This window comes from Drosophila teissieri, chromosome 3L (assembly GCF_016746235.2).
Source record: "Drosophila teissieri strain GT53w chromosome 3L, Prin_Dtei_1.1, whole genome shotgun sequence".
NCBI lineage: Eukaryota > Metazoa > Arthropoda > Insecta > Diptera > Drosophilidae > Drosophila > Drosophila teissieri.
The window spans coordinates 22,051,151-22,334,786 of NC_053031.1; the positions used below are offsets into that span (position 1 = coordinate 22,051,151).

At 41.0% G+C, this 283,636-nt stretch overlaps 21 protein-coding genes, 2 long non-coding RNA genes and 1 other non-coding gene across 54 annotated transcripts; 13 read left to right on the forward strand and 11 right to left on the reverse strand.

The window, feature by feature from the left end:
• Positions 1-19,134: 19,134 nt before the first annotated feature.
• LOC122616933 (putative nuclease HARBI1) lies at positions 19,135-23,427 on the reverse strand. Its single transcript, XM_043792524.1, has 4 exons — positions 23,359-23,427; positions 23,106-23,294; positions 19,689-20,072; positions 19,135-19,632 (listed from the first exon to the last, which is right to left on the reverse strand). The coding sequence occupies exons 1-4, from the start codon at positions 23,425-23,427 to the stop codon at positions 19,135-19,137; spliced, it is 1,140 nt and encodes a 379-aa protein (XP_043648459.1).
• A 26,885-nt stretch (positions 23,428-50,312) lies between these two features.
• On the reverse strand, positions 50,313-51,351 carry LOC122617847. 2 transcript variants are annotated; one of them, XR_006325977.1, is made up of 3 exons: positions 50,874-51,351; positions 50,513-50,806; positions 50,313-50,453 (listed from the first exon to the last, which is right to left on the reverse strand). It is a non-coding gene; the product is annotated as an uncharacterized LOC122617847 (long non-coding RNA). The 2 variants fall into 2 exon arrangements; XR_006325978.1 differs by having other exon boundaries at positions 50,513-50,798; positions 50,874-50,962.
• A 17,622-nt stretch (positions 51,352-68,973) lies between these two features.
• LOC122617528 (protein embryonic gonad) lies at positions 68,974-77,149 on the forward strand. Its single transcript, XM_043793423.1, has 3 exons — positions 68,974-69,221; positions 74,178-74,255; positions 76,073-77,149. The coding sequence occupies exons 2-3, from the start codon at positions 74,178-74,180 to the stop codon at positions 77,123-77,125; spliced, it is 1,131 nt and encodes a 376-aa protein (XP_043649358.1). The 5' UTR covers positions 68,974-69,221; the 3' UTR covers positions 77,126-77,149.
• Positions 71,002-72,929, reverse strand: LOC122616940. The gene is made up of 2 exons (XM_043792529.1): positions 72,747-72,929; positions 71,002-71,076 (listed from the first exon to the last, which is right to left on the reverse strand). Exons 1-2 carry the CDS (start codon positions 72,927-72,929, stop codon positions 71,002-71,004), a joined length of 258 nt encoding a protein of 85 aa, XP_043648464.1.
• A 5,195-nt stretch (positions 77,150-82,344) lies between the features above and the next one.
• LOC122617392 (cyclin-H) lies at positions 82,345-83,684 on the forward strand. Its single transcript, XM_043793239.1, has 5 exons — positions 82,345-82,705; positions 82,773-82,974; positions 83,031-83,259; positions 83,315-83,426; positions 83,485-83,684. The coding sequence occupies exons 1-5, from the start codon at positions 82,392-82,394 to the stop codon at positions 83,600-83,602; spliced, it is 975 nt and encodes a 324-aa protein (XP_043649174.1). The 5' UTR covers positions 82,345-82,391; the 3' UTR covers positions 83,603-83,684.
• A 238-nt stretch (positions 83,685-83,922) lies between these two features.
• Positions 83,923-84,819, forward strand: LOC122617464 (matrix-remodeling-associated protein 7). Its single transcript, XM_043793329.1, has 2 exons — positions 83,923-84,128; positions 84,191-84,819. Exons 1-2 carry the CDS (start codon positions 83,997-83,999, stop codon positions 84,563-84,565), a joined length of 507 nt encoding a protein of 168 aa, XP_043649264.1. The 5' UTR covers positions 83,923-83,996; the 3' UTR covers positions 84,566-84,819.
• Positions 84,820-85,312: 493 nt separating this feature from the next.
• Positions 85,313-88,401, forward strand: LOC122615627 (eukaryotic translation initiation factor 2A). Of its 4 annotated transcripts, none has more exons than XR_006325861.1 (4): positions 85,313-85,642; positions 85,815-86,979; positions 87,033-87,582; positions 87,637-87,805. XR_006325861.1 is itself a non-coding variant. In XM_043790645.1 (4 exons), the coding sequence occupies exons 1-4, from the start codon at positions 85,603-85,605 to the stop codon at positions 88,071-88,073; spliced, it is 1,920 nt and encodes a 639-aa protein (XP_043646580.1). In that variant the 5' UTR covers positions 85,315-85,602; the 3' UTR covers positions 88,074-88,401. The 4 variants fall into 4 exon arrangements, 2 of the variants coding, with proteins under 2 accessions (XP_043646580.1, XP_043646581.1); XR_006325860.1 differs by having other exon boundaries at positions 85,314-85,642; positions 87,640-87,805; XM_043790645.1 differs by having other exon boundaries at positions 85,315-85,642; positions 87,033-87,310; positions 87,637-88,401.
• On the reverse strand, positions 88,265-88,800 carry LOC122615629 (small integral membrane protein 8). The gene is made up of 2 exons (XM_043790647.1): positions 88,617-88,800; positions 88,265-88,547 (listed from the first exon to the last, which is right to left on the reverse strand). The coding sequence occupies exons 1-2, from the start codon at positions 88,713-88,715 to the stop codon at positions 88,389-88,391; spliced, it is 258 nt and encodes an 85-aa protein (XP_043646582.1). The 5' UTR covers positions 88,716-88,800; the 3' UTR covers positions 88,265-88,388.
• Positions 88,801-90,397: 1,597 nt separating this feature from the next.
• Positions 90,398-91,600, reverse strand: LOC122616545. Of its 3 annotated transcripts, none has more exons than XM_043792033.1 (4): positions 91,566-91,600; positions 91,001-91,449; positions 90,651-90,946; positions 90,398-90,588 (listed from the first exon to the last, which is right to left on the reverse strand). In XM_043792033.1, exons 2-4 carry the CDS (start codon positions 91,350-91,352, stop codon positions 90,568-90,570), a joined length of 669 nt encoding a protein of 222 aa, XP_043647968.1. In that variant the 5' UTR covers positions 91,353-91,449; positions 91,566-91,600; the 3' UTR covers positions 90,398-90,567. The 3 variants fall into 3 exon arrangements, with proteins under 3 accessions (XP_043647968.1, XP_043647967.1, XP_043647969.1); XM_043792032.1 differs by having other exon boundaries at positions 91,550-91,584; XM_043792034.1 differs by lacking the exon at positions 91,566-91,600 and having other exon boundaries at positions 90,651-90,937; positions 91,001-91,542.
• A 623-nt stretch (positions 91,601-92,223) lies between these two features.
• Positions 92,224-93,942, reverse strand: LOC122616544. The gene is made up of 3 exons (XM_043792031.1): positions 93,226-93,942; positions 92,470-93,166; positions 92,224-92,411 (listed from the first exon to the last, which is right to left on the reverse strand). The coding sequence occupies exons 1-3, from the start codon at positions 93,774-93,776 to the stop codon at positions 92,295-92,297; spliced, it is 1,365 nt and encodes a 454-aa protein (XP_043647966.1). The 5' UTR covers positions 93,777-93,942; the 3' UTR covers positions 92,224-92,294.
• Positions 93,943-94,327: 385 nt separating this feature from the next.
• LOC122615643 (nucleolar protein dao-5) lies at positions 94,328-98,182 on the forward strand. Of its 3 annotated transcripts, none has more exons than XM_043790669.1 (4): positions 94,328-94,556; positions 94,763-96,262; positions 96,483-96,641; positions 96,880-97,544. In XM_043790669.1, exons 1-4 carry the CDS (start codon positions 94,458-94,460, stop codon positions 97,297-97,299), a joined length of 2,178 nt encoding a protein of 725 aa, XP_043646604.1. In that variant the 5' UTR covers positions 94,328-94,457; the 3' UTR covers positions 97,300-97,544. The 3 variants fall into 3 exon arrangements, with proteins under 3 accessions (XP_043646604.1, XP_043646603.1, XP_043646602.1); XM_043790668.1 differs by having other exon boundaries at positions 94,332-94,556; positions 97,402-98,182; XM_043790667.1 differs by lacking the exon at positions 96,483-96,641 and having other exon boundaries at positions 94,336-94,556.
• Positions 98,183-98,499: 317 nt separating this feature from the next.
• Positions 98,500-102,905, reverse strand: LOC122616072 (delta-1-pyrroline-5-carboxylate dehydrogenase, mitochondrial). Of its 2 annotated transcripts, none has more exons than XM_043791340.1 (8): positions 102,762-102,905; positions 101,241-101,405; positions 100,632-101,105; positions 100,138-100,309; positions 99,889-100,076; positions 99,610-99,832; positions 99,175-99,542; positions 98,500-99,121 (listed from the first exon to the last, which is right to left on the reverse strand). In XM_043791340.1, the coding sequence occupies exons 2-8, from the start codon at positions 101,300-101,302 to the stop codon at positions 98,887-98,889; spliced, it is 1,722 nt and encodes a 573-aa protein (XP_043647275.1). In that variant the 5' UTR covers positions 101,303-101,405; positions 102,762-102,905; the 3' UTR covers positions 98,500-98,886. The 2 variants fall into 2 exon arrangements, with proteins under 2 accessions (XP_043647275.1, XP_043647276.1); XM_043791341.1 differs by lacking the exon at positions 102,762-102,905 and adding an exon at positions 101,615-101,747.
• Positions 102,906-103,776: 871 nt separating this feature from the next.
• On the reverse strand, positions 103,777-104,231 carry LOC122618234 (neuropeptide-like protein 31). The gene is made up of 2 exons (XM_043794505.1): positions 103,928-104,231; positions 103,777-103,847 (listed from the first exon to the last, which is right to left on the reverse strand). Exons 1-2 carry the CDS (start codon positions 104,229-104,231, stop codon positions 103,777-103,779), a joined length of 375 nt encoding a protein of 124 aa, XP_043650440.1.
• Positions 104,232-107,566: 3,335 nt separating this feature from the next.
• On the forward strand, positions 107,567-205,077 carry LOC122617976 (poly(rC)-binding protein 3). 19 transcript variants are annotated; one of them, XM_043794055.1, is made up of 11 exons: positions 107,567-108,006; positions 173,142-173,715; positions 187,575-187,631; positions 187,693-187,809; positions 187,927-188,020; positions 188,084-188,247; positions 188,360-188,479; positions 191,181-191,321; positions 193,564-193,648; positions 193,703-193,988; positions 195,197-196,739. In XM_043794055.1, exons 2-11 carry the CDS (start codon positions 173,617-173,619, stop codon positions 195,804-195,806), a joined length of 1,773 nt encoding a protein of 590 aa, XP_043649990.1. In that variant the 5' UTR covers positions 107,567-108,006; positions 173,142-173,616; the 3' UTR covers positions 195,807-196,739. The 19 variants fall into 19 exon arrangements, with proteins under 19 accessions (XP_043649990.1, XP_043649992.1, XP_043649994.1 ...); XM_043794057.1 differs by lacking the exon at positions 107,567-108,006 and adding an exon at positions 144,311-144,657 and having other exon boundaries at positions 193,715-193,988; XM_043794059.1 differs by lacking the exon at positions 107,567-108,006 and adding an exon at positions 144,311-144,657 and having other exon boundaries at positions 193,754-193,988.
• Trnac-gca lies at positions 117,189-117,260 on the reverse strand. Its single transcript has one exon. It is a non-coding gene; the product is annotated as a tRNA-Cys (tRNA).
• LOC122617978 lies at positions 141,592-141,932 on the reverse strand. 2 transcript variants are annotated; one of them, XR_006325986.1, is made up of 2 exons: positions 141,813-141,932; positions 141,592-141,761 (listed from the first exon to the last, which is right to left on the reverse strand). It is a non-coding gene; the product is annotated as an uncharacterized LOC122617978 (long non-coding RNA). The 2 variants fall into 2 exon arrangements; XR_006325987.1 differs by having other exon boundaries at positions 141,819-141,915.
• A 3,424-nt stretch (positions 205,078-208,501) lies between the features above and the next one.
• LOC122617438 (organic cation transporter protein) lies at positions 208,502-215,326 on the forward strand. Its single transcript, XM_043793294.1, has 5 exons — positions 208,502-208,965; positions 209,045-209,282; positions 213,844-213,947; positions 214,002-214,953; positions 215,019-215,326. Exons 1-5 carry the CDS (start codon positions 208,664-208,666, stop codon positions 215,214-215,216), a joined length of 1,794 nt encoding a protein of 597 aa, XP_043649229.1. The 5' UTR covers positions 208,502-208,663; the 3' UTR covers positions 215,217-215,326.
• Positions 215,327-215,474: 148 nt separating this feature from the next.
• Positions 215,475-218,572, reverse strand: LOC122617437 (DNApol-eta). Its single transcript, XM_043793293.1, has 3 exons — positions 218,088-218,572; positions 217,537-218,033; positions 215,475-217,478 (listed from the first exon to the last, which is right to left on the reverse strand). Exons 1-3 carry the CDS (start codon positions 218,517-218,519, stop codon positions 215,726-215,728), a joined length of 2,682 nt encoding a protein of 893 aa, XP_043649228.1. The 5' UTR covers positions 218,520-218,572; the 3' UTR covers positions 215,475-215,725.
• Positions 218,573-218,877: 305 nt separating this feature from the next.
• Positions 218,878-226,744, forward strand: LOC122616567. 2 transcript variants are annotated; one of them, XM_043792063.1, is made up of 7 exons: positions 218,878-219,116; positions 220,902-221,223; positions 221,279-223,280; positions 224,173-224,577; positions 224,637-226,092; positions 226,251-226,344; positions 226,404-226,744. In XM_043792063.1, the coding sequence occupies exons 2-7, from the start codon at positions 220,911-220,913 to the stop codon at positions 226,742-226,744; spliced, it is 4,611 nt and encodes a 1,536-aa protein (XP_043647998.1). In that variant the 5' UTR covers positions 218,878-219,116; positions 220,902-220,910. The 2 variants fall into 2 exon arrangements, with proteins under 2 accessions (XP_043647998.1, XP_043647999.1); XM_043792064.1 differs by having other exon boundaries at positions 218,878-219,038.
• A 542-nt stretch (positions 226,745-227,286) lies between these two features.
• Positions 227,287-230,690, forward strand: LOC122616568 (solute carrier family 22 member 3-like). The gene is made up of 8 exons (XM_043792065.1): positions 227,287-227,428; positions 227,487-227,813; positions 227,868-228,096; positions 228,149-228,252; positions 229,252-230,027; positions 230,083-230,264; positions 230,324-230,462; positions 230,522-230,690. Exons 2-8 carry the CDS (start codon positions 227,584-227,586, stop codon positions 230,590-230,592), a joined length of 1,731 nt encoding a protein of 576 aa, XP_043648000.1. The 5' UTR covers positions 227,287-227,428; positions 227,487-227,583; the 3' UTR covers positions 230,593-230,690.
• Positions 230,691-231,467: 777 nt separating this feature from the next.
• LOC122616281 (organic cation transporter protein-like) lies at positions 231,468-234,780 on the forward strand. Its single transcript, XM_043791682.1, has 6 exons — positions 231,468-232,306; positions 232,370-232,616; positions 233,134-233,237; positions 233,298-234,067; positions 234,123-234,304; positions 234,366-234,780. Exons 1-6 carry the CDS (start codon positions 232,059-232,061, stop codon positions 234,528-234,530), a joined length of 1,716 nt encoding a protein of 571 aa, XP_043647617.1. The 5' UTR covers positions 231,468-232,058; the 3' UTR covers positions 234,531-234,780.
• A 2,385-nt stretch (positions 234,781-237,165) lies between these two features.
• On the forward strand, positions 237,166-245,645 carry LOC122615987 (chitin synthase chs-2). 2 transcript variants are annotated; one of them, XM_043791195.1, is made up of 10 exons: positions 237,166-237,246; positions 237,308-237,549; positions 237,611-237,780; positions 238,249-238,375; positions 238,474-238,680; positions 239,348-239,523; positions 239,935-240,498; positions 241,313-241,562; positions 242,371-243,600; positions 244,189-245,645. In XM_043791195.1, exons 1-10 carry the CDS (start codon positions 237,200-237,202, stop codon positions 245,352-245,354), a joined length of 4,179 nt encoding a protein of 1,392 aa, XP_043647130.1. In that variant the 5' UTR covers positions 237,166-237,199; the 3' UTR covers positions 245,355-245,645. The 2 variants fall into 2 exon arrangements, with proteins under 2 accessions (XP_043647130.1, XP_043647131.1); XM_043791196.1 differs by having other exon boundaries at positions 239,938-240,498.
• Positions 245,646-247,681: 2,036 nt separating this feature from the next.
• On the forward strand, positions 247,682-258,978 carry LOC122618186 (delta-1-pyrroline-5-carboxylate synthase). The gene is made up of 12 exons (XM_043794408.1): positions 247,682-247,880; positions 252,353-252,517; positions 252,693-252,833; positions 252,895-253,002; positions 253,077-253,244; positions 253,302-253,490; positions 253,544-253,739; positions 254,178-254,419; positions 256,300-256,557; positions 257,134-257,359; positions 257,419-257,697; positions 258,637-258,978. The coding sequence occupies exons 1-12, from the start codon at positions 247,785-247,787 to the stop codon at positions 258,897-258,899; spliced, it is 2,331 nt and encodes a 776-aa protein (XP_043650343.1). The 5' UTR covers positions 247,682-247,784; the 3' UTR covers positions 258,900-258,978.
• A 2,812-nt stretch (positions 258,979-261,790) lies between these two features.
• On the forward strand, positions 261,791-263,760 carry LOC122618187 (actin, larval muscle). Its single transcript, XM_043794410.1, has 3 exons — positions 261,791-261,905; positions 261,982-262,932; positions 263,199-263,760. The coding sequence occupies exons 2-3, from the start codon at positions 262,008-262,010 to the stop codon at positions 263,402-263,404; spliced, it is 1,131 nt and encodes a 376-aa protein (XP_043650345.1). The 5' UTR covers positions 261,791-261,905; positions 261,982-262,007; the 3' UTR covers positions 263,405-263,760.
• The last annotated feature ends 19,876 nt before the right edge of the window (positions 263,761-283,636 follow it).

The window sequence follows — 283,636 nt, forward strand, 5'->3', positions numbered from 1 at the left end:
AATTAGTCCTGTAAGTTTCTCTCGGTTGGCAAAAAAATTGTTTGCCACGCCCATAGATCCGGCGCAGTCTCGGCAGATTAGGCATGAAAGCCAAAGAGATGGAACAAAAATCATTACTAAAAAAACGGCATATCAATTTACGTCGAAACGTGGCTGCAACTCACAAAAATTGGACGGTAGCTGATTGGAATGCTGTAGGTCATAAATAATAAGTTAAAACATTTACAAAAATTTGTTTTTTTGGTTATATAGTCAGATGAAATAAAAATTAATCGTTTCGAGTCAGATGGACACTCTTGGTATTGGACTAGAGATCCCACAATCCAGTCACAAAGTAACGGTGGCGGATCAAAAATGGTTTGGGGAGTTGGTCCCTTGGTCTTTATTGAAGGAATAATGCGGAAGGAACAGTATTTAAACATTTTGCAACAAAGTCTTCCAAAATAAAATTAATCTTCCAGTGAATGTTGGAGCCAAGGGAAAGAACAAAGGACGTCTGGTACGCTATTCCTCCTGAAATGGTGCTACGCTACACCCAAAGTATGCCAAATCGCAAAAGAGAGCTAAAAAAATCAAGTGGGCTGGGGACTCATAAAAATAATCTCAAATACAATTTTCGTTTAATATTTAACCCCAGTGCAAAACTGTATCAATTGACTTTTTACATTTTGCTTCCTCATATTTGATTCCAGATGATCAAATCGCTTCATAATTTCACAAGCGCTATTCATATATAAAAGCAACAGATCAATACTAAGATTATTATCGTACATAAAATAGGAGAGAAGATACTGACCGTTGAAGTTAGAATATGCAACTCGTGTTACAGTTTTGCTATGTTATCGTGCAGGCAAAAACAATAATATTTCATAGGGTAAATACACCCTACAACATACGAATATTTAAATAATAACGCTTGAAGCATTTATGCAGTTTTGAATATTGTTAGCGTCTGCCAGAAAGTCGTTTCACCGATCTATAACGTTATCGGCCATCTCTGACGTCATTAAATATGCTACTTGTAAAGTAATAGAGTGATTCAGACAAGGGCATAACATTTTCGGTTTGTGGGCGTTAGAGTGGATGTGGCCACTGTTTAGCAAATCGATGGAAATATACAACACATTTTTCAACGTGGCAAAGAAATTGTTGGCGCACCGATACGAATTTACAAGACAAATACAAAACTAAACAAATATCAAAACATTTTTCACAAGTGTGGGCGTGGCAGTTTCAGGGCGGTTTGTGGGTGTGGCAATATGAATCGACAAATTTGCGCTGCGTCTATGTCCCTGGAGTCTGCATGCTCAATCTCAAATTTCTACCTTTAGTTTCTGAGATCTCGACGGACGATCTCATACGGACAGAAGGACATGGCCAGATCGACTCGGCTATTGATTCTGATCAAATATATGTGTTGAGGCACTAATTGATTTGGGCCTAGGGAGAGCAATAATAAACAACCTTTTGTAGCAGTCACTTTATTTTTATTTAATTTATTTTAGCAAAGCGAGCAGCTTTAAAAAACTTTGTTTTTTCTCCTTCGCCAGTGTTTCCTCAAGTGTCGTACAAGTGTTGCCCTAACCAATAACCGCAGATCATGGGTAACACTTTTACCAAAGATTTTCAGGGTTACGCCTTTTTCGCCTAGTTGGCGGTTGAATTTAAATTACTGCGGTAATAATATGTATATTATTATATGGTCGGAAACACTTCCTTCTGCCTGTTACATACTTTTCAAAGAATCTAGTATACCGTTTTACTCTACGAGTAACGGGTATAATTATAGCTAAGAGACTTTGGTGGATTTTATTAAACGACAAACTAATCCGCAACAGTAAATCTGGTTTCAAGAAAGGGAAATCGGTAATAGACAGTCTACTTCTAGTTGACCACCTATTAGATCGAGCTATTTCTAGAAAAAACCATACATCTATAATATCACTAGATTATCTATAAAAGAAACCATACATGTATAGGGATACACTCTTTCCTAGATGCTTGGAAAACTGGACCCAAAATAGCAAACTACAACAAAAATTAAAATTAAAATTAAAAAATGAAAAATTAAAGATCATACTAAAAATTAAAAACAAAAGAACATAAACTCAAACTTTTTTTGCTGGGCGCAACTGTTTGAAGAGCATTTCACAGCAGACAATAAACAATAATAATATGTCAATCATTTTGAAGCAGATTCAGTAAACAATGTTATTTTAATAGGAAAGTGGGGTTTCGATGGTAGCACTGGCCATGCTAAATATAAATAGAGGGTTTCAAATACAGTTATCAAAGATAATAGCTTGTTTGTTACATCGTCCGCGCCGCTCAGGCTTATTACAAACTTAAAAAAATCCTCAGATTATTTGGAAAAATCCTCGACCATTAAGAAGGAAACTACTGAACTGTCCATAAAGGAAGAGGAATATTTCCAAACTAAAATTTACCAGCTAGAAAACACAATATGGCAAAATATGCAATGCTCTAACCGAAACATCATCAGAAAAGTGTTACATTTGCCAAGCAATCCCAACTCAGATGAATAACTTGGAGGAATGCCTTTTTAGAAATGTATATGAAGACCGAATTGAATTGGGCTCCTCCCGTTACATGCATATACATATATATTTTTTTAGACTACTTCATTCACGTGTCGTACCGATTGGATCTTATAATTTGGCAAATACGTTCTGAGGTAGCAAAAAAACCATTTTTTGATACGCCAAAAATGTACTTAGTCTAAGTTTTGTCAAAAAATGGGCCTTATAGTAGATAAACCTGTGTATGTCTGGAGAAAGTGGAACATCTAACGACGGGAATACGGCAAGAACATTTTTTAGTAATCCAGATTTGTCTACTGATATAACAGGCCTTGACAAAGAAATAATTCTAAGATAAGACAAGATAATAATTCTAACCGCAAAAGGAATCTGTTCAAAAATATCCATGGTACATACCTTTCCCCTTCAGTGCATAAAATATTAAAATATTCAGATCTGTCCTGTTTTAAACTGATTCATCCGGAAGAAATTTCAAGCATCCCCTATCCGGAATTCTGTCCTTTTTTTAAATTTTTTTTGTCCGGACAAATTTTACACTAAATTTTTATTATTTATTTATATTAATTTCAAATTGAGTTTTTACAATGAGTTGGCATCTCTTTTATGCAAACTGTTATCGATATCGTTTGAAATCGTATTATCGAAACACTAGTGCAAATTTACTTTTCTGGATGTGCCAAAGAATGCCAAAAGAAAATGATAAACAAAAAGTCCGCGAGTGCTGGCTGCAGCAGACAGATTTTAAAAACTGGATCTGCAAGGACAATTCGGACAGCAGCAAAGTCTACTGCATAGTCTGCAAGTGCAGTAAGAATTCTAATATAGGCCAAATTCGCGCGCACATGGCCACTAAAAAATATGTGCAAAATACATTGAGCACTACGCAGGAAAACAAATTATGTTTTAAACCCGTGAAGTCGTGCGAAGTTTGTAGCCAGGAAGCGGCACTGGCAATGTGGCACACCGGTTTTTTTTGTGTTTTTTTTTTGGCAGAAAGTCAAAAAATAATGTTAACGGAATAAAGCAATTTATGGTTTTTTTTATTTTTAGGATAGTCTAATTAGATAAAAAAAGTAGATTTTTACTTTTATATGCAACACAGGCTTATAGCCAACCTCTGAAAGATAGCTGATTGTGGGTAACATAACATGGGTAAGACAAAATTGGCGGCAAATCATTTTGCAACATTTGTGGTTTATATTTCCTCAAAGAATTAAAAAAGTTGAAAGTTTTGTCATGAAAAACAGTAGCACAAATATGTAGATTTGAAGTTCACTAAAATTATTGTGTATGTTATATGTTTTTGTGTAGTTTTATCGTGTTTTGTTTATGTGCCGTTTTTACAGTCAACTTAACAAATGTAGCGGTTTCGTAGAATATAACTTTTGTATGGCAAACCACTTCAAAAGAATTTTAACGGCAAGTTATTAACTAACATGTGTATAATATTATACAACTAGTTTCATATGCTCCTTTTTGTTCCTTTTTGAAAAAATCACGTTTTTGAAGTTGAATATTTGTTTGGGAATGCAGAACTGCAAGACATTTGGAGCAACAATAGTCGCTCTGACGATGCAGTTAGGCAGCATATATTTCAAACAATTGGTCAGAATAATTTAAATGAATGTGGTATTTCATTGGTAAATACTTAAATATAGATAAAAAATCTTTTTCTTTGGTAAGGTAAATATTTTTATGTCATATCGGCACGATCGTTTATATGGCAGCTATATGAAAAAGTTAACCAAATCAATGGAAACTTTGTGGGTCATCTTGGGGAAGTAAAGAGTAACACAAACCAAATTTGGTGAAGATAGGTCAACATTTCGAATTTCTGCCAAAAAAATGCAAAAAAAAAACACTGTGCGTTGGACCATTTAACGGAACTGTGCAAATCACATTTTGGAGCAAAATCTTTAAAGTTGCACAAAACCAAGTGCACAAGCTTACAAAAAAATGTTGTGGCTGTGGATTTAAAATATGATCTCGGTTTTGGTTAACGGGTGTACAGATAGAAGTATAATCAAGCTTCTAGGTAAGTAATAGTGATCAATAAAGTCAAATATATTTTTATACCCATTACACGAAGAGTAAAAGGGTATACTAGATTCGTTGAAAAGTATGTAACAGGCAGAAGGAAGCGTTTCTGACCATATAAAGGCTCACAGCTTATTTCGACCAGCGTCTATGTAAAACTTTAAGGGTCTGTAAAATCTGAACTACAAATTTTATCAACAAAATTTAAACGCAACATATTTCTTGTATGTTTCAAGATATTATTTACTAACTTATTTTATTTTTAATTATTTTGATTTTTTAAAGAATTAATAATGAAAATGCACATCAAAACAATGCAACAACTTATTCCAACCAGCTGCTTTAAAGCTTTGCCATTTTCCGTTACTTCGCGAAGTAGCGGTTTTTTTTCGTCTATGCCCTTGCCCTTATATTTGCTGTGCAGTCAAGTTTGATTTTGGACAGTTCTCTGCCAGAGATCGTGCAAAAAATATCGTTTGGCAATATGGGTCCACGTACAACGTTAGAACAGCGAGAGCTTGTATTAAAACATTTTAGAAATGGACATTCGCGCAGGAAAATTGCAGAAATGGTTTCGCTTAGTGATTCTACAGTCCAAAGCATCATTTATCGTTTCGTCCAAAAATAGAACGCTCGACAAGGGAAGGAATACTCCCAACAAAATTTTTAATCAAACGGACGAGCGCCATATCGTCCGGATAATACGGGAAAATCCCAGATTATCGGCTCCGAAAATTTCCAACGAAATAGAAGACGAGTTAGGAAATTCTTGCCACCCGGAAACAATTCGGCGTGTGCTCCGTGAGCATGATTTAAATGGTAGAATTGCACGGAAGAAACCATTTATAAGTGCTAAAAACATTAAGGCACGTTTAAAGTTTGCTGAAGAGCATTTAAAAATGGATTTAGCTTTTTGGAACACAGTTGTATTCGCTGATGAGTCCAAGTTCAATATTTTTGGCTCAGATGGAGCATCATATGTGTGGCGAAAGCCAAATACAGAGCTGCAAGCCAAAAGTTTAATAGCCGCAGTCAAGCACGGCGGTGGAAGCGTTATGGTTTGGGCCTGTATGTCGGCAGCTGGAGTTGGGAAGCTCGAATTTATTGAGACGATGGATAAAATGCGTTATTTTGAAGTTACGGAAAAACTGGGCCCACGAGACAATTTTCGATTTTATCAAGACAATGACTCAAAACATAAGTCGGGCATTGTGCAAACCTGGCTAGTGCGGAATTGTCCCCATGTAGTGCAACCCCCAGCACAGTCGTCAGACATGAATGTTATAGAGAATTTGTGGGCAATTTTGGATACAAACGTTCGGAAACGCCAAATTTCCAATAAATCTGACCTAAAAGTAGCTTTAGTAGAGGAATGGGCTAAAATCACCCCAGACTCACCAAAAAATTCGATGCATTGTTTTGAGGTGCATTTTCATAATTACTTAAAAAAAAAAAACTTATTAACTAAAAAATAATTTAAATTAAAATAAGTTAGTAAATAATATCTTGAAACATACAAGAAATATGTTGCGTTTAAATTTTGTTGATAACATTTTTTGTTCAGCTTCTACTGACCGTTGAAGTTTCAGATAGACGCTGGTTGAAATAAGCTGTGAGCCACTGTATATTCTTGATCAGGATCAATAGCCGAGTCGATCTGGCCATGTCCGTCAGTCCCTATGAACGTCGAGATCTCAGGAACTACAAAAACTAGAAAATTGAGATTAAGCATACCTACTCCAAAGACATAGACGCAGCGCAAGTTTGTCAATTCATGTTGCCACGCCCACAAACCGCCCAAAACTGCTACGCCCACACTTTTCAGAAATGTTTTGATATTTTTTCATTTCTTTATTAGTCTAGTAAATGTAAGTAATGTAAATTTCTATTGATCTGCAAAACAACTTTTTCCCAAGCCCACTATAACGCCCACAAACCGCTAAAAAATGTCAGTGTTGAAGAGCCTCCTTCACACATTCACTAGCTGAGTAACGGGTATCAGATTGGGGAACTGGACTATAGCGTTCAGTCTTGTTTTTAATAATACGATATTTTTTAAAGGGTTTCTTTACTATACTACAGTGCGCAACGTGAGGAAATTGTTTCGACGCTCATGTCCCTCATACCGATCAACAGTGGAGACTCTCAGACCATAACAGAAGCCCTTCTAAATGAGCTTTCCCAACGGAAAATCCCAGTATTGGAATTGGTATTGTTACGCGAGCGTTATGGTGGGTAAAAAGAAGAGTGTATTTACTGAGCTTAAGAAGACCGTGCCATCATTGGTGCTTGTAAAATGTGTGTGCCACTCCGTGCAGCTGGCGGTAAATGCTGCTTGCAAGCACGTTTATTATTATTTATTATTAGTGAAACGTATGCTTGGTTTTCCAAAAGTTCAAGTAGGCAAATTGCGTAAAAGAATTTATATAAATGTATAAATAATAATGAGGTAGAGTACATTTATATGTATATGTTCTAATATATTTAATGGAACTATTTTGTGTTTGTTGTAAAGCTACCTATACTAAAAATATTTTCGGAAAATATACTTGTACTTGTCCTAGCCGTTTGTACTAAATGTGTGATATAACAATATATACACTGATGGAAAAAAAATAGAAACATAATAGAAATAATAATAATAGAAAATTGATCCTGCATGTAAAACTAAATTACGAATTATGTACGAAGTGTACATATGTGGATAAACCGTTAGCACATAAGTCACTGATAACGATACTTTATTGTTATCTTCTTTTTGAGTTGATTTCGGTCTTGTTATTTGCGGTACATAGCTATATTTGAAGTGAACACGTGCTTGAACTGGAAAAAATAATAGAAACAAGCTACATTTCTGATATTTGTTTAAGTTTTTTCCTGTTAATTTTGTAAAAAAGAATCCATATATTAAAATAAAGAAAATACCACTAAATATTAATATAATAACTATTTTTATAAGATAATTCATAAAACGGAAGTTTTTCTTTGTTTTAAGAATTTTGTTTCTATTATTTGTTCCAAGCGCCAAAAATGAAGTTAATTATTTTTAGTTAATATAAAGATGAAAAAAATATTTTTGTTTCTTATTGTGAAATATACTTATATATGAATTAAAAAAAATAACAATTATAAAATATTACTTTCGTTTTGAGCACAAAATTTAACGTCCATGATTCGACCAACGTGTATCTATAATTTTTTTCAACACTGTATATAATATAATAATATATATCACAGGCGGAAAAGGGTCACAAAGCAAAGGTATTGGTAAAGGTTGGTAAAAAAGTGGTGTTGGCGGCGTTTCTGAAATAACATGGATAAATTGGTCGGAAGTGCAAGTGTCAAGGCTAAGTGGTATTAATATGTACAGCTATGGGCGTATAATTGGCACAAAAAAAAATTTTTTTTTATTTGCGTATTGCACAAAAAGTTCGACGGATAGACTCGAAATGTTGGATGCAGCTGATGACTGTACAAATGCGCAATACAAATAACCGTTATTTGTCCCGTTACAGTTTTCGGTTCTTTTTTGGCATTCGTTTTTGTTCAAACACAGACAATTTTTAATGCTCACATTGGCACACATTCCTATTAACGCAGATTCTTTTTTACAGAGCACATGTTTGGTCACATTTTGCTATTATTTACTAAGTTTACATTAATTTAAAGCAGATTTAGCTAAAATGGGTAGTGGAAAAAGTTGAAAAAATAAGATTCGGAAGCAAAGGCCACGAAAAACCGATCATTCCATGGACAGGTCAATAGTTCTAAAGAGCAGAGGTGACCGTTTTAAGTCTGCTCGCGAAATCTGTGTGGAAATAAATGCTGATTATGGCGTGAACGTTATTTTGGAGGAACGTATTGTGGAGCGACGAAACAAAAATAAATAGGATGGGACCCGATGGAAAAACATTTGTGCGTCGTCCAAAAGGTCAAGCTCTCAATCCAAAGTACACAATAAAGTCCATAAAGCACGGAGGAGGCAGTATTCATTGTTGGGGAGCATTTTGCTGGCACGGTGTGGGTCCGATCTTCCGAATCAATGGAATAATGGATCGATTCCAATATTTAGATATATTAAACCACACAATGGAGCCATATGCATTTGAAAACATGCCCGTTAAGTGGACATTTATGCATGATAACGACCCAAAGCATTCCCCAAAAATTGTGAAGAAGTGGTTGCAGGAGGAGAAAATAAAGGTTTTTGATTGGCCAGCACAAAGTCCAGACTTGAACCCAATCGAAAACCTTTGGAACGATGTAAAAGTGGCCATTTCTCAAAAAAAAATTAAAAATTTTGATAATTTGTGGAAGGGTGTTCAAGAAGCTTGGAATTCTATCCCCAAGGATCGGTGCCAAAAGCTGGTGGAGAGTATGAGCAGCAGATGTGAAGCAGTACTCCGAAATAATGGTTACAGTACCAAGTACTAATACCAAGAAAAATTACCAATTCAAAATAATAATAGTTTTAATTTTATAACAATTTAAATGAATCTGTGCCAATTATATGAGCAGGCAACTTTTGATTTTTTTTGATTATTTTGAAAATATCTTTTGAAATTTTATGTTAATTTGAAATTTTTCTTTCTTATTTAAAAGCCCACAGCATAGGCTTAAAAATGTAATTTCAGTTTGTTTCTTTTCATCAACATTTAATAAAAAAAAATAGTTTTTTATACGTAAATTTTTTTGTGCCAATTATCCGCCCATAGCTGTATGTCGCTTTGCATAGATATTAACTTTTTGTTTTAATTACAGGTAAGGAGAAAGAAGAGAATAATCGCATGATGCGAATGTTGGCAAATCAAAAGCGTGGGGTCACTTCGACCAGTCAAGCGATGGTCGGTCTGCCAAGTGCATTTATTGTGCAAAAGTGTATAAAACAAGTGGCAATACATCAAATTTGTTTGACCACCGAAAAAGGCAAGCACTCTGGAATTTAGTTGGACGAGATCCCACATTAATCGCATTCAATTGTGCCTTATTAAAAAAAATAACTAGGCTCCGTCCTCAAAAAGGAAAAATCTGTTAGATAACGCCCTGGCTGAACTGATCTCTGACGACAACCGTTTTCAATAGTAGAAGATTCAGGCTTTCTCCCGAGCAGGAAAACGCTGAAAAACCATTGCATGAGCAGGTTATATGAGGAATCAAAGGAAAAGTTACATAAAATATTGACAAGTGTTGAAAGTTGCGCCATTACTACAGATTGTTGGACCTCGAGGGCCAATGTTTCATATATTACGGTCACGTGCCATTTTATTATATCCGACTTTACTTTGCGTTCAGCTGTATTGACAACAAAACCATTGTTGGATCAATTGAATCATTCTGCTGAAAATATGGCTAATTACCGCTTGGCTGATCACGGGGAAATGCCTTCAAAACATCCAAGAAACACCTCGTATTAGATTACAAACAGAGTAATTGGAGTGCGTTGCGTTAGCGTTTGCGTGTGTTTTATTCTTGAAGAATATACGTGGGAACTTAACCTGAAATACAATTTCTATCTTACATACCGCAGTTTCTCATCCCTCTCAATGTGATCGCAAAAAACGGAGTGATTTAGCCCGCCAAAGTAAAGCTTCGCGTTACCCGTTTTAGTGTGCCCATAACATCGAAATCCTGACACAAATATCCCTAAGTTTTGGTGGCTCGACACTAACTATCCATAGCTCTGAACCGTTCTGCTACACTTGAAAAAGAAGTTTTTAATGAATGGAACATTCTAAATAAAATCGTAGTAATAACGACTGACAATGCAAGTTCAATGCTAAGGATGTGCGAATTGCTACAGAAAAAGAATCTTCCTTGTTTCGCTCACACTATAAATTTAGTTGTGCAGAACTGTTTGGCGCTGGATGTGTATTCGGAGATAATGATCAAGTGCAAGCGAATCAAACTTAAAATTGGAAAAATCCTTGACGGTCCATAACTTCTTGCTGAAAAGCATTGAAAAACGACTTATGCCATATGAGAAACAAGCCCAAGAGTAGGTACTCTTCTTGACCCTCGGTTCATTAAACGCGCCTTTCTGTCACAGTTAAATGTATCTTATGGCATTAAATCAATAGAAAGGGAATTTGAAGCACTTGAAACCTCAGACGCATTGTCTTCGGTGCCGCGAACACCACCACCTTCGGCGACTTTAAGAGAAGACAATTTCTTCGAGTTCCTCGAAGAAGGGATTTGCATAAAGACGAATCCCCGCGTTGAAGCTGTCAAGCAAATGCGCCAATATATTATATAACAGAGCCGCATATACATAAATAAGCCAATCCCTTAGACTTTTGGAAGGTAAGCCTTATTTGCACCAAATCATTCGTACATGAAGTCGTACGCGCGGAAATATTTGTGTGTCCCAGCAACGTCAACGGAGTCAGAGAGGATGTTCAGCAAAGCCAGCCTGGTAATAAGCGATCGTAGAGCATCGCTTAAACCTAAAACAGTGGATCTTTTATTGTTTCTCAACAAGAATAAATGGATCTCAAGTTAGGTTAACTTCATTTAGTTTTAAAATTTTAAATTTTAAATTTTAAATTTTAAAATATAATTCTATGAAAGAATGTTATTTGTTATACCCGTTACTCGTAGAGTAAAAGGGTATACTAGATTCGTTGAAAAGTATGTAACAGGCAGAAGGAAGCGATTCCGACCATATAAAGTATATATATTCTTGATCAGGATCAATAGCCGAGTCGATCTGACCATGTCCGTCTGTCTGTCTGTCTGTCTGTCCGTCCGTATGAACGTCGAGATCTCAGGAACTATAAAAGCTAGAAAGTTGAGAATAAGCATACAGACTCCAGAGACATAGACGCAGCGCAAGTTTGTCGATTCATGTTGCCACGCCCCCTCTAACGCCCACAAACCGCCCAAAACTGCCACGCCCACACTTTTGAAAAATGTTTTAATATTTTTTCATTTTTGTATTAGTCTTGTAAATTTTTATCGATTTGCTAAAAAACTTTTTGCCACGCCCACTCTAACGCCCACAAACCGTCAAAAACTGTCAGTGATCAAGACTCTTCTTCACACTTCCACTAGCTGAGTAACGGATATCAGATAGTCGGAGAACTCGACTATAGCGTTCTCTCTTGTTTTTGAATTTGAATCGCAAAAGGAACTAAAGAAAATCAAAAAGGCCATTCGTATTTGTTGTACCGATTTCGTGATTGCGCTTATCAATCAATTATTTGGATTTGGATTAATTGGATTTCGCCCTGACCATACTATCATTGCCCTGGTCGAATGCTGAAGTGGAGCGAGTATTGAGCCAAGTTAATTTGGTGAAAACCAAAACCAGAAACCGGCTACACGATGAAACGCAAAATGCCATTTTAGCAGTCTATATTGATATTTTATCTTAAATCCTTTGTAATTTGTTTTTTATTCTTAGATTCGTTCTGCGTCAACACAATTTGTGCTGCCACGAATATAAACTACCAGATAAATATTTATTGATGAACGACTCTATGCCAAGTTATGAAAAAATAAGATTGATGAGACATTAAAGCAACTTTAAGCTGAATAAAAATGAGACAAAATTTGGACCCTTTTTTTTTAATTTTTTTTTTTTAATTTTCAGCTTTTATTCCGTTTTTTTTTTCAAATCGATTCTGTTTTTGTGAAAAAATATTGGAATCACTGATCAACACATTTATCATTTTAGTCGACCACACACTGTAGTTTTCATTGTCCAAATTTTCAATTGCGTATAGGGAGTTCATTTTCTAAACAGATTATTTAAAGCGAGTCACATGAGTCTTTTCTACGATCGTAAATACAGTGTTTCACTATTATTCATTTCGAGAATTTAACCGCACAGAAGCTTCGCCTGGGCCCATGACCTGATTTAGTTTATTTATTTATTTTATTAGCAATTAGTAATGCGCTCACGAAAAATATGCATAAAGTAGAAGATCGATTAGATGCAGTTATTTTCGGTATAAGACATTAGCATTGTACAGGGAATCCTTATTTGAACAAACACAATTTTAATGGTAGTGTAGCAAAAAATAACAACACATAATACAATTGTACTTAAATATTTATATATAATATTAACAATGTGCTACTTACTTGCAAAATAAAAACTCAAATCTAAAAGCCGTCGCTAAATTTCTAAGAAAACATTGACGATCTTGACAATTCAAAATCGAAAGAGCAACTGAACAGAAACACAACAAGATAGAACGCTATAGTCGGGTTCCCCGACTATCTGATACCCGTTACTCAGCTGGTAAAAGTGCGAAGGGAAATTACAACACTGAATGTTTTTGGCGGTTTGTGGGCGTTAGAGTGGGCGTGGCAAAAAGATTTTTGGTATATAGAGTTATATTTACAAGACAAACAACAATGTGAAAAAATTTCACAACATTTTTCAAAAGTATGGGCGTGGCAGTTTTGGGCGGTTTGTGGGCGTTAGGGTGGGCGTGGCAAAAAGTTTTTCTGCAGATCGATAGAAATTTACAATACTAATAAGAAAATGAAAAAATATCAACACATTTTTCAAAAGTGTGGGCGTGGCAGTTTTGGGCCGTTTGTGGGCGTTAGAGTGGGCGTGGCAACATGAATCGACAAACTTGCGCTGCGTCTGTCTCTGGAGTCTGTATGCTAATTCTCAACTTTCTAGCTTTTATAGTTCCTGAGATCTCGACGTTCATACGGACGGACAGACAGACGGACAGACAGACAGACGGACGGACATGGTCAGATCGACTCGGCTATTGATCCTGATCAAGAATATATATACTTTATATGGTCGGAAACGCTTCCTTCTGCCTGTTACATACTTTTCAACGAATCTAGTATACCCTTTTACTCTACGAGTAACGGGTATAATAAATCAGCAAAAATGCTTCGGGCTTCTTTGTCTGCTTCTATCGTTATTTGCTTTTCGCAAGTTCCGTTTGTCCAAAGTGTGCCTTCCATTGTTACACACTTTTAAAGAAAATATTTCATATGTTTAACAAATGTACATACATATATGGCATTGATTTTTTCACGATGTATGTGTGTGGTAGAAAATATATATTAATATTCACAATAATATCAATAAAATTAAAATATAATTGAAAAGGGTGCTAGTATTTTTGCAGAAACTGTGTGTTGACCAAACAGGTTGAAACATTATGTGCAATCGGCGAACTTCGCGTTTTTTATTTTCCTTATCATATGGGCAATTCCACGCGAGGGTCAACCACGATCAAAAAAATAAAAGTGGTTGGAAGCTCTTGGTTTTGATATATTTCCAAAGAAAATTGTCCAAAACCCCATTTTTCTAAGCACTTTTTAAGTTAAAGGGCGGTAAATTGGTGCATATATGCCAATTTTGCAGTTTTGTCTATTTCTATATTACGATTTGTTTTGGTTTAACTTCGTTAACAAAGATAATATGGACAAAAATGTTCTTTCTCAAATATTGGTGGAAGTATAAAGAATAGTGCAAAAACTGCGAACAGAATAATTCGGTAGAGATAACAGTAAGATTTTTATACCCGTTACTCGTAGAGTAAAAGGGTATACTAGATTCGTTGAAAAGTATGTAACAGGCAGAAGGAAGCGTTTCCGACTATATAAAGTATATATATTCTTGATCAGGATCAGTAGCCGAGTCGATCTGGCCATGTCCGTCCGTCTGTCCGTATGAACGTCGAGATCTCAGGAACTACGAAAGCTAGAAAGTTGAGATTAAACATACGGACTCCAGGGACATAGACGCAGCGCAAGTTTGTCGATTCATGTTGCCACGCCCACTCTAACGCCCACAAACCGCCCAAAACTGCCACGTCCACACTTTTGAAAAATGTTTTGATATTTTTTCATTTTTGTATTAGTGTTGTAAATTTCTAACGATTTGCCAAAAAACTTTTTGCCACGCCCACTCTAACGCCCACAAACCGCCCAAAGCTGCCACGCCCACACTTTTGAAAAATGTTTTGATATTTTTTCATTTTTGTATTAGTCTTATAAATTTCTAACGATTTGCCAAAAAACTTTTTGCTACGCCCACTGTAACGCCCACAAACCGCCCAAAGCTGCCACGCCCACACTTTTGAAAAATGTTTTGATATTTTTTCAGTTTTGTATTAGTCTTGTAATATTCTATCGATTTGCCAAAAAACTTTTTGCCACGCCCACTCTAACGCCCTCAAACCGACGAAAACTGTCAGTGTTGAAGATTCTCCTTCGCACTTCCACTAGCTGAGTAACGGGTATCAGATAGTCGGGGAACTCGACTATAGCGTTCTCTCTTGTTTGCATTTGCATTATCTCTTTTTTCTAATGTCCCATGCGACATTAAACCCGCTACTTGTTGTCAGTGCTCCGAAACTACTGGCAGTAAATGCACAAAATTTAGTAACTAAACAGATTTTTTGAGTGGCTTTGCAGAAAAAAAACGTACTGTAAAAGAGTTGTGATTTTTAGTTTTATAAACAATTGTCCCGTGCGACATCGTAAGTTTTTTTTTTTAAATATGTACATATAAACGTATATTTAGTTTAATTAATATTATTTTAGATGAGGGAAAACAATAAAAGCAATTGTAAGCGATGGAGGGAACATTTGAAGAAGGATGAAGATAAATTAAATAATCACAAAACTAAAAATAATGTTAGAATGCAGGAGATGAGAAAGAAGGCAAAAATTATAGAAGAAAATAACCCAAAAGTTATGGAAGAGAGAAGGCGCATTGGGCGGATGCGAAAACAGAACCAAAGAAAAAAATTAGAAGAATTAAAAGAGGCGAAACAATTAGAACCTTACAATTGAAAGCAATCGTTGGCAAAAGCTATTAAAAATGCGGAGAAGAAGCTTTCAAAAGACTTAAACAGAAAGATAAAAGTTATTGAGTCTTTGTATAAAAAATATGTGGAGCCCACTAAATTAAAGGATCCTAACCACACTGTCAGCAATGCATTGCCAGAATGTTAACGATTCAATAAGTGTGCAATCTTCGGGAAAGAAGGACACAATTTTGGTTGAAGGGCTATTCGTGGCTAAAAGGTTCTTAATGACATTACCCGAAGCATATGAGCTATATAGAAAAGATCACCCCGATCAAAAAATAGGCAAGTCCAAATTTTTTAACTTGCGGCCACGCCATGTTCAACTTGTTAACTGATTGCCACACAATATGTGCGTTTGCAAGTACAATGCCAATTTCGGTTTCTTGTTGGAAAGCTGCGCTAAAAAAATACCTTCATTTCCGAATAGATTCGAAAATTTTCATACTGCTGTTTGCTACAATATTTATAATGAAGATTGTATGAAAAGCAATTGTAAGAAATGCATATCAGATATGAAATTCCAGTGTATTTCTCTAGCATATTTGGCAAATATGGAAGATGAAGTAACTTGGCAGCATTGGAGAAAAATTGACAACCACATAACTTTGACCAATATTACTTCAACTTTTTCTGATTTAATTTCAGAGTTAGAAGCGAATTTGCCATCGTTTAAGGCTCATTTTTATGTAAAAAGGGCTCAGCAGACATAATTTGAAGAAATCAAAGCAAATTTGAAATCTTCAGAAATAGCAATTCAGATAGATTTTGGAGAAAATTTTAGATTGGTAAATCAAAATGAGATACAGAGGGGATTTTTTTAACTACCGCCAGGTATCTATTTTTACCTGTGTGGCATGGTTTGCAAAAAAATCAGAATCGTTTGCTATCATAGGCGATAAGCTAACACACAATAAGCAAGACGTTTTCGTTTTTTTGATTAATCTGCTAACGAAACTTCAAAATTTCAATGGATTTTTTTCGAAAATATATATATTTTCCGATGGATGCTGCTCTCAATTTAAAAACAAATGGATTTTAAATAGCCTTAACGATTTTGCTAGTTATTTGCAATGCCCATTAATAGAATGGAATTTTTTTGCAAGCTCACACGGATAGGGAGCCGTCGATGGAGTTGGCGCCATAGTGAAAAGGAATGTTTGGCAACTAACTAAGGCCAAAAAATGAGTTATTCCAGATGCCTTTGTCTTTTATCAATGCGCTGAACAATATATGAAAGAGGTCAAAATGCTTTCCATCTCAGCAGACGAAATAGAGAAGCAATGCCTTTTGCACAAGTTAAATGAAAAATGGGAAAATATAAAAAGTTGTCGGGGCATTTCAAAATTGCATTACTTTTATTACGATGGCAAAACAATAAAAGCAGCTAGGACTGCGTATCCCGAAGAGAAAAAATTGATTTAATTGTTTTGCACATATTAGTTTAAGTATATACATACCTCAGGGAAATAAGTATATGTGTATGATTATTTTTACTGTTTATGAGCCTATATCTTCTATAATCGTAGCTGTTAATCTATTATTGGTATGCAATACCAAAAACATAACATTATTCTAATGTCTTTGGCAATACTCTACTCTTGCCTTCTGTTCTTACAATGCAAATGCAAAATTCTTCTTTGCTCATAATTCATAGCACCGTTATAGAAAAATTGTGTGCCGCGATTTTTTTTCTTAGGAAATAAGTATATGTGTTATATGTGTTAGCGTGTTATTTGGATCGAGTAAATTGGTGTTAATTGACTGTATTCTAAAGAAAATAAATTAATTACACAAAAATAATATGTAAGTAATCAATTAATCGCATGTAACACTATAAAAAATGCAGTTTTTTTCTAAGAATGCCTATATTTTCGGATAAGAAAAAGTGGAATTCGGATGGCCCAGATGGGTGTCATAAGTATTGGCGTGATTTACGACATCCCCGAGAGACACGACACAAAAGGAACTTTGGCGGCGGAGAACTGATGGTTTGGGCTGCTTTTGGATATGCAGGAAAGTCTCGCATTTGTTTTATTTCAACCAAAACAAACTCCGAGATATATACCCAGTTGCTGGAAGAAGAATTAATAGACTTTGCAACGGAGCTTTACGCCGATAACTGGACTTTTCAGCAGGACAACGCTCCAATCCATACATCACGTGCTACAAAAACATTTTTTTCTTCAAAATCTATATAAATTACTAAAATAAAAAACAATAATTGAATACAGAAACAATTAATAAGATTAAGAGAACCAAATGAAAAATACACATATTCTTATTTCCTAAAGACTTGTTAAATTCAATAAAATATATTTATAAGTTTCCATTAAACTATGTCTTATTATTATATATTCTGTTAGCGGTTCAAAAGGTCTATAAATTAAAAAAAAGCTTGACTGGATTCACTTTGTTGAAAGTATACTTTTTTGGAAAAAAATGCATCCACATATACTTATTTCCCTGAGGTATAATATACAGGCATGCTCCGGTAATCGTAATTTTTTTTCGAATTCGATTTGGGCCAAATCGTACGAATTCGTTTTTATCTGCTCTGGTTTTCTGCTTGGCCTTTTCGATTTGGTAAAGGGTCGATAAGTACGTCACCAAAAGCTATCGCGAAGGTTGCCATACTGTTCGTGGAACGAAACAGGCAGGTAAAAGTACTTATAAAATATGAAAGAATTCATTAATTAATTAAAAGGAGGGCCAAAAGTTGTTGTAATGCTACTTAATTTAAGTAAGTAGTTGCGAACATTGGAATTAAAACTGTGAAAAGGGTGGCCGCTCTATTTTCTTGTAAACAGCTTAAACAGCTGTTTACCGGTGAATGCATATTTGAAAATGTAAGTACAAAAGTAATAAGTCCTTATTTTCAATTAAACACAGAGCTATTGTTTTTAGGGGCAAGCACAAATCATCATTTCAGGACGAGGTCATGCAGGGGTTCATGAAGGAAAACCAAGATTTGGCCAGGGGATTTACAAAGGGCGACAAGGTGGCTTCAGATGCGAAGTGGGCCGAACTTTGCAGCACCTTGAATATAATTTGGCCCTCCAATAAAAGATGTTTCAGGGTGGAAAAAGGTAGGATTATTCAACAAATATAAGAAAAGTGGAATATTATAGTAATATATTCCAGATTTGGTGTGATTGGAAGGGATGCATCCGCAAGAAACTTGCCAAAAATAAGGCGGAGATCAGGGCTACTGGTGGTCGTCCTTATTCACAGCTGCCAATAAGTGAAGTGGAGGAGGAAGTGGCCAGGCTATGCGGCTTGTACGAGATGGTGGACGGAGTTGGCGGTTCGGTATATGGAGCTCCATCCTCCGTGGATCATGTGCTGAACATAGAGAGCGATGACGAAATGGAAAAACTTGCTGAAGAACCATTATCTCAAAATGTCGACGAAGTGCCGACCGCCAAGCGTCGTCGCAACAATCCTGCCGCTTCTTTCGACCAAAGCCTGTAAAGCCTGTGCGGGACTCAGCTTGATGTTATGACACAGCTCAATTCTTCCATGGCGGAGCACTTCAAAAAAATGGAGGAACTGCAAAAGGAGGCACTTTCAGTCCAGAAGGAAGCGGTTGCTATCCAAAAGGAGGATAATGCAAACAAGAAGGAACTTCTTAATAAATTCAATAGCATATTAAGCAAATTAGAACAATAAATCAAACTATTAATAAAAAACAGTAGGTGTGATGAAACAAATTTTATTTTTATAAACTTATTGTTTAATCTTCAGACTAAGAGCGACTGAACAATTTCATCGCGTTCAGGTTGTCCGTCATCATCTCCTTCTACATCATTGTTGTCAAAAGTATCTTGCGCGTCGTCAAATGGAAATTCCTCGGTAATGATCAAGTTTCGCCTTCTACATATATTGTGCAAAGCACAGCATACATTTACAACCATGCAACAAAACAATGGCTCATATTTTAAGCAGCGTTGCAGGCAACGAAAACGACTCTTAAGCACTCCAATAGTCCGTTCGACAATGTTTCTGGCTCGAGCATGCCTTAAGTTAAATGTATGCTGATACGTTCCAATCTCCGCGCTCCTGTAGGGAGTTAAAACGAAGCTCTCTAGCGCGTATCCGGAGTTCGCCAAAACAAAGTGCCCGTTTATGATGGTGGATAAGAATTCTCTCGCGCTTGAGTGGTTCCATATGAAAGAATCATTGCATGACCCAGGGTGAGTGGCTTCAATGGCGATGATCTCCATATTGTCGTTGCAAACCTTAGGAAATAAAAAGGTTTTTACGTATCTATGACAGATGTAGACGTAGTACTTACCACCATGGAGTTCAAACTGTAATAACCCTTTCTATTAAAGAAAACAGAGGAATTGTTTACAGGCTTCTGAATTCTAATATAAGTTCCATCCAAACAGGCAACTATTCTTGGCAGTTGATATCTTGTAAAGAAGTTTACGGAAGATTTCTGCATTTGTTGCCTAGACATTTGGAGAGATATAGCATCCCGACAGAGAAGCCTGTCTAGCAGCGGAATAAATACTTTAAGAATCTTTCCAAATGTGCTGCGTCCAATGTTTATATGATGGTCCTGGGCCACTGATAGCTGATAGCAGCCAGTAGCCAGGTACCGCAACACAGCAGCCGATTGAATTGAGTGTGACAATTTAGTCACTTGCAAAAGTGGCCTTACTACCTCCAAAACCTTTTAAAAGTACGCTTGTTAATCCTATATCAATTAACAAAGCTGAAAAATAAAAGGTTACTCGCGGAATGTTCAATGAAATATATTAAAAACACATGTATTGCATCTTAGAGCCTAGACTTTCTCAAGCCCAGCAATTTCTGCCTTCTCCAGGCTCCTGTCTTCAAAACAAGCAATGGCAAATACAAAAGGCATTTTTTCGCGTAGTTTAGTTGTGATTAAATAAAAAAGTAAGCTGTTTGAGCAGTAAGAAATGATGATAAACGAAACATTCCGATAGCAAAACGATAGCAAAAATTTTATGAAAACCAGAGCACGTAAAAACGAAATCGTAAGATTTGGCCCCAAATCGAATTCGAAAAAAACTTACGATTACCGGAGCATGCCTGATTATTTTATGAGTGGCTGTAAATTATTTTATAGAAAAATTATAGCACAGTGTGCAAAAGCTCTGCATTCCGAGCTTTTCCAATTATCTGTTCGAACTTTTGGTTGCGACCAAAGTTAGGAAGCATAACACTCCATTTTCTATTTCCAGTGTACTACATTTTTTCACAATAACAAAAGAATAACAGAAAAATAGCCGGCAGCGTAAGCTATACACGGGATTTTTAATGTTTACGGCTTACTAAAAATCTATCTGTGAAGACACGTCCACAGACAGACGGACATGGCCATGATCATGATCAAGAATATATACATATGTATATATGGCTCTGCTCTTGCATTACTGTGTGATGCGTTCGACACTGCAATAGGAGCTGTACTAGAGCAGTATACAAATGATTGTTGGCAGATTCCCCTGAAAAAAATTATAGAACTTATGACAGACAATAACTAGCCATTTACGAAGCTATAATATTAAGTAGTTTAGACACTTCCTTGAAGCGAAATTATGTCATTAAAATGGATCACAAGCCTCTTATTTAAGCATCGACCAATCATTACTGCTCCAAAGAATGAGTTTTAGCCAAAATTCCTGGTTGTACTGTGGCGTATCTACTAAACGATTAGGACCTTGCATTCCGCTGACTTTACGTCAACAGCAAATTCGCCAAAAATTTGTTTGGCCCAATATGAACAAGGATATTACCACCTAGTGCAGAAACTGTGTTCCTTGCCAACGTTAAAAAATCAGGAAACACAACCACTTGTTTTCTGAGAAGATAGCTTTTCCAAATTTTAGATTCGATCATGTATGTACATCTGGATATAGTGGTCATGCTAGCTTATCAAAATTTGCGCTATTGTTTAGCAATTGATCGTTTCTCTCATTGGCCAGAAGCTCTACTACTACCAGCTGCACTTCAAGGACTATGTACATATGTACATGTATGTTTCAAGGAAGACCTAAACTCGTCGGCCGCAAACATTTTATATGGAGTTCCATTACGCCTTCCCAACTAATTCTTAAATGGCTTGGACACAAGCTTACCAACATTTAAGATACATGCGAATGATGAGACCTCCTTCGACCAGCAACCACATTAAGTAAAAGCCATTCCGATTAAAGGGGTTTGATCAGTGCTCGCATTTAGATATTTATCCGAACAGACGCAGTTAAGGAAACATTTGAGGCACCATACACAGGTCCATATAAAGTTTTATGGCGACGTACAGATAATGTTTTTATAGTTCAATTGAAAAAAACTTTTCCATATATAAAATAGTAGGTTCAGAAGAAGTGTTGTTTCTTAATCTATTCTATTACATGGGAAAATGCCTGGTATTTGTTATTCTAGTGTTTCTTGCAGACTTATTTACACTGTATTTGGTTCTATTAACTAGAGATACATATATCAATAGCTGATGAATAGTTCGGATTAATTTAGAATGTCCGAAAACTATTATTAATACATGAAAATTTTTATTAAAAAAGGCCCCCTTTTAAAGTGGTTTATTACATTTAGATGTAGAGATTTGAACGTTGTATTGTAATATTTTCAAACTAATGAAGAAATTTAAGAATTGAAATAATTCTTAGCTAAAAACACGGAAAGATGGATAAAGATATAAAGTTCTAGATTTAAAATAAATTAGATAAATAATTTAAACTTATTTATTAATTTTGATCAAATCAATTTTGCAATTGTTTACCGCAATTTTAATAAAAACATTTTTATGAATTAACATTTGAGTCGTCATTGTTTTTGTTGGATACGGTTTACTGTATTCAAATGGGAAAAATATTAATATTAATATTCTTTTTAAAAAATTTTCCATGTCGCCATGGTGTTTTGTGTGTTAAAATTTTCAGTTTTTCGCTTTTTATGTTAAGAACTATATTATTAAAAGGTTTATAGAATTGTATTGCGACTTTTCTTTATTTAATTTTTCCAAAAAAGACAGAGGAAAAACTGTGTGGTCAAAAAAATCAACTGTTTCATAATATCAGTTGAGACGAAAGTTAAAATTTGATAAATAATTTCGGGTTTTCATACAAAATGATTAAAACTTTCCGCTCATATCCAAATTGGCTACAACACGAATTAAACTTGCCGTTTTAAACTTTACTTTGCATCGCCCATAGCCAATCTTTTGCACTGCGAAAATACCAGTAACTTAATTTTTAAGTAATATACTGCTTAGCTCTACCATAAAAGGTTGTATTATTTTTGTACTTTTCTTGTATCATCTCTTCAGCATTTTCATTTAGTCCTGCTTCCATCGTATATATCTTTTTTGGCTTTCAAAACCATTGTATCCGAGTCCAGGATTTTCTCCTTGACCAAGGAGGGTATTTTGTGTTTTTTGTTAATTAGGTTCCTCGTACCGAAGTCTAATGTTAAATAACTCCAGGTTGGTAAAATAAAAGTTTACAAATTTGTATTACACCACGGATTAGAAGAATTTTCTATTCTATTAACTTTACACTTTCCTTGGCTGAGTACCAGATAATATTTATGAAAAAAAATTGCAGCACACGACTAAAGCATTTAGGTTTTGTATTTAAAATTATTTAAATTGTTTTCCAAGTGAGTTTTAAATGACTGTGAAGGATGTCTGTCGTTGCCCACTGACGCCGACTGTTACCGGATGTGTTTGAGGACGATGGGTTTGATGAATTGTATCCCCAGTTCGCTCCTCCGCCGCAGAAACCGATCTGCCATATAATCCGCGAAGAGGCGAGACCGCGGCACTGCCACAGTGGCCGCCTGATCCGGGTGCAGGTGCCGTTGTGACGTCGGTCCAATGTGCTCCTGTGCCCAGACCGTGCCACTCCTGTCAGCGGTTATTGGCTAGCGTCGGCCAACGACCAAAGGCCATGTCCATGGTCACGCGGCACATCCTCACCGGACACCGCCACTGCATGGCCCTGCAGCACCAGACTGCCACTTCCAAACCGCGGCTCCATCTTTGGGAGCGGTAGAGAGGCTGCAGGATGCGGGGCCCAAATCGCAGATCCTGTGCTGTTTCATGCTCTGTTTTAGTTGGCAGAACTCAACAGATCAGAAAAAGATCTTGAAAATACAATTTCGCGAGATTCCGTAACAGTCAAGGATAACCGATTGGGAGAAGAACAATGCAGCCAAACAGGAGCATTCCTTGATGTCAAAGGGTAAAGCAAACCAAATATATAAGAATCCCGTGGGAAGGTCCGTCATTCGGATCCAGAAGAAAAAGTCCAAACGCCCCAAATAAAGACCCGAGCACGTTTGCAGTGCACAGCCATTGTCCGTGCTGCAGCAATCTAAATAAAATTATTTAAATTCAGATTATTTGGAAAAACTCTATATGAAATACGTAAGAATAAGACGAAAATAAATGAACAGGTATATTAATAACAAACATTTTATCTTCGCAGGGCTGAATAGGTGGTGCACTGTGGTACGGGATCCATCGCACGATGGAGTGCTTATGGTGACGACCATGGACTGCTCGCAAAAGGGCCATGCAGGCGGGTTTGCGGGAAAACATAATCATGGATTTCCGGCGGAGGGTCTTTGCTAGACCCAAATATTCCATTTAAGGTAGACGTTACTGCACAAAGGACGTTTCCATCTTCGCCGTGGAATTGTTCTCATGCTTCGCTTTAAGTTCGCAAAAGAAATCAGCTTATATAGCAGAAAATCCAAGGCGTTGGGAGCTGCCCAAAGAGATGTTTTGCCATTGTCTTTAACGATCTCCTGATGGCGGACACAGTTCGAACAAGGACACTAGAAGAATGTTATTATAATGTCTGGTTCGAAGGGTATGTTATTAAAGAAGTGCCGACAATGAGCCAAACAAGTCGGGGTCCTATTGGACCCGTATTCAAGAGCACATTGCTCTAAATTACCAGGGCATGGACATGGACAGTGTAAAGGCGAAAAAACGTGAAGGTTATTTGAGGATTTTGGGGTACAGAAGAAGATTTAAGGCGCCACAATTCAAATATGACTTGGCATCGTTGCCGTACTAGAAGAAAAATATTTCAAGAGTGTTACCAGATCAAGTCATATAGATAAAAACGTTGCTAGACGTTGGCGGTTTATTTAAAGTTCGATATTTTATATGTAATTTATTAAGCTTCATTGACTACAAGTATTAATAGTGTACTGGTATTGGGCACGCGGATTGTAAATATTCATGGCTTGGTTTTTCGAATGCCGTGCTATTGATTCTGGTTTTCAATTTATTTATTGGTAACTAGCTATATTTTTTCTTTCAGTACTTGGCTTCAACGAAAGAAAATATAAATACAGAAGTGGTGTGCTTTGAAATCCTAAGTGGGTGACACCAGTGATACCCGTCACTCGTAGAGTCAAAGGGTATACTAGATTCGTTGAAAAGTATGTAAAAGGCAGAAGAAAGCGTTTCCGACCATACAAAGTATAAATATATGCATGTATATTCTTGATCAGGATTAATAGTCCGTCCGATTTCTATCGATTTGCAAAAAAACTTTTTGCCACGCCCACTCTAACACCCCAAACCGCCCAAATCTGCCACGTCCACACTTTTGAAAAATGTTTCTAAATTTTTTGGTTAGTCTTGTAAATTTCCCAATATTTGTTAAAAATGTTTTGCCTCGCCCATTCTAACGCCCAGAAACCGCCAAAAAACGGGCAATGTTGAAATTTCTGCTTCGTACTTTCACTAGCTGAGTAGCGGGTATCTGATAGTTGGGGAACCCGACTATAGCATTCTTTCTAGTTTTTTGTTATATAGTCGATATAATTATGTCCGTTATGGAAAACGAAATCTTGTCATATATGTACATGTTTTTTAAGCAACACTTCACTCTAATATTTAAAACTATGAGTTTTAAAGTATTTAACAGGTAGAGCGTTTCCGACCCTACTGGTATAAAAATAGTGAAATGTTTATATTTTATTAAGTCGAACTAATATCCCGTCAGTTGACTAAGGACAACGCTAAGAATAAAAACCACTTGGAAATATAGTTTTCAGTTAAGACTAAATTCTTGTGACAAAAATCTTACTTGTGCAGCCCTTTTGTTAACATTATTTCGGGAGCAAGATCACCCGCTTGGCAAACAATAGTTGAAGACTTAGAGTGCCGCTTAGGGAAAGCGGTTCCATTTTATTCAAATGTCACTATATTCATCATCGATAGACAAGTCAGTCTGGCCATGTCCCTTCACCGTCCGTATGAACGTCGATTTCCCAGGAACTATTAAAATTATAAAGTTATAAAGCTATATGATGTTTGTCAAATTAAAACCGAATTTATATATTGCCAAAAAACTGGTGAAAACCAAATGAAACCCTTTTTTTATGATTAAAGACTACGAGGCTATGACTTTATTTCGATGCAAACTTCTGACTAAAATCAATATACTCTGTGCAAGGGTATACAAATATTAAAAGGTATTAAAAGGTTTGCCGAATTGGTTCCTTTTTATTTAAATGTACATAAATGGAACAACATTATCTCTGCCTTAGATTGGGTTCTCAATTGCATAAATATTTATCGGATTTATATATATGTATATATAAATAATGGCGCTTTTAATGCATTTCTTAGCTAAGCTTTCAAAAATGAGTTCCGATCGTTTTCTAAAATATAGGGTTGTTGATAATATCAAAATATCAATATCAATATCAATATCAAGTCTGTATGTTTAATCTCAACTTTCATGGTCGGAAACACTTCCTTCGGCCTGTTACATACTTTTCAACGAATCTAGTATACCCTTTTACTCTACGAGTAACGGGTATAAAAATAAAGTTAATAAGACACTTTAATTTTATTTATTGCGGGAAAAAAAATTGTATTTGAAAAATATATATATATCAAATATGTCGATATTTGTTTGCGATATTTTAAATATTATCATCATTTTGTTTTGATAAAAAAATATCATGGATACGATATTTTTTTAATATTACGACATCCCTACTAAAATACCTTAGGAATTTCAAAGTTTCTTTTATATGTATATCGAGATCCACCCATTTTCACCCTGCGGAATGGAGTACATTTTCTCCGCCACTAGATATTTGGTGGATGAAAAACCAGCAAAGTTTTCCACGCATCCAACGCATTTTTCACTGGCTATATCGGTAATCTTCAGCAGCGAAAAACGTGCCGTTGCTTTGACTCTGCCTTGCTCCCCATACACGGAGAGAAATTACTTCAACTTATTTCTAATATGAAAAATGTTATTGATTATTTTTATACTGCATGTATAAAATTTTCAAATCCTACAAAATTACTTTTGATCGGTAGCTCCTTACATTTTAGTGAAAGAAAATATCTTGATCTTATCTTATGCAAAATAAATTCCTAACCTTTTTATAGCAATATTATTCTTTGTGCACCTGTGGGAATTCGGGCTCGTTTGGTCGGTCTTGGCCTGGCCAATTATGCACCGCGCATTAAGTAGCGAAGCGAAATTTTGTCATTAAAATGGATCACAAGCCTCTTATTTAAGCATCGACCAATCATTACTGCTCCAAAGAATGAGTTTTAGCCAAAATTCCTGGTTGTACTGTGGCGTATCTACTAAACGATTAGGCCCTTGCATTCCGCTGACTTTACGTCAACAGACGTCAACGTTGCAGAGCAACGTCACAGCAAATTCGCCAAAAATTTGTTTGGCCCAATATGAACAAGGATATTACCACCTAGTGCAGAAACTGTGTTCCTTGCCAACGTTAAAAAATCAGGAAACACAACCACTTGTTTTCTGAGAAGATAGCTTTTCCAAATTTTAGATTCGATCATGTATGTACATCTGGATATAGTGGTCATGCTAGCTTATCAAAATTTGCGCTATTGTTTAACAATTGATCGTTTCTCTCATTGGCCAGAAGCTCTACTACTACCAGCTGCACTTCTAGGACTATGTACATGTATGTTTCAAGGAAGACCTAAACTCGTCGGCCGCAAACATTTTATATGGAGTTCCATTACGCCTTCCCAACTAATTCTTAAATGGCTTGGACACAAGCTTACCAACATTTAAGATACATGCGAATGATGAGACCTCCTTCGACCAGCAACCACATTAAGTAAAAGCCATTCCGATTAAAGGGGTTTGATCAGTGCTCGCATTTAGATATTTATTCGAACAGACGCAGTTAAGGAAACATTTGAGGCACCATACACAGGTCCATATAAAGTTTTATGGCGACGTACAGATAATGTTTTTATAGTTCAATTGAAAAAAACTTTTCCATATATAAAATAGTAGGTTCAGAAGAAGTGTTGTTTCTTAATCTATTCTATTACATGGGAAAATGCCTGGTATTTGTTATTCTAGTGTTTCTTGCAGACTTATTTACACTGTATTTGGTTCTATTAACTAGAGATACATATATCAATAGCTGATGAATAGTTCGGATTAATTTAGAATGTCCGAAAACTATTATTAATACATGAAAATTTTTATTAAAAAAGGCCCCCTTTTAAAGTGGTTTATTACATTTAGATGTAGAGATTTGAACGTTGTATTGTTATATTTTCAAACTAATGAAGAAATTTAAGAATTGAAATAATTCTTAGCTAAAAACACGGAAAGATGGATAAAGATATAAAGTTCTAGATTTAAAATAAATTAGATAAATAATTTAAACTTATTTATTAATTTTGATCAAATCAATTTTGCAATTGTTTACCGCAATTTTAATAAAAACATTTTTATGAATTAACATTTGAGTCGTCATTGTTTTTGTTGGATACGGTTTACTGTATTCAAATGGGAAAAATATTAATATTAATATTCTTTTTAAAAAATTTTCCATGTCGCCATGGTGTTTTGTGTGTTTAAATTTTCAGTTTTTCGCTTTTTATGTTAAGAACTATATTATTAAAAGGTTTATAGAATTGTATTGCGACTTTTCTTTATTTAATTTTTCCAAAAAAGACAGAGGAAAAACTGTGTGGTCAAAAAAATCAACTGTTTCATAATATCAGTTGAGACGAAAGTTAAAATTTGATAAATAATTTCGGGTTTTCATACAAAATGATTAAAACTTTCCGCTCATATCCAAATTGGCTACAACACGAATTAAACTTGCCGTTTTAAACTTTACTTTGCATCGCCCATAGCCAATCTTTTGCACTGCGAAAATACCAGTAACTTAATTTTTAAGTAATATACTGCTTAGCTCTACCATAAAAGGTTGTATTATTTTTGTACTTTTCTTGTATCATCTCTTCAGCATTTTCATTTAGTCCTGCTTCCATCGTATATATCTTTTTTGGCTTTCAAAACCATTGTATCCGAGTCCAGGATTTTCTCCTTGACCAAGGAGGGTATTTTGTGTTTTTTGTTAATTAGGTTCCTCGTACCGAAGTCTAATGTTAAATAACTCCAGGTTGGTAAAATAAAAGTTTACAAATTTGTATTACACCACGGATTAGAAGAATTTTCTATTCTATTAACTTTACACTTTCCTTGGCTGAGTACCAGATAATATTTATGAAAAAAAATTGCAGCACACGACTAAAGCATTTAGGTTTTGTATTTAAAATTATTTAAATTGTTTTCCAAGTGAGTTTTAAATGACTGTGAAGGATGTCTGTCGTTGCCCACTGACGCCGACTGTTACCGGATGTGTTTGAGGACGATGGGTTTGATGAATTGTATCCCCAGTTCGCTCCTCCGCCGCAGAAACCGATCTGCCATATAATCCGCGAAGAGGCGAGACCGCGGCACTGCCACAGTGGCCGCCTGATCCGGGTGCAGGTGCCGTTGTGACGTCGGTCCAATGTGCTCCTGTGCCCAGACCGTGCCACTCCTGTCAGCGGTTATTGGCTAGCGTCGGCCAACGACCAAAGGCCATGTCCATGGTCACGCGGCACATCCTCACCGGACACCGCCACTGCATGGCCCTGCAGCACCAGACTGCCACTTCCAAACCGCGGCTCCATCTTTGGGAGCGGTAGAGAGGCTGCAGGATGCGGGGCCCAAATCGCAGATCCTGTGCTGTTTCATGCTCTGTTTTAGTTGGCAGAACTCAACAGATCAGAAAAAGATCTTGAAAATACAATTTCGCGAGATTCCGTAACAGTCAAGGATAACCGATTGGGAGAAGAACAATGCAGCCAAACAGGAGCATTCCTTGATGTCAAAGGGTAAAGCAAACCAAATATATAAGAATCCCGTGGGAAGGTCCGTCATTCGGATCCAGAAGAAAAAGTCCAAACGCCCCAAATAAAGACCCGAGCACGTTTGCAGTGCACAGCCATTGTCCGTGCTGCAGCAATCTAAATAAAATTATTTAAATTCAGATTATTTGGAAAAACTCTATATGAAATACGTAAGAATAAGACGAAAATAAATGAACAGGTATATTAATAACAAACATTTTATCTTCGCAGGGCTGAATAGGTGGTGCACTGTGGTACGGGATCCATCGCACGATGGAGTGCTTATGGTGACGACCATGGACTGCTCGCAAAAGGGCCATGCAGGCGGGGTTGCGGGGAAACATAATCATGGATTTCCGGCGGAGGGTCTTTGCTAGACCCAAATATTCCATTTAAGGTAGACGTTACTGCACAAAGGACGTTTCCATCTTCGCCGTGGAATTGTTCTCATGCTTCGCTTTAAGTTCGCAAAAGAAATCAGCTTATTTAGCAGAAAATCCAAGGCGTTGGGAGCTGCCCAAAGAGATGTTTTGCCATTGTCTTTAACGATCTCCTGATGGCGGACACAGTTCGAACAAGGACACTAGAAGAATGTTATTATAATGTCTGGTTCGAAGGGTATGTTATTAAAGAAGTGCCGACAATGAGCCAAACAAGTCGGGGTCCTATTGGACCCGTATTCAAGAGCACATTGCTCTAAATTACCAGGGCATGGACATGGACAGTGTAAAGGCGAAAAAACGTGAAGGTTATTTGAGGATTTTGGGGTACAGAAGAAGATTTAAGGCGCCACAATTCAAATATGACTTGGCATCGTTGCCGTACTAGAAGAAAAATATTTCAAGAGTGTTACCAGATCAAGTCATATAGATAAAAACGTTGCTAGACGTTGGCGGTTTATTTAAAGTTCGATATTTTATATGTAATTTATTAAGCTTCATTGACTACAAGTATTAATAGTGTACTGGTATTGGGCACGCGGATTGTAAATATTCATGGCTTGGTTTTTCGAATGCCGTGCTATTGATTCTGGTTTTCAATTTATTTATTGGTAACTAGCTATATTTTTTCTTTCAGTACTTGGCTTCAACGAAAGAAAATATAAATACAGAAGTGGTGTGCTTTGAAATCCTAAGTGGGTGACACCAGTGATACCCGTCACTCGTAGAGTCAAAGGGTATACTAGATTCGTTGAAAAGTATGTAAAAGGCAGAAGAAAGCGTTTCCGACCATACAAAGTATAAATATATGCATGTATATTCTTGATCAGGATTAATAGTCCGTCCGATTTCTATCGATTTGCAAAAAAACTTTTTGCCACGCCCACTCTAACACCCCAAACCGCCCAAATCTGCCACGTCCACACTTTTGAAAAATGTTTCTAAATTTTTTGGTTAGTCTTGTAAATTTCCCAATATTTGTTAAAAATGTTTTGCCTCGCCCATTCTAACGCCCAGAAACCGCCAAAAAACGGGCAATGTTGAAATTTCTGCTTCGTACTTTCACTAGCTGAGTAGCGGGTATCTGATAGTTGGGGAACCCGACTATAGCATTCTTTCTAGTTTTTTGTTATATAGTCGATATAATTATGTCCGTTATGGAAAACGAAATCTTGTCATATATGTACATGTTTTTTAAGCAACACTTCACTCTAATATTTAAAACTATGAGTTTTAAAGTATTTAACAGGTAGAGCGTTTCCGACCCTACTGGTATAAAAATAGTGAAATGTTTATATTTTATTAAGTCGAACTAATATCCCGTCAGTTGACTAAGGACAACGCTAAGAATAAAAACCACTTGGAAATATAGTTTTCAGTTAAGACTAAATTCTTGTGACAAAAATCTTACTTGTGCAGCCCTTTTGTTAACATTATTTCGGGAGCAAGATCACCCGCTTGGCAAACAATAGTTGAAGACTTAGAGTGCCGCTTAGGGAAAGCGGTTCCATTTTATTCAAATGTCACTATATTCATCATCGATAGACAAGTCAGTCTGGCCATGTCCCTTCACCGTCCGTATGAACGTCGATTTCCCAGGAACTATTAAAATTATAAAGTTATAAAGCTATATGATGTTTGTCAAATTAAAACCGAATTTATATATTGCCAAAAAACTGGTGAAAACCAAATGAAACCCTTTTTTTATGATTAAAGACTACGAGGCTATGACTTTATTTCGATGCAAACTTCTGACTAAAATCAATATACTCTGTGCAAGGGTATACAAATATTAAAAGGTATTAAAAGGTTTGCCGAATTGGTTCCTTTTTATTTAAATGTACATAAATGGAACAACATTATCTCTGCCTTAGATTGGGTTCTCAATTGCATAAATATTTATCGGATTTATATATATGTATATATAAATAATGGCGCTTTTAATGCATTTCTTAGCTAAGCTTTCAAAAATGAGTTCCGATCGTTTTCTAAAGTATAGGGTTGTTGATAATATCAAAATATCAATATCAATATCAATATCAAGTCTGTATGTTTAATCTCAACTTTCATGGTCGGAAACACTTCCTTCGGCCTGTTACATACTTTTCAACGAATCTAGTATACCCTTTTACTCTACGAGTAACGGGTATAAAAATAAAGTTAATAAGACACTTTAATTTTATTTATTGCGGGAAAAAAAATTGTATTTGAAAAAAAATATATATATATCAAATATGTCGATATTTGTTTGCGATATTTTAAATATTATCATCATTTTGTTTTGATAAAAAAATATCATGGATACGATATTTTTTTAATATTACGACATCCCTACTAAAATACCTTAGGAATTTCAAAGTTTCTTTTATATGTATATCGAGATCCACCCATTTTCACCCTGCGGAATGGAGTACATTTTCTCCGCCACTAGATATTTGGTGGATGAAAAACCAGCAAAGTTTTCCACGCATCCAACGCATTTTTCACTGGCTATATCGGTAATCTTCAGCAGCGAAAAACGTGCCGTTGCTTTGACTCTGCCTTGCTCCCCATACACGGAGAGAAATTACTTCAACTTATTTCTAATATGAAAAATGTTATTGATTATTTTTATACTGCATGTATAAAATTTTCGAATCCTACAAAATTACTTTTGATCGGTAGCTCCTTACATTTTAGTAAAAGAAAATATCTTGATCTTATCTTATGCAAAATAAATTCCTAACCTTTTTATAGCAATATTATTCTTTGTGCACCTGTGGGAATTCGGGCTCGTTTGGTCGGTCTTGGCCTGGCCAATTATGCACCGCGCGCCAAATGGTGAAATCGATGAAGATGCACAAAATGCAAAACGCACTCTCGGCCCGCCAAATGGTCAATATGGAGGTGGTCAGCTATCTAGCCATCCAGCCAACCTCTTGTACGTTATGCAGGTTCCCGACAATTATGGCCATAAAGGCAGTATGGAGGAGCTGCAGGTGGGTTGTGGCTCAAATTCGGGTTTTTCGGTAATTTTATTTCTATTCGCATTCGGCTAACGAGCTGTGAACGTGATTATAACTGCCAGAGCGACATATGAAAATTATGTCCGAAATGCAGTTTGGCCAAGAAGGAGCAGAGGGAGGAGCAGGAGGCATCCGATCCAACGGGAGCGGCACCATCGGCAAAAACAATGGCCAGGCGATCAAGAGCTGGTGCGCTCGGATTCAGATTAGGCAGCCGCGGAGTGAAAATATTTGCTTTTGCATTGATCTTCTTGTTGGCCGTTCGTTGTTGCCGTGGTATTGTTTGTTAATGCTTTTGGCCCGGCCATGGTTGCGGCAATAAAATATGAATTTGTCTGGCGATTTCTGTGCTTTAGGAAGTGAGTCGACTCCATTTGGCCTGTCCCAACTAACGGCAATTGATAAGGCCTGCAAACAGGTGGGTTCACCTGGCGGGGTCAACAGAAGTCCCTCTGCCATTGTTCCGTCGTGTTGCGGGCTGCTGTACTGTTATGACGGTTTTCGGAGGATTGCAGGATTGGAAAATCGGGGGATCGTGGGGAACCCAAAAGCCGCACATATATGGCGAGGAATGAGTTAGATTCGGCTGGGAGCCATAAGGAATCGGTAAGGAAATGCGGCTTGAACTACGGGTCATTCACTTAATGAACATATTTTCGGACCGAAAGGATGGTACTATAAATATATTGAGCAGCTTGTAGCAGATATGTTATTAGATACTTGAACTATCTTATGTATATTTATGCGGCACACATTCGATACATTTAATGAAGCGTGCTGAAGGAGTAAACTCTATTTAGACTCTTCGTTACGAAAGTTAATATTAGAATATTTGTACGTTAATGATGTGATCTCCACTTGTTTGTAACCTCGATAGGAGGTATTTTTGGTTGACTATGCATTAAAAATGTAAGAAAAATGCTTTTTTAAGCTTGGCATTTAATAATATGTCATCCAATGGGTACCCATTGGGCATAAAATTAGTGTAGCAACTTAAAATCCATTACAATCAATCTTCGGCAATCGAAACGCTTTTCCATTGCTTAAGCCCCAGCATTTGTCAACTCATTTACGCCAGACGGGGGCCACCACCTCCCCCCGCAGGTGCAGCCCCGTCGGACAGCACACGGGCTTACTTAGCTGCGGTGTTGGCCAATATGTTAAATCCTCGCCGGATCACAATGCTCATGTGACTTGTCAATGCTCTTGGGCTCAGCCGCTGCAGCGGCAGGCACGAATCTCCCTCAGAGTCAGCAGTCGGGAAAAAGGAAGGAGATCAAAGCGGGTGTGCCGCCGGTTGTGGGAATCTGTTGCACAGGCAGGCGCTAAACGGCGGCTACCAAATGGCGGGAATTTCGTTGCCCGTTGACCGTTGCCCACCCGCCCCGTTGTCGTAGGCTCCTTCTCCTATGGCCAGTTCGGTTCAGTTAGCATGGGGAGCAAAAGGTGCGGGCAAGTTAATGGAAACCTAGGAAAACATCGAATGCACTTCATTAGATATTTTATATAAATTAATCCCCTTCTATGGGCCTAACGGCCCACACAATAATATTACAATTTTACTGAGAGAATATTGGAAGGATTTCCCACGTACACCAATATAAGTATGCTGAGAATGGGTTTTTGCTTTATTTTTAAAGCATATATTTCATTTAATTTACATTTCTTAAATATTATATAGACTTCATTGACTTTTCTGAGTGTACCTTCCTCTGCCCAGCGCAAAGGCGATCAATCTATGGCCCTGGTCGCCGGTTGGTTGCCTCACTTGTTAAGCGCCTCGGAGCGTTTAGTAAATCCTTCAGCTTCAGTTGGTGCTTCAGCTTCTGCTCGTCGCCCGCTGCGGACTGCATTTGAATGCAGGCAGCTAGCTTTTCAGCCAGGCTCGTTTCGGTTCAGGCCAGATTTCTTTGCTGTCTCGCTCCGTCTGCGTTTTTTTTCATTGCCATAAGTGGCAGGTAATTATGTCGCTTGCCTGATAAATTAACATTGTTGACAACGAGGCGAGATAAGATGGGCCGAGACTCGAGGAGTGGGGAGAGTTTGCAGTTGGCCCAGGGGAATCATTTTTGGCAAAGCGGTAATGTGGCGGCGGATCGGATCGGGAAATTGAATGAAAGCCTCGGTGTCACAGCAATCCCACTTAGACGGCCCGACTTGCTTATAGTTAATAGCTAATAGCTAATAGCTGGCTAAATTATTTGCAGCACTTTAATCGAAGTATTTTCCCATTTTCTGTTAATACCCTCTATATATGTAAATACCGTGGGGTGCTTGAGGTGGGAACCTTTTTTTTAATAGTTTAATGTTCCTGAGATTTTTGAGATATTTGCAATTTTAGCTTTTTGTCCACCATATTTTGGAACTGGAAAAGAAAACGAAATTTGCTGGTGGACGAGTCAGTGAAATCGTGCTCTTATCGACCGGACCTTAAACCCTGCTCAGTTTAGTCAAATGAAGTTGCTCCTGATATGCAATCTTGCCTGCTCCGGCTGACCCAACACTTACCAGTAGTACGAGGAGGCCAAACGGGCAGGTGGTGGCATGCCACACAAACCACAACGATTGCGTGCTGGCGATAAGGCGTGTGCCGCACTCGATGGACTCGATGGATGCCGCCCCCAGCGGCCAGTTGAAAGATGCTGGATCTGCGGATCGGGATCCGTGGCCAGAAGCGCCTTATATCTCCGAACACGGTAGCTAACATGCTTGGGATTAATTAATGATAAGAAATCTGTATCTAAGGCTATTGCCGCCAGCATGCAGCAATGCTCTGACTCTGGCCATAATGAGGACGACATTTAGATTCAGGTGTGCAAACCGGCCGCCGGAGGATTCTGGGGCTCATCTTCGGGCATCTTGTGGCATCTCAATATCATGTAGATTTTGCTAATGTGCGGTTCGCACTGCTGTGCACCTCTCCACCACCATTCCACACCACATGGCTGCCTGTGGCTCAATCTCATGCTCTCATACTCGCCATTAATTAGCTGAATTTATTAGATGGCCATCTCGCGATGTGCGGCGGTGCTGCAGCAAACGCCTGGGAATTTTTCGAATCCCTTGCATTGCTCTTCGCACTATGAAGAGGCTATGCAAAGGAGTTAGGCCCCCTCCAACTTTTTGTAGACTTTCCTGGGACTTTTTAAGCCGAATGGAAGAGATGGGTGCGTGAGAAATTGGTGTTTGTTCTTGGACCTTCAACTAAAGTTTTTATTTGCAGAATTTCTGTTTTATAATTTTTTAAGCAATATCTTTGTCTACTTATTGACTCTATGTAACGCCTGAGCTGTTAACCGAAGACTTATTAAATCTCAGACACGGTTTTATATGTTTAGAGACTCTATTTTATATATTTATATTCACAGCGTTCAATTACACTTTTATTACTTAAACTTTCCTAGCTCGAATTATATGTCTATATGTCGTGTTAGTTAATTGGCAATCGAAAGTGAAAGTCGAAATTGGTTGAAGTTGTGGTCGAGTAGGTCATGTTATTTAAGCGCAACTATATTTCCGATTTCCAAATCATTATACTTTTTTTTTTCAAAATATTGTTCAATACCTTGGAGCTTATAAGGTGTTTCTTTATCACTATGTCACCTCTAGCTCACGCATTCGACGTGTGTAGCTGAGGATTGCAAGTCAAGTCAGTTTACGACGTGGCTTTGTTCATGTCGACGGACATCGGCTGGCGAATGACACCAAATATTTTATTCGACCAATCGCCGATTGCCGCTGTTAGAGGTCGGGGAAAAATCCGTCGGATCAGTGCAACTAAAGCTGTACTATTTTAAATAATAAATGTTCCATCTTCTGATCATCGAACTCAATGCTTAATGCTCGATGTATTGATATTTGATTGGTCTACAGATTGGCTTATTAGCAAATAGTCAATTGATAGGGATCAAACAGGTCAGAGACCTGTGGAAAACTAAGTGCACATTGAGAAGTTAACATAATTTAGAGTTCTTAATAGGGATAACAGTTGGCAATTGTTTTATAAAAAAGCCCATAGATGATAGCGAAATTCATAGCAAAAAAGTATTGGTGTGTGTTTCATGGTCTGAATCACTTTTTAAAACACAAAAATATTTATGGCTGTATTCTGCCATTGAGCGTTTTAATTCATTAAAATGTTTCTGCACATGTGGCTCGTCTTTAGTTCGCATCGCATCCCGATCGAATCCCCATTCCCATTCCATACCAGCATAGTTCGGCTGTCCGGGGGCCGAGCAATCTTTGGCCGCCATTCAATGCGGAACTCTGGACCTCTAAACACGATTTTGTTAACCTCTGAAGCCGCCGACGCCGCCAATGCCCACAGAGGTTCAATTTGCAGCATTGTGATTTAAGATATTTGTGCCAGGAGTAACCTCACCAATATTCTCGGGACGATCAGATGGAAACAGAATATAAGCAAGAAAACTTTAACACTCTTAATCTTGTGAGGAACTAGTGGTATCTAAGTATGCAGATCTTATTTAAATATTATTTTATATTTATGTTATATACAAGTATATAAACTGACCTGTTGACCCAATTATTCTTGTGTGTTATATAACTATAAATGTATCAAACATACGTATTATCCTCCTAGGATAAGGATTAGCAATCACTTGTACGAACGTAATTCTGTTCGCACATTCCTCAATGGCTTATTAGTGATCTTAAATAATTTGAGTTAGGCTCCACCATTCTGCTACCCCAAATAAAACGTTTGGCAATTACCTGGGAGCCAAGCATAAATCATAGTCTGCTAATAAGCCGGCCAAGCTGCGTCGTCAGCCATGGGTACGGGTACTGATACTGCCATTTGGAGGGTAGGATGGTAAACCTGTTGCCAGATATTGGCACATGGAATCCGAGAAACTCTCAACTCCTTCTACCAGTTTCAGCTGCAGAAGCTCCGTCAGGGGTTCACCTACAGATCAGATATAGAGTTCCATCAACAATGTATGCCAAAATGGCACTTCATCAGCTGGCCAACGGAGGATGATTAGCAATTGGAGACCCGAAACGAGCCGAAATCCGTCGAAATAAGTTTAGCCAACTAGAAAGACGAGGGAAGAAGTGTGGCCCCTGGGTAGTTAGTAGTAGAAGGAGGCGGGCAGAGCGAGTGGTAATGATTCCAAAGTGGTTTCACTTTTGAGTTTTAATACCCTGGAAATACCCTTCAGGCCCTGGTTGTCAATGTTTTAGGTAAAATTGATAATCAACGATTTCAGTAGTATTCATTTTTGAGGGTGGGAAAAGATGGTTATGAGTAAATTTGGGTTTTATTAATACAAAAACTTATAAGCAAAACATTTTGTTTCTGACAATTCTTTGAATGTAAACTTTTTTCCAATATTTTTATGTTATAGTATGTTATGAGTAGCATATTTACATTTATTTTCTGGTATATGACTTTTTAGAGATTTGCAGGTGTACATGGAGTCGAGTCAGGATCTGCGCAGCATTCCAATTTAGTTTCTGTATATGTCTACTCTTTTTTGAACCGGGCCCATCCTCTGCCGCCGCAGACTATTTAACCATTTTTACTACTACTAAAAATTCCGGCAACAAATGCGAATATCTCTGTCTCGCTCTGCTTGCATCTCTTTTCGCTAGTTTGTTGTAATGCGGGCGTTGCGAAAAAGAATCGCAAGTTGTAAAATCTGGCTAATGGCAAGTTTGTTGCGAAAGCGTTAATTAAAAACCAACCGACAAACCGCCCGAACAAAGAAACAACACATTTGAAAAGTGCATTAACTTTGTTGCCAAGAAGATCTCCGGGTCCCTGCGCTTCCATTTCAACAATCAGCTAGGCCAACCATAATGAACTCGTTGATACTCTAATTTGGATCGCCTCCAGTCTTTTTTCCACGGCCCTTCATCCATCGACTAACAGTTTAGCCTATCGGCGGGCCGTAATCAGAGCCAATTGTCTGCCGCTTTTGGCGGTGAAATGAATAATAATGATCCTTAATATGGAGCACAAATGCGTATGTTACCATTTTCATAAATGGCCTAGCTTATTGACATTTAATGTCAGCTTTAAGCAGAAATAATACACGTATAAGCAAGTAGAAGTCTTCTCCAATTGAAATCTGCATGGGAAACTATTATGACCAAATTAATGTTTGATAGGCATTTATAGATTTCCTGGGCTGGATGTAGCAAATTGAGAATTAATGCACTTGAAAGTATTTATTGGTAAACTTTATTTTTTAGGTTCCTTTATCTTTAGGATTTTGTATTTGCTATATATCTAAAAATAATATGTAGTGTTTTAATGTGTAAAGTGTTATAAATGAAAATATTACATTAAATAATGGGACAACATCCACAGGAAATTTTTTTCACCATGAATCGTCTTTTACAAATGCTACCGCTAAATATTGAGAAAACTGTGCAACAGGCAATAAACACTTACCGGATCCAAGACAACTACATCGCACTGCTCTCAGCCCCCGTTGGGCGCCAAATGGAGTGCAAAATGTCTCACGTTCTGGTTTTTAATCTTGACCAGGCAATTGTTACCTTTCTAATGCGCGTTTTTATTGGCCGCCACGTTCGCAGCGGACATTCCAGCCAAAGTAAGCAAGCAAGACTCTCTTCTTTTGGTCTATGTGGCATGTCACTTCGGAGCCGGCATAATTTGCTTGCCACTGAGCATGGAAAGATGTGGGGATTCCCCCATCCAATCTTGCAGCTTTTTGGGTGCGCTAATTTCGTTTGTGCAACATTTCGCCGACCCGCATTTAATTTGCGCTCATTTAAACGGCGGTTCGTCGTTTGGGGGATACCCGGGAGCTCAACCAGTCCACTGCCAAATGCAAAATCCATGTTGCACATTGTGCGATGCACGCACTTCAGCCCGCAACTTTGACAGGGGCATTAGCGGCTTGTTTACATCGTCCGCTCCAGTAGCCGCGTAAATCTTTTGCTTTCCAAGTCCCTCCCCTCGATATGGGAATCTTGATACAGTTTGGAGGAACAAGAGAGAATGCTATAGTCGAGTTCCCCGACTATCAAATATGCGTTACTCATCTGCGAACGAGAAATACCAACATTTTCTGAAATATCGGTGGAAATTTGAAAAAAAACAAGAGGACGCTATAGTCGAGTTCCCCGACTATCTGATACCCGTTACTCAGCTAGTGGAAGTGTGAAGAAGAGTCTTCATCACTGACAGTTTTTGACGGTTTGTGGGCGTTAGAGTGGGCGTGGCAAAAAGTTTTTTAGCAGATCGATAACAATTTACAAGACTAATACAAAAATGAAAAAAATATTAAAACATTTTTTCAAAAGTGTGGGCGTGGCAGTTTTGGCCGGTTTGTGGGCGTTAGAGTGGGCGTGGCAACATGAATCGACAAACTTGCGCTGCGTCTATATCTCTTTCTCTCAACTTTTTAGCTTCTATAGTTCCTGAGATCTCGACGTTCATACGGACGGACGGACATGGCCAGATCGACTCGGCTATTGATCCTGATCAAGAATATATATACTCTATATGGTCGGAAGCGCTTTCTTCTGCCTGTTACATACTTTTCAACGAATCTAGTATACCCTTTTACTCTACGAGTAACGGGTATAAATAGTAAATTTAGAAAATAAAATTTTTCCCAAAAGTGTAGACGTACCACTTTTTAGCGTTTGTGGGCGTTAGGGTTAATCTATGAGTAACCGGTATAAAAATACATAAATACTTTGATGTAAAAACCTAACGAAATTAAAAGAAAAGAAGAGAGAACGCAATTGTGGAGATTCTCGAGTATGATATACCCGTTACTGGGTGGGAGAAACGCATATTTCTAGCTGTTACAAGTTTTCAACGAATCTAGTAAACCCCCATACTCTACGAATTACGGATATAAATATATTTATTAGAACTTCCTATTTGTACACATAAACTATTAGGGATGGACTATTTTTTGAAATCAAACAGTTACTCCATAGATTAGCTTGGATAATTAATTCCTTTTATTAGTATTTTTGTTGTCTTTTGAGGAATTAAAATCGAGAAATTTAAGAACTTAAGAGCCTCGCCGCAAATGATTCGTAATAAGCAATCGAGAAACCTAATCAGCAATAACTTGATGCCCAACGGTATCTGAAAGATTTCTCACACATTACGCCCATCAGATACTCGTAATTTTATGGCACGGATTTCATTTCCCACCGAGCCGAGATCGGCGACCCAACCCAATCCCAATCCAATCCTTAATAGAATCTTGTGAGCGATGCCGACGCAGAGAGCCGGGAAATCAATAACAGAGCGCAAGAAGAGCGAATGAACGGAGGACTTGGCTAAAAGGCAGCCACAATTGTCATTGAACGGCCATTCAAATGTCACAAATTGTTTGCCAAATCGCGCATGGGACATGAAATAGTTTCGACAGTTTAATTTGCCTCCCGATCGGCGGCAAAGCCAACAGCAATGTGCAACTGCAAATACAGCAAGCGGCATTTGATGCTGGTCGGCTTGGTTTGGCGTGGTTTGGTTTGGGAATCGGTAGTTGGGTGACTGGTTGGCTAACCATGAAACACCTACCAAATGGTTGGCTATTGATCGTCAGCTCCGACCATGCAAAAGGCCATCTCTGGTCGGCCGGGACAGATGCTGATTCCAGTGCTGTCCCCCAACAGATATCAGCTCGACGATAACGTTGACATTCCACCTAAATTTATATTTTTCACCGAGTTTTTCCCTTGTTGGCCTCGGAAAGCTTTTAATTTTTACCGCCATGTGTGAGGAACTGCACACTGCAATACAAAATTAATCTCCATTTAAATTAGAAATAGAAAGAACACTTTAAATTTATTGGGAGTTAATCCTAATTACAAAATATTATTATAATATATTTTTTGCATTGTCTTATATATTTACAGTGGTATCTGAGTCACTTAACTATATCACTTGAAAGGCTGTTTTGATAATGATTAGATGTGGGTTGATATTACATATATTATTAAGTAATAACCGTTTTATAACCGTTCCATAGATGTCCAATACCAAAAGATGAAATTTTCGCTTGACTACTTTGCAGTGTAAGTGCTCCTCTTTTAGGAAGTCTTTTTCCTTTAAATTGACTTTGTCTTGAATCGGTTCGGATTTGGCTCTTTGGCGGATTTGTCATCCGATGTCGGCTATCCGGACTTATGACAGGCCAGTCCGCGGCGATGAGAACGAATTTACCATAACTGATCTTGTTTTAGCCGTGGCCATGGCGCCTGCACCCCCCTTCTAGCTCTATGGAGCCCAGATCTGGGAGCTTCTGTATTTTTTCTCAGTTTCTGTTCGCCGAATGATTTTCTGCGGTTCATTTGAGTCACGAACTGCCCCGAAATGCGCTTCCACTGGCCCAGCGACTGTAGCTCTCGGACTTAGTCCGACTGGCATGTTCTTTTGTCCGTGATTTCATTTTGATTTGCACGACAAATCCAAAACGTAGGTGCTCTGCCGCAAGCCTCACTCCCATCCTGCTCCCACCACCAGCCCCTTACCTCCCCACTACTTCCACTCCTACTCCAGAGGCTGTCATTGAATTTTAATTTAATCCAATGCAAGCCAAATGCAAACAAAAAATTGCATCTGACTCTATTACAATGCAAAGACGAGATCGCCCGGTGATAATAAAAAACTGGAAACATTTTTTTATGGCTGGCCTCTGTTGCTCTGATTCCCATTATTGGTCATGCCGAGGATCATGATGCCGATAATGCCTTTCGATACTGTTCTTGTTCGGCTGCTACTGGCCGAAAAATGTCTTCATTTATGCTACGTTTATGCTAATGGATCAGAGATGGGAATACCGGCCGAATGGGTAATGATCGGCCCATTCCCAGATACTCAACTACCTGCTACCGTTGGTCGATGGGGGAGTGCCTGGTCAGGGAAAAGATGTATGGGATGAGAACTAGATAACTATAGTCAATGGAAGGAAAAACTTTGTACACGTCGTCTTTTATTAATTCTAAGTTATGGTATAATCTAAAACATATCTGAAGAATGTATATAAATATACCTATTTACACAAGTATATATATTTTTGATAAATTGAGTTAGTCGACCCCAAACAAATAATTTTGATTCCTTTAAAGTCATTATTAGGAATATAAATTTTAACGATATTTTAATTTTACTTATATAACACAAAGCTACGTTCTTGTACCTAGATCCCATAGCCATTCAATACACATTTCCACTTAAACTCCACTAAAAGGTAAATTTAGGATCCCCATTTGTTACCAAAGAAAGCCGCACATGAAAAATTGGCTATTTCTAGCATTTTAAGCCACACGCAAGACTTTTTAATAATAAAAATTTAATTTGTGGCGAACAAATTAATTTCTGAAGCGCATTTACACCTCCTAATCGCAATCACTAAATTGTCGAATGGTCCAAGGCGAGCCCATACCCAGTCCCAAAACCCATATCGAAGCCACCAGGAACCCACGATGAAGTGGGCGTCACCTGGAGCCCCGAAGGCGAACTCTATCGAGGACCCACGGAGAGCCATTAGGCGCACCTAAGCGGCGGGACTAGAAGGTCAGAGGGACAAAGGGGGCAGGGAGCCACTGCCTATGCCAACGCCAATGCCAATGGCAATTTTCCCAGAGTCTGGATGAAGACTGAATCCGAATCTGGTGGAGTCGCTCGTCTGGAGCCGTGCAATTACCGCTCCGAGCACAACGCCGGCTATCACTTGCCCCAACAATATCAATATTTATGCAGACGATAACACCTTCTGATTTATACCAGCATCACATGCAGATCCCCGCCGCCTACGGACAAATGAAGTCGGGCTGCAGCCAGATCGTGGTTCGTTTCCACTTTTCTATTAAGAGCTCAACACTTGCGCTACTGCCAACCGGCGAACGGCAACCGGCAATTTCCCAGTTAACGCCCCGAAAAAAGCAAGGATCGTACACATATATCGGCGCAGATATATGAAACGAGGGAAGAAACTATAACATGTTCGACATTATGGATATTAGCATAAATTCTGCGCCGGCAAAACACGGCCAAAGATGTTGCTGCCGCTCCATTGATTGCTCATTGCCAGAAAATGTTCCAGGCAACAAAGCGCAAAATGGTGATACAGTGGGAAATGAACGATACGTACATATATGCAACTCTTTTAAATTAATTATGTAGACTAACACAATCAAAATGCTCAAAATAAATTCGAATTTATAAAAAATGTTCAATTGAGCGCCAATGTTTTAGTGCCTATCTTTCTACATCAATTAATACAGAAAAACAAATAAGAGAAAACAGATAATAATGATATATATAATATTTTATATATTATATAAAATATCTTATATATTATATATTCTATATTATACGAGAGTAGCACTACAAATGGGTTGTAAAATATATTTAAATATCCTTTAATTACTTTTGTGAAATCTAATGGCAAATATTTTAATTTTTGTTGTTTTCAATTTTCTATCACTATTAAAGCTTTCTTAAAGATTTGTCCATTAAATACTTATTTATTTAATAAGTTCAAAATATGGAGCGCGCACTGAGGTAGTCCCACTGTGGGACGAAATTGGCGGAATGGTGGGAAAGGAAACGGGATCGGCTTTAATTCTGATCCAAGCTTCTGTGGGAAGCTAGCTGGGCAACTGGGAAAAGATGAAAATATTGAAAATTTGCTCAGGCAAATAAGGCGTAAAAAGTAAATAAAATAAAGATGCGCATGTTTATTGTTGCAGGCCAGAGTCTTTTGCGGCCGTTGCCAAATGGGAATGTTGCTTTTATTATTTATTGAGTTGTTATTAGTGCAAACTACGCTTGTTGCAATTGCGCAGCTTGTTTATCTGATTTCGTTGCAAGTGGCAGATCCCAGTTGCAAGTGGCATGTTCAGGTAGCCGCTACATCGCGTACGGATACGGATGCAGAAATATATTGCCGCATATTGCCAAAGGTGAATGTGTCTACCGCGCAAGTCTGTGTCGTGTGTTGTTGCCGAACACGCTGAGTTATGGCCCAAAAGCCAGGCGGCAACTAAATTAATACATGCAACCGCATTATCGACCATCACTTGGCGTCAAGGTCGGCAACAATGACGACAAGCACTTATCAAAGGTAAGCAACTGAACGCATGTGACCCGTTTTTAAGCTTTTGAGCCTTATATTTAACGTTTCGGATGAGGAAAAGTTGTAAATGTAAAAAATAGTTTCGTTACAAACATGTTAGCATGTTATCTGATTATCTGAGTAACGGGTATCTGATAGTTGAGGGACTCGACTATTGCGTTCACTCTTGTTCTGATAAACAAGAGTACAGAGTACCGCACTGATCGACTACCTCAGACACTTCCTGCCAAAGACAACTCGAGCAGTATTTCAGGTGAAAAACTAGCCGATCTACCGTCATTGGCAGCTCCATATTTTGAGTCCTCCCCCGCATCCCGCATCCCACGTCCCGTGTTCCTCTCCCTTGTCCATGACCGTTTTCAGCTGAAAATTACTTTATAGTGTTGGCGCGCATAAATTGACGTAATCGTTTAATACCATTTCTGAAACTGAACTGGACTGCCACTCAATCGACTTTGTGTTTGGCCAAGAGCACCAACAATGGTCCACTCTCTTATCGCGCATTTGCGCATGCGCTTCACACTTAGTCGCCTGGTGTCCCATATGCGATGTATATATACCGGCTACTACTTCCCCGATCTGCTGGCATTCAAGCTATCTTTGGCATGCGCTTGCGTACGATCCGGCATGGCCACGGGAATTTATTTTTTCTCTTTTTTTCTTGATGTGCTTTAGCTGTTTACTCGATAATTGCCGCCAGAGTTGGCAAAAACGTATCCTTTAACTTCATATTTTTTGGAAATGTAAAGCTAATACTGCTTTGTTTTTTTTTAAATCTTTCCGAAACTAACAGTGAGTGTTGCCAGTCACTTATGGGTCAGTCACTTATTGGTTGATGCTTCTTTTAGGACCATTAACGCGGCGGTTAGTAGCGAAACCAATGCGCACTTTTGAATGCTGTTCAATGGGGCATAAATTGGGGAGTTACTGCCGGAGATGTGATTAAAGGGATCGGCAACACCTATTAAAATCAACAGCGGCACAAAGGAGACTTGAACAGCTGCCCTATCAGGCCATCCGCTTAAACTAGCAGGAACACCCGCTCCATTGAATGCCTGTGAAGTTGTCACAACAATGAGGGCGCTTAAATGAGCACGATCTGCCGTTGGGCAACAATATTTATCGAGAAACATAGTCCCTTTGTTGCACGGCACTGCTGACAATGCCCAATGCCCAATGCTCGATGTTCGAACGACCCCGACATCGAGGGTTGACTGTGCGGTATGTCATCGCTTGGCAGGGAAACAAATTTATTGATTAATGCCTCTTCGGGCTCGCAACTGAATGACTTCGATCTCGATCATAAAAGACCTTCTGTTTGCTGGCAAAAAATAAACTCATAAATTACCAACAAGAGCGACAATTTTTCCCTCTGATTCCGTTTCTGACTCTTGCTGAATGCCGTTTTCAACAATTGCCAATCACCAAACGATTGGCTGTGCTGTCTCCCCCTTTATAGATGGATTTCCATTTGATTTGCAAACATTTTGAAACTGGGAACTCATTGCCAACAATATAAAGTTCATTATTTAGCAATAAATTTGTTATGACATGTTTTGCTAGGCGTTAGACTGTCGATTCGCCATGCTTCTTTATAAAGTGCTCAGTGATCAGTTTTACTTTTGGCATTTACCAAATGATCTTTAAAATGGGGCCCGCTACAGTTGAAGGCTGAAGTCTATACTTGCATATATCGAGCTTAATATTTCAGTTCGAATGGCAATGCATATTTGCTAATTACTAACCCAATGTCAAAGTACCAATTGTTTTAATGCTAAGATAAGACAAATTTAAGCCCAAATTGTTCCGATCATTGCGCAGCGTTATTGCGCTATTATTTCCAAAAGGAAAATCAATTAATAGCAAACGCTTCGTACAATTAAAACCTTTTCATTTCAGTCAAAATTTGTATTTTAAAAGGCTGCAACCAGCCGAATTAAGAATTCATGCGGAAGTATGTAATGACTAGTTGAAGAGATTTTGTGATCGTAACTTTTTGGCTTTGTAAGCGATAGAACCAAAAGAACAATATTTTTGCCACATATTTGCAATCTAATATAGACTACATTTATCTTGTTCGTAAGCATCTCAAATTTAATTAAACCAGATTAACCAATCACTAAAGCAATGTCCATTAAGAGGTCTGAAAGCAGGTGTTTAGCTTTTTTCACCTCCTCCGGGTGCCACCAATGAAGACAAATGACCAGCTCTGTGGCCATTACTTATCCACACTTTACACAGTCTCCATCCGCCGCCCACTGGCCGATCTTGCTGCCTCGCTCTGGCTCACTGTGAGCGTGTGTGAGTGTAGCACAAGCATTGAGTTTGTCGCCTAAGTCATTTGTTATTGCTCGATACCGATGGTGTTCAAGTGAGTAATTGGCGAGTTGATTTGTTGTGATTTGATTTGATTAGCATGTAGATCATTGTGATCAGCGTGGCCGAACAAATGGGATAAATTGCTTGCCAGCCGCAGGAGTAGCGGCAGTATCGAATTAAAGACACATGACTACAATCTTGCACTCCACGGCAGTTTGTCGCCATTAGCGTCGAGGTGAAATCTCAGTCAGGAGCCGACCACGTTGGCCGGCCGATCCAGCGATCGGGAGATCGGCTGGCGAATGAATCTGATTGCCTGTGACGGCATTAGAAATAGAAAATACAAACCAAGAGAGTTGCCGGCCAAAGGAACAAAAAGAAACGTCGGCCGAGGCATTTGTGTCATTTGTATGCAAGAGTAACAAGCCGAGACGATCGAATGCATTGAGTCCCAACAGATTAGCTGAACGCAGGCCGATGGACCGCCCCAGAGCCTGGACATCTGGAGATTCATGTGCACAATGAATGGACAGAGCGGCAATCGCATTCGCAAGCTAAGGCTGCAGCTGAAGTACCAGCCAACTGCCGATCAAATCGATGACGTGTATCGTGTACCTCTCCATCCTGAGACGGCACTGCAATCGATTTAATTACAACAAACGCGTCAGCAAATTGCCTGACGCGAACATTTGCACACTTTCAAAGCAAAGCCAACAGTTCAACCAGCTGAAGCCGATCGAAAAACAGGAAAAGTGGCTAAAGCTGAGATCTTCGACTTGAAAGTACCTGGTGCTCACTGCGAAGCTGAAACTTGCTTGCCTACTTTCAGGGGCTGAAAAAATTCCAAAGAACGTAAGACAATCACTATTTCAGTTGACCTTACATGAATACCCTACAAACTACGTGGTTTAACCCTAAGATGCTAGCCAACTTTAGAACGACCATGTCATCATGGTTACATTCAGCCACACAAACTAAACAACTTTGCAAAGCACCTAGTATAACAACAGAAAAATCATCAAAAATAAATGGAATCAAATAAAAATGGCCCGATCCTAAGGAATGGCCTAGACAGAGGTCCAAAAAGTAACCATCCCCAAGCTCGTGTACCTTGGAGCGCCATCGAGTTAACAGCAAGTGGCGGTGCATTTGGCTTTGATCTAAGGCTCAAATCTAGCTGCCCTCTCTTCTAGCCTCCGCCTCAGCCCCAACTCCTCCGGTATTGTTAGCTCTTGGTCGGAGTCACTGTGCGGCATTGTGCGACTGTGGCGACTGTGTGGCAGCAGTGCCTCCGGTCTTGGTCTCAGCCCGATTCTCGTTTGGCCATTAAATGCCACCGAAGTTCACTTGTGCTCCCCGATCGTGATTGCGACTGAGTGATATTGGATGTTTGACGTCGAGGATGCGAATGAGACGCAGACTGCAATTGCCATTTGTGCGGATCTGCGAGTGTGCATCTGTGAGCTCTACGCTGCGAGGTGTGAAAGGTGTTTAGTTGTTGACTAATTGTCGACTTTAAGTTGGGCATACCAAATCGATTCTATTCTGACAGCAGATTGTGATCGAAAAGTTTTTGCAATGATATCACTAATATTAATAAGAATATTTTATATGACCAACAATTTCCGATGGTGTTCAAAATTATATATTTCATATAAATCATATAGGGCTATGAGTTCGTTAATAAATATTTTAAGTTTTTCAGTTGAGTTTGCATAGTAAATTTGTAACTTTAATATTTATTTTCTTACAGATGATCAATACAAGGAGGTATAAAAACACTAATATGAAGCAATCGGATATTGAACCGTTTATATTGCCTACCTATGATTTTAAATTTATTAGGCTTGGAATATGTATGAAACTAATACCGATATTCTTGTTTACCGCTTCAGACCATTCAATGTTACATTTGCTAAGCATTAATTCACAGTTTTGAGTCGCAACTAAAACATGTTTGAACGAAATCACCCATATTTTCTTTTGGCATGCACAGCTGATGATCGGCCAGAAAATGTGCCCGGAAAATCTTAGATGAGGAAGAATGCCAAAGGCTGTTTAGCATGGGACGGAGTCTGGGCATGGAGTCACAGACGGAGTCTGTGAGCGTGCTGTCCCCGTGACACATTGCATATGCTGGGAGCGAGGCACCAGCTCCAGCTGAAGCTTCAGCTCTAGATGTAACCCCCGTCCAGAGCCACCCCGATGTCAGGTGAGTGAGAATTGTGTCACATAGTCAGGCGCTGACACTCCGCGACTGCAGTCGGAGTCGGAGCTACAGTCCGACTAGCGGTATATTTGCCTGTGCCAAAAGTTTTTCCTGGAAACCATAGCGGGGGGACAGCGTTTTCCTACGCCGCAGCTACCACTTCGGCTGAGCCGCTTCTTTCGACTCCACTCCACTCCATAAATCTCGCCACACAATGACAAAATATTTGCAAATCGCAAGGCGCGCTTCAGAGGAGCCGCCACTTGATACAAATCTATTTTCGTTCCCCGATTCTGTTCAGTTTCGGTCGGCATTATTATATTGTCTGCTCGCAACCGTGGTATCCTGACTGGCAAAAAAGCTGGTCGTTTTGGGGGAGGAATAATTAAATTTGATAGTAAGGAATAGAACATAATAAAGAATTGTTTTTAGCTCTAAATATTACCCAATATAGTTTTACAAAGCTGTCAGAAATATATACAATATATATATATAACGGAAACTTTAACAAATTGGTCTTTTAAAGAGTACAATGCTCAAGGTGTTTGATTCATTTCAAGTTTTTCTTGATTCATTCATAATTCTTTTCCGACATTAATATTCATATTTCAAAATAGGTGCACTCTTTTTACAAAGCTTAAAGACTTTATATCCTTGCATAAAATAATGCAGGACACATTAAAATAATTTTCAGTCGGTTCACAAAATACAGGTCATTCTTACTTTAAATCCTCACAGCTTTTTAATTTTAAAACGCAAGATTACTGAAAAAAAAACTGAAGTGAAATTAAAAATGTAAAAGTTTGAATTGCCATTCCCTTACCACTGTCCTAGGTGTCCCCATCTTAACCCTGTTCGGGAGCCTGGCCAGCCTGGGAGAGCATCTTCTGCAGGCTGTTTGCCTTCAACTTGTTATGCGGCCCAAACAATTGTCTATTCTTTTTCAAATGCAACTGCCGCCTGGTAGCAGCCACACGAAGCCACAAGGCTGGGACACAGACGACGACTTGGACATCGTCTCCCCTGGGGGCAGTCGGGGAGTCTCCGGCTGGGATCTGCTTTCTCGCGGCCTGGTGGGACCCCATCCGATCCTCTATCCGCGTCCACTTCTGAAGACCTGGATGCTTTATTTTTTGTGTTTGCTTCTCGCTGGGCGCGTTTAACATACAAATTGTTACACTTACAAGGTGAAATTTATCGTTGCCCACGGCGAGGCAGCTGAGCGCTCTTCTAGCGGCTCATCTGGGGGCATTATTCACGGCAGGATTGGAACTCCCTGCCGCTCTAAAGATCTTCCCCAATTGATGTTATTTTTTACTTTCAATTAATGTCTAGTAATTTATCCGCTTTGCTTACATTTGGCTGTCTTTTCCTACTACTCGGTGGAGTAGCTACTGTGACTTGTCAAGGAGTTTATGGTTCATTCCACCTACTCGGCAATAAATCATGCCTTAATTTATGTCGCCACTCAACAACGAAACCCTGACAACCGAATATGGCAGCACGGTGCCATATTTTCATAGCCAAGTTAACCGTATGAAGAAGGTTCGATGAAGATCGCCAAGCGAGCAGTTCACTTCCAAAGCGAATTGTACACTGTTCCAGTTCCTAAAGTTCAGTTTAAATGATCCAATGATCTTATAGATATTTTAATGAGTAATAACTTTTATTTAGTACATATGTATAATTGAGTATTTCTTTGTACCGAAATATTTGAATGATTAATTTTTCATAGATCAGTTTAAATTAACATGATAAAGGTAAAAGGTTGTGTTCTGAATATAAGTTTACTTTCTTAGAGGGTACTTAAGAAGGTCTAACACTCACATATAATAGCTATTTCATTCACTTAAGTCGGAAAACACTCAATATCTTAAAATTGATTTCACATTAACTAGGCCCTAAAATAACAAATAAATACGTTGGTGCATTTGGGCATGCGTTGGCACGTTTACAAATCTGCAACATTGCGTTTGCCACATGCATTTGTCAATGTCGCCGCTTTCAATGAGGACTCATCCGCCCCACAGGTTCCCTTCCCAACCACTTCCCCCTCCCCCCCATGCCACTGCGATATGTAACTAAAAACTTTCGCCTGCAATCCGCATGGGTCCATTTCCATTGTAACTACTCGTGGAGACGCTGCGGGCAACCCGTCATAGGTTGATACTCCGTTTCCTGTTGCATTCAGCTGCAAGCGTGACTTGGTTTTGACTTGGTTTTGGGTGCTGCAAGAAATATATATGAAAATACCTATAAGCTGCAGCAAATTTGCAGCGTTTTGTGGTTTAGTTCGCAGGTTCAGGGCAGCCAACAATAAATGGTTTCTAAGGCAGCCGTTTAAAGCCAAATGAGTTATGACTGTTGGCACTTTGGCTCGACACATTAGCACCACATATACGAGCAAGAAAACTTTGACAAATGACGTACAACCTGGCGGAAAATGGAGCCCTTTTTAAGGTGATCAGTAATCCGGTGGGAGGGTCAGTACACGATAGTAAAGAGTGATTGTGTTCAATTGTATTAAATAAATACATTCTTAGACTCACATGTTTAACATGTTAGGTATAACTTTAATCTTCAAAGAGACAACAAAATATTCTGTAATATTTATACCCGTTACTCGTAGAGTAAAAGGGTATACTAGATTCGTTGAAAAGTATGTAACAGGCAGAAGGAAGCGTTTCCGACCATATAGAGTATATATATTCTTGATCAGGATCAGTAGCCGAGTCGATCTGGCCATGTCCGTCTGTCCGTCTGTCCGTCCGTCTGACCGTCTGTCCGTCTGTCCGTCCGTCTGTCCGTCCGTATGAACGTCGAGATCTCAGGAACTACAAAAGCTAGAAAGTTGAAATGAAGCATACAGACTCCAGGGACATAGACGCAGCGCAAGTTTGTCGATGCATGTTGCCACGCCCACTCTAACGCCCACAAACCGCCCAAAACTGCCACGCCCACACTTTTGAAAAATGTTTTGATATTTTTTCATTTTTGTATTAGACTTGTAAATTTCTATCGATTTGCCAAAAAACTTTTTGTCACGCCCTCTCTAACGCCCACAAGCCGCCAAAAACTGTCAGTGTTGACTCTCCTTCGCAATTCCACTAGCTGAGTCACGGGTATCAGATAGTCGGGGAACTCGACTATAGCGTTCTCTCTTGTTTTATATTCCTATAAGGCCTTCTATCTTCAACATGAAATCTTCTTACCGTCCAGATACACTTTCGACTCGAGGCTTACTTGATTTTGATCGCCCAGCCACGCACTAAGTTTACCTCCACCTATTTGAGTTGACAAGTTGAGCTTACGGGTCCAGAGCTCCAGAGTTCGGAGCTCCGAAGATCTCCTGCAATTACACACATGTGCCTGGACACACGGGTATTTGTAATTGCATGTGCATTACGCACTTGTCGCTCTAAGCTGATCCAGCTTTGCCAAGCCTGATTGCCATCACTCCAGTCCAAGTTTCAGAACTCAAGAGGGGACCGGAGGGAGACGATCCGTAATTAAAATGAAATCAGCATACGGCTTAATTTCGGACTTGGATTTGGGCTCACACCGACTATATGGGGACCTGTGTGACTGCTTGTTGTTTGTCTAATGCGTAACATCGTTTGGATTCCCCACTTCACTGCTCCAAATCTGTCCGATCTCATAAATCCGTCTGGCATTTTGCATGCCACTCATCAAATGCTAACTCGGTGGAGATTAATTTCATTTTTTCGCTGTCTTCTTCATTCCTATTTTCAGCTTATCTCCACGCACTCCGTTAGCCCTATCTGGAAAATTAATGTATATATAGATAAATTACTTTAATTTTCATATGGATTAAAGCACACATACATACTTATGACCAACTTGTCGTAATTTTATTTTATTTTTTCAATATTATCAGTATATTACATTACTGCACCAAATCAGTTATGAAGAAGTAATTACCCAACGTTTTAAGATTGCGATTTTGCCAAACCTACATATTTTACTTAACTAAACATTTTCTTCTAAGTGGCTACTCTTGTTGGAGAACTTCAAAGCTGAAATAGACTTACATAAATCATACAATTTTATCTCGACTAACATCCCTAATCCCTAATGAGCTTCTCAGAAAAATCGTTATTTTCATGTTTGGCCAACGAATTCCTTTTGGAGCTGACAGTTTTTGTAATTGATAACACTAACGGGGGCTAAACGTGTCATAAAAACGTCGTAAACTGTTGTGCTGATCTAGATTGTCGAATACAGACATCACCTTGAGACACGAGAGCCAGAGTAATTTACCAAAAACAAAATGAACTTGTTGCCTCCATCCGGCGCTATATCTTCCCAGATCCCAGATACGAAGATGCCTCTTGGTGACTGCTCCTGGCTGATCTGATGCAGTAGCCAGTAGCCAGTAGCCATTGCTACTAGTAAGGCGATAACCAAAACTAAAAACGATGCCCCCAAGGCGCTGGCGGGTCTGGCTGAATCTATTTCAAAAGGCAGGCCGCACTTGGCCAGCGGAGGCGACCTGGGTATCATCGATCATCGATCATCTGGCGGCTCTGGCTAAAAATGGTTTCCAGCTGCGCAGGAAAACACCATCGCATGACCAAATCGCACTCGCGAACTCCTACTTTCTTCTGCTCGAGTTGTGATTGCGGGAATTGCTTCTTTTCAGGCATCGGACTTGGGGTATGTGCTCCTCGGCAGAGGATAGTGGTCAATGGCCAGTTTTTCTAGCTTCCTCCAGCAGCAGCTGCCTGTCTTGCTTTGGCACATTTATTATTATTATTATTAAATAGCAAGTTTGTCGTAGGCAATTTTTGTTATTTATGAGCTGAAGCTATGCCTTTTGGGTGTTTCGAGAATTTGGGCATGACACACACACTTCCATGCTGTAATGGCCCCTGGCGATTGCACTTAAACAATGAATCTGTCCCATAAAGCTTGGATAAAACTATTTACAAATCAAAAATCGGATATGTAACTTCATTAAATTGTTATATTATAATGATATTCCCCAATTTTTGAGGACTTCAAACTATTGAAAGTTAAGGAAAGCTCATTAGCATCCAAACAAAAATGTAATGTCATGAGAATATTGAAAGTTTTGTATAAAACAAAAAAAAGAACAATATCAATAAATGTTTTTGATAATTTCCTATTGCCTCACTGGATTTTAAATTTGGATAAAAATACTCTCCAAGTTTCCCAACAACGGGTACCAAATAATATTGATTAGCTCATTGGATCTTAATTTTGATAAAAAATACTGCCCCAATTATATTCTCTTAACAAGCACTACCCAATTATATTGATCATATCTATCGCACCAATACAGCAATATTCATACGTATATGTGTACCAACTATATTAAATGCCTGAATGTGGAGCCCATCCATACAGCCAATGCCAATTAATGACCAAATTAGTGAGGCACTCATAGACAAACACTTGGCCTATTATGGCACGGGATTTTCTACTAATTTGGTTTGAATTGTGATTTATTTCTACAGACTGTCTTTGATTTCTTTGTTAGTGCCCGTCCAAACTGGACTCGAACACGTCGAAGATGCGAAGATGCTTTAGGCTGGGGGAAAGTCGGTGGGAGAACAAAGTGAAATGCATACTCCGCTTATAAGTAGGCAATCAAATCGACGCTGAAACTTCAAAGTGCCAAGGCCTTTCATTTTGAGTCCATCTCGAGCCAAAGGACTCCAAAACGAGCTATCAACCTCAAGGCGCATCTGTGGCACGTAGTAAAAGCCGACTGTCCATAAAAAGGTTTCAACTATTGCTGTGAAATATGATGCGCAGTCCTCAAATACTAATTAGCTCTACCATGCGTCCCCCCGGCGAATCAAACCTGAATTCCCTGGCGCAGATGCCTTCCTCCATCTTTGTTACAGTTAAAAAAATACCTCTTCCAACCTATTTCCATTGGTGTGTCTAACAAATTGTGAAAACAAATTACTGTCATAACTGTCGGCATTACAAACTAACAACAATCAATACATCAATCACTGCCCCTTGTCAACTCAAACAAAACTCAGGAACAGCCACAACATTAATGAGTTATGACAGTTTCCAGAGCTACAAAAAGTGAAATATATATTGATGAAATCTTCTTTTTCTTCCTCCATGTTCCTTGCAAATATAAGATACTGTCTATGTCTAACAGCAATGCGAAAATGACAAAAACCCAGGAATTTAATAATATGAAAGCACAGGGAGCCATTTCTCCCAGCCCGGTAAAATAAATACGGAAAAAGTATACAACTAAATGATTTCAAAAATCCAAGTTGAATTTCGCCATAAATTGACTCGCGGACTGCCACTAATCAAAACATAAAATATTCCGAAATAGCCACAGATGCACTGTATAAACTCTAAGGTAAACGCATAAACATACAAAAAAATGGGTCTGTCATAGTCGACGACTGTATGATCTATTATATATGTATTATCATGTATATTATTAGGGGTAGTATATTTATTAGAATGAGCTAATGAGCTGTTAACCTCTAAAGTACCTTTGAAATGGTGTAGCCCTAAAATAAAGTTCAAGGAATCAGGTCAATTTTATAGTTTACTATAAAAATAATATTATCAATCTTATTTTAATATTTATTATTTAAAAACTTATTCTCTAAGAACATTGTATCAAAATATCTTTGAAAAAGTAATACCCATGAGCTTTTATTTGTCCTAAATTGGTAAAAGTGCATTGACTATAAAGGCTAATTAAGCCTAATTATTGTAAACCAACAACTTTATTTCTTATGTATTCCGTCAATTACCTGGTCAACCTATATAGTCACATGCCCTTTCGACACATTTAAGTTTTTATAGGGCGACAAAGTAACATTGGGTGACGGTCAATAACGGTGCCGCTCTGAGATCATCCAAGATATTCGGTTGGCAGGGAGCGAGGTAAAGGGGAAACCAGGGTACCTAGACTGGCGAGGAGCCTGGCAATCAATAACTTAAATTACAAAGTAATTGCACAGGCATTCACAGCACGCTGAAGCAGCTTCGCTGCGCTTTCAGTCCGCCACCAGCATCAATAGCAGTTGGATCGCAAAGAGTCAGGAGGAGGCAACCCAGCCTCATCAGTATCAGATGCAGCATCGACATCGGAATCGGCATCAGACTGGGACTCAGACTCAGATTGAGCATCATCCGCAGCACCTGAGGTTCTCGGTACGCCGCTGGCTGTCGTCACAAATGTTACACTTGATGGTAATGATGATGGACAGATTGGTACCAAAGTCACTCAAAAAGCGTTGCCGTTGCCAGCTCCTCAGCTCCACAGCTCCGATTCTGATACCCAGACAGCGGATAAAGCCGAGCCTCAGCCCCGGGCTCTGGATCTCAGCTTGGATCTAAAGCTGAAACTCAGGCTGACTCTGAGGCTGGGGCTGGGGCCAAGCCAATCCGGTAGCCGGTCTGTCAGTAAGTTGAAAATTGTTTTAAAATTGCTGTTACATGTCTGAATGCAAGCAGATTGAATTACAAGCTGGCCGAGCAAATGCTTTCTGATCAACATCACAGTCACTGACTGTGGAGCTTGTTTGACTTCGACTGCGACTGGAGTCTAAAATTAAATATTGCTGCACCCGATGGTAAAATCAGTCAACCCATACAAATATGGTATAATCTAAATTTAAGTGTTGACACATTCGACTCGTAGTCAACTAAAATCGGTGCAAGAACTGTTAACAATTTTCTTTTGTCTTTTTTTCAGATTGAAGGGTTAAAAAAAAATAAACCAAAAGATAATTATAATAATTATAAATATGAATAATTTTAATATGAATATGAATAAAGTTGTTCTTACTGTGGTATCGACGGGTAGATACTTTTCATAACCCCTGATGAGTTTAAAATCATGTCTTATTGTTTCCAAAAAATAGTATTTAATACCGAATATTTAAGAAATTAATAATTGCTAGTATTAATATTTTAACAAAAGTAAACCATAAGTGAATGCTATGAGTAATTAATTGAAAAAAGATCATATTGCTAAAAGGACCATGAATTTAAATAAGTATTAAATACATAGGAATGATCTTAGCTACAATAGGAATTGCTTAGGATATTTAACTGTTTGGCGTTGCGGGATTAGCATAACTTCATTTCCCAGAGCATTTCCCTTCCTGGGACCCAAAGATCCAAAGAAGCCGTCGCAGCATTTCCCAATTGACGGCAGTTTTAATTTATGTGATTAGACTTGCAAAATGATGCGACACCCGGAGAAAGAGCGCCGAACGGCTTATTGAAATCGTAGCCGCAATCGAGTAGGAGTTCCGAGTTAGAAGAGGGTAAATGGGATCCACGAGGTGCCGACGGAATGGAAGAGCGCGTGACACTCGCCGCTCGGGCCGCTTATCTTTTATTTAACATGCGCGCTCTGTATAAATATGGAGGAGCCGCAGTGCGCGGCATCCACAAGACTGGCCCACTCCGCGGAATAGCTTCATTTGTGGCATCCCGGCTGCTGGCACTCGCTGCCATTCCCGCACTTCATTAATTATGCGAACTGCTCTCGAAGCAGATTGGACCAGAATTAATGGACATGGTATGGGAACTGGTCCGCGAATGGAGACCCGGCCTGCGGACGTCGTTTGCGGCATGATAAAGTTGTAATTTGTTGGCAGTTAAAGGTGTTGCTTATAGTGCAACTAATCGACGTCATAAACTAAACTATGCGTGGCTAAACGAGATCGGTTAATGTGTGTCCGCCAAATGATGATGACACTGTGCAGTGGAGTGGACGAATGCCCGTCTCCACTACGAGTTCAATTACACGATCTGGGATGGTTACTGGGGTAATAAATTGTGGGATGGCTTTTAGTTGTAAAAGACCTAATTGAAAATGGCTTAGAAGTGGGCCAGGCTCCTTTGAATTACTCTTTTCTTTGGAATTCATCAAATAGTTCCTCATGGCACTCCTTAAATACACTTTTTTCTTAAGCAAATGACCAGTTAATTTTTTTATTTCCTTTTTTACTGCACACGTAGTAAGAAAATTAAAAACTATTCTTCAACATTTTAATCTTGCAAACCTATTTTAAAATTTATTTTATGCTTTTCTAACTACACTTCATGAGGTCCCTGGCCTAATCATTTCTTTAAAGGAAAGCAAGGAATAATATTTTTAAAGTACAGCCCAAGTCAACTTTGTGTTTCGATAGACACGGAATGGAAAACGCAATGCATACTCATATCTGATAGAGTCCCCTGCAAGCTATAGCCGTTTATAACTTTTCCAGTTTCCATCTCGTTGGCGAGTAATTAAGCTTCTTTTCAGCGGCGACAAAAACTTTCTCCACTGTTGCCAGCCTGAGAATTCGGTACACGAAAACCCACCGTTGGAGATTCGCTAAGCCAAATTCTGGTTGCCGTCTGGTCAAGGGGTCGGGGTCGTTGGCGTCCACACACAATATTTTTTAAATTAAATTATCAGAAAGAATTTCACTAGTTGCCATGCCGAGCCCAGCCCCCGCTAGGCCACGCCCCCAGTGCCCCAGCCGCCCCTTCGCAAGCATTAGGAAAAGGGAGAGAAGCGCGGAAAGTGGGGGTTTTGCAGAAAGAAAACCAAAGACGAGAAAAGAAATTCCGAAAATTTTCCCACACTTCTCGAAGGAGGCGCACGCACACACAAAACCACACACACACACGAGTGGTGGAAATGGAGAGAGAATAGAGTGCGGCGCATGCGCAGCCACTCATATTTGTTTATGGCTGTAGAAGAAGCCCGGCAGAAGATGAAGTATAAGCAGAAGAAGCAGGAGAAGCAGGGCACTTGCAGCACGGAGCACATGTTGCATTTGCCTCCGCTGCCGTTTTGTTCTTGATGAGCTGCATTATATGGCTGTCATGCATACGAGCCGGCAACTGGAATGGCCGGGGACGGCGGCGGTGAGGTGGAGGTGGAGCCGGGCCAGAAGTTGAACACCGGCTCACGGGAGAGATGACGACGTCGCCATCGACATGGGCAGGGAAGAGACGCAGCACAGCCGCAGACAGTGACACTAGCTTAGACAGCGAGGCCGCGGCGAATGCTGGCACTGAAAAAAATTGGAAGCATTTCCATTGGACCATATAAAGTATATATATTCTTGATCAGGATCAATACCCGAGTCGATCAGGACATGTCCGTCTGTCCGTCCGTATGAACGTCGAGCTCTCTGAAACTATAAAAGCTAGAATGTTGAGATAAAGCATGAAGACTTCAGAGACATAGACGCAGAGCAAGTTTGTTGACCCATGTTGCCACGCCCACTCTAACGCCTATATAAATATAGATATATATATATATTGCAAAGGGTCGAAAACATAATTTTCAACAAGTACACCGATTTACTCCACGATATATGGATATAAACAATAACCCGCATTGGAATTTATCCGTTGATTTAAAACATATGTATGGAGGCGGGCAGGTAAGCTCATTACAAATGTTCTGCTTTTTTAAAGACATTAATAGACTTTCGTTTTTTTTCTGTCGTCATATAATTTTCCAATAAATCTTGTAAACATTATCATACAATACAATACAAAAAGATATGTTAGATTTTAGATAATAATTATTTCAATACCATCCCAACGCATGCAGTTGATAGATGTCGTTACACAAGGTCGTATAAACCTACCACAAGATCAAACTAAAGGATATATTAAAAATTATCAATAAATATGCTTAAAATGTTTTCTAAGTGTGTAGCCCGTTTGGGGCAATACGGACTCATCTGTGGCCAAATGGGCAGTGCATGGGGGCATGGGGATATCGGGCTTCGGACATCGAGTTTCCACTTGTTACCTGGTTGCCGCTATTTACCTTTTGGTTCTTCTTGTTCTCTTTTGTCTCGTCGCGTTTTCACTTTAGCGGTTCTTCCGCGGCTTTTTCCCTCATGTTTGACTTGCAGTTTTGTCTTTGAGCACTGGCACCAAATTCTATTTTTCACGTGAACGCCCTCAGCATTTCGCGTTTTTCATTGGCGACAAAGGAAATCTTATGGGAAGGAGGATAACTGAGAAAAGTTACTAAAATATGCGATACAAACAAAAAAAGTTACTAAAAAGTTACTACAATATGCGATACAAGCAAAAATGGCTTATTTTAAGACACGAAGTTTTATATAATATTTCACTCTGGTGCTGCTTTTGTAAATAAGACACAAAGCATTTTCACATCGAATTATTTTCTTTAAACAATAACCTTAAATAAGACAACAAGACCTTAACTGCCTGGTCCATAGATCAATCAGGTTAAATGTAGTTTGGTCGAAGAAGTGATGGTTAATCCGAAGAAAGTCGGTAATTATATCGATCAGCTCCGATTATCGACGCGCAAAGTTTGGCCGACGAAATCCTAAGGCGATGGTTGCCTGCGTGACATGAATACGATATGGCAGAATGGTTCGAACTCTTGCTTTCTATACATCTATAGCTCGAGAGTCCTCCTAGCCCCCTTGAATAACCTACACATCTGGCGACAACAGCTGCCCCAATGTTATTGCTGGCTTTTGGTTTACCGCACGACAAATTGCTTTGCTTTTGGCATCTCCGATGCGGCCCCAGCCTCAGGATTCGCCATATATGGCCAGGAGCCGTAGACACTTTGCGTGTCCGTGTATTGGTGCTGCATTCATGTCCATGTCTGCACTAAACAAATTGTTAAATTTATTGCCTTTCGTAAAGAATGGTCCCAGTCACAGCCGGAGAAGCAGAGCAACGAAACGCTGCAATTTTTTTCTGTAATACTCTAAACTTTCGAGTTTCTGGAGTACGGGAAAAGGCAGCAAAGCACTTCTTACCAATCACTGTTTACTATTTACCCCTCACTATTTACCATTTACAGAATGCAGCCCTCTGGCCAACTTTAAAACCACCAAGTTGGCCATGTTAGCGTTGATCTGACTATGACAGCTCTGGCATTTCGGTATTTAATTAATTAGCGAACGTGAACTGCCCAAGTTAGCGAATGATCGGCCTCTCATTGGCGCCGTTGTCAATCACTCAATCAATCGATCAATCAGCGCAAAGCAACAACAGCAAAATTCCTGCGACTTGCTTTCGTAGCATGTGGAGTGAAAAATTACTCCAAGATGGAAAAACAGAGAACGGAGAAAAGCGTTTCGAATATGCAGGATAGAATGTCTAATGACAACTGGAAAGTTTGATTAACTTGACTTAAAATCACATATATTTTGTAACTTAAAGATTATTCTCGATTTGTTTCGTATTTATGTAAGTTACTTAGTTACTTATATTAAACTAGGGTTATCTTAAAAAATCAATTTATGAAGAGCCCTTCTCACTTCCCTATCAAAACCATACAAACTAACTGAGGATACTACATATATTCCGTCCGCTGATATCATAAACAAACTGAGCCATAAACCTTGATTTTCTTTCTACCTTACCGCCCACAAAAAGAATCATTTATGTCCCAGCGGGAAGGACAGAAGCCCGAAGAAGCTTCCAAGATAGCCCAAGAAAATGTAACAAATTTCGCCGTGCTCCTCATAAAATACCATTTATCCAGATCTCGGAAGCACAAACAATTGGGGAGGATCGAGCGGCTAGATGGTCCCAAGCAAATTAGGAGGTTAATGAAGAATTTACATTGTTTGCCAACACGAATTATTATTAAGCATGCACTGGCTCGAGGATTGGGATTGGATTGTGGATGTGCATGTGGATCTCTGCGGTCAACGAGCAGCAGAGACCAATTATATTGCCGAGCTTTGATCTTGCGACTGGTTCTAGGAGCTATCCATGGGCTCCTTGGACTGCTCAGGTCCCTGGCCCGGACTATTAAGCATACCGAAAGAAAGTTGGAAAATGTGAAGCAATTGTTCCTGGCATTTCGAATGCACTTTGTTTTCGGGCCGACACATCTACACAGCGACACCGAACAGGGGAGAGGCCTCTAATTCCCACTGCGCAGACCAGTTAAAGCCAAGTTCACCGAATATTTGGCTGGCCGCTAAGATTACGCATTGCGAATAAATCAAATGAAGCGTGTGCTATGCTCGAAGGAAAGTTCCCCCAATTTAAGACGCATTCAATTAATGTCAGTCGTAAAACGTGCAGAAAAAGCAAAACAGAAAAGAAAACCAAGTCAACACCCAGAAGATTTATAGGGCAAACCGTTTTTTTTGTTTTGCCCCTCGCAGAACGCTCCAAAATCCACTTAAGTGCGGCTTGCTGTGGCCAAGCCCCGAATTTCGTCGTTCCACATGTGTGGAGAGGTGTCTGGGCACCAGACCCCAAAATCCCAAGCCTCAAACCCCTGCACCCAGATCAGATCCAGGCTATAACTTCAACCATGAGGCACCGAAAAAACGCTCCAATTTGTCACTTTAGCTTAGGCCCGAGCGGGCAAGATGCAAAAACTCTGTTGTTGCCCTGCCATAAGGGATCTGGGTTTATTAGAAACTTTAAAAGGGCTTCTTCGATAACACTTAAAACTATATTAAAATGGGGTACATTTTAGTTTTAAAACGTTTAAACGTAAGCTTCAGTGTAAAAAAATGTATTATTTAAATGTATGATCTGTATACTATTAAAGAGGACCGCATAGTAAAGGTGAAGACATAAACTAAGAGTATCTCCAACTCGCATTGGCCGTAAGTTTCCCTTGTTAGCCGCAAAGAGGAGCAAAAGTGAACCCAGGCAGATCGCACAATTATTATTAGTATCTTTTTGAGGGACGCCGCCGACTCGGGCGAAAAGTAAAGCACGCGCTCTTAACAAATTAGGCTGCGAATTTATGCGAGTCGCTGGCTGAGAAGAGGGAAATGACATCAGAGGCCAAATATGTGCCCCAAAAAGGAGCGGCTCCAAATGGAGTACGGAGCAGATGAGCGATGGAATGCAGCCGGCAGATGGATGAAAGGAAATCTAGATCGAGGTCCGCATCCGACAGATAGAGATTCAGATACAGCTACACTTGGAAGCCTTTCGCTTTAGCAAGCCTTGATCGCCGAAAAACGGTGGCCAAAAAAAGGATTTTAAGTGTATCCCATGACAGGACGCAAACTAGTTTCTCTTAAGCATAACAAATTACTCGACTGCACCGGGAGTTATGCAAATTCATCGCTGTGTGATTTATTCGGGCTGGGAATGTCTTGGGAGACGAAGCCTGTCCTCGCATAAAGTGAGGCAAATAAAACGGGCCGCCCGGCTGTTGTCCTTGTCAGGATGCCCACTGCTCTTCCCTCGCGTCGACACCTTTATGAAGTGTCAAAGTCAAGGGCCGGGAGCCAGTTCATTAATTTGATATGATCCGTGATCTTGAAAGGCTCAAGAGCCGAATTCATACGGGACACTCAAACTCATTCCAATTCGTATACGCATTGAATGCTCGGTGTTTATGTACATAATTGTTGCATAATAAACGCATTAATCACCGATGCTTGGCTGGAGTTCCATGGCAGATGAAAGAGTCCTATTTTGCAGGGGATGCTTAATGTGTCTGACATTGCTAATGATTCAAGATGATGTTTTGATGCATTTCATTTATGTACCCCTCCCCACTACACAAAAAAAAGCCCAAACATCTAAGCATCTGCCATTTCATTTAGAAGCATGGAATTTGAACGATTTCTGGTATTCCAAGCTTAGGCTTATAGAAATATCGGATATCGGATAGGTTGATTTATAGTCGGGTTTTAATGAAATATATAAAGAAAATAACTTAACTTAAAACTTCAAATACTACACAGTAAATGCAAATGCCAATGGCATCTAACTCTTGGTAATAACGCTTTTTGGGGATTCTATAGTTGAGCCCTCTTCCATGTATCCTTACATCGACAATAGTATGGTCAGAGGCTGGGGGTTCAGGTGGAAAGAAGGAGAGGGGGTTACATGTCTATAACTTACAGCTATAGCAACACACAGCAGCAATAATATGTCCATGCTACGTATTCCTCACTCCCTCTCTGTCGCCTATCCAGCAGCTATCTCTATCTGACTTCATGCAATGCAATTCTAAAAATTGAATTATTCATGGCGATTGTACGACAATCAATTGAAATAGAAATAAAATGCTGCCTTCCAGTTGTTGCGAATGTTGTTGTTGGTGATGTTGCGTCTTAACGCGTTGTTGTTGCAGAGATCGCTACCGCCTTTGACATGTGCGCAGATCGATTTTGCAGATTTTTTTGGCTCGGTTTGGCCTGCGTCCGTTCAATTGAAATTGTGATTTAAAGTATCTGTATCTGGATCGATTTGGCAATCGATCGCATGTCGCCAAATGTCTTTAATTCTCTGGTATTCCGGCTTCAAGTCAGCTTCGGAAGATTTGTCGCTTATTTTGTTTGTGTCTCGCAGTGATTTCTTTCGCAGATTCGTCTTCTTTTTTGGCCATGGCCAATTTGTATTTGGCCATGCTAGCGCACAAAACAGACCTGTTTAAGTGTTTGGCAATCTCCGATTGACTGAAGTTTTCTTTGAGAAGCTTGAGAACGTCGTATTAGGAAAAAAGTTAGTTTACTTGGTTGATACTTAAGCAAACATGGAAATATAGTACATATAACATAATTAATACATTGAAATTCAATTTGTTTAAGGCTTAGCCAATAACAATATGATCTTGTTCTATAAATAAGTTATTTTTTGTATTAATGCATCATTAGCATTAACGATACACATTTACTTAAAATAAAAAAAATTTCTTTGTTAAAAAAATATTTTTTCCAAAGCTCTTATGGGTGATGGAATTGTTACTTTCACATATATGCATTATTATTTAGAGTATTCTCTGTTTTTTAACTTTGTTCAAATTAAAAACGAAAAGAAAATCTTTGATATCATGTTTTTCTCAAGTAAGAACTTTAAAGTTAGTTAAAGTACATATGCATGTATATACATATGTGTATACTTACATAAACTCTGGTGTAGTTATACGCGTTAATCGTGGAGTAAAAGGGTATACTAGATGCTTTGAAAAGTATGTAACAGGCAGAAGGAAGCATTTCCGACCATATAAAGTATATACATATATTGTTGATCAGGATCAATACCCGAGTCGATCTGGCCATGTCCGTCTGTCTGGCCGTCCGTATGAACGTCGAGATCTCAGGAACTATACAAGCTAGTAAGTTGAGATTCAGCATGTATACTCTAGACACATAGACGCAGCGCAAGTTTGTTGACCTATGCTACCACGCCCACTTTAACGCCCACAAACCGCCCAAACCTGCCACGCCCACACTTTTGAAAAATATTATATTTTTTCATTTTTTTTTTAGTTCTGTATATTTTAAACGATTCCGATCATATAAAGTATATATATTCTTGATCAGGATCAGTAGCCGAGTCGATCTGGCCATGTCCGTCTGTCCGTATGAACGTCGAGATCTCAGGAACTACAAAAGCTAGAAAGTTGAGATTAAGCATACAGACTCCAGGAACATAGACGCAGCGCAAGTTTGTCGATTCATGTTGCCACACCCACTCTAACCCCCACAAACCGCCAAAAACTGCCACGCCCACTCTTATAAAAAGGTTTTGATATTTTTTCATTTTTATATTAGTATTGTAAATTTCTATCGATTTGCCAAAAAACTTTTTGCCACGCCCACTCTAACGCCCACAAGCCGCCAAAAACTGTCAGTGTTGAAGACTCTCCTTCGCACTTCCACTAGCTGAGTAACGGGTATCAGATAGTCGGGGAACTCCACTATAGCGTTCTCTCTTGTTTTAAATGTGAATGTGCCTTTTGCATGTATTTTAATACAATTTAAATTACGTTTATACTAAGTACAATTTAAGTTCGGCTTGAAAGAAAGTCAACCCACTCTTTTCATAATTAGATTATCGTTCCATGCTCTCTGTATCGCTTGCAGTGGCAAAAATTTGTGGCAGATTGTGCTCTAATAAATATGAGCAACCATCAAAGCTAATGCACCAACTCATCACCGGGAGATGAACACGAGCAGGCCAGATACGCATGCGCCCGTTGCCAAGGCACAAACTTAATTAAAAATTTGGAGAGAGCGGAGGGAAGATATCAGATTTGCCCACGAGCAGAAGAAATTTTAATATGACGACCAAATTGCAGCGCAGCAGCTTCAGGAGCTGCATCGCCAGTTGGCAGATTATGACGACAACTATGCTGACAGGCAGAGCCAGAGGAAACTACTTCAAGAAACTAGCCAGATTTTGTTGCAGTTGCAGTCGGATTCATGAGTCTCCGTTCCAGTTCATGGCTAAATGCTTTTGGCTGTGATAAATTACACGTCGTTTTAGAGTGTTGCGCTTCCTTGTTACTCCGTCAAGTGGTGTTGACACGGCCGCGGCGAATGCAGAGTATTAAACGATCTCCGCCGTGGCAGTCTTCCTCCGTCCAGTGGTGTTATTAAAATGAAATCATCATCATCAAGTGACAGAAGCCGAGAGTCTGAGTCTGAGCTGAGATGGAGGAACGGACAAAGACTGGTCAAATGCCCGGGGATCCCTTGAGTGGGCATCTCGGCGCACGAAGGCAGCCATCTGATCATGACAGGAGAATTCAATTAGACATATGGAAACGCGTTGATTGTTCCACTGGCAATTTTACTGCTGGTGGGAATCCACCAGTGTCTAAGGAATTAGCATTGATTGTTTTGCAAAAGTTATTCGATTTTCTAAGTATCGTGTCGAATGGGTAGGATAATTACAACGCAATATGCTCGGGGCTAAGTTGAAGTCTCATGCTAAAATTACCCTATTTAAGCTCACAAGAATAATATAGATCGAGTGACGAATTTTTCATGCAACCTAAAATAGTTCCGCAATGCCCTCATATATTAGGAACCCATATCTTATATGTTTCCCACGTTGTTTTTTCCAATCGTAATCGATCCGACAAATACTCACATACAATTTAGGCGACAAACGTGTTTTCTCCATTTTGCAAGCCAAGCAACAAATAAGCTCTGATGTTTTCTTGGTATCTCCCAATGTTTATTTACACTGATCGCCGGGCATTAAGTGCCCACCTCCCTGCCACATTAGTCGTCCAATACGAGTTCAAATGGATGCACATGCACAACCAAGCAAACCAGAGCCAACACTCTCGTGTTCAATACACTCAAATGATAACAGTACCGTGTGTAGAGTCAACTGGGGGTAAAAACTCAACAGCCAACAGCCAACCGCATCGACACAATATTTAATGGAAACGAACGAAACGTTTTGAGATCGTGCCAGTGCCAACAGCCAACCACAATGCAGCACTCAGAAGAAGCGACGCTTTAACATTTCCGGAGAGCGGGGTCTCAAGCCGAACTGCAAATGTACAGCAAACATGTTCGAAGCAAAGTCTGTACAACGGTGCACTTGTAGAAATGGATAATGGAAAATGTTAGCTGTTAGCGATGTCAGGAAGGCTGAAATCATATCTATTCTTATTATTAGCATAAAATTTTCCTGCATAATCCCTAATTTAAGTACCAAATATTATATTTTAAAATCGAATTTTTCCACCATAATAAATTATTAGCAACTCGTTTATGCAACTATAAAAATATTCAAGTAGGTTTAAAAATGTAGTTCTGGTTGTGGACTCTAGAACTCTGTTTAATAAAAGCGTAGGATATACTTTCCTTTTGCTTGTCTCAAAAGCTAGTTGCGTTTTGTGTTATTTTACAAAGTATGTATAAACAAATAGCTTTATTTTCTCACGGTAAGAAGACAGAAGTATGCTCAATAATATTTTTAAAAATACAAATAGTTTCACCTGAGCTACCTTGTAATTAAGAAGAACAAAGCTTGTCTGAAAGATATCATACAATTTGCTAGGCTAACAGTTCAGTCAACAGTACAGATCTTACCTCCTTAACATTGCTGTAAAACCGGCTGAGCGGAGCATGCGCAGCATTCGTCGCAGCATCTGTTTGCCAAACAGGATTTCCTACAACGGCGGCGGCCGATTAACAGTTAAGTTTCGCCGTGTCCTGCCACTGTTGCAAACGCACACACACAATCTTGAGACGCGTGCGCTTTGTTGTCTTGTTGTCTTGTTGCCGCTGCTGTTAAAGCTGCTACTGCTGTTCGTGCTGCCGCTGCCGCTGCTGCAGATGCTGCTGCTACTTCTGCTTCTGCTGGGGTAAGATGATCTTTGAGGCCAGGGCCGCGCTGGCAGTCCGAGTCTGTTTGGCGCTCAGAACGACGGCGACGATTTAGTCTCGGATGGACGCTACGCTGCCAAGCACCGTCAGTCAGGCTTTCGCTGCTTTCTCGCTCTCGCTATCGGAATCGCAACCGCATAATATCCGACCGATCGCGAAGTTATTCGGCACTATGTGCGCCACGTGATTACTGAAGTTTCCTTCGAATGCCGTCGCTATATCATAGGCGATAATTCGGATTTAAAGTGTCATGTGAAGAGTGTGTGTTTGGTATAATCAGTTGATTTTCATTCAAATATACCCCAGTGTTGATGTTAAGAAAAACTAGAAAAAGTAACATCTAAAAGGAAAACCAAATAAAACTAGTGATTTGGTCATCGAATTTATGCCGTTCTGGAAGTATACAATCTGGAAAAGGTAAGATTTTTGTTCTGACAAAAAAAAACATATTAAGTGAATAAATAAAACATTTATTCATTGAATTAATGAGTCAATAACAAGTTGAAATTCTGCACACATAAATCAAAGGCTTATCGCTATAACAACAGATAAATACATGTTGAATAAATATTTAATAAATATATATTGAATATCTTAATAACTACCACTTTGTCACCATTAAGTCAGATAATGTTTTCGGATGGTTGTGCTTAAATATAAACAATTAAAATACATTAAAAGTCAATAAAAAACTAACACGAGGAGTTACAACCTGCTGTTGTTAAAAACGGAACTTATTTAATATACATAATGTATTTATCAATGTAATATTAATAATATATTTGTTAATAGTGGCGCTTGTTAGTACGAACTCTTTCAACATATGAACTCAAAACAACAGAACCAACCATACAAAGACAAATCTTTTGCAAAGAAAGTTACCGATTTTCCTTAGTTATTAAGGACCAAGCTTAACTTCCATGAGTTCATAGCCACCACTAAGGACGGCCAAGGGGAAGCAGAAAAAGTGTAATGGCGAAGACAAAAGAAGCTCATTGACATGCTCATTAATAATATTATTGCCTTTTGTGCGATAAGTGTCAAGAAATTACTACAATAGGGGCAGAGAATGGACAAAGATGGGAGATATTCAAACATTTAATTGTCCAACTGCTGTCGGCAATCAAGCAGAAAAGGGTCAGGGGCTGCCTGAAGCGACTGGATCGTGGATCCTCGATCGCGGAGAATGAAGGATCGGGGATGGAGAATGGAGAAAGGAGGATCGCAGATCGCAGATCGAGGATTGCGGAAGCAGACAATTCAAACTAGAGCGTGTGACTGCTGAGTGGATTTGCATACTGCGAATGTCCGTCTCCAGCGACTGGCAAGGCTAATAATAAAGCATATTACCGGCGATTGTACGCCATATAGAAGGGATTCGGGTTGAGGAAGGGTTTGGATTTGGATTGTAGATTGTGTCAATGCTCTGGGGTTCAGTGGGCTGTGTTCTTGATTCTCGTTCTATTTTGTAGCGGCTTCAAAATATTTGAGACAATCGTGGTTTGCTTGTTTGAACACCTTTTCTCCCTCTGTTGCCTTTATCTGATTTGGCATTGTCCATCATTTTGTTTGCTTTTAAGGACACATTTTTTTGGAACCTTGTTTATTATTCTTATTGAGAGAAATCCAACGTTCTTCCCATTTAGTTCAGCTCTGTCAACAGAGAGTTGATGAGCTTGTTGAGAATGTGGCAGCTACCAACTGATCTGGTTCTTATTGTCTAAGCCGCTCTGAACCTGTCCCCATCAAGTTCATCTACAGATTTCCAGAGATTAGATCCGAAGAATTATCCATTTGGCTTGCGATCAATATGTAGTTTCTTTAGCAGTTTAGGTTTCTAATTAATTGTCTGTTTCTGCTTAATGTGTAACATTAATCTTGGCTTAATCGATAAAATTGACAGCCAAGATCGTTCCTATATTGCGAGAAATGAACAATGGGGATTCCATTTTAAAATTTGAAAGGAACCTGCAGAGTCAAATATTTCGATATTGCACAACTCTCGTGTACTCATTGTTTTCCCACAAACCAAACTGGCCATCGGACCTTCGGAAGGATTACATTCACCTTATGTTCGGGCTCGGCTTGAGGACTTTTAATTAGCTCCAGGCATGGGAATTATGTCCTCCTCCATGACTTCTGCTACTTCTATTCAGTGAATTGAAGGGGTCCTAAAGATGCTCCAAGAACAGGCCTCTCAAATATGCGGCTGGTTACGTGGATTAGTGGCCTTGGTCGTTGTCGTGATAAAGCTAAAGGATTGAGATGCCGCCTGCGGATAGAGATAGCTAGATCTGCAAGTTTATAGCTTAAGCGTGCCGCTCAATTGGATTTCAATCGGGTTTCTGAATAAGGATCGAAATGATCTTTGACTTTTTTGTTCTTTATCTACATTAATCGAGTACAGCAAGATATATTGCAATTTAAAGCCCGTCTATGCATATTAAACGAATAAATATTTAGTTCTATGAGTGCTCGGCAGAAAGCACACTTTACCGTAAGCAACATATTTTTATAAACTTTATTTATGAAAGTAGTGCAGCAGTAATATGGGATGTTCTCAAAGTCCGAGGTCAAATTTGCCCATCTTATGTAATAATAGCCAATTCTCAGCTTACGCGTTGTTTATGAATCTATTTCCCCAATATTTCTGACAAAGTGCAGTCCAGCTTACCACTCCAGCTCCACCAGCTGCATTAACTGCGGTTCTAAGTCGTAGGTACCACGAGATTTTTGTCGGCGATGGAAGATCTCCTCGATGATTTTCCTGCTTTCTTAAAAAGTGCACCGCTGTGCCGAAAATTGTCACGGTTTCGCGTTTGATGGCTCGCTCGCTGTGAAGGTGCAAATTTAATGTTTGCCAATTTAGCAGCGCTCTGCTGTCACCTTTGGTGTCCATTAGCGAGCGTTTATATGCAAAGTGCCGAGCATTGGCAGGCCAGCTTCGGATCTTAAAGCCGGCGGGGTTTGAACGGGGCCAACCGCTATCACAGAAGCAGCGCCCCATTGTGGCAACACCACCTGCTGGGCGCATTTCGCGGAGCAGCTCCCTGCCACTCGCATCCCTGGTCCGGAAAATGAACAGACTGGGAAACCACTGCGGAGCACTTAAGCTGGCTGGCATTGAAGGTAGTCAGGACGTTCAGGGGCAGTTCTCTTCAAAAAGGGGTGATAAAGAATTACGAAGATAGTGACAGCCACAACACTTTTAATATTAACATTAAAAATTACATTTATAATAACTATACCACAAATATTGACAATACTAAATAATAATAACATAATAATAACGGAATAATAACATTTAACAAAAACAAATTTATTATCCTTAGCTTTGCACTTATCAATATATAAGCTACTTATCTCGTATGCGTTTCATCTTTAAATATTACATTTTGGTTGCTTTTTTGGACTTCACAACATAAATATATTTTAAGCTCCTATTGATACTCAAACCATATATACTAAACGTATCTAGTTTATTGCCAATTTTGGTGGTTTGAAGATTTAATGCAACAAGCTATCCACCGAGAAGATGTGTAAAGGAAAACACCAATAAATTATGATTAAAAAAAAAGCTAAGTTTCGAGATTGATTGTTCAGCTCAATCAATCTCGAAACTTAGCTTAAATAGGTTCTATTAAATGTAACAAAAGCGAGCTTATCAAGTTTCGGTCCTTCGCATAAAAACGTATGTAATTAAAATAACTTTAAACATTAAAAATGAAGAAGTTTGTCAGTTCAAGGCCCGTATTTCCCCAAAAGTGGCAGCTAAGGCCTTCATGGAATACGTTATTTGCACACAAATGTGTCTAAGAATTTATATTGTATATCCATGACAAAATTGATCCCTCCCTCGGATTCTTCATGCTCATTAAATAGTTGACGCAAGATTTTCGCAGATATTTTATTTGCTCTTCGCCGTATCTTTTCTCGCTTGACCTTAGGCTTTATGGGCTGGCAAAACAAGTCACTGTAGAACATTGCATTAGATGTGTGAAAAAGTCTTCCCGGGAAAAGGGAGAGGGGTTCTCGAATGGACGAGGAGGGAAGACGACGTGCAGGGTCTTCAGACATTGTCGCGACCGAAACTTTGATGGTGCAAGCCCAAACCGGTCGCTGCATACCTCAATTTCTATCCACGACCTGTAGCGAAATAAAAAAGCAAAATTGCGAAAAAAGAATAAAATAAAGAGAAACGCAGTGGGTCATCGGTTATGCATGCTGCTGCTTGCCGCTGGAGTTCTCATTCCTCCTCTGGTGATTTTTGGCGTGGTTTCGTGGTTGTTCCTATGGCCATGGCCTCGTCTCGATCACAGCTGATCTGAGCTAGCCCGATGGCCAATGGTTGGTCCGCCAGCAAGAACACAATCCAGCGAAAAAGCCTGTGAAAATAGGCACCATCAATAACAAGGACAATAGTGAAGAGGTCGCCAGAACTGGACTTCTCAATTAGTCGCATAGAAACACATTGGATAGGATAAAAGATTGGATAGATTGGATAGGATGAAATCTGAAACTAATTATTGCAACCGAATAGGACCCCTAAATCATAGTTTCCTTGTTTTTGAACGTTAAGTGTTCTTATTGGGCATGCATAGGTTTTTTATACCCGTTACTTGTACAGTAAAAGGGTATACTAGATTTTTGAACAGTATGTAACAGGCAGATGTCTGGCCTTGTCCGTCTCTAGAGACATAGACGCAGCGCAAGTTTGTTGACCCATGTTGCCACGCCCAATCTAACGCCCACACTTTTGAAAAATGTTTTGATATTTTTTCATGTTTTATTAGTATCGTAAATTTCTATTGATCTGCAATAAAACTTATTGCCACGCCCACCCAAAAAAAACCGCAATTTAAAAAAATGTGTTGAGATTTTTTTTTACATTTTTAATAGTCTTGTACAAATCTCTCTATTCGCCAAAAATCTTTTTGCCACGCCCACAAACCGCCAAAAACGGTCAGTGTTTCTCCTTCGCACTTTCACTAGCTGAGTAACGGGTATCAATTAGTTGGGGAAGTCGACAATAGCGTTCTCTCTTGTTTTTATATAACATTTTGCATTTCATTTGATCATAACCCTATCTTGTTTATATGTAAATACCTCAAAAGGTTTGACGGCCGTATAAATGCACTATCTAAGACTATTAAAAAAAGCTTCAGGGCTAAAAATAAATAGTGAAATTGTATAAATTAAACAAGAAAGTAAAGATATAGACTAAGGCCAAGTCAGGTAAATCCAGTTAAAATTAAAAGTAATTAAAAAAACATTGTTTCAGATATTAAATGTTTTAATATATGTACATATTTTAATTTGATACCCATTTAATATAATTCAAATGCATTCTTAATTTCTCCTTTGTTGTTGCAGATGAACCAGCTGTGCAAAGTGTGCGGCGAGCCGGCGGCTGGTTTTCATTTTGGGGCATTTACATGTGAAGGCTGCAAGGTGAGTTCATTACTATGTGGGAATGGCGACCCAAATCGATATTTTATGTAATTCATTTGTGACAATTGTGAGAAACTGTAGAGATGCGATTTCGCACATTTCGTAGACAAAATGTGCAAAAAATGATCTTGATCTTGGGCTTTACTTTTACACAAAGCATAATCGAAAACTTTATTACTGTAATTAAAATTCAATTCGGTAAATTAATCGATTTTTAATTGACTATAAGTAGATACGTGTGCGCAGAGGCCACAGAGGCTTACCTTCAAGTAGCATGGGAAAAAGTGCAAAATTCAGAGCAGTCCGCAGGAGATCCATATATAGAGCTGGGTAAGCCCCAAGGCGAGTACAATTGTGAACTGCAGTCAATCAAATAAAAATTACATGCATATTAGATGAGTCAGCACAATCGGAAACAAAAGTCCAAGACACCCATCAAACACCACTCAAAATTAAACTTCAAAACCAACTGAGGGCAAGTTTTCCATCTCCAACGTGAGTTGGCATGGCTCCAAAACAAAGGCAGTCAGCTGTTATACGTTAAATGGATCACGAAGAACATTTCCTGTATCTTATATTCACAAGTTGTTGTCCGAATTATTGACGCATATTCTGTAATTGAAGCAAGTTCAATGGGTGGAGCACTACATTGACAGGTGCAAATAATAAAAACAAATGGAGTAATGATAAACCAATTGTGGCAGTTGTTTAGTGGATTATCTGATATAGACTTTGTTCAGTTTGAGGCAAGCTATTTAAATGGACTTATAATCGACAAATGAGGTAGCCGAACATATGTTGCAGATAAAATATTTACATAATTTGTTTACATTATTTACTTTGATTTAAATTAGAACATTGGGTCCGTAAAAAATTATCCAGAACCCTATGCCTAAAAGATCGTGATACAAATTGTAGTTTAGTTTAATGAAGTTATAGGTAATACAATATTATTTAAATAAATATCTTCTATAAACAACTCATACTTTAACAATATTAGGTTAATACTTACGATATAATTAAATTTCTCGACTATCGGATACCCGTTACTGATCTAGTAAGAGAGCAAAGAAGAAATTTCAAAATTTATATTGATAAAAGTTGGCTAGTAAAATAATAAAAACCTTTTTCGAAACTCTCTTTTCATGGACAACATGTTTTAGCCTGTCAATAAAATAAATATAATAAAAACCAATAACCAAAACATATTTTTGGACGTTGGAGTAGGAGTAACAAAAATATATTTTTGCATATCGAAAAATGGTAAAAAAAAAAAAGGATTTCTAGGCGTTAAAATGGATGCAAAATAAATTAAATTATGGATAAAATAAATTAACTATGTATCTAGCTTTTATAAATCTGTGTCTATATGTGTACTGTGCCTTTGGCCGTGGACGTAGGGTGTAATATGCTTCCATTATTTGGAGCCCAACTCTTACTGTGCATACCAATAGACTTGAATGGCTTCAGAAAAAATGTATGAAATTTGCACTCCAGTCCCTGCAATTCTCTGATCCCCGTCCATCATATCGCAGACAGTGTTGTCTCGTCCATATCTCCTCATTGGAGGATCGGCATTCGATAGCTGGGCTGCTGTTTGTTAATGATATATTTAATGAAGCCACTGCCAGGACATTCATACAGACAAAGTCAGATCGACTCAGATAGAAACCATGATATTATATACAAGTTATAGGGTAATGACTCAACGAGTAGCGGGTATGAAACCTAAACATTTTTGAAATAAATAGTCAAAATTACTTCCTGTGATTCTAAATGAAAGAAATTACCTATGAACTATTCCTTTTCCTCCGCAGTCCTTTTTTGGTCGTACGTACAACAACATTGCGGCGATAGCAGGATGTAAGCACAACGGAGATTGCGTGATTAACAAGAAGAACCGCACGGCCTGCAAGGCGTGCCGCCTGCGCAAGTGCCTCCTGGTTGGGATGTCCAAGAGTGGCTCCCGCTACGGTCGGCGGTCTAACTGGTTCAAGATCCACTGTTTGCTGCAGGAGCAGCAGACGACGTCGGGCCTCGGAGGAGGGAGCTCCTCCGGAATCGGATCAGGTGGCGGAGTGAGCAGTGGGAGTCTGGAGCAACTGGCGCGATTGCAGCAGGCCAGTAACCAGGCGCGGCAAACCTATCAGGACAAGACCAATCCCTGCATTAAGTCAGCCACGGCGACATCACCCAGGATCGAGAGTGCGGCGGTGGGCACAGGAATCGGTGGCGTCGCCTCGCCGTCAATTCTTCAAGCGGCCAAGTTCCACCACCATCATCACCACCAGCAACAGTTAAAGCTCGAGTCTCGCCTCAGCAACTCCCCGAGCGATTCAGGAGCATCATCTGCGGGAGATCCCAACGAAGATGGTGCCGCCAGCGTCTTTAGTGGCCAAATCGCAACACCATCATCCACCAACGCCACCAGCCTACCCAAGCTGGATCTGCGGCATCCGAACTTTCCTGCCACCTCAGAGCCGGATGCGGATATGCAGCGGCAGCGTCACCAGGAGCTGCTTGAAATGTTTCGCAGTCACTCGGAGCCACTGTACAGCTCCTTTGCCCCATTTAGCCACCTGCCACCTGTGCTCCTCGCCGCCGGAGTTCCGCAGCTGCCCATTTTCAAGGATCATTTTAAAGCTGAGCTGCTGTTTCCGACGACCAGCAGTCCGGATATCGAAGAGCCCATCGATCTGTCCTTTAGATCACGAGCGGACCCTGCCAGTCCAATGGCCCACAATTCGAATAGTCCCAGTTTAAGTGAGCCCGCTGCGGCCACCCACTGTTTGGGGGAGTCCCCAAACTTCGTCCGAAAGTCCACGCCTCTTGATCTCACCCTGGTGAGGTCACAAACGTTGACAGGCTGAGATCATCTCGTTATTGCCAGAGAATTCGAGTGCCAAAACAATTTCGAAAACCATAGGCTTAGGTATGTAAAAAGGATTCAATCAACTTTAAATATAGATGGGTTTCAGGATGATTTACGGTAACTTTAATTCGGTTTACTAGTATATTTATGATTACTTTTGGGAAGTTACAAAAATGTATCTCAGATTAGAAAAATTATTTAAAAATTGTTTTAAGTTCTTATCTACTTGAAACATAAGCTACAAAAAACATATGAGCAAACCCATCGATTCAAAAACTATTCATATTTTAAAATGCCGAAGGACATTAAACATTTTGGTGCCAGTAAAAATATTGTACAAATATCAATATGAATTTACATAACTATAGCTCAATGACAGTAAGAAACCTTATAATAATAAAATGTATTAACTTAATAAATGTACAATACAATATTTAGCCCAATTTATTTTGCTTAAATTTTTATTGTTTTCTTAACTTATGTATAGGAATTCTGTAAGACTAAGATAGGGTTGAATAATTTAGAGTGTTGTTCTCGTATTGACTTTTTGTTTGTTTTATTATTTTTAAACTATTTATTTTCTTAGAAAGTTAAGAATTTTACAATGTAAATAAGGAAACAAATAAAAATGTGTAGAAAAGAAATAAGTCTTGTTATTATTTCTGAGCTTCAGTAATCCGTCTTCTGTGTTTTTTTTACCTTCAAACTTCCAATGAAAAATTCCTTCCTTTGGATTTTGAGACAGTCAGCCTCATTCTATTGACACATGAGCGAACTTTTCCTTTCCATCTACAGCAGAAATTTGTTCAGTATACAAGATAATTTCAACATATATATACATATGTATTTTCAATTCAACTGTCACTTCATCTGGGCTTATGTGTATATCCATCAAGACGGAACAGAAAGTCCTAGTCAATGCGTTATTCATTGCGAAATAGTTCTGGCTGACATATTTCCAAATGTCAGGCTACCTAGACGTTGACTATATAAATGTAATTATGACAGACCAAGACAGATGAGAAAAGTTTATACCAGCGCAAGGGGAGCGCACCGGCTGGAACGGGGAATAGAGACCAAAACATATGACTTACGAAACTTTCCCAGAGAAAAAAGAGTGCATGTAAATTTATCAAGTGAGTTGCCTAAGTTATTGCGCAGGAGTAAGTTACAAAGGAAACACAGTATCTGCGAACTCAAAGCAAAACAAATAACTAAGGAAGCGAACTCTAAGTATAGTCTTTCAAGCCAACAAATAAGTTATAAGTTGTGATGTTCACTCAAGGTTGATTTCATATTGATTATATACCACCCTTTTCAGCGGGACAACAAAAAGGCCATCACATATCAGCTGCCGACTACACATCTCTGCTGATTTATACACTTTAAACACTTCATTCCACTTACGCTTGGCCATCACTCACACTCCGAGGTGTGCATATATACGAAGGCATAACTCTTGATTGGCTGTTAAACTGTCGAATAGCAATTCACACGTCTATCCGATAGGTATACGTCTACATCGGTGTGTTTGGGAGAGTATCTTTGGGAACACGCCCCCCGAGAGAAGCGCTCAAAGTGAGATACAAAGCTAAATAATCGCACGACACACGCACAATTAGCCGCGCAAACAGTAGCTGCTGAGCAAAAATAATACCCCCAGCGATTTCCGAGGGGATCCAGGGAAGGGGGCCAAAGTGGGAGACTGGACATCGTGAGCATGAAACATCGACTCGCGTGCTCAATATGCTTTTAAAATGCATTTATGCACGGTGATGGGGAATGGTGCGCCGAGATACAAGTGCCCACTGGTGTAGATGCTTGTTTCAGATGCTTTCGCAATGAGTTTTATTGGTGTCGCCGATAGAGATCTACCGATAAATGGAAAGCCTCGGCATGAAGGGAAAAAGATAAGGTAAACGAAATTCATTGCAGCAACTTAGATTGCCCAAAAACCAGAGACCACCCAATTTATGTATGTAATACAATACCTGCTCCAATAATAATCATAACATTTGAGTCGATTTACGACGGCTGAACTTGAAGCATTCAATAAAATGAAAAAATAAATAAATCTATGGCACAGGGAGAAAATGAAATCAGTTTACAATCCGATACAGACTCAGCGGGCGAGCATTTACAAACAATGAAATTCAATGCAATAATTCAAGATTCAATTGAATTTTAAGTACGCCCAGCTCCGAGCTTCCTTTTGTATCCGTAACTAGAAACTGACGATAAGCTGAGCCAACCGACTGTCAGTCAGTCGATCAGTCAGTCAAGCAGGCAGTAAGTCCCCCCGACGGCAATCCATCCCATTCCCGATCGTCTGTCTGTGTGTCTTTTCGCCTGTGTGTCGCGCACGCGCATAAACTTCTCACTGAGTCAGCTAGCTCTGTAAGAGGGAACTGGCCCCAAAACCGAGTCAGTTATTGGTGTCGGCTAAGCTGTAATAGTGGCCTACTCACTTGAGGACTGAGTTTAAAAAAATATCACAAATAATACTGAAATTGGTGAAGACGAAAGTCGAGCAGCAAATCAAACAATAATAATAATTAGACTGGCAATAGCTAATTAATAACTTTTTGATTCGAAAAAGCGCTATAGATTCGTGTATTTCACTTAACACAAGCTCATTTCTATCATATTCAAAATTTGGTTTATTTAATAGATTAGTGAAACTACCAAAAGGTAGCCCAAAACTAACCAAAAGGAAAAAAGATTGTTTTAAATTGCCTACTAAGAGGTATCACCAATGTCAAGGAAATAAATGTATTTATTTATTATTAGTCTTTTAATTTATTGCTTATTTGTTATAAGATGCCAAATCCGTTTAGCAGCATTAAACCAGACACAAAAACACTCTTTACCTTTCCGCTGTGAAAGCGCGGAAAGATCACCAACAACACGGTACAACAAGAGTTCAGAGTTGTCAATAATTAATTAATTGCAATTTTATTGCCACAGAAGCCAGCTCCTGCATACAAAGTACTCGATGTGCCTTACACTCGAATGCTCCCCCGTCCCGGGAGATACCAAACAATTTAATGGCTTTTGTTAGCTCAAATAAATAAAGAAAATTAAGGCTTCCTAGCGGTGCGGACGCTAAAACAACATTCTGGATCTTAAAAATGAACTAAAACTGGCTTCCAATGTTGCGAGGAGCCCACTTAAGAATCAGGGGATCATATGGAAAATTTAATAAATAAGTGCATAAAACAGAATTCATTTAATTTAACAATGCCGTTATCTTCCCTGCCAAAAATAAAAGTAAAACAAGAAAGAACGCTATAGTCGAATTCCCCGACTATCTGATACCCGTTACTCAGCTAGTGGAAGTGCGAAGGATAGTCTTTAACACTGACTGTTTTTGGCGGCTTGTAGGCGTTAGAGTGGGCGTGGCAAAAAGTTTTTTGGCAAATCGATAGAAATTTACAAGTCTAATACAAAAATGAAAAAATATTAAAACATTTTTCAAAAGTGTGGGCGTGGCAGTTTTGGGCGGTTTGTGGGCGTTAAAGTGGGAGTGGCAAAAAGTTGTTTTGCAAATCGATAGAAATTTACAAGACTAATACAAAAATGAAAAAATATCAAAACCTTTTCCAAAAGTGTGGACGTGGAAGTTTTATGCGGTTTGTGGGCGTTAGAGTGGGCGTGGCAACATGAATCGACAAACTTGCGCTGCGTCTATATCCCTGGAGTCTGTATGCTTAATCTCAACTTTCTAGCTTTTGTAGTTCCTGAGATCTCGACGTTCATACGGACGGACAGACGGACGGACAGACGGACATGGCCAGCTCGTCTCGGCTTTTGATCCTGATCAAGAATATATATACTTTATATGGTCGGAAACGCTTCCTTCTGCCTGTTACATACTTTTCAACGAATCTCGTATACTCTGGCCAGCTCGTCTCGGCTATTGATCCTGATCAAGAATATATATACTTTATATGGTCGGAAACGCTTCCTTCTGCCTGTTACATACTTTTCAACGAATCTAGTATACCCTTTTACTCTACGAGTAACGGGTATAAATAGTAATACGTGAACATATTAATCGAATATTTATTTGACAATGATTGAAAAATTAAAACTATTTTTACTTTTTAAAATTTTGAGTAATAAAACACACGCAGAACACGGGACTGTTAAGGAAACCTTTGCTTATAATATATTATATTCAAATAGTAATGATTTTGTTTTTGAAACTAATTTTTTGAATAAAACAACTAAGTTATTTTTGCTTTATTATATTATTATATTGTAGTTGCAAAAGAACGCAAGACGAAAAAGACATTTAGAAAAGTTTTATACAAATTGCATTAAACCTGAGAGACTAGTTAGCGTGAAAACGGTCGGACGGACATCCGTACATAGATATGTATGTATATGGACTTGACTGTTGATACTGATCAAGAACATATTTACTGTATATGGTCACGAATATCTCCACTTCAGGCTAAAAACAATATATCCTCTGCAAGGGAATACAAAGGGTACTCAAAGGTAAATGAAAGGGTACTCAAGATAAATAACACTAAAAGAATTCAAATATCATAATAGTATGTAAATGTAAAATGATTTAAGCAATTATGGTCGTTCGGAAAACGAAAGAGTAATTTAATCAGAACACAAAATCCTACATATGGAGCCGTTCAAAGATTTAAGTGACCCAATTGTACAGACCAGTCCACTAAAAACAAAAGCAAAACAATATTTATTCGATTCTGAACCGCCTGATGCTGCAGGTACCTCAAAGATAAAAAATTCGGAACACGTACGTCCTGAAATTCGACCAAGAAAAAAAGGAGACTGTAAACTGGGTCCATAAATTTAACTTCGTTGTATTTACGTATATATGTATGTATGTAATATATGTACCTCACATTAACATCTGCGTAGATTTCTTAAACTTTTGAATTAAATTTGTATCTAGCTTTAATAGCTTTTAGTTTAGTATACCCAATAATTGTAAGTTGTACTTCATTTCTTGAAGTATAAATAATTTTAAATTGATAACATTTAGTGCGGTAAATACTTGAAACTAATCAAGAGGATTGTAGCTATTCAAATTAAAAAAAAAAAAAACACTTTTAATATTTTCTCAGCCTTTGTAAATTTTGCATTTCTGGTTTTCCTACAACAAGGTCGTGTTGTAGGAATCACCCTAATATTTGAACCGTATACTGGTATTTTTTTTCGGCCTGCAATCGGTAACACCATGCAGGGTGTCAGAGTTTTGACTTCGCCGGCAGCTGTGCAAAATGTATCCCGTGAGCTCTCAAAAGAGGTCCTGGACCTTCGCCAACGAAGGCCAGCTCATGGATTTCCGTGTGGAGCAGAACAGCAAGTACATCGAGTCGCACGAAGACGAGGCGCAGGGTCGCGACACTAAGGAGCACTTTCTCACGCCGACGGAGGAGCGTCTGTTGCTGAAGCAGTACGAGATCTACCTCTTCGACTTCTGCCGCCGCTTCGATCCGCCGATGCCCAAGTGCGTTGTGGGAACAGCCTTCCACTACTTCAAGCGGTTCTATCTGAACAACACCCCCATGGACTATCACCCCAAAGAGATTCTGTAAGAAAGTATTGTAGGCGAACAGGCGGTTTATACCTCTTAAAACCTTTAAAAAATACCTTTTCAGAGCCACATGCGTGTTCGTTGCCTGCAAAGTGGAGGAATTCAACGTGTCCATCAACCAGTTCGTGAACAACATCAAGGGCGACAGGAATAAGGCCACAGACATAGTGTTATCCAATGAATTACTGCTGATTGGACAGCTTAACTACTACCTTACCATACACAATCCGTTCAGACCCATCGAGGGGTTTCTAATAGATATAAAAGTGCGATATATATTTACATTTCTATTTCAGATCGTTGACATTTTGATTTTTTTTAGACTCGCAGCAATATGCAACATCCAGAGCGTCTGCGGCCACATATTGATAGTTTTATTGATTCCACGTTCTACTCGGATGCCTGTCTTTTGCATACGCCCTCGCAAATTGCATTAGCTGCCGTTCTCCACGCTGCCAGCAGAGAACAAGAGAATCTTGATAGCTATGTGACGGATCTTCTTTTTGTTTCCGCCAGGGAGAAGCTACCCGGACTCATAGATGCCGTGAGAAGTAAGTTTGTCTTGTGAAATAACGCACCCAGCTCTACATTCCCTTTTCCTCACAGAAATTCGTATAATGGTGAAGCAATATCAGCAGCCCGATCGGGATAAGGTTAAGGCCATCGAGAAGAAGTTAGATAAGTGCCGCAATCAAGCAAATAATCCTGATAGCGAACTGTAAGATGTCCTAATTAGTTCATGCATTCTGTATTAAATAGCGTTTTTTCTTTAAAAGCTATAAGGAGCGCTTACGCCGATTGTACACCGATGAGGATGACATGCCCGCGGACGATGCCTCATTCCACATTGCAGACGTGAGCTCGGATACATCTGCTATGAACATAAGCCAATAGCCTACAAAATATTTAATTAAATGATGTAAGGATGCACTACTGAGTAGATTTAATCGACATTAAAGCATTTTATAATTTACCATTGTTTAATTGTTTAAATTTATGTGTTAAGTATTAGCTTACGAAACAAAGTTTGTTCCACAACACCAGTTTGGAGTAAATAATTATTAAATCCAATTATTGCGGCGCTGTATACCTACCTTTTTAGTATTTTAAATTAGATGTCTTAAAGTTAAAAAAAAACCAAGCAATGGCTTTTCAAAACCCCGTTTTGAAAATCCGCTAAACGCTGGTTGGGAATATTTCGTTTGTGGTCAACGGCCACACTGAGCCCAAAGAAAAACAATAATAGTGGATTTAGACACAACAAATAAAAGAAAAAAGAGAATTCGAAATGCACGATTTTTTGCCGTCGATGGATGTTCTCTTCCTTGGATTACCGGGTCACTACTCGGTAGCTCTAATCACGCTTCTCCTGTGCGTTTTGATTGCTTTCTACTTCGCCAACATCTTCAAGGACAAGGGAGTGGGTGTTTTTGCCGGAAGCAGCGGAAATGTTCTGAAATATTTCGGTGTTTTATCTTGCAGGAACTGGAAGACGAAGGTTTGGGGGCCGACGAGCCGCGCGATGAGGAGGATTTAGAGTCGAAGGCTCCACAAGGAGAGGAAACCGATGACGACGAGGCCTACGAAGAGAACTCCACCGACAGCGAAGTAGAGCTTATCGAGGAACAGCTGCCCGGGCACAACTACAACCACCTGATGGGCCAGCTCAAAGCCAAAAGGTTCCAGCACAAAATGGAGAAGACTTTAACTCCCAGCCAAATCGAGGAGGAGTGCCGAATAGAGCGGGAGCAGCTGGCGGCCATCTTTGAGCTCCTGCGCAAACAGGAGGCGGAATTAAACCTCCAGGACCGCATAAGCGACCAGGATCTCAAGCAGCAGGTGCGGCTCTATCGCTGAAGTGGCACAAGCCTAAGCTCATCCTACCTAAATGTGCAGGATTGTGTGATCTATAAGTTAAATGTTTAAAATCCAAGGCTTTGCTGTTGCCATATCTGGGCCACTTACTACGGGAAAGTCTTTAGCCAGAAAGCTATATTATCAGTCGATAACGTCGGCGTATTGTTATATCATAGTTTTATGTAAATTATATGTATTCCAATTCACTCTTTGTATTCTGTGAGTTCCTAGAGTAATTAAATTTTGAATTATCAGTTTTGTAGTAAATGTTGTGATCTTAAAGTATGTTGAAATCGGTTTTCGAATTAGAAATATGTATATATTTTTACATTTTACAAGCTGTGCTAAGGCTCAAGCTCAAAATATATTCTACGTAATATAAAAACCTAGCATAACCTTAGTATTTAAACATATTTAGTTGCCAAATTCGATGATTAGAATATGAGTATTTATATAGCTTTCTAGTGTCATTACTGGATTTATTTGTTTAATAAAGAATGTAAAGCTGTGTCAAAATGTAACATATGTACATATATTCTAAATAATCACTTCTAATTTAGGGCAGAATCATTTTCTGATCGTTTCTTAACCGACGATAATATTTATCTGTTTGCTATAATTTTTAAAACTATTGACTACGACTGGTTTTTTTGGCCTTTTTGAAAATAATTGTATTAACAAATAGTTTCCATCAACACACCTTCGATTGGATCAGTCGAAATGACTAGCGCGTCAGTTTCAAAATCGTTAGTACTAAAATGTTTTTAAATTCACGTGGAGCAGAAATTTTGTTGGAGTTATAAATACGTTCGGTTCGGTTTGGTTTGGTTGATGTTTAAACGTGTCGTTGTGGCGCCAATGCCCATGCATGTTTACTATCGTTTATCGATACACCGCGTACACGGCAACCGTGTGTGACCAAATCAAGCACACAATCGTTGACCAACACTGACTGCACAGCAGACAACAACAAAAGCAACTGCAGCAACACCGACGTGCGTGTTCCTGTGTGTGTGTGCGTGTGAGATTGGAAGACAATGGCTGCAGCTGCGGATCTGGTTGTTCCTACCCTTGCCAGTGAGTATTGTCCGGGTGCAATCCCCACCAGGTGGTCACTGAGGCGCCGTAGACGCCTTGGAACATCGAACGTAGCCACTTATTCTGCCCGGGTAGCGAAGAAATGCGAAAAACCGCGCGACCTCGTGTTTCCACCTGCTAATCGGGGACACCTCTCGATTCTTCTCCACAGTTCGCTCTAGCGTGGCTGTGGAAGTGTGGTCCTCGGCGGGTTCCAAGCAGCCCTTCGAGCCCAAGCCCCACTTGCCACGCGAGGAGACGAAGAGCTCACGCTCGATCTGCTTCAGCCCCGACGGCCGGTACTTCGCCTACTCCAACGGCCAGGAAGTCAAGGTGCTCCAGGCCAGCCGGGACAGCGCAGCCAGCTGGCCGGCCAAGTGCGTCCTGCCCAGGCCGAAGGCCTTCTACCTCCAATTCTCGCCACGTGGCAGCTACCTGTGCACCTGGGAGCACTATGCCATCACTAAGGACCGGCCGGAGGGGTCGCCCAATCTGCTCGTCTACGATGTGGCCACCGGCGTCGAAGTGTTCGCTATCGTCCAGAAGAACCAAACGGACTGGCAGCCCTCCTGGTCGGCGGACGAGTCCATCTTCGCTCTGGTAGTCGGCGGCGAGGCACTGTTCTATGACCTCGGCGAGGGAGCGGAGAAGGGATTTGCCTCCACATCACGCAAGATAGGAGGCAGTCGGGGCGGTATGCTGTCGCTGGGTCCCGGTAACTGTCCCCCATTCCTTGCCTTCTACACGCCGGGCGCCAAGGGCGCCCCGTCCATGTGCAAGCTCTACAAGTATCCGGCGCTTGGACAGAACCAGACCGTAGCCTGCAAGAGCTTCTTTCAGGCGGATCGCGTCGAGATGTTGTGGAACAAGCGGGGCAGCGGACTGCTCCTCCTAACCAGCACGGAAGTGGATAAGAGCGGTGCCTCTTACTACGGCAACCAGGCGGTGCACTTCATGGCCACCAAGGGCGACACCTGCTCAGTGCCCCTGTCTAAGGAGGGACCGGTGCACTGCGTCAAGTGGAGTCCTAAAGCAACCGAGTTTGTAGTCGTATACGGCTTCATGCCCTCCAAGGCGGCTCTCTACAACCTCAAGTGCGATGTGGTCTTTGACTTTGGTGAGGGACCACGGAACTGTGCCTACTTCAATCCGTTCGGCAACCTCATAGTTCTCGCCGGCTTCGGCAATCTGCCTGGAGCTGTCGAGGTGTGGGATGTGGCCAAACGCGAGAAGCTAGCTAACCTCAAGTGCGCCGACACCACGGTCTTTGAGTGGCATCCCAATGGCGAGTGGTTCGTCACGGCCACCACGGCACCCAGGCTCCGTATAAGCAACGGGTAAGTGGATCAATTCAAATGCGTATACTACTATTAACGCAACTTTCTCGCAGGTTCAAGGTGTACCACTACTCCGGGGCCCTGCTCCACGAGACCATGTGGCCACAGGGTCAGGAATTGCTGGGAATTGAGTGGCAGCAGTTTGCGGATAAGACGTTCAGCGAACCCAAGATTACCAAGGCCAAGCACGAGGGCATCAAGTCCAGCCAGCCAGAGGCCAGCAAAAAGGCTTACACACCGCCCCATCTGCGCTTGTTGAAGGAGGGCAAGAATCCGGAAAAGTATCTGCCCCAGCCGAGTATTCCCGGACTAGCCCCGGCGGCAGCAGCAGGTAATACGACGCGGAAGTTTTGGCACAGGCAGTACGACCTGGACAATCCCATTATGCGGCGAGGCGAGCAGGGCCAGTGCCAGCTGGTGGCGGCGAACGGCGCGGAAAGACCACTGTCTACCGGGACCTCGGCCAGCCGCCACAACCGGCGCTATCGGCCCTACCAGCACAAACGCTACTAGGCTCACGACTCACGCAGCTTGTCAGCTCCTCTCACTCCTTCCACACACATTTTGTATTAGCATGCCATTAGGATTAGGGATTGCGCGGCTGTAAGTAGGCTCGGCTGTGTTTGCTAATTGCTGTTTGCATTTCTATTCGCCCAGCAGGTGGTGCCAATGGGAACAAGAGGAACAACAAGAACAAGCAGCGAAGCGCTAGAAAGGATGTCAACGTTGTAAATGGCGGCGATGCGGATTCTGTCCCGACTGAGATGACCGAACAAGGTGCTCCGGTTGCTCGTCAGTCGCCCGTTTTCGTGGCTGCAGAGGAGCGGAGGCAGCCGCCCACTCCCAAACAGAAATACCAGCCGGATAACGCTGCCGATCAGCCACAGATTCCCCATGGACAGGGACAGCCCAACGGCCAGAACATCAGCGATAAGGAGCGCAAGATTCGCAGCGTCGCAAAGAAGTTGTCGGACATAAAAAAGCTGAAGGTTCGACGCAGCCAGGGCGAGAACCTAGAGCTGAACCAACTAAACAAGATTAAGATGGAAGCACAGTACCTGGATGAGCTTAAGGCTCTTAAGCAGTCTGCCTAGGAAGACGTTGATGGCGCTGGCGATGACGGCGGCGGCGAAAAGTCTGAGAGTTGCGAGAAGTAATTGCTCTTGTGATACACCAACTCTTCTCAGCTCCACTTCACTCTATTTTCACCTCCTGTCCGTCCCCTTCCTGCTGTTTTACGCTCAGTTTGTGGCCCATTTGCCGCAATAAGTTTCAAGTTAAAACATTTTTCTACTATTGTGATTTCCTAACTATTTTCGGCAAAACGTACAGTAACTCCCGTAAACAACAAATTTATGTACCAAATTGTGCTACCAAGTAATAAAGATGTTTCCACCAAGATCCACGGATTACTGCTCCCAATTCGACTTCTTTTTGATAAACTTTTCTTGTCCGTTCTCCTGGACAGCCACATAGTATCCCAGGCTCTCGTACTTGTACCTCATATACGCGATGTAACCGAAGACCCCGGCAAACGCGGTCAGTCCCAGGCCCATGATGATCTTGTTCTGAAAACGAATATGATATACAATTCTAGAAATCGTTACAATCAAATTGAAGTTTAAATGAAACCGCACCGGCTTCGTATACAACTCGAAGTTGATCAGCCGGAAGACTCCGGTGCTTCTCATAGCTCGGATGCCATCTCCAGGGCCCTGTTGCTTTTTTTCGCTCATCCTGGTCGCGTTCTTCTCTTAAATGCTTTTAAATATATTGCACAATGTAGTAAATATAAACATGTGAAAGGACTGAAGCCTGGGAACAGTGTGACCCTCGAACTGAAAAATACCTTCTATGGCAGACACAGTGAAGACTGCCCCTGATGTGCGACATTGGTTCCCTTTTAAGCGGGTGAAAAATATTTCGACATCAATAATCTTTATTCTGTATTCTAAACTACTTAATATTCCATTTACAAAAATCAACGGAGCATAGAAGTCTACCAAGTCAGTTAGAATGCAAACTGTTTTTATTTCCAATAAATATTATTATTTACAGCCAAATATCAGTTTACCTCAGGACATTTTCAAACATCCATCTATTAAAATGCTATTTACCTTAAGTGTAATATTTCGGGGATCAACAAAAAATTAAGCATTTATTTAGAATACAACCTGTTGAATATTTCAAAACAGCTGACTGAATGGTAGCCATTCACAGTGAAGTGATTTCATATTCGGAAATCTGTTTTAATTGTTTATAGGATTAACAAAACATATATGTACATATCTTAATTCACTGGAAGACTCCAATGAGGATGAGGACTTAAGGCCTCGGAAGTCCAAACCAAACGCAACTTTCTAGAGTATATAAACGATGATGACGATGATTTCAGATTGGTCAATTGACTCACTTCAAGGGGAAACCCTTTTTGACGCACTGAATCTGCCCAAACACCACGCCTCTAGTCCCGAGTACAAGGTGCTCTTGGTCCTGCCGTTCCTGCCTGTTTAAACTTGGATACCGTAGGGTACTTCCGCAAATCCTCTGAATGTCGGGCGGTGGAGGAAGTTTCACGCCACATTGCCGCCCTGTCCATGGAATACATCAAGCTTTTTAAGTTTTCAATTTTGATGGGGGTGGTCGGCTGCACACACATTCGGCTCCCGAGGCAGAACCAAGACGATGCCTGTGGTAACCGCAAGGGACTTTTATCAATGAACATCCAGGCTGTCTCAGATGCGCACTTAATTATTATTTCGCACTATTTTCGACAACAGTCGATTAAAATCCCGTTAGGAAGGCGGCGAATTTGAAGACAGCTACCTTTTAGGCAATGGGTCCTCGCTAAACAAATATATGATAATGAGTCATAAAATTCGGCATACAAAGTCATCTCTAGATGTATAGAGATTTGGAGGCAGAGGTTTCCCGTCCTATCCCTTGGTATCCCTATTGATACGGTGAAAATCGTAATATTTGGCTGAGCGGTTTTTTATAACATAGTAATCCAGGAAATGAACTCGTTACCGCAAGCTTCTGTTGTCATGGGCATTCCTTTCGAATTTTTTGACGAAATTTGCAGAAATCAATTACAAGTCAGATGCCACCGATAAAACTCATAGAAAATATAATTGGTAAATACTTTGAGAGCTGATGTACATTTTGTAAATTGTGTCTAATTTTACCCGTTACTCGTAGAGTAAAAGGGTACACTAGATTCGTTAAAAAGTGTGTAACAGGCAGAAGGAAGCGTTTCCAACCATATAAAGTATATATATTCTTGATCAGGATCAATAGCCGAGACGATCTGGCCATGTCCGTCTGTCCGTCCGTATGAACGTCGAGATCTCAGGAACTACAAAAGCTAGAAAGTTCAGATTAAGCATACAGACTCCAGAGACATAGAAGCAGCGCAAGTTTGTTGATTCATGTTGCCACGCCCACTCTAACGCCCACAAACAACCCAAAACTGCCACGCCCACATTTTTTAAAATGGTTTTGATATTTTTTCTTACGGGGAACTCGACTATAGCGTTATCTATTGTTTTCAATACTAATCTAGACCAAGACTGTGATAATTTCAGCTCATGAATCCTTTGAAGGGTCCTGCAAATAATAATAACATTAAACAGTTAATTTGGCATACGAAACTGCATCTTATAGCGTACATAAAGCTTCATTTTCTTTTCAGAGATTTCCAAGTAGAGGAGCTCTCGTTTCGCCCTTAGAGTTTCCATTTCCTCCAAATGCTTTTCCCGAGCTCTGATGGTTTCCTGTTCATAAAAATGTCGCTGTGCTCTGATCAGGCGTAGCTTTTCTTCTTGAAAAAGTCTTCCGGCATTGCGCCTTGGCCTTCCAGTTGCGTTTCTCGGCGTGGCAGTCAATTCCCCATTTTCATTGGAGTTTTCCCCTGTGAGCTCGATAATGTCTCCAATTGATTCCGCCTTGCAATCATCTATTATAACTAGAAATTAACTATCTTTAGATAGGCGGAGGACAGTCATGGATTCTTACTCACAATCGCTGTCTGAGTTTTCGCCCCCCGTATCATCGTCCCCCAGGATCTCCCTGAGTTTTTCGGAAACCGAAGGAGTTTGGGTTGGGTGTCCGTACGGAATCCCGGCTCCCAACTTCTTCTTCAAACTCTCATATTTGGCCCTCAAGCTATGTCCACTGCGTTTAACTCCCGATTTGGTGGAGTAGGCGACCGCCAGGTCATCCCACGCCTGCTCCTTCTCCTTCCAGGTCACTGCATCGCATTTCTTATTTTCGAAGATCTTGCGTTGCTCCGCCGCCATAGTGATGAGCAGAAATTCCTCCTCCATGGAGAAATTTTGACCTCGCTTAAATTTGTTTCTTTGTCTGTTCATTTTCACGATTGCGTACTGTACTGTTTTCGTATGCGCTGGTGCCTATCTGAATTCAACTACGATTTTGAGCCCGAGATGGCCAATTAATACTTTTTGTCTGCAGATTAGATATCCATAAAACCAGGAGTTACTCGATCAGTTACACTTTCGTTTTTGGTAAAATAACAACGAGTTGCCTTCCTAACTATAAACTATACCTTACGGTTATTATACCTGCCAGTTAAGTTGAAACAGCTGGTACTGTGTTGCCAATCACAGTAAACATTTTATCTGGGGTATTCCCGCCTCCTAGCTGTCATAGCTACAAATGATCAATTTTCCGTTAACGAAATTTAATTGTTCGTTTCCGTCAGCTTATTTTTTGTAATACTTATAATACTTATTTTTGTAATAATTATATTTTAAATTATATCTTTTAAATATTTTCATATATTTGTAATATTTATATTACTAATTTTTTTATATGAAGGTTACAAAAATGGTCGGTAAAATTACTGGGTAGTTTTATAAGAAATATCTTGATTAGACAATAGTGCCCTTTTAAAAAATTCTTGAAAATGATTTTACTTTAGTATCTTAATATATATTAATATGATTTATACTAATAATTTTCCCTTACAAGAACCAACAGATTTATTACCACTGAATCTCCTTTACGAAAAATATTAAATTTTGTACGGAACACTTACTGCACAAAGTACGGCTCTACTGTTGTACGGATTAATGCAAGTCTCCTTGCGCACCACGCTATCGTTGCTCTCCTACACTACGTGGACTGCCGTCTAAATGATACTTTATCATGCATTAGGGACAAACACGGCAGTCCGCATGGAGCATTCGAAATATTAAAATTATAAACCATTTTGGCGTATTTTGTGCAACAAAAATTTTAATAATAAATTATTGAATAAATCTACGTTTTTATATTTACATATTTTGAGGTCAGTGAAATTCAAATTGGTATCCGCGGTCCACAAAGCTTAAACCCCTTTCAGAGTCGACAGGAAAGTCGGCGGTGAAAACAATATATCCTCTATATTCCAAAGAGCTCTTAAGGTTCTGCAGTAGATAAATTGATTAGAAAAAAATAAAGCGATATTAATAAGTAAATAGTAACCGCTCTATCCACATAGTCCTCAAAGCCACTAAGGTCGTAGTAGAGCTTCAGAGGTGGCGACCATCCAACTCCTGGCTGCTGCTTGTACGGCTCCCGCCGCTTAAGAATATTTAAGGCGCGTGGTAAAAATGTTGGCGTCAGATTTCGGCAGTAGGACACGTCGAGATGTTCCAATCTTGGACAGAGCTCCACGAATTCTAAGAGGATTTCGTCGCTCAGGTCATTCCAGTTGCGCAAGCAAAGCAGCTGCAGGTCTGTCATACAGGTGTAGCGCTTTAGGTAGTCTGCCGAATGCGTCCAGCTGCAAATGGCCAGGCGCTTTAGTCTGTAATACGTCCAGATGGGCAGCTTCTCATCCCAGCCAGGTTCCAGGGGCATATAGTATCCGTCCACGGCAAATCCCACTATTTCCTTGGCCTTGAAATCCATGATCTCGTAGAACTCGCTGACTTCGCGGATCTTGTGGTCATAGCTATCAGGACTGACCAGCGGGGGGATATGCCATTCGTTGTCCAGCAGCACCACTAGTTTCTTGAGGGAGGGCAGCTCTAGAACGGCGGGAAGAATGGGTTTTAAGGTGGCCAGATTAAGCTTAAGATCAGTGAGGTTCTTAAAGCTTTCCAGGCAGTTTCCCAGCTGAAGTTTACTGATCATATCGTACGTCCTAATGTCCAGGACCCGAAGATCATGCAGTTTGCTGTGAAACAAACGGAAAGTTAGTTGTAAAAAATGAGGCAGCTGACGATTACTACTTACCGGCACACTTCGTCCAGGTACTTCTGCTGCAGCTCAAACGCCTTGTGTTGGTCTTCGTAGAGGTGCAGCTCCTGCAGGTGCTCGAAATTGGACAGGTACCGCCCGTCGATGGGAGTGGTTAGGCGCAACTTTCGCAAGCCAGGCAGAAGCTGGGCCAGCTTACGGATGCTCCGGTTCGTGGGATAGCAATCGACGTCGTCTGAGTCGTAGTAGAAGCTGGTCACTAGGGGCAGCTCCGCAATGTGCATTTCGTCCAGATCCTTTAGTATAGAGCACAGGCAGCTGCTGCCGCTAATCTCTTTAATGTACGGACGCATTTGGGTTAAGAAGTATACCAGGTCTTCATGGTTGGGCAAAAGTACCCGCCACTTCTCCAAATCCAGTTGCTCGTATACACGGCTGGTGCGCCACTTGGCCAGACAAATGCACTGCAGTCGCCGGCAAGTCCTCGCGAAGGACACTTCCGACGGCAAGTCCTGCAGACGTTCAAAAACCTCGGCCAGACAGTCGTCGTTCATCTGCAGGATATTGGTTACCGGCCCGGCAGCCATGGTCCCAAAACCAATCCTCGCTGGCGAAGATGGACTCAAGGTCTGGTAAAATAGCCGGAGCTAGGGATAGTTTCCTGTCTACGGTCGGTTTTCTGGATCGTTCCAAGCAGGCCAACTCAATTGAATAACAAACAAAAATAAATTTCCGTGTTCCCCTAGTGTGACCAGCCGCGGATCGCTTAAATATCTCGCACAAGAAACATAGTTTCGCTACAACTTTAATTTATTTATTTTATTTTAGTCCGCCTTTGAAAGGCCAATATTATATACGCGAATTGTTTGAATAATAAAAATTTCGATAAATCTAGAAATTTATATACATAGGAAAGTAACATAATAAATAAAAGTAATTTTGTCATTTTAGTTTGGTCTAACGGAGCGACTTATTTTCAATCTCAACCTTTTGATTTATCTTTGTCGCTATAGTATTAATAAACGGTTACATCAGCATAGCAATCTATTTTCGGATTTTCTTTAAAAATAATACCCACTGTATTCACAGTGTTGAGAAACGCTCGAAGGCTAGTAAAGAGGGGTGGCCAGACCGTTGGCGGCCGGTGAGTGCTGCCATACCACTGAGAAGTAAAAAACACGTGTGTGTGCGCATTCTTTTTTGTGTGACAAGCGTGCGGCTAGGATTTAATTTCGGACAGAAAATATTGACGAATAGTTGAATTAATCATGACAGACCTGCTAAAAATAGCCGATGCAATCGTCCTAGAGTACTTGCAGTCCAAGGACAAGAACCTGGCCAAGGTTTTCCAGCAGAAGACGAAGGCGGTGAGTTTCAGTGCATAGCGGCAAGTGCAATGTGTGCGGTTCGGATGCATCCAACACATGTGGCATCAGCCTCCACCTGGCAACGTTTAGAAGCCGAATTCCATTCCTGTCCACCGATGGCTTCTTAAGCTGCCCCTTGCCTCAGTCTCCATTGCCACGTGTTTCGTCTAGCTAACCAACAACATTTGCCTCTTTCCAACTTCCAGGCCAGCGTCGCTAAAAGCAGCCCAAAGTTGAGTGAAATCCTTCAGTTCTACCAGACCAAGAGCTCCACCAAGATCCCAGCAATCAAGGCGACGGCCGGTGACTCCAGCGATGATAGCGACTCAGACTCTGAGGCCGAATCGGCGCCTAAGAAGCCAGCGGCAGCGCTTCTACTAACAAACGGCAAGGCCGCCAAGAAAGCAGCCTCTTCCAGCAGCGATGACAGTGATTCGGAGGAGGAGAAGACGCCAGCAGCAAAGGCCACGCCGGCCAAGGCATCTCCTGCCGCTAAGAAGGCAGAATCTTCCAGCGAGGACAGTTCCTCGGAGGAAGAGGCACCCAAGAAGGCTGCTCCAGTGAAGCCATCTCCGGCCAAGGCAACTCCCGCCAAGAAGGTTGAGTCCAGCAGCGAGGATAGCAGTTCCGAAGAAGAAAAGGCAAAGCCCGCTGTCAAGGCTACACCAGCTAAGGCTGCTCCCGCCAAAAAAGCAGCCTCCAGCAGCGAAGACAGCAGCTCCGAGGAAGAGGCCAAGCCAGCTGCCAAGCCAGTTGCCAAGACTGCACCGGCAAAGAAAGCAGCATCCTCCAGCGACGATAGCGACTCCGATGACGAGCCAGCCGCTAAGAAGCCTGCAGTCCAGCCTGCCGCGAAGCCAGCTCCTAAGCCAGCCGCATCTAGCAGCGAAGACAGCAGCTCAGAGGAAGAGACCAAACCCTCTGCTAAATCTTCTGTCAAGGCGGCTCCTGCTAAGAAGGCGGCTTCCTCTAGTGACGATAGTTCCTCTGAAGACGAGGCACCCAAAAAGGTAGAAATTCTAGCAAAGTCCACTCCGACTAAGGCTGCTCCCACCAAAAAGGCTAACAGCTCCAGTGATGACAGTTCTTCAGAAGACGAGGCTCCCAAGAAGGCAGCTCCAGGAAAGGCCACGCCAGCTAAGGCAACTCCTGCCAAGAAGGCAGCTTCCTCAAGCGATGACAGCTCCTCTGAAGACGAGGCGCCAAAGAAGGCTGCTGCACCACCAAAGGCGACACCGGCCAAAAAGGCCAAGTCTTCCAGCGAAGACAGCGACTCTGATGAGGAGGAAGCTCCCAAAAAAACTGCATCGAAAACAGTTGCAACGCCTGCTCCTTCCAAGAAAGCAGATTCAGAAGATTCTTCAGACGATAGCGATAGCTCAGAAGATGAAAAGCCAGCAAAGGCGGCTGCTTCCAAGGCTCCGACCAAGCCTGCAAAGCCTGCCTCCTCGAGCAGTGAGGATTCCAGCGATGATGAGACACCGGCAGTGAAGCCAGCTGTCAAAAAGACTGCTGTTCCTGCTAAGAAGGGTGACAGCAGCAGCGACGACAGTGACTCTGGCGAAGAGTCCGGCGAGGTCAAGCCCAACTCGGTGACCAATGGCAATGCGAAGCCTGCTCAGAAGCGAAAGTTTAGTGGTGGCGACCAGGACGAGGCCACTCCCAACAAAAAGTACAACAACTTCGTCAAATCGGGAGAACAACAGGTAAGCCGGTGTACCTTATCTGCATCTAAAAATACCGTAGACCGCTTGAATGATGACTAAACAAATTTCCTTAGTTATCTGAAAAGTAACTTTTTAAAGCAGTAATGATTATTGTTCAGTGTGTCCTATTGAAATACTGTATCTTTAAATAGCGAATCATGTTTATTTGTTGTCCGAATCCTGTGCAGACAGTTTTACTTAACTTCATTGCCATTCGCAGAAGAACGATTTCACCTCCACGCCTAACAACTCCTTCAGCCGAAATAATAATATGAACAATAGCGGAGGGGGAAGTGGGCGACGGTCACCCTTCCGGAGGGTACGCACCGAGGATGTGATGGTGGACTCCCGAGTCCAGGACATGTCCTTCGAGGCGAAGGTAAGTGCCGCAATGGATTTGAGTCGCGTGGGAGTGTGTTTGTGATGGCTGTTGAGGAATAGGCGTAGGGAATCTTTCTAAGAGGCTGAAAAGGGGCAGGCACACAAATTAGCAAGACGCGCCGCGAAGAAATCTCAAATCATTTGTGGCACTTTCCCAATACATTTTGAACACATATTTCAAATTAAATCGTTGCTAATTTGTGGTTTGCCCTTTTCGGCGTTTCTTTCGATTTCAGGACAGCGGCTTCAAGAAGCACAACAACGGACGGGGCGGCCGAGGTGGCTCAGGCTTCTCCGGACGACCAGATCGCAGCACTTGGGAGACCAACAAGTCCAATGGCGAGGGTGGCGGTGATGGAGGCGGCTTCAAAAAGATTGGCGATCGCAAGAGTTTTGGCGGCTTCGACAACAACCAGCGTGGCGGACGTGGTGGCGGCGGTCGTGGAGGCGGCGGTGGCTTTGGTGGTCGTGGGGGTGGCGGCCGTGGAGGCGGCGGTGGCTTCGGAGGACGCGGTGGTGGTGGCGGCGGCCGCGGAAGCGGCGGTTTTGGTGGACGCGGGGGTCGCGGTGGAGGCGGACGAGGCGGCGGATTCGGCAACAAATCCTTTGACTCGTCGGCGCCAAAGCCAAACAAGAAGATCACCTTCGATAATTAGAAATAGTTTAGTTAGCGCCACCCACCCGCAAACAAACACACACCCACACAAGATGCAGATTTGTTATCGGGTTAACCTAATTTTATTTGTTCACCGCGATAGAAAAACGCTGCCGGATCTTGGGGCGAGCGAGCCAACAAGGACCTGAAGCATACGCGCGGCAAGTCCTTTAAACACGAGAAGACCAAGAAGAAGCGCGGCAGCTATCGAGGTGGCCAAATTGACGTAGGCGTCAATTCAATAAAATTTGACTAAGAGTTATATACACCCCATAAAATAATCCTTATTCTAACGGATACAACTAGTCTGTAAGCAAAAAAGTAACTACGTAGAATAGTTTCATTATGCAATAGTTCCGCCAACATGTAAATTCTTTCCAAACTCTTGATTGACATGGGGAAGTCTGTACTTCCGCTTTAATGTGAATTAATCCAATGCGAACTGGCGGTCGATAAACCCGTGACCAAGTTTATACTTTTAGCTATTATTTCTTTTTAAATAATGGTTATTATAACTGAAGCAGAATTGACCCTTTATTTTTCTGATCTGTTGAAATGAAACCGGAAAGCTTGTAGCCGATTTTTTATAAACCTTTTAAGACTTAAAGCTTAGTACATTTTTATTGTATTGCCTTTAAACTATTTTTATCTAAAATTGAAAAAGGTTCATAAGAAATCTGGCATGAAACCAAATTATTTTCCAGTCACGGGTTAAATAAAGGGTTGACTTCCGATTAGCAATTAAGCCATTTCCCGCTAATTTCTGGTGATAACCTGTTTATGAGGGATTCAATATGTAAAAGATTAATTTGTCACTTCGGACAATGTATTTAATTCAATTTAAGAAAAACCGAAAGAAATACATGTATTTTTTAATAACTGAATTGCTTGTAGTTTGATTACAGATCTGAATCGAATGTTACCGAGAATAATTAAAAAACTGGCCTGTGACCGAATCGAAATTAAAATTCATTTGCATTCTCACGATAGGTTATTCTTTTAAATTGTAATATTTATTAATACGAATTTGATGCTTACGTTACATGTAACTAGGTTTTTCCTTTATTTCTTCATAATCTTTCACATTTAGTGTTCAGAATGTATTGTCGTTCGATTTCACATACATAAGTGTGTACATAGACGGGCATTAAGTATTTCATAATTGAAAACGGTTTAACTAAATTCAAGCAATAACGATAAATAATAAAGCAAAGGTGGGCCCTTTAATTATGAATCATATAATTATATAATCACATTGCGTATAAATCGTACGTTAAAGTAATGATATTACATAGTATTCATTTAAAATATTCATGTCACGGTGTGTTTGTAGTTAGAAGGTATCAGCATATCAATTTACAAACTTTCGAGGCATTCTCATGGGTTGTTTTGAGATTCTTAGAGTGTGTGTATACAAATCGAAGCTATCTGAACTAGGTAGGTGTTACGGGGCTTGGGTGGTGTTTAAAAATATTTCAACAAAATACATTTATATATATTTATATAGATAGTAGTTATATGAGATTCCTGTCCGGTTTTTACTACTTTTGCTCATCCCATTCCCCTTGCGCATCTCATTTAGTTCTGTTTACTCGCACATGTATGGATAGTTGACGTCCCGCAGTGGTACAAAGGTCTCCTTGATGGATTGCGGAGAGGACCAACGCAGAATATAATGTGGTCCTCCGGCCTTGTCATTGGTGCCGGACATTCGTCCGCCTCCGAATGGCTGCTGGCCCACCACGGATCCAGTGGACTTGTCGTTGATGTAGAAGTTTCCAGCGGCCATTTTAAACTCCTGCAGAGCGCACTTGACGAAATCCCTGGAAGCATTCGTTATGAATTAAAGATAACCCTTTATATAGAAGTTTCTTACTCGTCCTGCCCGAATACTGCTCCGGTTAAAGCAAACTTCGTAGAGGTGTGCACCAGCTTCATGGTCTCAAGGAGGTCCGACTCCTTGTACACATAAATTGACAGCACGGGACCGAAGATCTCCTCGGTCATAATGCGGTCCTTGGGATCCTTGCTGAGAACAATGGTCGGATTGACGTAGTAGCCCTTGCTGTCTGAGTAAGTGCCGCCGGCGAGAATTTCGAGGTTCGGGGATTTTTTGGCATGCTCAATGTAGCCCGTAATGCGTTTAAATGCTTTGTCATCAATCACAGCCGACGTGAAGCTGCTGAAGTCTTGAACGTCGCCGATCTTCAGCTTTGCTGCCTCCCGTAGCAGGCCCTCCTTGATCTGCGGGTAAGAAGTTAAACAGAACAGCGTTGCAAAAACTACGCAATGTGATGCCTTTTGAACCTACCTGTGGCCACAGGGATTCAGGCACATACATGCGCGAGCAGGCGGAACACTTCTGGCCGCAATACTCAAATGCTGAGCGTATCGTGGATGTCACCACTGACTCAACATCGGCTGATACATGTATAAAGTGGAAATTCTTGCCGCCACACTCACCAGTCAAGCGAGGAAAGTTTACGTAGCTGTCAATGTTATTGCCCACCTGCTTCCACAGGCGGTTGAAGGTTCTATCGTCGTAGGAAATGGTATTAAAAGGAAAATCAATAGACCGAGAATTACTTACGGCACAGAGCCGGTGAAATTGATGCCGGCCAGGTGGGGACTGGCCGTAATCGTGTCCCCAAACACGGGACCATCGGCAGGCACAAAGTTGACGACTCCATCGGGCACTCCCGCTTCGCGCATAATCTTAAAAATAATCCAGTTGGACAGTATGGCAGTGTCCGAGGGCTTCCACAGCACACCGTTTCCCTGCGAAAAACAAAGGTGGTTTGTTGGTTTATTAATATTTCCAGCCATTGGATAGTCTTACCATCAGAGCTGGCGTGTAAGACAAGTTGCCTCCGATAGCCGTAAAGTTAAAGGGGCTGACAGCGGCGATGAAACCATCAATGCCACGATAGCGCAAGGAGTTCTTTGTGACCTTTATGTTCTCGCTGATAGGCTGGTACTTAGTGACCTCTTTCAGAAAGTAGGCATTCATTCTGCGAAAAAGAATTGGTATTTTATTTTGTATTTATTTATTTAAGTTTAAGTATTATAAATTGATAAATTTAATACTAAACAAATGATTGATTCTTGTTTTGAAAAATTGGTATACAGGAAAATAATATTTTCTAAGAATATATTAATCTATAAGCACTGAATCTATCAGCACAAAGTATGTATAAACAGTGAAAAAATTGCTATCCAGCAAATATGGAATATTTTGAAGATCATAATTAAGAAATCTTTTGGTGCTTATTTTAGGAAATCTTTTAAAAATGTCCATATTACTTAAGATGAATTATGGGAATTTATACTCACCGTATAAAGTCGATGAGCTCCGCTGCTGAATCGATTTCCGCTTGAATCGCCGTCTTGGACTGGCCCAGCATGGTGGCGGCGTTGAGATCCTGGCGGTACGTCGTTGCCATTAGGTCCGCTGCCTTCTCCCAGATCTTCAGGCGGTCTGCAATCGACACTCGATCCCACTTGGGCTGTGTTTCCACCGCCGTTTTGATGGCCTTCTCAATGAGCTTCTTATCGGCGTAGTAAAAGGTGGCCAGCTTGTGTTGGTGGTCATGGGGCATGACCTGGTATCGAACCTCCGACGTCTTGTACTCCTTGCCGCCGATCACGATGGGGATGTCCTCGCAGCTCGAGGCCGTGCCCTTCAAAGCCTGCTCGAGGGCCTTACGCTCCTTAGAGTCCTTGCGATATCCCAGGATCGGCTCATTGGCGATCGGGAAGTCCTTTAGATTGAGGTCCGGTATTACGGAACCCAGACAGCGAGAGAAACTGAAATAAATCAAGTGCTTTAAATACTAAACCAATAAAACTACTTTCTAAAACAAATGTATGCATAGTATGGTATCTAACATTTGAGTGCCACTTTTAAATAATTAAATATAAAGATTATAAACCTAGGCATACCTTCTCAGCACGCTCTGCTGCAGATTAGTGTATCTGGAGGAACTTCGCAGCATTCGCAACATCTTGTCGTGATTTGGTGGCCTGCCTCCTTCACTGCCGAATTATATAAGCGGTCTCTCTAGATTCTTCGTCGTCGACGGCTCGTATCACCTAGAATTTTGCTATCTAAGCGATAGACCAGAAAAACGAGCAAGTGTTTGATTAGTATTCGTTTATCAGCAACCTTGGCAATTCACTGGGGGTCCGCGTCGAGTCGCGTGATTTTGATAAGCAGCCAAACGTGAAGCTCCCGACGACACACCCCCCAGATAAGGCGCAAACAGTGCAACCCAAAAGTATGCGCTCTGCCATGCAATTCTAGAAAGTGCACTAACTTGGCCAGTTGCTCAACCGAGCTGATGACTGATGTATTTTCAATTTATTTTACTATCGATATCCACGTTCCCTCACACACACAAAGACGCACTCAGAGCGCTTTTATGCACAAGCAGTAGCTAAAATTTGACAAGCATCAGCTGTTCTGTCTATGAAGCGCACAGTGGAATGAGTGCGTGTCAAAGCTATTTCAATTTAATCTATCCTAAAGCCTTGTTTTTATCAATTGCAATTATATAGTGGGGTGTATACATTAAATTGTGAGAAAGAATAATTAATGGAAGTTACAATTTCTGAAGTTCGCCTTGAATAGAAAAAGTACATATTATCTTTCAAATATTTTAAAAAGGTATTGCTATGGAAATAAATACAATGCAATTTCTTGGCACTATACGTTTAAAAAGTAAAGGTTTGGCTCTGCTTGTAATTTGATTGAAACTTAACTGTCTGCCCATAATAGCGAGATTGCAATCATGTAATTTTATTTGCTGGCTGCTATTCTTTTTCCACTGTGCGGTGGCTACGGAAATTTCCCATTGCCGAAACCAGAAACACAGAGAAGGAGGCTGAAGGGTATCTCAGCAGAAGTACATACGTATGTAGTTCTTGTGTTTTTTAAATGACGCTGCCTTGATTTATGAAATTAAGCGCACAGATGGCGGGGAAGGGGTGCAATAGTGGCGCAAAAAGTAGAGAATCGAAAAAACACCCCACGGTGCGCGTGAGCAGCAGAGAGAGAGGGAGTGGGGGAGAAAGGTGGCGAATATGTGGAACAAGCTCTTTTAACGTAAGCATACTTTGGCTCTTTGTCTTCCTCTTTCCACTCATTGCTTCTCAAGTGCTTAATAATATATTACGATATATTAAAGACATTGATGTTTATTCGAAAGGAGAGGACATTTAGGGGAATGGAGGCCGAATATAAATCCAATTTATATACTGCTCAGCTGTAGATACACAAGCACACACACAGGCGCATTAGAATGCAGTTGGTTGGCTTTGTTTTTGTTGCTTTTCTTATTAGCCTCAATTACGCAATGCAATGTTTTATTGCCGCCTATTGGCCTCCGCCTTTTGAGTCGCAATTCATCCCAAGTGCACCTCCAATTCGATTATTCGGCGGTTTTCCACTAGTTTCAGGCTTACTTTGTGTGAGTTTCAGGCGATGGCGGCGGAATTCGGCGAGAGCACGACGTGTGTGCCTTTGTTTTCTGTTTTGCGAGACTATTGGTCGGTCGAATTTGTACTTGGCTAACGGCTGGGAACTATCGGCAAGTCGATATATTTTTGGCCCCCTGCTTTCGCGCACTGTACAACACTAGCTATAGCTATCGATAGGGCGCCAAGAATGCACATTGTTAAAACTTTGTCACCTCTTTCTTAATGGTTGTCACGTAGCAGGAAAAGTTTGTCAGTATTTAATTACTCTTTTAACGTGTTATGAGTGCAGCTCAAAGATTTGGTCATATACATATATTCGTTAAAGACAAATACTTTTCTTTTTATCTGGACCACATGTACGTACACATATTAAATAGCTATACGGAAACCACTATATATAATCTCAAAATCTACATCTTTTTAACCCCTTATGGTTCCTATAAAGAGACATGCCTATTTTAAATTGGCTATATCATTATAGCTAATATCATTACGGTAGTTTATAAACAACTAGTTATACAATTTTCAAGCAGTTACACATTACAGGAATTTATGGAAAAAACAAGAATGCTATAGTCGAGTTCCCCGACTATCATACCGTTAGTCAGCTAGTGGAAGTTCATACAAGAAATTTCAACTTTTTCTGGAATATCGGTAAAAACAGGGAAGAAAAATAAATATTAATTTAAAATGTTTTAAAAAGTGTGGGCGTGACAGTTTTTGACGGTTTGTGGGTGTGACAAAAAGTACTTCGGCAAGTCAGTAGAAATTTAGACTAATGAAAAAACATGGCAAAATGGGTTAACAAACATGCGCTGCGTCTGTCTGTAAAGTCTGCATCCCTAATCTCAAATTTCTAGCATTTATAGTTGCTGAGAGATCTCGACGTTCATACGGGCAGTACATTACATAGTACATAAATATTTTTATTAGCACTAATACACTTATAGAGTAGGATGACTTAACCGTGTACACTTAACTATCACAGGTTGGTAACCTTTTAGCCGTAGTATCCGCTTCCGCCCGCACTTGCTGTTGCGAATCCTCCACTGCTGCTGGCGTAGGCCACGTCTAGAGGAAGAAACAGGTCCAAAACACTTGTAGATTACTTGGGTGCTAAGGACTAAGGTGCGCTTATCCGGAAAACTCACTCATGTTGTTGCCGCCATAGGGATAACCCCCATAGGGGTACCCGTACTGTCCGTATCCGCCGTACATTGAGTACGGGTTATAGCCGGGGTATGAGTAGTACGGATATCCGCCGTAGTTGTAGGGGTATCCGTACATGCCACTGCCGTATATGTTGCCATATCCCGATCCCGCTCCTGCTCCCGCATTAGCCCCACCGTAGTAGGGATATCCATAGTATTGGCTCGCCGAGGGCTGCATGATCATCACGACCAAAACCAAACCGAACCAATAACATGAGGAGCTGCTCGACTGTTTCACTGACATGATTTTGCCGTGTTTGGCGTGTGTAATCCTCGAACGTTGACTGAATGCAAAAACCCCGAAATTAACTGGTTTTATAGAGTTTGCCGCCGAATGTCTGCAATTTGAAAGCATAAAACGCTTTTTTAATGGAGCTTAATCGGGCGCACATCAGCGGCGGCTCGGTATGCTCGTTCGTGCATGACTCAGCCGGCGTATTCGCAATATTTTGAAATCTCAATATAAACGCACTGCAAACGTATGTATTTAGTTACAGCTAACAACAAGAAAACAAAACAAAACAGAACTATTTGGCCCTTATTGGCCTAACGTTTCGATTACTCATTCCACATCTCATCTGATAGCCGTTTTGCTATCAATTTAAATTAGTCAACCGCTTTTTTCGCCAGGGGTTCACACTCATTCTGTGTAAACACAGTCATTAACCTTAAAATTGGTTGATGGTCCGCCTAGTCATGTGCGATGCCAGTGGTGAATTCCACTTCTTTGAGGTTCATTGCCGACCTGGGTCGTGGTCAATGCTCATCCGCGCCCTTCGGATGAGGTCAACTGTAATAACTGCGATTCTGATAATTAGAACCGTATTGGTTTTTGGATTTTCCACTGCGATTAGCATGGTCGTTGCCCGAGAGTTCAGTGTGAGGGCCATTATGGCTACAGACTTTTGGCCTTGGTCATGCATCGACGGTAAAACTATTCCAAAATGCGAATATGTCAATTTCCAAATTAATGCTTAAAAACTGCATATCGAGAAGTTTTACATACTTGCAAAGAAGGGCGAACGGAAAAACCGGACCACGATTAATTTGGCAGATGACTGCTTTAAAAATAGTCTTACAATGTATGGTTATAAAATTTGGTTATACAACTATACCAACCGTTACTCGTAAAAGGGTATAGTAGATTCGTTAAAAAGTATGTAACAGCTAGAAGGAAGCGTTTCAGCGCAAGTTTCTTTCCTGGTGTGCACTCCTATTCTTACGGCCACAAACCGCACAAAACTGCCACTCCCAGTATTGATTAAATTTGTTTTATTTTATTATTTGTCTTGCCAATTTCTTGCCAAAATTTTATTACCACGCCTACACTAACGCCCACAAGCCGCCCAAAACTGCCGCGCCCACGCTTTCAAAAAATGTGTTGGTTTTTTTTTTCATTATACCCGTTACTCGTAGAGTAAAAGGGTAACAGGCAGAAGGAAGCGTTTCCGACCATATAAAGTATATACATATATTATTGATCAGGATCAATAGCCAAGTCGATCTGGCCATGTCCGTCTGTCCGTCCGTATGTTCCTTCGTCTGTCCGTCCGTATGAGCGCTGAGATCTCAGGAACTACAAAAGCTAGAAAGTTGAGATTAAGCATACGGACTCCAGAAACATACCCGCAGCGCAAGTTTGTCGATTTTTTTTCATTTTTTTTTAGCCTTGTAAATTTTTCTCGATTTGCAAACAAATTTTTTGCCACTCCCACTCTAACGCCCACAAATCGCCCAACGCTGCCACGCCCACACTTTAAAAAAATGTTTTGATATTTTTTCATTTTTTTGTAAGTAATGTAAATTTCTATCGATCTGCAGAACAACTTTTTGCCACGCCCACTCTAACGTCCACAAAGCGCCAAAAAATGTCAGTGTTGAAGAGCCTCCTTCGCACTTTCAATAGCTGAGTAACAGGTATCAGATAGTCGGGGAACTCGTCTATAGCGTTCTCTCTTGTTTTATTTCTGATTTTTTTTTTCCTTTTAATATATATCGATAGCCAACAAAAAATTTTCAACTTTCTAGTTTTCACTTCTACTAGCTGAGTAACGGGTATCTGATAGTCGAGGAAGTCGACTAGCGTTTTCCCTTGTTTTCAATATACTTTGTAGCTCCTGCATACATACATATGTGCTCAAAAAGTATACAACATACAAATTCATAAATATTTAAGCCCTTCCCGTGCTGAACTCATACGCGTTTGTGTAGGTGTGTGTCATTACACTGTCCAACAATGCAAAATGTCACAATTGGAATTGTCCCGCCTTTGGGTTCTCATGCAGCTGACGTTTGCTTTCCGCAGCCCGCTCTTTCTGCCCGGGGTGGTTTCTGGTTCTCTCTTTGATTGCCGCACTACTCCAGGTAGCTCAGGTGTGTTTGAGCCGCGTAGGTGTTCTCGCTGCCCTCCAGTTGAGTGAGTCGCTCCGGCGAGTTGCCCATTACGCATGCTCAAGCCTGGATGTGCACGGATTTCGGGACACCCTGTATTAAAGTAGCCTCAGTTGTTTGAGCCGAGTGATTTGCTCATTAATTCGGCTTGGACGATTTTGTACGATTCAAAGGGGTTTAATATATAATCTATATAAATATATAATCTTAAACTTACAAATCTTGTACAAGTGAACCGGATGGCTAAGATGCTTGCTTTTTTAAAAGCAAATATGTGTATTTCCCTAAAAATTTATATTTTGGTTATAAAAAACATTGCGTCTTAGAAAAGACCTTGCTATTTGACATAAAAAAGGTCTTCTTGAAAGTTAAATACATGCTAGAGTTGAATCAATCGAAAGGGTACATTTCCCCAGTCCCCAATTTAAGGACTTAATTTTCTTGACCCCAAACGAGCAATTTTCATATTAAAAAGTTTATACTGAGCGAAACTCCGCTCCCCACTTTCCGCTACAAAAATTGAAAGCTATCCCTTACCAAACTGGTACAAAACTTCCGCAAACTTTTCATTAATTTTGCCTCATACTTTCGCATTACATTTGGGACAGTAAAATGCTAATTGTTTGTTCAAAACGAAAGAAACCTCCTTGTAGCCATCAATTTTCGAGCATTCTTACGTGTAATTAATTACAATTTTGATGCAGCAGCAATTTTTGTTTGCTGTCGAAATTACAGCAGCAACAAAAAGCTAATTAAAACTTAAAATTACTATATATAGGAGTGCAACTGGAGCCGTGACCCACAGATCGCCCACTCGAGAGTCTCACTCGCTGGCAGGAGAAACTCACTCAAATCACCGAATTGCAACTGAAGTGTTACGCATACGCCGCGTTGGGCCGAGCGAGATGCCATCCTGCTGTGAGTGAAAGCCGTGCGAAAAATAAAGAAAAAATCAATTAAAATGCACTCGAGTGCACCGCGCTTCTGTACTCATTTTTTGGTTTAGCAAATTTGTAAGAAATTTCGAAACGAGCATGCCTTCTTCTTTCTCGCCATATCTCTGTCTCGTTCACTCCTTCCCTTTCGCTTTGTGTGCGCGTGTTTGTGTGTACGTGACTGTGTGTGTGAGAGGCGGGGGGATATTTCAATTCAGTTATTTGTGCAATTTCGCTCAGTCAAGTTGTGTGTTCCTTGTGCAGTGTGTGCGCCTGGCATCCATCAATCAGCCGCCCAAGTTTGACGAAAAGAGATACCCTGAAATTACCCACAAAATTGCCAAGACTGCTTCGTCTTTCCTCTGATTGCCGTCCGATAACAGCGGATTAAGTGCATCATTCAAAAACAAAACGGCGCCAACTGCATTGCAAGTCCCAGAAGTGAGAAAGAGAGGGCGGAGTTAAAGAGATTGAAAGAGACAGCGACCACGGGAAATAACAGTTTCGACAGCTGATAACAGTCGCTCTGTGCCTGTGCGTGTTTTGCCTCTGTGTTGGTGACTGTACTTGTACCCCAAAAGCGTTCTCACCCAACAACGAACACTAAGAAAACAAACGGAAAACATACAAACTAATTAACAACATTTTACTACGGCGAAATTTAATGTAAACTTTGTGCAACCAAATTGACAGGTGAGTTCGGACTGCGAACTATTCAAAAACAATATATTTATAATGATTTATTTGAAATTATGATTAGCGCTTGTTTCCATGTTATGATAATAGGTATTTGATTGGAGTTTATATTCATTGCCCGAATTATTAATTATGCCACATTGGTAGGAGATCAATAATATCGTCGCGTGTTAGGCAGATAAATTTTAGGATTTCGAAACCATGTTAGTAGTCGACGGTCACTTTCAAATTCTATGGATTAACAATTTGCATTTGAAACGAGGCATACTTTCATTTTAATACAAAATATTAATGAGAAACTAAACTATATATTCAAATAATTTAGAGAGTAAATCCAATATACATTTTTATATCTCCTACTATTATTCTGCCAGGTCGTAATGCACTTGGTTTCATTCGGGCAAGACAATGGCCCAGACACAAGGACACAGACAATGCAAAGCGTTGGGATTCTCAGGATCGGGAAAGCGGGTCTTGAGTAGGGGGAGTGGTACGGCAACTAATTAGAACTCCGCTAGACGTCATAATTGGGGCCGAGGGGGATGTGGTCTGTGGTGGTGTTGGTGTTGGTCACGGTGGCGGATCTGAAAGGATCTGGAGCGGGAGCTTGCTACAAGTGCATTAAGTAGGCGAAGACTGTGAAAGGACCCGCTGCTTGGACGAAAAATTTTCACTTCATAGCCAGGGACCAAAAATCCGGTCAACAGAGGAAAGGGGGGAAGAGAAGGCGAATGTTGAGCACAAAGCAACATGCCGCACATCTGCACAGAGCAAAAAAAAAATAAGAAGAATGGCGAGAATAGTGCACCAGGGGAAAAGGGAGAAGAAGGGGCGGATAAAATAGAAGAGTGAAATATATATTTTTACCGTGCGCAGTAATGAAAGGCCTCGGGCATACATAAGTTTAAAATAAATATTTGTCCCTCTGTATGTGTGCATGTAATTCAACAAAAACAACTGAAAACACAAACAAAAATGTGCTCGGAATGATAGAAGAAGCGGTGCAGACCAAAGAATTGGACAAGCCGGGAAACTGAAGGCACTGGACTGAAAACACGGCATATCAAAATTGTGAGAGCCAAAAAACAAGGCCCAATGTGAAAGTGTAATAGTTGGTAATACTCTGGACGGGAAAAACTGAATTTCAGAAGAGCTTCCTTATCTGCATAGTTAATTTTTAACAAATCAAAATGGCTTTTCAACAGATAGAACAAATTTATAGTATCAGTTAAAGAGAAAGAAGAAATGTAATTAAAAATAAATGGTCTTAGCTTATTTGTTCTTTGTGAAATTAAACAGCATAACTTTATGTATCTCAAAGATTACACTAAAGCAGGCTTAATAGGCATACTGACAATAAAACTGCAAGATGCACTAAATATTCCACCATATTTTTTATTGTGCTTGCTCGCTCTAACACGAAAAAATGTAGGGTCCACTCTTTTGTAGGGTTTGTAGGGTGTATTCATGTGCCGCATGAATAGGGGCTCCCACGACCGTGAGGAGGAGGGGGAGGGAATGTTGCAATGGGGCGCTATGATGTGGCCAAGTGGTCGGGGCAAGGTAAACATGCCGAGCACAACAGGGGTAAGAAAACTGGCTGCCGGACTACGGCTCTCTCTCGCTGCTGACTTACCAGCAGGGGCGTATCTAGGGGGATTTCCAGGGGAGAGTGTGTATTAAGGTGTGTGGCATCGTAGGTGCATGAAAAATATAGTTAAAATTTCGAAGCAGCTGAACAAATATTAATAATATATTAAATTCATCGCTAATATACATTTTCTTACCCTCCATACCAGTTATTATTTCTGGCTAACGGGCGAAGGAACTAAAAGTAGGTTGAGGTAGCCACTGTTTGGCGCCGCCATGTTTAGAAAGTGCATACGGCTATCAAAAAGGCTAAGAGAGAGTGGGAGCGAAATTGAGAATGAGCTAATTTCGCTGGTAGAAAGTTTAACAAAACATTTGCTTAGCTTTCATGTTAAGCGTAAAATATAAACAATTATGCAGTTGGTAGGCAGCGATCTTCTATCTAACAACACATTTCTTGATGCACAGAAAAAAGGTAGTGTTTATTGTTTGATTGGGCTAATATTAATATTATTACATGTAAAAGGCTTACTATTTTTAAATTGAACTAAATTTCTTGATATGGGATAAATAACTTTCAGTGCATTATCTGTCCGCATATTCCATATTCAGTAGGCCGACAAACCGGACTTTACTACTTGAATTTTTGGACAAAGCATAGGTGAGCTGTTACATGTCACCACCTTTTTCCACCACCCTATTCCCTTCCCACCCAGCATCCTGGGCAGGTTGCAACGTTGTCTGACTTGAGTCGAGGCCTACAAAATATGACAAATTACAAAATAATTGTGCGCAGAGTCAAAACGATGTCCTCGTTTGTTGCTGCTGGGCTGTGGTGTCCTTCCTTTCATTCTTTCCTTGCCTTAACCCCTGACCTGCCCCGTCGTCATCGTCAGCGTACCTTGCAATATTAATGAACTCTTTTACATCGTCTGTCATTTCCATGGCGGTAGTGTAAACCGCAGCAGAACCCCGCACCTCATCATTCGCTTTCACTGCTGGGCCGTGTCCCCCATGTCTGCCTCCTTCCAATACTCATTTGGATCCTATTTGCATGGCTTTGGTTCCCGAACGGGCGGAGGAGGTCGTCCTTATAAAGCCTGTATTTACTTTATGGCAGGCCTAGCGAAAAAATTGTATGTTTATGCGGTTTGAAGTATTGAATACCCAACGAACAAGATCCCTTCAATGAACATTTTTCTTGAATTAAATAATAAAATAAAAGAGAAAAATATATACCTACAAAAATTAAATAAAAATAACATTATTTGCTTAATTTAAGATAAAAGTTGTCTAAGGCAAATATTCCTTTTTTTGTTATCTTTAATTTTACCATAGGAGTAGTCACGTTGAAGTCAATTCCATTATTCGTGATCGTGAAATCCTGCCCCATAATCACGTATTTTTGCATGCCGTAATTGACTGCTGTGCAGCCCTCCACTATTCACCCGCAACTGTCGCTTTAGGATTCCGCCAATGCTCCGAGTCCCCCAGATCCGCGAGTTCCCGACTTGCAGCCCCCTGGTCCCCAGATCCGATTCAGCAACCCCCCTTTGTGGAGCATCCGGGGCGCTCCCAAATGAACGCGTTGGCAGTGTTTAAAGTTTGTTACTCGAAATGCATTTTATATGGTCCGTTAGCCGTTACAGTTGTGTTTGCATTGGCCCGTGGGTATTCATTAAAGTAGAGGGATCCGCACGTGGTAAGTGGGTGGTGCCCGCCCAGCTTTAAGCTGACAATATTCCGGGACTGCCAGGCGAACGGACGGACGGAAGGAGAGGAGTTCGCTGTGGCGGGGCACGGCAAGTTAGTTTGGCGTTGGAAAAAAGCTAAAAAGGAAATTAAAGGAAAATGTTGCGTCGCTGCACTGGTTTGAGTAATGGAAGTTCTGTTGGGTTGGATCTTTGGAAGGGAACGGGGACACGGTGGAGCGACGAATGGATTTGGATAGACAGCCCAGACGCCTGGAGTTGGCTTATTACATGGGCCAACTGCTCTGCGTGTGAGTGTGCTGGCCAAAAACTTATTAGACAGTCGGAAATTGAATATTGTTCCTGCCAAATTGTTAAATGTTTGTCCTGGTCTCCTCTCTGTCATGTTGATGTTTCCTGTTTCGGCTTGATTCCATCTCCTCCAGGGATACTTTGTCCTTCATGTGTGCGGTTTCATCTCCATCTACCCGCCACATCCGACTTTTAAATTGTTTTGTTATACCTCGTATGGGGGCAAGTAATTAGAGCAATGTTCACATGTGCAGCCAAAGTTTCCGATGTTCTGTTAATAAAGTTCGTCTGGGGCCCTTGGCCAAAGTGCGAAAAGTGTTGGAATTAGCACACAGTGCAGGGAAGCATGATGTGATGATATAGGGGTAAGGTGGATTACACAATGGATCTGGATCTTTGCTGATTTCGGAGGTTTCTACGCACAAAATTTTAATTAACTAGCTTGGTGTAGTGGTTTAATGCAGGTGCTTGGCACAAAAATCCAAACCTTTAAGACAAACTATGAAATTGAGTATATACCATTGCAGTAATTCAATGCAATGGGCTTGCACAGCTGAAACTTACAATTTTGATTAAACTTTGCGAAAATACAATTTAGTACATATTAGCGTGTGCAAACTATTGATTAATGTCAACTATTTGGCATATTTAATAACTTTCTTAAATTGAATCACAAGCCTCCTAAAAAAGGCATTTAATTTCTTACCTAGAACTGGTCAATAATTAGTCTACTGACCAAATATGGATTTTATTGATATAGATTATGCAATTTAATACAGCTGGGATTTGTATTTGCCCAATTAATTACACACACATCGCTTTAACCACCTTATTGTATTGAATAGTTCTGCTTAAGTGTTGCATATACATATCAACATGTATTTATAAAAGCTACATACAAGATGTGCATGCGTATTTTATCTTGCCTATATATTATATTTGCAATCTCCTGTAAAGTTGCTTTAAATTAAAAAGTCAGTCTTTGTTGGCATGACGCATAAGTCCTCTGCAAGGATAAATATAAACACTTCTAAAAGCCGCAGTCGCTTCATTAGTTACATTGGGGGCCTGGTAAGCTCATTAGCGTAATGCAAGTAACAATGTTGTCATTTCGCCACGGTTGCATGACGATCCCGAGGTGTCAGGGGACACGTTGCGTATACGCAACGTGTGCACAGCAGGCAGGGGCTCCAAGGAAGCGGCTGCTTAAATTGTAAGTAAACCATGGAAACCACAGTTTGCCCGAGAGCTCCCCGGAGCAGCCAGCCCACTCACCTGGAGCTTATTAAAGCCCTTCCGTTGCAGACGCTTTCAAAGCGATTTCCATTCTCCTGCCCCACACCTCCCAGCTTTCTCCAGCTATCCATCTATCTATCTATCTATCTTCTCGTCTGTGTCTCTGTCTTAATGCCTCTTGAGTGCTTCGCTTGGCTGGGCTTAAACTCTTTGCTGGCATTTCAACGCTGCAGCAGTTTGCAATTTCACTCCCCGCCACCTCGAACCTTGAGTTTCTGTCTATCCTCCACCCTTAGACCCCAACCAGTAGCCAAAAATCTCCCGCTTCCCTGCAACTTTGCCACTTTGCATTTGCTTCACCCACACTCACAAAAAAACTCAAAATTGAACTTCAATCTTCCTCCCCGTGCAACAAAAACAGCACAAAACACAAACGCATGTAAATTGGCCAATTTTGTATAGCACCCCAACCTCCCCCGGCATAGACACGCCTCCCGCCCCCTTTTGCCACCCCGCTGGCTGGTACTTTTGCTTGGCATTTGGGCACTGCACGAAAAACATAGTGAATGATTAATTATGCTTTCGTAAATAACTTATTGACTTTTGTTAGGAGAGCCAACGATTATGGAATGCCTATTCCCAAACAAGAGAGAACGCTATAGTCGAGTTCCCAAATATCTGATACCCGTTATTTGGCAAAAAGATTTTTGGCAAATCGAGAGAAAATTTACAAGACTAACAAAAAAGTGAAAAAATATCAAAACATTTTTCAAAAGTTTGGGCGTTGCAGTTTTGGGCGGTTCGTGGGCGTTAGGGTGGGCGTGGGCAAAAGTTTTTTGACAAATCGATAGAAATTTACAATAGTAATGCAAAAATATCAAAACAATTTTCAAAAGTGTGGGCGTGGCAGGTTTGGGCGGTTTGTGGGCGTTAGAGTGCTGCGTCTATGTCTCTGGAGTCTGCATGCTTAATCTAAACTTTCTAGCTTTTATAGTTCCTGAGATCTCGAAGTTCATACGGATAGACGGACATGGCCAGATCGATTCGGCTATTGATCCTGGTCAAGAATATATGTACTTTATATGGTCGAAAACGCTTTCTTCTGCCGGTTACATAGTTTTCAACGAATATAAAATAGCCTAAGAGTCTACGATAAGTTTTTCAAGTTCGTTTTTTTAAGGCTTAAGACGTAAAATGTATCTCAATATATTATCCCTCTACTGTAAGATGTAAATAAAAGAATATTTAACATATATAAATAGTGCCTTGAATGTGCTTCAACTGTTTATTTCGATAAAAATGTGCAAATAAATCTTAAGGACATCATTCTGAAAAATGCCTTTAAACTTATGTATTAAATAAATGTGACATACAGTCATTACAAATTTTGCTCTGTGCATATCAGTAGCAGCATCTGAAGCAGCGAAAAAATTGCATAAAAATCCTTTTCTTTTCGGTTTCTCCTTTTGATTTGTAACTGGCGCACTTTGGTGATTTCTCTTGGCCTCCGCCTCATGTTCCTCCGACTGGTTCTTCCAGCCCCCTTGGCATTTTATTTGTTATTTGCTTGACAGCCGCTGAGCCGAGCTTCTCACAGGAACTGCATTTGTCCAAAAAAATGCTGGAATATGAAAATTGGCAATTGGAAAGCGTTTGCGTTTTTTAGAAGTAGAGTAATGAATAGGGATTGAAAAGCTTTGAGAGCATTCCTAAGCTGACATTCGGATTCCTTGTGCTAAGAATTTTTCTCGTCTTACTTAAGTGTATCTAAACTTATCATTTAAAGCCCCAAAACGCAATTATCAGTGCAGCATTAAAAGATTCAATTTATCCAATAAATATAAATAACTATTCAAATATAAAAATCAAAGTCAAAATTAAAAAAAAAACAAAAACCAAATTTTTTAGGATCATCTCCTCTATCATAACAGGATTTCCTTTAACTCCTCGTGTCTTGGAGTCCAATAACTACATGCACTAAAGGACAAACCGGTTTTGATTTGCATTGCAATTAAGAATCCTGTCGCATCTTGAGCCGTGTTGGCAGCCTGAGCGGTAATGAAAAGTTGCGGTTTTTCTTCTCTGTTTTCATTTCTAGCGCAGACCACAACCAATCTCCATGGCGGAGATGTTCCGCATGGTGGCGAGGTAAAAGTTTTAATGAAGCTGCCGCCACGGGAACTGTGTCCCACACCTGAAATCGTTTTCGTTTTCGGTTGGCAAAAGCCATCAATCGGGAAATGGATGCGGCTCCAATCCAACGCAGTGGTATGTGCTTTCCTCGACTGCCGCTAATCAAATTAGAATGCCAAAGCTCGCGCTACATGGCAACATAGCTGCCTGCTGAGTTATGAGACAGCTACTTTCTGCGGTCGACCGAAGTTTGACGAAGGCAGCTTTCGGTGGTGCAGATATTACATCGCATTAATTATTTGCACCCTCGACTGTGCCCGACCCGTCATAATATTTATTTAAAATTTTAATGAGGCGGTGCGAGTGAGTGGTCCCAGGAAACGGCTGCTACTCCTCTAATACTTCCCTGCGGTTACCTTGACAAATCCCGGCTGGGAAGGAGTCGACGTACAGCATATTTGTGCGGTTCGGTAACGCACTATACAATTCCACACACACACACACAAGTAGTCCCAAGCGCAGAGATACAGATTCTTAGTTGCAAACATCGTTGCATACTTTTCGTTGCACTCGGACAAGGACACGGGACGTGTGATTGATGTGGACGACAATGGTACTCAGGGCTAAAAAGGTGGGCGGCCGGATGGGAGCTTACATGCTCTTTACATGGCCATTAGATATATCATACGTATCTCCAGCCGAGGCTGCCAGAAAAATAACGTTTCAAGCTTGATTCCTCCTCTTCGCTTTAGTAATCTTTTCTGAGGGGATTTGTGTGCGTAATATATTTAAACTGATTTCAGCTTGATGCATCAAGGGGAATAGTATCCTGAGCAGTATAAAAGCTAAGATATATAGAATTTTATGGCTGCTCTTGTGTGTACTTTTTACTGAAGATAAAAAGTGCCTTTTGCGGCCATATTTGAGGGTAAGCTACAACCTAAAGATATCTGCCATATTTAAACCAACTAATCACAAATTTTCATATTGATATTTTGTAATAAAAAAAAACATTTTGTCCTAATCTCTTTATTTATATACTCCTTGTTTAAAATATGTTTAAATTAAAATGGTTAATCACCATAAATGTTTTAGTAAGCTAAGCTAAAGTATATTTAGTTTAATTTTTTATATTAATGAATACAATTTTATTTTTTCAATTGTGTCTATAATACATCCCGGTTATTGCCTAGTCATTTCGACCCATGTTCTTCTAGGCCAATTAGTGAATTTTTTCGAAATTCAGAGGTGATACTCGGCACTTCTAGCTATTTGTATACCTTTTGACCGTTTGCGTAGCCTTCAATTAATTTAACAATAATTTGGTGTGCTTTAGCCACGCAGAAAACATGCAGAAAATCAAAAATAATTACAGAAATAAATATATTCGTTTTGTTTTGCTGCTGTACTTGCAATTTTTGCATATTTTTGCGTAGCCATGTAAATGGCACGGGAAAATTGCTGAGAAGAAAATAAGCGAAAAATAAAAGCTGAGAAATCTCAGCTATAAATACACGACGTCAGCGAACGGCGACAACGACAACTACACGCTGGCACTCCTAAGTGCCCCCCGATCCTATCTCCCTCCCCGATAACGCTCCCACCAATTTGGAGGTGGGACGGATCGGATGGACGGAACTTCTCCGCTCTATGCCAAATGCGGTGGCCTCAGTTCCACAACAACGCTCGAGAGTCGTCACAGGGCTGGGGGCAACAACTCGGGTCTGTCCTCGACCATCTTTTCTGCCCCGCACAGTGGGTTAGTACCAGGGATCTGCGTGTGCAGGACCTCGGAGAATTATGTCGATGTTCCACGTGCCCAACATGTCGGATGACTGATTATTAAAAACAACTTATTACCAAGCTATGTTAATAAACGCCTTATATCCTTTAGGAGATAGTTGGAAAAATAGAAAAAACTTTAGTGATAAAAACTAAGAATTGGTTAGGTGAAAAAAGTAAATCCACTGTAATATCAACTGCTCATAGCATCCTTTTTGAGTGCCACCCCTTAGTCGGTGGAAAATGTTTACGCAGCTCAGGCCAGAAGTGGTTCATGATGTCACGGCAATTTTAAGCATTTTAAGCTTCATCGGGCATGGAGAGCTTGCCACTGGAATAGTTGAGGCAATTGTGAATGTCCGTGGAAAAACGTCTCCAGGAGGGACCACAAAATTTCGCTGGGCAAACAAAAAAACGAGTATCCCCTTAAAAAGAAGGGGGCACCCGGATTTGAACCGGGGACCTCTCGATCTGCAGTCGAATGCTCTACCCCTGAGCTATACCCCCACATGTAAAGTGCAACTTTAGTAGTATAGAGGAAAAACAATGTAACGTTGCTCTCAAGCTAACGTTTTGATTTACTTTGATTTTCTTGTTAACTTGTCAATTCGTAATGATGTATTGATCCACCGAAACCTAGTAAAAATTTAGATATCTTCTATTTAGCCCTTTAACAACGTAGTTTATCATCATTACATGCCAGTAACAGTAACAGTAATAACTGAGCTTTTGTAAAAAACAATATTTTTATTATGACATACACGCCTTATTTTGTTCACTGCATTACCTTTGCTGAGGATGCAACCCTAGCAGATTTCTCTCTGTGTTGTGTCTGCATCCGAACCGCATATATGTTGTCTATATATTATGTACTAAATCTGTCGTTTTCCTTCAATATGTCAACGTTGTCGTGGTACTACCCCTACCTACCCCTTCCACCAACTCTTAGTCTGAGTCTGTTCTGGTTGCGTTGTCGTCGTGGCTGCTGAAATTTAATTAATGTGAAAATTTGCACAGACTCAGGCTATTTATAAGTTGTTGTAAGAGCTCGCCATGACATAGCCAAACCCCTGCCACTGCCCCTTGGATCCTGCAGTGCCTCCGGTAAATGCCATGTGGAAATTGAAAATTGGGAATTTTCCCTGGAGAGCTAAGGACTAAACTTGGCTTTCTGCGAGCGAATGAATATTTTTTGGGGCTTTTGGCTAATTTAAATATGCAAAATGTTGCATGGATTGATTTTCGCTTCTGTTTGCAAAAGGTTGCTCTCATTTCGGTGGGTGGTGTTGCAGTGGGTGTGTGAAAATTGGTATCGGGGAACGGGAAATGGAAAATGGATAGGTGTGCGTGCCAGCATCACAATCAAACACTTCAAAGTGAGCCTGAAAAGCCTCTGAACTCTGTCACTGCCAGGCGGCTCCTCTCGACACAATTTCGATCGACCTCCCTTTTCCACGGTCTTGCTGTTCAGGTGTGCAGTCCCAGTTGCCTCGCAATCCTGTGGTATGGGGTTTGTGGTGGAGTGTAATTGAATTTTGATTTAAAGTCCTTTGATATATCAGAAACAAAGTGAAGTCTTCGACTCACTTATGCCAGCAACAGAATGGACCTGGACCAACTTTGGTCAATTCAATTCAATTTGGATGCCTTTCCCCACCTTTGGGGCGCACATTTTACTCGAAAGTTAATGGATAAGTCCTCATTCTCTCCTCTAAAATCTAGAAAAACAAAACCCAAAACCAATAAAAATGTGTTGAAGTGAACGGCACAACAGTGGATGCGATCTGTGGGCAAAGTTGAAAAGTTGTTGCAATAATTGATTTGTTGCAGATGTTTTGGGGCTTTACCGGTTTTTTCTGCATTTGCCAGGCATTTGCCAAATGGAATTCTTTTTCTAAATTCCCACAATCTCTCCCTTTGTCTGTGCAGCCGTTGCATTATTGCTATTCTACAGTAATTAATTTGATTAAATAGCAAGTGGCTGTGGAGCTGACAAATTTAATTATAATTATAAGCTAGCCATCAATGAAATTGGAATGGATATCAAATGGTTTTGAGTTAGGTGCTTAAAATGGTTACTATACTGGTTACTCTTGAAGTAAAAGAGTATTTTTGATTCGTTTAAAAGTATGAAAGAAGTAGCAGGACGCGTTTCTGACCCTTACCCTTAGCTGCTGGATATCTTCGAATTTCCCGCACTCTTTATAGTTGAACCTTTTGTATGTAATGTTATATATCCATATAACAATTACCTTTTACTTTTACTTACTCCGATCATTCAGTCCCTTGGCTCATTTTTATACCAGTTACTCTGTTTGTTAAGTGAGAACAACATGTTTCAAAATCAACAAGGGGCTATGCAGCAAGCTGACAATCGACGATCGAACTACCGATAGCCAAGGAATTTGCTGAACGGGCAAGAGAATTTAATAGGATGATAGGGCGCACCCCGGATAACACAATATAGCTCTTTTGGATTGGAATAAGTAAGCCCAGGGGAAATTCCAGGGAAAGTTTGGTGAATGGTTTTTCCTTGGGAAAACCCCTACAGTGCGGAGAGGGAAAACCATCAAGACGGAGCCGCCGAGTTTTTTGGTTAGCAACACTGATATTGACATCCCACCCGCAATACCCAAGTTTTTAAAACCAAATATCTTGGAGTCCAACTTATTTAAAATACACTATATGTAATAACAAATACAACCCTTTGTTAGACATAAGTAAAATATTGCGTGCACCTTTTTCAATATCGAAGTAAGTAATATATAATATGTATATATGTCAAAATATTAAGAGAGTATTGTAAGTTGGTGAATAGACAAACGGTGTAATTAAACTGAAGGGAGCCGCCATTATGATGGCATATACTAAAGACTCCAAATTTGTAAAACTTTTTTTCTGCATCTTCTTTGTACTCTCACTAGCTGACTAATGAGTATCTGATAGTTGAGAAGCTCGACTATAGCGTTCTATTGCTTTAAATGTTTCATACATACACAAATACTTTGCCATGTTAAGACAAATACTTTACTCATCTTGTATACATTTTTTACATTTAGTATAGGGATAACAATATTGCTTTAAAGAACTATTATTGTTTGTACATTCGTAATCATTTGCTATTATCTACACAAGCTTTAGTCAAGCGCCCGCTTATTGAGTCATAACCCGGACCGGACTTATTACAGTCTCATTAAACAGTCTTATTAAAGCTAAACAATCTTATTTCAAAAGTTGCTTGAATTTAACCCCATCAACGCTTAGAAAAATAGTTATGAGGACCTTTATAATTGGCGTGCGCAAACTGTGGCAACTCTGGTGGAAAATATTTTTGTAAATTTAAGCAGCCGGCAAACAAGCTATCTGGAATGGAACACATTTCCAAAGCCAACAAACGCTTTACTTGTGTGGTGGCTCAGCCACACCCATTTTTTGGAAATAGTTTTCTGACTTTTCATTAACCGCTGGTGCAGTGCAAACGATAATAGATTCCCTAAGACTTTTCGCCCCATTTCCTAGTCAAAATGTGTTTTCGAACCGAGCCAAAAATATGAACAAATAATGAAAATAACGCCGAAAAACCAGCAAAAGCAGTGCTCAGATATTTTAATTAGAATCAAAGTAATTTGCATTCTAAACGGAAGATAGAAAATGGGAGCAAGAAGTGTAAAGTGTGGGTAGGGGTAAAATGTGATGAGAAATATGCATGCGCAAATTTATATGAAATTGAAAAATTACCAATTTATTTGGGAAAATGCGAAACAGAAGGCTTTAATAAAAATTATTTCACATAAGGTTCATCGTTAACTCAATATTTTATCTTAAAGCTTCATGCTCTGAATGTAATAATAACATGTTTTCTTAAAAGAAAAGAAAGTACGCTGTAGTTGATTGCCTCGACATTCAGATACCTCTTACTTAGCTAGTGGGAGTGCGAGGAAGTCATTTCAATATTTTTGAAATACTTTGAAATATCGATAGAAGTTGATAACAACAACAAGAGAGAACGCTTTAGTCGAGTTCCCCGACTATCTGATACCCGTTACTCAGCTAGTGGAAGTGCGAAGGAGAGACTTCAACACTGACTGTTTTTGGCGGTTTGTGGGCGTTAGAGTGGGCGTGGCGAAAAGTTTTTTGGCAAATCGATAGAAATTTACAAAACTAATACAAAAATAAAAAAATAACAAAACATTTTTCAAAAGTGGGGGCATGGCAGTTTTGGGCGGCTTGTGTTAGAGTGGGCGTGGCAAAAAGTTTTTTTGGCAAATCGATAGAAATTTACGTCTTGTACGTCTTGTTTACTCTATGAGTAACGGGTATAATAATAATATCAAACAAAATTTCGGCTTCTGCACAGCTCGGGGGTCACTCAGGGGTCACAAGCTCAAGGCTCCGGCTTTTATAGTTCCTCAGATCTCGTTGAAAGATAAACGGACATAATCAAATCGACTCGGCTAGTAATTCTTCGTTCATTCTATTACATACTGCTTCAAAGAATCTATTGTACCTCTTATTCTTCGAGTAACGGGTATAAAATTTGGTTTCTTAAAGGTAGTAAGCCCGAAATAAAATCGTTAGTGTGACAACCACCAAGTGAGTTATGATTAAACAAAGTTACAGAACGCTTTTGGTTGATAATGTAATAGGTTAATACATTTAATTTAGATTAATTGTGTACAATGATGGACAACAAAAAACTATTATTTTCTTCACATCCGTAGCTTTTAGGACAGTTGGAAAATCAAAAGATATCCTCGCCTAAGGACAAGCATTTGGGGATGCCCTTCGATTAAAACTGACACTTAACTGCGATTATCACAAAAAAGCTTTTTAGCCATTTCAACTAACAGGCCCACAGGCATTCTGCAAATCTGAGGGGAAAGTGGGAAGATGAGCAAGTTGACATGGGGCAGGACATGCAAGGCAATCAGTCAATCACTCAGTTATTCCGTCACTCATTCACTCACTCATTCGGTTAGTCAGTCAGTCAATCAAAAGGGGACAAATCAGAAATCCCGAAGTTAAAGGTCGCCTGCAAACCCGTCCTTAAATGCCCCAAAAGCGTTAAGTGTCCTGTGTTTTGTCCTCTGTTTATCCTTGTTTAGGAACGACAACAGCATCATCAAAGTGTCGGTTCCATCGAAAATTCAATTTCAATTCCGCTTTCTGCGCTAAAGGACATGCAAACTAAAACTGATTTCAAATGCAGCTGCTCAAACGGTAATCAAAACTCACCTGGGCAAGGGAAGGCTATAAAATTTGAAGGAACTTGATGGCATGTAACAGAGAAGTTGGCCAGCAACGAGACCCCTCAACTTGAGTGGCTGGTGACCAACTTTAAGTTGGAATTTAGAGATGAATGAGCGAAAGTGGGGAAGCTGATAGCTCTAAAATGTTTCTGAGGTGTCGAGATAGAAAGAAAATTAAGATAAGATATCAAGTGTGTTAAATAACTAAAAACTGTTTATTTAACTTTAATATGCCTTATGGATACAGAATAATTAAATTAATTACACTCCTTCATTTTATGTTATACGGCATAAAATATGTGTATTTCTTACCTATGTACAACTACTAGTAAAACATTCAATAGACCAATTAATTTAAACTAACTTGTGCGTGATAATTGGTGAATTTTACGACATAATATATCATCATAACATTTATTTATTTATTCTCTGTTTTTCAAATTCAATGTCAAAATTATGGTGTCAGCGGATTTAAAAACACAGCTAAACTCCTAATTTTGTTAAAAATGTATAAAGCACTTTTCTATGAATTTTAACTGACCGCTTTTGAAAGGATGAATGTCTCCCAGACCTAAACAATTTTAATGCCCAAAATATGACAAACTATGTAGAATACTGGTTGCAAAAAGTGTCACAACAAATCCCGGTCAGACACTCCTCACCCCCATGCCCCATAAAAAAGCAACGGAATTTTCACATCATTATAAAAACACAACCGTGAAAATTATCCGCTCAAGTGGAGCTGTCTGCGTGGAAGGAGCACAAAGAGCAGGAGCAGCAGGACCGGTCCAATTCCCAGCAAATGCCCCACCCCCTACCCTCCTCCTAACTTATTCACTAAAGTGCTGGCCCAAAAGCATTTAGAGGCAAACTCTGCGACGCGTCAAATGCCTTACGGCAATTTTGTTGTAGTTCCCGTTCTTAGCCCCATTTTCTCGTTCTCTTTGCATTTCTACATTCTGTGTGCTGGATGTAACACGGCAAATAAAAATTGGAAGCAAATGAGACAGGAGGAACAGAGACGGCCTCTCGCCCATCCAAGCACACACTGAGCGAAAAAACGCGTTTATTCTTCTCTAATTTCGTGTCCGAAAATGTATTTTTTATTGGCTTAAGTTCGGTGCGCCGTAAGTATATGACTTATAAATACTTTAATATAAGACTCACTTAAATAATAAATTATTCTATTTATGTTTTGCAAGAATATATTAGGCACTTTAGAAATACATTTCCTATTCCTATATGCCTTTATGAGCCAATAGCCTTTGTGAAAATTCATAAGAAACACAGCAAGAAAATAATTCTTGGCAGATAAATGATATTTTCTTGTTTCTCATAAAAATATGGTTATAAAATATATAACCTATTGATTTATAAAAACAATATCGCATATTTAATTCGCTTTGCTTCTGCAAATAAAATGGTGCAGTGCGCCTCTTTACTCCCTGTGTCATTTGGGTCCTGTGCCTTGACAGCCTGCGCTAAAAACGTTGAGTGTCTTGTGGGTGGGTGGCAAGTAGAAGTGCTGCCCGCTCCTAGTTAATGCGTGACAGAAACACCCCTGCAGTCGATCCTCCACCACTCCCTCTCCCCATTTGCAAATTCAAATATGATGGTGACTGTGGCTTCCGTACCCGGCCCTCCAACCCCTGCCCATCCCTCCTCTCCTCATCCAGTTCCGGATGTGAGGCTACAGCAGTGGAGCTTGTCTATGTCGTCCTTTGTGCCTCCTCGCCATCCCGTCCACATCACCCCTACCTGGCGCTATCCTAATCCTGACTCAGCCTGAAAGTTTAAGCGAATTAAATTATTTGCTTTTTAGATTTCAATATTTCCGCAGCTGAGATTTCAGTCAATATCCATGTAGAGACGAGCCCTGCAAATGTTTGTCGATGGAGGGGCGGAGGCGTGCCAGTCACTATAGGGTTTTTATGACGTGTCTGTAATCATAAAATGCTTTGGGGCAAGCACTGAACATTACTTGAATGTTTATTGAAACCCATTGTGAGAAGCTTTTTTGTAAGGAAATATTTTACAAGATATGGAAAGGGCGACCATTTAGATGTTTTAAAATTGTTTGTAAAAGGGAAAAACAGAAACTTAAACAGAATCCACATTTTAGATGATGCTGAGATGAAAAATGTGTATATAAGTATGTGAATAATACTTATGTATGTACACTATTCACATTCCAAACCAAACCATAAATTACTGTTGTCGGCAATTCTTACTTCAAATGCAGTTAGCTATAACATTTATGACGATAATTTAAATTTTAAAGCCATAGAGAAAGCATAATAAAGACGAAAAAAATTGTTTTTCTTTTCCATACCACCTAGATATTTTTGTTTAAGTTTTTCCAAAGAATATTTAATTTTATATTACTGAGCCAAAATCACTTTCCAATTATTTTAACTATTGAGTAAAAGGGAACTTTAAAATTATTTAATTTGCTTTTAGTTTACATTTGATTTCAGCACATAGTAATCTGTCCAAACACATTATTTTTTCACATTGCCTGACGTAGCATAATTTGGTGATTCGAAATACTTTAATTACTTTTTAGTCTTACTTGTAAAGTTGGGCTAAGAAATTGCATACAAATCTCCGGTGGCTACCCTCTTTGCCTTTCCCTTTCGTGACAAATTACCCCTTAATATTTTACATGGTTCGCATTCAACCATCAATGTTTAAGTTGGCATGCCCAACAGAAAACCGACACAACGCCCTTTTTAACCTAGCCGAGCAATTCTCAAATGATTTCCTAGCACGCTTTTCGGCTGAGCTTTTCGGGTGGAAAAGCTGGCTTGCGCCCGGTTCAGTTTTGGCTGTGGGCTCCTTTTCGGGTAATCACAATCATTAAAATAAATAATATACAAACAAGACGGTCAACCAACTGCTACGTGTCTCCTGCTCTTTTTTTATTTTTATCGTTGCTTTTCTTTCGGTCTTTTGCCTTGTGCCATTTAAATTTCTACTCTAATTCAATTTTGTAGGGAGCTGAGATGGCCTTTTTTCCAATTTTCTCATTTAGGCTAGTCAGCAAAACAATAAATTTAAAGGAAAATTTTTTCGAGTCGAAGGAAACCGTAAGCTTTATTATTATGAAGCCAATAAAAGTTAATTTTGTTCCGCTGCGCGAAGTAATTGCAGCAAAGTAAAGGAGTTGGCCCAAAGTTTCCAAGGGAGTCAGTAGTGGGTAAACTATTCAAGCGCGCATTCATTCACCCAACCAACCACCCACCCACTCCGTTTGCTTTTGCTTCTGGTTCTGCTGTTTGCTGTGGTGAGCCAGTTCTTTGCATGCTCCAATGGTCGGGTAAAACATGCCATCATCATCATCAAAGGGAAATACACCTAAGCGGCCACGAAGCCGCCTGTTCAGCTTGTTCTGACCAGGCCCACACTTTCTGGTCAAGACCGAGTCCGATTCCAATGCCGATTCCGATGCTGATTGAGATTCTGGCACTGAATATGGCTGTGACTAGGGAACGGCTCTTTACGCCCGGATAGCAAGCTACTGCTGCACAGACCGCATTTTTTTCTGAATCGGTAAAATAATATGCCTAAAAATCTGAACATAACATTCTTTAAAAAATGTGTAGCAGGTAAAAGATAGTGCTTCCGACTCTATAAAGTTTAAATATATATTGTTAAACCAGCACAATCGATCTGTCCGTGTCCGGCTGTCAGTCCGTATGTCATTCTGTGCATCTATTTGTCCGTATGAGTGCTGTGATCTCAGGAACTACGAAAACTAGAGGTATTGAGCAAAACTGTCACAATTCTCTAATGGGTATCTGAAAGTCGACAAATTCGACTATAACGATATATTGTTTTTTAATACAACGTGTAACGTCCTTCACCTTTCTTTTATAAAAATAAATTTGTAACAGGGATGGTCAAGGTAATGTCCAATGAGTCAAAGTTTTCGATCTGAGTTGCCTCACTAGTTATTGCCTTATTGATTACACATCTTGCAACGATTTATTTTGCATTGCCAGATGTTTAGAACACGCTTATGTTCGACGTTTCATATTTACCTTCTGAAAAGTGGTCATGAGCTAAAAATGTACTATCCAGTAATGCAATAAATGAAATGAAACATATCCCTCAAATCTTTTTATCAGGTACACCGTTTAAAGTTATTAAATAATCTAAAGTGGAATAGCCGCCAGTGGAAAAGACTTAAGGGGATGATACATCTCCTGAAAACACTCCATAGTTATTGAGAACAGCAATCTATCCCCCCCTCTACTCATGATGATTCACTTGAATAAATCATTTAATGCGTAGCATCCTGTTACAACCCTTTCCCCCGCCTTTCCAGCTTCAGCACACGTATCCACCGCATAACAGTTTTGTCTGTGGGTACACTTCCGTCACCCGATTTTGCCACACTAATTGCCCGCGAGACGGGGAATCCTTTGGCAATCAGCCTCTGCCCTCTACCCCAATCCTTGATCCTTGGCTATGGGCTTCCCTGCCGTGTGAGTGTCCAAAAATATGCGGCTGCTTTGGACCCAAAGAGGGACTTTGGTTTGGCTTCGCGGTTGACACTGTTTAGTGAACAGATGCGGGAGAGCTGGCTAAATGAAGCAAGAGCACACAAACATGAAGTGCGCGAGGAGGGGGTGTTCAGAGGGGAAGTGTAGAGGGGGAGGGGGTGGATCTGGTTGAAGCGGGCTTGGTCTTATTAAAGGATTTTGTACTTAACGCTGGATTGAGCGCTCGCAAGGTGAGCGCGCGCATATTGATAAAAATAGTCATTAAAAGGGTTGTTCCTGCTCGGTTGCACGCCCCCTCTGCATACATCGCCCCCTTTGTGCTTTATAAATACATTTTAATTTAGCTTTGTGCATTGGAACATATTTAAATTAAGAGGCAACGGCTTGTAAAATGCACTCCCCCTCCACAGACACTCGCCCCACATGTGAGCGGTGTTTCCTTTCTGCTGGGTTTCCCACAGTTTCCGAAACGGGTTTGTCATTGTCCAGTGGGCAACGCCTTTCTCCGGACCGTGCTGGACTTATTTGCGCCGCCAAGCGTACTCAATTGTGAGGCCCGATGTTGGTCCTGGCCTGTCCGGTCGGTGTTCTGCGATGTCCTGCGAAGTGCTGCAAAGTCCTGCAATGTCCTCCGATGCCCAGCAGCTTGTCATCCGTTCGATAAAATTAAAACGTCTGCTTATGTGCACAGGACCTCGTACAGGTCCGAAGTTGTCTCTTTGTTTATCGACTTGGCAATGTCCTACTACCATATTCTTCGCTCCACTTACTGTTAACTGATTTGACTCATCCTGGACAGGAAATGTTTATGAGTTACTTCATCTCCATATGGTTGGTCATGATGTGCCATAGCAGCTCAGTAAACTTGTATAATTTAAATAGCTAATATAAGTCGAATTGCTAAGAGTAGAAGTAGCTGTAGGTGTAGAAGACACAGTAACTTGAGCACATAACCAATATATCCTAATTAAATTGCCAAACCAGGGTATTCCCCATTCGACTTGATGTTCTCCTGATAAAAACTTTTATTCCTCCTCTTCTTTTCTCATTGTAATTTGCTTGGCCGGCGACGTCGTTCTCGTCACCATCCAATGAACAGCTGCTGAATTTACAAGCCACTTTTTATGACAACAATTTTGCCAGCTCTTCACTTCAGTTATTTATCGATAATTGGAAATTGCTGCTACTTAGTCAACCAACAGCACCAGACACAAAAATAGAAAAGGTCAACCTTTCGTCATTTGCATGTGGTATTCATTGTCCTTAATATCAAATATCCTCTGCTTCTGATTTTGATGCGACTTTTGATCCTTAAATACGTAAGCTCACATGCAAAAATACCATATCTATGGGGTGTTATTAGGACAGAATAATCCATTTTATTGGAAGACTTAGTTCGGTATTGGGATACATACATAGGCTAGGCTTCATCTATAATTTAATTAAAACCCTCGATAGTTGTTTGATACTTGCGTGATGCTGGTACCCCGATTATTGGGGCCTACAATGACCAACTGAAAATGTGACGATGACCAAATGAAAGTCAGTGGCAGCAACTCCTCACTGGTGGACTTTATTTCACCCGCCTGAAACAATTAACTTCAGTTTACCAGTGCTGACCGCTCCCCTTGGTTTTTCTCCTGCGGTTGCTGCATTTTTCCGATAAGCATTGATTCCACGTGCCACCACCCCAAATCACCACCCCCCGCTGGGAACCAGGGGATTCCCATTTGCGCTGGATGGCACGACATTGTGTTGCATCGACGTGCTGGCTAATGAGTTGCTAATTAGACATGTGTGTGCTTAATTCTGGCTTTAAATGACAATGTGTTGCCGGATGGCCGTTTTAAGTTGCAATTAGATGACGGGTAATCTTTCGCTTCGGATGAGTCATCCATTGCCTGAAGAAAAGCTGTAGACCTACACTTACAAAAATTATTATAAAGCAAATAAAGCTTTAATTCGCAACCGGCTTATGTTCCTAGGCACCGCTTTGTATCTTCCGAAGCATATTTCAACGAACATCTGCTAGTTGACACAAAACTACGCAACTGAAAACCAAAGTGCCTTAAATTTTTAGGAAAATGAAAACTTTATACACATATCATCGTGTTTTTCACATGATGAAAAATAAAGACCGGGCCTTTAAGGTGCGCTCTGGAAGGGAAGGCCAGCAAAATCCTCATCGGAGGCAGTGGCATTGGGTGCGTTTCATAATGACCACTCAATGCAACCACTTGATTATCAGGCCAAGCCTGATTTCCCCAGAAGTGCTCGCCAGCGCGCTCACCTCGCATCAAGGCAACTTTCACTCAACCTAGTGGAAGTCGACCCGATGGCATTTAAAACTTTTTGTGGCGGGGAAATTCGCAGGAGATTTGCATGTGCACAATCGCGAGCATAATCATAATCCTTTCAAATCGTGTAATTAAAATGTGTGCATATAATGCCTTCAATTATAAGTGGGAGTGAAAAGCAGTGGAATAATGGAACGGAAAGCCGCAGAGAGAATCGGAATAGGGAATGTAATTTGCATGCCCACATGTACTTTCTTTCTTTCTCTCTCATGGATGAAGATAAATTGAAATTTCATTAAGAAAGTTGTGAGAGACAGGGACGGCTGTTCGTCCCTCTCGCTCAAGTCACTTCAAAATTGAAATGTGTAATGCCTGGCTCGTCGCTGTGTGTGTATGTGTGTGTGATTGTGGGCCTGTGTGGATGTAGGCGCACTTCAGCGACTTAATTGTGTCGCGTTAACGTCAAACACATGCAACAAACATGAGCAAACAAATGCTTCCTGTGTGTGCATGTGTGTGTGGGGGATGTGGGTGTGCGTGTGTGTCAGCCCCGTGTTGACAGATTCAACCACCCAAACAAAAACCGCCCCTCCGTCCGCTCATAACATGTAAAGCCACTCTTTTATTTTATAGAAGGAACACACGGAAAAAAGCTCTCACACATACACACTCACTCGAGCGGCAAAACATATCCGCACACATCCGATGTACCTGCCCCACCTCCAGGCACGCCCTCCGCTCACCATCCACTTCGCCCCTAACGCCATTGTTTCCAGCGAACACATCCCAGCAGCCTAGTGCCACCTGTCATAAATTTGCATGCGCGCGATGGTTGAGTCCCCCACAAAAACACGAATTGCTGTTCGCAGGCGTAGCCGAAACCTCCTTAAACTACATCTCTATCTATAACTATATTCTGAAATAAATAATAAATAAGTTATATAGGTTTCTGAGCCTCATAGGTGCGAAATTATGACTTCAAAGCTATGCAAAAACGTAGAAAATTATATGGTTCCACCTTCTCTGTGGCGCTTCTCACTTGTATGGTATATGTATATTACATTTCATCTGGATAAAGAACCGATTGATAAAGATAAAGATTGATTACTGATATGAAATGATTAAGTGCAGGGTATATTCCCTGTTAATTTCCAAAGTTATATTATTTATTGTATAATTCGTATCTTTTGATTAAATAAAAATCCTACTACCTAAATACATTCAAAATGCATAAATTTTCGTATTCTATATAAACCAATTATACAATAGATATATTTTTTAGAAAGTTAAACGCGTTGCTTTAATTATTTTGCTTATTTTTTAATAACAATATACCGCGCCCTCCCATTTGGTAGAGGCAATGATTGGACCGTTTTTGATATGCCCTACCTATCATCTAGGAGCAGCTGTTCCGTGTTGCGACGGGCTACCCACCTGCCACTTCGCCACCCATGTTCACCCACCACCCATCTGGGAAAGGCAGACGAAGGCTTATGCATAATAGACACATGTGTGTGAATGGCTGGAAAATCCATTTTCATAACCGAGTCAGTCTAGGGCTCCTTTTCTCCTTTTCGGGGCTGGGACTTGGGCGGCGATTATGAGCAGGCTAAACTACCGCGGCACATGGACATTTTCAATATGTCACTCGGCAGCCATTGTCCGGGCCAAATTGGATTTTCGAATGGGGAAGGAGCAAGGAGCAGCCCTGTTTCTTGGCCATATGTACGTGGCGCGCTGCAGATAAGTTTTAAGCCTTCGAGTGCTAATCAAGCGCTGACTGGGCAATCAATTTCGTGGCGAGCTCTTTTAATGAATCCGCGCCGCTCCAGAGGATCAGCCTGTTGGCCCTCGGGAGGTGGGTTAGATGAATGTGTCGGTGGGTCATTTCGTTCATGGGTAGAAGTGAAAAGTGAAAGGCAGCAGGATGAAGCGGGCAGCAACAACTCAATCCACCTTCCGCTGCCCTTTCCTTTCCGTTCCTTTACTTCCCTTTCGATCGGTCTCCTTTCGACCGACTGTTGTGGCCAGTTGACAGTTTCATTAGTTGGTTTACATGACTAAAAGGGAGAGGGCCAGGATTGTTTGCACTGTATCGCCATGTTGTGCAGGATATTGGCTGACGTTCTCTGTGGGTGTGAATGTGGATGAGGCTGGGGATGTGCATGTGAGTGGCTCGTTGTCACTGTTGTTGGTTGCCGGCTTGCTGGTTTCTGGTTGCTGGGTGCTGGTTTGTTGTCTTGTCTTGTTGTGGGACACACACCGGATGTCGACTGATAAGTTCGGGTGGCACGTCCCTGTCGTACCCTGAGCCTCTCCATTCTCATGTCTAACCAACTGAAGGGCTTTATACTATTTAAATCTGAAGTCCTTCAAAAGGCCGTCGCCGATCTTCAGTTTATAGCAGTACTAAATGCAATTGGTCAAACCATGCTTAATATATTCCATAAATATTAACAACACTTCAGTGCTTACCTAGAGTAAATTACATTTAACTTTATGGGTTGACTAACAAATTTAATTATTACAAATTTATTATTTAATAATTTGTTCTCTTCTTATTCCCGTGGAAGATAGTTTTGGAATTCTATATAATATAAGCGTTGTAGACCCTGGAAATTATATATATTCTTGGTTTAAATCAATTATTATATGCTACATTATAATTATTTATATATAATATTATATTTTTTATATATTCCTGATTTAAATCACTAGCCCAGTCGATCTGGCTATGTCCATTTGTCAATCTACATGAACGATTAGGGCGTATTGAAGGTATATTCGATTCGTTGAAATGTATGTATAGGGTAGAAGAAAGTGTTTCCGACACTATAAAACATACATATATAGCCGAGTCCGTCGGGTCTGTCCATCGGTATGAACGTCGAAGTCTCAGGAACTATAAAAGCTAGAAAGTTGAGATTAAGCATGCAGATTTCAAAGTCATAGACGCAGCAAGTATTTTTTTTCCAAATTTTGCCACTCAAATGTTCCCCTCTTACCGCCAATAAACTGCCACGCCCACACTTTGAAAAAAGTTCTGATTTTGTTTCCTTTTGATTTTATATATTTGCCTCGCCATTTTTTAATCGGCAAACTTAAAACATTTTCGACACTCCTTTTTTAACGCCAACCGACCAAAACTGTCACGCCCACTGTTTTAAAAATGTTTCATTTTTTTTCATTTTATTATTTTCTCCAATTTTTATCGATACGCCAGAAAATGTTGAAATTTATCGTTCGCACTTCCACTGCAGTGTGCACTGGCTGAGTAATGGATATCTGATCTGGTATTTTGAACGAAGATTCGTATTGTCTTCTACTGCCTATTAATATATAATTGGTTTTGATCGAATTGATACATGCTTGCGACAAATATATATGTATGTGATTATCCCATAATGTAGCACCTGCAGGCAAACACTGGTCACCTGTCTTATTCTTCGGTCCGGACCAACCTACACCACTTGCAGCTTGACCCTTTTTAAGCCCATATTCCAAATCCACTGCACAATCGAAAATGTCAAACGCACAACAGGCAAATATTTTCCTTTCGCTTTGTCCGTGATCACTCGCTCTGGTGACCCATAAAAAACGAAGACCCGGAATCACAATCGGGAAAAAGAAATAGGCAAAAACACTAAAAAAAAACGGTCAAATAGCTGAAGGCACTGCACTGCACAGGTCGGCATCCGTGTGTTGACCAAGAAGGTAGGGGGTCATGCAAAATTGAACAGACTCTTGGCCATCAGCGACGGGCAAGAACCTTAGGTATACTGGCAAAAATGATTACAGAAGCAGTCGTTTCCTGAAACCAACTGGGAACTTGCATACCCGGTACTTCCAAGAAGGTTATTATAGGGTATGATGTAATGAAGTAAAAGTATTAGGATAATTAAAGTGCGTCTTGTGGTACAGTTAATTTACAACAAAGGGTTGTTAATATTATTCGTATATTTAGTGGTCGTTTAGATGTATATCATATGATATATGAACATCATCAGCGGGGCTCTAAGTATTATTCGCGTGTAAGGTCACACGTATAGCTACGCGGTGTAAATATAGAGGAAATACAATTATTGTTAATGATGAAAACCAACATGTTTGAGGAAAAACTCTTGATTTTCAAGCCACTATATTTTTCCTTGAGTGAGAACGAAAAAGGCGTCGTTATACAACTTACTGGTCCTCTGTACTCTGTGAAGGAAAAAATCCCACCGCCAACTTTCACCCACAGCATCCAATTGTTTGCTAATCCCCCCCCCCCCGCCATATGTACAGATGTATGTACATGTGAGCTGGGACAAACACGCGATGTAGTACCGTCCTGCATGGGCCTCCGGTCTCCCAGGACCGGAACTCTTTCCCTTTCTGTCCACAAGGAGGTGCCCATACGCGTCCTTTGGTCAGCATAGAGTTCAGTTTGGCATATGTGTGCCGAACTGGGCCCTGGTGGCGGTGTAGGTGTGTTTGTCTGTGCCTATAAAAGTGAACGGAAGTTAATACGTTTACCGGTTGATACCCTATCTTAGGTCACACGGCGTGGGATATGCCACAAGTCCCTCAACACTAATAAGTCAATCTTAAGCAAAAATAAAAGATTCGTGTTTTCATGTAAAAAGTTTTTATAAATCCTGTTCATCTATGCATTTTTTGTAATAAATATACATATACATATATTTTAAATATAACATTTCTAATAGCTGTCTTCTTAGATACAAATAAACTAGAATGAAGAAATTCAACAATTGGGAGGCATATGTTATATTTTAATCATCAGACCCTAAAGGTAATCTAAGATTCGTTTTAAGCTGACAGCTCTGCGCAGGTGGCACAATCCACATTGTTTCGACCAGCTCTTATATCTGTAGTTATTCCAATCGTTGCTGTTGTTCCTTTTTTGCGTTTTGGAGGGAGGCAAAATGGTTCGAAATTGAATTGCGTTAATACGCTTATAGCATATACGATTATTGGAGGGCCAGGGAATGTATCCTGTTTGGCCAGGGTTGGGCTCTCTAATAAATTGCCAAAACAAAAATCCTTATAAAAATCTAAGAGGCGCCGTAATTCTTTCATGCATTTTTAAAAAGGAAGATGATCAACATTATCAGATAATTATTTCATATGCCTCCCTATTAAATCCAAATATGCTTGGAGTTAATTACTTGCCTTAAATAAGTAAGTTAATCCATCTTATATGCAATATTATTACTCTTCACCAACAATTTAACCAGCATCTAAATGAAAACCCCTGTAAACACGCATTAATGGTGTTGCTGCACACTCCTTAGTCGAAGACAGGGTATGCGTAGGCATCAAATTGAGATTAAGTGCAGGGGAGGACACTTGGGGCTGCCCGTGGTTTTACATAGGTGGCAGAATTATGTGTATGTGTGGAAACAAACAGGTGGATGCTCGGTCGGGGATACCTGGGACTTAGGTCCTTTACAACTTTTATGTGTTCCAACATGGCAGTAATTGTTATGTTGGGCTTATGGAATTTTGCTGGGATGTACGTATATTCTGCTTTGCTTATTCTGTTGAATTGAGTGCCGGGAATGCTGCAAACATTTTTGTTTGGGAGAACGCCTGGAATGGTTGCAGAAAATTATAATCCTGTGAGCGCCGCGTTTCCCCTTATTTCAGCTCTTTCACTTTTCTCAATTACTTTTCTCTTGCTTTTTAGATTTTAAATTCAGACCGGCATTTGGCCTAAGCCAAATGAATCCGCCTTCCTCATTGCCGTTGTCCTTGGCAAAATTGCATTATTATGTATTAGGTCCCCAGCCCCCGTCCTCCAACGAATTCCCAGCCAGGCACCTGGTACAGCTTCGACTGGAGCCTGGGCTGTCAGCTCCTTTGACATTTTCTTAATACACTAAAAGCCAACGTCATAGTTCAAAGTCGGAGCGGCTCTTAGGCAACGTGTAGTACAACTGCAGCAGCCACCACCCCTTCGCTTTCAATTCGCACCACCTCCCCTCTCCCCCTTTACATCAAAATACACTTGAAAAAAATTATGCATTGAACAAGTTTGAAGATATATGTATACGTATTTAATTCCGCTTTAGTATCGCCTTTTCAAAAATGATTTTACCCGTGAAATTCACGCATATGATTGGCTTATCTTTAAGCTGACAAAAATACGCGGTTTACACCTTTCAATATAAAAGCAAGCCAATTCGAATAAGTAATTTCCCGTGCTGCATCCACTTTCTCGCTTTCCCTCTGCTATTGAAGTACGTATTTTTTCTTATAATATTTCCACTTTGATTCAATTTCTTAATACCTTTAAGTTAACATCCGCTTTGGCAGGGACTTTCTTGGCTACCGAGGAATGAAAGCGCTCCAGACACTTCATGCCAGAGCGGCGAGTACTTTGGCATTATCCTTGCAATCAGCGCAACTGTAAATCACACACACACGCTCACACACACCCTCACACACAGACCCACAGTCTCACTACGGCCCACTCAAGCGGGAACTATTAGAATAGTTGACACACAACTAGAAATGGCACCGGGAAATGATGCTCGCTCGGTTTGGTCGGAGCATCCTTTTGTATTATGGATGTGGCCGTAACACGCTAGCAAACACGCGCAGGACACACATCTACACCGTTCACCGTTCACCGCTCCCCGCTCTCCTCCGGCCTCATCTTTGCCATCCTGTCGTTTTCCCGGAGCTCCCTTCTCCAGGACGCAGGACACAGTGTCGTCCGCTCCGTCGCCGCACTGACGGATATTCCGGTGCTTGTGTCAAACGCTTGTCATTTTATACGGTCACTACCCCCGGCGTCTCACCGACATGCAGCTCCCACACTTTGGCACTCACACATCGCCGCTGCCCCGCTTTTATCGGCTTAAAATGCGAAAATTGCAAATAAATACGCTAAAGTTTTTCTACTTCGCATCGGGCACTTCGATGTGCTGCCTTGGCTGTTAAATTATTTACTCGGTTTTATTTGACGTTAAACGCTCGGGACTTCAGATTCGATTGTTGAAGTGTGCAGTAGTGCACTGCGATCAAAAGGTAATATTACCTTGTATTAAAAAGCACAAAGTATTTAATTTTGCTAAGTGGGAAAATTTCTTTCATTTCATTTACTTAAATAATATTGTAAAAGAAGTTGTGGCTGGACTTATTTTTTATTTATTTGAAATGTTTTTTTAAATCCTATTAAGAAAGTAATAAGTTAAATGTATTTATTCTAGGTTCCAAACTGTTAAGCCGTCAGATTCAGAACTTGCAAACCTTAAACCAGTCTAAGTGCAGCTTGGCAACATTTGATTGCGCCGATCATGAAAGTAGCTTCTTTCAGTGCTGCGCTTGGAGTTGCAGATACAAAACATGCGTGAGAGATATAATTTCGATCGTTAGCTCAATGACTCGTGCCATTTGCCAACGTGGAATCCTCCTAAATCACACCCGCACCAACCCTGCAATGTAGTTGGCCATGTTCATTTCGTGTACGCGCCACGAGTGCTGTCCAAATAATAGCTGGCTCACATCCATCCATCCCGGAACGAGATTGCAGATGAAAGTCTGGCCAGTCCCGGGTGTTCTGGCAGGATACTGCAAAGCCGATGTAAGGCCTTACTCCTTACTCCAAAACCCAATTTCGCTTGTTTGACGTTGTGTTGAATAGAAATGGGATTGTGACTGGGGGTCGGGGTTAGATGTTTTCAGTTTGTTATCGATAAATATTCACTCAGCCGGTGATTGCTGTGAAAAGTCCCACTTCCCCGGACAAGGTCCCTGTTTTAGGCGGGAACTCCCTCTGTTTCCTCGGGCAACCCCACAACCCTACAACCCTGCGGCACCACATCCATTTGAGTCCGTCTTTTTCACCTAACCCAAAGAGTTCCAGCTTCCAGCTTTAGACGCGGCATGTGTCAGCATTTGACACATTTCATTTACATTTTTTCCTGTTTTCCCCTGCCCAGGCCTGCTACCCATTGTCCATTCAAATGTGAAAAACATATCGGGTTTGCATTCAATTTTCCCCAGCTTTATTTTTTATTTTTTGGGTCCATTTCCCAGCCACGTGCGATGAAGCTGCAGGAGAACTTTAGAAGGGTGGTGTGCTAAGTAAACACAGCAGGAATCTGTTGGTAAGGGGTTAAGGCGAGATAATTAGTTACTTTGTGTCCTTGCGGTTGGTCAGCCACCCCGTCCCTGCTCGGGCGCCAGTGGCTGTGAGGCGGATTGCAGATGTAGATGGCGCGTGCCTCAGTATAACGGAGGCCCAGAATGGAGTACCGGGAGAAGGATGAGGAGATCCTGCAAGTAGGGAGTTTGGTTTGTCTGTCTCGGTCGTCGTATTTGTATTGGTTGAGTGTATTTGCTTATGCTCTCTACGTAGGGTAAATTGAATTTGCAATTGAGGTTCCTTTTTATTAGAGCAGGGGTTAAGAGCACGGCGGTTTGTCGATTTGATGGGCCTTTACAACATGTTCGTATCGGTATGTTTATGAATCGAATTTATAAATATTTATGAACTGACTTCACATTGGATTTTCTAAAAGTGAAGTCAAATGAAGACTTAGGTCTTCAGAAATTTCAAAGGGACACCTGTAAAGTCATCCATGACGTCTGTCGTTCATACATGAAAAGAAAATAACTTATTGAAGATATATAAAATATGTGCCAACAAAATAAAGCTATAATGCAAATAATTATTTTCTGAAATAAAATAAAGATATTAACCCTTAACGGTAACTGCTATTCATTTAAACAAACAAGCGTGAGTGTTTAATATTTTGAATTTGTTATAATTTTGAATTTGTTAATGTAATTCCGATTCTCTTCGCTACATTAGAATAAAAACAAGAGAGAACGCTATAGTCGAGGTCCCCGACTATCTGATACCCGTTACTCAGCTAGTGTAAGTGCGAAGGAGAGTCTTCAACACTGACAGTTTTTGGCGGTTTGTGGGCGTTAGAGTGGGCGTGGCAAAAAGTTTTTTGGCAAATCGATTGAAATTTACAAGTCTAATACAAAAATGAAAAAATATTAAAACATTTTTCAAAAGTGTGGGCGTGGCAGCTTTATGCGGTTTGTGGGCGTTAGAGTGGGCGTGGCAAAAAGTTTTTTTGACAAATCGATAGAAATTTACAAGACTAATACAAAAATTAAAAATATTAAAACATTTTTCAAAAGTGTGGGCGTGGCAGTTTTATGCGGTTTGTGGGCGTTAGAGTGGGCGTGGCAACATGAATCAACAAATTTGCGCTGCGTCTATGTCTCTGGATTCTGTATGTTTAACCTCAACTTTCTAGTTTTTGTGGTTCCTGAGATCTCGACGTTCATACGGACAGACGGACAGACGGACGGACAGACGGACGGACAGACGGACGGACGGACGGACAGACGGACGAACAGACGGACATGGCCAGATCGACTCGGCTGATCCTGATCAAGAATATATATACTTTATATGGTCGGAAACGCTTCCTTCTGCCTGTTACATACTTTTCAACGAATCTAGTATACCCTTTTACTCTACGAGTAACGGGTATAATTAATGTTATGTTATTTGAGTCCTTATCTGTTGCATTTACTGAGCCGTTGTGTCAAGCCATTCCACTATGGGAAATTTGACCACTTTTTCTGGCCTAAATTAATAACTCCAGAACGGGGAAAGATATTTAGTTTGTGTTTTTTGCATGGAGTTACACTAGTCCATATCTTTAATGGTACCAAAAATTGTGGGCGTGGCACCGCCCCTTCTATGTTTTGTAATTTATAACTCCAGAACGAAGAAAGATTTTAAGTTTTTTTTTTTGCATTAATTTGCGCTAGACCATATCTATACGTACCCCAAAAACTGTGGGCGTGGCACCGTCCCTTATATTTATATTATTTATTTTCGTAAAGGCTTTCTCTAATTTTGTATGTTTTTTCTAATCTTAGCAAAAAGTAATGATTTCGTGATAGTGTTTGCATACTAAATCATTTTACAGAAGTTAACAACAAAAGTACTAATAAAAATAACAAAACAATTCAGCAACCACCTTGTTTAACTCCCGTTTAGCATGAGATTACTCTGAATTTGGAAAAGTAGGGTTAAGTCTAAAATCTATAATTTCTCCAAGAATCGGTAAAAGTGGCTTTTTAAATTACAATAATCTGAACAAGAATTGAATAAGCTACAACATGAGGTACATTTCATTGATGCAATTTGCTGCAATCACTTTAAATCTCTATTCAAAGTTAGGTCATTATCAAAAAAAATGCTTTTGTAGGGCAACTTACATTTTTATTAAATTACGGGTACAGCATTAGTTTTTTTATATTTTTATTATTTATATATTTATATATTTTTATTATTTTTTAATAGAAAGCCCACTGATTAAAATACTTTTTACAGAATGGAAATTAACGCTTTGGTTCCAAAGATATTAGAACTTTTGTAACGAAAGAAAAACTTAACGTAGCAGATTGTGGTTTTTTGTACGCGCAACAGCTGTTTTTAACAGCTGATTTCTTTGTTGGGGCGCCATCTATTAAAATTTCTAGTATGCAGCACTAAAGATTGGTCCATTATGAATGCGTACACTAAATATTTTTTTAATATTCCGGCTTTCAGAAAATGGGTTTTGGCCAGAAAAAGGGGTCAAATTTCCCATAGTGCATTCCATTAACCGGTAGCATAAAAGAAATATTCTATATGCTTTAGAACAACAGTTGCCACAGCAAAAACTGTAACTGTTATTATTCCACATTTGGTTTTGACTACGCTCAAAACCAGTTGCGAAATAAAAAGTTTTTAGTTTGCTTTCATAGCCTTTCAACTTTCTGGTTCAGCTTTTTTGGCCATGTGTCTACAATTTTGTGGCAAATTAAATAAGCAAGCGAAGCGTTTATACACTCATACAAAAACCCTTAAATATACCACCAATTACGTACATGTGTGTGTTAAAACACCTCGCTGGGAGTCTGAGCGCAGCGAAGTATGCAACAATATATATGGAACCGCGCTGTTCGTGCCGCATTTAAATCTTAATAAGCGTGTGTTCAGCTGCTCAGCTTTAATGTGGTGTGCGTGTGTCAGAAAAACCTTTTTTCGAGAACGACTGCCGAAAGTGAGTTTGGCAGTGAGCACATCATGTGAAAATATTTGGGGCTGGATTAACCGGTTACGGTCTTAGTACTCAATCAAGAAAATTATAAGATAAGCGGTTCTTTTTTTCGTACGAACCAACATTCTGAATAGGCTTACAAGTATGATAAATACTTGTGCCAATAAAGAACAATATTTATTTCATTGTTTATCTCATTATCTTAAACCGAATTAAATAACTCTGCGAAGGATATTATAATTTTAGTTGTGCACACCTCACAACATTTTCTTTTCAGGATAGAAACGAGATAGATTTTGACGGAAAGTAAATAGTTTATAGAGTCGGTCCTAAATGTTTTCTCTTTTTGCTATTTGAATGGCAAGGACATGTGTAAAAAGTTTTGGGAAAACCATCAAGGGTATTGGCTCGTTCTATTGTTATCCTATTTCCACGCAGCTTCCGGCTTTGCCTTTTGAGTCGCACAGAGACAAAAGTTTTGTGTCCAATTTAGTTAATTAGCAGGCTCACATGTAGAGTCTGGTACCGTTTTTCTTTATTTCCCATCACGAAATGTTTATCACATTATCAACGTGGCCCCGTCTTTGCTGGCTATTAAAGTTTTCTTCAGAAACTTTTTTCACGCATTGTACAACACTTTTACTTCAGTCTTATCCCGACCATTTCGGTAATATCGAAGAGCCGTCTAGGAATATGCCTTCTGGACTTCTTCGGCCTTATCGAAAGAGGAAGTAAGGTTCGACTCACTCACACAAGCCATAAGGAGGCTGTCTCGCCCGGCAGGACCGGGTCAGTGCTGGACATAGTTTTGGAGATAGGCGGATTAAGCGGATTAGTTTTTCAGCCCAGGAATCGGGCGGGACATCAGTTCAGGTGGGCAGAGGCCATTAGCTGTCGTCGCCGGCTTTTTGCAGCTGCAGAGGATGGAGAACTCAAGCTAGTTATAAATTGTTGGCTATTAGTTAAATGAACTTGCCGCTTTCTGGCTCGAGCACAGCTTGGCCATTTGAGTTAGCCACAACTAAGCCGCTGGAGCCAACTTAAATAGATTTACATTTAAACGTTCCTAAGAATTTAAGCTGATGAATGGTGAATGATTCACAGAAAGGCAGAGGTAAATTAAAATATTATGTTCAAAAAACATCTATGACTGACTTGTTTGATAGTTTAGTTAAGAACATTAACTGGAAACTCTATAGTAATTAAATATACCTTTGTAAAGGTATAATTAAATCACCTTTGTAAAAAAATACGAATGGTTTACCTTTATATTGGGCACACTTGATACATAGATTCGAGAAAAAATGCAGGACCAAATTGATAAGGGACTCACCCAGCAAGGATTTGCATAAACCAAATCGAAATTGAGTGGATTGTGCAGCTTATACATACAAAAGTGGGCGGAGTGGTCGGACCACTGAATCGGTGGCAATCGGCTGTATTGACAATTTCAGCCGCATTTCATGACAATTAGAGTTTATTCAAAATTCAGACGACCTAATTTCATATGTCAAACTGTTCGACAGCTATCCCAACACCACCCACTCGCAACCCACTAACCGCCGACCACAGGCAGTTAACTTTTTGGCACAGATAGGAATATTTTGTGGAGCATGTCAAAGTTTTTTGCCTCTTGATTTCCTTCACTTCGGCTCGTTTATGTGCGAAATTGAATTTTCTTTTTTATCAGGTGGAGCCAGGTGGAGCCAGGTGGAGCCAGGTGCGGCCGGACTTAACCCACACATGCACGCAGTCAAATGAGATTAATAATAATTTAATTAAAACTCGTGGGCTTAATGCATTTCGCTTGTAACGGACTTCAATGCAGGCTCCCGCGCAATGCTTTCCTTTTCTAGGGTTTTTGTGCCTGAAATGAAATTTAATTAAATTTTGCACTTATCGTTTTTGCACAACCCACACGGACAAAGGCTTCAAACGCAAGATGGGCTGCCATTCGAATGCACTGCCTGAGTCCATGCAGTTTTCCCCAATTTGTATAAACGTTACTCGTAGAGTTAAAAGGTATACTAGATTCGTTGAAAAATATGTGACAGGCATAGAAAACGTTTCCAACCATATAACGTATATATATTCTTGATCAGGATCAATAGCAGAATCGATCTGCCACGCCCACCCTTTTGAAAAATGTGTTGATATTTTTTCATTTTTTTATTAGTCTTGTAAATTCCTCTTTATTTTCCAATACACTTTTTGCCACGCCCACCATAACGTCCACAAACCGCCAAAAACTGCTAGTGTGGAAATTTCTCCCTTGCCGTTCCACTAGATGAGTAACGGGTATCAGATGGTCGGGGAACTCGCCTATAGCGCTCTTTCTTGTTTTTTCGCTAGAGTTCAGGCCCACTTTTTCTGTCAGTTATTTTCGATATATGTATGTATGTATTTTTCTTTAGTGTTCTCTTATTTGAATCAATTAATTGACTTTTCCGATTGGCTTGTTGTTTAGGTTAGTCAGGTGCTGCAGTCATAATAATTTTGAAATAAAAATCCCTCTGGATTTTAAAATAAAGTAAATAGACTAAATACATTCATATAATTTCATGAAATAATAGTTAGTTCATAGTTATCCCAATAATTCTGCTCTATAATCATATAATCATTTCAAAACCACCTCTTCCTCTTGCTTTGTATTATTCAGATTTTGTATGCCCTACCATTGAGGCAAATTGAACAAGTTGACTTTTATGTAAAAATATTATTTTATATTATTAGAAAGATTTAGGTAGGTCTCCTGCACAAAACACTTCCACCAGGTACATACTTTTCCACGAATATAGAATACCCCTTTACTCTACACTCAGGGAAAAATTAACGCTTTTCGATATCAAATCAAGAACGAACCGCACTCTACGGAAAACTCGATTTTTTTGATTCAAGAACAAAAAGTTAAATTCAAGAACGAATAATTGGACACCAAAATTATGAATTTGAGAACGAAGTCAGGATCGAATTACTAACATTTGATGGGATTAAGTTTATACTTTATTATAAAGTACTAATTTAAGATCGATTAGTATGGGAAGTACTTAAATTAAATAATAATAATTTTAGACCTGAACTGGAAAAATATTAATATGTCACGATTCAAGTTGTACAAATTGACAACTGAAGTATGAAAAACGTGTACTTTAAGTAAGAAAAGTTCCATATTTTATGAATGAGATATTCTTATTTTCAGAGCAAACACTTTTAATTTAAGAACGAATCGCATACATTTCAGCTTAAATTGGTTATTTTTGTTTATATTCTCTTAAAATTGGTTTTATAAAATGATCGAGGAATATACATAAATGAGAAATGATAAACCTTTGTTTTCCATGAGTATCAATAATTTCGCTTTTAAAATGTGAGATTCGAGCACAAAAAGTACTTATTCTAAGAACGGTTGTCATACAAATTTTAAGTAAGACTGAGAACATTTTTAAGAACGTTCGAACCCAGATTATGCGTTCTTTCGTTTTCTGAGTGTACGACTAAGGAGTGTTACGACTGGTTGTTAAGGTGTTTGTCGCTTTTAAAACTAAGAAAAATAATTAATATCATTTTATATATAATTTATAATTAATAGTCTTCTTTTGTGGCTTTGAAGCATTGATTTTAAACTCTTTAAAATAAAAGTTAAATCAAAAAAAACGATTCTAAACAAATAGTTTTGTATCCTCGGCAAGTTAAATTATTATTTTACTTTCATGGAAAAGGCGATTCTAGCAGCATTTGTGGTCCTAGCACTGAAGGTCATTAGGGACGTTGAAAAGAAACTGCGATACAAATGCAGATGAGAAATACAAACGCCCGCTGAGGTGGGGTCTAATTGGAATCGGGCTGTTATTGCGGTTCGCCCATTTATAATGAACTGAAAATATTTGTGTAATCCTTTGTCGCCGATTTGGCATAAAATTAATTACATAATTTAATTTAAAAAACAATTCATTACACTTGCATTCGTATACTGTTGTTGGCCATAATCCCTTGCATTAATTGGAGTCAGAATGCGTTGGTAAAAGAGGGGGTTTTAAATTTAGCCCATATTCCAGACACTTTTCCCATTGAAACGAGTAATCGAACAGGAAACTGCAGTGATCGGAAAGTCGAATCAGAATTTCTGCTTCTGTTAAGCTTAACAGTGGGATTTCTCACGAGTGAGTCAACTCAATTCTTTGGTCCACTCAACTCACTCAGTTGTAGGTGCGAGCGGGATGACCATAGTGGCGGTTGCGCTTTGAGTGGCACCCATGCTACGGTGTGACCACGCGTGCGCAGAACAAAAATACCGCGAAAGCGCAAAAGTACCAGAATTTCCCTCGTATCGCGCGCTCTCTCTCTCTCTCTCGTTGAGCGCAAGCACCCACCCCCATGCGCCGCCTGTCCCGTTGTTCATCGGTGTATCTGCTTCGCCCCTGCTTTGGCCACTCATTCGGCGAAAATTAATGGTGGTGTTCGGTTCTACGTCGCGCAAGGCAGTCTCTAGAGTCTCGCAGAGCTAAGAATACATCTTAGAAAATCGGCAAAAAATATCCAAGTTCAGCCAAGTTTGCGGTGTGTAGGCAAGTCATCAAAAAGTAACGACCGAAATAACGGCAGTTGTCGCATAGCAAATGCCAATTGCAAATTGCGAGTAAAAATCGCAAATTAAAGTGTGCGCAGGCGAATAAAGAAACAAAGAAACACAATTAACAAACGTGAAGTAACAATCCGGCAAAGCGAATAAACCCGATATCGATTCCGATCTGCAGCAGAAAAACGTGAGCTCCTTTCCTCTGCTGCTTTTTCCCAAGCGGTGTATTGTGTTCTGTGTTATGTGCGTTTGATTAACAACAAATTAAGCATAATTAAAGCGTTCTCTCGACGTAAAGCGTATTTTTTCTGTAGCTTACTATACTCCAACCGGCAAAAAAAAGCCGTCGCGTGTTGCTGTCTGTGTGTTTGCCTGCGTTGCGTGTGTGTGTGTATTGCATACAGCTTTTTAAACTTTGTGCAAAACCGAAAAGCAAAGGAAGAGGAACAAACGAAACGAACAAAATACATAAGTCCAGCATCCACTCAAATTGATTTTTGTTCTCCGTCGTTATTTTTCCTATTTGTCTTCTCGCGGTCTCCGCTCTTTGTTGTCATTGCCGATTCCCTTTGTGCCTGCATTCGCCGTGATACCCTGTAAAATCCGGAAATGGCCAGGACTGTGATGAACCCTGTTTGTTTTGGTGCCGAACCACCCCTATTTACACCGCCTTAAGGGAGGCGCAGACTTTTTGCTCCTATTTCCGTAACGAGTTCTGCATTTCTGCTGCCCAAGAAATCAGAAATCTAGAAACCAGTCCTAATACGCTCTCTATACCCTGGCAAAGAAAAAGAATAAACGCGCGTCTCTCTCTTTCCATTCCTTTGTCTCTCCCGCTCTGAGCGCAAGTCGCTCCTCTCGCTCAATCGTTCAATTGCCAGACAAACTGGCTCTAGGTGCACTAGTGTGCGTGTGTGTGAGAGTGGCGTCGGGTAGTGTTGCAAAGGGCCGCCCAGTTGGACTTAAAAATTCTAATTGGCGTGGGCAGCGACTCGGGCAAAACGCGCGTTTTCTTTAATTTCTTCGTTGTTTCTCTTGCCGCTAAGGACTTACGTACTTGTCTCAGCAAACTTTAGACTTTTATTTTAGCTGCAAATACTGCTGCGTTTAATTATCCTTTGTACCCCAAAATTTTTAAAAAGGTATTATTTTAATCGGAAGTATTGGGACATTTCCCACCTGTATGTGAATATTTAGATAATTATTTCTGAAACGCGCCTTTAAATAAGGCGATAATACTGTTTATATTTATTTTTTAAACTTAGTTTAAAAGCTATTATAATGGAACTTTTCCATCCGTTTTTTATTGTGTATTCAGATTGCGTTAGAAGACCTATCAAGTCTGACAACTACATACATATGTATGTACATATATCCATTTTAGTTTCGTTGTTTTATAGAAAAATTGTATTTTTGTTTTCTTCGAGGTGTTTAGTTTAAAATCGCCTGAGAATCAAAATCGAAATTTAGATTGAATAAATTGTTAAAAAATAGTCTATTATATATCATTTTTCTAGGCGATTATTTTGTTCATTTATATTTTTGTTTCTTACACGAAAGTTTTTGGACAACCGTCACTATGTTATTTAGTGGTTAATCAAATATTTGTCATTGAATATATAATTTCATTAAATATAGTCTAAAATGTCACACATTCTAAGTCATCAAGTTGGATGAAGAGCATTTGAGGGGAACAATTTAAAAATAGTTTTAAAGCTTTAATCGATAGAGTTTCAAAAGCTTATTCTCGAAATTGTTGAAGATGTCTTCCGGGAGTTACTATTAACGTCATTTTCTCGAAACCATTTTTTTCTGAAACAACTGAACCGATTCTAATCTAAAGTTTTTTTTTTTGCCGAAAATCCCAAATTTTTTTTTTGAGCCTGTTACTTGTTTAATATTCGAAAAAGTTTAGTTTATAGACGACAATAAACACTCCCGAGTAAGAAAATGTTTTGTTTGGTTTTTTCATATTAAAGTTGTGGCTAGCATCTTACACATCTTACACAATCTACGATGTCCGCTGCGATATGACTTCCAAAATCTTTTAACATTTTCTTAAATTACAATTTTTACTTATGTAAAAAGGTGGCAGGCATCCAAATAAATATTATTTGGATTTAAAAAGAACTGTCTTCAGTTCCCTACAAAGCGACTGCCAGAAGACCTTTTTTTCAGACTCAAAATGTAGTTCCCCCTTAAGCTAAATGAGTATATTCTTCGTGGAAAAGTCAGATGACGCTTGGCCAAACAAAGTAAGTTGGAATCTACAGGGCTAAGAATCAATTTTGGCGGCCAGACCTTTTCCCTCACTTCCACTTTCCATGATGTCTAATCACTTCCGCATCGCGAAAAGTTTGACTTTCAAAAAGATGTTGCCAGAGCTCCTTTATGGTACATACATATGTATATACAATGTGACAGAAATATAGGTCTTATCAAACCCTGCCAAGGAAACAAATTCATCCCGACGAAACTTTTCGCAGCTTTGCCGCATTTGTTACCGCCTAAAGCTGGAAAACTCAAATGTGATTACTTCTGAAGGCGAAACCTTTCATCGCGTCGCTGGACTCGAAAACGATTTTGAATAGTTAAACCATACAAGAAATAAAAATAAACCTCATCTCAATACCAAGAGGTCTTTTCAGAAATATGTCAGTTTATTTTAATGTTTTTCTATAGCAGGGACTACTTCAATTATGAAACACGAAACGTTACATACAGTGTTGATTACTTATCACTTAAACAAATGTCTAATTGAAGTAAATTAAAGGGACAATTTTAGTGGACAAGAAAAACATTTATTTCAAAATTTTTTGAACCGAATTTGTAAAATTCTAATATTTGCTTCCAAACTATTTTAATATTTTTTTTATTTACGACTGATAAAGTGCTAAGTTATTCTTACGTTTTTTTAGTGCGGCGCTCTATATAACATTCCTCAATATAACCCCCTGATTTCCCTTGTTTTGTTGGGTAATATCATTTACTATATTTACGAATATGGGGGAGAAACTTGGACGAACTCGGCCCACTGCAATTATTCCATCGGTTAATCATAGCCACCAATTAGCGCTGAAATTATTTTTTATTGCATTACATGGAGTAACTAAAGTTAACTAAAGTTAAGATTGTGAAAATATCGCAAATTTCGCAATAATTTCGATTTTACGTGAATTTAAGAATGAAGTTAAATGAAAGAAATGAATAACTTATACTATAACATTTTGTGTAAAAATGTAAAACTTAATACTTGAACTATATATATTATTAATAAATAATTAACTTAAAGTTAGCTGGTTAAAAAACGTACCATTTTTTACAATCTGAAGATATTATTGTAGGTACACAGGTATCCAAACATCTTGTTAGGCTCAGTCCCAGCCAGTTTCCTGTATCGCTTTTCTTTCATGCTTTTGTTGCATTTTCTTTTGGGCATGTGTTTCCACCTCCCCTGCTAACTTTTCGCACTCGGCCTGTTTTGTGCAAACGCTTTGTCGCTGTCGTGTCCGTCGTTTTCCTCTTTTCCATCTTCTTCGTCGTCAACGTCATCAGCGTTTTGCCTTTGTAGTGTGCATTTTCTTTGCCGTTTTCCTTTTACTTTCCCCCGTCGCTTTGTGCTCTTTCGTTCGTTCTGCTGCGTTGGATTTCAACCTGTCAAGCGGCCGAAAGGGGTCGGTGGGTGGTACGGTGGTGTGTGTATCTGTGCTTGCGTTGGGTTAACTGCAGACTGAGGCCTGTACTTTGTTGCATTTTCTAACTGGTTGGGCTAGGACCCATCGCCGCTGCACAGTGTATTCTGCATTCTGTAGGCCGTTGACTGCATCGAGTGGCGTCGCCGTCCTGCCGCCTCTTCGCCCCTGTCGCTCCACCACCCCTCTAGCGCCGCTTATCGTTGACCCTGCGCGCCACTTATTGCGTTCCTCTTCGCCTGCATCTTCTGATTTCTGCTGCTTCTGGTGGCAGGGCAGTGCATTTCTTTTGCTTCGAAGCCCCACCAGAGCCGAGCACTCAACCCTTTTAGTGGTAGCTACAGTTGGGGTACAGTGGGTACTCTGTGATTGAATTTACCTTGTACCGTAAATAGGATACTACACTAAGATGGCTTAAATAATTAATTAATTAATAACTAAGAAAATTCTCTTGTGGCTTAATGAAATCGTGTTGAGTCCTTATCTCTGCACCATTGAGCATTATAAGTATTGGGTTACGGTCTGATCTGTAGTATTTTCCAGGCTTTATCAGCATTACTCACTACTTTGCCCACGACGAAAAATGTTAAAAAGTTTTCTCAATAACTTCAGTCCAATGCATATCTTTATTTTGTCCAAATGAGTGGTCATATCGAGTTGCCCTGTTGTCAGAAGTGGCCATAGGCATAGGCTCTCTCTGTAAGGCTTTTGGCTGGTGTTCTACCTTGCCACTTAACCGCTTTTCCGTCTTTTGGCTTTTGTCTTTTCGCACTCTCCACCAGATGGATGAGGTGTGGTGGATCAGGCGGGGGACTCGGTGCAAGAGCAACCACCTAACCTGCCACCATTGGCATATGCACAAATGTCATTTAACCCACCCGAGCCACTCCTATCCGCTCTCTTGGCTGGTGAAATATGCAAGGCAAATGTAATCATTATTGATTTTGTGGTCTCTCTGGAACGGAGAACTCGGAGCTGAATCGGTCCGTAAAGGAGGGGGCTGACTGGGCATTCGCACACATTAGTATGTTAGATTATCCGACCCGTTCGCTGCTGAGGCTGCTTAAATATGCAAGCCGTTGACGATCCTTCGGGGGAGGAGCAGAGGGCAGTCGAATGGATGGGGGGCCTAAGAACCAAGGACGCAATTACCACTTAATTTAACAGGTTAATGTCCAAAGTCGTAAAGGAGACCATTTATTTATGGCCACATTCCGACTTCCCTCGCACTCAGTCAGGCGCCTCTTTATATTAAAATATATATGAGACCGCCCCCACTCGAATGTGTGCGTGTCGTGAACATAAAAATCTGTAAAGCAGACGCTTGCCTTGAGAGACCTTGAAGGGCTTGATAATGACTGCTGCCACTCTAACCAACCAGCCCAGCCCATCCCTTCCACTCCTTCCATTCACCCCCTTTGTTGCCAGCATAAGCTTTATGTTTGGTTAGCTCCTTCGGGGGTTGGAGGAACAGAAACACTCGCTTCGTTTTCGGGCCAGCTGTCAGATTGTCAAAGGAGTGAAGGACTCGAGCGACTTGGGCGCACTCTCCACCAGATGGATGAGGTGTGGTGGATCAGGCGGGGGACTCGGTGCAAGAGCAACCACCTAACCTGCCAACCAATTGGCATATGCCACCAAATGTCATTTAACCCACCCGAGCCCACTCCTATCCGCTCTCTTGGCTGGTGAAATATGCAAGGCAAATGTAATCATTATTGATTTTGTGGTCTCTCTGGAACGGAGAACTCGGAGCTGAATCGGTCCGTAAAGGAGGGGGCTGACTGGGCATTCGCACACATTAGTATGTTAGATTATCCGACCCGTTCGCTGCTGAGGCTGCTTAAATATGCAAGCCGTTGACGATCCTTCGGGGTGGAGGAGCAGAGGGCAGTCGAATGGATGGGGGCGCCTAAGAACACCAAGGACCCGTCTACACATTAGAAATTAACAGGTTAATGTCCAAAGTCGTAAAGGAGACCATTTATTTATGGCCACATTCCGACTTCCCTCGCACTCAGTCAGGCGCTCCTAATTTTCATAAAATATATGAGACCGCCCCCACTCGAATGTGTGCGTGTCGTGAACATAAAAATCTGTAAAGCAGACGCTTGCCTTGAGAGACCTTGAAGGGCTTGATAATGACTGCTGCACTCTAACCAACCAGCCCAGCCCATCCCTTCCACTCCTTCCATTCACCCCTTTGTTGCCAGCATAAGCTTTATGTTTGGTTAGCTCCTTCGGGGGTTGGAGGAACAGAAACACTCGCTTCGTTTTCGGGCCAGCTGTCAGATTTGTCAAAGGAGTGAAGGACTCGAGCGACTTGGGGCAGCTTGTGTGGCAGGAAGTTGCTTTGGCGGCGCAGCAACGGGAGGAGAATATAATAATTGCATGCGAAGGGTAAAGCTGGAAATGCAAGTATCCTGCGCTTGTTTCTTGGTTTGGCAGACTGGAAAATACATGGCGTAACCAATATTCACTGAAGGTATACACAATAAGAATGGAAATGAACCCTCTGCTAAAATAGATAAATAACGACAAAGAAATCTTTGAGAAGCAATTAAGTAATCAGTTACAATAAACATATAAATTATAAATCTAATTAAACCTTTTATTCGGCAAATTTTTCGCATCCTATAACTTACATTAATTATTTTGTTTTTAATACAAGTTAATCGTTATTCTTATCAAATGTCTAATTTTAGAAGAACCTAATACATTTGAAACCTGGAAAAAAATATATTTAAAGTTAATGGCTTAAACCTTCAAATTTCGGAATTATAATAAGAAAATATTAATAACAAAAACTACAAAAAATGTATGTTATTTTCCAGTGATAACACATTTTATAGACTTTAGTTATTTTTAAAAGCATTTGGAATAAAAAGTTTCTCCCGTACCGATGCTCGAATAAACTTGTTGTCCAGGAAGTACTTATCAAATCAAAATGATATCTGGCTAAACTGAAAAATATTAGCAATCTCAACCAGTTCGATTTGCATCTCAAAATGTGTGTCTGCAGTGCGGATAACCAGTTGGGTGGGCACATTATTCCGAAAGTAGTCGATGTTTCATCAATGCTGCTGACAGTTGAAAATGTATCGACCAGTTGGCTAAATTGCATCTTGTTGCAGCCCGTCCAATATAGCCAGGCAATTTTTTTTTTTACAAATCAAAAACGCATTCCTCCTCCCGTTTCCCCCTGTTGCCAAGTGGCATCTCGTGATGCATGTGTCTGGCCAGACATTCATCCATCTACTCAATCATGGGTTTTGACCATTTCTAGGAACTTTTTGAGCCGCCGCAGCAGCTGTCTTTCCATGTTGTTGTTGCTAATTACCACACAGCCAAATAGCGAATCGCAAAAAGGCAAACCAGAGAAACTGCAATAAACATTGATTTTCCAAAGATGTCGAGGCGGCTTTAACCACTTGACCATATTGTTGTAGTCGCTGAGCCTTATTTGGCTAGGGCAAAAAGATCTTTCATTCCCAAGAAACTGCAGCAAAAAGTTGCCCAATTTGTTGAAGTGGCGTTGTCGAGGATAGTTTTTACCTTGCCAGCTCCGAACCATTAGCGCATGTAAGCAGCCTTGCTTCCCCGATGCCAAATGTCAACATATCAATTCCGCTCGCACCTAATATATGTATCTCTGAGTATCTCTATGTATCAATGTGGCTACAAATCTTATGGCACGGCGGCAGTGTGAACAATTCTAAACGGGTCGACATCGACAGAGACTCCGACCTGTTTATGCAAATCAAGCGAGAGGCCGAGAATATCTTGTTCGCAAATTCTATTCAAAGTTGATCAAAATATACAAGGCGAGAAAAAGTAAATACTTTTTATTGAGTTAAACTGCCTGCAATGTGTGGGCTAGCCTATAAGGCTTTCAGCGAGCAAAAAACACCGAAGGGGCCGCGGAAAGTCGGGAGAGCATTTCAATTGGTTGGCGTACGAGATTATTAAGGCAATTGATGATTAATATTTGTAGCTCGTAGTAATGCAAGCGTATCAGAGATTGCGGGTGATTGGCTTGGAACGGAATTTAGTTTTACAGAGTCTTTAGCTTATAGCGTCTTACTTCCGACTTTAATAGGAAAATCGTTTAGTGATTTCTAGTTAGAAATTTTAAAATATTTTATGAAACCCTTCATTTCCGCCATACCAATAATAACTTTTTCCCGCGCGCTTTGAGATTAGTATTTTGACGGCAGTACTATCTTACTTTCTTATTTAGGCAATGTTGTTTTTCGCTGATTTCGTGTAAACATTTTGTCCGGCAATTAATTATTTTAAACGTGACGCATGCGAGAGAAGCTATTTTTTACTCTCGCCTCGTGTGGAAATGCTCTCCAGCTCGCCGTTTGATAAACAATTATGAAGGCTCTCTAAAAACGCCCTACTGTTTCTGTTTATTTGGTTTTTGAATATTTTTTGCTTGTTCGTTTTGATCAAGTAAACTAAATAAGTGTGAGTGTGTGTGTCACAGTGGTTGGTTTGGACTTTGTTTATGTGCCGGCATTTTCATTCATAGTCGTCGTACAGTTTTAGATGATAATTCTTTTTATGCGAGGGGGCAGCACGCGCTATTTTCTTATACTAAGCACTCATATCTGAATCTGAATACATGCACATGTATCTGTAGGTGAAAATGTGTGCTCTGTGTGTTACGGCATTATCATTAGCTCTTGGGAATATTTTTTCTCCTCTCAGGCAAGTTCATTAACTTTTGAATTGTGCGCGGGGGCAACAATTTGTCAAAAAATCTGTCAGACATGCGATTTTTAAATTATTATTTTATATGCCCGGATTATGTGCACATAACTTCTGTCTACACTTTGTATATTTCTCGTTCTCTTTCTCAGATTCTCGATCTACACTGACCCATATGCGGTGTGAGCAGAGCATTTCTTCTCCATAATTCCCTATTTATGTTTGTCATGCGAGCTTCCAAATAAAAGTTTGACCAAGCAATTAAAAAGGCCAGACAAAGTTGTGTCCGGTTTTAATTTTTGGAGTTGTCGTTGATTAGCTGTTGCTGCCCCACTTGACCAACTGATGGAGGCACTGACTGACCGACTGTCTAATTGACTAACTAACTAACTGACTGGCTAGCTACCTGCTGAGCTGGTTTACTTTATCTTTTAACATCTGTGTGTTTAGGGGGTTAGCATTACCAGTTCCGTTTCGTAGTCCAATATGACGTCACAATGATTAAAAACCAGAAGAGACTAGGCTAGGTTGAGCACCTGACTATGGGACAACAATGGATTATGGTATAATTCAGTCATATTTCGCATAATATTCGTGCGAATCGTCGTTTAGGATAGGCATGACCCCTGCTTTTGAATTCAAGTCAAGGGTACAGTGTCTAGTAGCGGTTTAATAAAACAGGCATAGAAATCAAGCCGATTCTTCCTGATGCTAAGAATCTACTGTACCACGCATGACAGTAAATAATATCAGATTATCGATTTGCATGCTTTAATTAATAGGAATTTATAAAATGAACGTAGTATCTCTTCTTTGATGCGTTTGCAGTGACCGAAGAGTAGTTTTCCGTTTTCTGGCCAAAAATAAACATTTCGAATGTGTTTTCCAACAGCTGGTGGCCAAAGTAACTTTGCCCCAAAAGAAAAAATCCAATAAATTCATCTTTTAGCGGACAAGTTTGTTTATCCTACTCTCCCTAGCTCATTTAGTTTTCCGTTTTAAAATTATTTACTTTGCTTGAGATGCTATTGAATTGGAAGTTTTAGTGAGGCCAATTCCATATGCAAATGTTTCCGGTAGAGATTCTGATTTACTACTTGAATGATTTAAACTATTTTGTTTTCCACTTGCCTAACAGCGTATGTTCATTAAATTCTCTGTTTTCTCTCTTTTCAGGTACGTGTCCATGCATTGAATTCTGTGCCAGCGATTTTTGAATACATCTCCCGTTTTGTGTAAGGTCTTTTCCCCGCCCACTGTCTGGCTGTGAATAGATTTCTTGGAATGGACTTTTTCCAGTAGCAGATGTTATAGTAATTACGGCATTCATCAGTCTAGTTGGCTCGCAAGCGATTTAGCCATCATCAAATTAGGATTAATAATGGGAACAAAGTGGTGCAGATTAAGGCGAGACAATCGCGTGGTGATTATTTTAATAAGGCGAAAAAAGATTATATTAACCCTAAACCCTTCATTTCATTCATTATTGCCAAATGCGCTGCATATCTTCTTTTCTACAATTTTCTATCAAAGACCTTTTAACTTTTGCCTAATTGAATTAGATATATTACAACAAAAACGTAGGATAATCACTAGCGCAATCAATATTTGAAGAACTAGGTTTCTGGACCCGAGGCGCTCCCAAGAATAGTTAACAATTTCCGGGCCTGAGAGGAAGTTGCTTATTTTGAACTGCGGATTTCTGATCCCCGCTTTCAATCAGTTTTATTTGCGGTGGGTTCGGGAGTGGATTTTGAGAACCACATATAAGTTTGATGGCTGACAAACAAGTATTAAAGAAATGGTTGAAAACTCATTTTCTTCGGCAAGGAGAAAAACTAGTTATTCCTGCATCTCTTCTGCCTGTTTTTCGGGTTATGAAAAGTTTTCCCAGACCGGGCAGCTGTCCGGCGGTTATCCCAGTAGCAAAAACTCGTATCATAGCCGAGAAACGTTCGTCTCCATCCGATTGCTCTGCGCTCGGCCTGGACCAGAAACTTTTCCATCATAATCTACTTAACTTTTGCTGCAATCAATTGCAAACTTGTGTAGCAGCGTTGTGCCGCCTCATTGCATTTTACACAGCCTCCTCTCAGGCGGTTCTCCACCCATATATGTGCAAGATTTCTTTGTGCAGATACAGAACGAACCGAGAGATACTTTTCCTTTGCCAGTGCCTGTGCCATTGCCTTTGCTTTTCGAATTTGTTAAGCGGGCCGGGCCGTTAATAGAAAAGTTGTCAATGTTTTTTAGACGGCGGAGGAAGCAGAGGAGGCTGTCAGTTGCGCTTATCTTATCAGTGCAAAACGGGGAGAGGTGAAGTTGCAACTTTCTGCTGCCTGTCTTGTGCATAGTCTGGGCTGCGGATGCATCTGCGTTTCGTCCGGTTTCGAATCTGTGTGTGTTGCCTCTGCAGCGAATACAAACGCACTATGTTCGAGATTCTCCTACAAGCAAGCTATAGAAATACGTACACAAAAGAGAGAGAGAGAGAGAGAGAGAGAGTACACACACAAAAGCTTCGCAGATATAGATACAGCCCACAGGCGGCACATGCATTCTGTAGATACAATATCTTAAAGATGCACTGAAGCGTAATTGCTGTTACCTATTCCAATACCGTCTCCTCCCTCTGCTGTCGCCCATCGCCTGGCAGCGCAGTCTTGTTGAGCTTGTTAATAGTATTGGACAAAAACAAGAATGCTATTGGTTTTGCCCAGAAGCGAAGGTTGCAGAGTATTTATCAAACAAAGGGCAATGTTCTTTACATTGCAAACGACGGAAATGATTTCTCCTCTAGTGAAACAAATGTAATGGGCCAGAGATTCTTTGTAACCGAAGATTACGTTGAAAACTTTAGATCAGCGTTGCGTTTCAAAAAGTTCTGGGTTAGTTCTTTTAACAATTTACGGAACAAAATATGAAAAATATATACAATCCATTGAGGTTTGATAAGGGTAATAATTGATAGTTTATCCGACTACTATGGGCAATGGGTCATCTATAACAGTGGGATTACCGATGATATAACCCTACAAATAATGAACTATCGTTCGACCTGCTCAGTCATCTTGTGGCTGAATTTCCAACTCTCAATTTGGGGCTGGGGGTTCGGATGCTTGGGTCAAGCCATATTGAACTCTGAAGCCCCAAAGCCCTCGTCTTCCCAATGCTTCTAAATATTTTGTTTTTCAAATTTGGCACATGAGTCTCTCACTCGCTCTTTTCGATCTGGTGCGAGTATAAGGCATTGTGCTCTACTGACTTCTGGCTAATTGCTTGCTGCCGGCTTTGTTATTGCTGTTGGCAGTATCTATCTGAGCGAGTAAGTGGATGTATCTGTGAGTATCGAGTATCTATTTGCCATTGCATTGTTGTCTCGTTTGCGCAAATAATTGTAATTGATAGTTTGACTTTTACTAAGCGGGAAAGAGAGACTCGGATGCATTGTGCATTAGTTAAGGGCTTAGTTTACGGCTCTGCTTCTCTGTTGTTACTTCTCTTACAGGGTAATTGGATAGCTACGAAAGTACGAAAATTCAAAATAGTCCAACCCAAAGACCTTTAGCTTGACTCGGGACGCCATCGCTTGAATCACTTGAACTGTGATATTTTCCGCATCAGACCTTTGCAAACCAGTTTTCCCCCACAGTAAGCGGCATTACTCATACGCCAAGTGGAACATTAGCACTTCTCCGGAGACTAGCTCAATTCTTCGTCAAATTATGTGCATTTAAAATGTGTGAGCAAAAAAAAGAGGTTTATTTTCTTCTTCTTTAGCCGTTTTTGTTGTTATTATATCGCATGCTTAATCGAATGTTTAAGTTCTTATCCCGCTTCCTTACTACACTGGAAACAAGTTGTTTGAATCGCTTAAGCTTATTTTCAACAAAGTTTAGATAGCTACAACATTACAGATGTTTTATTATGGAGTTATATACACTTAAGGCATTTCTTTATTTATAAATATAGCCCATACATGCAATATAATCAGAGTTCCGGAATACTTAGTTATATATGTATGTATACATAGTTAACAATATTAAACGTGCGATATGCATGTGTGTGTTTCTCGATCCGTTGGCTACTTGCACTCTTCTTTTTTTTGTTGTTTCTTCGGCAGTCGGTTGGTTGTTTTTATTTTTTTGCGAATGTCGAGCGTTCATTGCCCGCGATATGCTGTTTCTGCTTTTCTTGCCCAGTTGTTTGTGTTGCTTTGGCTTAGCTGCATTTAGATTTTTTATTTATTTTTAACGCACACACAATTTGTTAATCTGACTCGCTGTGCGGTTGTTTTTATTTTTCGCATATTTTTGCATTTTGTTAGGATCCAGACAGATACATACATGTATGGAGAGGCTAGAAGAGTGTTAGGTGGGGTGATGGGCTAGCAATCGTCGCCTATAAGGTCACATACCTTCTTCGAAATACTCATCTCTCCATTTATCTTAGGGTGATATCAATTATGTGGTGAGCATAACCTTAAACATCAGATGTGTCTGTCTTTATGAATTTCAGGTGTTTCGAATTATATCGTACTATTTTCTGTTATCGTTAGAACACGACCTATTATAAAGTTCTTGTTTAAAGGTGTACTCACACTGAACAAAAATGTAGGATTTTTATATGGTCTCTTTAATTAAAATCATCAACGAATAATACAAAATATATTGATTCTAAAATTAAAAATAGGTGTGTTAAAAGGTCAAAAGTAATCCTCTTAACTCCAACTAAATACATAAGTGTAACTGTTTTTAATCGTGTTCTAATCGCGATTTGGGGAACATATTACTACATTTTTATCGCGCTTGTATTCCACTTCCCCCCTTTTTGGTGACTGATAATCGCTACGGCCGATTGCTTATCAATTTATGATCGAAGTCGCATTTTTGGCTCTGCCGTTTTACTCGCCGGTTTTTCAGTCACTTAATCAGTCGGTTAAACTTATATGAATGTGCATTTTTGTATTTAAAGAACTCCGCGTGCAAAGGCAACATTTACTCGTTCTGTTTTGCTGCTGTACTTTATATGAAGCTTTAATTTAACTGAATCGGAAGGAAGGAGAGGCGGCCAATACAAGCTGTTTCGCATTTTATTTGAAATTCTATTTTTATTCACTTGCCCATGCGTTTTGCTGGCCGCTTTTTTGCTTTGTTTTGCTGCTGCTTTTTGCCTCGCATTTTTACTTTGGCCTGCCAACTATTTTTGTTTACTATTATATTTACTTTGTGTTGTTGTCGCTCGTTGTCCCGCCGGCATTTGCAAAGGGGCGTGGCAGAGGGGCGGAACGGAGGTCTTAGTGCGTTGATTTCCCGACCTAGCCGGCGACAATATTTGTTGTGCACTCGACGCCAAAGCCGCCAGGAGAGGCAGGAAAGCCGGGAAAAGCGCGACGTGAAGCGGGGTGAACCAGAATCCACGAAAGCGGGTATACTACAAAATAGCAGGGGTACGGGGGAAGGAACACGGCGAGGGGCAGACAAAAACCAATGGGAAGGCAGTCCGTCCGGTATTTCTAGCACTAGACTGAAAGAGCCTAGGCATTTTGCGGTTACAGTGGGCCAAGCGCTCATAAATGTGAACCAAATCCAATAAAGTTCTATAATAGTAAAAAGTAAAATTGAAAATTAAATCGGCCTAGGTATATTCTGAAATACATTTTAATATAAATGTAATTAAAGTGTAACCAAGTGGTTTCTGGAAAAAATATAATTGCTTTTGGGGCTTTATATCAGCTCAGAGACTCGAAAATGGCCAAATAATTCGGCCGTTAAAACATTTTGAATGGAAACCGTTTAATATCATAGAAATACATGCACCTAGTCCTTATTGATTTTATTGGCTTTCTTCGCCTTGCAATAGCAGGGACAACAAACTCAGAAGTGAACTACTTGAAGTCAGTGACTTATTAACGTAAGCATAGGTAATACGTTGTGCTGACAATTCCAGATCCATTTCTCTTCTACTACGTGACTTGACACAATTTTCAAGAAATAAATATTTTAGCTTTAATTGGGAATTACGCCGCAATCCCCGTTTTGACCACAAAAGCTTCCCACACCTGATTGTTTATGGTTATGGCCTCCACTGTGCCAGCTCTGGCCCCCTGAGCCCCCTCGGCTACCGCCACTGCCACTGCCTGGCTTCCAAATGAGTTTTGTTGTTGCTGTTGGGTTGCATGCCACTCGAAACGGCGCAAAGTTCTAGACCACTCCAAAAAAGGGAAATAAAAAGCACAAAATTTATATGCGCCGTCGCGCATGCAGTCGCGCCTCTCGACGTCGAATGTTGACACGTACGACGAAGTCGCGCCTTGTATGGCTTTCAATGGCAAGCAATTATTAATATTGCAAATGTTGCGGAGCAGGGCAGAACGGCGACTGAGCATCCCGAGCCTATAAATGTGACTTGGCATTAGGACTATGAGTTTATCTGCCTCTAAGATGGCATTTCGGGGTGGATTAGGCGAGTAGTTCGCAGTTGCAGGGAGATAAGCGGTACGGAACCGGTTGATAAGGAGGTCCTCAGCAGCAGGCCCCTTTTACAGGTTCAGTTAGGCTCCGTTGGAAAACAGAGCGTTTAAGCTAAGAGCTTCTTACCCATTAAACTATTTCTTCTTTTTTTTTTCAAAATGGCTACAAATGTAACACCATAAATATATTTAATGATATACGAAATTTTCATAAATTTAAAGCGAACGAATTACTAAAAAGTATGGGCGGAAAATAAATGTAATATTTTAGACTTTCGCAACTGAGATGATCTGTTGATTGCTAGAATAATAGCGAATCTTTCATCAAGCCAGACCTCCAATGCTTCATTGCCATCTCTGTTCCGCCGTTACTCTCAGCCGTAGGGCAACGTTGTTATCGGTATCAAAACTTCATCATCATCGTCTTGGCAGAGAACACATATCGCACAGCGCACATTGCACATTGCACGTTGCTCGTGGCAACGCCGACATGAGCTCTTTTGTCTGATGACTTCCCACTGGTGCATCTGTGTGCCTACAAGTATACCTACATATGTATATACGGGCATGTGTATACTCCACTCGCTACGATATGTACATATCGGAGTATATATTGCGACTGTGTGCGCTTCAGAGTTGTATAGCAATTGAATATTTGCAAGAGATTTCCGTTCATTAAACCCGACAGCAACAGCAGCGGCAGCAGCAAGCAGCAGCCGCAGAAGCAATGTGGAGCGGAAAGAGATGGGAATACTCCCCCTGAAAGAGACGGCGATAGCGAGTGGAGAACCACCGTAGGCGCACTTTTGGGCCTCGAGGGGGATCCGTTCGTTGGCGAGGAAATGGAGGGGAGTGCCCCGGACTTGCAGTTGATGATTTTAATTTTTATTTCATCCTCCCTACAAGCTAATAGCAGATACAGTGCGAAAGGGAAAAAGAGGACGGACAGAATGAGATAGAGAGTAGGAGCTTCGGCTATAATAAAATTCCTCTTTAAAGTTTTGCGCGTCGATTTCGTGTGCATAGTGCTGTCGAAGCGGAGTTCAATGCACTCGGGAAACTAATTTCCCAGAAATCTATTAACTCGCTTTTCTCCTTTAAGCTCAGCTTATTAAGATGCAAATTTTAGTGCGTCGGAAGTATGTTTAAAATAATACACCAAACAAAAGTTAATTACTGCTATCGTGGGATACCGTGGGATTGTTACAATTTGAATTCCATAGGGGTAGTAAGTAATAAATGGTCATAATACGATTACGTATTTAAATTGGCAAAAATCAATTTAATTCGTTATAAGCTTAGACTTCGCCCTTCTCCATTGTTTTATATTCTACATGGATCACTATATATACCTGTTTATCTATACTGAAGAGTTTAGTAATCACTTTTGGCTGTACTCTGGTGTGCCTGCCAAGATTTTACCCTTACTTTGTTCCAGATGAAGTGGCCGAAAAACAGTTGAAATTAATCAAATGAGATTAGCTCTCCCACGACGGCGAACTTTGGCCAAATGTTTTGAATGAAGTGGACTGCAACTGGATAAATTTAGTTCTTATGGGCCTTCTGTGCCTGCGTATTGATTGAAGGTTCAATATATCGCATTCATGAAATTGTATCCACCATCAAAGTTGCATCACATCCACCCAAGACTGCTCGAAAGTTTAACACAAGTTGGGAAACAACGCAACTTTAAGTTCAATCAAAAGTTTTTGGGATTTCTGCGGGAAACTCTTAAGCTTCCTCTTTCAGATCTTTTTGCTGTTCCTAATTGCTGCACGTTGCATGTTCTCGGGTTCATCTGCGCATATAGTAAGCTACAGCTACTTGCACCGAAACAAAGCGAACTGAACCCATCATAATACCCTTGAAAGATTTTCTATGGCTAAAAGCAGAGATGTGTGCGGTGGCTCCGAGTCCAAATTTTTGCTGTTTTGCGCGCCAAGATGGGAACTCAACTTGAACAGGAAAACATGTTTGCAACTCCAGCTAGTGGCAATGAAAACTGTTGGAAAAAGCGGAGACAAAAAACCTGCAGGTTTCACATGTTCTCGGGTTCATCTGCGGCATATAGTAAGCTACCAGCTACTTGCACCGAAAACCAAAGCGAACTGAACCCATCATAATACCCTTGAAAGATTTTCTATGGCTAAAAGCAGAGATGTGTGCGGTGGCTCCGAGTCCAAATATCTTTGCTGTTTTGGCCGCGCCAAGATGGGAACTCAACTTGAACCAGGAAAATGTTTGCAACTCCAGCTAGGTGGCAATGAAAACTGTTGGAAAAAGCGGAGACAAAAAACCTGCAGGTTTCACAACTTTGACTTCGGCTCACGGAGGATCGGATGGTGAGGAGGAGGCGCGCCAAACGCCAAGTTTTCCTGGCCAAACCAGACGCGGTACCCTGTTTATTCATAGAACATGTTTGGCCATTTTCTTCTGGCTGGAGCCCGATTTCCGAGCTTCCCGCTCCATTCTTCCCTGCACTTTATGTAGCTTTGGCTTCTTTTTGTTTCTCGTCGCTTTTTGCCCACTGCAGCGTGCATTGATGCTTTTTTCTTGCTAACAACGGCCAGTTGTGGCCAAGAGGAGAACGGGACCTGCTGTTTTTCTCTTTTCTGAAGGTATGTTGGCCCGGTCTGGTGTGGTCTGGTTCGGCTCGGCTAGCTTTCTTTTCTTTTTTTCGGAATGGCTTTTAGTTGTTGTTGCTTGTACCTAATGTGCACTAAATGCTATTTATTCCTTTTCGCCTGTATCTGGATCTGTATCTGTGTGTGTGCGAGTGCACTACAGGCGGGTGTATGTTTCTGGACAGTGAAACAGCATTAACCTCGGGATATCCTTCTAAAAAGCGGATCAACAAATTAAAATGCTCTCGACTGCACCAAAAATGCAAATAGGATATACTAGGATTGAGAGAGTTTTGCTTTCTGTTTGCTTAATTGGTATATCAACTTGAGTTGTAAGAGGAGAACAAGTTTTTAAAAGTCTTTTCTAAAGACAGAAAAATGCTTATTTATTATTTATTATTATATTTATTTCAAAATTATTTATAGTTTGACCAACGCTAAACTTATTATAAGTGGGGAACCAATTTCAATGCGCTTAGAGTAAGTGGTTCAATGCAATGATCTATGCCTAGTGCTGTTCCTAAAATAAGTAGGGTATGGACTGACGAAATTGTTCTCTTATGCAAACCAAGCTGCACCCATCACCTGTACATACATACATGACATGCATATCTCCCGTTCTAGAGCTCTTCTTTACCGACCGTTTGGCATATTTTCAGCAGCTTCCAGCTACCCACACATTACCCAGAGCTTTGGCTCTGGCATTATTTCAAAAAGTGATTTTCGTTTACAAAATATTGCATAACTGCTCTGCTGGTGGTTTGAGCTGGAAGTGTGGGGTTGGGTTGGGCTATGGTTTCGTTTGGCTTGGTTGGTTGGGGGTTGGCAGTTCTAAACTTTGTGCGGTATTTGTTTTGATTTTTATTTCCCTTTTGGCCTCGGAAAAATGTTTGAATTTCTGGGAAAGCTACGGAATTTAAATTCAGCCTTAGTTAACCTTTAACAACTGGTATTTCTGTCATTTCTCCGGGACCGAATCGAGATTGCGATTGTGGATTATCTTTGAAAGAGGCGCAGAACGGCACTTGAAATGTTTGCTTTCTCGCCTGCCAACTTCATCAGCGGCTTCTGTCCAACTTGTTTGTTACCAATTTGCACCGAAACTGAACCACAGTGAAGGCAACGGAGATGGAGCCGAAGTCTGGACCATCAATCACATAAGTTTCATTTGGCTATCTCAACCAAAACCAGAACGTATCATTTAGGTGCCTCTGGCGGTTTATGCCTATATATGAATCTTCAACCGGAGAGAAAATACAAAATAAAAGTAACCTTGACAAAAATTTTTCAAGCATTTCTTAAGCGTTATGTTCAGGTTTCATTAAGCAAAGAAAACTTTTACCACGGGAAGAGTATCGGGTAAGAAGAGCCATAAGAAGGGGACATAGTAACAAAGGGTTCCCAAAGGTTTGGGCCGCCTTCCATAATGCGAAAGTTCGTGTTGAGCGCAATAAAGAACACTTCTTATTAGGAACCAATTTGTTATTTATGCTCTCTGTTTTAAATGAATTTTTTAAACATTTACTTGCCACAACAAAAGTCTGAGACTTTGATTTATTTTCCTAATATACGTTTACTCGTACAACGTTGCTACTTTAATTGAAATTCCTTTCCCATTGCGTATTTTGCCCGCAGGGTTTTCATTTTGCTAAGCCATAATTATATTTCTGGCATCTCAAATCCAATAAGCATTATGACTTGCTGCTTTCTCAGGGTCCTAAAGACATCGTTTGTCCTGGCTCCGCCGAAATCGACCCTCACATACTCCTCCCGGCACACAGCCCCCGGAAATGTAATGTACTGCCATATTTTGTGTCTAAAAATAGCTGGAGGAAACTTTTTGGCCCGCCTTCAATTTATGGCCTCAACGACTGTCGGCTAAATTCAAGCTCTCGTCGAGTCCTTTGCTCTCCTGCCTTCTGGAAGAATAGAAGAGCTCTTCTGCAATGGGAACATTTTGTCGCTTTATTGAATTAAAAATTCAAATTTCTATGGCGGGGAGATTTCTTTCTCCTCTCGACGGCATCGACAGCAAGCCGCCTTGCCAATGCCCATCATTAAATTAATAAATTAAAATGGAAAGCACTTTGTTTCAGACTTCATTTTAGAGCTCTGCACTTCCTCTTGGGCACAAAGCGATGAATTATTAATTTATGTCATCAACTTACTCGGAGCTGTAACATTTTAAATTACTCAGACGTTTTATTAAAATGAACGGAAGAGATTTCTAACGCTCTATAATTGGAATTGAGTTTCGGTCCGCCTGCAAGCGCAAAGCTCATTGGGTCATAGATAGTTGGTGTCGGATGTTACATGGTCCAAATGGTCTGTTAATGCGTTTAAGTTAACTAACTAAACTAACATAGCAATTCTAATAATTTATATACTTATGATATCAATTTTTTTTGTAACCACATAAATGTATAGAAAGGTGGGTTTTCTACTGTAAATATAATGGATAAATTATAATATTTATAATTAGATTTGTGTACTTAATTGAGAATTTTATGGCCATAACTCGTATTTTTTCAACAATTTTAGTTACATATTTTTGTCCCACTGTGTCTGACATCGGAAAACTTCCTTCGGGCGAATGTCTGCGTCTTTCTACTCCTTAATAGATTTTGTATTTTGATTGATTGCCTCGCTTATTCAATTGTGTTTGTTGTATCCCCATCTTCGATGCTCCTCCTATCCCCACTAAACCAGTCGGGCGGGCTTAACCTCCCACCACCTTCTCCGGGGCTCAAAGTCGCGTCTGCCTTGGCTTATGAAGCGTGTGATTGCTTTACTTACAGCTCCGCTCTAAGTTTGTCTGGTCTGACAGGATTTAACTGCATTATTACTTAAATCTGTAGCAAAAATTTCAATATCGATGCGGTAACCTTATCCTTTCTCCGTCTGTTTTCTCGTTCCCAGTTCCTTGGGGCTTTTTGTGAGGGTGTGAGGGGGGTGTGGAAGCAACCTAAATGAATTTTAATGCCCTTTAAAGCGACTTTCATATGCTGACTGGGTTCATGTTCTAGTTGCTGTTGTTGCTGCGAAACCATACTAGGCACCCAGTGAATGAGTGGCTTGGACTTGCACCGTCAGATACTTTTCGAAGTGCACTGTTGCATAAAAGCCCAGAGCGAAAGCTCCCCTTCAGTCGCTACCCCTCAAATGGCCAACTTTTACGTCAGTTACCATGAAAGCTAATACCAGTCGAAAAACATAAAATCGCCACGACTCTCAAATTCTATCCATTGATATTTGACCGACAAATGTTTGAAACCAAAAGTGTTGATATATCAAAGAGATAGTGAGAGAAGGACTGAGATGACATGAGCTGGTCTTTTTCACAAAATATTTTCCCAATTTCCTCTCGCCGTTGCAGCGATTTTCCTTTTTTGGTTTTTGTCATTTGGGAAAAATTGCAGCAGCAACATCCTGCATATCCGCTTCTAATTAGCGAAAGGATAACGAGATCGGCCACTTATATGAAATTAGCTAATTAATGGCCAGGCCTGAAGGGGTTCCATCTTAGCTTTAATTAGTTTTGAAATCTCAGACTTAAAATTACTGGAGGGCTACTTGTGGTTACATAGGTTCAATTTAATTGGCAACTTTCATGAACTTAGTGCATGTTAGGAACTGAGTAGTGTAAAGTCCACTTATATTTAATGTAATTATATTTCAGTTCTTAACATTTTCTTTACGAATAATTTAAGTGTATTCATCGTACTCGTTGGGATTTTAAAACCACCTAGATAGAAATGGCTAAGAGACTTTGTATCAATGAGAAACAAATCTTGTTTAAAAAATTAATGCCGCCTTTGATGGGTGAAGTCTGGCGATGATGATGAAGATGGACGATAATGATGATGGTGGCACGCCAAATCGCATTTCATGCTTTGGCATAATCATCTTTGGGTGCTAAAAAGGCGAATGCCCCTGAAGAGTGAGGGTGCAAGGGAGGTGCCTTGGGGCGGAGGGTGGTGCCTGTAATTTATGCGACTTGCAACGGTGCCTTTTGCTACTGCAACAACAAAGCAAACAAAGATAGAAACAAACATGGCCTGGGCCATATTTTTCAGTCGCTTGTTTTTTTTCCCTATTTTTCTAGTTTTCTCCTCTTGTTTTTAATAAGATTTCTTCAAGCAGACGATGACGATGTCTCAAGACAGGTGTACATGCTACACAGGTGCAAGTCTATATGCTGCGTGTGTGTTTTCCTTTTCTGTTCTTTTCTTGCGAGGCAACATTTGTAATGTTTCGCCCCGTTTACGTCGACGGCGTTAATAAAAATGCGCCTCCATCTTGGACCTAAGCCCGCTGAGCTGCAGCAAAAGCTAGGTGGCGTCCGTATTCACTTGTCTATGGGTGGCCTACTTAATTTATGAGACGCGAGAATTTGTTGCACTGAGGAAAGAAGGAAAGAAAAAAGACGCTGGGGGAAAAAGGGGGCGGGTGCACTTTGTAATTAGTGCAGGGTGCAGAGCGTAAATCTGCAGCCAAAGAAAATGTATCTGGCAGATACTTAAAGCCTCGCCGGCGACAACCAACGGAACAGCAGAACAGAGTAGAACGGAACACAGCATTTGCAGAAAGACATAGCGAACATGGTGTGATTGACCGCGTTAGTGCAAATAAATGAGTAGCAAATGGTTGATTCTTCATGGGTTCTAGGTGAGAAAAAGCGGGCGGTAAATGAAAATCGGTAGGAAACCTCAAGGAGAATTTAGTGGAAAACAGGGAGGGAAGATGTCTAAACATCCCTTACACAGGATGCGGGATGACATCGAAGTTATCCAAGTTTTTATACTTTAAGTGCCCAGATTTCATATAATATTTTACATAATTTTAATGCAGTGTTAAAAACTTATGGGTGTAGCAAAAAGATTATTTACATTTGGTGTGTAAAGAATTCCAAAATCGCGAACGAAAAAATGTTTTACCACAATGAACGCAACCAACAATTTTCGCTTTACCCAGTAAGTAATTACCACACTTGTGAAAACTCCCTCAATAAGCATTCTTTCGGTTCTCCATACATGCATTCAAGTCGCAAATAGTTCTCAGTTTACTACCCCTAAAATGATGAATCCGCCAGAAAGTCACATTTTAATCATGCATCTCGGACAGTTCGTCGGCAGTGAGTGGCCTCATTAAAGTTATTATCAGGAAGGCGAGGGCACAGGCTGTTGTTAAACTTTTTGCTGACACTGTGCGTGTGGCCGGGCAGCGACAACAAAGAGCTATCGGGGGGATTTTAATGTCGAAACGAGGAGCTAGGGCTGGAAATGATTTGGACCGACTGGCGGAATGGAAACGTAAATGCACAATAAAGTAGAAGGATTAAGGATTATGTCACAGCCAAACACATGACTGGAAAAGTGGGGAGCTGGATACACAGAGAGACAATGCAACAAACAATGACAGGAGTGACAAAAATGTTGGCACAGGTTTCCTCTGCCCTGTTTTAACTTTTTCATTCTGCCTGGCATCAGCATCCTTTATCATCCATCCTCGTGTGGATGATGATGAAAAGGAAGACAAAACGATGATATATGTGTCACAGCCAGAAGCAAGCCCAACTTGCACATTCAAAGTATTTGGATACCCAAACGTCGGGCAATGCGAAGTGACATTTAATTAGACGGTTTCAAACTGATGACCGGGTCAAGAACCATAATCTCAAACAGCAGCCTTTGAAGCTAGCAACAGCCAGAAAAGGTAGCCTATATGGGGAAATATTTTAACTAGGTCGCCGGATGTTCTAGCCTCCGGAGACTGTTTTGTATTTGACATAATCAAGTCAAAACTCAATTCTTGAAATTCAGGTTTAGGCATTCCGAATGAAACTGTTTAGTTTACTCGTGCATCTTTATTTATTAATTCAGCAGTTTAGTTTTAGTCATTAAAAGGAAATCGACATGAGGGGTTGTTTCTCCTAAATATGCAAATCCGTTGCCCAACATAAAAGCAGAAGCTTAGGAAACAGATTGTATAGGGACCGGTCATAAGCCAAAGTAATTGGAAATTAAATTGGGGGATTTCCGTGAGTGGAAGTGACAGCCACGTGACAATCAAAGCCGTAACCCACTCACGACTCACGTACTCATAACTGACTTTTTGGATCCAGAGGCTGCTCCCCGTTGATGGCCAATAATTGCTTTATCATGGCGGACAGACTAGCGAAGAATATCATTTTACCATTAATAGAGGAGCGTGGGGGAATCCTTTTTGGAAGGAAACTATACAATACACATAGAAATGCTGTAATAGGCACGGAAAAAGATTGCTTTTTCTGGTGAGACCCCTGGTTATGGCATAGAGTAATTTTAATAGGTCACCATATTAGGGGATTCCCGAGCAATTCGTTCACTCTCTGGTTATGGTTATAGTTGGTATTCCCGGAGCGAGGTCGCATTGTTTGTGTATCGATTGTATAGCTGCGGATGCTGGGTGCCATCACCCACTTTCCACCCAGTTTCCGCACATTTTCCACCCATTTCTTCGCATGGTTATTGGCCTTTTGCCCACGCGATGACATGTGCGTTTAATTGCGTTTTACTTATTTGACACAAATTAATATGGCAGTCGCCATTTGCTTCTCCCCTTCTGTGTCGAATCCACGAAAGTATGCTATAATTTTCCCCTAAACTCTGTTCTCTGGTAATTAAATATTTCTGCAACACTTGCTGCTCCTTGTTGGGTTAGGTGGCAAAGAAGAATTCTACTTTGGGGAAAAAGAAAAAATCAGCCCTGCGAGCCTTGCCTTCAACTGGCAAGTGAAGTGGAAAATGTTTTAAAGTTCCCTGGGACTGAGTCTGAGTGACATGACGAGAACCGGGAATCATGACCGAAATGTTATTAAGTGCTGCCAAGGGACCAAATCAAGAGACCTAGAACTCGGGCCCAAGAACGTCAAGCTATCCTAAAATCCTTGACCACTTTCGACTGAAAAATTTGTTTCAGTATTTTACATATAAATATTAATATTATTACAGGAAACGACACCAGTTTTTGTATGTGGTTCAGGTTGTGTGTGTACACATAATTATGCAATTTAATGAGTTTTCTCTTTGCTGTCGCAGCCCCCAAGCTACTATACCTTCAGCCTACCCACAGATATCCCCATTAAGCGCACATCTCCAGCCCCTTTGCTAGGACAACTGCACATGTGCATAATTAATTTGAAAAATTAATTCTGTATACATGAGATGTCGAAAGTGCTGGGTTATATTTTGTCATATAATCACTGGTTATTCTTACGTATACATTAAGTAATGAAAACGTGTTTATATGCCACACATTAACAACTAGTCCGATTTTTCCTTTTGGTACCGCTCATCAAACGTTTTGATAACTAATTAGGTAAATAAACAATATTCCAGGATATTTGCAGAATAGCGAAAACATACAGTTAGCAAAAGTGAGCAGTGTAACGAAAGTGTAGTTAAAGGCAGAGACAGCGGCGATGACGATGATGATGCGGTTGACTTGGCCACAACAACGACGTCGACGGCAACGACAACTTGACATAGGAGCCTGGTCTGGTGACTAGGAAAGACAGCCGGGGTGAAAGCCTTCTAGTCACAGCCTCCTCCGCCTGCTGTTGACGTTTGCTTGCAGCCCAAACCCCGGTTCCCTGCCACAGTGCCTCCTCTCATTTTCCCTTGACTGCTATAAACGAAACGAAAACTCCTCACGACGGCGATGAAATTGACGTATAAAGTCAACGGCGTCAACAAAGTCGCTCTTCCACTCCGTTTTTCCGTTTCCCAACTCATCGTCGAGCACATGACAGCACTTTTGAGACATGTGTGTGTCGCGTTCAGCATTTAGCATTTATTGTGTCTGTGTATATGTTTTATTTTTGTTTGAGGTGGTCCAACATGTAAATGAAAAATCCTAGGTCCTTCGGTATATTAAACCATATTTTGCTGTCCCGCTTACCAGAATTATGAATTGAATTGAAATGGCTGAGAATGTTAATGAGTTAGAAACAAAAGTTTATGTCGGGGTTACTCCAATTTGCCAACTCTTTTGAAGTTGGCTGGGGAGAACAAGAACAGAGAACGGATGAGCAGATTCTTTGTGATTTGTGGCTTTTTTTTTATCTTGCAGGAAATTAGAAATCTTTTCACACAGCCAATCCACATTTACTATCTCTGCCATCCTCGGTGTGTGCGTGTGGAAAGCCAAAGAAAATTAGAAAGCTAACTGGTTTGGCTGCCATTACATACATTGGCATTTTTATGTCGAGTTAATTAAAAGAAAACTAGTTATGCTATGCTCCTTCTGCACCAAGAAAAATTCATTAAAAAGTGGGAATACAGTCGGAGTTGAAGCTAAAGTACGTCTATCTGTCTGTCTGTCACACAGTGCGTATGATTGATAATGAGTTGAGAGACGAAAACGAGTTGGATGGGTCTAAAGAATAGAGTTTCGTTGAGACATCTTCATTTTTCACAGACCATCCTTTCTGGTCACATTCCTTCAACAAAACGTATTTTTGTTTTTGGATTGCACTTGGCTTGGACACTCGCGGACCCCTCTTCTAATCCTTGCCCCACAAAAACTCCTATTGTGTGAAACCTGAACTGTCATTGTTTTTACCCTGCCGGCTCCTGCTGCGGAACTTCTTCTCCGCCTCCGACCTTCATCTTCGGTATTCCCTGGTGTGCAACCGTAAGACATCACTGCGGGCGTTCTCCAGAGTCGAGCAATAGATATTAACATGGGTTCGTTCGGTGGATGGGATGCGATGGCAGGGAAAATGACTGGTTTCCAATGGTGCTTCTATTGTCATACCTATGTATAGTGCAATTTACATACTGGCAGCTCAGTTAGGCAGGACGAAGCTAGATATGTTATTTCTAATTTGAGTTCATCTTTGATACGGACAGACTGGTAAAAGGATTCGTAGAATATAAGCCTAGTAAACATACACACAAGGCACTCTGAAAGAACCACACTCTTTGCTTTCTAAGAAAAAAAAAATTAGACATTTTTAAAAAGAGTGGGTTTCTAGGCGTTAGGGTGGGCGTGGCACATGTTCTGCACATCGATAGAAATTTACAACACTAATACAAAAATGAAAAAATATTAATACATTTTCCCAAAGAGTGGGCGTGGCAGCTTTGGACGGCTTGTGGGCGTTAGAGTGGGTGTGGCAGCATGGGTCAACAAACTTGAGCTGCGTCTATGTCTGTAGAGAATCTGTATGCCTAATCTCAACCTTCTAGCTTTTATAGTTCCTGAGATCTCGACGTTTATACGGACATAGCCAGATCGACTCGGCTATTGATCCTGATCAAGAATATATAATCTTTTTATGGTCGGAAACGCTTCCTTTTACCTGTTACATACTTTTCAACGAATCTAGTATGCCCTTTTACTCTACGAGTAACGGGTATAATTATATTATTTAAATAGTTTACTTTTATTTGCATTTGGACTACAATTGGCTTACATAAACAAAACAAACATGAAAACAAGAGAGAACGCTATAGTCGAGTTTCCCGACTATCTGATACCCGTTACTCAGCTATTCGAAGTGCGAAGGAGAGTCTTCAGCACATACAGTTTTTGGCGGTTTTGTGGGCGTTAGAGTGGGCGTGGCAAAAAGTTTTTTGGCAAATCGATAGAAATTTACAAGACTAATACTAAAATGAAAAAATATCGAAACATTTTTCAAAAGTGTGGACGTGGCAGTTTTGGGCGGTTTGTGGGCGTTAGAGTGGCAACATGAATCGACAAACTTGCGCTGCGTCTATGTCCCTGGAGTCTGTATGCTTAATCTCAACTTTCTAGCTTTTGTAGTTCCTGAGATCTCGACGTTCATACGGACGGACAGACGGACATGGCCAAATCGACTCGGCTACTGATCCTGATCAAGAATATATATACTTTATATGGTCGGAAACGCTTCCTTCTGCCTGTTACATACTTTTCAACGAATCTAGTATACCCTTTTACTCTACGAGTAACGGGTATAACAATAAGAATGGAGGATGAAAGGAACTCAATAACTTTGGACATATAAGGCGGAGGGATTTCTTTGATCATGGGTTGATAGCAGCTGTAATGAGATTGTGTAGGAAGAGAACCGGGCCGGCTCTGCAATGCGACAGATGGCTTGCCGTTTCCCAGGATAGGTTTCTTAGGGCATACTTCAAATTAGGCGTGGCCGTGGAGGAGCTTTTTCGATTTAGCCAGTTATCCAGGCAAAAGTTAAGTGCAGCGGACTCGGACAAAATATGCGCATTTTTGACGGGAAGACCGAACTTCAGAACGGTATTCCTCTTTCTGCCTAGGTGAGCTGAGCCACCGTTGCATGGGGAATTAGTGCGCATAATTTCATAAACAACTCTGCCATCATGCATCCCTGATGGGAATGGGTATGTGTGGTGCAGGGGTGGGGAGTGAAGCCGCGGGAAATGACAGAAAGCTTTTGGTAGTCTTCGCGTTGGTCGCTGCGCAAATATTTCTTGTGCCCCCCGGGAATCATTTTTGCTTGATGCCGATTTAGCCGGGAACATTTGTACATATTCGTACATATGCATGTGAACACGGGGTACATCGAGTTATGCTGGGAATTCTTTGATAGGGGCGGGGCAGAAGGAAACCAGCGAAAATTTGTACGAGTATCTGTACTAAATTTCATATGAAGTGATTTCAAGCGTAAGAAACGTCCCAGCAACAGCACCGGGAGTACATCAATATTATATGTATATATTTGTAGCTCAACTACACTCTCATATGAGGCGCAACGTTTGGAATATGCGGAAAAACTTGGCGCAGGTTCAAAAAAAAGTCCGAACAACCAGAGAAAGAAGAATTTCATATCAAAATTACAAACAGGCCCAGGACAGTGGCCAACTCTCTGCCAGAAGAATGTGGTTGATGAACGAGTCCGGTAGGGTAGGATACCTCTCGTCCCGTCCGTATTGTCGTTGTTCAGCTCAGCCAAAACTGCCGGAAGTCGTGAACTCAGCATGGGAATGAGATTAAATGCATTGCTGGCACTCTGAGCATAAACCAATTTGACTAATTTCGTGATTTATTGGGCCGAGTGGAAAATTAAAAATTTTTCAAATGGCAAATTACATTTTAAAAATGCCTAAAATGATTTATGCGTGCCTCACTAACCGTTTCAATTTCTTATGTCTGTTTGCAGCTTAGGCACCCAACAAATGTACATCTCTAAATGCATAAGCTAAGCAACAGTATTTTTGCTCAACAATAAATATACGAAAACATTGAACACGTGAATACAAGAAATATTTTCGTAGCCGTGATTATTTGTTGCATTTGAATGATAACTTTGAAGATACGAGCAGCAGAGAGAACGCATCGAGCTTAAGCCAACAACGTAGTACGACTAGTAAAAGACACCACCAATTTAAGTTTATCTAGAAAAAAAAATACGCATACGCAAGCAAAGTAGCCAAAATATCTATATGTTTAGTACGTGTATTGGTCATTTATGATTGATATACTCGCATAGCAAAGTTATATTTACAAAACCCACAACATAATCGGAAGAGGATCCCGCAAAAGGCAATTGCAGCGATACAGACCGCCGAGTACGGTCAGATCCACATACATTTTCATCCAAATCGCGTTAAGACAAAGCCGGCAAAATAGATACCATGGAAGACAATAACACGAGCAGCAGTGCGGGCGGTGCGTCCATCAAACACGAGGATCCTTCGGTGACACTCACAATAAGGCTGATTATGCAAGGAAAGGTAAGCTAAACTGTATTTCATTTTAAAGTATTTTAAAAATCTAACAAAAAGACTGGCTTCCATGGACTCTATGCCACCCCATTAAAAGTTGTATAGACATATATTTATAAGTTAATATGTCTGTATAGATGTAAAACAGAAAGCTTAGTCTTTGGAGTCACACCACTCCTGCGACGTCCAATCAAAGTGGTCAGAATATAAACGCTTTTATGCACACCATTGAGCTCTGACATCTTAAATATTTATGGACCTCGTTTTCAATTTGCACAAAATCAATAACTGTGATGGCAGGCGCAGAATGGGAAATCAAACAAAGGGCAACCCAGCCAGAGCGAACATTATTGAAAAAATTACACATTAACGCGTGAATTTTGTATGCAAATTATAATTAAATACGCGCCACGTCACGCATTACGCCATTGCATTTATGAAATGGGGCAGTGAGTGAAAAGTCGCGTGGGAGTCGGGGATATATGATTGTATATAAATGCGTAGAGATATAAACACAGGGCCATAAAAACGAGACGAAGTAAGGCATCGGTTGTTAAACAATCATTACGGCTCCCAGATATGAGCAATAAAAACAAAAACAAATAAAATACACTACTTGCATTGACCACAAAAACAAAATTCGAACACACATCGCATTTATATCATATTTAAATGCTGCACGAAGAAACGGACATTCAACGGGCTTTTTTTGCATAGCAACTCGGCCTGCGGGGCGACAGGTTAAACCAGTTGCAAAATGATGGCATATAAAAATAAATATTAAAATATTTACCGGGACGAAATTAACCACAAATCGAGGACAACAGCGCATTGTGTGTGCTTTAATCAAGGGAAATGTTTTGATAGCAATTGCTCAGCATAAATACCCCGAAGCGATTCTCTTGCTGTGAAAAAATATGTGAATTGAGAGTTCAATTGACGTAAATGATGCGATAATAGTTCCATTCAAATATTGTTTAATCAATATTTATCAAAGTACGGCAAAAGCAATTGTTGCGCTGGTTCGGATTTGGCGTTTATTCAAGCTTGCTATTGCTTGAGAGCAATATCTCTATAATTGAAGATATTTATTGAACACCAGCCTTTTTATTTCACTCACTTATTTACTGCAGTCGAAGTAGTCAAGAGCTAAGAGCGGCACTAAACAAAGAGATAGAAAAACAAACCCAAATAGCTGCTTATTTATTTAATAACAGCCAACAGCCATTACCAAAACTATTATTCAACGACATTAGTAGCCAACAACAATGCAGAGAAGGCTGTACACAGATACGCAGCGTCTTTTTTGTTTCTTGAGTTGAGTTAAGTTTCGATGCGATGAGATGAGAGGCTTGCCACTTCAGAGATCTTGGCCAGTTGGGCTCCCCCCAGCCCAATTCCCCAGCACGTGTTGAGTAGGCAATCCGTCATTTATCTTTTTCAGTCTGTTGCCCAGCAGAGGCTGATTTGCAGCGTGTTGGCCCAGGCATCCATTTAATTATAAGTCTTTCGTCGTTGTTGCATATTATTTTTATGCCATCAAGATTTGAGGGGCCGAGGCAGGTGCATCTAAGGCGACAGGCGCTGTGTGTGCATTGAGGTGTGCGGGAGGGGCTCGTTACATGATGTGCAGTCGAAAATTGGCAAAAAGGCCAGAAATATGTTTAGACGCGACAATTTATTGCAGAAGCAGCAGCCAAGCACACAAAGAAAGCAAATTAAGGCGAAATGGAGAGGGGGTAGAGTCTTTCTAGCAGAGATTTGGCTACCTGGTGTGGAATCCCTTTGCCGATCGCGGATCTCGTAAGTAATGGCGCACTTTTGGGCTTTTACAGAATGTGCAAGTATAAATATTGTGTAAATGCAAATGCGAGTTCTACACATTTGCCTTTTCTTTTTCTTGCCAGCACAAGGATTCGGGCAATAAATTCCCAAGACACTTTTGTGCGGCGCCGACAGACTAAGGCTGTCGTTTGTCGCTGTTGCTGGTCTTTTGATCGATAGTTATAGATTAGCATGATTTATGCGCCTTTTTCAACTGCCGCACAGATGTGAATATATTTGAAGCGCAATGCAAATCAAGTGGCGAACAGGAAAAACAGAACAAGAAACGCCAGTTCAGCGCGGCAATAAACAGCCATGTACCGTCAACTGAGTTGGCTTGAAAATGAATTGAACACAAATCTCGACAGCCGTATCCATATGAAGCATAATTGCGTTTAAAGAGCGGAGAGTTTGTTTTATGGTATAAAATAGGATAAAATAAAACTAATGTATTATTGGGATAGGTTTGGTCTCATGAATTCCCTCGACAAGAGGGAACCATTAGGGATTTGTAGATTAAGTTTGTAACCAAACTTTAAAACAATACAATGCAATGAACAAAATATGCGCTGCATTTTCAGCATTTAATATATTAATATAAATTGGAGAAGCAAAACAAGCTTAATAATATTGAACTTAATTGCCGTTTGTGATTGATTGGAGTCATCATCGCATTAATCTGCAAGCCGGTCATAATTGCCATTATTCATTATTAAAAAATTGAGTATAAAATCTCTGGGTTGGTACAGTCAGCGACACAAAAGTGCATAGCATTTATGGCAGAGAGTAGTGCACGGCCAGAGTTGCCATTGTTTGCCAAGTATATATTTTTGATATTTTCCAGCGTCTCTAATTAACTTTGGCCCCTTATTTTCATGACGAATGTCGCACTCAGTCGCTGGGTCTGAGTCAAAATAGACTGAGTTGCAGTCGCGTCCAAAGTCGTGATGCAGTTAATTAATTTATGAAAAATGAAAACTGGAAACTGGGAGGGAAAATAAACAACTTTGCCATGCAATGGAGCGACGGAGTGCGCAAAAGAGCACCTTTTTCTTTGTTTTTGGGCCTGGCTGCTTGGATTTCTTTAAATTGTTCGCTTTTCTGTACACTTTTTCATTTCTTGGCAGCCATACGCAAATTGCATAGAAAGAAACAGAAATGTGGGTTGCTCTCTCGCCTAGAATTGTCAGGGCAGTAGACAGAGATATTTGTTGTTGTTTGCAGTGGTTCTTATTTCTAAATCATGCATTTTTAATTAGTGAAATTGCACGATGCCGACGATGGACGGCACCTTTATGCGAATTTTCGTCCCAGTCTGCCACATTTCCCAAGCACTTGCCTAATTTTAATTAACTATTTTTCGAAGCGTCCGAGGTAAGGGCTTAGTTGTGCAATGGATTTTAATACATTCGTTTCCAAATGTATGGACGTTGCTAGGAGTTGTTAGTTTTGTTTTCATCGCCACAACTATATTTTCCAACTCAATTACCGAAATTAAGGTTCGGAGCTCTCCCGGAGTGCATTTCAGTATTCCTTCGTCTGCAGGAGACAATTCTCTTTAGCCCGTGCGTTGTTTTCGTTATTTAATCAAATTAAAAATGTGCCACTTGCTGCGTGGCATGGCCCTGTCCAGCATCTGGCCCTTGCAAATTGTAAATAATTTGATTTTACAATTTTTTGCGTTTCGATTGCCTGCAGCAGCACCAACAACAGGGCAACAATAAAAGACTACAGCCAAAAATGGGAGCTCAAAGAAGCTGGGTCCGCAAAAATCGAATTTTGGAAATTTGAAAGGTGGAATCGTTTGCCCATCGTTTGCCCATGTTTGCCCACCAATTAGTTTTTTTTGCCCACGTCCAGTTTTCAAAATATGAAATTTCGAAAATTTTCGAAAATTTTCGAACTTCAAAAAGTTGACTTTTTTTTTTTTAAATCGCAATAACTTCGTTTGCCCACGTTTGCCCACCCTTTAGAATTTTGAAAAAACGTTTAGTTTAGAAAATATAAGCACTTAAGGAATTAAGCATTTTTCATACCTCAAAACTAAATATTTTCAAACTTTTTTTTTTTAAATCGCAATAACTTCGTTTGCCCACGTTTGCCCACCCTTTAGAATTTTGAAAAAACTTTTAGTTTAGAAAATATTAGCACTTAAGGAATTAAGCATTTTCCATACCTTAAAACTAAATATTTTCAAAAAAAATCGTTTGCCCATCCTTTAAAAATGCTTTTAATCGTTTGCCCACCCTTTAAAAATAGTTTTTTTCGTTTGCCCACCCTTAAAAAAAATGTTTTCGTTTGCCCACCTCTTAAAAATAAATATTTTCAAAAAAAAAAGTTTGCCCATCCTTCAAAAATGCATTTAATCGTTTGCCCACCCTTTAAAAATACTTTTTTTCGTTTGCCCACCCTTAAAAAAAATGTTTTCGTTTGCCCACCTCTTAAAAATAAATATTTTCAAAAAAAAAGTTTGCCCATCCTTCAAAAATGCATTTAATCGTTTGCCCACCCTTTAAAAATAGTTTTTTTCGTTTGCCCACCCTTAAAAAAAATGTTTTCGTTTGCCCACCTCTTAAAAATAAATATTTTCAAAAAAAAAAGTTTGCCCATCCTTCAAAAATGCATTTAATCGTTTGCCCACCCTTTAAAAATACTTTTTTTCGTTTGCCCACCCTTAAAAAAAATGTTTTCGTTTGCCCACCTCTTAAAAATAAATATTTTCAAAAAAAAAAGTTTGCCCATCCTTCAAAAATGCATTTAATCGTTTGCCCACCCTTTAAAAATAGTTTTTTTCGTTTGCCCACCCTTAAAAAAAATGTTTTCGTTTGCCCACCTCTTAAAAATAAATATTTTCAAAAAAAAAAGTTTGCCCATCCTTCAAAAATGCATTTAATCGTTTGCCCACCCTTTAAAAATAGTTTTTTTCGTTTGCCCACCCTTAAAAAAAATGTTTTCGTTTGCCCACCTCTTAAAAATAAATATTTTCAAAAAAAAAAGTTTGCCCATCCTTCAAAAATGCATTTAATCGTTTGCCCACCCTTTAAAAATAGTTTTTTTCGTTTGCCCACCCTTAAAAAAAATGTTTTCGTTTGCCCACCTCTTAAAAATAAATATTTTCAAAAAAAAAAGTTTGCCCATCCTTCAAAAATGCATTTAATCGTTTGCCCACCCTTTAAAAATACTTTTTTTCGTTTGCCCACCCTTAAAAAAAATGTTTTCGTTTGCCCACCTCTTAAAAATAAATATTTTCAAAAAAAAAAGTTTGCCCATCCTTCAAAAATGCATTTAATCGTTTGCCCACCCTTTAAAAATAGTTTTTTTCGTTTGCCCACCCTTAAAAAAAATGTTTTCGTTTGCCCACCTCTTAAAAATAAATATTTTCAAAAAAAAAAGTTTGCCCATCCTTCAAAAATGCATTTAATCGTTTGCCCACCCTTTAAAAATACTTTTTTTCGTTTGCCCACCCTTAAAAAAAATGTTTTCGTTTGCCCACCTCTTAAAAATAAATATTTTCAAAAAAAAAAGTTTGCCCATCCTTCAAAAATGCATTTAATCGTTTGCCCACCCTTTAAAAATAGTTTTTTTCGTTTGCCCACCCTTAAAAAAAATGTTTTCGTTTGCCCACCTCTTAAAAATAAATATTTTCAAAAAAAAAAGTTTGCCCATCCTTCAAAAATGCATTTAATCGTTTGCCCACCCTTTAAAAATACTTTTTTTCGTTTGCCCACCCTTAAAAAAAATGTTTTCGTTTGCCCACCTCTTAAAAATAAATATTTTCAAAAAAAAAAGTTTGCCCATCCTTCAAAAATGCATTTAATCGTTTGCCCACCCTTTAAAAATAGTTTTTTTCGTTTGCCCACCCTTAAAAAAAATGTTTTCGTTTGCCCACCTCTTAAAAATAAATATTTTCAAAAAAAAAAGTTTGCCCATCCTTCAAAAATGCATTTAATCGTTTGCCCACCCTTTAAAAATACTTTTTTTCGTTTGCCCACCCTTAAAAAAAATGTTTTCGTTTGCCCACCTCTTAAAAATAAATATTTTCAAAAAAAAAAGTTTGCCCATCCTTCAAAAATGCATTTAATCGTTTGCCCACCCTTTAAAAATAGTTTTTTTCGTTTGCCCACCCTTAAAAAAAATGTTTTCGTTTGCCCACCTCTTAAAAATAAATATTTTCAAAAAAAAAAGTTTGCCCATCCTTCAAAAATGCATTTAATCGTTTGCCCACCCTTTAAAAATACTTTTTTTCGTTTGCCCACCCTTAAAAAAAATGTTTTCGTTTGCCCACCTCTTAAAAATAAATATTTTCAAAAAAAAAAGTTTGCCCATCCTTCAAAAATGCATTTAATCGTTTGCCCACCCTTTAAAAATAGTTTTTTTCGTTTGCCCACCCTTAAAAAAAATGTTTTCGTTTGCCCACCTCTTAAAAATAAATATTTTCAAAAAAAAAAGTTTGCCCATCCTTCAAAAATGCATTTAATCGTTTGCCCACCCTTTAAAAATACTTTTTTTCGTTTGCCCACCCTTAAAAAAAATGTTTTCGTTTGCCCACCTCTTAAAAATAAATATTTTCAAAAAAAAAAGTTTGCCCATCCTTCAAAAATGCATTTAATCGTTTGCCCACCCTTTAAAAATACTTTTTTTCGTTTGCCCACCCTTAAAAAAAATGTTTTCGTTTGCCCACCTCTTAAAAATAAATATTTTCAAAAAAAAAAGTTTGCCCATCCTTCAAAAATGCATTTAATCGTTTGCCCACCCTTTAAAAATACTTTTTTTCGTTTGCCCACCCTTAAAAAAAATGTTTTCGTTTGCCCACCTCTTAAAAATAAATATTTTCAAAAAAAAAAGTTTGCCCATCCTTCAAAAATGCATTTAATCGTTTGCCCACCCTTTAAAAATACTTTTTTTCGTTTGCCCACCCTTAAAAAAAATGTTTTCGTTTGCCCACCTCTTAAAAATAAATATTTTCAAAAAAAAAAGTTTGCCCATCCTTCAAAAATGCATTTAATCGTTTGCCCACCCTTTAAAAATAGTTTTTTTCGTTTGCCCACCCTTAAAAAAAATGTTTTCGTTTGCCCACCTCTTAAAAATAAATATTTTCAAAAAAAAAAGTTTGCCCATCCTTCAAAAATGCATTTAATCGTTTGCCCACCCTTTAAAAATACTTTTTTTCGTTTGCCCACCCTTAAAAAAAATGTTTTCGTTTGCCCACCTCTTAAAAATAAATATTTTCAAAAAAAAAAGTTTGCCCATCCTTCAAAAATGCATTTAATCGTTTGCCCACCCTTTAAAAATAGTTTTTTTCGTTTGCCCACCCTTAAAAAAAATGTTTTCGTTTGCCCACCTCTTAAAAATAAATATTTTCAAAAAAAAAAGTTTGCCCATCCTTCAAAAATGCATTTAATCGTTTGCCCACCCTTTAAAAATAGTTTTTTTCGTTTGCCCACCCTTAAAAAAAATGTTTTCGTTTGCCCACCTCTTAAAAATAAATATTTTCAAAAAAAAAAGTTTGCCCATCCTTTAAAAATGCTTTTAATCGTTTGCCCACCTGTTAAAAATAGTTTTTTTCGTTTTCACACGCACACGTGTTACTTGCCGCATTGACAATGCATACATACGTACATATTACAAACACAATTTTGTGCATTCTGCTTATTCTTCACTAGTTCCTTATGCTGGGCAAGAACAATTTCATATGCTAAACAGTTCATTTGCTGCCCGTCTGAAAAGCTACATAGCTAAAAATTAGTCGTACGTTTCGTTGCTAGAAAATTGGTTCACATACATACAACCCAGAAACAAATGTATTATACAAAAAAAATCAAAAAACAAATATGTGTTTCCTTTACCATATCATTATCCAACATAATTTGGAGTTTTCATAAGCATTAAAAATATGGTTTTTTCATTTTTTATTCAATTTGATTTTTCCAGTGCAGATAGCGGAAACGAAAATGTGTATGTGTGCTTTATTTATATGAATGACATGTATATGTATGATATGTATGTATGTATAGGCAAAGACACCTCTGGTCTGATATCGTTTCTTGGGAGTAAGAAAGAGAAAGAGAGAGATTTCCGCGCAAATTTTGAGATGCAAGGATGCAAACATTTTAAAACTGATGGCTTATGTCGATGGCAGTGGCAGCGCAGACAATATGTATTTATTTACTCAAAAATGTAAAATACAAGAAAATCAACAATAACTGAATACGTTTGCTGTTTCTAAGAGCAACCATGATTTTTGATTTCTTAAATATATTACGTGTAAATCTATTTCCCACTTGTCGTTATTAATATGCAGTCTGCAGTTGCACCTGTGACAAAGGGTTTATTTTTTAGGTAAATTGTTTTTTACATCACAGGTACTTTTAAGAATCCAAACTTATGAATGGGAAAACAATATTTATTTTTAAGAGGTGGGCAAACGAAAACATTTTTTTTAAGGGTGGGCAAACGAAAAAAACTATTTTTAAAGGGTGGGCAAACGATTAAATGCATTTTTGAAGGATGGGCAAACTTTTTTTTTTGAAAATATTTATTTTTAAGAGGTGGGCAAACGAAAACATTTTTTTTAAGGGTGGGCAAACGAAAAAAACTATTTTTAAAGGGTGGGCAAACGATTAAATGCATTTTTGAAGGATGGGCAAACTTTTTTTTTTGAAAATATTTATTTTTAAGAGGTGGGCAAACGAAAACATTTTTTTTAAGGGTGGGCAAACGAAAAAAACTATTTTTAAAGGGTGGGCAAACGATTAAATGCATTTTTGAAGGATGGGCAAACTTTTTTTTTTGAAAATATTTATTTTTAAGAGGTGGGCAAACGAAAACATTTTTTTTAAGGGTGGGCAAACGAAAAAAAGTATTTTTAAAGGGTGGGCAAACGATTAAATGCATTTTTGAAGGATGGGCAAACTTTTTTTTTTGAAAATATTTATTTTTAAGAGGTGGGCAAACGAAAACATTTTTTTTAAGGGTGGGCAAACGAAAAAAAGTATTTTTAAAGGGTGGGCAAACGATTAAATGCATTTTTGAAGGATGGGCAAACTTTTTTTTTTGAAAATATTTATTTTTAAGAGGTGGGCAAACGAAAACATTTTTTTTAAGGGTGGGCAAACGAAAAAAACTATTTTTAAAGGGTGGGCAAACGATTAAATGCATTTTTGAAGGATGGGCAAACTTTTTTTTTTGAAAATATTTATTTTTAAGAGGTGGGCAAACGAAAACATTTTTTTTAAGGGTGGGCAAACGAAAAAAAGTATTTTTAAAGGGTGGGCAAACGATTAAAAGCATTTTTAAAGGATGGGCAAACTTTTTTTTTTGAAAATATTTATTTTTAAGAGGTGGGCAAACGAAAACATTTTTTTTAAGGGTGGGCAAACGAAAAAAACTATTTTTAAAGGGTGGGCAAACGATTAAATGCATTTTTGAAGGATGGGCAAACTTTTTTTTTTGAAAATATTTATTTTTAAGAGGTGGGCAAACGAAAACATTTTTTTTAAGGGTGGGCAAACGAAAAAAACTATTTTTAAAGGGTGGGCAAACGATTAAATGCATTTTTGAAGGATGGGCAAACTTTTTTTTTTGAAAATATTTATTTTTAAGAGGTGGGCAAACGAAAACATTTTTTTTAAGGGTGGGCAAACGAAAAAAACTATTTTTAAAGGGTGGGCAAACGATTAAAAGCATTTTTAAAGGATGGGCAAACGATTTTTTTTGAAAATATTTAGTTTTAAGGTATGGAAAATGCTTAATTCCTTAAGTGCTAATATTTTCTAAACTAAAAGTTTTTTCAAAATTCTAAAGGGTGGGCAAACGTGGGCAAACGAAGTTATTGCGATTTAAAAAAAAAAAGTTTGAAAATATTTAGTTTTGAGGTATGAAAAATGCTTAATTCCTTAAGTGCTTATATTTTCTAAACTAAAAGTTTTTTCAAAATTCTAAAGGGTGGGCAAACGTGGGCAAACGAAGTTATTGCGATTTAAAAAAAAAAAAGTCAACTTTTTGAAGTTCGAAAATTTTCGAAAATTTTCGAAATTTCATATTTTGAAAACTGGACGTGGGCAAAAAAAACTAATTGGTGGGCAAACATGGGCAAACGATGGGCAAACGATTCCACCTTTCAAATTTCCAAAATTCGATTTTTGCGGACCCAGCTTCTTTGAGCTAAAAATGGGAATTGAAAAGTTTGCAGGGCGACAAATGCGCTGGATGATTTATTGGATGGGGTGGTGGGATGGTGAAGAAGGAGGAGGGGAAGTGGCACATGTGTGCCACAGCAGGCCATATGTGAGTTCGCATGTCCCCTGCCCCTTTGCCAGATTGCATTATCCAGCATTTGTGGCCAGTTTTTCTTGCATTTTTCCTTTGCAACAGCAAACTGCAGCTCCCATAAATGGTTCTCACGGTTTTGCAATGGCTGTCGCACATTTTTTGCTGCTGATGGTGTTGCCAGTGTGGCTGCCGCTATGTTGCTTCACTTCACTTATTTTTATACAATTTTCAACGCCGCACTCTGAGACCAAAAATCGCAGAGATTGGAAGAGGGTTAAAACATGGGACAAGTCATGCTACTCCAGCAATTTTCGGTTGTTGTCTGAGTTAAAGTTAAGGCCAAAGCTGCGATTGTTTTCTTTTTCTCGTTATTTTCTCCGTCTTTTTACTGTCTGCTCCACTAACATCAAAAAATCTTTTCCCCCGCTTTTATTGTGGACCGCAATTAGCGTTGTCTATTCTTCGGACCTTAGCTTTAATGCGTTTGCAGTTATTGTTTGTTTCTCTCCTCCGATGCCATTGTTATTGCCATAATCTTTAGGACAGTCCATGTTTCGCCCTATAGTAATAAATGGAACTAGCCACATTTATGTGCTTGGCTGGATATTGTGTGAGAAAATACAAAGGGATGGATGCAAATAATTTAGGATGGTTTAGGAGATCTATGTATCATTGTTGTGCAACCAGGGTATATCTAAGTAACTGAATTAGAATGGCTTTTGCATTAAATAATTTAGTTTTTTACATCTAGTTTTCAATTATCTATTATCCATCAAAACACACAAGTTAGTTTATGCTTATATACTTCCAGAGTGTATATACATATTCTTCATAGATATATACTTATAATAATAGAATAGTACTCAAATAGGCATAAATTTTTGCTTAAACCCCGATCTGTATTCACTTTAATAAAAGCTCTGATTATACCCGTTACTCGTAGAGTAAAAGGGTATACTAGATTCGTTGAAAAGTATGTAACAGGAAGAAGGAAGCGTTTCCGACCATATAAAGTATATATATTCTTGATCAGGATCAGTAGCCGAGTCGATTTGGCCATGTCCGTCTGTCCGTCCGTAAGAACGTCGAGATCTCAGGAACTACAAAAGCTAGAAAGTTGAGATTAAGCATACAGACTCCAGGGGCATAGACGCAGCGCAAGTTTGTCGATTCATGTTGCCACGCCCACAAACCGCCCAAAACTGCCACACCCACGTTTTTGAAAAATGTTTCGATATTTTTTCATTTTTATATTAGTCTTATAAATTTCTAACGATTTGCAAAAAAAACTTTTTGCCACGCCCTCTCTAACGCCCACAAACCGCCCAAAGCTGCCACGCCCACACTTATGAAAAATGATTTGATATTTTTTCATTTTTGTATTAGTCTTGTAAATTTCTATCGATTTGCCAAAAAACTTTTTGCCACGCCCACTCTAACGCCCACAAAACCGCCAAAAACTGTATGTGCTGAAGACTCTCCTTCGCACTTCGAATAGCTGAGTAACGGGTATCAGATAGTCGGGGAACTCGACTATAGCGTTCTCTCTTGTTTTCTAGTCCCATCAACAGTTTTACCATTGTTATTTTAAGGCTTATATTGGCGAAAGGCCAACCAACTTGTAATAGTCCCTTGAGCTGAAAAACAAAGCGAAATCAATAACAACGAACAATAAAATCTTATTTCCTGACCACAGGACGGAATGTGGGCATTCTGAAATGACTGCCCGTCTGCATGTCAACTTTTCTATGCATATTTTATGCAAGCATTCCCAGCCAGAATCGCGCTGAGCCCAACGAGCTGTGTGGCCCAAATCCAAAACTTTCAATTCGACAAAATGCAGTCGAAAAGTTCCAGCCGGGCCGAACCGCAAAGTGTTTTCGCATATGAGAGTCGCACGCATGTGGAAATCGGAAAATGCGAAAATGCCAAATGCGCTGGTTCATTGTTGCAGCAGGAGCTGTGTGGAGGAATGCTGTGAATTTAATTGCCGGCTGGGAGGCCATTCGAACAGCCGAGCTTCAGGGTGTTTGTGGGTGGATGAGGCGGCTGAAATGGGCAAAGGCCAAATCAATGCAATCAAGTGAAAGTCCCGAATTTCGCTCTATTCACAGTAATAAAACGGCGTCGGATTTAGGTCGGCCAAGGGGATGAGATCCGATTTATGCAAATTGTGCAAACTTCTGAGCGGAACTAAACTGGCCCACAATCACAACGGGATAATTGAATGGAAGATACGCACTGGGCGGATGGGGGCTCTGGGTGGGCATCCGAACGGCTTTTAGCCACATTATTAATGATGATGACGAGGCCGAGGCGCTGATGAGCAGCCATCAACCTGAGTGGCTACGAGGGCCACCGAAAGTGCGTAGTCTCTAGGCCACTCCGCACTTAGATGTCGTGGCGCAAATACAATGTACATATATCTGGGGCAGCTAACTTGTCCTATAAATTGCTCTGGTCGCCTAGAAATACGTCTATGAGTGCAGACAGGCGTAGAAAGTATCTGAGTTGGGTTCGACGATACTTACGGCAATAATTATACCAATTCGCTCTGACATTTGTGTACAATAAATATCTATACTGCCGAATGAACTGGCTTGCATTCATTTCGCTCTCGTGGACATACATTTTCTAGCGAAGAACGCAAGCACCGCGTAACAAATCAGATAATGTGAGGGGAGGGTCGAATGCGAAAGCAGTTTTCCCTCGCAAATTGTTTTGCCCAATCTGCATTTTGTCTGGCAAGCTGCCCGTATCAAGATGTATACGCTGACTCTGGGTCTCTGGGTGCGCTCTTTTAGTCTTTTAGTCTGGCACAATGGATTGCTGCACTTTGGATTTGTGAAGGTTGTTCTATGCTTTACGGCAACCACATTGAATGACCGAGAGTGGCAACATTTTAAAATGACCAAATAAATGGTTTGAAATATAAATGGGGAGCACATATTCAAAAGAAGCAATTAGCCAGTAGTCTGCTTGAAATCCGTAAGAGCAAAAAGGCTGGTTGACCATTTGCACGCTTATTACAGTCAAAATGTTATATTCTATATATCTTATATATAGCCTAACATAATTGTTTTCTTTAAAGGCCTTCTTATCATATTTTATGTAAGGCATTGCTTTCATTTAACAACGAAACTTCCCTTTTTGACCTCCATTGATAAATATTGAACCACGCTCGTGCTACGACACAATTGCTGCCCAAAAGGAGGATACCCCTTGGCCATATCTTTTTTGTAGTTCAGCTCCTTCCATTCGACACTGCGCTTTTAATTTTCGCAATGGGTTTTGTTTAAAAACTCAGTTACTGGCTGTGGCAGTGCTGATATTTACAATCAATTAAAACGCGTAAAACGCGTTTGCCGCAAATTTCATTACGTGCGACAGTTTCCAGCGACGACAGGCGACTGACTGTGAAAGGAAAATGGGATCACTGTGGGCGACGCGGGGTGACGTGGGGTGTGGCGCGTGTGAAATGCTTTTTGTGGCAATTAAATATGCAAAAGTAGTTATACACACACGCAGAGCCATTGCTTTTCTGCTGTATGCTCCGGCATAATATCACTTAATATTTAATCAAATTTGGGCTTCGTCGCTGACAGTATCAGACAAAAAACAAAAATACGAAACTCACTTAAAGGTTTTTCGATGTCCACAAGTGCGGAGGTGGCTCGAGCCAGATACGTCTTAAAAGCATTTAAAAGTTTCTTTGCAACATGTTTTACAACTATAATCATCAACATATTTTCCATGTTTTTGCCTTTTTGCAGGAGGTTGGTAGTATTATTGGTAAAAAGGGTGAAATTGTCAACAGATTTCGTGAAGAGGTAAGTCCCTCATCGAAAAAGTTTTGACAAATCCGCAACTAATTCGGTATTCTTCCCCCAGTCTGGTGCCAAAATCAACATTTCGGATGGGTCATGCCCGGAACGTATTGTGACTGTGTCTGGTACAACTAATGCAATCTTTTCGGCATTTACACTCATTACAAAGAAGTTCGAAGAGGTATGTGTGCGGTACAACTGGCCAATCCTTATTATAGACAACCCCAAACACTCACAAACATACACACCCACACACCCTGCTTTCCAGTTCACATTACTAACTTCTGACCCGTTTCAGTGGTGCTCGCAGTTCAATGATGTAGGCAAAGTTGGAAAAACTCAAATACCCATTCGATTGATTGTTCCCGCCAGTCAATGTGGATCGTTAATTGGTAAGCGGATTAGAAACATAACCAGTAACCACCACTAATGCCATCAATTCGCACTCCGGACAGGCAAGAGTGGTTCAAAGATCAAGGAAATTCGTCAGACCACGGGCTGCTCCATCCAAGTGGCCAGTGAAATGCTACCCAATTCCACAGAGCGGGCGGTAACTTTGAGCGGCAGTGCCGAGCAGATCACCCAGTGCATCTATCAGATATGTCTTGTCATGTTGGAGGTGAGTTTGCTATACACTATTCAGGATCGACTCCAAATAGAGTTTCAGTCGACGAAGTTTACTAGAATCTTCCTTTTATCTCCGCAAATGTATATTTCTTTTATTTAAACAGTCCCCACCACGCGGTGCTACCATCCCGTACCGACCAAAACCGCAGGTTACTGGCCCGGTCATTCTGGCCAATGGACAGGCTTTCACCATCCAAGGAAACTACGCGGTGCCCACACAAGAGGTATGTAGGTGGACGTCTGGCCGAATTTGCACCCAGAAAACTAGGCTATACGTGTTGTTAAGATCAGTGAACAGTGTTGTGTACTCTATTGCCACCGCAGCTATATATCTCGCTCTGTCTCTATCTTAACCGACCCCACATGAGTCCAGCTAAACAGTTTCGTATCTATTTGAGTTTGCCCTGTCCAAGCCCAACTTTCTTTTTGGTTACTGCGCGACTTCACTTTCTATTTATCCTTTTAATATTTCTTCTGTTTATGTCATTATATTTCTCTGTCCATATTTTTCTCTCTCTTGTGTTTCCGCCGAATATCCACTGCCAGTTTCCCTTGTTCTATAGACCCCGATAATTATTTGCTATTTGCAACACCGTCCACAAGTCCCTCCCCTCTTTCTCCGAAATCTCTTCTCTTGGAGATCCCTGATTGCAGTCCATAGAAAAAACTCCTGCGATTTGTGACCCATTTCTGACCCTTCTAAGCCCAAACCACACAATCTACTGTACCGATTACCGTTAAAGATACCGATTCTAAAACCAATACCGAACCGATTACCGCTCCCAATCGTCGTACCCATGAGATTCATATATTTTCAAGTCCAAGTGGTGATCCCGAACAGTAAACTAATGTGTTAACAAACTTTACAGCCATCGCATCGCCGATTATAATTAACGAAATTATTTAAAATAAACTTTAAAATATGTAATTTTGTTTTGCTTTTAGTTTCTTTTGCACTCTCTTCTCTCAGGTTAAGAGCGTGTGTCTGCGAGGAGAGTGCGTGCGCGTTTGGTCTCTCTCTTAGACTGCCCGGCACCTGTCTCTGTCTCACTGTGATAGTCTGCGAGAGTGTCCGGGAATCTCCGAGAATCGAATCCGCAGCATCTTGAGGGAAGAATCCTTGGGTTTCTTCCGCCTCAGAGAAAAGTGTTCAAGGCGTGGCGAGGCGAGGCGAGTGAGTTCGTGTGAAAGAAAGAATGGCTCGCGGGGAGCGGGGGCTCGAACTCTCTCTCTCCACTCTCTGCTCAGTCTCTCTGTGTCTCTAAGTTCTGTTCTGAAGAGGGCTCGCTGGCAGCGTGTGTTAAGAAGTATGTTCAAACTACACTAGTCCACCTTTCTCTCCAAACCCCATCTACGTAAATGTATCCGCCATAACTATCCAACCCGAACTTAAAGTAAGCATCTATTAAACAAATCCTCGACACAACAAGATCCACATAAATAGGAACTCCTAAAAACTCTTTAAGCGCCAGCTTACTAATCGTATCGTAATGAATATTAAATTAAATATTACTATATTCACTTACTTGCCAAAGACATGCGTTCTCTTGATATCTTTCTTGATTTTCGTGTAGTACAGTCAATCATTAAAGTATATATTTCTCTACAACGGACAAGTCCATATGAATAGTCAACAAACCTGCGGAGTTCACCTCATAAACAAATAAAGAGCAGCTGCATACTTACATGAGTTTTCTCCAGAACAACAATGCCAATAGTCATTTTAAGAACCGCATACTATTCCAATACCATCATGTCCAAACCCTACATCTCGTAAACTCTAATACTCTTTCGCCACTATCTTTCCATCCAAATCTATAAATATTGTTTGTAACTCTGTTAAAAATCCCATGCCAAAATCGAATTTTGTGCTCTACAGTACGCAGGAAACAGCAAACAACAGCTAAAACAAACAGCAAACAAATTAGATTCCATGCAATCCAATTCAGGCCCCAGTGCAGTCCGCCCCGTCCACTAGAGTACAGTGCAGTACAGCACAGTAAAGTTTAGTTCTCCGACCTTCAGAGCCCCCTCGCCAGCCATTGCCCCAACAAAAAATAAAAGTTTATCAAAACTAAAACAGACAAAGTTTTTGTTGTCGCATCAAATTCAATTAATGTCCAAAAAAATGTAATAAATCAAAAACTAGCTGTATCATCCACTTGCGATATCTCTCCGTCTCTTTTCCACAAATCGCTCTCTTTCTCACTCTCTCCTCCTGGTCCTGGTTATTGTCGGTGTTGGTTTACAATTCGTTAGCCTAATACAGGCAGTAGTGTGCAAGCCCCCACAGTTGACCATTTCGTCCACAATGGGTACTGTTTTCCAGGGTTAACTTTTTGAGCTGCAGTAAAATGCATTTCTATAAAATAGAGTACCCAATGTGATATTGCTTTGTGATAGCAGTATAACAGTTGGCAACTGTACCTCATCCCTTACGAATCTGTCGGCATTGGTTGTTGTATGAACCTCCAAACCCTTGGATCACCAGAGCCCTAAAACCGAACCCTCGAAGTCAAAGTAAAAAACCTCTTAGATGTCAGCATTTTGTTTTATCCATCCCCCTGATATCATTTAACTTTTTTCTGCGTTGCAACGAACCCCGTTGAGAATCCCCGCCTTCACACCAGAAATTGCACACACGCCTCGAAAGCTTTCTACAAGAGTTTCTCTAGCGATAGGTCTATATTTAAACATGTACCTGATAAGCTTACATCTCTTCATAGCAACTACAAAGTTAAGATCTTAACCAACTTGCTCTGAAAGACATTTATTTGTGGTATACAATATTCGTTCTTCTACTTTTCTTTCTTCCTTGGCCACATAATTTGAATCGAAAAACACACGAAACACAATTGTAATTCCACACATGCACACCAAACACACACACATAACCGTAATGATCAATCAATCAATCGAACATAGACCTGTCCAGTATTTCCACTTGCCCTGGCTACCGGCGGCCTACATGCTGGTATCTCAGGCTTGGCGGATCCTTTATTAAAGGGGGCACATTTACAAGGAGCGATACCAGCACACCACCATCACCTACAGCAAATGCCCGATGTGAGTTTTAAGCTATCGATGCGATTCGGTTCAAGAGCACGAATATCTCCACCAGACTCTTGAAAGAAACTGTACTCGTTTAACCAATATAATCAAACGCAACATGACTCGAGAACCCAACTTCGCCAGGCAGAGCATGATGATGTACCGTACCCCAACACCTGCCTGCACTCCCCCGCATCACACTATAAAGCACTCAGAAATACAGTTAAAATCTTAAAATAGTCGGTTTACATATCAGAATTGGCTTGGGAAAACTTAAAAACTTGTGGTGATCACGGACGATTATTTTTCTGAGTGTTTATAGTTCTTTTCATATGTTGCTGTTGTAATTCTACCCGTCGTAGCAACCTCTCAGTAGCCCCCAGTTTCGGTTTTGTAGCTTGTATACCCAGTTCAGTCTCTTTGGCATTTTTTCTACGATCCCCAGTCGGCGGAGCCGCTGGCCACATTTCAATGACTTTGGGCCAAACTGCAGCTCCTTCGCCAAGTCTAGGTCCCTGAAGTTATTGTCCCCATAAAGTCGTTGGTCGAAGTTACACTAAAAATCAGACTGAAGGGACTTGGAATGCAAGGACACAAGCAAACCCTTTATCCCAGCCAAAAGTCATCAAAAAATGCACTATTGGTTCCACCTAGCCATTTCTTTCCTCGCCAAAGCTAAAGTTTTTCGTAGTTTTGGAAATTGTTTCAACTTGTTTTTTATTTGTATCTGTATGTTAGCGTTTTTATATGTACCGTTTGTGCTTGGCAAGAAGTGTTGGTTATATGCCAACATACGCAAGTTTGTATGACAATTTTTGCTAGATAATCCGTTGTAGTTCCCCCTATCCGTCCTCTACCATCACTCTGTCACTGAACTTTATTGAGTTGCAATTCATTTTTGGGTCATAAAATATTTCCATAGCGCATGTTTTATTTGTTTCGTTTGAAATTCGTATTGCATTTTAATAAATATTTCAGTTCTTGTTTCCTAAGCTCTCACACAAACACCCCCACTCAGACACACACACACACCCAGATGCATCTCCCAGCTCACACGTGCACACAGAAATAAAAGCACACAAAGCATTGAATATTGTATGATTTATTTGAGATTTTCTCTATCCTTTTATTGTGCGCTCCTTTCTAGTGAATCATCTGCCACCGTTTCTCCTATTCCTCTCTGCAGCATTCGGATGCAATTATTTGAAAGATATTTAAAAGTGTTGCATTTGATTTGATTAATTTATAAAGCGCGTGCAGAATCCCCAATTTACCAGACCTAAAGTCACCGCTCATCTCCACCCCTTCGAGTCCTAGTTTACATGCACATGTGTGCGTGCGTGTCAGTGTGTGTATGTTATTTGCTGTAGGTGCTATTGGTGAAAAGAGGAATAAAATGAGAATGCATTGAATTTTGCCCCAAGAAAGGGCAACCTAACGCAGATATAAAAAAATAAAGCGGAAATCATTTACAAAGGCATTAGCATACTTTTCGGAGTAAAATCAAGAATAAACGTCAAAGATATTTTGGACGTGTCGCCCTAAATCCTTATGGATTAAGTTGTATATGTGAGAAAAACTCAAGTCTGAGCTTCCTTTAGGTGTATTCCCTGTAAATCTATTCAATGTGTCAACTTTCTCTATTTCTTTCTATTCTTGTCCATCCATCTATCTGCCTCCGTACCTATATATTTCGTATAGCCAACTTGTAAATTGTATAGAACCATAATCCAGAGCAACACTCCAATTGAGGCTTTAGACGGCCGAAAACCCAGATACATACATAAACATCAGCTTACACCGCACAATAAATACTTACATACATACAGTCGTAACTGAAAACCTGGATCCATGTACAAAGATAAATACTATTCCATTACAACCAACCTCATGGTTTTTGTAAAAAGAACTGAAGATTGAGTATAATCTTGTATCCCGTTTGCTTTTCCTATTGCATTCTGTTCTTGTATCTATTTGTTTGACGCTTTTCCGTTTCCGTTCCAACCACTTCCCTTTTGTTATGTTCCATCTGCGTTACCTGTTACTGGAAGTTGACACGCGTTGTGTTGTGATCTTGTGATCTCTCCCTCCCCAATAAACAGACCTGCCCCCAGATTAATAGATAATAACTAACCCAACTGTATACATACACACACACACCTTAACCCACGAAGCCCCAGAGCCCCATCGAAAAAGATGAAATCCGAGTCTAATCCAAACTAATCCGTTTCGTACTCTCGTCCCGCTCTGCGAACAGGTGGCCAAGAACCCGCTGGCCAGTCTGGCCGCCTTGGGCCTGGCTGGGATGAATCCGGCCAGCACTGGGGGCATCAACCACACAGGTGAGTTGAGCGCTTCTGCGGCCAGATGCCAGACAGATTTCCAATCTAATCTAGGCTCTGCCCCAGCAGCCTTGGCTGCACTGGCCGGGTCGCAACTGCGTACAGCGAATCCCGCGAACCGAGCCCAGCAGCAGCAGCACGAGATGACCGTCTCAAACGACCTGATTGGCTGCATCATCGGCAAGGGGGGCACCAAGATCGCCGAGATTCGCCAAATATCCGGCGCTATGATCCGGATCTCCAACTGCGAGGAGCGCGAGGGCGGCAATACCGACCGCACCATCACCATCAGCGGCAATCCGGACTCGGTGGCCCTGGCCCAATACTTAATCAATATGAGGTGAGTACATTGATCTTGTTCAGCCTTCCATCAGCTATCTTTCTCTGTATGCGTGAGCGTTTGTTGCTTGTGTTGTTGTCTAACATCAATTTTGTCGAATTGACTTGCTAATTGACAAAGAAAGAAGGTATAAGGAGGTGGTCGGTCGTACGTTGTAGGTCGTAGGGTATAGGCCAACTCTCAGAGGAGGAGTGGCGGTGCGTTCATATGTTCAGCCCATTACGAGGTCCGGGGAGGTGGGCGGTTGGGCTGAAGTGCAAAACGGTGAAGAGGTAAAGAGGGCGGGTAACGGTCGAGTCATTAACAAAGTTCCGTACGTAGCCTAAGCCACACACTTGTCTTAGCCTGTAAGTCGTAAGCCCGGCCAAAAGCCAATGCCAATGCCCAAACTAGCACCACAAATCGTATAATTTTCCACCCCCACACCCCTAGATCGTAGTTCGCATCGAAAGCTAGCTTAACCAACTGTTCTAGCTAATAGAAAACTATAAATATCTAACTGTATAAACCTAGCATCTAGTCTTACCAACCATGTATTAAATAAAAGTTCAGCAGGCCCCGGCCGAATCCGAGGATGAGCAGGAGGCCAATGATTGTGAGGATGATAAGGCCTGCACCGAATTAATCTACGCATCGCACACTTTTCACACAACTGAGAATGACAATAATAAACTGGACCTGATCCAATTGGTACTTCAAACTGCAGTTCAACTCTAAAACGATCCAAAACCTCACTTCCCGTCCAAAAAAAAAACCGACCCAGCCGAATCCCACCACCACCACCTAGTTCATCCTCCAAGTCAATAATACTCTTTCGGTCCATGCCTCCCCCATTAAAAGCGAACAGCTCACCAAAAGTTTTCTACTCCTACCATCCAAAATTTGAACGCCGCTCTCCCACCAAAACCCCCCCCCCCAAAATGGCTGAAAAAGCACTTCTTTTTTATATCTCTCTCCGTCAACTCCGAACCGTTCCTCCACACAAAACCTCCTTAACCTTTTGCATAACAAAACACAAAAAGAATCAAGAGAAGATCAAATGAAACCAACTCAATTCCACAAAATCGAAAAAGAACCAAATGTTTTGAAAATACCTATACCCTGCCAAAAAGCAATAAAAAAGAAACCGAAACAAATACCAACAATATCCCAATTTGTTCCTTTCTTTCTCTCTCTTTCTATCTACCTTAACCGAACCTCGTCCACAGTGTTGAGCTGCAGAAAGCCAATCTCCTGGAGCAGGCCCAGGCCCAGCAGAACGGAGGTGCTGCCGCAGCTCCCGGAGCTGCTGCTGCCGGAGTGGCGGCAGTCCCCGGAGCAGCAGCTCCGACCGCGGGCACAAACGGAGCTATCACAACGGTGGCCCTCACCAGCGGCACTGGGGTCGTGGGAGCGGGTGCCCCAGGAGCCACCGGGGTCGCCAATGGCGGAACTCCGGCGGCCAACGGCGGTGGCAGCAATGGCAGCATCTCCGCCACCGGATACCCCAGTACTAATGGCGGCCAGGCCACAAACGGATCGGCCGGAGTAAACCCGACAGCGGCAGCCACCCTGCCCAGTCCTTTGGCCTCGGCCCTCCAGTTGCTGACCAAGCCGGGAGCCCTAAGCGCTCTGTCCAACCTAAGCGCCCTTGACCTGCTCAACCTGACCACGCTGGGAAATACCAATGGGGCCGGTTCCAATCCGGGCGGACCGCCTGTGCAGACGACAGGCGTAAATCGGGCCAAGGGTCACTATGCCACCTCCCGCTTCCGGCAGCACCAGACAGAGACCGGCGGCGAGGCGGAGAAGCCGCGTAACAAGTTTAATCCGTACTAGGGGTAGGGCTGCAGCTGCGTCAGCTGGAGAGCAGTGGAGTTATAGTCCTGTAGCTTTATAGGATTTCCATGGTAGTGTTGCGAAAGCTTTAGTCTTTAGATTCTTGAAGAAGAAGCAAAATTGTATAAATTCGCTTTAAACTTATTTGGTATGCGTACAAAATGCAAACGTATTCATATTGTATTCAAGTTCGTATTCGAAGTTTCAAGAAAATTCGTACATCTAGTTAAACCACAGTATCATCCCAGTAATATATAGACAAAACCTACGCAATATTTATCAACGTTTTTGAAAAACAAACTAACTACAACAATAAGAAGTCACACTTAGATCAGCCGCATAGGGCAGCTAGAGATTTGAACAGTCGATCAGAATCAAAAATCAAGAAATTAAACAATTCTGTGTATCGAATATGTAGGGACAGGGTTATCTGTATATGGCCCTAACAAAATATTTTGACCAAGTGACCAAGGACCCTAGTAGGCGCTATAAATTTTGGACCCCAAACTTTTTATAAATGCCTAGTATGACTTATATACACCGGTACGTAGAAATGTATCGAACATAACAGAATTTGCCAAATTTTAGCGCATCCTCTAGTAGTGTTCTTCGAAGATTTAGATTAGATTAAATCGCGTTTGTCGGATTCGAATACCGAATATCGGATATAGAGCAGTTACCGAGCATAAATTTATCCTCAACAGCCAACAATCTTTACCCAATCCATTCATTGTAACATAAAACACGATCTAATACTTATAATCCATTGTACTCTCTTAGGTCGTAAGCACTAAACGTATTTTTCATATATATACGATTATATTATTTAAACATTAAGCATAAAGACCCAAAAGCCATTTTCCGATTAAGGAAGCAGCAGCAAAGAAAGTGAAACAGACAGATGATGAAATAAAAAAGAACCTTCTATAAGAAGTTTACAAAAAGAAATTCCAATGCGTAGTGCCCCCGAGCCAAGAGGAATACAATGAGATTTAAACTCTGAGCGAGGGGGATCAACGATCTTTATGGACCAATTCGCTCTAATTGACGCAATCCACGCAATGAGCGTACAAAAACCAACTATTTAAATAGAAAAACGAACACACAGAGAAATACACGAAAACGCGTAGAAATGGCGGACAGAGAAACATATTCATGGCATATATTTCGCAAAGGAGAAGTTTTTAATAGGAACGAAGAGAACGTTATAATGTATTAGACTTTAAGTCTTCGATTGTTTATGGAATTTTATTTGTTGGTTTTACCAATTTTACCAACCCCAATTTTGTATTTATTACGCGATTGTACATTTTGTTATTATTTGTAACTAAAACACTTTTGAATTGGTCAAAAATAATGTTGAAAAGTATTTGGAAATTTAATTTTCTCTACCCTAAAGTACATGAAATTACTGTAGCTATTATATTGGAACTTAATATGATTTTCTTATTATTATATTTACCGATAGGTTTAAGACGAATGACACATTATGTATCGGATTAAGCTAAGCGGGCTTACGATTTTATAACCAAATTATATTCCTAACTATTCATACATACATCTACATACATACGAGTACATACATACCCACATACCCTTGCATAAATAAACATATATGCGAACATAGTTATTATTACATACACAATGTAGTAAAAAGTAAATAAGAAGCGTATAAACATCAAATCTTAAAAATCTTTTGGTAATAACGAAAATAGGCACACCTAGAAAAGGCTTACCTGTAGAACAACAACAGCAGAAGGAACTGCAACAGCGTCGGAAACAGAGCAAAACAGTTTATATGCAAGAAAACATGATGGAAGACACATGAGTTTGTAATAAAGTAAAAAATGAATACTAAACAGATGCAAAAGGGGCGCCCAGTTATCTTCTTAGCCGGGGGGAGAGTTAAACGTTTTGGGGACAAGTTTTGTGAACACCAAATGGCAAACTCTTAATGCAGTTCTTCCTTTTGCCTTTCAGAATATCAATGGAGACTGCTGGTCTGCCGATACCTGGCTATCACTATATTGCGCCCAGTGCAATTGTTAAAACACCCATTCACTAAATGCAACAATCAACCGCAAGCTAAGCAACAGCCACAGCATCAACCCGAAGCCGGGGGAGGACACCGGAGGAGCAGGAACAGGAGAAGGAAAAGGAGCAGCAGTAACATGAACTTCAAATGTTAATTCATAAGCAATATAACTGAATCGGAAAATGAAGGAGAACTTAGCTCATCCATTTGACACTGTCGGCAATCACACATTGAATACATTACTGAATACACTCATACCCACGGACACACTCACAGACAGACTCGAAGAGAAGCATACATACACGTTATATTTATTCATTGATTCGTATTAATTAAAATACTTTCATTAAGTTTTAAATGCAAGGGCAAACAAATACAAGAACTTTTATGTTAAACCGTTTTCAAGGGGCCCATTGGATAACGTGGGGCCACCCGAAGTAAGAACAGAACAGCAATTAATTGTAAGATTAGTCAAAATGAAGACAAAATAAAAATTATAAGAATCAATTAACCACATAAACATACAATAATACGAAAAGGCAGAATGCAGTTAATTTGTGCACGAGCATGACCAAAAAGGAGCAACAAACACGAAGAAACAAAATGTTTAAGCACTAAAAGAACCGATATGAATGAGACATTGAACAGACAAGCAAACAAACTAAGCAAGCAAAGACAGACCGACGATCACAAACAGGACATATATTATATTTACTGCAAATTGCATCTAGCTTGACGTTTGCGTTTGTTTATATGTATACATATATATTATATATAGACACGGAGATGTATTGATATGATAATTTTTATTTTATTATTTCTATTATGGTTATTGTTATCGAAATTGTATTTGTGATTTTTGAATATGTTTAGACTGATGTGCAAAATTGATTCTGTTTATTAATTACAAGTAAACTACACATAAACAATTATGGATTAATTACTAGATATCTCTCTCCTTCGTTCTATATTCTAATCAAATTACTCATTTATTCAAAATTAGACTTAATTTGTTGGCAGCAACAAACTTGATAATCGAAAATATAACTAGCAAAAGGGATTTATAATTGAATTTCTTTTCAAAACGTTGTAGTTTCTTTTGATTGGTTTCTAGTGAAAATGCCTGCTATGGTAACCACATTAAATCCACTTACAAATTAGCGAAAACAATTCGAGTTACAATAATATTTTTTAAGCATTTTTGCGGCGATTAAAAAGACTTTCTAAAGCGTTGAAAAAACGAGAAATGGATTTATATATTATATTACAATTATGCTTAAATTAAAGTATAATTTAAATTTATTAGCTGTTAAATTTATACGCAAACCGAAACTTAAAAAACAAAACAAAATAGAACCACAACAAAAGAGAACATCAAAAATAAATTGATTTTCAATGTTACAATAAAATTAATTTTATTCTAATTTAGTTTATAGGCTGGGCAGTAAAAACCAAAAAATCTACAAAAACACAAGAGTGGTAATTACTTTAAGACACACTAAAACGTTTAGTTACTTATACACACTAATTCACAAGCCTCTGAATATGGGCTAAACGGTTAAGAAAGCCGAAGGTAAAAGCGACAAAATCAGTTTGCAAATGGTGAAATGTGTCAAATTTTATTATACAAATTAATTATTTAGTAAGAGGAATTATCAAAGCATTAAAGAAAACAAAAAACATATCCACTGCAAACGAAAACCAATCTAACCACAACTTATAATATTAACCAACACAAAATACAGAAAGATCACATTATAAAACCGATAAATGCATACATATAAAGGCAAACATATCCCAGAGAACGCAAAGGATGAATCTTTATAAATGACTATGATTTTAACTTTCCAAAGTTGTATGTTTTAACGTGAGGAATTGACTAAAAAACCACTTAAAAGTGATTTCCCCTGAACAACTTTTCTTGTCAGCATTCAAAATTGAACTTAAGTTCGTCAGTCATTCACATTTTTACATCTTCCGCTCACACAAGAAAGACAAACTTATGAACAACAAAACTTGATTACAGGAAATTGTTAATAGCGTAAAGTGTAAAAGTATAAATAAATGACCATATAAACAATAGGACGAGCCTAGCCCAAGCCCTAGCTCCTCTTTTTGAAAGACCGATGATCTTTTGAGGATCAAGTATCAGGCATTCGGTGAATAAATGATATCATAGGCGAAACTATTTCGTGATTTTAGTGACAAATATATTTCGCTGACGACAAACAATTTGAAGCAATCATTTTGAAATCAAGAAATTCGGTTCCCAACTAAAGGTGAACCGAAAGAAAAAGAAAATATTGAGAAACAGAAATGGTAAATCATTCAAGAAACCGTATATCTATATATAAATAAATTATATATATATATATATAAATATACATAAATTAAATATATACTTATTATGTACACTTGTATTTAAATGTATTTGAAATATTTAGTAAATTTTTTGCGCAAGTTACACAGAAAAAACTAACAAAAATACTAAAAAAAAAGGTGAGGGCGACTACGGAGATAGACGGGTCAACAGTGGCTAACTGGGATTATTTGTAAAATAAACTTAATGAAAGGGATAAATAATTTATGTGTATGTGTGTATAAGAGGAGTAGCTCAAAAGATTTCACAAACGATTTTTACTAAATATGCGTGTAATTAATGTAATTATTAACGACATTTTGTTGATAACTTGTAAATTTGCAAAGGAAAAATACGTGTAAGAAAAGCAATTTTAATGGTGCCTTAAAAACCAACCAAGCAAATTTCTTCTAGCCTGCCTTGCCTGCCCCCCCTCAGCGAACTTAACTTAACTGGATGGCATGTGAGTTTTCCACTCCTTTCTCCCAATTTTCTCGGTACTTCCCAAGAGCTCTAGTCCTTGATCGATCGGATCAGATCGGGTCAGATCAATTGGGACAGCCCGCCGATATCGTGCGATATGCTTAGTAAAAGCCGTGTTATCGTTTCGACATAAGAACTTATCCCTTTTAGCGACACATGGTGACCCACCATTGCTCAAAGCTATCCGAGTCTGTGCGCAGTTGCCCGTTACACATCAATCCGAATGCGAATTTAAGTCCGAGTTCCACTTGGATTCGGTTGAGAAGCGAACTTATCTGCAAGTGCACGTAGTGGATTACGATTAGGACACTGAGGCCCAAGAGAATATTAATTACTAGTTCGAACAGATGATTACCCAGAACACAAGCAAACAAGAACATATTATTAAACTTATATACATATACAGCAAACACATATAAATGTTTCTCTCAGTGTAATTACAAACCACTTGAATGTATTTGCTCACATTTTTACAATACATGTCGAAGAACTCTACACAATAAGCAACAAACGTAAAAGCATTTAAGGCACTTGATCGGGCGAATGAATGATGGATCGTTAGATGGATGCAAGGTCATTGTTAAATAAAACACAACTGTAGAAGAGTATAAAAAGCAGTATAAAGGAAAACCAATCCGAAAAACATATTTATATACAAATAAAAAGCAAAAATGAAGCTTAACATTAAGGTATTTTAGATATTCTTATTTAATATCCAGAAAAAAGACAAGAAATTATACGAGCAGAGTTTTAATTTGGGCGCAGAGGTATTAAGAGAGAAATGGAAGATCGGGTCTAATTAATTAACAAATATACGTGTATTTAACTAACTAAATATCGGTGTTAGAATTGTTAAGGAACTCGGATAGGATCTGAGAGAGGACGCTGCGCAAGGAACAGGGAAGTGTAGGGTCTGCCCTACCAATTATTCCCGCAGAAGAAAGCTACCAATCCTGTTATTCGATTCTGTTACTTACATACGAGTATCCAGTTTAGTTGCCACCTTATCGCGTGTGAGCGGCATACACAAAGACAGATGGGAAAATATAACTACGTGTATTCCAATTCATCAAAGCAATTGAAGAATTAATAGAACACCTAGGCAAGTATAGCGCTACGGCCACTTGTCACTAGAAATATACGAAACATCTAAGGTTTCTCAGCATAACAAAGTGAATCAAAGCAAAAACAAATATCGTTCATAATATATTAAAGCCCTATGTACGTAGAGTCACAACTTAACACATGCATGCATACACATAGACAGAGCCCAGTAGCTTCTTCAGACAATATAGGTATTTACCCGTATCCCTGGGTATGGGGTATTGGAATCGGATAGAAATACTTCAACTTCAGAGTGTGTTTTCAATGAAGCAAGCATATGTTTATACATATGTGTGTGTTTGTTTATGTGTAACAATAAAGTTGAAGATCCCAATCCATATATGGGAACCGAAAACCAAGAAGATCACTGCATTTCCTTGTTAATCAGCATGTGGATTATGGACGGACAAACTATTTGCCGCCATGTCGTACTCTCTCACTCTCACCTTTGGAGAAGACGAATAGAATGAATAAGCAGCATAAAATTGATAAAACTGAACAATTGGGATCAACTTATATTTTAAATATAAGATTAAAATGTAAAAACAAACCTAGGCAAGCCCTTAATTAAGCCCCGGAGTTTGTAAAAGTTACGTAAATCTAGCACGTCTAATACGTAGAGGAGAATCACACAATTTGTGCCAAAACAATGAAAACAATGAGAAGACGAATAGACACCAACATGAACTGGCCAAAAGCGCAACAGCAGCCACAAACAAGAACACAAAGTAAATGTAATTCTTTGCTTTTTCGGGGAACAACACAGAGGAATTATACGAATTTCAATGGATTCACAGTCGACAAAAAGCTACTCACAAAAGTATTTAAATGTTCACATTTGCTCAATGCAAAGCACTTAAAGGAGCTTATTTAACAAAAACCGAAACCAACCCGAAACCGAAAAAAAAACTAACTCATATAGATGTGCGTAAACATTTTCACATAATTAACATTCAATCTGGCTGTACTCGCAGTTTTATTGCTAGAAGGTGCCAAAGATCCCAGATGAACCAAAGCTAAGTTGGACGGCAGTTCATTCCCCATTGGTTTCGTTGTGTACTTTTGGGCGAAACTTTTAGGCGTTAAGACTTGCGTTGCATTTCGGTTAACCCTGAGATTTTGTTGCTTTTCTGCAGACTCAAGATGAAGGGGCAAAAGGCAACACAGTCGCACCTTAAGTAAATTACCAAAGAAATGGGTAAATTAAAAGTAAACAAAGCTAAAACTAACTAGACATATTTACAAGTTGAAAAAAACTGCAAGGCAATCATATAACTAGAGCTTCAATAATAAAAAAGGACAAAAGTCATGACGGGGAGTAAATATGGCTAGGAATCCAGTTGAAAATGCCTAGAGAGTGTTTTGGATAAATATATATTTGAGCAATACTCACAAATGAATTAAGCTATTTGCGTTGTTATTGTGGTTAAAGCAAAGTAAAAATGGAGAAGGATTAAAGAACAAAACCAAAAGTTAGTGCCAATTTTTAGTGCAAATTTTTGCGTATTTGTTTTTATTTCAACGTTATTTACGATACTCCAAAATAAAAAGAAGTAAATGCAAACTAACAGTTGGTTTCAGAACCACCAATTTTTGGGAAACTTTCATGTCACAGACACCGCGGACCTAAAAAGGCCTAAGAAGGAGTAACGTAAGATAAAAGAAAACCAACAAGTAGCACCAGCACCGCATAGTTTTCGATCTGAACCAAAGTGTGTAGTGTAGTGTAGAGGCTAGCCAACCCACATACGTTTAGATACACAACATCGTCACCACTCTTTTGCACCCATAGGTTCCAGTGTGCACTATGAAAGCATCAGCAGAACAGGATCTCTTGCGTTACAGTACACTTAAACCAAAACTATGGAACATACATATATACGTCTGTAAGGAGAACCGATGCAATGCTAGAACGGCTAACTCAGATATAGAATAAAATTTATCCATAAGTGAAATTAATATTGTTTATCTGTGTACAACAATAATATTTAAATAATTCTTAAATGTGTATTTCGACTCTAAAGAAAACAAGCCAAACCGAGCAACACTCAACTGAACTCATTGAAACACGGCTATATTGGAGTGACCTGGGGCAGATTCCATCAGAATCGAAACCCTACAATCAGTGATTGATTGGTTGATTCTATTTCAGACCCGGACAGCCCTATAGACGGTGCTCTTCACTTTCATGTAATCTACAAAGCCCGAAAACACAGAACTTAATCACAATATAAAATTCTTAAATAATGGCGAAATGTACAAGAAAACGGAATAGCGAGTTAAAATAAACAATGCAAAGTAATGTGAAACAAAACTCGAAAGGCAAACATTATTTACAACATATTTACAATTCTATAAATTAAATTTAAAAGTATTTACATATATACCAAAAACAAACTCAATGTGTAAGTACGTGCGACCCCACAAAGAGTGCAAGCGAACGCAAAGAGGACACGGTCTCAAACACACACACACACATCTACACCACTCACGCATAGGCAGGCATCGCCATCACGGTGTAACGGTACAGGACGAGCAAGCAGAAGAGGGCCACTCTGGGACTGCCTTCTCTGATTACTCCCACACTCACATACTCTACAAAAACATCAGAGACATAAATGTGCAATACGACAGATTCGAACACACAGTCACACGCAAAGTTAAGTGCATTATAATTGAATTTATAGAGCTAAACGAAGCTATTAAGTGGAATTATTTAAGCTGATTAACTGATTATGATTATTATTAACGATGCATACGCATTTACTCACAACTCATATATACACCTACATATAAATATATATACATATATATATATACATGGCATATATCGCTGAAGTATATTTTCGTTGATTAAACAATCCATATAGGCAAATAATTTTTAAGTTATCATACGCCACATCATATCGAACAAAAATATTACTGAAGTTTACCCAACCAAAAGAAATTGTAGGAAATCAAGCGATTTTTGAAAGCTACGTAAATGTGTTGCGTTCTTTGAATAAATGTTTTTGAGTCAAATTTTTACTTAAAAAACAAATAAACACTTAAAAAGTAACATATTAATAGAAAGCAAAACACGCAGGCATAAACATAAGAACGTTAAGCTATATACATACTTACAGAGTATCTGTGTAAAAATCGTGCAGTATCGCAGAAAATTTGATCCTGGAAATGTACCAACTGTGTAAGGACAAACAAGATCTTGAGAACAGACACAACAAAAAGAATTTAACACAATTTTTGAATTCATTAAATAAAGGTATGTGTTTAGATATATTCAAAACAAACCAGATATGTTGTTTTACTGTTTTTTGGGTTGCACAGCTGGTCGGCCTTTTATACTCATTAATCGGAGAGTAAAGCGGTATACCAGATTCGTGTAAAAGTGTGTATCAGGTAGAAGGAAGCGTTTTCGACCCAAACTGGTAAATATATATTTTTGATCAGGATCAACACCACAAGGAGCTACAAGTTTTATATTAAGCATGCATATTACATGATTACGACTTTTGAAAAAAACAATTTATCGGTTTAATTTACGTCTTTTGCGCCAATCGACTAAAACGTCGAGAAGTTACAAAATCCCGTAGCGACCCAGTTGATCCTGCAGACTCCCAGCGACTGTCATTGTCACGCATTTCCAACTGCACTGCATTCGAATTGCTTTCCCCAAGAGCGATGGCCAAAATTACACATACGCCAAACGTGTCTGGGAATTTATTCCGGAGCACATCACTTATAGTAAAACAGAGCCAAGCACATTCCCATTACCTGAGTAAAGGGTATCTCATAGTCGACAGTATATTAACCTTGGCATCTACGCCTTTTTAATTAATAAAAACCCTCTAAATCCTCTTTGATTTTGACAATGCAAACCTCGAATGGTACGGGGTCAACCAAGTGAAGCACCTGTCGCCAAAATGGCCACCAAACTTCATTCATAAAACAAGAGAGAATTTTATAGTCGAGTTCAGATAGCGGTTACTCAGGTAGTAAAAGTGCAATTAAGAAATTGTAACAGTTTCTGGAATATCGGTAGAAATTGGGGAATAGATATTAAAATAAAAAAAATAAAAATTTTTACGTGTAAGTTTTGGCCTGTTTGTGGGCGTTGGACTGGACTTTTAAAAAAGTTTGAAAACCGATAGAAATTTACAAGTCTAATAAAAACAAGAGAGAACGCTATAGTCGAGTTCCCCGACTATCTGATACCCGTTACTCAGCTAGTGAAAGTGCGAAGGAGTCTTCAGCACTGACAGTTTTTGGCGGTTTGTGGGCGCTAGAGTGGGCGTGGCAAAAAGTTTTTTGGCAAATCGATAGAAATTTAGAAGACTAATACAAAAATGAAAAAATATCAAAACATTTTTCAAAAGTGTGGGCGTAGCAGCTTTGGGCGGTTTGTGGGCGTTAGAGTGGGCGTGGCAAAAAGTTGTTTGGCAAATCGTTAGAAATTTAAGAGACTAATACAAAAATGAAAAAATATCAAAACATTTTTCAAAAGTGTGGGCGTAGCAGTTTTGCGCGGTTTGTGAGCGTTAGAGTGGGCGTGGCAACATGAATCGACAAACTTGCGCTGCGTCTATGTCTCAGGAGTCAGTATGTTTAATTTCAACTTTCTACCTTTTGTAGTTCCTGAGATCTCGACGTTCATACGGACAGACAGACGGACAGACGGACAGACGGACAGACGGACGGACGGACGGACGGACAGACGGACGGACAGACGGACATGGCCAGATCGACTCGGCTATTGATCCTGATCAAGAATATATATACTTTATATGGTCGGAAACGCTTCCTTCTGCCTGTTACATACTTTTCAACGAATCTAGTATACCCTTTTACTCTACGAGTAACGGGTATAAAAAGAGAGAACGCTATAGTCGAGTTCCCCGACTATCTGATACCTGATAGCTAGTAGTTCCAAAGGATAAATTTCCATACTGACAGTTTTTGGCGGTTTGTGGGCGTTAGAGTGGGCGTGGCAACGTGAATCGACAAACTTGCGCTGCGTCTATGTCTCTGGAATATGGAGTCTCCTGAGATCTCGACGTTCATACGGACGGACAGACGGAGAGACGGACGGAAAGACAGACATTGCCAGATCGACTCGGCTATTGATCCTGATCAAGAATATATTGACTTTATATGGTCGGAAACGCTATAACTCTACGGTATAAACATTAAAAACAAGCAAAATATTTTGAAATGTGCAGAAACAGTGTCAACGTGAAAACAAGGAGGAAGAGCAGCATTAAATGCAGGAGAAGGGCAGAGGAAAGTTTTAAAAAAATAAACAATTTTAGACTTCACGTCATAGCCGATTTAATTGCGTTTGCTAACCAGAACATGAACAGTACGGTACAATAACAAAATTTATTTCAGTTTGACAGCTTAGAGTTACGATTCTCCTACTCAAGCACGTATATAAAAACTTCGCTTTTATATTCCGCTAATCCAATTTTAAGTAGTTTTGCATAACTACTAATTCTAGATGTTCAGGTTCAAGTACGGAGTTCAGTGAAATCCCATTTTAATAAATACTAGAGACTTGTTTTGTTCCCTAGCCCAAGTTATTTTCCATTAGCGTGCTAATTAAATTGTGTCGGTCCCAATAGTAGAGTCGCATATCATAAACTCCTAACATCATTCGCGAAATAGAGTGATACATAACTACATATAATTACCTTTGGATTATCGGAAATTTGAAATGCTAAAGTCGGATTACATCGGTATAGCCAAACTAGTTTTTCAAGATACTAGCAAAATGTCGAAGTTTTGCCTCTTGATAGTGTTTGTTTGGATCGACGAATTTGGGTAAACCATGTATCGTATTGAATGGACGGCCTCCAAACGAGGTCAAGATAGACATAACATAATTATATTATGCAACCTTTCATTCATAAAAAAAAAAACCTTATTGACCTGCAAAATACAGTTAACATTGCAAATTCGTTTAAATTAGGTGAAAAGGTGAATACCTTCTAACAGGGTAAACAACTGGTCCCATTGATAATCGCTGCATTAATATGAAATTATTTAGCCCTGGTCATGAACATGACGTACACATAAAATAAATATGTCTAAGCCTATATACATTTTTTAAACAAATTTATATATGTTCTGTCACTGACCAAGTGCGATCCCCAAATGGGTTGGCTGCTGGCCAAATCGGAAAATGGAATGACATATAAACTATAGAAGTATCACGTTTGCGGAACGTGACCAATAAAATTGATTAAAATAGTTGAAAGAGGTCTACATGGATCCTCCATAATAGTATAGAAATCTCGAACACCGATTTAGAAATTGATGCTTATTACTAAATCAACCTAAATTTTAAATAAGGAGTTGTATGCATACAGCGTCCTTTCTAGTCCTTTCATGTGACTAGATCTACCAAGATTAACAAAAAAATGATGTTACACAGCACTACTTACTCATTAAGCTGACTATTGAGAGTGCTTCGGTTACGTGGAAGTTATTGATCGATCAGGACGGGATACTACGAAATAATATTTTTCTTATTTCTTATTTTTGAGTCCAAGACATCTGCCTTTGGACTTTGTCTACTATAACAACGCAACGACACACGGTACCATAATCTTCAGGCGAGCCTACCCAAACACGGAACCCCATGAAACCGGCAATCTTATCAAGGCGCCTATACCCATGCTCATCAACAGTTGGTCGGCAGTGCGATCTGTTCCATCCGTCGCGACGGACTGCGATCGCGACCGATCGTGGATTGCTCACATTGCCGAACGGGAGATCTCAGCAGGCAAGTCACAGTCCGAGACGCGGTTCGGTGCCCTACACATCGCAAAGTGTTCTGCGGCGAGGGTAAAAATAAAAGTATACGTATTTTGTTGAATGAAAATAACGCAACGCGAGTGCATAAGTAAAGCGAAAACGTGTGCTTCGATTGTGCCCCGTATTATCGCAGGCAGAGATTGGGAAATGGCAGCCAGTGAAGCGCCACCCGCAGATCCGGATGTGGAAGTGTCGCCACCGGTAAAGAACTCCGATGACGTCACTCTGGACGCTATCCTGAAGCATCTGGGGCAGTTCGGTCGCTTTCAGCTGATCATATTCGTACTGATCTGCCTACCGATGATGTTTCACGCCATGTTCTCGGTCACATACGTGTTTACCGCTGCCACAGTGACGCACAGGTGAAGTTAATGGCCATATAAATGGTTCCTGAAGGCATAATTGTGAGAATCGAATGATGGAACTCCTCTTTACCGACAGATGTAGCGTGGAAGAGTGCGATTTGCCCGGAAGCAACTACTACGCGCCATACACCGATTGGAGCATCCCCAAGAACGGCAAGGATCTGGACTCCTGCAATCGGTACATCAACTCGGAGCTGCCCCACTGGAACCATTCGGTTGACATCTGCACGCGCGACCACTTCACAAAAAACACAGAGTCCTGCGCCCACAATAAGTTCGTTTTTCGCGACGATGAAGTTACTATTTCCAATGACGTGAGTATAAATGCTCCTCATCGGGGGTGCTATTCTCGAGTGCCACAACTGCATGCTAAACGACTAAATCTTGATGTGGCAGTCGTTGGACTTTGTCAATCAGTCATCCGATTAAACCGTCTACACACTCATAATAGAGTTTCATCATAACAAACTCACTCTTATCTTTGAACTATCAGAATCAAATACCAAACTATCACAGATTGATTAGCCCGTTTGTGAAGCTAATAACTCAGTGTGGTATTTAATTGCTTGTTTATAGAACATGGGCTCACATGGTAGATCCCCCACTCTTTCCAAATTTTGACACATTATGCCGTTACGCATTTTTAATGAGCTTTTACACATACAATCTAGATACAAAGTTTATACTCTAAACGTAACAGGTATACTAGACTTGTAGAATGACGCTTTTTTGGCCCTGTAAATTACATATACATATGTATCTATTCTTGATCATATCTGTCTGTGACACCGACTGTCCGTATGAACGTCAAAATCTCGGGAACTATAAAAGCTAGAAAGCGAAATAACTTAAGCGAATAACTCAAGTTTGTTTCAGAAGATTGCACATTTAAACGCCCACAAGCTGCAAATAACTGTCAAGCCCGCATTTTATATATTGTACCCGTAAAGTAAAAGGGTATACTAAATTCGTTGTAATAGGCAGAAGGAAGCGTTTCCGACCATATAAAGTATGTACATACATCAGGATTAGGATCAAAAAGTGGAAAAGTTGAGAATAGTCCAGGAACTCAGCCATAGCGTTCTTTCCTTATTTTCGTACTTATTTGTGTGTTAGCATTAACCTATCCATTTACACGGGTTCAATGACTAAATTCAGCAGTAAATACTTAACTGATAGGCGATATCGATTTGTTGACAATCGTAATCAAATAGTGGGTACTCAGACGGGGCCTGAATTGAAAGAAAGTGAAGATAGGATTGCAGTAAATGATCGTAAAACTCTTAACGTATAATACGTTATTTAGCAGTGGGTATAAAGCATACGTCCAGTATGCCAGCTGAGTCAACAGAAAGACCAGTGTGAGGGTCCAAAGGTAAACCGAATTATTATTATTTAGCCAGCAATTTAGGCATAATCGTGGAATTTTACCACCCAAGGGAAAACTAATTTAGTTTTCGCGGTCACTACTGTTTCCGTAGTTTTTGGACGGATTATAAGGTGCCCTATGATAATGTCGGAAGCTGTTGCCTAAGTGGCCTGATGAGTTTTAATGCTAAAACATTCTTTATCAGACAATTGGACACGTATGTATATGCTAAAACGGTGACTGGCAGATAAGTGCCACAGATGCCTAGCTTGGGGCACAGCAATTGCAATATGAAAACACAATTTAGATTTAGATGATCCTAGTCAAATGATGTTGCATTTTAGGTAAATATCTAGGGAGACTGACAGATTTGACTGAATTCTATTTTCAATAATTGTTTACAAGGTTAAGGCATGCTCGGCATTGGGTAAGAGCATTCATAAAAAAATGAATAATGGGTAGTAATCGTAACATCCAAAACGTTTAGCTAAGGGATATAATCTTTACACTTACTTTATCTCGTATTAAATGCATTTTTGTTTAGATTTTTATTTCGAGAAGAAATGCATTTAATACGAGATAACTCGTTTAGTTTGGTAAATGTTTCGTGTACGCCATTGCATTGCACATTGGTTTTTTTTTTTGCCTTTTTTTTGGCAGGAATTCGAAATGTTGACCTATCTTCACCAAATTTGGTTTGTGTTACTCTTTACTTCCTCCAAGACGACCCACAAAGTTTCCATTGATTTGGTCAACTTTTTCATATAGCTGCCATATAAACGAAAAAAAAAGTTTTTTTATCTATATTTAAGTATTTACCAATAAAATACAACATTCATTTAAATTATTCTGACCAATTGTTTTAAATATATGCTGCCTAACTGCAGAGCGACTATTGTTGCTCCAAATGTCTTGCAGCTCTGCATTCCCAAACAAATATTCAACTACAAAAACGTGATTTTTTCAAAAAGGAACAAAAAGGAGCATATGAAACTAGTTGTATAATATTATACACATGTTAGTTAATAACTTGCCGTTAAAATTCTTTTGAAGTGGTTGGCTATATTCCTCGAAACACAGCTACATTTGTTAAGTTGACTGTAAAAACGGCACATAAACAAAACACGATAAAACTACACAAAAACATATATATTTTTTTTTTTTTTTTTTTTTTATTAAAAAGTTTGGATACATGTAAAATTTAAATTATTGTACTGCTACCTTCAGGCAGCCTAAACAATTATATCTTTAAGGAATAGGACATAGTAATACTATTGTATTAGACATAAAGTTAACAATTTTTGATTATATTCGATGTTTTATCTTTTTAAATACTTATTGAAAACTAATATAAGGAATATTTATTACGACATGGTTCTAAAAGATAGATCCTGTGGGTGGTCAAAAACATATAACATACACAAAAATGTTAGTGAACTACAAATCTACATACCTGTGCTACTGTTTTTCATGACAACACTTTAAACTTTTTTAATTTTCCGAGGAAATATAAACCACAAGAGTTTCAAAATGATTTGTCGCCAATTTTGTCTTACCCATGTTATCGACAATCAGCTATCTTTGAGAGGTTGGCGATAAGCCTGTGTTGCATATAAAAGTAAAAATCTACTTTTTTTTAATCTAATTAGACTATCCCAAATATAAAAAAAAACATAAATTGTTTTATTCCGTTAAAATTTTTTTTTGACTTTCTGCCAAAAAAAAACACAAAAAAGCAAGAAACGTATATCGAGTCCACATTGATACTTATAATGGTAATGCCAGAAAACTAAGTGGTTTGGCTAAAGTCTGAAAAGTTTTGAAATCGAGAAATTTACAAGACTATAAAAATAAAAATATCGACATTTTCAAAGGGATAGATTTGGCTGTGGCGTTGGTCGTCATTTTCCGATAGAATAGAACTAACAAAAATGAAAAATATCGAAACATAATGTGCTGCAGTTTTAGCGTTGTGGCTTAATCTGGAACATGAATCGACAAACGCCAGTCTCTGAGTTGTCGATTCAATTGTTTGTATTCCTGATCGACTTCATACGACGACAACGACAGACGGACATTAGGGAATTTATTTATTTTTATTCCCATAGAGTAAAAGGGTATACTAGATTCATCGAAAAGTATGTAACAGGCAGAAGGAACCGTTTCCGACCATATAAAGTATATATATTCTTGATCAGGATCAATAGCCGAGTCGATTTGGCCATGTCCGTTTGTCCGTCCGTCTGTCCGTCCGTATGAACGTCGAGATCTCAGGACTCAGGACTCAGGACATACAGACTCCAGGGACATAGACGCAGCGCAAGTTTGTCGATTCATGTTGCCACGCCCACTCTAACGCCCACAAGCCGCCTAAAACTGCCTCGCTCACACTTTTGGAAAAGGTTTTGATATTTTTTAATTTTTGTATTAGTCTAAAATTTCTATCGATTTGCCAAACAAATTTTTGCCACGGCCACTCTAACGCCCACAAACCGTTCAAAACTGCAACGCCCACCCTTTTGAAAAATGTTTTGATATTTTTTAATTTTTGTATTAGTCTAAAATTATTATTGATTTGCCAAAAAACTTTTTGCCACTCCCACTCTAACGCCCACAAGCCGTTACAAACTGTCAGTTTTAAAGACTCTCCTTCGCACTTCCACTTAGCTGAGTAACGGGTATCAGATAGTCGGGGAACTCGACTATTGCGTTATTGCGTTCTCTCTTGTTATACCCGTTACTCGTAGAGTAAAAGGGTATACTAGATTCGTTGAAAAGTATGTAACAGGCAGAAGAAAGCGTTTCCGACCATATAAAGTATATATATTCTTGATCAGGATCAATAGCCGAGACGATCTGGCCATGTCCGCCTGTCCGTCCGTATGAACGTCGAGATCTCAGGAACTACAAAAGCTAGAAAGTTCAGATTAAGCATACAGACTCCAGAGACATAGAAGCAGCGCAAGTTTGTCGATTCAGGTTGCCACGCCCTCTCTAACGCCCACAAACAGCCCAAAGCTGCCACGCCCACACTTATGAAAAATGTTTTGATATTTTTTCATTTTTGTATTAGTCTTGTAAATTTCTATCGATTTGCCAAAAAACTTTTTGCCACGCCCAATCTAACGCCCACAAACCGCCCAGGGCTGTCACTTCCACATTTTTAAAAAATGTTTTGATATGTTTTCATTTTTGTATTAGTATTGTAAATTTCTATCGATTTGCCAAAAAACTTTTTGCCACGCCCATTTTAACGCCCACAAACCGCCCAAAGCCCCACACTTTTGAAAATTGTTTTGATATTTTTCATTTTTGAATTAGTCTTGAAAATGTATATTGATTATCCAACAAAATGTTTGCCACGCCAGTGCTAAAATTTCTCCTTCGCACTTTTACTAGCTACGCAACTGGTATCAGATAGTCGGGGAACTCGACTATAGCTTTCTCCCTTGTTAATTCTAAGTAGGTGTGGGCGGCAAAAGATTTGAAACACAGATCCATTACAGTTTGGCATTTTCTGCGATGATGAATGGAAATTATCTATGGTGGGAACCATAAACAACCTGGGACAATTCTTCGGCATTCCCATCGGAGGCTTTGTAGCGGATCGGTAAGTGTAGACATCTTATACTCTATGTTCCTTAATCATAAAATGTTTGTACAGATATGGGCGGAGTTTCTCAATTGCTCTAGGCGGAATATTGGGAGCCGTGCTTGGCGTAATTCGCTCCTTCTCGCCGAGCTATGGTTGGTTTCTAGTGTTCGAGTTCCTGGACAACATGACCAGCAGTACGCTGTACTCCACCTGTTTCGTGATTGGGATCGAGCTGGTGGGACCCAAGCGACGCGTGCTAGCGTGCAGCGTAATTACGGTCTTTTACGCGGTGGGTGAGGTGCTGCTCGCCATGTCGGCCAAGGTGTTCCACGACTGGCGGATGTTACTGCGCATCACTTATGGTCCCTCGCTGATCTTACTGGCCTACTTTTGGATACTACCGGAGAGCGTGCGCTGGCTGCTCAGTCAGGGGAAGGAGGAGCGTGCCAAGAATATCCTTCGGCGAGCCGCCCATGTGAACAAGCGCGAACTGCCGGAGAGCGTGTTGGACAAGCTTGTCCTGGCAAATCGGGACAAATTGCAGGAGTCATCGGAAAGCCGTTTCCCAATACGCGAGGCTTTCAAGAACTTCAAGTGGCGCATTGCCAACTGCTCCTTCTGTTGGATTGTCCACGTGCTGGTCTACTACGGATTGAGCCTTAATGTTGTACTGTTGGACGGAGACAAGTACAATAACTTCGCTTACATCGCCCTGGTTGAGATTCCCGGGTTCTTCATGCCTCTGCTCATCATGGACCGCTTCGGCCGGCGGTACTCTCTCTGCGGGCTGATGTTGACCAGCGGTCTTTGCTGCATTGGGACTATCTTTACCGGCGCGGATCAGCCGGTGCTTCAATTAGTGCTATTTCTTGTTGGCAAACTGACTATCACTGCCAGCTTTCAGGTGCTCTATTTCTTCGCCTCAGAGATTTATCCCACTAATCTGAGGAACAGCCTGCTTAGCTTCTGCTCCATGATGGGCAGGTTTGGTTCCATGCTGGCCCCACAAACCCCGCTTCTGGTAGGTGCTCAATGTTATTTGGATCTCCGCTAGTATCTAAGTGTTTCATTTTCCTTTCTCCACAGGCCAAGTATTACGCCAATGCTCCTGCCATGCTCTTTGCCGGCGCCGCGATCGTGAGCGGTTTGTTCACTCTGTTTTTCCCAGAGACCACCAACGTTGTCTTGCCTACAACAGTGCAAGAAGCGGACGCCATAGGCGTCAAGAAGCACTCGAAGAGCAAGGATCTCGATCTAGTCGTCACGTCATCTCAGGCGCAATAATTTTAACGTAATCCTATTTTAAAGCAGTCTGTAAATACCCATTTCTCTGCAAATGTGGTACAACTCTAAGAATTAACCATACTATACAAATACAATATTTAGTATTTACAGAGCACTGTGTTTTAATAATCAACGGATGGATAATTGTAATGATCAACATTATAACTTAAGCCTAAACTTGGAAAAATAAAACCAAAAAGAAATATGAGTTTCATTACTCGATTTGAAAAAAAATTTACAGAACGCAAAAAACTAAGGATAACTATTCGATCGAGTATAACTTAAATTAACTAAAAATTATAAACAGCAGCCCATAAAGAAATCCACTCAATTTACTGTCCAGAGCCTGATTGAGATAGCTAGGATATGTGCACAACAAATTTTAATTGGTTTGGCACGTTTTCATCGTTTTTGATTCAGCGTTGAATATGAAAATGTTTTTATCTTAAAAACTAAATTTGTCTTGTACTTATATAAATTTGAACACTTAAAGCGGTGTAATAGTTTCTTTAATTGCTTTGGCTGAAAAACTGGGCAATTGTCTTTGATCCACTTGAAGATGATGAAATGGTGGAATTCAGTTTCTTCTGAGATTGTTTCTTTGGCTGAGCTGGAGATGATTTTTCCTTGCTTAGCGCCACGTTTCGAGTTCGCAGATCCTGCTGGTTTAGTTTGCGCTGAAGGTTTTTCGCTACGTGGTAGTCTAAGTGTTCCGGCATGTCCACACATTTAATGAAAGCCTTACACTCCGTGCACTGCTGCATATATGGATCACTAGATGCTTGCTCCTGAGTTGATTTGGCGCTGAAAAACTTGGTTATGCTGTTCGTCAATGGTGCCGTATTGTTGGAAATGCTACCAGAACCAGCCGTCTTCTTGCTTTTTTTGAGTGGCGTCGGTTTAAGAGATACCTTCTGTAGGTTCTGCGTCCTCTCTTCTCGCTCGTTGCATCTCAGCGTTCGGCTCAGTTCCTGAGCGAAGTGATGGTCTCTATGCGTTTGTAGGGACTTAACTTCGTCGGGAATGTTTGCTCCGCACTGATCGCATTTAATAGTAGGCAAAAGATTGGTGCGAAGGTTGGGTACTGCAAACTCAACGTAACTTTCCTTGTATTTACTTCCAGAATTTTCGACCTCATCGAACTTTCTTTTCGACGTTGAAGGCTTCAATTCGTCTTCAGTGAGCGGAAGAGGCTCAAGTTGAGTGGAGTGCTTTATACCAGTTTTAATGTATACTTCATTCCCTGTTGAATCATTCAAGTTGTTTGATACTATTTTTTGCACGGCATCGGGTGGCAGTTCTTCATATTTAGACATTTGGATATCACTAGTTGTCTCCTCCTCAGTGTCTTCATCAAAATCTTTTGAGTTGCCAGCCTCAATGGCGTCCAATTCCTCGGCCAGCCCCTGCACATCTAAGGAGTCCTCCCCCGATATCGACGACCCTTGGTGTCTTTTTTGTTGTTTTAGGTACAGTGAAAAAAAGCTTTTCCTAAACTTCGGTGGTGTTGATGTAAGAACAGTTTCTTCGTCGACAGCTACAGTCCTTGAACTCACATGAGGCTTCTGCTTATACTCCTCTTTAAAACTCTTTTTTGGAGTAGCTTCCGCAGGTGCAGCAGCCAAGGGATCCACGGAAAGGCCATCTGTTTTCGCATCCTCTTTCTTGGCCCCTTGCAAATAGTTAGCAAAGAAGCTCTTCATCTTAAATTCCTCCGTTTGCTTCGGCTTCTTTTCCATATGAACTTTTGGCGGTTGCGCTGGCTCCTCTGCGCTGATTCTTCTTTTTTTGGCAGCCTGGTTGGCGAACATCTCCTGCAGCTTGTTTTGCGCACTAGAGACAGTTTCGAACTTGCCAACACTAATGCCAAGGAACTTGATAGCATTGTTTAAAACAGACTCGCTGCCAGGACGTAGAAACGTTTTTGTGTTTGCCCTGATCAGGTCTAGAGAAAACCTTACGATGGACTCCTGGTCGTAATCTTTAAGAGCTGTTGAGCGGGAACTGGCCACCTCCTCGCTGTCAATGTCCTGCACATATTGCACCACCATCTGTTTGGCCCTGCGATTGTTCTCAATAAAGTCCTTTTCAAGGCGGTCATTGATCTCGGAGGAAAGCTCGCCAAGCCAATGTTGAAGGGTTTTTAATCCCGTAATGTTATTTCGACCTGGAAACTTTTTACAGCATCCAATGCTTTTCGAGTAGAAGCGGGGAGTCACAGCTTCCATGTCTATGCCGCGAGAGATGTTGAATAGCCAGGTGCTGGAATAAGAGGAAATAAGTTACTTCGAACGTGATTTACTCGTCTTTATGGATTCACCCATTCTTCTCGTCAAACTTGCGCTGCAACTCTACCTCCGTAAACTTGACCACCTGGCCCATAAACTTTATGCCTAATGTCTCACACACCACTTCACCGAATTTGCCGCCCAGCCCCTTGATCTTGCCCACTGGCAAGGAGTCGAAGAAGCTAGCGGTCTCCGCCAGCGGCAAAATGGTCTGTTTGTTGGGCTTATTCATTCCAGCTGCCAACTTGGCCAGGATCTTATTGTGCGCTATGCCAGCCGAGCACTCGTATCCAGTCTCTTTTTTTACAGCCGCACGAACTTCACCCGCCACAGAGGCGCCAATAAGCAGCCGAATGTCGCTCTGGCGGACGGCGGGAAGGTCATTTTGGTCGTAAGACATCTGGAAGCGTTCGTCGTCCATGTAGGGATTGGCAAAGCGGTTTGTTATCTTGTTAACGAAGTCGCCTATGTTGGGGTAGCCCACAGCAAAGGTGTTCACTAGTTCCTGTGGTTGCAGAGCAAAGGCTCCCTGCAACGAGTAAAAGAATAAGGAAACGCTTTCAAATTGTGGGCTAGCGCTTACACTCTGCATTTGTTGCATACGATGGTTAACGGTCTCAGTAATGTCCAAGTAAGCCTCATCTACGGAAGCGCGCTCCAGGAGCTGCGTAAATCGCTGCAGCACGTTGGCCACTTCCTTGCCGGCATCGCGGTACTTGCTGGTGTCGGCCTTTTCCCTGATATTTGGCACCTGACAGAGAACGATCTCCGGACAAAGGTCCTTCGCCTCATCGCCACGCATGTGGCGAGTGACTCCCTTGGCGCGAGCCGCGTAGTTCACGGCGATGATGCCGCCCCCTCGCCAGGGATTGTACTGGACGACGGCCAGCGGGCGGTTGCGGTACTCTGGATGCTGCTTCTCCTCCACCTGGCAGAAGAAGCAGTCCATGTCCACCAGCAGGACCACGCGGTCGTACTTGCTCTGCATGCTGACATGAATGCGTGCGCTGGCCATGGTTTCATTTCGTATTATTGCGCGAATTTCATTGCGCGCCTGTAGTGTGGCCGTGGCTGGAATTTCTTAAAATGCCGATTGAGTAAGCATATATTTATAACATATCCCATATCCAAATCTCATAAAAATTCAGAATATTTGAACGACATTAAACAGTAATTAAATAAGGGTTCAGAGAAAAGATCTTAATACTAAATTTCCAAGTAGCTGTGTATAGGATTTTATATTTCGTTGATATAAATAATTTCTTAGTTAGTAATTCGTTAAAGTAGAAGTAAACAAAGTGTAGTTCAAAAAATACTTATCTATACCTAATTCACATATCCCTATATTTGTTAGAGAGCAAGACTTGGTCACACTATATTGGACATTTTTATGTTTGTTTTTTCTCACTCGGTAAAAATATAAACAAACGAATAAATATTAAAATGTGCGGTCCGACGAAAAGTATTGTTATTGCGGCATAACTACCGCATATGACAAGTTAACACAAGTTGCTCGAACACTTACGCCGAAGCGGTAAAATAATGCATTTCAAAAATTCGTATACCTCGTCTATTCTGTTTTCCTGTGTGGAATATTAAAACCAGTTTATACGTAAGACATTGCCAATGTGTAAAATATTAGCCAAGTTGCTAGCGGCACTTAACAAATTGCTTAGGTATTGATTTTTCCCTATAAGCCGCTGCCGAAATGCAATTGACATACACATACACGTCTTTTGGTGACTCCCCTTCCCCTCCCACACACGTTTTCCTATCCTGGCTTTTTCATTTCCCAAGTTCATTTGGGTTAATGCACGGATTATGGGCGCGGAATTTATTGATTTGATTGAGCGACGAGAAATAAATGTCCAACCTTGTAGGGTGCTCTATTTCCGGCTACCCCGTTTCCGGGTTCCTCCTTCTTGCCGGCTGTTTTGATTGATTCTCCGAGTGTATGTTCAGCGTATGTCCAATGGCTTAATTAGGCTAACTCACGTATAGCTACTCGGAATCGGGGTTGGGATCCCGGGCTCACTTTACTGCCAATGGAATACGGTGGTAGTGGGCGGCGGAAATCAGGAAAGGCGTGTTTTTGTATACTGTCGTGACCTAATTTCTTGTCTGTTTACTTTATGGTCAAAACGAACGACACCGCAGGACTTCCAGCTGAAGTGAAAGGTGCAGCACTGACCTATTGTGATACTTCATGGCACCAGATGTGACCACAAGTTCGTTTACATACTTTTGATTCTGAAATATAGATGGTGATGAAAAAGAGCACCTTAATGTACATTTCTATCGATCTGCAGAAAAACTTTTTGCCACGCCCAAACTAACGCCCACAAATAGCCCAATACTGCAACGCCCAAATTTTTGGAATATGTTTTTAATTTTTTTCCATGGTTTTATTAGTCTTGCAAATTTCATCGATTTGCCAAAAAACTTTTTCCCACGCCCACAAACCGCCAACAAACTGTCAGTGTTGAAGAGCCTCCTTCGCACTTCCACTAGCTGAGTAATGGGTATCAGATAGTCGAGGAACTCGACTATACCGTTCGCACTTGTTATTATTTGTATTCGGTGTATTGAGAATGCAATAGTTGATTTCCTCGAAATTGGAAAGAAAAGCGTTTAAAGAATGTGAGAGGTACAGCTTTTTGCGGATTGTGGGCGCTTTGTGGCGCTGCTTCTAGTTATCTAGATTAAAGCGGTCATTTGAGCACACGGACATGGCCTGATCTACTCGGCAAGGAATCATGATCAAGAATATAAGTACTTTATAGAGTAACGGATGTTATGTTTTCACTGAGCCTAAGTTGACTAAAATTAATATTACTAAATAGTTGTGATATTTTCGGAATAGCAGTACATATAATATTTTATGTATGTATTTATCACGGTTTTAATTATTTCTTCAGTTAAGACACTAACAAATTAATTGTTTTACTCCTAATAGCGTAGATTATTCAATCCCGAAAGATATTTGTGAGCACCAGTGGTGCATACCAAACTATTCTACTGCTAACTCTAATTCAATTTTATTGCTTCACTCTTTAAAAGGCCCATCTTTAGCTCTAGCCCATATGCGCTAGACCTGGCCCTCATTCACTCAACCACTCTTCCAATCCCTGACCCCAGCATAAGCGCACAATTATGCTAATGGTTCACATGCCCAAACAAGAACCACTTGAGCCCCGCTAAGCGGTCCTCCAATCCACTGTCATTCGGAATTCTCCCTTTCTCTGTCCCACTCTCAGTCGGAGAATTCTTTGCTCTAGTGACTAATTTACGGTGAGACCATCACTCTGTGTACGTCCGGCGATGAAGTCACTACACTAAGCTGAGGGCGTAGTTGGCAATTCTTGAGTATTGAAGGAATCCCTTGTCTTTTTTGTAGTGAGCCACCATGGTGAAAATCCTGCAGGCCTACAATTTTGCTAGGCAGCAGACGTATGCCCTAAACGGTGACATCCTGGCGGCCAGCCTGCTCGGGAACAACCGCATAGCCATCAGTAGTGCGGAACAGTTCATCGAGATCTACGATATAGGTGCCAAGCAGGCCCAGTCTGAGGACTCCAGGAGAACGGCACCGGAAGATGTTGGTCAATCCAATGAGACGGCAGGAGAATCCACCACCACGACAGGTGATGAGAGGACGCCGAGCAGGAGCACGCTGGCTACGGTGGGCGAAGTGGTGCAACTTATTTACTGTGAAGCTGGTGGGTAAATATCAATATCTCTCCAAAAAGCAACTAAAGCTGTATATTATTATAGGCAAATACCTTCTTACTCTTGAAAAAGAACAGGCGGGCAGTCCGGTGCATTCCTCCTCCACCATTAGTTGCACATCAAGCAGCAACAGCAATACAGTCTGCTCCGAGGATGATACAAAGATGTTCGTACGCATTTACGCCAACTTCTGGAAGTTCCCAGACAGTCGGCTTAACGAGCTGCCCATTACCATTCGAATAGCTTCGATGACCACGCCCAAGACGCCGTTGGTGGAGAGCATCGATGTGATTGAGCTCCCGTTACGTAGTCCGCCGGAGCTGGTGCACTGCTGCCAGACATCGGGAAACATCATTGTAAGCAGTCGTGACCGGATTTACCTCTACGAATACACCCAGTGCGTTCATGAGAACACGCAGCCTAGGTTCGCTTTCATCGACTTTCTGCCCTTTAAGTTCTTCGTTCAACTAAACTTCGTGCCAGTGCGTCTGTGTCTAGCGGAGAACGTAATCGCCTGTCTCAGTCATCGATACTGCGTAGCCTTTAAGGTGGTGGATGCACTCACTAGCAGAGCCAGTGGAGGGCAGGATGTGAGCTGTCTGGACAATGACTATGGTGGCGGAGACGAGCCGCTCTCGGAATCCCTAAGCTTGGGTAGTAAGGCTAGTGCCAGCGGCGCAGGTGGGGGCGTAGTCAGTTCCAGCCACAGTCAGCAGAGCTGCGAGAGCGACTCCTTGCAATCGACGAGCAGTGCAAAAGCACAGGTTGTCATAAATGGTGCCTTGCCTGGACGGTCACCGTTAGACTTTAACGTGGCCAAGCTAGTTAACAATGCGTACGGCAGGGAATTTGAACCGGAATTGCGATCTCAGTGGGACGAGACTACAGACTACGGAGGAGGAAAAAGTCAGGATGACAACCAGGATATCACCATTAGCCCTCAGCGCGCTGCAGACATTAAAATCAAGCTCGTGAACGAGGCTAAGGCAATGAATGTGAGGGGTATAGCCGGGAGCAGTCATCTGGATGATGCGTCGGTGCAATATGACGTGCGCAAGCTTTTGCAGATCTGTATGAAGACCTCGGAGAATCAACAGCGTGTTCTCGACATTTTTCGTTGTATGGATCTCAAGGCCATCTACCAAAGGAACAGCCAAGAAATAGACCAGGAAGACGATGAGTATGACATGGGCAACCAACAGGTGCCCAGTGCGGTGACCACCTTTAAGCACGTGAACCGCAGGACACTTAAGTCTTCGCAGCATCAGAGGTGCATAGGACACGCCCTCCTGGTGGCCAGTAGTGTGGACGGCTTTCTGTACCAGTTTTCTGCGCAAGGGAAGTGGTATAGTGAGAATGAAAAGCCTGTGGCCAGCTACAGCTTCACGGCGCCTGTTATCCAGGTCCAAATCAACGACTATGTCGTGTATGCAGTGACCTCCGAGTCTGTCGAAACGCACACCTCACGGATTGGTCACAAGCTCTTTCACAATCGATTCGAATACCCTTCGATTGGCTGTTTGTTTCCAGAGGAGTCAGCTCCAGATGTGAGTTCCCCCATCGCCGTTGTGGGTCTGGCAGCGTTTATGCATGTTCAGTTCGTTTGTGTGAACCGAGAGCAGCTCGTGCTCATCACGAATGCAGCTCTGGAGCAGCACAAGCGGCGAAGCATGGGCGAGGTTCCTGGCACTCAAGTAGTAGCTGTCAAGAGAAACATTGCCGCACGCCTACTGGCCGAAGCGAAGGCGAAACACAATAGTCTGCTTAGGAGCAGCAGTGCAGTCCAATCCTCGACGATGACCAACGAGTGGACGCTGTACAATCTAGAAGTACCTCGAGTGGAGTGCGTCGTAGAGGATCTTGAAGGCATTGCGGAATCGTATCGCAGTGCAAGCAGCTCTAACTTTTACGATCTCATGGAGGAGGCGCATGTCATGCTGCGATTAGGTCTCACGCTGCAGGGCGAGCGCTTGGGAGCGGAACGGGAGCAGCGGCTTCGGAAAATGTTCATGGCAAACTGCAGAAAACTGGCGGACTTCTCAATACGGTACGGACCTTAAACATAAACCTCTTATCAATTTTGTTGATCAGCATCAGGCTTACAACCTGCTTTTAACTGCAAGGGTATATATGTACACTTGAGCTTGCCCAACCTAGATTTAAAGTATGTAACAAGTAACAGGTATTGATCAGGATTACTAGCCGAGTCGATCTGAGCATGGGCGTCAGTGTGTCCCCACGCCGCTCTAAACTGTAACGTTCCAACTTTTGAGTTTTGACAAAAGAGAATGTTATAGTCGAGTTCCCCGATTATCCATACCCGTTACTCGGCTAGTGAAAGCATGAACGAGAAATTTCAACATTTTCTGGAATATCGGTAGAAATTGGGGAACAAAATTATAAAAAGAAAAAAAATTAACATTTTCCAAAAGTTTGGGTGGTTTGTGGGCGTTAGAGTGGGCGTGGCAACATTTGGAAACAAACTTGCTCTGCGTCTAAGTCTGGAAGCTGCATGCTAAGTCTTAACGTTCATGCGGACGGACATTGCCAGTTCCACTCGGCTTTTGGTCCTGGGCGAATCGGACGATCTAATGGTCTAATATAGTGGCAATAGGAATAAAATCATACTTACTGCAAGGCTATATATACTTCCAGTTGCCTAGCCTCTTTTTTATGGTCTCCTCCCTTTTATGGCCAATTATTACGATATTACGATTACGATTTTACGATAATGCCAATAACGGGTTGGCCACACCCATTCTAGCGTCCCCCACCATTTTCAAAAATGTTCTGATCATTTTTCGATTATATCATTTTTCATTATATCATATATCGATATACCACATTTAAAATCTTTCGACTTTTATTTAATGTATATAAATAAAATGTAGCTTTATAAAGCTATATTCATATTACTTACCCACCCAACTTTTGAACAGTTCAAACACACAGGAAGTATATCTCCAGGCTACAGGTTTCTACAGAATGTGTCAGCTTCATCTGGTAGATATTTTCAACAACTACGTACAGAATTTTATGGACAGTGAGGGAAGCGTGAACCCACCTGAGCTCTCCGGTCTGATCTACACAGTTAAGCTGTTCCTTCTCAGTTTGGGAACAGATCGATTGAAGTCGGCCTTTTTGAACCAGACAGTTCGTCCGTATTTTACGCCAGCTCGGGTGATGCAACAAGGTTACAAGCAGGTTTCACTTTCGCTGGAGTTCCTTAACATGTTCATCAAACATGCCCCTTTGGAAATCCCGCAGATAATGCTAGTTTCACCTGTTGTAGCGGACTCCATAAGTGGGGAGTTGATAAACTACCTTAAATACTTGGACAAACTGTAAGTTGACTTATTTCTGTAAAAATATGTTAATATAATTTAATATATTTACTAATTAGTTCCCCCGATGAAAATCTTCTGCTGGCTGTGACTGCTTGCCGTATGTCCAACTATTTGCTTGCGCAGGAAGTAGTTTCAAAGTCCACAAGACGCAACCTAGCCACTGCTTTAATACGGAACAAGAATGTTATGTTCGACGACAGTACTGTGATTTATCAGCGACGCCATCAACAGCAAACTGACTCCCAGGCATCAAGCTTACGAGCTAGAAAAAGTCGACGGTTGGGGGCGAAAAGCAAACCAACTCCGGTTGGAACGCCAGCTCCGAGTACCATAGTATCTTTCTCGGACTTCTCCGAAACCATTTTGTTGGCCAACGAGCAGCCAGCTCTGCTCGAAGCTATCAGTGATGCTTTCATCCATGCGCTTTGCATCGAGCACAGCATGACGCTGGACGTGATTTTGCAGCTCTTTCTTAACTACATCGCCTCGCACATTGGCCAAAAGGGATACCAGACCTCTCAAAAGGTGTTCGTGAACATTCTTCAAGTGTACTTCTATGATCTCTACGATGTAAGCTCGTCTTTGCAAGCCCACGAGATTCGTTCGCAAACACCGCCACAGCTGGACGACGATTACGACGAGGAGTGTAGCAGTTCGCGGGTTCCCTCGCTGCACAGCGAGGCAGATGCCCAGTCACTGTCCAGCTCTTGCGCCAGTTCGGCACACGAAGAGCGATCGGCGAGCCTGTCGATCAGTGGCAGGCAGCAGCGAATCGTCTACGACCAGCTGCAGGAACAACAGTCCTCGCCTTTTCAGAAGCGCAATTCAAATGCCTCGCTCTCACAGCCTCAGGCTGATGACGATGTGGTTGCGACTAATCTTAAGGGTCTCAAGATCCTGTTTCGAATGTACATGGGCAGGCTAAAGGCTCTAAGTGATCTCATCACAGATCTGCAATCAGCGGACGTCGAGCAACAAACGAGCCACGAGGAGTTTTTGAACCTGCGAATGGAATGCATTTCGTACATGGTGGGAATGGCACCTAATTACAACGCAAAGCCGATTATAAGGAACCCCAATGATCCGTTGGCCGGCAAGCTTATTTATGTGCCCTTTATTCCGGACTATAAGCTGCCTGAGGGAGAGGAGTATGATCGCCACATTAAGGTATACATTCGGCCAATTCCTTGTTTGTTGGAGCGACCGCAGTATCTGAACCGACTTCCGCCATTTGAACGTAGCGATTTTAGCTATCCGAACAAGGACGACGGAGAGTTCGAGGTGCGCTTTCTTAGCTGGCATAACGAGTTGCTGACACTCACTCTGAAAATACAGAGTCTGTTAGCTTCTACCAAGGTGGATCGTGAGATCGTTTCGGAGTTTCTCGCCTTCATACAAAAAACGCCCAATTTAATCGGCATAGACAGTTTTCTGGTAATCGTGTTGCCCAAGAACTTGGCCATAAACTATCTGCTTAGTTTCTGTCCCGCCTTTTTGTGGCAGTATGGAAAGGTAAGGTTCACGAGCTTAAATGTTTTTGTGAATTATATAAGTAATAAAACTGTATATTATTTACATTATTATTTATACCCCATTTGGGTATCAAATCAAATTATATTGAGACTTATATGTAAAGGTTTCTTTAATAATTATTTGTGGTTCACTTGCAGTCTTGCGGGTTCACACCAAAGCATTGGGAGAGCCTATTGCGGAAAATACTCAGCAAGCAGGAGGCGCTGCCCAATTGGAAAGCACATATAACGGGTTTGAAGCTTCTACAATTTTAAACTACTTGCGTAATTAATCGGCATATCATTTTACAGAGATTTTAAACAACCTGGTGGCTGAGCTGAGCTTTGAAGAACTATTGCAATGCTTTCCCAGCGAAGCGATTAAAAATCGCAACACCGCACAGTATTTCGCCACGGAATTTGCCGAGACATGTATCTTGTATGAAAACGAGGAGCTTGTCTTTAAAAATCCTGATCGAAAAGATGGACACAGGGATCACATGCCGATGGATAACATAGACGAGGACAATGTGTTTGAGGTAACGCTACGCAAGGCGGTTGCCAAGCAGCGGAGTATTGCCCTGAGGTCCATGATTGAGTCCACAGGAACGCAGCTATTCGACGCTACTAGTAATCCCATGTATAACCTGTAGGCGATCTACATTCCTCGTTAAACTAGTTTAATCTTAAATTATCATATTAAAAATCGATGAGATTGATATTAACGTAGGAAAGTAGTGAACTCAAAAAGCTTTTTTATTACGCCACGGATTGATCGAAATGTATTTTGTAATTTTAGGGCACGTTATTTATTGACAATTATGTTTGAAAAACACACGCTCGAATACTCCAGCTTTCGGTTATTTATGAAACTGAGCTAACGGGAAAAAGCTCCTAAGCTGTAGGTTGTAAAAATAATTAGCTCGTCGCGCTCTTATGTTAGTTGCCATATGTAACCAGACTTACGATCGATACTTGTTGGTACTTTCTTTATAGCTGCATTTGTACTTGTATTTATCCAAGTCTCCTTTGAACTTTACTTTAAAAACCTAAAAAGTATTTGTAACCTATTTAAACATTAGTTTTATTGTCCTTTTATTTGCCCACATCCAAGCACACTTTTACGACAAAAACAACAAGATCAAGTGATATTTTTAATTCTTTCATTGAATCTGAACAATAAAAGCATAATTATATTACAATAGCTAAAATTTTTTTTTAGCAGCATAAGCTGAAAGTTTATTAACCTGACAGCATTAAAATACGGCTGCATTAGAGCCGTTCATAGCCACTACGTATTCCGGCAATTAAATTCTGGCTTTTGTGGCCGTGCTAAGGTAATTGAACATGCGAAATAGCGTCAGTTAAACTGCCTGCGGACAGATTTCTCCGCAGTGATTAACTGAGCCAATTAAGGGCGCTAGACATCGGGCGTACTGCTTTCCAAGCCGGACTCAGTCACTTGACGGCGCTTGGCGAAATCGGCGGCAGCATGCTAAAGCTCCACCAAGAAGAGGTGGTTTCGGAGAAGTCTATGTCCGGACCGAATGACATAGAACCAACGAAAACGTCGGAAGAGAACAAACTGGACGCGATCATCGTTGAGATTGGCCAGTTCGGACCTTTTCAAGTCTTCAACTACATATTGCTTTGCCTGCCCATCATCTGCAACGCCTTCTACTCCATCTCCTACGTCTTCACCGCTGGCGATGTGCCCCATAGGTGGGTTACTGAAATTGTTTTGGGCTGCTCGTTTTAGTTGGAAATTCCTTATAGGTGCAACATCACCCTGTGCGATGGAGTGGACTCCAGGTATGAAGAACAATTCCTAAATTTTACCACTCCCCAGCGCCACGGGAACTGGGTTCAGTGTGAGCAGTACGCCGTGCGAAACGATATCGCGGGTGAACCTTCGTGCAATGTCAGTAGCTTTGATATGGCTCAGCGAGTTCCCTGCGATGCTGGCTATAAGCTGAGGGACGACGAAAAGACAATAGCAAGTGAGGTGGGTTTCAAGGTACCTTAAAGGTATTATGATCTAATTTATATTACAACAGTTTGGCCTATTCTGCGCTGACCAATGGAAACTGTCTATGGTGGGAACAGTAAACAATATTGGACAGTTTGTGGGAATACCACTAGGGGGTTATTTCGCCGATCGGTAAGATTAAAACCAAAATCTCATTTTAAAGTACTAGTGGTTCCGTAATATTATTGGGTCCACTTTTATTTTTAACCCACCTCAAAAGTATTTAATTTCCAAATTGTGGTCGTCGAAATTTTTTTTTTTAGCAAATCGAAAGAAATATGCAAATGTGTAAAAGAATAAATATAGAGAGTGGGTTGGGCAAAATTTGGAAACAACTTGAGATGCCATATCGACTGGGCTATTGAACTGATTAAAGTTGTATATATACTACCTTCTACCTGTTACAATTTTTTTAAAAAATTTACTTTACGAGTAAAATATTTTACTATGTATAGGAACCACAACATTTTGTTTTATTAAACCGGAAAGAAAACGCTTACTATTGCCAAAATGTTCATGAAGTAAGTTTGGTTGTGTAGCTATGCCATTGTATAATGTTTTATATATATAAATGTTGTCGTTTTTTTATACTCGCCAGTCGAAGAGTTAAAACTTTTACTATCGTAGTCGCACTCCTACAAGCTGAGTAACAGGCAGAAAGAAGCGTTTACGACCATATAAAGTATATATATTTTTGGTCAGGATCAATAGCCGAGTCGATTTGGACATGTCCGTCTGTCCGTCCGTCTTTCGGTATGAAGGTCGAGATCTCAGGAACTATAAAAGCAAGAAAGTTGAGATTGAGCATGCAGACTCCAGAGACATAGACGCAGCGCAAGTTTGTTGACCCATGTTGCTACGCCCACAAAACGCACAAAGCTGTCACGCCCGCACTTTTAAATGTATTGATATTTTTTCAAATTTTTGTTAGTCTTGTAAATATCTCTCGATTTGCCAAAAAACTTTTTTCCACGCCGACTCTAACGTCCACACACCGCCAAAAACTGTCAGTGTTGAAGTCTCTCCTTCGCACTTCCAATAGCTGAGTAACGGGTATAAGATAGTCAGGAAACTCGACTATTGCGTTCTCTCTTGTTTAAACCTGCTGATATACATTTTTTTCTTATTAAGATATGGGCGGAAATTTATACTGGTATCCGCGGGAATCCTGAGTTCCTTTGCAGGACTGGCTCGCTCATACGCGCCGGAGTACTACAGCTTTCTTTGCTTGGAGTTCCTAGACATGGTCGTGGGGAGTACGCTCTTTCCCACCGCCTTCCTTCTCGCCGTGGAGCTAGTTGGCCCCAAGCATCGCGTGTTGACGGCCACCATGATCAGCCTGACCTACGGCCTGGCAGAGGCCCTTATGGGCTACATGGCCAAGTATCTGCCCGACTGGCGTGTGCTTCTACGGGTGTTATATACCCCAGCTCTGCTTCATTTAATTTTTATTTGCGTGCTTTCGGAGAGCGTGCGGTGGTTGCTCAGCCAGTCTAAGGAGATGGACGCTCAGACCATACTACGGAGGGTGGCGCAAATAAACCGAAAACCACTGTCGGAGCATCAGCTTAACGAACTGATCCTCTCAAACCGCCGAATGGTGGCCCAGTCTTCCGCAGCCGGGGGTCACTACAGTTTCCGTCAGATCTTCCAGGCCTTGGGCTGTCGCACTGCTTTGTGCTGCTTCGTGTGGTTCACCCACACCCTGGTCGCCCTGGGTCTGAGCCTGCACTCAGCCCAGCTGAGTGGCAGGAAGTTCGAGAACTTCAGCATGACTGGTCTTATGCAGCTGCCTGGCATCCTGATGGCTACAACACTTATGAACTGGATAGGACGGCGACGGGCGCTCAGCTCCTGCCAGTTCACTTGTGCAGTCCTGCTCCTTGCAGTGGCTGCCACGGATGCAGGTATGCATGGGTCCTAATTCGTGGTTAATTGAAAATAAAATGTTTCCTTGATTAGTGCACCCTGTGACCTCTTCCACACTGTACTTCCTTGCAAAAATGACGTCCACAGGCAGCTTTATGATCCTGTATTTCTTCACCTCCGAGATCTTTCCCACAAACTGCAGGAACTGCATGCTGTCCTTCTGCTCCAGTATGGGTCGCTTTGGCTCCATGTTGTCCCCCCAGACCACTCTATTGGTAAGTAACTCTTCGATTAGAAGTTAATATCTAACCAGTGCCAATCAATTCCCGTGCAGATCCCCTACTACAAATATGGGCCCCACCTACTATTCGCACTATTCTGTTTCACCTGCTCGGTATTGGTTTTGTTTTTCCCGGAGACAACGAACAAGGTGCTACCCACTACGCTGGCTGAAGCTCGCGCCCTGGATAAGAGTATACCTAAGAAAAAAATCGTAAAAAGTGTTGTCTAATCAAAATAATCGCGTCCCCAGTTTCTGTGGTCAAACACGTTGCAGATTGTAGTTTTTCTTCACCTTGCATGTCAGGGTGTACACATGTGTAAACATTACTAAAATTACGTAAGTATATCGACGAAGGTGACGTTAAAGTGTACGAAAAATGTATTTATTTAAATTTAGCTTTGTTAAGCCGAAACACATATACCCTAGCAGTAATTATACTCTGAAAGAAACCTATGTATACCAAAATCAAATGAAATTATATTTTTCCCAAAATGAAGTACATATACCGAATCATAAAATTTAATTATCAAAAACTAAGCAATTATATATTTTCCATTAATTATGTTAATTAGTCATTTCGACTTGTTTCTCTGATAAAGTCGTTCGAGTAAAACCAAAATTTTATATTGTATTGTAAGTGTTACATATGTACGTACGAATCGTATTACAATGTAATACTGAATAACTTGATATCAATGAACTTCAAGGATTTGGAACTTCAGCAATATAATTAATAACTATACATACATATTTTTGTAAATGTATCAAACACATTTGTACACATACTATTATTCGATGGTTATGTACATTTGATTTTGCGAAGGGACTTACTGTCAAAAGGCTTAACAAAAAAACTTTTGTTCAGTTGGGTATTTATCTACATACATAATTCCGTTTAGAATCGGAGCTTATCAACTGAATGACCAGCCTTTCTGCGAGATATTACAGATTTATGGCGGCTATTCAGAGGGGTTGTGTCATACATCTATCAAGCAATTACAGCGCGCCAATAATTCACGAGGTCTAACTTATTGTGGCTTCGTTGAAACTTATCATTGATTTATCAATCTGGTCGGAAATCGGCCGATCGATCGAATAGTCAGACATTCAAGCTCTAGACTTGGGTATACAGTTTCTGCAAATCAAGTGTAAAGTCAAGACAAGCAGACACCCAAAGTAAATGGCATGACGTAAATGGCGTAAGATAAGGCGGCCAACATGCCAGGTCGCCCAACTTGTTGACCCAGTGGAGCAATCAGCTAACAGGCGAAAACAGCTGTTGACCACAACACACTACCCACTACCAGACACCATGTCTCGTCGTCTGAGAGATAAAGCATAGCTGCGAAACCATTGATATCTATTGATATCTGCTAACCCATATACAACTTAACGCGTTCGGATGGTGGTACTCGAAGTTCTCCCATTGTTGGTAAGTGTCCGTGTACACACACAGATGCATCAAGTTTCGGATTGGTGCCTGATAAGACCCCGATAAGAAGGGAATATGGAGAAGAGCAGACGGGTTAAAAATAGAAACGCGAGAGCGGCCACAATCGAAAGAGAACTAAAGACTCGAATCAAAACACAGCACTGTTGATGTGGTTAAGTCATTCGTTGAGTGGCACTGCTCCCAGCGAGACGCTCCAGAGCGTCTATAAATAAGCCCCAAAGCTAACGAGGAAAGATCGCGGTCCGCGAGTTATAAAACACCGATTAGAAGGAGAAGTGCATCCACCACGTGGCTGGCGGGCAATTGATTGTAAAAATATATTATTCAGACATTATGACCAGCCAGAAGGAGGGAAATGGAAGCAAGCCGACCGATCACAAGACCAATGGACATGCGGACGCGGAGGCGGCGACGCAGAAGGCTGGCGGGGATGAGGACAACTCTCTGGACGCTATTCTGGTCCGGATCGGCCAGTTCGGGCGCTATCAGATCATCAACTATGTTCTGCTCTGCGTTCCGATGCTCTTCAACGCGTTCTTCTCCATCTCCTATGTTTTCACGGCGAGTACGGTGGTACACAGGTAGGCAAAAAGGCCTTTAAATAAATTGGCTGATCCAGATCTCCAATTTCCCATTTGTGCCAGGTGCACTGTTCCGCAGTGCGATAGTCCCAGCAGTGTCTATGAGGAGGACTGGCTAGGCTTCACCATCCCATACAAGAACTCCGCCTTGGATGGCTGTCATCGGTACGCCGTTAACCTAACTGGGGCTATCACGGGATACACCGACCCATCTGGAAAATACTGCCTCCATGAGTATTTCACTGATATATCCGAGACTTGTGGACGCGACTTCAAGTTCAGGGACGAGGAAAAGACCATATCAACGGAGGTGGGTAAACTAAGATAAGCGCATACTTAAGCTGACGGAAGTTCCGTGGGAAATATTTATTTTGATAACAAGTTGGAGGGAGGTATTTTCAGAAGGCAGTAAATGAAACAGTGTCAATCATTAAAACGAATATTTGCAAATTACTTGGTAGGTTGTAGGTACATTTATTGCATATTTGAGTATCTATATTACTTTACACCCAAATAAACACGTATAATAAATGTACGTGAAAGAATTTGCGTACTGAGAATAAATGCCTAACGTAAAGAGACTAAAATATCCGTTTTTTGGTACCTTGGTTTAAAAATTTGTTTAATCAATTTTATAGTTTTGTTTAAACTAATATTTTTCTTATATATATGTTTACAATTCAACTGATTTTATAAGTGTAAAAATCGTGTCTTGGCTGGTCCGTATAAATATATTTAATTTATATATGAATTTAGTATATAGACATACAAAATGTTGGATACCTAAATACTAATAAAATAACAATATTCACATTCCATCTCTAAAGTTTGGAATATACTGTGAGGACGAGTGGATGCTTTCCATGGTGGGCACTATAAACAATGTGGGCCAATTCGTGGGCATACCCCTTGGAGGATACTTTGCGGATCGGTAATTAGTTTCGGTTTGGTAAGAGTAATTGCAGTCTAATAACATCTACATCTACCCCAGATACGGACGACGTACCATGCTAGCTGTAGCCGGATCCTTAAGTGCTCTAATGGGCGTGATCCGTTCGCTGTCGAGCAACTACTCCATGTTCCTGGTATTCGAGTTCCTGGACATGGCCGTGGGTAGCACCCTCTTTCCAACCGCCTTCCTGCTGGCAATCGAGTTAGTTGGCCCAAAAAGACGAGTGGCTGCGGCCACAATCATCACTATCTTCTACGCTCTGGGCGAGGCCTTCCTCGGATTCCTGGCTTCCCAAGTGCAGCACTGGCGCTGGCTGCTCCGGGTGCTTTACGCTCCGGCTGTGCTGCAGATCCTCTTTTTGTGGATCTTGCCGGAGAGCGTCCGATGGCTGCTGAGTCAGGGTGCCGAGGAGAAGGCATCCAATGTGCTGCGACAGGCGGCGCGGATCAATAAGCGGTCCCTGCCGGAGGAGCAGGTGGAGGATCTCTTGACCAGCAATCGACAAAAGCTGAGCCAGGCCAATGAGAGCCAGTATCCAATAATGCGAGCCGTGGTCTTCTTCTCGCTGCGGATAGCCAACTGTTGCCTTTGCTGGTTCACGCACACGCTGATCGCCTTGGGTCTTAGCCTAAACTCTGTTAACCTGGGCGGCAACAAGTATACCAACTTCATGCTAAACGGTTTCATCCAGATCCCTGGCCTGTTGCTCCCCCTGATCATCATGGACCGCGTTGGCAGGCGCTATTCCCTCTGCGCCTCGATGCTGCTCTGTGCCATTTGCATGGGCGCCTCTGCCGCAGTGCCAGCAGGTGAAGGAACACGATCTTTCATTTAATTGTTCTCTAGAATATAATTTTCGATTAGATAACCGCGCGGGTTCTCTGACCCTGTTCCTGATTGGAAAGCTAGCCATCACCTGTAGCTTCCAGATCTTGTACTTCTTCACCTCGGAGATCTTTCCCACCAACGTACGAAACACCCTTTTGTCTCTCTGCTCCATGGTGGGACGAATCGGTTCCATGCTGGCCCCACAAACCCCTCTATTGGTTAGAACGGCTTTACCTATTCATGTTCGAACAGCTAACTATCGGTCCTTGTCCCTTCCAGGCCAAGTACTACGTATACGCCCCGCAGATCCTGTTCGCCACCTTCGCCCTGATCAGTGGCTTCCTGACCCTGGCCTTTCCCGAGACGTCGGACAAGGTGCTTCCAACGACCATCGAGGAGGCGCGCGATTTGAATCAGGCCAAGCGGCGTGGTGAGGAGTCGTGATATCCGTGATATTTATGATCAGCATTTAGCATCGTTTTTAAAGTCATAGAGCCCTTTTTGTTTTGTTTTGTGTTTTTGTTTCTTTTATTATATACATACATAGTAATTCCAAAACAGTACATATATCTGGAGCTTATCTCCTTTCACAATTTGGGCTTACATATAGGTTTAACTTTATTGCGTATGCATAAGTATCTCTCTCGATCAATGCAATTATTTATTTAAGTAATAAAATTAATTTTTACTCGGATCTGGTCAGCATAGATTTCAAGCCAATAGATTTCGAACTAAATGTTATCATCAAATACGGGAATAATTTAATTTAAAAACTCATGTAAGCATATGTAGATAAATATGTAGTTATACATAGACTTATACTTGAATTGTGGCGCCCCCAAACGGTAGGTGGATGTACTTTTTCTGCTAGAATATATTATCGATTAGTATCGACACTTGTGTGTCGAAATCGGGATGGCAACCGAAAAGTATGTATTTTTAAATGCCGTTAAAGGAATTCTAAAATTTAAGTTACATATATGACCGCCGTTTTTATTTATATATTCTTTAAATATGCTTTATATTTCCTTTTTTATTTCTGCTTTTGCTTGGAAAACAATCATTTTTGTAACTAATAGATCCAGAAAATGTATATATTTTGTGCATATTTTACAGTAGAATTCCACCTTGAGGCTACTATATTTGACTATCGCTTGTGAAAATATGAAGCGATTTGATAATCTGGAATAAATATGCCGAAGCAAAATGTAAAGACTGGACTGTGGGATCTCTAGTCCAATACCAAGAGCGTCCATCTGACTCGAAACGATTAATTTTGGTTTCATCTGACCATATAACCTGAAAAACCAAATTTTTGTGATTGTTTTAACTTATTGGTATTGGACTAGAGATCCCACAGTCCAGTCACCAAGTAACGTGAAGCAAACCGTGAAGCAAGGTGGCGGATCAATAATGGTTTGGGGCTGTATACACAAAAACGGAGTTGGTCCCTTGGTGTTAATTGAAGGTATAATGCGGAAGGAACATTACTTAAACATTTTGCAACAAAATTTTCCAAAAGTAATTCAAAATATGGGTATTGCTGCTAAAAAATGCATATTTCAGCAAGACAAGGATCCCAAACACACATCGATTTTGGTCAACAATTGGATGGAAAAGCAAAATTTTGAATCGCTGAAGTGGCCACCGCAAGCTCCTGATATGTATCCCATAGAAAATTTGTGGAGCCATGTAAAATCCCAACTGGCAAAATATGCAGGCCCTCCAAGTAGAATGATGGAGCTGTGGGAAAGAACAAAGGACCTCTGGTACGCTATTCGTCCTGAAATGGTGCTACGGTATACCCAAAGTATGCCAAATTGCACAACGGAGCTAAAAAAATCAAAAGGGCTGTGGACTCATTATTAAAATAATTTTAAAACAAATTTTCGTTTAATATATCACCCCAGTGCAAAACTGTAACATTTGACTTCTTTTACATTTTGCTTCGGCATATTTATTCCAGATTATCAAATCGCTTCATATTTTCACAAGCGATAGTCAAATATAGTTGCAACAAAACAAGACTAAGATTATTATCGTACATAAAATAGGAGAGAAGATACTGACCGTTGAAGTTAGAATATGCAACTCGTGTTACAGTTTTGCTCGTCAGTGTACATACGAGTATGTACATATACAGATAAAAATAAGAGAGAATGCAAAATTCAAGTTCCCCGACTATCTGATACCCGTTACTCAGCTAGTGGAAGTGCGAAGGAAAAATTTCAACAATAACAGTTTTTGACGGTTTGTGGGCGTGGCAAACAAATGTTTGGTTTTATTAATGTAATTCTAATGTTATTAAATCATCCTAAAACATGAGTTAATGAGGGATTTAAAATAAATGATTTAAGAATATGTATACATTAATACTTTTGGAATATACAGAAATCTCTAATTGCAAGTATTTATTAACTTATTACCAATAATAAAGTGATCATATTTACCACTGCATTCAAATTTTAAATTTGCTTAATATATAATATAATATAATGTGGCAATAAAAAATATACCAAAAAATCAGCCTATAAGAATCTTCATATTGATTCCGTTATTGGCGAAAAACATTTAAAAGGGCGTCCATGTAATGATCATGAAACTGATCAAACATACTTCACAAACAATTCAATGTTGTAGTAAACTCGAGTAGCCTATCTGTGTCTCTGGTGTAGCTCGCTGATATCGTCGTTAAGACTTTGAAGTGCCATGTCGAACAACAACCTAAACAACTATGTGTAAACAATAGTAGGAGTACAGAACTGAGTTCTTTGCCGGAATTATAAATACAAACAAAGCCAAACCCGCAATGAGGTGTAATAAAAGGGAACAATAGTTACCCTAAAACACTGCTCGTGTGTCATTTTATGAATGGTTAACGCTGGTGTGATTTGATTTGATGGCATTTGATTTGATGGTAATTGCAATTATAGTCATTGGTTCTGTGGCTTCGGAGGGTTTCTTATCGGGACTCGATGACAACTTCTGCGCCTTGCAGCGATGATATCGCAACCTTATCTCCGATCTGACGATCGCCCGATCGGATGGCCAGGTCCGGACAACCAAATGCCGAGTGGCAATCAGTTTTGGATTGCCCATGGGACAAGACAGACATGAGCGCAGGAGACTACGAGAGCGGTGACTACTTCATGCGCAGTCGGTGGGTCCGTCCCAATTGGGATATGATGTCACCGATAACCAATGCTTCCGACTGCTTTCAGGAAGCATCGGGACAAGCCGTCGCTATGGGATTCCTTCCAGGACCCGCCGTCCAAGAAGACTAGCGGATCCGATGCCGACTGGAAAAAGCTCCAGTTTTGCCTTAAGCTGTTCAAGCTCTGCATCTACCTCCTTGTCTTCGCGGTTGTTCTTGCCACTAGCGTGTTCGCAAAGTTGGCTTATCTCTACATGGCCGGAAACACAGGGGGCACCGGGTCACGAGTGCAAGTGTGCAGCAAGTATCGTGAGTGAAGTTCAGTTATTTGTTTGATTAGCATTTCTATTGTGGTTCTTTTCCTCCCTAGTTCTCCGCCACGGCCAAGTGGAGGCGATGCCCAGCGAGCTGGACCAAATCGCCTGGGTCTGGGCCCTGATCTTCGCCTTTGCCACTCCTGAGTTGCTCACCTTCCTGCGCGCCCTGCGCATTTGCATGTTCAAGCGCGAGCTGCGACCCAGCGGACTGGAAGTGGGACTGGTGAGTATTTTCCTTGGGGTACAGGTAGGGTGGCACGATTTGAGGGAAATATGTTTACTCACATGTTCGAAGCTCTTTAGGCCGAGAAATTGACTTATCTATTTTGCTGGATGAAAAAATGTTTCAATTAAATATTTCGTTTTATATGGGTTACATAAGTCGAATAAACTTTTAAAGTGAAATAGTTAGAGTCAAACTATCGTCTTTAGCTAAAAAATATAATTTTTTCGAAGCAATTTAAATTAGCCGGATACGGACAATCATTCGTTTGATAAAAGAAATAGCTTAGCAATCTTAAATCGGTACGCACATACAAGTTCAGTACATCATCGCTTAACAATTAAGCTGAAAATGTCACTAGATTTAAAAACCACAAGTGACGGTAGCCCCTCAAATGGCACCACCCACTCGAGCTTTCTAGCCACCCTAACCCGGACGGAGATTGATTGATAAGCCCCCGCCAATCAGGTCACGCTCTTTGAACTCCTGCACGTCGTTGGTCTGGCCCTGCTCACCTTCACCGTGCTGCCGGCCCTGGATGTGACGCGTGGGGCGATTCTGGGCTGCTGCGTCTGCTTTGTGCCTGCCCTGCTTAGTAAGTTCCCCTTCCGACTAGAGCCCCCAGATGTTATCGGTGCCTAGGCACCGACTGACAACAATTAAATTGATTGCCTCGGCTGCTATACGTTTCAGACTTGCTGACGGGAACGCGGGTGCACTGGAGGTCGGCGGACAGCCTGGTCCTCGGGCTCTCCATCCTAGCCCTGGTGGCGCAAGGCAGCGTCTTCCTGGTCTGGCCTTCGTTGAGCAACAGTCTGGAAGTTCAGCTGCTGGCCATTCCGCTGCTCCTCATCTCGTTTCGGTGGTGGGAGAACTTCGCCAACACTCACGAGGCCATCGGTATGTGCTTGCTCAATGACTATTTCCCGACAATACGTTTACAGTTATTTACTCGTACTAGGCCCTCGTGGTATTATTATGGTTAGTTAATAGTTCAGAGTTATACGAAATATTTGCAAATCCACTACGTCCGAGATTTATATTATATTTATACCCGTTACTCCTAGAGTAAAAGGGTATACTAGATTCGTTGAAAAGTATGTAACAGGCAGAAGGAACCGTTTCCGACCATATAAAGTATATATATTCTTGATCAGGATCAATAGCCAAGTCGATTTGGCCATGTCCGTTTGTCCGTCTGTCTGTCCGCCTGTCCGTATGAACGTCGAGATCTCAGGAACTACAAAAGCTAGAAAGTTAAGATTAAGCATACAGACTCCAGAGACATAGACGCAGCGCAAGTTTGCCGATTCAACTTGCCACGTCCACTCTAACGCCCACAAACCGCCCAAAACTGCCACGCCCACACTTTTGAAAAATGTTTTGATATTTTTTCATTTTTCTATTAGTCTAAAATTTCTATCGATTTGCAAAAAAACTTTTTGCCACGCCCACTCTAACGCCTACAGCGTTCTCTTTTGTTTTTTTGCATACTAGCATATTTGCTTGTTCAGGGATTTCTAAGTGTGAATGTAGACTGATTCCATATCCATTCCTCCATCGGCAGCCTATATCATTCGCACCATCCGCTGTACCCGATCCCGATACCACACGTACCTCTACCTGGCGCCTCTGAAGGTGGTGGTTTTCGCGGGGATGGGCTTTCTCCTGCACGGCCAGGAATTCGTGGAGTACTTCAGTCGGTTCCGGGATGCCTGGCGGCCGCACCTCATCACGCTAGTGGTAAGTGCAGTCCAGTCATAAAGGCTCGAGGTTACCACTCATTTTAATAAAGATAGAACATATATAATTCTAGAAATTATACATTTATTTTATAAGTAATTCTAAATATTTAGGTATTATTATTTACTTATTCATAGTTTTGTTAAATATATAAGGCTTAATTCGGAAATAGATTTTTTGAAGCACTATGAAATCTAAAATCAATATTTATTTATTGTTCTTATGCATATGTTCTTGATTAAAACGTTGCTTTCCGTTTAATGTGGCATTCTTACACTGTTTTCCCTAGCGTCAACTTTCTTGAAGCTTATTTATAATTGTAAAATCAGTTGTAAGGGAAATAAAAGAGCGGAGATATACATTTGCATTGCTTGCCGTATTTTAAGTTTCCCTTTTTCTGTGAACTTTCAGCAGTCTGGGGGTGACCTCGATGCGCTGTTTTCAGCACAGGCGAACTTATCAATCACAGCCCCTCCTCTCAGGACGCTGTTCACCGTCCAGTCCAGTTCGAATGCGGTTTTCTACGCTTTGGCGGCGCAGGTGGGCGCAGCATACCTGTGCCACATTTTCGGTAAGTTCGCCTGCAAAATCAAGATCCAGAAGTTCAGCTACGCGCTGCCCCTCAGCCTGGCAGGACCAGCCTCCATCTGCCTGGCCACCTTTCTGGCCCAGCTGCGGGCCTCGGATCCGTGCGCCCTGCACGGCCTATTGCCGGACTACCTCTCGCTCCAGGCCCTGGGCCGGAGTGTGGAGGAGATGGGCCAGAGATGCCTCGACTACGCTCTCTGGCTGTTCCCGCTGTGGTGGTTGGCCCAGGTGTGGACGTGCCTGCACATCTGGCAGCCTCACAATGACAGGAACGCCCCAACCGAGAAGCTATTCGTGTGTCCCTGGTATTGCGGACTGCTGGTGGACCAGTGCTCGATGATGAACCGGCGGATTGTGGACTGGAGCGAGGAGTACTTGGCCATCAAGGTGAGCGGGGGTTGTTGCCTGCTGAAATAAGTGCGCCAAATCAGATGCGAGTCAAGTTGGGTTCATGTTAATGAATTATTGTAATCAGGCGCCTGCCTGGCATCAATCATCACGCCAAGTTCGCAGCTTCCTGCAGCTCTTGTTCCAATCCGCGCATCCACATCCATTTTTGACTATTCCGGCGGAGGGGGCTGCCGGCACTACTGATGTGCGCTTCAAATGTCAGGCAATGTAATTAAGTTAAATGACGGGGAAACTGCAAAGTTCAGGAAATGTTTGCGTTTCACCCTTTTCGGGAAGGGGCACGGCAGGGATGCCAGTGCTGGAATGGGTTTTCGGTGGGTGTAAACTTAATTAAAAGTGCTTCAGCTCCACTCGCATGTTTTCGGGGCCTACTCAGCATAAAGACATTAAAGTAATTAAAATCAGGGCATTCGAGTTGATTTTAAGGGCATAATTTAGGGGCAAAGCGAATTATGTGCATTCGTAATAGCCTTGCTAAAATAGGCAGGCTGAAGCGACTTTTAAGTCCTTCGAATCCGTAAAGTATTAATACAAATTTTCATTCTTGTTAATATTAATCTACTGTATTGCCAAATTCCGAATACGTTGCTTAACTTTAAATGAAGTTTGAGGTTTATCTTGTGTGCAGTTGTGTTCTGTTGCCAAATTAATGCTGGAGTCATTGCCAAGAATTTTCGTGCTCTTGAGGCTCCGCAAATACCGCATTGGATATCTCAATAACCCACTTGGTATGCACTGCAATCATTCGGAGCTTAAAATAAACCCACCTGCATCTGTTTTCTCTTGGCAGAGCGACCTAACCGCGCCGAGGGATCCTGTGGTGGCTCTGGCAGCCGATATCAATGCCAGCCGGGACATCCTAGAGGAAGACAAGGTACCGCAGCTGATAGTGTGCGCCACCATGTGGCACGAGACCGAGGACGAAATGATGGAGTTTCTCAAGTCAATTGTCCGCTTGGATGAGGATCAATGCGCCCGCCGCATGGCCAGGACGCACCTCAATGGCGGCAAGGCGGACGACGAGTACTATGAATTGGAAAGTATGTAAATGGGCCAAACTATGATGGTAAAGATGCTGATGCTGATGCTGCTGCCGTTGTTGATGCAGAAGCCGCTGGTGTCGTCTCCAGTCCTCACCAGCAACATTTGCATTGCGCATTTAAAATGTGTCAAAGTGGAAATTTATGCAGCTCGGCACGCTGTTTGCAGCTCTATTTATAGCGCTTGGCGACTTCGTTTGCGCCTTTGCCAAAATGGCTTTAAGCCAAGCACCGGCAACTGTCTGCGACAACTTTATGATCTCCGCAATACCGCCCCTACATGGAGAATAAAAAAAAGGCTTAAACGCAACTATTCATTTCTTTAACTTCAGTCATCGTACTAATGGAGGCATATAGTGTATTTATATATTCATAATGAGTTTCAACAGCCAAGTTTATGCGGAAAAGAAAGCCACGTCCGTCGATATGTCGTGCGCAATATAGTCTATAGGACAGTCTACGGACGGACGGACGGACGGACGGACGGACGGACGGACGGACGGACGGACGGACGGACGGACAGACAGACGGACAGACGGACGAACGGACAGACGGACGGACAGACGGACCGACAGACGGACAGACGGACGGACAAACGGACGGACATTGCCAGATCGACTTGGCTATTGATCCTGAACAAGAATATATATACCATATATGGTCGGAAACGCTTCCTTCTGCCTGTTACATACTTTTCAACGAATCTAGTATACCCTTTTACTTTACGAGTAACGGGGATAACATTTATGTAAGCTTTACAAAAACGACTCGATGTTTTAACTTTTTTATTTTGCCTATATTTTCATAGCCAACATCTTCTTCGACGATGCATTCGTTTTGGATCCGCGTCAGTGCCAGAACAAGCGTAACCCACCCATCAACGAGTATGTGAAGACCCTAACCCGAACCATCGACAAGGCCGCGTTTGAGGTCTATGGAGTGAACATCCGCATAAAGCCCCCTCTGAAGATCGAAACTCCCTACGGAGGCCGCTTGGTGTGGACCCTGCCAGGACGCACTAAAATGGTGGCCCACTTAAAGAACAAGGACAAGATCCGGCACAAGAAGCGCTGGTCGCAGGTCATGTACATGTACTATCTTCTGGGATATCGGATCATGGAGACGAAGCAGCTGTCGCCCCGCCGAAAGGCGGTTATTGCAGAGAACACATTTATCTTGGCCCTGGACGGAGATATAGACTTCCAACCACGGGCTGTGCACCTGCTGATCGACCGGATGAAGGCCGTGGACGAGCTTGGAGCTGCCTGCGGTCGGATTCACCCGGTGGGAAGGGGTCCGATGGTGTGGTACCAGAGATTTGAGTACGCCATTGGACACTGGCTGCAAAAGGCGACGGAGCATGTCATTGGTTGCGTGCTCTGCAGTCCAGGATGCTTCAGTCTGTTCCGAGCCAGCGCCCTGATGGAGAATAGCGTGATGAAGCGGTACACGATGATCAGCTCGGAAGCGATGAAGATGGTGCAGTACGACCAGGGCGAGGACCGCTGGCTGTGCACGCTGCTCTTGAAGGCCGGGTCCCGGGTGGAGTACTGCGCCGCTTCGGATGCGTATACTCACGCGCCAGAGAGCTTTAACGAGTTCTACAACCAACGACGTCGTTGGGTGCCCTCCACCATAGCCAACATCTTCGATATTCTGGCGGATGCAGACATTGTGGTGAGGAAGAACAACTCCATATCAACGATGTACGTGTGGTACCAGGGAATGCTGATGATTGGAACCGTGCTGGGACCGGGCACCATATTCCTCATGATGGTGGGAGCCTTGGTGGCCGTGTTTTCCATAGACATCTGGACCGCTTTCCTCTGGAACTTCTTTCCCATCCTCTTTTTCATTCTGGCCTGTGTCTACCTTAAACAGAAGTTTCAACTGCTGATAGCATTCGTCATAAGCTCTATTTACTGCCTGGTCATGATGGCAGTCCTAATCGGCATCATTGTTCAGATGCTGGAGGACGGACCATTGGCTCCTGCATCGCTGTTCTTTCTGCTCGTAGCTGTCCAAATTACAATTGCAGGTAAGAAATAAACATATGTTGAATTTGAATGAGAAAGCTTTTATTTTGTTAGATCAATCCATAGACACAAAAGTAAAGTGCTACGCCCAAAGCTGCATAATATTCATTGTTATACCCGTTACTCGTTTACTGTATTGATATTTTTCATTTTTCTATTAGTATTGTAAATTTTTCTCGATTTGCCAAAAATCTTTTTGCCAAGCCCACTTTATCGCCTACAAACCGCAAAAATCTGTCAGTGTTGAAGATTCTCCTTCGCACTTCCACTAGCTGAGTAACGGGTATCAGATAGTCGGGGAACTCGACTATAGCCTTCTCTCTTGTTTTTTATTTAATTCTTTCCTTCCGCATATATCCTTCATTAATTGGCCTCAAGTTCAATTAAAAATTTACCCGATAATAACGATAAAATGTACCATTTCTTAAAGAGTTTTTTATTAAAATATATGCCGTAAGGAAGAGGAAACTTAGAATTCTATATTCTATACAATTCTATATAATTATTTATGTTTAAAAATCATAATGTGAGGAAACTCACTAGTAGAATTCAAAGTTCTTAAATCTGACTGTCGTTTCGCGGTATTCCAGGCTTTATGCATCCGCAGGAGTTCTGGGCGTTGCTTTGCGGGGTCATCTACTACATCACTATCCCTTCGATGTACATGCTGCTCATGATCTTTTCTGTGTTCAACATGAACGATGTTTCGTGGGGCACTCGGGAGGCGCCAGTGCTCAAGGACGACGACAAGGAGGCAACCGATGAAGCGGATAACTACCTCCCAGGCTGGCTAAATGATCCGCTATTGATCGACTCGGAGCTGGGCGAAGTATCGTTGATGGAGCAGAGATTCTGGAAGGATTTGATCAAGCAGTATCTGAAGCCGCTGGAGCTGAGTAGGGAGCAGAAGCAGGCGATGGCCGACGGACTTAAGGAGCTGAGAAACATGATCGCCTTTGCCTTTGTGATGGTTAATGCGATCTTTGTGCTCATTGTGTTCCTGCTGCAGCTGAAGAAGGAGTTCCTGCACCTCAAGTGGCCCATTGATCCCACAGACTTTGTGTCCTTCGACAGGGACAACCTGATGGTTGGCATCTACAGACAGTACAAAGAACTGGATCCAATTGGCCTGTGCTTTGTGATTTTCTTTGGACTGATCCTTATCATCCAGTTCCTGGCGATGTTCTTCCACCGCTTCGCTACCCTGTGCCAGCTGCTGGCCACCACCCAGGTGGATTGGTTTCGAACCGGAGGTCAGTTTACTGAGGAGGATGCCGCCACCGAGCTGAAGGGCAGTGCTGTCAGTATAGCACGGAAGTTGCAGCGACCCAAGAGGCTCTTCGACGACGACGAGGACGGGGACCCTCACTACGATGAGGTGATGATGGATTCCTTGGAAGGAGAGCACAGGGAGAGCGTGGTGCGCCGGCAGACGATCTTTCGGCTTCACGAGACCCGGGACAAGCAACACAGCGACTACAGCAATCTGGTGTTCAACTTTGAACGCCGGTTCTTCGGAGACGACGAGCTGAACCTCAAGAATCTGGCACTCAACCGAAAGTCAGTGAAGCTCCTGCAGGCACGTCGCTCGGCGGCCAAGGTCAATGCAGCGGCCACGCCCGAGGGCACGCCCACTCCGAAGGCTGGAAAGCGTCCGCCTCTGGTGCCGATGGCCAAGAAGGTGAGCTTCACGACCTCAAGCCAGAACAGCATGGCCTTCTACGACAACGGCGGGTACGAGCAGACCGAGTTCTAGAAAGGAGCGAGCAGATGATCCAAGTATTAGTCAGAGAATCTTGTTAAGTACTAATGTACATATCTAGGTGTTTTCCACTCTGGACTCTTTTAACATTCTTTATATAGATAGAGTGTCAAGCTTACATTTCTTATCGGTACATACCCACATTAATCAATACCCTAATTAATATGTATACGGTTCAAAGCCATCAAAACACCCTTTATATTTGCATATCTTTATGCGATTACATAATCGAATCCCCAAGTTTCTTGGTGGCATAAAAAATATAATTAATTGCATTTAACTGTAGTGGCAGAGGCACCCAAGTCTACTTCCCTTCTAACTGAAGACATCTCATTAGCATAATTACCAGTTGCCGTCGACGGCAATGCAGCGAGGTGGGCGAGAAGCAGGGCAGAGGAGGGGCTACTTCATTCATCAATGTCGGGGCAACGCTTAGAGTTAAGTGCTCGTGGTGGCGATGCGCTTTTTGCTTGGAAAGTTCTTGCTCCTCTTCGTTACAAAATGCAAATCAAAGTGTGATTAGCTTGGATTTGGTGAAGTTTCTGCAGCAATGCACAAGTTCCCTCAGCCGCTCCCATTCGATGCTGGTGTGTGTGCGCGGGGGCGTGGCAAGGTGTCAGCGTAAGTGTTTTGTAAGTGAATTTTTCACTGCCTGCGCAAAGAAGGCGCAAAGGGGCAGACGATCCAGTGCGTAAGAAGAGTCCTTTCACCAAGGACTGGCAGGACTTACTTTTGCAATGCGCATACATTAGGGATTAAAGGTAAGACGGACGGAACCAGAAGCAGTACTAGCAGACGGGACTACCTTTGGTTTGCTAAGTGAAGAAACCCAAGATTGCAGGGATCGAATGCACGGCGAAGGACGCGGCTAAGTAATGAATTCGGTTGGTCAAACGGAAGGTAGACATCGATTTGATGGCGTATCGATATTCATGAAGTTGTCGAAAAATGTGATTTCGGGATTGGGAAACTCTTTAAAAGCGCGCTGAAATGCATTCAGCCAGATAAAACAGTTACAACAGCCAGATATTTACAAAATAATTTAAAAAAATTCCAGAGTTGACTAGTGAGTTTCAACTTACCCAGTGGCCAAGGAAGGCTCAAAAAAAGACAAAAGCAGCAAAGAGTTATGAAATTGAACTACTAGCTACAGCTATTTTCAGCTTTCCTGTGACCAGCTTGGCGTATGCGTGATGTTCTCACCTTTTTACCCGCATATAAATTGAGACTGTTCTTTCGACCCGGGGTCGTTGGTGCGACAAACATAACCCAGATCCAGTCATAAACAATGTCACAATTCAATTAAAAAACTTGTGCCAGTTTTTGTGGGGTTGAAGAAAGGGGGGAAATAATTTTGCACTTATCTGACCCCAGGCAGCCCTACCCAAAACAATCCAGAGCACAAACCCCGCCGCTCCAGAAGCCTGTTGCCATTTGGCATTGTACTTTATGGCTTTTCTATGCATTGCAATGGCAATCGAGGACAATGCACAGGACACGGGACACACGAACCGACGGGACACAACTATGCAGACTCTGCACACAGCTGCAACAAAACTTTTTAATGTCCCTTAATTATGAAAATAATTCTGCGTCCGGGTGTCAGCCGGGCTTTTAGTTCAGACTTGTTTCTGCTGTTTACCGGATCCATTCCGGACATTGTGAGTTAGAAGAGCCTCATTTCACTGGTCATCTGACCGTCGATTCACTTATTACTGGTGTTGGTGCGTTTTTAAAATAACTTAATAAAGGCTGCACAATGTGCTCTGATTATGCGCTCGTTGAAACTCTGTGTCTGTCAATTTGCGGGCACAAGGTCAGGGGCTTCCATCGAAGTAAACAAGTTGACATTTCCAGCAGTTAATTAATATTTGTAACGGCCTGTTTTTCATAAGTATTTTTTCACTGCTAGAGCTTTGTTCGATTGGCAGAGATACTTGATGGGATACTTCACTGTGAAAAATACCAAGTTGCGTTTCCGTTGAAGTGGAGGCCCATCAATGATTGACTGTATCAAGGGGTTTTCGTGTGATACCTTGCATCGTCACTACTCAAACGCACTGCTCTAATGACCTGAGAAACACCCATTCGCCAGATAAGCCCACTTTCCGCTGCCTGCTCCAATTGATAAGGCCAGTACTCTCCTCGGTTCAATGTTTGTCCCAGTCCGAGCAACCGGAGAGTGATAGCTGCTTGACTGATAACATTTTGGGAGAGTCCGCCTAACACAAAATTTTAATCGCAATCGCAATGAACACTTACAATTACACATGCTTGCCCCACATTATCTCTTCCAGCGACCAAGGCGGTCAGTCCGTTGGTTCGCCTCAGTAGAAATCGTCGGGCTTTACGGTGCGGTACCTTGTGCGTTCCGTGATTTGTAATAGCGCCTTAATAATACCTCCCCCTAACTCGATTGCCAGAATGCTGCGGAACAGTTTCTACCTGGCCCAGAGCCTCCGAAACGGCTTTTCCAGAATCGCCTGGCGAGCGGTCAGCTCCCACGGACCCCGGCAGCCAGTGAGTGAGGTTTATATAACCACAGTGCGATGACAGTGATTTTACGATCTAATGCTACGTCTGGTGCCGATGGAAAAGTTCTTAAATGCAAAGTCCGTCTCGGTTTTGTCATAGTGTGATTGGACCTTTGAATGATGATCAATCCTTATCAGTTCTTTGTGTTTCGGTCAGGAGAATCATTTGTGCAGCGGCGAAACTGATTAGAAAATTGTTCAGAGTGGGAGTGTTTGTAGACATGGATAATGAATAGGCCTGTTTATTTTGTTTTAAGCTTAGCTTACAACAAAGAAAAATCCCATCATCAGATTTACTGCATATAAATTAGAGAGTTTTTGATCTGATCAAAATATGTATATTTGAATTTTTCCTTCAGGTCCACCCCTAGGTCCAAAGTATAATATATTTTAAAAGCTATTGAAAAATTGACAGTATATTGACCGATAAGCGTCGATTAATGTACATTTCAGCGAAGAAATTTATGACTGCCCGAGTCATGACTACTGAACGTGAAGCCATTGTCAAGGGGCTTCTGGCTCCCCAGACACACCGCACCCATGGCTTTAGTAATGATGAGCAACAAGGGGCCCTTCTCAGTCTAGTGCTTTGTTTTGATTGCATAAGCTCTTCAACAACTTCTGCTGATTGGAGAGATACGTAAAGTACAATCCCTGCTGAAATGTTCCCTTACACTTATGTCTAATCAAAGCTCAAATAGAAGCAGCAAAAAACTATCGTGCGATTTTACTTTAAGTTCTTTATGGTCGACCGACAACAGCTTGAAAGGATTTCGTAGTAACCCTAAACCAGGCCATAAACTGGGGTAAATGGGCCAACAAGAGCAGGGAGTCCGGCTAATTGAATGAGCATTGGGCGAAAGACTCCCACTCATCGGAGCTGTAAATCATTTACAGTTTCGGTTTGATTTCCACTGACATGAAAACCAGGCGAAAGTTGTGTTGTGGGGACTGAGAAAAGTGCCCGACAAGCTGATAAAATGTTATCACAGCTTGACAACTGCTGAACCGTGCAGGACTATTGGGTCAGAAAATGCAAAAACGTGTTCAAATAAATTCTAAAAGTGTAAATATTGTATTTGCAAGGGAAATGAGATGTTGGGTGGCCCCACAATAAACTTAAATTCCCTTTAAATATGCAACAACACTGGTGAGGCTTGCCCTCAAGCAAGGACTGTGAGTGTAGCCTGCCCCCGGGCTACCCCTTCCTTACACGCCGCATATGCATATGTCCGACATCAGGCCAGCCTTTGACACTCAAAACGATTTGCCTAGGTCAGGGTCGTAGAGCACCCTTTTTCCCGCCACCTAGCCACACAGACACCCAGCCACCCCTTCCATTCGACACCATTCCCATGCGACGCCACCTCCCCGTTGACTCACTTCATTTTGACACGTGTTGGCAGTTATGGCGCCTATGGTCCTGGTCTCGACTCTCTTTCAAGCTGTGCGTGTGTGAGGCACATCATAAAAAGTCTACCGAAACGGGCGAGCCACATACACCGACTATGAGACACCCTGCACTCGATTCGTGTGAACAATGTTAAACTGAAAAAAACACGTCTGTCGCTGTCTTGACTATTAGATGCGCACACTAGCCAGTTCTGCTAGCTATTCCAAACACTAAAGCATATATTTCAAAAAGTTTTCCAATTGCAATGAAGTTTTGACAGCTGCGTGATACAGGAACAAACAGGAAACATGCGTGTTTTTATAGTCTAGACTTCTGATGCTCTTAAGAATGCCAATGCCATTCTCTTAGCATTCGCACTCATTTGGCATACCCATTTACACAATATTTAGTGGGTATAGGAATTGCTTAGGAGCAGTTTCTCAAAATCCAGTTAGGAATAACGTGCACATTAAGTTAAATGAAAGCGTATATTTTCCCAATGCATTTGTCAATGTAGCGATTCCAAAGAATGAAAGTGTGTGTTGGGGGTCCACCCTCCTGTACTTTATTACCCATTAGTGAGCTGTATATGTAAGTTGTATTTTCTACTTCCAGGACTGTAATGGCACATAAAGTACAATCACTATTTACATTGCAGGCAATTAATGGTAATATTATAACTAAATGAGGAAGAGGACTTAACCTTTTACTTTAACTTAATAATGATAATGGGTTGCCTCCACTTGGGCAAAGTTTATATTATTGTGATACGTTGACATCAGGAACGACCACAGGCCTAGCCTCAAGACTAAGCGCATTGTATCTCCCAAAATCTGCATACTCTTTAGGTAATGGGTATGAAAATTTAGTTCATTTTACTTGTCATTGGTCAGCAATCGTTATTTATGAACTTTTTAAATAACTCATAAAACTTTGTTTTGGAACATGCACTTCTATTAAACTATTCCGTTATAGTATAAATTCTCTCGCTTCTAATACACCCTTCTACTGTACGAGAACCAGGTTTAAGTAAAACACAAAATGTCGTGTAAACATGAAGCACTGGGAAACATGCGTGTAGCCCATCAGAAATGGCAGCCTGCGAGGGGGGCGACACCGTGTCAGGGGATCCACTAACATCATTGCCGAACATCTGTCGAGGGCTTCGAGAGATCGTCAAGGTTGGGCCGTATTGTAGATAAGTATAAAGTCTGCGAGGAGCCACAACTCATGTATGTGGCAGAACCAGCAGTAATTGCTCACTAATTACACAGACTGTCATCGCATTTGACAGGCCTCAGACACGGGACAGAAGGGGGCAGAAGATGGGGCAGTGATTCCGGTCACTATCTGCACTTCGATTAGAAAACAATCGAATGGGAGCTGAGGCCCGAGGCGACTCCTGACCTTCGACTAATTGCATTTGGTATCACGCATACGCCATGAGAGGCGGCAAAACAAAATTGGTTTCAGCAGTAGTTTTCAGCCAGACGCAGTCGTAAAATTTATTGGTCGCTTTGCTTTAGGATTTCTTTGCGATAGTGATAAAAGGTTGTTTCTTGATAAGACATGGGCGAACAATTAAACGAAGTTAAAAACAGAGCATTCGTGATTGTCGACGTTTGCTTTTATTGAGCTGCACTTGACACTTGCCATCAGAATTGTCTGGAAAACATAACGAAATCAAAATATTTACGCCACAATTTGAGTTGATTTTTTTGAAATAATTGACACGACAAACGCGCCGAGTTCTACGTACAAAAAGCCCCCATTCGATGTTATTGCGCCTGAAAGGCAATCAAAGCCACCGCCCAAACAAACCGATGGAGCTGGGGCGAAAAAAGAAAGGAAAGCTAATAAAAATACTTTTGATTGATGGACTAGCGATGTGGAATGATGAGCTGCAGCTGTTGGGGTAGGAAAAACAAATTCGCTGCTTACTCGCTTGTTTTCTGAGCAGTTATCTCTTTAACGCGCTAATCTTATTGTCTTTCTGTACTCTATTGGGACGGGTATATTCTTATTGTTTACAAAATCGACTTCTTATTTTCTTTATAATAATATATTCTTGGAATGAATGAAGTTTAAAAAATCATCCGATTTCGGTTGTAGCTTTTAAATATTTCTCAATAATTTCGCGGTCAGTCAATTGAAAATATCACGGAAAGGGTACATAAGCTTTAGGTTTTAATTTACGCAAATACTAGCGAGTGTCATAGTTCGATTCCTCGTCGTAAATGTTATATTTAATATTGTTTTTCTCAAATTTAGGATCTTGCGAAGTTAAGTTTAATTTTCCACGAATCAATCAGAATCATGTTCAAAAGTTTGAATTTAAGGTTAAAGACCTTCTATAAAGAACCTTCGCGATTAAGATATAAAATTGTAGTATTGATCCAATGTTGGAATTGTGCAATTAAATTAGCTGCAATTAAAACAAGAGAGAACTGTAGTCGAGTTCCCCAACTGTAAGATACCCCGTACTTAGCTTGTGAAAGTGCGAACGAGAAATTTCAACATTTTCTGGTATAGCGGGTATTGCGGAAAAAAGAGGAAAAAGATTTAAAATTTTTTTAAAAGTGTGTCCGTGTTTTCTTTGGTCGGCCGTGGACGTGCCAAAAAGTTTGGGCGTGGCAAAATTAATTAACACATTTGCGCCGCTTCTATGTCTCTGGAATCTGCATGCCTAATCTCAACTTTCTAGCATTTATAGCTCCTGAGATCTCGACGTTCATACGGACAGATTTATCATGATCGTAGAAATATATATTCTTTATATGGCCTGAAACGCAAAAAACCCATTAACACACAACGATTATTAGAAATCCGAATAGAGCCACAGGCGAAAGTCCCTGCTCGGGTATTGCAGTTTTCAGTTTAGTTGATTACGAACTGATTAGGTGCATTCAACTGTTTAATTAATTGGATTGCCATTTATGCCTCGATTTGTTGTTTTTGTGGCTTGCTCTTTTGCGTCGCAATTTATGACTTCATTCAGCTCGATTGAGGCGATAAGACTGCGGTTTGGCCCTGAAGTAGTTGCCTAATGTTTCGACATATTTCAGCTGGTGTCGCCGGAGCGGCGCTTGGAAAAGGCGCATCCCACATTCACGGAACGGAGTCAGTTGAAGTACGCCCGGAGGCTGGTGGTAAAGTTGGGCAGTGCAGTTATTACACGAGAGGATAACCATGGACTAGCCCTCGGACGACTGGCGTCTATTGTGGAGCAAGTAAGGTTTTAAAATCACTTTCAGCTTTACTTTAAGCAACAACTAAATTATTTTTATAACATTGGTTTGAAGCCCATATTAATGTATGTTAATATTATATATTAGTAAGTTCCTAATTTAATTTTTTTGGTAATCGGAAATAAAATGGTTCTTCATGTAATGTTCTTAACTAAAGGTTGCCGAGTGCCATTTGGAGGGACGTGAGGTGATGATGGTCACCAGTGGAGCGGTGGCCTTTGGAAAGCAGAAGCTCGCCCAGGAGCTGCTCATGTCGCTGTCCATGCGCGAGACCCTGAACCCAAAGGATAGCAAAGAGGTATCTGCTGAAATTAGCCAAGCTTGAGCGTATACTCACATGTTTTGCTATCCCAAATTAGTTTGACGGTGCCACGCTGGAGCCTCGAGCGGCGGCTGCGGTGGGTCAGTCGGGTCTGATGTCCCTCTACGATGCGATGTTTGCCCAGTACGGCGTCAAAATAGCCCAAGTAAGCCCTGAATCACATCCAGCAGCTAATTAGAACACACAGATTTAAACGAGATGATGGCTGTTTGGGTTTAGGTGCTGGTGACCAAGCCGGACTTCTACAACGAAGAGACACGCAACAATCTCTTCTGCACGCTCTCCGAATTAATTAGCCTTAATATTGTGCCAATCATAAATACTAACGACGCCGTCTCCCCACCGATGTTCATACGTGACGACGAGCCAGCCGGCGGAGCCAGGAGGGTGAGTCGGATGTTGGAGTGCAGAGATGCCTTCGTGTTACGAGGTCCTTTGTTTCAGGGTATTCCCATTAAGGACAACGACAGCTTGTCTGCCATGCTGGCCGCCGAGGTGCAGGCGGATCTGCTAATCCTGATGTCGGACGTCGATGGTATCTACAATAAGCCGCCGTGGGAGGATGGGGCCAAGCTGATGCACACCTACACCAGCGACGACAGCAACAGCATCGAGTTTGGAAAAAAGTCAAAGGTAATCCAGCCTCGTCCTCTGTGTTCTTAACCCACTTATCTGAACACCCACAGGTGGGTACCGGCGGCATGGACTCCAAGGTGAAGGCGGCCACCTGGGCCCTGGACCGTGGTGTCAGCGTGGTCATCTGTAACGGAATGCAGGAGAAGGCCATCAAGACCATAATTGGCGGCCGGAAGGTGGGCACCTTCTTCACGGAGGCCACCGAGAGCGCCAATGCAGTGCCCGTCGAGGTGATGGCCGAGAACGGTGAGTGGACCGCAGGACAAATGGCTTATAGGATGAAAGGATAATGACGGAGAATGATGTGGCCAGACAATGACAAAACCTCTTTTCAAGGGCTCCCTGCTCTCAAGTAAGGCGCATAATTAGCAGTTTTGCGAACGGGCTTCCAACTACATCGATGGCCAATCATCCGAAACGGAGGCCGGATCCAACTCATACAGATAGTAAGGGTCATTAGAAGGCCAAGAGAAGGATGCAGCTAGTGGTGGCAAAACAGGAAAGTGGGTCAGCCAGAACTGGATCTGGTGGAGAATCCTAGGTGGTGCTGTTGCTATTTCGAGTCGGAACAAATTAATTTAATTGTTATTAAGGCTAACTGCAGCAGCTGTGCGAAAGTGCCTGTTAATTAGGCGGATGCAACTTGTTGTCCCAGACTTAACCCCATATTCTTCTATTTTTTAGCGCGAACCGGGAGTCGCCAGATGCAGGCCCTCACGCCCGCTCAGAGAGCCAGTGCTGTCAACACCCTGGCCGACCTGCTGGTGAGCCGCGAGAAGTTTATCCTGGACGCCAACGCCAAGGACTTGGCCGAGGCCCAGAAGAGCGGACTGGCCAAGCCGCTGCTATCGCGCCTCTCACTCAACCCGGCCAAGCTGAAGAACCTTTCCGTTGGCCTGAAGCAAATCGCCGAGGACAGTCACAAGGTAGGAGAACTTAATTACTGGCCACTTTCCAGAGTGGTGGCCAAGGAACTTGCCCTGGACCTGGCCCTGAGTTCGAGCAAATTGCATTTGTTGCAGTGTCGAAAAGTCAGCCCAAATTGAGTTAACCCCGGGCTGGGATTTGTCTGCCTGCAAGATGGCAAAATGGCAAACTGGCAAAATGGCCATTTCTTGAGCTGCAACAAAGGCGGACTTGGGGAGCCATATGCAGTTTTCAAACCTTAACAGCATTATGAAATCTCCGAGCAATTTTACACTTCAACAAAAATTGACACCCCAGTCAGAAGCGATGCTCGACTTGCTGGTGACCTAACCAATCCACCCAGGAAGTAGCCACCGGAGCAGCCTTAAATGCCCGGAAATTTTCGGGATGGGGCGGCAGCTAAGTAAGTGGAAGATAAAAGACAGTTTCTTGTATGCGCACTCGTTTGGTGTCTTGCCAGAGACATTAGCCCGCATCCTGGTCCTGTTTCTGGTCCTGGCCCTCACCCTGCCCTTATTCTCTTTTAGTGCAGACTGAGTTGATCGAATATCGCTTGGGAGGTATGGGGGTTGGGGGTCCGGAGTCCGGGGGATTTCGTTTGGTCCTCCCAAGCCAACCGTTTTATTGGATGTGATTGTGCGGAAACGCAGAAAGTTTTCCTTCATGTTTTTCTCTAGAAAAAAAGTTTTTCCGTTCAGGGCAGGGGTGGGTCGTGGAGCTGGGACATGAGTTTATTGTAAAAATGGCAAGCGAAATTGTGACACAAAATGGCGGCAGCGTGAAAAATCATAAAAAGGCGAACGCGTACACACTCATACAGAAACGGGCTGGGAATACTGAAAAACCATAACGCACTCAATAAATGTCGCTCGGATGGCGAAAAGTGTTGTTTGTTTTTTGTCCCCCTTTTTGTCCTTTTTTTATCCTGCGACAAACAAATGCCACGGACATTGTTTGGCCTCTGGTCCACAGAAGCCTTCGAAAGTTTGATAGGTGAGTGTCCTGGCAGTGCTTCAGTTTTCAATTACACGGGCTACTTACGCATCGCATGAAAGTTTTAAAGTTCTATAAATACTGAATAATTTAATAGGGTTACGACGGAACATTTTGGGAATACTGAGTTTGCTTGACGAAATTGCCTTACACTTATTTTCCAATTTTCAGTGAGGGCTTCTCACTAAGCTATGTATTCCCAGTATATTTTCCGTCTCCAAAACCTCGTTCAATTTTTCCTTGGATACTTCAACTTAAGCTTGGCACCTCTACATAAGCACTGACTTATCCAATTGTCCTTTGCAAATATAATTTAAAGTTTGACGTCCTGCAATGCCGGAGTCAATAATAATGGCCATACAACCAAATTTACCCAGCACCCGAATCGAGTTTAACGACTAAGCAAGCGCTGGAAAACGACTCCATCCCGTCTCCCTTCTAGGTAAACAAGGCCAGCCAACTGGTGTTAGCAGACGTCCAGCCCAGACCGGTCCGCAATCTTTTTATGTTATCTGCAGCCAATTTTCTAGAGATTTTTCAGGCAGGCAGGAGGTGGAAAGCCCCTCTCGAGGGGCGGGTTAGCAAAAGAGAGGGGGCGTTGGACAGCAGGCTATTAAAAATAAATAAAGATTACGACGCACTGAGCGACTTGATTTATGTAACGCCTCAAAATAGACGCCGGGGAATCGAGATGCTGTGGGGGGAGAAGCCTTCCGGTTCTCCTTACGAATGAAACTGTCGCATAAATATCGAGTTATTTTTATGGCCCGTTCCCACATGGCGTATGCGTTATGCTGACTTGTGAATTGCCTTTCCCACCCCTTCCTCCACCCCAATAATAATTTATATCCCTCATTCAGTATCTCATTCGGACTTTCTTTTGCAGAATGTTGGGCGCGTCCTGCGACGCACCCGCCTTGCGGATCAGCTGGAGCTCAAACAGGTCACCGTTCCGATAGGCGTCCTGCTGGTCATCTTTGAATCCCGTCCAGACTCGCTGCCTCAGGTGGCCGCCTTGGCAATGGCCTCAGCCAACGGACTGCTACTGAAGGGCGGCAAGGAGGCGGCGCACAGCAACAAGGCTCTGATGGAACTGGTCAAGGAGGCGCTGGCCACCGTGGGAGCGGAGCACGCCGTGTCACTGGTGAGTTTAATTTGGATTAGGACAGTTTAAGTTTAAAACAGGAGAAAACGCTTTAGTCGAGTTCCCCGACTATCTGATACCCGTTATTGAGCTAGTGGAAGTGAGAAGGAGAAATTTTAATACCGACAGTTTTTAGCGGTTTGTGGGCGTTAGAGTGGGCGTGGCAAAAATATGTTTGGCGATTCGAGAATAATATACAAGACTTACAAATACGTGAAAACATTGGCGTGGAAACATTGGCCAACAAACTTGCGCTGCGTCTATGTCTGCATGCTAAATCTCAACTTTCTAACATTTATAGTTCCTGAGATCTCGACGTTCATACGGAAGTACAGACAGATGGACCAGATCGAATGGGCTATTAGTTCTGATCAAGAATGTATATGGTCGGAATCCCTTCCTGTTACATGCCTGTTACATACTTTTCAACGAATCAAGTAGTCCGTTTTACTCTACGAGTAACGGGTTACGAGTAACTATTAGTTAAGAAAAGCGTGTACAGCAATACACACCATGTTCCATGTTCATTGACAAAACCATTTCACAAGACTTTTTATATTTACTTCTCCATCAAAGGTTTCCACGCGCGAGGAGATCAGCGATCTGCTGTCCATGGAGAACCACATCGACTTGATCATCCCGCGCGGCTCCTCCGACTTGGTGCGCAGCATCCAGCAGCAGTCGCTGCACATCCCCGTTCTGGGCCACGCCGAAGGTGTCTGCCACGTCTATATCGATCGGGATGCGGATCTGGAGAAGGCCCTGCGCATTGCACGTGACGCCAAGTGCGACTATCCGGCTGGTAGGGCACCAACCACTCAATTCACCCATAAAGCCAGCTCTAGATGTCCTTCGTTTCAGCCTGCAACGCCATGGAGACCCTGCTGATCCACGAGGACCTGATGAGTGGCGCAATCTTCGGCGATGTCTGCAACATGCTGAAACGTGAGGGCGTCAAAATCTATGCCGGACCCCGGCTGAACCAGCAGCTGACCTTTGGCCCGCCGGCGGCCAAGAGCCTGAAGCACGAGTACGGAGCTCTCGAGTGCTGCATAGAGGTGGTGCCCAGTCTGGACGAGGCCATTAATCATATCCATACGTACGGCAGCAGCCACACGGATGTCATTGTTACGGAAAATGGTAACGAAATGTTGGAAAATTGAAAATTAATTTCGATTGCCGGCAATCGAAGTTGAAAAATGGTCTCTCCCCTTGCGAGCCCCCATATTTAGCCTTGTTGCGCTCAATCCATTTCGATTTGATTTGCGCTTTGTGGGGTTATGAGAATTGCAAACGGCTGGCGGGTTGTTCATCATAATGGCTTTTGCTGCATGTGACTTGAATTTGCTGACTGCGGGGTAATAGGTAGAATGTCAATATTCTGTATGTGACAAATGTTGGCTTTTTAAATACTAAAATGACATTTGGAAATCTATTTATATCTATGGGACATACACCAGTGCACAGGGTGTCTGTAAAAATTACTCCGCCTATAAATAATGCAATAATACATAATTCAACTGCTTATAAAATTCCTTAGTGTACCCATTTATAAAAACTTCTTATGAATTTTTATTATTTCTGATCACAATGAGAAATGCAATAGCTCAAAATTATGTAACGCACGCCAGTGCTAAATTAACATTTCATTTTGTTATTAAAGGTTCCCGTGCTTTTTTTTTTGAATGGCAGTGCTTACTTAAGAGTACATTTTCGTACGGGAAGTACGAAAGTGAAGTGGTCATTCATACCGTTACCAGTAATTCAATTTAGCCCTCAATGCCAAGCAACCATGCACTTCTCCAGCCGGTCAGCCATTCCGACTTGAACCCATAACCAAAACCGAATCCAAATTCACGTCGGGAAAGTTTAACGTGCAAACTTTTGCATGCATGCATTCTCAGCAAGTCCCCATTCCCCGCAGCTCACCACGACAAATTTAAATCAGTTGGGAAATTAATTTTATTCAACACTTATTCCCTGCCGCACTGCCATACTTCCCAGTGCAGTAGTGCCACAATTTGTGCAGTTTCTAAATTTCCACATACATTCTCCCCCACTCTCCCATTCCATTTGCAGATGCGGCGGCCAAACAGTTTTTGGGCAGCGTGGACAGTGCCTGTGTGTTCCACAACGCCAGCTCCAGGTTCGCGGACGGCTTCCGGTTCGGCCTTGGCGCCGAGGTTGGCATCTCCACCGCCCGGATCCACGCCCGCGGGCCAGTGGGCGTGGAGGGACTGCTGACCACCAAATGGATTCTCGAGGGGCAGGACCACGCCGCCGCCGACTTCGCCGAGGGAGGTGGCCGCACGTGGCTGCACGAGACCCTGCCGCTGGACTAAATAACCTTAAACTGAATTGTACTTAGATGTAGCATACCGAATCGCGTTCCGAAGTAGATTGTTATTTCGTCATCTTTAAGAGGAGTGCATTTTGAGCGAAGGGTAATTACTTGGGGAAAGGTATATACGGATACGGATCTGGAAGTGGATGAGGACGGCGATGTGCAGCTCCGATGACAGCTGCCGTCGTGGCCACATGGGATATATTAATTTGAGTGAAAAATATTTGCCGAGACAACTTGTGTAATTAATAAAGTGAGGGGAGACAGTGGGGGGAAGGTTTATAAAACTGTCAGCCCTTGTCTTGGGCCCGCAAAGTTTTTAGCGAAAGTTCCGCCTTGCAGATGGAGGATAAAAGAAAATAAAATTAACTGAAAGAAAGATGGAGGAATTTTGCTTTAAGTTTCAATCTTTCGCGTGTATTATGTATAAACGCGAATTCCTCTTACAAATCATAAATTAGCCTTGGAACGTGAAATCCAGCTAAACATAGTTCTGCTCCCCGGCTGCTCGGAGGCGCCTTCAGCTTGGAATGCAACCGCGCGGCAAGTATTTTAATTTTTCTGTGCACTGGGGCAAGTTTCTTAGGCCAGGTCGACTCTCCTCGCTCCCTTTCACTATACAAAACTTTTCGCATTGCGTGCTGGCCGGAGGAGCCGTGGAAGGAGCCGCAGGTGGAGCTGTGGACGGGCAGGGCGTGGCAGTTGATTCTGCCGCCTAAGGTGGCTCCTTCGTCCTGTCAACGCGCTAACTTAGTCGCCGAATTTTCCGTTTGAAACTTCAAGCTAAATTGATGTTGGGGTCAGCCACTAAGGGTGCAACGGAAGATTGATCAGTATAAAAAACGCAGTATGGAGTTGAGTTGTTATTTATCTACTTAAGGAAAACTATGTACGAGTAGGAGTAATCTATGATTTTGTTCATTAAATCCGTTTTTCGCTGCATTGTTAAAAATGTAAAACTAATTGCTCGATGCCTTACTTACTTACTTACTTCATTAAAATACATCTCTGGGAAAGGTCACTCTTATTCGTTGATCGAAGCAAGACTTACGAAAACCCTGATTACCTAAAACATCTACCCACTCTGCAGCTGATCTTATATTCTTAGAAATATAATCTTCGCATCTCAATCGATCTGATCTTGACTGTCCCGGTCAACTATGAACTGGAAAAGTTTCAACATATCAAAGTATTCACTGCTCCGCCACCCCTAGATGTAGTTATCTACTGTGTCGGAGGAACCACAAGTTCCTGCTGGCGTGCATTATTTTTACCTCTTTCAACTGCTCGACGCGCGTACGGACAATGATACGTGGATGTTGTCCGTACCTGATCCGCCGGGCAGTCACGTAGTGCTCCGCAGTTGGTGAGCACTTGGCAAAGTTAACGTGGCAAAGTTGAAGCTCCGAAGTTTGCCCATTTGGGAAATGCCCGCGGAATGCATTTGCTGCAGTGGAGGCAGTGAAGGCAGCTCCTCGGGTAGGGAACTCTTAATTAGAATAGCGGGCATTAATCTTGTGGCTAATGCCACGATGAGATCGAGCGATATCGGTGGACAGGCGCAAAATTGCTGCTGGCCGCATGCACCCGTGCCTCTGGCCCCCCACCACTTCCCTCTGGGCTCCCAGGGCTGTGTGCCGTGCATAGCCGTACAAAATGATTTGATTCTATTTTTTCAATTTGATTTCAATGAAATCCACACGACAGCGTCAACATTTATAACATGCATAAACGCAAGTGCTATGGCTGCATTTTTGAGTGTGACAACATTCGGGCCACACCATCTATGGACTGAGTGGGGGCCCCGAAGAGCATTGGCACCAATTTCTCTTACTCGGGCAGGGAAAAGCTGCCTACAAGACCAAGAAAAAGATCTAGAGGGAAGGCTGGCCACTGCATTGCATTGTTCACGGGTTGTTCTTGTTGCCGTCGCAGCCGTATTGCGGGGGTTTATTTATATAAAAACTTAAAAATATATATACGGATGCCTATAAAAGTCCTGCCGCATATTTTGATATGTTCTCTCCTCTGTTCTTTGTCGAAGTCATAGCAAAGTTGGCAGCCAGACATAATTTAGCGAAAACGAAATGAAACTAAGTGATAAATGGTTTTAGGAATGGAGCAAATTGAATACTCTGAACGAGCGCAAAATCCAGATAATGCTCTGACTAATAAGACTTAAACCCTGATGGAAATAAATTTTTCTATCAAAAATGGGAGAGCCCATTGTTAGAGCTTCAATCGAAGCTCGTTTGACTTATCCATTTGTTAGCTTTGCAATTAGAGTTGCCAAATTTGTTATTTGTAAAAAAAAAACATAAAAAGATATATATTATATAATATATACTTAGTAGTATTGCTTTTCTTAACGAATATAGATTTCATAGCTTACAACTCCAAAACCTGCGTTCTACATTTTTAAGGGCTTATGCAACTTTATTATAACAACGAAGACCGTTTTTCAATGAAATTTTGATTGAGCTTTTTTGATTTGTTAACAATGTGTCACCAGGACGACGTTTATTTTCCCAAATTTGATGAGTTTATAAGTTTGGGCGGATTAAAAGTCTACCGATATAACAAGAAAACTTATTTTATATTTAAATTGGCTTTTAAACTGTAACTGGTCTACTACTGGTCTAGTACCAATGAGCATTACTTCTTACTTCAATGTTCTAAACTGGGGCTAAACTAAAGTTTCTTAATTCATAATCGTACTTGTTGGCGTAGGCGCAATACCCGAAATCAGAACACGTTAGTGAAATCGAAATGATGTGCATCCGACCCTCCGGCTCGCCACCCTCCCTGGGAACGCCTGATCCCCGGCCAGCGTAGCATATCGCGGAATTCATCAACATGTTACTAGATGAACAATTGTTTAAGATGACAGGGACATGGGCGTCGGGCCGGCGGACCGGCGGGCCGGGACAGAACTTATTTAAATGCAGCTGCCGGAGCGCAGAACGAATCACTCTGATCGCTGTCGCTGTTGGATTTACACGTCGTGAGTGTCGCCTTGTCTGCCCATCCGAAATCCGTAGTTCGTATAAGGGATAACCACTCTGTCTGTATCCTTGTAGTGCCGCCCGCACCAAACTAACCAAACATGTGTGACGAAGAAGCATCAGCCCTGGTCGTAGACAACGGCTCCGGCATGTGCAAGGCCGGATTCGCCGGAGACGACGCGCCCCGCGCCGTATTTCCCTCGATCGTAGGCCGTCCCCGTCACCAGGGCGTGATGGTAGGTATGGGTCAGAAGGATTGTTATGTTGGCGACGAGGCGCAGAGCAAGCGCGGTATCTTGTCGCTGAAGTACCCCATCGAGCATGGAATTATCACCAACTGGGATGACATGGAGAAGGTGTGGCACCACACCTTCTACAACGAGCTGCGTGTGGCCCCCGAGGAGCACCCCGTCCTGCTGACCGAGGCTCCCTTGAACCCCAAGGCCAACCGCGAGAAGATGACCCAGATCATGTTCGAGACCTTTAACTCCCCTGCCATGTACGTGGCCATCCAGGCCGTGCTCTCCCTGTACGCCTCCGGCCGTACTACTGGTATCGTCCTGGACTCCGGTGACGGTGTGTCCCATACCGTGCCCATCTATGAGGGCTATGCCCTGCCCCACGCTATTCTGCGTCTGGATCTAGCCGGTCGCGATTTGACCGACTACCTGATGAAGATCCTTACGGAGCGCGGCTACAGCTTCACAACCACCGCCGAGCGGGAGATTGTGCGCGACATCAAGGAGAAGTTGTGCTATGTCGCCCTGGACTTCGAGCAGGAGATGGCCACCGCCGCCGCCTCCACCTCCCTGGAGAAGTCCTACGAGCTGCCCGATGGTCAGGTGATCACCATCGGCAACGAGCGCTTCCGCACACCGGAGGCCCTATTCCAGCCCTCGTTCCTGGGCATGGAGTCCTGCGGCATCCACGAGACCGTCTACCAGTCCATCATGAAGTGCGACGTAGACATCCGCAAGGATCTGTATGCCAACAACGTGCTGTCCGGCGGCACCACCATGTATCCAGGTGCGTAATCTACATTTTTAAATAAGACCATAAAGTTGAGAGGTCATTTCACTTAGGGAGTGAGATTGAATTCATAAGTGGTATTTAAACAAATAGTATTCTCTTATAATAATGGTAGTTACGTTACAATAACAATACAATACAATATATTGAATAGTGATTTATTAAATGTATAGTGAGTTATTATTGTAATGCCATGTAATGACTGCATGAAAGCTCATCGGTTCTGTAGCATTCCTAATGGATTCTATTTTTGACCCCTTCAGGTATTGCTGATCGTATGCAGAAGGAAATCACCGCACTAGCCCCATCTACTATCAAGATCAAGATTATCGCCCCGCCCGAGCGCAAGTACTCTGTCTGGATCGGTGGCTCCATCCTGGCCTCGCTGTCCACCTTCCAGCAAATGTGGATCTCCAAGCAGGAGTACGACGAGTCCGGTCCCGGCATTGTCCACCGCAAGTGCTTCTAAGCACCCAAGCCACCAACCCGATCAACACCTCCTCGAGTGCGGCCCTGGTGTTTGTCTCCAGTGTTAGACATCCGATCAGGCACCGGCGCCAAGGATGAGGACGCAGTTCAGTGAAAAGTATCATTAAATTACATTTAGTTGATGAAGAAGTTTTAACATAGATAGAGAGAACAAGAGAAAGAGACGAGAAAAGACCGGAAACGAGCGGCAACGCCTTCTTTTTCATTATTATTGCTATTTTTATTTGATTTGACTCGGAATTTGTACTGCTTGACTCGCTTGCCAGCGAGTCCAAACAATCGGCCAAAACAATCGGTTGTACGTACAATAAAAACCAATAACCCATGTGAATCGAATCCAAGTCGAACGTCACAGGAGGAGCAGGAATGCGTGCTGGGGAAACTTTTCTAATTAGGCCTTGGCGAATGTCAATCAGGCACTGGGCCGGCAAAAACTTTTATTCTCGAACAGCTGGCATGGCAATCCAAGCACGGGTATCTATATCTGTTGCTCTGCATCTGTATCTGTATGCTCGTCTGTCACATTTTCCACAAATCCAGATGAATTTCCCACACGCGACGTGGTTCCGAGCAATGACTTCTGGAGGACAGAAGTCGGAAATACAAGGAGCAGCGACAGTCTTAACTGACGCCCAACTGCTCACAGAACTTTCAGCCAACATAAATGTTTGTGATCAACTTTTGGCTGCAAACTTTTCAGGTTTCGCCAAACTATGCATAAACCAGGTGCCAAAAACTGTTGCTTAATTAGTTAGGGGCGAACTTGCTGGAGTCGCCAAAGAAAAGAGTCTAACAGCAATACGGAAACTCTTCTTATGACATGGGAACAACACTTCCACTCCTATTGTTTTTTTTCCAAAATAAATTTCAGCTCCTGTTTAATTTTGATTTCAGAGATGCAGTTCTGAGGTTTCTGGCACGTGGAGATATCAATGGAGCCATGCAATTGAACCTTTTTTGTTCCACAGTCCCTGAACCAACGGTGCTGCTCATCGGTCTATTGGTTATTGGGTCCAAGTGCGGTTCATTATCCGCCCCCCAACCAGGGATCGCGAATACAGAGAATTTAGTGACGCCCGTTGGCATACAACTAATTGTTTGCGGACTGGCTGGTCCGAAGTGATTGGAAAGGCCTGGCTGGAAATCGCTACTCAATCAATCAGTGGACGCAGCAGGTCAACAAATTTGGCCATAAAGCCCCACAACTGAGGGGTTGAAAGGGTTACGAAGCTAGTGGGTCAGTTTGGGCCACACTCAGATAAGTCACTGAACGGACTTTTTTGATTCCTGAATGTATTTATCTCTAAGTTGCGAAGGAAATATATTTCCGTGGCTTAGTTAACTTATGTTAGGAAAAACAATTCTTAAACTAATATCATTTTGAATAACAATACAATTTTGGCTAGAAGAGTGGAATTAAATTCGTGCTAACATTTTTTCTTCTTTTAGTGCAGGATATCAGATGGTCGAACAGTGACCTAAAATGCGTTCTCTGGTTTCGTATTGTTTTGTTTGCAGCACTTGCCTGTACATCAAATTGAATTTAATTACAGCCCGGCCAGAGTTTTCGTTATGCCCATCCTTAGAGTAAGGATGTTTGTTTGTCTGTCGGTTTCAGCTTGCGGAAATTGTTTTGCATTTTGCATTTGTTGCCATTGCAACTGCGACTGCAATATCGAGCTGCAAGTTCTGTGTGCCCTGTTTATTTTATGCTAATTTAATGCACTCGCCCTATCAGCCGCCTCCATTGATACCATTATAATTTGGTGTTAATTCCGAAGGCAAATACTTCAATATATTTGCCATTTTCATTATGCAGATTTGCCCAGGCGCAAAATAAACAAGCTGGAATTAAAGCCCAAAGTTGACGGGTTATCTTTCGTGTGCTGTGAGCTAGGGGTGTGAGTTGTAGGGGGTATGAGTTTGGAGGTCCCACAAAAACTTGGACTTGATGGTCGATGGTTTTGACAAGCTAACAAATTGTTTTCCCTGGCTGGAGGTGCACCACATGCGGACAGGAAATTAATAAAGAAAAGGGCCTCACCATGATACCAGTCCCCTCAATCTTCATCAGCCTAGGCGTTTTTCCCCACTTGCCATTCGCTTGCCACCCGCTTGCCACCTAATGGCCCTCCTCAACGTCCTTTAAGCTTAACTGACCGCAACAGACCTCGTAATTGAGGCGACTCTATCAACATCGTAGCCATCACCATCAGTTTCCGCAGACTGCTGCAAATTTAAATTTATATGCCAAATGGCTGCCACTGACACGCTCCCAAAAAAGGGGGAAAACTTTAGCACACGCACATGCGACTCCATCACACTCGCTGGCCTTAGTTAATAGTAATTTAAACTTGGATTTAATTAATGCCCAGCAGGTGCTGGAAGAATTAATGGAGAGCGGTCGCCAAATTGTTGAGCGATGCAACACAGCACAAAATCTACATTGATTCATTGTCGAGCTTCAGAGGTCACCATTTAAGTTTATGCACATACATATATCTATTGAGTTTCCTTCCTTCTGCCTGTTACATACTTTTCCACGAATGTACCTTTTACTCTACCAGTAACGGGTACAATTACTGTTTGCGATTGCAGAAAAAGTTCTTTAAAAAATCCCCACATTTACAATAGATATCATAAGCAGTTCCATTCCACAAAAAACTATTGTTCCGCCTTATACCACCACACACGCGAAATGACGAATACTCACATCACTGACTACATCCTGCGAATGTGTCCCTGCAGGACTTTGCACCCTTTATCCCTCCTGCGGGGCAGGTTTCGGGCTTACGTCTCATGAATGAAGCGATTATTGTATCTTTGTCTGCAGCATCATCACCAGAAGCAACAGGGACAGAGTGGGCAGGCATCAACCCGCCGACATGAGGCAGCACAAACAATCTTTAAAAGACGAACCCGTGTTCTTTTACTTTTGTTAGGACAGAGTTGGCATCAGGCATCAATATACTTTTCCTTAGTACCTAAGAGGTACGTGTTATGACTGAATTCAGCTTACAGTGCCTACGGATACGCCGTATCTACAGGTATGATTCATTGGCTAAAATCGTTATAAATAAAATCAAACACTTTAAATATAAATACACTTACTGATTTAAATTTAAGATTCACATTGATAATCGTAATTTAATTCTAATATTTTATTGTAATTTTTTTAATTTGCTTTATTTTACTTAAGTTGAATTATATTTCGTTAAAGAGATAGTTATTCCTTTTGGCCCCTCATCACCGTGGAATACTACGGTCTCTCTCACTCCGACGGACGCAAGGGATTCATAAACATTTCTGGCAAATCCCGGCTTCACCAGATATTGGAGTCCACTTTCCGCTGCCAGGCAACGTGGAATCCTTTTCTCCCCTTGACAACATTCCCGCACCTCGAAGCTTGAGTGGCTGTGCGTCCTTCTAATTCAATTAATAGTTGCTCGCAATTAAGTGCAGTGATTATTGAAAAAGAGGAAAAAGCATTACAATAAAAGGCATGCCGGTGGAGAAGGCAGCAGAGACCTACCCACCCACCTCCGCAGTGATGCGGAGCATGCCAACCGAGATTAAACCGAACCACAGATGAGGGTGGAGAAAGGGCCTGGAAAATGGCAAAAGGATACTGGCTTTCGAGTATGTAAAAGCTGTCGGGTTTGTAAGGCCCATCCGTCCGCAAAAGGTTAATACCGATTGGAAGGATTCCGCTAAAGCTCAAGCGATGATGTGATGAGTGCAACTCAAGTGCTCGAGCATACATGGTTACCAGAGCGGAGGACAGAATGCCTGCTAAATGGGGGAAAACTGAATTATACATGGAATGTAAACTGACTGAACCAGTTGTTCCACCACCCAGCACTCCGGCTTTAATTACCATGAAGTTAGCATTTTTAGCTATGCTGCGACGGAAATTCAAATACGCTAAATCGTAAAAGTACTCCCTATAAGTCGTGGCTCCAGGTTTCCGGCTGTCAACAGCTGCTCGACTTCAGCAGAAACAATTTGCATAAGGGAGTAGGCGTCTCCAGCTTGCCGGGTCCTTAGAGGTTAGCCTCCTCCCCAGAGCATTTTTTCCAATAAGACTGCTCCCATATGCAGGTGAGTCGGATGGACTGCTCTATCGAGGGTATTTCATGCTGAGCAGCTGCTATTTATGGGATTGTAATTCAGTGGGGAGGGCAGACAACTTTCGGTATAAAAATGTCTCGATAAAAAGTCAATAAACAAGAAAGTTAGGGAACTTTCGTGGGGGAGTTCTTTAAAGTGTTTGCGATTCGTTATTTTTACAAAAATCTACCTATTTGTAGGCAAAACTGACACTTAAACTTGTGCGTTCTCATATGAAAACATACGCCAGAGTTTTCGGGACAACAAGACCAAGAACCAGAAGTTGTTCTGACCTTAATTTTCTTGAATTTTCGTAAAAATTTGACCATGAATACTGCTTGGTTCCTCAGCTTGCATGCGCAGGCAGAAAACTATTTTCATTTGCTAGTTGAACAAAGCCACAAACGGGTGGGCAGAAGGGTTTGGCCACTGCCAACGCCAATAAAAAGTTTCGGGCTTAAACCGCAGAAAAGTTGAAAAGTTCGCTCTTGATTTTATGAATATTGACCGAATCAAATTCAATCGAATTGAAAAGGGCACCGCACAGGAATCGCAACAATTGCTTGGCAAAAACTATTTAAAAGCGAATTTCGGTTTCGGCCAAGTTGAAACAATTGCAGTTTGGCCTCTGTTATGGCGCCATTTAATTGCAGCAAAAACGCTTTCCGAGTTTTTCGCACCATGAGATCCCCACGAAGCCTTCGATTTAGCTCCTAATTGCGGTGGGCGAGGGGAAAAGTTCGGCATGGAGGCTGGAAAATCCAATCAGCAGATCCGAAAGCACAAAAATCTTTTGTTAATGTTTTTCTTTGTGCTGGTTATTTATAATTCCACTGTAATTTAATATATTTGCATTAGGTCGTCCTTAAATAGAAATGCCCTTTTCTACTCGACCGACCTGGTTTTAATAATAATAACAATATGGCTGAATTTAAAATTCAATATTTTCATATTACACGAGCTTCGGATATTGAAATTCCAGACGCGGTCTCGGTTTGTTTGCAGTCCCATTGTTGTTGCTACTGCCCCGGGTTTTCTTTTAATATTGCACACAATATGCACAAGGTGGAGAAGCTAAAGGGGCTTGGGGTGGCATGGCAGTTTGGCTGCAAAAAAAAGTGAGCAAGGAAAGTGAAAAGGTCGAGCAGAATATGGCAACTGTTCCACTGGCTTTTGCAGTTATTGTGCGAGTTTAGCTAAACGAGTTGGTTATGCCGGCGAGTTGTGGCCGTAATTTATGTGGCCCGATGGGAGAGCACATTGTGGGTTGGTTAAAAGAAAGCCAAATGGACAGGAGATGGAATCGCAGTTTAGTTGAAAGCTGGCTGCAGCCAGGATATTAAAATGGTCAAGCTAAGCTGATGGAAATAGGTGCGAAAATCATAAAATTGTATTTCATACAAATTTAATATATTTCAAGCTCGATATCTTTTTGATTAAATATCCCGCGCTCTTAGAAACTACATAACACATTTTTGGTAAAGTGATCAAATGAAGTCATTAAACTACAAATAACTAATTAAAAAATATTCAAGGAATGCAATAATGCTCCACTCGAATGTATAGTAAATAGCTCCGCATTGATGGCAATCGAAAATGCCATTGATAAATAAATATATCGCTCGCTCGCTCGATGACATCAAAAATGGAAAATTTTATTATCCCAGCTACAAAACTGAAGCAGCACAATAACTGCCGTTTGAGGTCAGAGCTAAACAGAGTTCAATATTAAAAACGTGCACAACATGGCAATAACAAAAATCGCTTGACACTTTGTTATTGACGCAAAATATCATGGCAATAAAATGGGCAACCACAATTAAATTTTTGAAAAAAATGTAGCAGGCATGGCATTTGAATTTAGTTTGGATCGCCTTTTTTCATTACAGTTTTTGGTTGCGGTGCTGATTGGTTCTGCTTACGGCTCGCTTAAAAGTTATTATTAATGGCCCGCTGTAAATAAAATTGTAAATCAAATTGTGAGCTGAAAAATTAATTGCATTGCATGTGCATTAATGAACGGTTCGATTCGCCGGTAAGCGAATTAATGACGGCTAAAAATATATGTGTTCTCGACAGAGTCAACAAAAGGACACTCGACGTTTGATTTACCTTTAGGTCCTTCCGAAGCTCGAGCTTCGAAAGTTTAAACATGTTTAATTGTTTGTGATGTGGGACTAAATGAGCGTGACTAATTAAGATTTAATGGGATCTGCAATGGAGCGCAGCTGAAAAATTGTTACTCTGATGTTGTTGCCAAATGGGTTCAAGCGAGTTGATGCTATGCAGGTTTTCTCAACTGCAAAATCTTCGCCGCATTAGCACGTCATACCCATAAATGATGTTGGCCAGCCAACATCTCATTACCCCATCATCATCGTAGTGGAGTTCATTTCAACTTTGCCCCAACTGAGCTATTTGGATCTCTGCAACACATCTTTCCCATTCGCATTCTCTGCGTCCCACTCACAAAAATCATGTGCAACGTACACCCGGCCAAACAGTTGTTGTTTTGTTGCCAACATGCAAAATGCAAATGACGCGCCATTACCTCAAAACAACAGCAGAAACATCTGTTAAAGCAGCTGCAGTCAGGGAGAATATAGTGGGTGAAAAGGGTTGAAGATGCTGTTTCCACGAATACTTTTTGTAAAGCCCTAATGGCTTTTAATTGTTCAACGAAATTGGGTAAAATTCTGCAGGCAGCGACCGAGGACCGGCACACGTGGCGTATGCGCAGTGTACAGCATACGCCTCGTTGGACAAAGAGCAATAAACCTTAAAGAAACGGAGCTTTTGGAATTGTATACAATCACAAGTGGACCATTTAAGCAAAGTAGATTCCGAACATTTATTGCTTCTAGCCTATATAACTAGGGCTTTAACAGAACTGATTAACTAACTCTTTATACTCACCCATCGATGATTCCATTTAATTCCGTGTTCATTAACTTGCAAATTTTGTATGTTGTCTTCAAATGCTGAAGTGTGGCACTGTACCGCACTGCTTTACCGACCGACGCTTTCTCTTCGCCGGCTGTGTTTCTCTTTCTTGTTTTCTCCTCGGGCTCTCTTGCTTTCGAAAGCAAATATTAGTTTCCCTGCCCACCTTCCCGGCTGCCTCTAGGCACAAATCACAAACAAAATCGCGCCGTTGAGTAGGTCAAGACACTAACTCAATTTGTTTTCTAAGCAAAAAGCTATCGCCCTGCTGCACTCGAGAAGGAATCGCTTGGCAGAGGTCAACCAGATCTTACTACGCTATGCGTTTGATGTTTTGGATGGTGGACTTTCCTATATTAAAAAAAAACGTAGTGTTTTGAAATTAAAAGACAACTTAAAAATTTAATTAAAGAAAATAACGTGAAACATATGTAGAATTGAAAATTACTTGTTCAAAAATAAATATTAAATTATTTCTGCAGATTTTGGTTGTTGCCAAATTGAATTTGATTGTGTACTGCAAAGGAGTAAATTTAGATACAAGGAGAGGAATTTTATATTCTTGATTTTATCGTCAGCCAGGCAAATGGCTTTTACTTAACATAACACTTTATTTTGCATGAATAATTAAATATAACATAAATAAGAACGACGTTGATTGAAATGGTTCTTCACTCCACGTTTTCATTGTCTATTTCAATCAATGCCGAAAACCTTGAACTATTTTTTCGTTTATTTGCATTTCTTTCTGGAATGTGAATTGTTTTCTGCAGAGCTTAATTACCAATTAAACTTACATCTACGATTGCTTTACACAGGGACATCATTTGTTGGTTATGTGTTAATTTAATTCAATCTTAATTGCCGTTTTTAGTTCATACCCCGATTTCCCACTGTGATTTCCCATACTAATTGCACACCTTTTTGCCTCGTCTGATGTTTTTAAAGAAACAAACAGACCCGGATGGATGGCTATCCGTCCGCCTTGAACGCTTCACTGGCTGACACACAGTTGCTCCTCCATTTCAGCAGGCGGTGTCCAGAGGAAGGAAGACTGACAGAAAGAAAAGCATTGTGTGCGGAGGAAAAAGTATCTGTTATTATGATTGTTTAGTGCTGTCGCCGGAAATTTCATTCAAGTGGATGGAGAAAGAAAACAACAGCAGACGTAGTAACGACTGCAGGCGACAAAACTGCAGTTCGTGGGGTGTTCAGGGGACAAGAGACTCCAAGGAAAAAACTTTGAACCAAAGCACACTAAATAATACTTTGCGCGCAGTTGAACCAACAAAAACGGTTCAGAAAAGCCAAAATTTAAGAGCCAAAGGAGGTTGGTGTACATATCCCATTTGATGCAATTATCCTGATTCTTCCGGCCCGGGTGGGCAAATACTTATCCTTGAGCAGGACGCTTTCAAAGCAAACACCAAGTAAACTTGTCGCAACTGATGATATAGTGTAAGTACCTCCGACTACATCTGCAACTTGCAACTGCAACTGCAAGTATTTATTGCTGCGATGCCCAGATGCTGATGCAGGCCATGAAAAGTAGTTTTGCATTTTTCATGGTATTCTGGGAAGGAAGGCAGCCGGGCTGCGATTGCCAGAAATTTTGCCATTAACTCACACGACCTGAGGAGACTGGAAAACTCCTCCCACTGCTCAAGATGAGACCCTTTTTTGCCCCGCTCTGTTGGGCACAACTCAGCTCATTTCGTCATTGTCTTGCCTCGTACTTTGTTCCCCGTAACAGTTTAATCATTCGAATTACATGCGTGAGAACGGGGAGCGGCGTGGATAAAAAGAGGCTCACCCACTCGCTCCGAGCGTGTGTATGAATTACACACAGATGTGTACTCGAACTCCCAGCCTGAGTGGTTCCAACAGTTTCCCACCGATTGGGCACCAAGTATACTTCATGAGTATATCGGATTGAAGTTGGTTATTATCATTGAACTATAAATTTTCTAGCTCACAGTATTCAACGTTCAAGTCGAAGCTGTAGCTTATGATTTCGTGCAGTTTTTAAAGGTGATCTTGTAGATATGCCAAAAATGTTTATGTTTTAAATTTTCATAAAATATTTCAATTAAAATGAGATTTTATAAGTATGTACATATGAGTATTATAAATGTTTTGAGTATTTAAATATGTATGACGAGTCTATACGAAATAAACAATAAACCCATGCATTTCCATATAGTATTTGTGAGCCACTACTACATTCTTGTATGAAGCTAAAAAACTGTTGATCACCCCGCGGAAGCTCAAACAATAAATTAATAGTAGCATTAAGTATGTATACCGCGAAAATGAGTAAAAATTTATGTCGGCGCTTTTTCATGCGAGCTCCCTCTGAAGTATGCAATGGGCAGATTAAACTGCAATAATGGTGGAGGAGGAGGAAAGGAAGGAGAAGCCGGAGGTGGCATGGCCGGGGAAGATGTATTGGGAAGTGGTAAAGACAAATGCTTAATGTTGCATGACTGAGAGAACTCAGCGGCTGATGAGCTGCACTAGATAAGATCCGAGGGCTGTTTGCAAAGGAAATCCGACTTTTTATGAAACATTAACCTTTCCAGGTATTTCACAGTTGGCTAAAATCAATTTTAAATTATTTCTCGAAACTCTACGTCTTTAAAATCTCTTACGGGCTCTTATTGCTTTATTGCTCTCCATTTTTAATATGTATGATAGTATTAAAACTACCATTTTAAGAATTGGGTTCTTCTCTTGAAAATAAAAACCAAAATGGTTATCGGGGAAGTTGAAATACGCAGCAGCTTGGAGGAAAACTCAGTCAGGCAATGTTCAATTATTTTGTGACAAACAAATTGATATTATTCTTTTTGGTTTCCACGGACAACTGTCGCTACATTTCGGCAGAAAAAGAAGAGAACGCTATAGTCGAATTCTTCGACTATCTGATACCCGTTACTCAGCTAGTGAAAGGAAAAAGGAGAAATTTCAACCCTGACAGTTTTTGGCGGTTTATGGGCGTTAAAGTGGGCGTGACAAACATTTTTTGAAAATCCATAGAAATTTACAAAGTTAATGAAAAAATATCAAAAAAAAATCCAAAAGTGTGGCAGCTTCGAGCGGTTTGTGGGCGTTAGAGTGGGCAACATGGGCCAACAAACTTGCGCTGCTTCTGTTTCTAGAGTCTACATGCCTAATCTCAACTTTCTAGCTTTTATAGTTCCTGAGAACTCGACGTTCATACGGACAGACAGACGGGCAGACGGAAATGGCCAAATCGACTCAGATCGAACATATATACTTTATACGTTCGGAAACGCTTTCTTCAGCTTGTTACATACTTTTCCACGAATCTAGTATACCCTTTTACTCCACGAGTAACGGGTATAATAATATATTCTAAAAGTTGAACATCAAGACAATCAACAAAAAGTTAAATTGTCCTTATGTTGTTGAACCATGAATTAAGTTAAAAGAGATCCAAGAAATATTTTTGTCAATATGTTTACGCCTCTGTGTGAAGGAAAGTCATAACCGCATGCCAAGACACTTTGGTAAATCTTGAAGGACGTCCTGTCGGTTTTGTGACTGATGGTCAGCTAAAACCATTCCTCAATGCCCCTCATTTCATCATTTCATCCAGTGAGAAGCCGGCACTTAAATTCTTGTTGTTTGTCCATTAGGAAAGCACCAGACATCGTGTTGAAATGCTAGCAGAAAACATTTTCCACAGCCCCGTCGCCTTTTTCATCCTTCTTATGGGGTGACAGTCCCTTATCCCCCTGCTATTATCATCATCCTTCGCATCGGCATTGGCATCGGCATCGGCATTGTCATTATCGTTTTCATTTTCATTTCGGAAATGCCTTCAACGCACAAAGAAACATTTGTCTTGCTTTGAACAATTTTTCTTCTTTGTCGAAATAAAACAAATTGTATGAATTTAAGTGGACTTCCCCTCGCAAATGCCCGTAGTTATCATCTGCCATCTATTATGTGCCTCAATCGAATTGTCATTTGGCCAGGACACTTTAAATGAAAAATGTTCATTCCATTGCCATTTCTCACCCGTATGTTGCGGTCTGTGTAACGAGCACCGCCCCAGCCACGCCCACTCTGACTTAATTGCTTACGTCGTCGGAATCTGTGGGATGGGTCAAAACAAATTTGTGGCCCAGTTGGGGTAGGGATAGCCGATTGAAGGGATATACATACAAGCCCATCAGCGCTTTCCCTTTTGACACACTACTACTTATTATCCAAATTGCGAACAAAAATATGGTCAATAGAAATGTTCTTTAAGACCGGCCAAGAAAGTTTGCCTCTGCCGGATCAATATTTGGCCCATTGATTTGGCCCAAACTTCAGTGGCCACTCTGCGACCCTCGTATCTGAAGTACTCGTGCGTGTTTGTGGCTTAGTGGCATTCAACGCTCGCACCCTGCGGCCTGCCCCAACATGTCAAAAGCGATGGGCAGCAGGCTCTGGGGGAGCGGATCCCCTTTGTCAGTTACTTACACGAAGCATTTCATTTGCCAATTTCCCCTTAAGCTAAAATCAACGTTGCATGAAAACGACAACAGCACAAGGGCGGTCAAGGAAGGAAAACGCGATTCGCAGCTGTGAAAATGGCAGTGGGAAGATAAAATCCAATTAAAATAGCGTGGAATTTATAGTAAGAAAGGAGACTAGATGGATCCGCCGGACTAGCAAACACTCTTCAAAAAAGGGGTGCAAGGCTCCAAAGTGGCATTCTGCCGACTCTCAATTTATAAAATAGAAATTTATTTGACGAATTCGGATGGCACCTATATGAAGTCAAGACCCCAACCTCAAATCAGTTTACAGAACCAAGGTTGGTAGTTAAAAAAAAGGGTGTCGGGCTGGAATATAAAACAAAGCGTGAAATCTATTTGCAACTGGCGAAACGGGGCAGCAAAAGTTTATGCCATGTAAATAACGACATCATAAATTTGGTTACGTGGGTTCGGTCCTGCCGTGCATATCTCGGCTATCCATACCCCACCGCACCATTCCCACATATGCAGTGGCCACCGATGGGGGCTAGTTCCGTTTTAGGGCACTATTGCGAGGTTGCACAGGAAAAATTGTTTTCGAAATATATTCGAAAATTCCAAAAAATGTTCTTCTTGAATTTATATATTTACAACATTTTGTTTACCATACGTATGCTATTGTATTATCTTTACATTTTATAATCCCATTTCTTACCGTGTGAAGGTCCCCACGCCATTTGACTGTTTCCGCTTTCATGGGGGCCGTTGCAAGCGTCTCTTTGTCATAAAAAACCGACAACAATGAGGGGTTGTGGGTGGAATGGACGCCAGGTGAGGGTGCTCGAGTTTTCGCTCTAAAAGTTACGTTGACACGGACACCACGCCGCCAAGTACCAAGGAACCAAACACTTTTGGCCTGCCCTCGAGACACAGTCCATCGCCCATTGCCTACTGTAGTACCTCCCCCGATTACCCGATTCCCCGATTCAGGTATATATTTTTGGCTATCTAGGACTCTTTGTGTGCAACTGAGTGAGGGGGTAAGATGAGTAGCGCGTAAAATGTGCAAGAAATTAAAACGATTTAATGCAGAAACGGCTGGAAGTTGAGAGGATTGAGGTGGAGCTGGATCCAGAGGAAGGCAAAAGTGAACTCTGCCATGTCGAGCATGGAAAAGGAACACGCAATTGGAGCTGCTCAGAGGACGCTTAACTGGAGACTGAGATGGAGTTTTTCCCATTACCGGACAATGGGAGCTCCATCTGAAAACGGGGATGAGGGAATGGCATGCAAATACTATTTAAGTTGGTCAGGCCAAAACTGATCTCGGGATAAGAATGGGGTTGAAGGTGATAAATGGGAATTAAGGTTGAATGTCCAGTGAGCTACCACTGAAAGCGTTGAACTAAAGTGACAAAAGAAACAAAATATTCTATGAAAGAGTTTAAAATCTGCCTCGGTGAGGAAAATATCCTATGTAGTAAATATTTTAAAACTCATGTCTGAGATAATGAAAATGTGATTATATACAAGCGCGAGCATGGTGGATATTTATCTGGACTATTCATCCTTTCAAAATCTTTTTTCTGAGTAACTTAATATTTTCCCTAGAAGTATCATGAAAGCAAATACCTCTTTTGGCTTCCTTGAAGTCAGCTCCAGCTTAAAACCGAATTCAATTTCGTTTATTTGGCTCCCCAAGAGACCGCGTTCATTATAATAACAATATCAACCACCTGCTCCTCTGGCAGGATTGTCGTTTTTCTTCAAAGACACATTGTGTGCCTTCAGCTTGTGCGTCAAACGGATAGAGTTCAATTATATTGAGTGGCCATCGCTTGCCGAGCATTTCCAGCAGCCGCAGACAACGGAATTCAAGGAAGGGGATAACTTTAATTGAGATTTACAATACGAGTTAAATGCTGGGACATGCCAGTTGGAATTTGTTGCCGTTTGAGCTTAACCTTGTTTCTATTTTTCCGCCAAGAATTTAAGCGGGGGTCATAAATTCGAAGACCGTAAATCTCTTTTATAGTCGAGCGGCTCTCCTCCCGCAGAAAAATCTGTTCGTGCCGGGTGTTTATTTGCTGATGGCCTCTGACTCCAGCTTTTGATCCTGGGTCGCCGCCATATTAAAGCCCAATTGCGTTTAAGTAGCTGACTTTTATGGTTTTGCCTGCAGTCTTTTCGGTTCCATATGTATCTATGTTTATACCCTTGCTGGGGGTAAAGGAAGTATCTTTACCATTTACTTGACCTTTATGTATGGTATGCATATCACACTTTCAAACATCGAAAAATTAAAATAAAATTCTTTATAAAATATTCTACCAATGAACCACTACTTATAGTAATATTTCAATGTATAGCACACATGCTGATGTATGTAAATAAGTGTATATAAATTCGAAAGGGTATTCTTAATATCGGATCCCGAGGCATCCCTTACCCTCGTATATAAATATATATTCAACAGTTGTTGTCTGCCTTGTTCTCGGCATTGTTGCCATTTGCAAATTTCGGCCACGGAGCCTGCGAAACTGCGACGAGGAGCAGTGAACAAGTGAATTGGATGGGAGAAATAGCCGGGCAACATTTTTTGGCTTCCGCCCCGCCCCGAAAAGCTAACGAGCTATGGGGAGTTGGGTGGATGGGGCAGCCACTTTATACGGGTGTAGGTACTTCCGAGGGGTATAAATGTTGTCCGATGTTGGCTGCGCTGTTGTTGAAATGATAAGCATGTGTGCAATTAAAATGAAAGCGTGCTCGACGCCCTCCAACATTTGGACCACGACTGTGAAGTGGCGCAAGGATGGTCCTAGGATACGGATCCTGGGGTTGGGGTTGGGATGTGCATGGGGATGCCGTGACATGAGACGGCCCAGGACAATAAAACAAATGTCGCCTATTTTACATAAATGCTGTGTGCAAATTTGTTGACCTTGTTCTTGTTGCTGTTGTCGTTGTCCAAAAAATATTCAACAGTAAACAAAATGGGAATGTTTTGAGTTGGCGGTTTGCACCCAATGACGGAGTTTATTTTTTAGTTTAAAAATAAACAAATTAATTTTAAATATTTATAAATATTCAAAAACGAAGATATTTTACAATTACCTCGTTCGATTCTCTATGTTTAAAACATGATCCTGGCGAAGCCCCTGTATAAAGTATTTAAGTGGGTCCTATCCGAGTATCTGTATGCGACCTGCACTCTAAGTGTTTACATCAGCCCAGTCGAGTCAGCGGTTTTCCATTTAATTTCGTGTTTTTTCCTGTGCTGGTCCTTGCTCAGTGGCACTTTGGGCCATAAAAAAGCTACAAATTAAAAACACATTAGTTTGTTGTCGCTATCAGAAGCCGGTCACGTGTGGGCACTTGATGGTTCCTCTTGGTGGCCGCATAAACCTGCGATTTCGGGATCCAAAAATTACGGAGCACAGCCGTTGCCTTTAATTCGGGCCGCCCGATACTCAGCTGACAGTGGCTGTGAATGAGCAATTAGCCGCAATAAAAACATCTCTGAGGCGAGCTACTACCCATTACCCACAGGAGTGGGCGTAGAGTGGGTGGTTGGTGGGGCGAGCACTTAATTCAAATTGCGAATACTCGACCTCTACATGTGCGACTCCGTCGCAAAAAGATATCCCCAGCGCACCCAACACACAAGCGTAAAATTAACACACAGTTAACGCAAACAGGGAGTCTCCGATTGTGACAATCCAGCAATCTGGCAATCCGAGAATTGGGAAGGGAAAGCTCTCTGACAGCGGCAACAGCTTAGACATGCAGCAAACCCGAACGAAGCCATTCCCACGGACGCTTTCACTCGGCTCCCCAAATATTTGCATGCCCATCTCCGGCTGAACGGGGAATCAGTTTTCCAGAACCGAGCTCCTCCAATGATAAGTGCCTGCAAAAATGCAAACGCCGGTCCTGCCCAGCGGATGATGCTGCTTGGGTCGTGTCTGCATCCGGCTGATGTACTGCCTTTAGCAAACACCTGCAACAGACAGACCTATGCAAACAAACAGATGCATGAGCTGCCACCGGAACGGTCTGGATCCGGGAGGATTATGGAGAATGGATCACGGGTTACAGGGGGGGGGGGGGGTGACAGAGCGAGATGAGCAACTAAAAAGGCTCGACTCGTTGCAAGGCCATCACTTGGCCCAAAGAATTTCATCTTGGCCAGCTACGCAAACTTTACCAGCTTTGCCAAAAAAACCCAGTACACATCTTTTAGTCGGCTGTTGAATCAAGGGATCTCACAACCTTGTTTTAATCTTCATTCAGATTTATGTATGAAAATCAAGGCCAAGGCTCAATTTTAGAAACTTGGTTCAGATTTTAGAGCACTTTTCTCAAACATATATTTTCAGTGTAATCTAAAATTTGGCAAATAGTAAAATTAAACTAGCCCTCCTCATCCATGATTTCCTATTTTGGTATATAAAATAAAAGGAGCTCATAAAAGTTATTACGACATAGCCTTGGAGTCAATAAGTGGAGTGAAAAACAAGGACGGGCTGAAATCCTTTCATGTTGATTCTACTCGTCTTTTGTTTTGGCCACACCTGCTACCTGCTGCTATTTGTCAGTTGGCCACCTCCCCTTGCACCGCGGCACCTCCAGGAGTCAGCCGGGCCGGAATTGTTATTATTTTCTTCTGCATAATAACGAGCCCAAGAGGTCGCCGTCTCCATCTCCGTCGCTGTTTATGTGTTTATGGCTGGCTTTTTTCGGTGGCGGAGCTTGGCATGTGTGCCACGCCGCTGATCCCGAAACTGCTTACTCCGGTCCTGGCCCTGACACACAACAGCCACAAACCACCTAGTGCGGATCCGGGACAGACACATCTGACAATGTCACGTTGCGGTCGAGCATTGCGTGAATATAAATTTAGGATAAATATAACATACATTCCGGAACGAGCAGTGAGGAGAAGAAAATGCTCTAAGAGAGCCAAAACGTTGGGAGTCATGTTTAGTATTTATAAGAAAAATCAAAGGTTTAAATTATGTTGGCAACATGGTATTTCCTCTTATGTTCTTTAGACTAACTTTTGATGTGATTAGATTGGAATAAAACGAACGAGTACCACATTGAGATCGTTGTCACCTCATCTAATGGAGTAAGCCGTTCCAATTCTATCATCAACAATTGAGATTCCGAGAACAGGAAGCTCTCTTTCGATAGAAATCCCGCATTCTCACCTTATATCCGCGTGAACCTTGATGGAAATGTAGAGCAGCCGAGCACACTTTAAATAAAGAGCCAACATTTCGTTGGGTGCCGTGTTGTCAGGCGGGCTTTATGCCACCTCAAAAGCACACTGACCCACCAGCCGCCATTTTCCGTCCGGCTTGTTTGTCTGTTTGTGTTCGTGCGGCACAGTTTGATGGCCAGGAAGTAGCTTGTTTGCTCTGCCCCGCTTCCAGCACCTCCTATTCTCGTTTATTTCCCACTGAGCTTTAAGTATTTACGTGGCGTATTAGTAATAAATGTAATGTGCATAAAAGTGCCCACACGGCCGTCGCTCGTAAGGCCGGAATGTTTACAATGTGTTTAGGCATCGGAACGGGCACGCTTTTATAGATTTTTAGAACTTTATCCAAGAGCAGCATCCGACAGTCCATCAGAAGCGTCGAGGGCCGTGTCACATGCAGGCACTTAATCAATCAAAAGCCTAGGGACGAGGCCTTATTAGCCTTCTCTCACTGGCTTTGGGCAAAGTTCTCTCCGGCCGCATGTTTGTTTGTTTGTCTTTGGCAGCACAAATTATGACCGGAGATGGTCAAACATTTGCCTGTTCATCTGACCATTTTTCCTGCCGAATGTGTTCCATTTTAGCTCCCAGAGGATAGGGGAAAATTGTACTGAGCTTAGATGCCTAGGTCGATAAGTAGGAGGCATAAAACCAGGATATGCTGGGCAAATGGAAAACCAACACTAAGATCCGCCTTGGATTTCAATTTCCTATGAGGCAATCCTTTCTTTAATAGTACTACAATTCCATGCCAATTTCCCGGCCAGCTATTTAGTATCCCAGAACGCCTTTTTCTCAACGGATTTTTTCTGGCTTACTCCACCTTCTTTCTGCTTGTGCGGCCAACCCAATTAAAATTCCACAGAAATTTAAGCAGGACCCAGTCTTATGTTCCGAGCAGACATCCTTGAAACAGTATCCATTGCTTTTCCGCGCTTTCGACCATCTGTCTCCTATAATTCCGTTTCATAAATTCATTGCAAATACTTTGCGCTACTTAGCGGAAATTTTTCATCTTTGTCTATGACCCGCTGCTCTCGGAAAAAAGGGCTCTTTTCACAAATCTTCTAAATTAATTAAAATATTTTGGGATGCTGCTAAATATAGCGCGGGGCACATTGGCCATCTTCCATTCGACTGTTGCACGGACTGTATCATACTACAATTTCAAATAAACGGCGCTTTAAATCGCATTTCAAATGGTGTGCAAGCGGTTAGCATACTTTTGGCGGTTTACTTTGGCTTAGTGGCCAACTAATTAGGCTCCGCAGTCGGAGCATTGGGTTAAGGTCCAGGGAGTAATGTACGCCAGAAAGAAAAGGTTGCACTCTCTCCAAGGGCTTAATACCCCACTCCGTTGCCCAGTTGGCCAGGTATGGGTCACCTGAGGGCAGGTCGGGTCAACTCAGACTGGCTGGCATATCCGGGCTAAGTACCCTAAGGTACAGGTCAGGAACTGCAGTGAGGAAATTAAAAGAGTGGAAGACCAAGTGCCGAGCTCTCAAGTGGCTGAAGCTCTAAAATTAGCCTTCCCCCGTCGCCAAGTGGATGTTTTATTTTCCCATTTCGCTCGGTTTCTGCTCGTATTCTTTTTATTTTTTTGGCTGCCTTGAGTAGCGAAATTTTTGTGTGGCTTACGTGCGGTGGGATAAAAGTTAAGAAGGCAGCTCATAAATTTTATTCCTGGGCGGCATTCGGGAAAGGGCGCAACACGGCGTATGAGCCACGCCGTCGAATGGCGAGTCAAGTGGGGCGAAAATGTTTACGATTGTCAAATATTTACAGATCGCCCTGAGCAGGGAATCAAATCGGCTAAAGGTGCGATAATTCTAATGGGGTGTATGCAATATGCTCTTTTAAAGAAAGTCTGTTTAAGTAAGCATTATTGGAAACGAAAAACACTGTTGGCAAATTAATCTAACTAATTGAGGAAAAATTCCAAATTATTTCACAAGCTTACATTAATTTACATCTAATCGCTGACCGCAGCTCCCAGACCCGATGAGCAGGCTCATGTCAGACTAATTGCCAACACGTGGATGCCGCATTAACCTCCAAAGAAGAAAGAAGTTCTTCTTGACCCATATCAGAAGTCAAAAACTGTGTACATGTGTCTACAAATGAAACGAGTTAATTCAGTTTATAAATATCGACGGGAGGGGAAAATCGAAGATCATAGCAACGGACAAATATGATGATGTATGGGCAAGGCGGGCATGGGAGATATTTAGAAATATTCTGCACCAATGCAGCAAAATTTTGGCACAATGTTTACAAATGGTTCTGGATTTGTTGGGGCCAGCCGAAAGTATCAAGGGCAGTTTCGCTGACCATTATAAATGAGAAGGCAAACAGCGGTCGCATGCAAATGAATAAGAAGCCAAATACAAGGCGAGATTGATTTCGTTGGTATATAAATTATGGCGCACGAAATGGAATCCAAGCTGTTCTGAAGCGAGACTTCAATCTAATGCTCCACGTGCCAGCCTTTTATGAACTCCCTTCTAGTTGTTAAGCCAAGAAAGAAGTTAGTTGGGAAATACAGTGTTTCCTCGGCTCACATCATTTCAATTCGATTGAAATTTCGTGATTATACCCGTTACTCGTAGAGTAAAAGGGTATACTAGATTCGTTGAAAAGTATGTAACAGGCAGAAGGAAGCGTTTCTGACCATATAAAGTATATATATTCTTGATCAGGATCAGTAGCCGAGTCGATCTGGCCATGTCCGTCTGTCCGTCCGTCTGTCTGTCTGTCCGTCTGTCTGTCCGTCTGTCTGTCCGTCCGTATGAACGTCGAGATCTCAGGAACTACAAAAGCTAGAATGTTGAGATTAAGCATACAGACTCCAGGGACATAGACGCAGCGCAAGTTTGTCGATTCATGTTGCCACGCCCACTCTAACGCCCACAAACCGCCAAAAACTGCCACGCCCACACTTTTGAAAAATGTTTTGATATTTTTTCATTTTTGTATTAGTCTTGTAAATTTTTATCGATTTCCCAAAAAACTTTTTGCCACGCCCACTCTAACGCCCACAAACAGCCAAAAACTCTCCTTCGCACTTCCACTAGCTGAGTAACGGGTATCAGATAGTCGGGGAACTCGACTATAGCGTTCTCTCTTGTTTTTAATCTCCATTTCCATTTAAGTGCATGGCAGAACTTTGTTTACTCCGAAATTCATTTTTGCTGAAAAGGTTTTTCCTATTTGACATTTGTTTGGTTTTTGTTTTCTTGTGTGAGCTTAGCAAACATAGCAATTGAAATTCTATTCGCACCATATTCGATTTAACTTTTATATTTTAAAAATTCTACAACACTTTTGCCACTCTAATTGTAGGGTGCATTATTTATGGCCTTTTATTGTGCATGTATGATGCGCATACTGTTTATTT

What these genes read in the sequence shown, in the direction of transcription:
- LOC122616933 (XM_043792524.1), bottom strand. Translation starts at nt 23,427, where the DNA reads ATGGAGCCGCGGTTTGGAAGTGGCAGTCTGGTGCTGCAGGGCCATGCA. An exon ending in TGGCGGTGTCCGGTGAGGAT is followed by an intron (nt 23,295 to 23,358) that starts GTGCCGCGTGAC and finishes AACCGCTGACAG; the next exon opens with GAGTGGCACGGTCTGGGCAC. An exon ending in ACAGTTTGAACTCCATGGTG is followed by an intron (nt 19,633 to 19,688) that starts GTAAGTACTACG and finishes TTATTTCCTAAG; the next exon opens with GTTTGCAACGACAATATGGA.
- LOC122616940 (XM_043792529.1), bottom strand. Translation starts at nt 72,929, where the DNA reads ATGCAGCGACCGGTTTGGGCTTGCACCATCAAAGTTTCGGTCGCGACA. An exon ending in GCCAGCCCATAAAGCCTAAG is followed by an intron (nt 71,077 to 72,746) that starts GTCAAGCGAGAA and finishes CTCTATCCGCAG; the next exon opens with GCGGCATCTCAATCCTTTAG.
- LOC122617528 (XM_043793423.1), top strand. Translation starts at nt 74,178, where the DNA reads ATGAACCAGCTGTGCAAAGTGTGCGGCGAGCCGGCGGCTGGTTTTCAT. An exon ending in TTACATGTGAAGGCTGCAAG is followed by an intron (nt 74,256 to 76,072) that starts GTGAGTTCATTA and finishes TTTCCTCCGCAG; the next exon opens with TCCTTTTTTGGTCGTACGTA.
- LOC122617392 (XM_043793239.1), top strand. Translation starts at nt 82,392, where the DNA reads ATGTATCCCGTGAGCTCTCAAAAGAGGTCCTGGACCTTCGCCAACGAA. An exon ending in TATCACCCCAAAGAGATTCT is followed by an intron (nt 82,706 to 82,772) that starts GTAAGAAAGTAT and finishes ATACCTTTTCAG; the next exon opens with AGCCACATGCGTGTTCGTTG. An exon ending in AATAATCCTGATAGCGAACT is followed by an intron (nt 83,427 to 83,484) that starts GTAAGATGTCCT and finishes TTTCTTTAAAAG; the next exon opens with CTATAAGGAGCGCTTACGCC.
- LOC122617464 (XM_043793329.1), top strand. Translation starts at nt 83,997, where the DNA reads ATGCACGATTTTTTGCCGTCGATGGATGTTCTCTTCCTTGGATTACCG. An exon ending in ACATCTTCAAGGACAAGGGA is followed by an intron (nt 84,129 to 84,190) that starts GTGGGTGTTTTT and finishes TTTATCTTGCAG; the next exon opens with GAACTGGAAGACGAAGGTTT.
- LOC122615627 (XM_043790645.1), top strand. Translation starts at nt 85,603, where the DNA reads ATGGCTGCAGCTGCGGATCTGGTTGTTCCTACCCTTGCCA. An exon ending in GGTTGTTCCTACCCTTGCCA is followed by an intron (nt 85,643 to 85,814) that starts GTGAGTATTGTC and finishes TCTTCTCCACAG; the next exon opens with TTCGCTCTAGCGTGGCTGTG. An exon ending in AGCCCCGGCGGCAGCAGCAG is followed by an intron (nt 87,311 to 87,636) that starts GTAATACGACGC and finishes CTATTCGCCCAG; the next exon opens with CAGGTGGTGCCAATGGGAAC.
- LOC122615629 (XM_043790647.1), bottom strand. Translation starts at nt 88,715, where the DNA reads ATGAGCGAAAAAAAGCAACAGGGCCCTGGAGATGGCATCCGAGCTATG. An exon ending in TCGAGTTGTATACGAAGCCG is followed by an intron (nt 88,548 to 88,616) that starts GTGCGGTTTCAT and finishes ATTCGTTTTCAG; the next exon opens with AACAAGATCATCATGGGCCT.
- LOC122616545 (XM_043792033.1), bottom strand. Translation starts at nt 91,352, where the DNA reads ATGAACAGACAAAGAAACAAATTTAAGCGAGGTCAAAATTTCTCCATG. An exon ending in CGAAAACTCAGACAGCGATT is followed by an intron (nt 90,947 to 91,000) that starts GTGAGTAAGAAT and finishes GTTAATTTCTAG; the next exon opens with TTATAATAGATGATTGCAAG. An exon ending in AAAAGAAAATGAAGCTTTAT is followed by an intron (nt 90,589 to 90,650) that starts GTACGCTATAAG and finishes TATTATTTGCAG; the next exon opens with GACCCTTCAAAGGATTCATG.
- LOC122616544 (XM_043792031.1), bottom strand. Translation starts at nt 93,776, where the DNA reads ATGGCTGCCGGGCCGGTAACCAATATCCTGCAGATGAACGACGACTGT. An exon ending in TACCTGGACGAAGTGTGCCG is followed by an intron (nt 93,167 to 93,225) that starts GTAAGTAGTAAT and finishes TTTGTTTCACAG; the next exon opens with CAAACTGCATGATCTTCGGG. An exon ending in AGGACTATGTGGATAGAGCG is followed by an intron (nt 92,412 to 92,469) that starts GTTACTATTTAC and finishes TATCTACTGCAG; the next exon opens with AACCTTAAGAGCTCTTTGGA.
- LOC122615643 (XM_043790669.1), top strand. Translation starts at nt 94,458, where the DNA reads ATGACAGACCTGCTAAAAATAGCCGATGCAATCGTCCTAGAGTACTTG. An exon ending in TCAAATCGGGAGAACAACAG is followed by an intron (nt 96,263 to 96,482) that starts GTAAGCCGGTGT and finishes TGCCATTCGCAG; the next exon opens with AAGAACGATTTCACCTCCAC. An exon ending in ACATGTCCTTCGAGGCGAAG is followed by an intron (nt 96,642 to 96,879) that starts GTAAGTGCCGCA and finishes TTTCGATTTCAG; the next exon opens with GACAGCGGCTTCAAGAAGCA.
- LOC122616072 (XM_043791340.1), bottom strand. Translation starts at nt 101,302, where the DNA reads ATGTTGCGAATGCTGCGAAGTTCCTCCAGATACACTAATCTGCAGCAG. An exon ending in AATTTCACCGGCTCTGTGCC is followed by an intron (nt 99,833 to 99,888) that starts GTAAGTAATTCT and finishes CTACGACGATAG; the next exon opens with AACCTTCAACCGCCTGTGGA. An exon ending in GCAGTATTCGGGCAGGACGA is followed by an intron (nt 99,122 to 99,174) that starts GTAAGAAACTTC and finishes GAATGCTTCCAG; the next exon opens with GGATTTCGTCAAGTGCGCTC.
- LOC122618234 (XM_043794505.1), bottom strand. Translation starts at nt 104,231, where the DNA reads ATGTCAGTGAAACAGTCGAGCAGCTCCTCATGTTATTGGTTCGGTTTG. An exon ending in CTATGGCGGCAACAACATGA is followed by an intron (nt 103,848 to 103,927) that starts GTGAGTTTTCCG and finishes TTCTTCCTCTAG; the next exon opens with ACGTGGCCTACGCCAGCAGC.
- LOC122617976 (XM_043794055.1), top strand. Translation starts at nt 173,617, where the DNA reads ATGGAAGACAATAACACGAGCAGCAGTGCGGGCGGTGCGTCCATCAAA. An exon ending in TCAACAGATTTCGTGAAGAG is followed by an intron (nt 187,632 to 187,692) that starts GTAAGTCCCTCA and finishes TTCTTCCCCCAG; the next exon opens with TCTGGTGCCAAAATCAACAT. An exon ending in CAATACTTAATCAATATGAG is followed by an intron (nt 193,989 to 195,196) that starts GTGAGTACATTG and finishes CCTCGTCCACAG; the next exon opens with TGTTGAGCTGCAGAAAGCCA.
- LOC122617438 (XM_043793294.1), top strand. Translation starts at nt 208,664, where the DNA reads ATGAAAATAACGCAACGCGAGTGCATAAGTAAAGCGAAAACGTGTGCT. An exon ending in GCTGCCACAGTGACGCACAG is followed by an intron (nt 208,966 to 209,044) that starts GTGAAGTTAATG and finishes CTTTACCGACAG; the next exon opens with ATGTAGCGTGGAAGAGTGCG. An exon ending in CCCCACAAACCCCGCTTCTG is followed by an intron (nt 214,954 to 215,018) that starts GTAGGTGCTCAA and finishes CTTTCTCCACAG; the next exon opens with GCCAAGTATTACGCCAATGC.
- LOC122617437 (XM_043793293.1), bottom strand. Translation starts at nt 218,519, where the DNA reads ATGGCCAGCGCACGCATTCATGTCAGCATGCAGAGCAAGTACGACCGC. An exon ending in GTATGCAACAAATGCAGAGT is followed by an intron (nt 218,034 to 218,087) that starts GTAAGCGCTAGC and finishes TACTCGTTGCAG; the next exon opens with GGAGCCTTTGCTCTGCAACC. An exon ending in AAGTTTGACGAGAAGAATGG is followed by an intron (nt 217,479 to 217,536) that starts GTGAATCCATAA and finishes CTCTTATTCCAG; the next exon opens with CACCTGGCTATTCAACATCT.
- LOC122616567 (XM_043792063.1), top strand. Translation starts at nt 220,911, where the DNA reads ATGGTGAAAATCCTGCAGGCCTACAATTTTGCTAGGCAGCAGACGTAT. An exon ending in CTTAAATACTTGGACAAACT is followed by an intron (nt 224,578 to 224,636) that starts GTAAGTTGACTT and finishes TTTACTAATTAG; the next exon opens with TTCCCCCGATGAAAATCTTC. An exon ending in TTGGAAAGCACATATAACGG is followed by an intron (nt 226,345 to 226,403) that starts GTTTGAAGCTTC and finishes ATCATTTTACAG; the next exon opens with AGATTTTAAACAACCTGGTG.
- LOC122616568 (XM_043792065.1), top strand. Translation starts at nt 227,584, where the DNA reads ATGCTAAAGCTCCACCAAGAAGAGGTGGTTTCGGAGAAGTCTATGTCC. An exon ending in GCTGGCGATGTGCCCCATAG is followed by an intron (nt 227,814 to 227,867) that starts GTGGGTTACTGA and finishes AATTCCTTATAG; the next exon opens with GTGCAACATCACCCTGTGCG. An exon ending in AGTGGCTGCCACGGATGCAG is followed by an intron (nt 230,028 to 230,082) that starts GTATGCATGGGT and finishes TTCCTTGATTAG; the next exon opens with TGCACCCTGTGACCTCTTCC.
- LOC122616281 (XM_043791682.1), top strand. Translation starts at nt 232,059, where the DNA reads ATGACCAGCCAGAAGGAGGGAAATGGAAGCAAGCCGACCGATCACAAG. An exon ending in GCGAGTACGGTGGTACACAG is followed by an intron (nt 232,307 to 232,369) that starts GTAGGCAAAAAG and finishes CATTTGTGCCAG; the next exon opens with GTGCACTGTTCCGCAGTGCG. An exon ending in CTCTGCCGCAGTGCCAGCAG is followed by an intron (nt 234,068 to 234,122) that starts GTGAAGGAACAC and finishes ATTTTCGATTAG; the next exon opens with ATAACCGCGCGGGTTCTCTG.
- LOC122615987 (XM_043791195.1), top strand. Translation starts at nt 237,200, where the DNA reads ATGAGCGCAGGAGACTACGAGAGCGGTGACTACTTCATGCGCAGTCG. An exon ending in GACTACTTCATGCGCAGTCG is followed by an intron (nt 237,247 to 237,307) that starts GTGGGTCCGTCC and finishes GACTGCTTTCAG; the next exon opens with GAAGCATCGGGACAAGCCGT. An exon ending in TGTCCAAATTACAATTGCAG is followed by an intron (nt 243,601 to 244,188) that starts GTAAGAAATAAA and finishes GCGGTATTCCAG; the next exon opens with GCTTTATGCATCCGCAGGAG.
- LOC122618186 (XM_043794408.1), top strand. Translation starts at nt 247,785, where the DNA reads ATGCTGCGGAACAGTTTCTACCTGGCCCAGAGCCTCCGAAACGGCTTT. An exon ending in CGAGGTGATGGCCGAGAACG is followed by an intron (nt 253,740 to 254,177) that starts GTGAGTGGACCG and finishes TCTATTTTTTAG; the next exon opens with CGCGAACCGGGAGTCGCCAG. An exon ending in CAAGTGCGACTATCCGGCTG is followed by an intron (nt 257,360 to 257,418) that starts GTAGGGCACCAA and finishes CCTTCGTTTCAG; the next exon opens with CCTGCAACGCCATGGAGACC.
- LOC122618187 (XM_043794410.1), top strand. Translation starts at nt 262,008, where the DNA reads ATGTGTGACGAAGAAGCATCAGCCCTGGTCGTAGACAACGGCTCCGGC. An exon ending in CGGCACCACCATGTATCCAG is followed by an intron (nt 262,933 to 263,198) that starts GTGCGTAATCTA and finishes TGACCCCTTCAG; the next exon opens with GTATTGCTGATCGTATGCAG.